Source organism: Parus major, chromosome 5 (genome assembly GCF_001522545.3).
Source record: "Parus major isolate Abel chromosome 5, Parus_major1.1, whole genome shotgun sequence".
Taxonomy (NCBI): Eukaryota; Metazoa; Chordata; class Aves; order Passeriformes; family Paridae; genus Parus; species Parus major.
This window is the reverse complement of record NC_031774.1, coordinates 30855825-31144182: the sequence shown is the minus strand read 5'-3', so window position 1 is coordinate 31144182 and position 288358 is coordinate 30855825. Positions and strand designations below refer to the sequence as shown.

Sequence of the window (288358 nt, the reverse complement as noted above, 5' to 3'; positions counted from 1 at the left end):
ACTCTGGTATTTCTCCTTGATGCTAAAAACGGCTTCCCTGACAACATAGCATTTAGTTAATTTTTAAGTATTGAAAGTTTAAAGTAGCCTGAAATGCACCATGTCATTCTGAACCTAAATCCTGTTACAAAGGTAACAAAGCTGTTACAAATTGTAATTCTGTCTGAAATCTGGACTCATTTTGTGATGCACATCTTTCCTTTTAGGAAAGTGGTAAGTGATCAGGAGCACAGCTTCATCCAGTCAGCCAGCACTGCAGTGTAGCATAAGGATGCTGCAAAGCACAAACAGCAGGGCACATTTCAAATTAAAGGGCCCATTAGGCTCTTCCTTCTTGTAGGCTCTTTGGAAAAGTCATTTAAAAGGGATATCGAATCAGGCATACAGTACTTTATATATAGCATACCACTGTTTGTTTGGTTTTAGTCTAGTTCCTAATCTCCTATACCATCAGCTTGATGTGTAACAAGTAGGCTAATGTATAGCTATTTCATCAGTCATTGAGAAATAAATTAAAACACTAAGCTTGGGAAGTGTGTAATCCAGAGTTAGTATGATTGTAAATCTGGGCATTATAAACTCAAATGTTAATAGATAAATTATATTCTATTGTTATATTATAATTATAATTATAATTATAATTATGTTATCAATTATAACTCAAATGTTAATAGATAAATAATCAATTAACTGCTAGAATAAAAAATGTTTTTAAATTGAGGCAGTTTTTTGAAAGTATTTCCAGACATTACCACATTTTAATTTTGAACCTTTCTTTCATTATGAACATTTGGGAGTATTTTAATCTGTAAAGATATATTAATAAAACATGCCAAAGCATGCAGAAATACAAATATAAGAGTAAGTTCTTAGTTTATTTTTCTCAGTTCTGATTTTTATTTTGAATTGCTGTTTTTAAGGCTGCTCAGAATATTTGCCAGGGGATCAACAACTCTTATTTTACTGAAAGAAGCAAGTTATTTACAAAAATAACTAGAAAGCAGGTCATACTGGAGACCATATGCACCTCATTGGATTGATTAGAATTGATATTTTACAAGTACCCAGCCTGCACAAAGGGAAGAATCTCATTTGTTTTATAAAAATTTTTATGTTTTTTGTCCAGGTGACACGTGATCAGTGAGATGAAAGACTGCTTTGTTCCTCGCAAGGCTTGTCCAAGTCACTGAATAGAATTAATATCATGTCCTTTTGGATCATGTCTCCATCTCATCTTCACCTTGATGAGAAAGCATGGAGCAAATTTGGACAAATGATATGGGAACCAGAAGCCACAGCTGTGCTGGCCATAGAGCAAACCCAGCAAAATCTTGTTTGATTGGAAGCAAACACTAGAAATTAGGGAGAAACCAGTGGCCATAAAATCAGAAGGCTGTATCAGTTAGGAATGAGTTGAACTCCACCCAGGACTCAGAGACACTTGGTGCTGTTTGTTGGTTGCTTTTTTCTCTCTGAAAACAGGTTTGGGGGGAAACCAACTGTATGGATTCTGAAGAGTTTTCCTTTATATTTCACAATAAATTCCTGTTTATATTGTCTTATGCCAAGTTTATGGTACATCTCCCTGGAACAATATGCCAGCACTATGTTTTCAGAACCTGGCTAATTGAAAACTTGCCAAGCTCTTGCACAGGACTGACACACACACAGCAGAAGGCTCCCTTGACTAGAACAGGGATTGAACTGTGTTGACACAAATTGATTCACTTCTCAAAACATAGGTACATTTTCATCTTGGTTAAGAGCCTGCAGAACAAGAACTCTCAAATTGTAAACTTCTCAGATGTTGCCTGAAATTATCACATTTCTGAGAGTGGGCTCTTTTATTTTGACAACACTGGGAGTCATTGTACAACATGAGACATTATAAAGTAATAGAATATGTACACAGATTTTTACAAGTTTGTCATCTGCTGCTCTTCCAGCCCTCAGGTTGTAAAAATACTGTGAGGAGCTCACAGCTAGCTTAGGTACACACACTTATGCAACAGTTTTGAGCACACAGACGGACCTGATGACTTTATGTTTCCTCTCAAAGGAAGTTCATGTCTTGGTATATAATTAGCTCCACTATGAAGAAGACTTTAGAACAGAAGGACTTGGTTCTCTTGTTAGACTTGTGGTTCACGGGGGGGATGGGGTTGGTAGTGAGGTAGAAGAGAGGATTTTGCACTTAGTCATATGCAGTGCTAGAAGCAGCTGAAACTATTAGTATAGACTGGCTCTGTGTGGGATTCCATTACCAGCAGAGATATTCACAAACGGAGAGTGGTTTCAGAGAAATGTCACAGGGTGGAAATTTTATTCCTTTCCAAGCTCTGAACCTAGGAGCTCATTTTCCATTAGGGAACAAGAAAGAAGAAGAATAAATTTCCATGCAGAGAAACACCCCCTGTGCATCAAATAACACAATAAGACAAAGATGTGAATTACATTCCTGATAATGAGTGAAATTTGTTTTCCTGACAGTTATGTGATATTTTATAATATCTATCAAGAACTTTGGAATTAAATTTTACCGAAGAGTCACATAGGCATGCTCAGTAAAAATACCTATATTTGAGGAAATTAATTGTTTTTTAAGGAAATAAATTGAGTTATTATCTAGATAATCTGAAAAACAAGCTTGAAATAAAATCAGGTATCTCATTTCCCTGTCTTTTATTGTTATCTCTGTGGTTTTACCTCATGTAATTTTAATGCTTGTTTCTCTTGTTGTATAAAGTACAGCATAATCAGAAGGACCCACTTGACTGAAGTGTATCTGACAAGTCTTGATATATCTGATTTTTTAAAAAATTATACACAGCAAAACAAAGAAAACCAATGTCTTACATTTTCAGTGGTAGTTAGCTAAAAATAGACACAAACAGCTATTCAAGTTGCAAGCTGCTTTAATAGGATGCTTCCTCTTAGGACACTGCAAAGCCAGAAGGATTTTAATGGGGTTGCTGATGATTTACAAATTAATTAGGCTCATAATCAGTAAAAATAAGGAAATAGAGAGAGTCATGACAATAATGGATGAGAAACATTTTCACATCCACAGAGAGGAGTTTTGAAAATCTTTAAATGAGTGAAAACAGAGCATTTAAAACCTTAAATCTACAACTGGACTTTGTTTTTAAAAGTAGCAGTCACTGTGGTTATTGCAATTTTGCCCTCACCTGATTGAAAAATCCAGGCCTCTGGGGTGCTTATTAGTGGCTACACCAGTTATTCTTGATTCTGACTATTGCTGTGCTTCAAGTCCCACATATTTTGAGATTATCAGTCAAAATGGCATTTAAATTCAAACAGCTCCTAAAACACTATGGCCCATCTTTTAAATATTAAATACTATTCCAGCCAACTTTATGGAATCCATTTCACTTAAGGGCACAGGTCTCAGTAGCAGAAGTTAAACTGCAACAGTCTGACTGTGCTGACACATGAGCCTGCAAGCAATGTGTCCCTGTGGCCATGAAGGCCAATGGGATCCTGGGCTGCATTGGGAGGAGCACTGGCAGGAGGTCAAGGGAGGGGATCCTGCCCCTCTGCTCAGCCCTGTGAGGCCTGACCTGGAGTGCTGTGTCCAGTTCTGGGCTCCTCAGGACAAGAGAGACAGGGAGCTGCTGGAGCTGATCCAGTGGAGAGCAACAAAGATTATGAGGGGATTGGAACTGGCCGCTTATGAGGAAAGGTTGAGGGAGCTGGGGCTGCTTATCCTGGAGAAGACTGAGAGGGGATGTTATCAATATATATAAGTATCTGAAGAGTGCATGTCAAGAGGATGGAGCCAGGCTCCTCTGGATACACCAAGTAATAGGACAAGAGGTACAGGAAGTTCTACCTGATCATGTACAGGTGATGGAGCACTGGAACAGTGCCAAGAGAGTTACGGTTTCCCTCACTGGAGATATTCAACACCTACCTGGATACAAGCCTGAATAACATGCTCTAAGGGACCCTGCTTGAGCAGGGAGGTTGGAATAGATTATCCCCAGTGGTCCCTTCCAGCCTCAGCTATTCTGTGATTATATGATTCTGTGAGAGCTGCCAGTGGGACCATTTCCACCGCCTGAAGCCCTGTAACTCTTGTTCTTCTCTCCTGTGTGCACCTTGTCCTTGTATCCTCTCCCTCAGCTGGCCATGTAAAGCCAACAGAGTTACCCTGTCCCATGCAGAAGCCATGTCCCTCCAGCATGGGACTGTATTTCAGAGGTGCAGAAAGTACAGACGGGTGCAAAGTCAGGACCAGCAGTCCATGGAGATAACTCTGCTTGGCTTCCTGTGCCCTGGCATGATGCAAAATTCCTGGGCATTGGATTTGGAGTCCTTTTGTATGGACAGTTAGAAGATTTGGGTTCAAGGACATCCTATCATCCTATCATATGTCACACAGGCCTAGAAGTACTGAACACAGTATTGCTTACATAATTTTAGAAACTAACATAAAGTCATTTTCTGAGTGTGTATTTTAAAGGTTTTAAAGTCTAAAATACTTTCATAAATTAATTTTAATTATAGGAAAATTTAAGTTTAAATTGGACATTAAATACACTGAAAATATATCTTGGAAAAATTAGTAGAAAACTAGGAGTCACCATCAATGAAAAATTTAAAAAAAACCAATAAAGCTATATTTAGTTTAAGAAAAACCCAAACCACATAAACCAATCTGTTAAGGACCACAAGTTACCTGTTGCTTTCTTCATGTTGTTCTTTTCCTAGTCAGTCATGTAACAGACATTAGCCTGGCATCATGGGTTTGAATCTCAGTAACTGACTTGAAGTGAGTGGGAAGGATTTTATTTTTTAAAAAAACAGCAGGTGGAAAGTGACTTGGTAAAGATGACAGCTGAAAAAAATAAAAATAAAAAGGAGCTGCCTACTCTTTACCCAAATGCCCACTCTTCGGAGCAGCTGAAACTGAACAGTTTGGCTGTAAAGGATGCAGCTTGTTTGCCTTCATGCTCTATCATCTCACTCAGCAGTATTAGCAACATTCATCAAACAGACTGTCTTCAACAAAGAACATGCTAAACATTTACAAGTTGTTCTGCACCAGATACACTGTAATGCACTAACTGCTGAAAGTCGAGGACCTCTCCAAACGTGCCTTTTGTTTTGCAATTAGCTTATGGTTTCTCAAGCAGGAAGTCAGCTTCAGGGGTGGTGGTTTTTCTGCAGCTAAGATAATCAACATAGGAATTGTCTGATCTTTGTAGGTTCTACATGAAAAGTTCACATAAAGCTATAAATAAATGAATGTAGAAACTACTAACAATAATTTCTTCACATTCCAACATTGATGAGATTTTTCAATCTGTATGTTTTAATTTTGTCTTGAGTATTTGTATATTTATGAATGAAATCAAACAGAAGAAATAGTATGCTTATGCAGTAATATGCTAACAACTTTGCTGTCTCTTGTCCTGATTTCAGCTGGGGCAGAGCTCATTTTCTTCTCAGTAGCTGATGCAGTGCTGTGTTTTGGATTAAGTAGAAGAAAAATGTGAATAAAACACTAGTATTTTTGTTGTTGCTAAGTCATACTTAGCCTAAGTCAAGGACTTTCCACTCTGCTCTGCACTGGTGCAGCCTCACCTTGAGTCCTATCTGCAGATTTGGCCACCGCAATATAAGAAAGACATTAAGCTATTAGAGGGCATCCAGGGGAGTTCAACAAAGATGGTGCAGGACCTTGAGGGACAACCATATGGCTCAGGTCACTTGGCTTGTTTAGTCTGGAGAGGATCCCTGAGAGGGAACCTCATCAAAGTCTGCAACTTCCTCATGAGGGGAAGAGGAGGGGCAGGCACTGATCTCTGCTCTGTGGTGACAGTGACAGAACTGAGGGAATGCCCTGAAGTTGTGTCAGGGGAGGTTTAGGTTGGATATTAGGGAAAGGTTCTTCACCCAGGGAGGGGGCTGGGCAGTGGAACAGGCTCCCCAGGGAAGTGGTCACAGCACTGAGCCTGACAGAGTTCAAGAAACTTTTGGACAATACTGTCCAGGCACAGTGTGACTCTTGAGGATGGTACTGTGCAGGGACAGGAGTTGGACTTGATGTTCCCTGTGGGTCTCCAATTTAGCTTGTCTATATCCATATCTCATATCCAACTCAGTGATTCTGGACTTTTCCGTGTCTCATCCTCTGCCACTGAGGAGGCACTCAGTGGAAAGGAGATGGGAAGGAACTGGGAGGAAGCATAGCTGACCAAACCAAAGATATACTCCATAACAAAAAGCTATGCCAAATATATAAACTGGAGGGAGCTACCTGGAAGGGGGCCAGCTGTGGTTCAGGAATGGGCTGGGCATTGGTCAACATGTAGTGATAGATTTGTATTGTCAACACTTGTCTTTCTTGTGTTTTATCTCTCTCTCTCCCTTTAATTTATTACTATTGTTATTGTTATTATTTTGTTTCAATTAACTGTTGAAACAGTTTAACTGTTCTTATCTCAACCCATGAGTTCTATTCCCTTTTCTTTTCTGATTCTTCTCCCCATCCCATCAGGGAGGGGAAGGGGAAGTGAGCGAGTGGCTGTGTGGTACTTGGTTGCCAAATGGGCTAAACCATGAACATGAACAGGGGAGGTTTTAATTGTTTGAGGATTACACAATGTTGGTTATCTAAATAAGTATCTGACTGGTAAAAGAAAAATTCCTACAGCAGTCCTGCAGCTGTGACACTGGAGCTGGTAGATGCCAGTCTTCCATTCCTGGCAAAATTTCTTCCAAGAGCATCTGCAATTCGTAGCCTGTTTCTGTTGGAAATGTCTCACTCTCCTTTTCTCTACTTCCTTCTGCCAAAAACAAATACCAGAATCTGAAAAGTATGGCTTTTCATTATTTTGTTGTATTCCTTTTTTTTATTTCTTATTTATTTTTGAAGGAAATATGGTTTATAAGCATTTATTTGATAGAATACAGGACTCACAAGATAGTGTGGCAACTTAAGAGTAAATTAAAATTGGATGGAGCGTGGGAAGCTAGGATGACACGTAGTGTTTTCACCTTGACAGCCTCTCACTGGAGGTGGCACAGCGAAAGATCTTGACACATCTTGACATCAGCATGAATGCATTCAAGTGGAAGGCAGGTAATTGTTTTCAACGCAGTAAGAACCTAAACTGAACAGTAGTCATGAGACAAAAAAAAAACAACAAAAGAAAAGTATCTGTATTTCCTAGATGAGTGCTGATCTTACGTGTATTTTTAGAGGGAAAGTTAGTAGCTAAAAATAAAATAAATTTTAAAATAACATATATAAAAATAGCCATATATGTATATAATTAGAACTGCTTTTCCTAGTAAAGATGTGGAAAAAGTCCAGCATGTTAATTTGAAAATTTGAAATATTTGGAAATGTCATGATAAAAACAATGCAATATTCCAGAGATCACAAAGAATGAAAGAAATTTAAGTATACAGCAGTAGGTTCTATTTGCATGTTTCATTAGCTGTCTCATGAAGCTTTTCTGTTCTTTTTTCTTCTGAGTTGTTGCCTTCTGATTCTTAATGTATTTAGCCTTTTTCAGTTTTCTGAAATAATTGAAACTAACAGATGAGCAGACAAGTCTAATATTTTAAAAGAAACAGTTTTCATACATGAAATTTCAAGTTTATTTTGGGGAGATTGCTGACTATGTTACATTAAAACATTCAATTATCAAAGAGAGAGATAACACAGTTAAAATAAACATAATTTAATATTTAGGTAATAAAGCTAGAGGAATAGATGTTGGATGTAATAAAGAAAAGATTAACTACTGAACACCACTTAGCTGGGAAGTGCAGACAGTTTCCAAAACTGGCAGGTTCCCACAGTGAAGCCACATACATGTGTGTCAGCAAGGGAGGCTGCAGAGCCATTGCAAAATGATCCAGTGATCATTCTACCAAGCGATACATTACATTTGTAATTTGTTAAAATTCTAAGGCTATTGTGACAGTACTTTGATACTGCTGATGTGTAGTGATGAACAATACTCCTGTAACATTTAAATCCTTTAGCACCCTTCAAACATTCAAAAAAACCAAAGGACATTAATTGTGTAGGCATTGCTTTAAGCTTAAAAACCTTTTTATGCAAGAAATTAAGTCTTCATCAAGAAAATAACTGTTGAAATCTTAATACCTCTCAATGACAGCCACATTTGAAGAGCAATTTTATAGCATAATGATCCTTGTTGCATAATTTGGACAGACTTTTGTTCTCATTTTAATTTCCCATACACTGCTTGCTTTACCATCTCTCCTTCCCACACTGATTAAAAGGGAGAGATCAAAAGTCAGAAGAGAGAAAACATGAAGTTTGGGCCTGGAGTGAAACTTCTAAAGGCTTCAGCTCCTACTTCAGACATGCTATGGCGTATCTGGCTAAAGCATTGGGTGCTTCATAGAAGACCTGGGCAGCTGCATTCCACCCAAGATCCCACTGCAGACACAAGTCCAAAAGAGCAACTTTAAACCCCCACTCACTCACCTTCCACCCAGGACTAGAATATCTAAACTTACCATTCATTGATTTTTATGTTCTTGAGGCACCTAAAATATGAACCTAGCCAAATGATATGCCAGAAGGAGAGGGATTTTTCTTTCTATTTTACCTTATCAACCTTATATTGAAAGTTGTGTGAAATTAGAAAAGAAACTAGAAAGACTAGAAATTAGTTCCTTATTCTAAACCTTGCTCCAGTAATGATCTGACAAGTTTCCTCAAAGTCTATAGGATAGGATAGACTATAAAATGGAGTGTCAGATTCTTGCTTTATTATCAGCTGGAGGAGAGGTTTAAATCCATCTTTTATACAATTTTGTAACAGTTACAGACTTTTCCAAGGAATGCAATGTTCACTTTTTTGTGTGTGTTTGATTTGAAAGAATCAAACACACATACTTCTCCCATTAGAAAAAATGTCTAACAATCAGTTGTAATGCTTAGTACATAAATTGCTCGATCGTGATATGCAACAGGGTCAGACTAGAGAGTGTAAGTTACTTATTTAAACTCTATGGCAATCTGTGAAAATTTACATGTTGCCATCAAAAATAAATAAATAAGGCATCATATCCTTCTGGAAAACTTGTGACAAGTTTGTGACACAAGACATGTTTAATGTCCCATCTAACTTTTGCTTTGGTGTCTGCCCAAGTCAATGCCTTTGTACTTGCAACTGACAAGATTTCAGCAGGTGAGCTTAGCCCTATATACAGTTTTTGAAGCACTTCTGATCTCAAGTATTCTATAAATGTGGAGTAATATAAGAATAATTTTAATTTCCTTTCTACATGCAGAATTATACCAGTCTGAAGCTTTTACTTCCTCCCAAGGAAGTTTTATTAACCATTAAACTCTAGAACCAAAGTTGTAAGGGATAAAGGGGTGTTGTAAAAGGGTACTTTGGAGTAAGTACTTTGGAGTCTGTTTTTCATACTCCTCATGTTACCCTGTTCCTTGGAGTAGCTTGGTTTTGCTTCCTCTGTCTGATTTTCTGGTTGATTTGACCACTAACTGTTCTGAGTGGTTACTGAAATGAGATTATTAGTATGCATTTGACTTCTCTTTCAAAGTTGTCATTACTGTAGTAGTTTCCAAAATTCACAAAATACCATGCTAAATGTAGGTGCTCATGTTTTGTTTTTTTCTTCCAAAATGTAAACATATACCTATATATAAATAATGGAAAAAGTGTCTGTGTGTGGACGCAAACACTTTTGTATAGCAAGCAAAAAGGACTGTAAGCCTGGCCCACCTGATGATGAAAGAGAATGATGTCATTTACTTCACTCAGGACATGATCTCACCCATAGCTGCATAAAATTAGAACTATTTAAAATTCCAGGAGCTTGGCATGTCAGTTGTGAGACAATATGGGGCAGGGGGAGGCCAAGGGGAAGATGCCTGTCCTGGTTTAGGGCAAATATTTGGGAAGAAACTTCTGAAGTGGTCTCCTCTAGAAAGCAAATTCAAGTGGCCCTTCCCCCAACTGGTTCTGGAAAGATTTCCTTGGGGAAAAGTGGAAAAAACTGATTATTCAACAACCAAAGTACTCACAAACATGAAACATGAATAATATTAATTCAATGGACAATAGAATTGTCTCGTTGTTAGAAGATAGCAAATTCACAAAGTCTTTGTCATGGGGTGTAGCTCAGCTCGTTCAGTTTCTTATCAATGCCTCCTGTGCTGGAAAATGCTGCATGAGCTCTCAGTGTTTTTCTGGGATTTTGGTCCAGGTTTGAACAGTTTCAGGAAAGAAGACGCAGTCTTAGGAAAACTTTCCTTGCTGTAACTAATGAGGAAAACCAGCGAAAAACCAGAGGAAACTTCCCTGTTTCTCTCTCACTGTCTGTGCTGCAGACAGCACAGTCTATGAGAGAGAGCTGAAGCTCGTATCTTTGTTTTTGAATACAGCTGCTTTGGACATTCCACCTCTTCTCCTTCTCCCCACCTTTGCTCTCAGATCTAGTTTTAAAAGCACACAACTGAATATCCAGCATAAGCAGAACTGACAATTGGGAATACAGGCATCATAAAGTCACCCCAGGACAATGCCAAATAGCTGTTTATTTTTCCTAACTCAATTTCAAACGGATGTAATAGATTTGAGCTGAGATGCTACAACTGGTTGCAAAACTCTAGTTCTTATTTGCAAAGTAATTATTTCTGCTCCTGTCTCTACCTGCAAATAAAACTGAAACATGCTAAAATAGTGACTAAAGAATATTAAAATAGTTGACAAATGGTGCGGACAAAATTTGGATAATACTGTCACTTTAAATATCTCCTGCAAAAGATAAAAAAATTACCCATACCACATTTCTTTAGGAAAAAAAAGTACATACTATCATAACGTGTTTCTTCTTAACTGAATACTGAACAGAAGATAGTCAATATGAAAAGTTCTGATATATTTATCCAGTCACAGCTCCCTCTTGTGAAATTCATCATTCCTACAAAAAAGTAAGTTGGAATAGAGATTGCTTAAATTAAATTTTATGGTAGCTATTTACTTGATTCCTTTGTTTTTATTTTTCTCATATTTAGAGAAAATTAGTGATATTTAAGGATTGAAATTTTGTATTTTCATGCCATTTCAATGCTAGAACAGATAATACTGTTCTAATAATAATACTTACAGTAAGGTTACACTAAAACCACACTTAGAGGAATATTACTTTTGTATAATGACATTATTTTGATATCCATAATCAAAATCATGGGGGTTTATTTCAGAAAATTTGTATCTAATCTGTTTTTTATTACTGCTGCTAAGTCTTTCTTCTATATAATTTGTTAGAGGGGTTTTTCTCCATTTACATTTTGCTGACATTTGGAAAAATTCTAGCAATTCTTTTTGTACTCTAGCTTTTGTGTCCCTAAGAGTTCAGGGCACTGGGACGAGCTTGTTACCACTCTGTGTCTAAGCTTTGTAGTAATCTTAGTCTTTCTCTCAGTGAAGACTTCCTTTAGAACTAGTTATATATAGTTATTATAGTTCCTTTAGAACTATAACAGAATAGTTATAAAGAAAAAGCCAGAAGGCTTTTTTTTAGTGCGGTATTTTTTTCTGACTACGTAAAATACTGCATTTAGTTAACTGTAGTGTTGTTGTTGGCACTTGAAGAGTTACTTTGGAATAGGAAAAAAAAAACCCAACAAACAAACAAACCCCAAAAACCCCAAACAAACAAACAAACAAACAACACCACGGAGAAAAGGAAGCAGTTCTTCCTATAATGACAGAGTGCAAAGCCCATTGCAGGTGTCTGAGTTCACTGTACGGAACACAAATTTAGAAAGCTCAAGCCAAACTTGGTGCTAATGGTTCAAATGCCACTTAAATTGCGGAGTGTGGCTTTGTGAGCAGAACATGATGGAAACAATGGATCACCTTGGGCAGACCTGCCCAGAGCCCAGGTAAGGCAGGGGAAAGCAACCGCAATGGGAAAACCTCGACCTTTTTTCTATGCGGCTACCCGACATTCTCTGGCCATCGGGTAAGGCGGAAGAGTCCAGTTTACCCACAGAACTGCGGTGGACAGCTGTTTGAAACTTATTTTCGGAGAAAGAGACACTTGTTTCCAATTGACCACCCAACTGAGCCATCCCCAAACTCGGCACCGCTGGCCCGACACTTGTGGGAGCGAGGGGCGGGCACGTGTTGGGGATGAGGAGATATGGTATGGAGGGATGAGGGAGATATGAGGATTGAAGGATGAAGGAGACGACGGGATGGAGGGAAACGTGCGGACTGAATGACGGAGGAAGATCCTCGTACTGAGGCATGACGCCACTCCCACGGTTCCACCCCTCCTGGTCCCTAGGCAACCAGCGCGATCGCCCGCGGGGGCCTCGGCTGGGAAGGCCCCGAGGCGGCGCACAGAGCAGGCGCGGCGGGGCAGCCCCGCGTGGCCGTTGGGCGGCCGGGGCCTGATTTCGAACGGCGAACGGCCCAATCAGAGGCGCGGGCGGGGCCGCGCGCTGGGTTTGAGCCGCGCGGTGAGCGGGGCCGCTATGGCTTCCGGCAGGGTCTGAGGGGCGGCGGGGCCGGGCTGGGCCTGGGGAGAGAGGGTGGGGGGTGATGGCGGAGCAGAGGCGGAGGTTGATACGTCTGGCGGTGCTAGAGGAGCTCCGGGCTTCGTACGGGATCAAGGTGAAAAGCGGGAGCTGTCTGACGGCTGCCAAGGCACCGGGAGCAGCAGCTGCGACGGAGGTGAGTGGGGCGGGGGAGCTCAGAGGGCTCCGCTTCATGGGCCGGGCAGATCTAAAGCTCACACGGGTCCAGGGGCTGGTTCTGTCGCCGGGATCCTGGTTCCGGCAGCAGTGCCGTTCCCGTAATGCAGCGGCTCCTGCCAGCCCCTAACAGGGGATCACCTCCTGTAATGCGGAATAGGGTTTTTCCCCCTTCCCTTCAGCGTGCAGGCACTCTCGGGGCCGTTGCACATCTATGTGATTGGAAGGAATGGTTCAGGAAGGTAATGGCTCGGTGGCGCTGGGTGCCCCCGCCCCCGGCAGTTTGGGACTCGAGTGTTGCCGGGCAGGCCAGATGGCGAAGGAGATGTGTTCCTCTTTGTTCGTGGGCTTGCTGGCCACTGAAACACGCACGTTCGCCTCTGATCTGTGCTAGAGCCTTTTATGCTGCACTGTGATTGATGTCACTCACCACGGAATTTAAGTTTTAGAAATTGTATTATTTTTTGGAATATAGCTACGGTGTTGTTTCTAAAAGCTGTGTGTCTTTTACTTGATTTTTTTTATTTCTGATTTTTTGAAGGGCTTTATTTGCATGGTTTCTTAGTATAAAGCATGACTTATCCTAAGTACAGATGTTTTGGCACAGGCAGTTATTGCCTTGATTTGCCAGTGGTCCAGGAATGAAATCTGTCCCATTACCTTAAATACTTATTTTGAATTTGATGATACCTGATCAGAGCATTGATCTTCTGGTAGACTCTTGAATTTATAAAGTGTGGGCCACAGTCAAGTCCTAAATAAGATTTCTGTGCAACTGGTGTGGCACAGAGCTGAACATCCCCAGACTGAGCTTTCTGATAGGCTGAGAAGACATCACACAATGCTGCAGTAATCTTTGGTCAGTATAAACTAAGGAGCTTGAGAAGACGTGCTTGAGTTGGGTTGTTTGGAAAGGGAGAAAGCAAGAGTAAAGTTAGAATTTGTTTTCTTCCCTTTGTCAATATCAAGCATCTGGTTCTAGACTTTTCCATTTGAAGGGAAGTTTATAAGAACTGTAAACAATATAGGTATGTCTTGATAAAAGATGTCTCTGTTTCTGTCTGTAGTGCTTATATTGTATGCAAGGAAGAAAATGTGTTCTTAGCTACTGAGCAGGGTAGATAAAGCTACCGAGTAACATTTGTTTTGCTAAGGGATGTCTTATTTCTGCTATGAGGGAACAGACATAATTTTATTAGCTTTATTATTTTAATAAAAAATTAAATCACGATTTTTGATACTTCAAAACCTAGTGAGGTGAGCATATCAGTTAGGAATTTTAAATGTTCAATTCCAAACCTCTGGAATTTTCTACTATGTGACCGTGTACATACAGAAAAAACAGGTTTTTCTCTTTCTTAGAGTTAATTTTTTTCTTTGTAGTTTTAGTAGCAACCTGGAACACAATGACAGATGTGTTGCTTCTCTTTCCTGACTCTGTTGTATTTGTTTTCTGTAGGGCAGATTAGATTTGGTCTCATGGAGTAGTTACTAATTAACTATTTTCCTATCATGGACAGCACATTGAATTCCAGCTATGAATGACTAAGAGTTTGCATTCAGCTCTAAGAACAAGCTGGGCAGGATCCTAGTCCTCTTCTGCTTGGGAGAGGGACTGGCTTGCATGTTCTGTAAACATGAATATAAAAAATAAAGTAGAAGTTGTTGATGCCGTAGATGAACATCAGTAGTAATGACTGATGAGATTTACTTATTTTCTAATCTGTAACATATTCTAAGGTCTTGCTCTAAGGCAGTAGAGATCAGTTTAAGAACAAATGCTAAATATGAAGTTCAAAACAGCTGTCTAGATTATTCTATTGACTTTAATCCTTCTCAAAACAGCAATCTTGAGTATCTGAGATGAAGAAAAATGTATTAACAAAAAAGTTGTTTAAAATATCTTGTGCTGATTTTTAAGAAAAATAGGATATAATCAATTTGAAAAACTAAGGTGAGATTCCAAAACAATCTGGTTAATGTCCTTGCTGATTCGTGAGTCCTATAACAAAACTAACTTCTTGTAAAATAAGAAATGTAAAACTTACTGCCAAAAAGGTTTCGACTCTTTCACAATCATCTAGGGTGTTACCTGTAACTAGAATCAGCTGAGTTTTAGATCTCTGATGACAGCATGATTCCAGACAATGCCTCTTATCTGAAAGACTTTTTTTTTTTTTGTCTTAACTACTCTTATGTCTGCTTGTGGAATGTGTGCTTCTTTGTAACATGTAGTTAATTATATCAACTTTTGAATGACATGATTTGAATTTTGTATTTCAGGGTAAAATCTTTGGAATATCTTTTCATGCATTGCCACAATCACTTGTGCCAGAATATGGTTATATTCCAAGGTAAATTAACAATATATTTTTAGATTTTGTGCTTTGCTCTCTTTATGGTGTTGAACCCTTGTGAGAAGAAGGAACATATTTGTTCCACGCCTGCTAGAGCTTCTGGGGGATATAAGTATAGTTCCAGGTAGAAAAGGAGGGATGCAGAAGTTAGAGAATTCAGAGCTCTTACTCAGTTGTATTTCTTTATACTCTTGTCATTGGAAAAAATTATTCTGTAGATTAAGTTTTACAAAAAATGGTGAAATAGTTTTTGTGGAAAAAACCCAAACCTTATTCTGAGCATCAGAACTATGTTACTGTTCTTTTCTCAGCTTTCTCGTTGATTCATGTGAATATTTGGAAGAACATGTTCATACTGAAGGACTCTTCAGAAAGTCTGGATCTCTTGTTCGCTTAAAAGCTTTAAAGGTATTCTCTAAAGCCTCTCTTGCTTTTTTCTTAATAAGCCGCTTTTCACTTGAGCATGTTTTAATTTTTGGACTCTTCTCAATCATATTCAGGTTTTAATACTAGAAGTAGATTTGTAGATGCCTGCTTTAGAAATAATAGATCTAGTGCAGAAGCTGATAGGCTTCCACCTTTTTTTGTTTTCTTTTAAATATTTTGCCTTCTGGGTGATGAGAATAGTTTGGGACTGAACAAACTCATTAGCAATTGTGCACACAGGATGCTATCAGGATATTTGTTTAGCAATATTCTCCGGGTGGAAAGGAGATGGGAAACCTCTAAATTAACACACATGGCCTGCCATCCTTGTGTCTCATTGTAGATAACGTAGCTGGGTAAAACATGACAAGGCTGAAACTAATAATGTGGAAAATATGACTGTTGTGACTTGGGCTAGAGCATTACTGCCAAAATTTAGAAATCTGACGATATGTTGAAGACTTTAAATTGTGCTTCTTATGAAAAATTTCAGAGTAAACTGGATCAAGGTGAAAACTGCCTCTCAGCTGCGCTGCCATGTGATGTTGCAGGGCTTCTCAAACAGTTCTTTAGAGAGCTGCCAGAACCCATCCTTCCACCTCACCTGCAGGAAGGCCTATTCAAAGCTCAGCAGCTTGGAAATGACACGAAAACTGCCACTGTGTTGCTGTCATGTTTGATGGCTGACAGAACAATTGCGGCTTTGAGATACTTTTTCAACTTTCTGAGAACTGTGTCCTTAAGGTCAGTGTAAAGGGTGTGCTTGTGAACAGCTCTGAATTCCCTTAACCACTTCTCTGTCCAGGCAAGTGCTGTAACCTTTCTGTGAGTGGTTTGCCATTTTGAACTTTCATATCTGCAGATATTCACTTGATTCAGTCATAGTCTTTTATTTCATAAATCCAAGGTTTTCTTTATGAAAACTTAATTAACCAGAGCCTTGACTTGGTTCAAGCTTTGTTCAGCAAAATTGCCATAATTTGATACCTTTCATACCCTAAAACTGAGGGAGACCTATAACTTCTTGATTTCAGTAACATGGTTGTTCAATTATCTGGTCTGAATGCATACATCCGTACATTAATCTTGTTATGTAAGCACTCTGGAGAACAAGTCCATTTTTTTTAACTACATTTGTCTTGCTTAGTCTTTTCTTTCTTGACTGCTTATATTCTGATGATTTGAATTTAAAAAGCCTTCTCTTGTTAAGATCCAATGAAAACAGAATGGATAGCAGTAATTTGGCAGTGATTTTTGCTCCCAACCTCTTGCACTCGAATGAAAATGAAAAGATATCCACTAGTACAGAGAAAAAACTTCGCTTGCAAGCTGCTGTTGTGGAAACACTTATTGACCATGCGGCAGAAATCGGTAAGATAAATGCTTATGAACATGTCTCCATGCACCAACCCATGTACAGCTTTTCTTTTCAACTTTTAAGAATACTTTGAAAAAAAAATACTTCTTGATTATTCCAGGACAAGTACCAGAATTTATCTTGGAAAAAATTCCTTCAATGTTTGGTGTTGATAGCTTTCAATCTACTCCCTCACTGTGGGGCCACGAAGACAGTGAAAATGAATCTCCTAGTGAATGTAAAAGGAGGAGGCACCGAAGTGTTGGGGGTAGGTATGTTTTCTGAAACTTTAAAAACCAAAAACAGAATTGAGGCTTCAGGTAGTCTGATCCTAAGCACTTGCTTCTTCCACAGGCAGAGCAGATGTCTTCAAAACTGGTTTGGTTTGATTTGCAGAATTGATATAAGATTTCAGTAATCACATTATTGTACATTTACTCAGTTTTCTAGTCTGTTGTCTACTAAAGAAGCTATTTTGAATTTGTGTAGCCAAATTAGTGTTCTGTCTTTTTGTTGAGTCAGCTTCAGATCCTGTTGCAGAAGGCTAAAGGGTTTGTTTGTTTTTTTGCTAATTTTGAAATGGTACTTCAATATATACTACGAGAAAGCAGGGATGCAGATGGCAAGTGTGTTTTGAATTAGAGTAGCTATTTTGTTTTGAAGTGTAAATTATTGGATACTGTGTGCTCCAGTATCATGGATCTGGGATTTTGGGTGAGGTTTTTTCAGTTTCCAACAGGGTTGAGTTGGGTTTTTTATGCCAGATATGGACAATCAAATGGTACATTCTCAGTTCTGCACTCTCTTAAAGGAAATACTATGGAACATGTATGCTTGACTTCATTCAAATTCCCTGCAAAGGGATCTTTTATGTATTGCCATGAAAACATAGGTGTTTATTTAGCTCATGTACCTAGAGTATTTAACCTGACAGTAGTTGAAATTAAGGCTGTATGATTGTATGTTTAGCCATGGCATTTTTTTTTGTGTATTGTACTTATCTGCTCTGTTTGTTGGGGTTTTTGGGGTTTTTTTTTAAAACAATTTATATTTTAAGGAAAATAGATTTTGCAGCTGCTGTGAAAGCCATAAAAACTATTTTGGTGGGAAGATCTGGGTTATGATATTCTGTACATAAAACAACCATTTAAACTGGTTTGCTTTCTTTCTCCCTGAAAAAAAATGCAAGTTAAACTTGAATTGAAAACAGAGCAAGACAAGCTTTACATTTAACTTTGATTGCTCGGTGTGTCTTGCATTTCAGATATTGTTAGTGGAGCATTGAATAAATTTAAATCTAGCAGAACACCCTCCACTACACCTCAACAAGACAGAAGCGGTAGGTATTGGGATATTTGTACTGAGTAAAGCCCATGCAGTATCTTCTGGATTTGTTAACTATTTTTTTAACTAAAGAATTAGAACTTGGTTGAAGGTAAGTGATTAAATTTAAATTGTTTGAAATGAAATATAGATACATATTTACTGAGGATACTGCATTTACTGTAATCCTTGGAGCAGCTACAATCACTGCAATGTGATTTAGCTCTGTGGGATTACCCAACCAAACTTGTGCTTTTTAGCTAATGAACCACTAAGGCTTCAGTGCAGTAGTGCAGCATTTTATCATCTTTGGAATGAATCTGCGAGGACTAAAATTCTTTCAAACTTACCATCTCTAAAACTTACGGAAGAAGATTATACATTTACTTTCTCCTAATACCTATATTGTTTTATTTATGTGTGGGTTTGGATTTTCCTTTCTGGTACTCTAAACTTGCAAAAAACCCAACAAAATAATAAACCAAACCCTAAGCTATACTGATTGCTTTGCCTGTTCAAAATGCATGCACTTTGGCTAAGCTTTTGCAGCAAGTTTTTTTTAGAGTTAAAATAAAAATCCAAACCAAACATTTACTTTACTAAACTCTCCAGCTTTTAATCTATTACTGCAAGTTTGATTTTCTTAATTACAGTCCTTTCATCAGTGACACCAGTGGTTCTTACTCCGAGTACCAAGCGGAAACTTCCAGCTGATTGCTCTCAGGGCTTGTCCAGCAAGAAGAGACGATCTTTTAAGCACAGTTTTGCCTTTGAGTTTTTACCAAGTAGCATTTTTAACAGCAGCTCAACACCAGCATCAGGTACAGTGCCATCACTTTTTCCTTGCTGCTTGAAGTGGTTGTTGGTGGCTTTAAATTTGAGGGTGGAGCTGTTTGTTCTTGTTAGTGAGTCATTGATACTTGTTGCTGAAGTGTTCCTCACACTACTTCCCCATCTTGGTAAATAGTGTATGTTTATGTTCATTGGTGACTCATGTTACATAGATTGAGCGAAAGCCAAATTCATTCTTGGTTTTTTTTTCCTTTAATCTCTCATACTTACAGTCCTGACATCATTTTATCTTTTTTACTCCATATGTATCACTCAAGTTATGCTCCTGTTTCTTTCTTGGCACACAAATCCATGAAAACTGCCTCTGCTTTCAACCTTTTGAAAGTTGTAGCCTTCTGTCTCATAAATGCTTAGATAGCTGATCTTAGCTCTGTGTGAAATGTAATTGTTGCTTTTATAAAGCTTCTTTCATGTTTCCTGTCACCTCTTGGTGCTCTTGCTTTTCCTCTAGATGCTACATCTCAAAACTCTAGAGAAAATTTTACTTTTGTTTGACAATGTTTTAGTACCACTTCACTAGAGTGCTTCCAACCATCAGGCTCCTCTGAAAATCCTGTTTTATTTTTTAGTTCTTTAATGTGCTGCCAACAGAAGTTAGAGTGGAAAGATATTTCTAGATTGGCTGTTTTGCTTGATTTTTTATTTTTCCCCCATCAAATGAGTGTTCTAAAACTTAATGCTTTTCTAAAATCATTTCATGTTCTCTGTGACATTGTTTCTATGGATAAGCAAACCAAAGCAATGATATTTTATAAAGGCAGCAGTGATGCATGTGTTTCATAAAATGTCCAGTTTTAAAAAAAGTAACTCTCTTCTGCATTGTTGCTTTAGCTGTTCTGGCTAGGTATGTAAAAAAAGCACACTGCAAATAAAAATTAGACTCTAATTTTTCTTCTTGAACTCTTAAATTTGAGGAACTGATCTGATGATAATAGCATGGAAACTTATTTGAGGTCGTGATACCTGTAGCATGTAATTAATTGCATTCCAGACACTTCTATGGATACTACAAGCAACAGCTTTGTTTCATTTTAAAGTGGAAGTCAAAGTAATTTCAAGCCAGCACTCTACAAAATCAGCAAAAAAAATTCTGTTTTAAAAACCTGTTCTTTGTGTTAATTCCCAAGTCTTTATCTGAAAAAATGTGACTATTTTAAGTTCATATAAATATAATTTTTTCTCTGTAGTTCATTTTGAAGCAAGTCCTTGTGTGTGCCTTGAGTCATCACAAACCTCACTATCTCCTTCAACCACTGGTGAAAATCATGTGTCCAGTACAGGGAATAGAAGAAGTAAAAGACTTGCAGGCAAAAAACTATACAGGTAATTAACTCTCAAAACCTAAAGATAAATTGGAAAGATGTGTCTAGACCCCTTGAATAGTGACTCAATCTGTCTCTAAAATTATTTGGCTTGGTAGATTTTTACAGTGGTCTTTAAAACCACCAGATCTTCAGATGCTGCAAAATTGAGCTCAAACGAAATAAGATCTGGTATATTAGCTTTCTGTGCCTATTAAAAATGGTGGGCAATAAGACAATAAAATAAGTAAAACTGGAGGAAATAACTGTAAATAAATGTCAGGGTGTTTTCATTGCTGTCCTAAAGAGGTTGTCCTTTTCTCCCTTGTGTCCTTCCAGGGCTGAATCAGGGAAGATGGGTTGTTTTTCTCCAAAGATAAGCCGGAAAGAAATGGTTCGTAGGTCCTTACGCTTGAAATTTGGTTTGGGGAAAAGCAACAGAGACATGGTAAGTACCTAGTCCTCTTGATAGACTGCATATTTTAATCCAAAGTTTGGGACACTGCTTTTCAGAAGTAGGAAGGATGTATTTTGCAGTGCAGGGATCCCAGTGTTAATTGAACCTGCTTGCTGTCAAGCACAAGAAGTTTGAGGTTTATTTGCATAGCAGTAACTGATCAGCATGTACTGTGTTTGACTGGCATGGGGCAAGACTCTGAGGGAGGGAGCAGCTGACCTGAATTGACCAGGGAGCAATTCCATGCCATGTAATTTTAGGCTCACCAGTAAAACTGGGATGGGGATAATTTATGGGAAGTAGCCACTGCTCAGAGGCTTGCTGAGAATTGACCTGATTGTTCCAAGTGATGACCTTTGCATCATGGGTGGATTTGGGTTTTTTTGTCGGTGGTGTGCATGTGTCCCTTTTCCTTTTCTTCTTTCCAATTCTCTCCCTCATCCTTTTTGGGAATGGGAAAAGCAATCATGTGGCTGGATGGGAGCTTGCCTGATTGTTGGGATCACCATGCTTGTGATCAGTGGGTCTCACAGTTCCTGACTTGGTACAGCCTGGGCACAGTCACTTTGTTCACAGTGTGATTAAGTTTGCCCAACTGCAGGGAGGCCGTTTCCCACCTAGGTTTGCAGAGAGTCAAGGCAAGAGGAAGTATGCCCAAGAAAAAGCTGCTGTGGCTGATTTGTATAGTTTTCCTGAAGCTTCCTCTGCAAATGAGATTCCAAATTACAAGTTTATATAAAAACAATCAACGTTTTTTCTTTGTTGAAGAATATTGTATCAGGATGTGCAGCTGGCAATAGATCAGAAAATATTGGAAGGCGTCTTGCAAGTCAGCAAGGTTTGGAAAGCAGAACTGAATGTGCAAAGAGGGATGTACTCTTCAGCCCATATGTCAATGAAAAATTCCCTAAGAAAGGTAATTGCCTAACCAAATATATTAGATGGGGAAAGCTTTTTTTTTTTTTTTTAACTTTACAAAAGCAACTTTATGCATAAAAGTATAAAAGCAATTGGATTAACTTGTAGCAAGGTCAAAAGCCACTTGTATGTTAATAGCTTCTTGGGAAAAAGAATAAGTTTTTAGAGCAAGCTTATTATGTTTCTAGTGTATTTTAGTAGCTCTCTTAGTTAAACGAGAGGAGATGCACAATTTCACTTAGTATTTTAACCTTACATTTCTGAAATTTAAGGGCATAATGGCATCTTAAAATTCAGTGTTGCTTTGGTAATTACTTTTAGTAAGAGTTTTTATCTATAGTTATTAAATTCACAAATAAATAATTCTTAAACACTGTGGTATTTATTTTAAGGTTCAAGGAATGTAAGCAAGTCAGAAGAAAACTTGCTAACTCCAAAATGTCACGATAAAGTCATTCACCGAATGTCATGGAATAGTCCTGCTGTTACGGATTCTCAGGTGATCAACAAGAATGAGCAAATTCTGCCTGGACACTCTGAAATGGGAGTCAGCTCTTCAGAATCTGTTTTGATATTTGAAAAGCCACCAGTTATTCCAAATGAATTCAAATGTGCAACTGTAAGCAAACAGGACAACAACGTGGAACTTGTGCTTTGTGAAGATGAAAATAATTCAACTACAGAAACATTACTGAAAGTTAAGCAAGCCTTCTCTGCATCTGGTAGTATTCTTCACAATTTGATAGGTGATAACAAGTCATCCCTCTCAGTTGTAGCAAGTGAAATATTAAATGAAACTCCGTGTCCCTCAGGGCTCAGTTCAGCAAAAAAATTGTTAGTGGAAGAAGTTTCTGAAAATCTAGTAAATGTAAAATCCAGAGAGCTGTTGCACCAATTTAATCAATCTTCTGCTGCTGATGAACAGCAATCAAAAAAAGAGGAAATTGACATTTTGGAGAAAAGAAACTTCAAAACTTCTATTGAGATTGAACTTCAGGTCCCAAAACCAGATATAAAAAAAGTAAAAGAACTTCCTATGCCTCAAGTACTAGCCGAGGAAGATAAGTGTACTGTTGAGAACAGTTCAGCAAAAGATGACTTACACAAATCAGATTTCTCTGGAAGAAGAGAGGCAGTAGAATTAATACACTCACAAACAGCTGAAAACTCTATGGTAAAGTGCTGTAACTTGGAAGAGAGTACTGCTAAACCTTCTTTGGCAGGACAACCGCATACTTCGCAGTTGCCTAAATCACAAAATGAAATGGGCAACCAGTACTTGAAAGCTGAAAATTCAGATAAAATTTTAGTTAAAACATCAACTGTTTCTGACCATGGGAAGGTTTCTGACCACATACAGTGGTTCAACCAGCTTTCATTAAATGATTCAAATTCCACAAGCATAACTAAACCACCTCTGAAGTTTCAACGTACTCCAGTTAGACAGTCTGTAAGGAGAATGAATTCCCTTTTGGAGGCTAACAGACAATCTGTAAGCTCTCAGACGGTTAAATCGAGTGGTGTTGGTTCACCACTTGTTAAATCTTTGAGCTATGATTCTGCCCTATTCCCCTGCACAGAAAAACCCTCAAAGAATTCCATGCTTTTGCCACGCAGGAGTGAAAGCACACGTGACCAAGTTTCTGTAGCTCATAAGCAGCTAGACTTAACATCCAAATCATGTTGCAGGCCATTAAATCCGTCAGACAGGCCTGATGTTTCTGTCAGAGCTGTTGGAATCCATGAACAAAAAACAACTGTTCGTTCATCAAAGTCTGTTCTAGAAGATCTAACCAATCATGAAATGGTTAAATCCAGTTTGAAAGTTAATGCAAATATAAATATTCCAGGTGCTGCCCAAGAAAAATCTATCATCACAAGAAGTGCTTCAGGAAAAGAAAGAGTTCGTTACAGAGGCTCTCCAAAGAATCCAATATCCGATGTAAAATTGCTACCAACTGCAAAGCCTGTAGACTTATAAGAACAAATGTAATGGCTAAATGGGTTCTTTGTAACTTGGTTAATTTTTGGAAAAATCTAAATTTGTATGATATTTTTCTAGCTCTTTATATTTGTAATTTTTCATTTGTTTTAAATGAATGAGTTGTGAAGATGTACAAATAGCAATTTGTTTCATGTTGAGGTTTTCTTCATTCACTGAAAGTTCTGTAAATGCTAGTCAGTTCAAGTAAATGAACTTGACTTATAAAACAATCTATTAATCTGTAGATAATCTAACACAAATGTTTGTGTTAGATCTCAAGTTTTGATCATCTTAGCTTCTAAACGTGCTGCATCTCCCAAAACTGTTCTTGCAGTACTTAGATTAAGTTCAGAAACAATTTCTCAAATATTTAAAACAAATGTAACAGACATGTGAAGGGAAGTGTTTTGATGCTGAGCATTTAGCAGTTAAATTAGTTTACTTTTTAGTTTTAAGTGTACTGTAGCACCCCTTGATACTACTAAGTTGGACCTCATATGAGCTCTATTTCTTTTGAGACCATGTTGTTTATTTTTGTTGGAGTAAACTGGGAGCGTATTTTACTAGTTGAGTAGGTAAATGTCAAAACATAATCCATGTGTGCTCACACTCTGGAGAATTATTAGAACAAAATGTGCAGTTTATTCAAGAACTGAAAAGTCTTAAAACTTCATCCAGTGTTGTGTACTACAGTAGGTACCAAGTATTTTCAGTTATGAGTCATAAAATGTTTTATCTTAATATGAGAGGGGAGTTTTAACTTATTTTTAGAGCTGTAGAATTATGTTAAGTGTGTGGTGCAGAAGCTGGGTATAGATGTTGAAAGTGTTGCAAGAGACGAATGTGAGAAGCCATAGCATGTTAAAGGTTGATTTGCACAAGCAAATGTTTACATCTTTTGGAATGAAAACTGTTTGTCTGTCATCAGTTGTAAAATTATTTAAGAGTAAACACTTGAAACCGTTCATTAGCTTTTTATGTGTGTGAATTGCTTATTGGCAAAATGTTAGAGCTGAAGCACTGGGTACTTTTGGTTTTAATAAAACCATTGTTTTATCCCTTTTCTGAGCTTTGTTCTTTTATAATGACTTGGAAAGTTAGATTATGCTGTTATATGCAGACTGTAGACACCAAAATTAGTAAGTCTGAAAATACTGAAGCCAGAAGTAAATCTGTTCTGGCTGTCCTTTTTCTTCATCTTAGCTACGTGTTTGTAATTCTCACAACTAGCAAAAGGCATGATGCAGTATAGTTTATCAGCAGAAGTCTTCTGAATCTCTTCAAAGGGTATGTTAATCAAAAGAATAGTTATTTTCTGTTCCCCTATCTCCTTCCCCATGTATCCACCAATTTGCAAGCTGAATTGGTTCAGCTACTTGATCTGTGGAAACCGTCTGCCTCACTCTTGCTACATTTCTGTAATACCTAATACCAGCAAGCCAGCCATGAGGGGATCTTAGCCAGATTGCTTGGTGCTATGGTTAAGAATGGGAAGCTTCAGCTTCGTGAAGTAAAGGAGTGAATATTGCAGTTCACCACCACCCAAAGAGGAAGCTGCTTCTCTTGGCTCCATGTTCCTACTCCCTGCCTTAAACTGGTGCTGGCAGATCCCTCAGTAGGCTGAGCAGGCACCAGAGCACCATGTTTTGGATCATCTCGGGTAAGGATCAGCAAACCATCTCCCAGCTGTGATCGCTGATGCAAGGAGGTAGGAGCTGGAAATAGGACAGGAGGAAATAAAGGCAGGGTCAGGAAGAAAAATGAGGTCTGACTCCTGTAATAGTGAGGTGTCACACTGATTCTTGTCCAGAAGATTAAGACTTGAGATTGTCACAGTTGCATTAGCATTCAAAATATTTGGTATATATTAACAGTGTGTGGAGCAGTAAGCTACTTTTGATCATCCGTTCAAGCTAGTCTTGAAGCATCTAAATTTAGATTCTTAGTGGGAATTTGGTAGGGCCCTGACAAAGAAACCTGTATCAGAAAAAAATGGTTCAAGGAAGTTCTGTTTTTAGAAGTTTTGCAGAACAGTTTGGACAAACATCCCTTTATGTAAAATTGATTATATTTTGCTGAAAGAGACATGATGCCAAGTGGAAGTCCCTTCTGCTTAATCCTGCAAGTTACAACTTCCATAATGTACCAGAGACTAAAAAGAGAATAATCTACATCTACAAGTGCAGTTCATGGGACCATTGTGGTTTATGGGGCATAATCTCAATTTTTTTGTGGACAGCTGTACTAAACTGCGATCTGATGCATTCCCATCAGTAGCAGTGAAGGTGTGACACATAAAATAACCTTTAGAAGCTACTGTTTTGCCACATGTTGTGTTAGATGAGCAACTCCATTAACACGACTTTTTTAGTTACCTTTTTGGTAACATTTACACTGCATGATGTGTCTAGATTTGCTTAATTGGAGCCATTTGCCTTCAAGGCCTTGGAGATGGTTGCCGTGTTGCTGCCCTGTAAACCTGCAGTTAGATAACACTAAACCATGGATCGTAGTATTGTAGAGACAGAAATCACAGCAGCAAGATGGATACTCTCCCAGGAGTATGTAATTATTTCTGTCACCGTTAAGGCATCAAAACCCTTCAGTTTTATTTTTAGACTGTTAAGTTAAAAAGGGAGGTTTTTTACATCCCCCGAGCTCTGTGAGTGTGGGCCAAAGCCCCCAGGAGCTCCCTGTCCGTGCGGGCAGCCCCCGGCCCCGGCTGCGCACGGAGGATGCGCGGCCGCGGAGCCGCCGCCCCGCAGAGCCGCGCTGCGAGCGGAGGTGAGCGGGGCGCTCCGGCCCGGCGGCTCCGGGCTGCTGCCGAGGGGAAGGGAGGGGATGGCGGCCCGCTGGCGGCGGAGGGCAGCGGGAAGGCTCTGTGGAAAGCAGATGTTTGCCCTCGAGACGGGGGCTGCAGAGGCCGGTGGAGCGGGAGGGCTGCGGGAGGAGCGCGGTGCGCTGGCGGAGCCGCGCACAGGCCGAGCGGGGAACATTCCCAGCTTTGAGGGTTTCAGCCATTTTTGCCTCAAAGGCGTTTTCAGGTGCCTTGAGCCGGAGGCTGGAGCACTGGAGCATCTTTAGACATCTGGCGAGAAGAAATCAGGCAGCTGCGCGTGTGTTAAGGAAGACAAGGGGAACTCGAGGGGGTTTTGTTTATCCAGGGGACTGGAAGTGATGCATTTCAATTAGTGTCTGATGTGAGGGAGAAAGGAGCTTTAAGAAGACAAGCATTCTGATTAAAATTCAGCCTAACAGAGGACAGTAAGTGGTACTTACTTGTGGGTTTTTTGTTGTTGTTGGCGGCTTTGGGGTTTTTTTGTCCTAATTAAACCACACCGTGCAGCCATTTAATGAAACGGATTCGAGGAAAGAAACAAAATCTATTTGCTTCAGGTGGAAAACACGGTGCATAGTAAGTCGGAAGCCTTTTGTCTTAAGGTGCAAACAAAACACATCCAGGCTGTTCGGCAGGCTCTTATTATTGATTTTTCAGGCAATGAAATAATAGAGCCTGGAAAACACAGTTCCTGGATGAAGAGTTCTTGGCTTTTAGACCAGAGCTTTATAAATAGCATAATAAACATGGAGGGGGTGGATGGTGTAGTGGATGACGTATTCTCATCAAACGAAAAAGTGGATTAATTTTGTTTGCAGCGACTGTTAATTAATGTTTCAGAAAAATGCAGATCAGCAGATTGATTTCTGCAGTTTGCTGCTTAATATTTCTTTTAGAAGAGAAGAACGTATGCACCCTATTCCCTCCCTGGCTCCCCCCACCCAGTTTCCAGCTGGCTAGACTTCCAGCTGCCCCTAGAACCTGTGGTAGTAAACTGTATGAAGTCCAGTAGTAGGATCAGATGTTGTTTCCGCCATGTGTGTAGGACTTTTTTCCCCCCACCCAGTATAATTTATCATCAAATTCCTTTCTTTTTGACAGGATGAAGGTGGCTGCCACTATGATAACTACCTTGCTTTGCAACATGATATTTCTGCTGGCGTTTGGATTGGCTTCAGCTTTTAGCCACAGCCCGAGGACACCTGACAGGGTTACTGAAGCAGATATTCAGAGGCTCCTCCATGGGGTTATGGAGCAATTGGGCATTGCCAGACCCCGGGTAGAATATCCAGCGCATCAGGCTACTAATCTTGTTGGTCCACAGAGCATTGAAGGTAGCTAATTTCTATTTTGAGTTATGATTAACTTATTAGTATACTTTGGTAACAGTTAGTATTTTGTTTTTAGATGCAGAAAGAATATCTTGAGCATAAAGTCATAGACTGCTTCACCATGTTGTCGTTTGATTTTTGTTTTAAAATCACCATCCACCTTCCACCTTCCTTAATGTAATGTTTTTGGCAGAAGTATTGGGCTTTTTTAAGGTACAGGCTTTGCAGAAAAAGTTATGTTGTCTTGGCATTGTCTAATCTCTAGTGCCTCAAAACAATGGGTTTGCTAAATTTTTCCTGAATACTATGTATAAATATATTGCACATGTATTTCACATGAAACAAATGTTATCTGTAGAGCCCAAATTCCATGGATATTTAGAAACATTTGCAAACCAGAAGAGGTTAATTGGTTGTGGTGCCATGTGAGATAAAGGGATAAACCTTACACTGGGGATGCTCCTCTCCCTGTGTCCACAAGTAGCACCTCAAAACCATGTTGCAGAGATTAATGCTCTGGGCTCAACTTCATTTTGTTTTGGCCAATACATCTGATCTCACACTGTGTAACTTTTCCTTGGAGTCAGTCTTCTATAGTTATGTAAATAATTTGAAATATCTGGCTCAAATGTTAGGATATTTGGATAATGTTTCAGAGTGTTGCTATTTTAACTGAACAAACCAGCTTTTATTTTGTCATGACAGCAAAAGGTTGAAGGTATGAAACTCCGAATATTATTGTTTATGTGAGAACATCAAAACAGGGCAGAATCCCTCAACCTTCCTCTCAGAATTAAGTCAGTCTGACACAGTGCAGTAAGGCCTCCCAGTTCATAAGTCTATGTTTTCTGTTTTATCCTCATTCTGATTTGCAGACTGTCCTACCCAAACAGATAAATTGCTTTAATTGAGACCAAAGAGAGGACTAAAGCTGAATAGGCATTTCTTCCAGATAAATGCAGACCTAAGTGTATATATTTTCCAAAGAAACTTTGATCAACACACATTTTTCTGCAAACTTAAATAACAGATACTAGTTTAAAGAGCATTATTTGGTGTGTACCCTTTTCTCCTTTAAGAATCTTCATGCATAGAGAAATTGGGACAGATGGTAGAAGTGAGTGATTTTACTCTCAATTTTCCTCTTTTTCCTAGACATTTTTTTTTAAAAAGAGAAACCTTAGAAAAGAGAAACCTTAGAAAATATAATCTGAATCTATATCAAATATTTAATCTTGGCTGTTTGATGTTAGTTTCTAATTACAGTGTTAGCAAAACCGGTCTGTGCATCTCTTCATATAAGTATCAAAAGTTTTCTAGTGTTTGTGAGGTTGAAGTAACTGCTAGTGTTCCAGTCATCCCTACAGTCTTCCACAAGCAGCAGGTTGGAAAAACTTTTTTTTGTTTATCCTTTTATTTATTTTTTTTCAAATTAAAAAAAAACCATCTACATATGTAACAGAGTAAAACTGAAATCCAGTTAATTTATCATTTTTGACTCTCCGTCTTGCTCAGATGAGGATGATTCTCTTTCTGGTTTTTTGGGGTTTTTTTCAAGCCTACCATGGATATTTAACAGTCTATCGAGAAATTTCTGCAAAAGTAATATGGTCTTGAGGGGTGAACGCTGTCATTCAGAAATAGGCAAGCAAAACAGACCTTTGAATGAAATGTTGCTTTTTATTGAGTATTCTGTGGTGAGTTTTTCAGATAGTAACTACTTACTCTTCCTTTGGTTTCTTGGGTGATGTGTGTCTGTCTCTAGCTATGTATGTCTAAAAGCATCTGATCACAAACTTCAACCCAAGAAAATGTTGTTTCCAGTTTCAAGGTTAATGGGGTCTTACATCATTGAACAAATTATTTTCTCATACTGCTGTTTTAAACAAGTACATATAATTCAGTGAATTTCCACCATGAGTCTATTTTTATAGGATAGCAAATCCATCAAAACTTGCATTTCATTCTGGAAAAAGTAAGTCCATATGTTTTTAGATAATGTCAGTACAAGGTTTCACATTCTGAAGAATTCACCTCTGGACTTTCCATAATATAGTCACACTGTTTTCACTGGCTAATAATTTCATATGCAAGTGCTTAAAAAATTCTACATGATAGTAGAAAGGAAATCTAAGGGGGAAGGAAATAAAGGGGTTTTTAAGTTATCAGAATATATCACAGAAAAACAGGGTTTTCATCATAAATACCATCATGGCAAAGTGGTAATTCACCAACTACTCTTCTGAACTCTTCTGTCTACACTGGGATTTACTGAAAGTAAAAGTTGGACAGTTAAGTTTGGTATAAAATGCTTATTCTTTATCAGAAATTCTGAGCTGCCAGAAGCGTTGACTTCCAACCACTTTTCAGACTGCAAGTTCCAGTGACCAATGTAAAAATTTTAAAACTGAGTTCATTCCGTGAATGCATTCTCATCATTAAGGCCCTGACTTCTCTGGAGTGGATTTGTTTCTCATTTTGACTAGATACTGCATCTCAGCATAAAAACAGCCCACTATCAATTAGACCTGAACACATTTAGTAAGTTCCTGCAGAAGATGGTTTTACTTAAAAGGTTTTTGTCAGAAATAGCCCCAGCAGCACAGACCTGCAGCATTGTTGACAGCTGTCACTGCCATCAGCTTCAGCTGAGCCACAGTTCCAGAGGTAACACCCACTTTCAGAAGGCCAAGAATTCACCCACTGTATGTGTACACTTGCAAGCAACATATTGTCAGGAATTTGGGAACAAATTTAGGCTGCTGTAATATAAACAGGTTTACTCTAGCAACCTGGTTTTAATGAAATGTTTTTTAATTTGAATTATTATTATAATAACATTTCCCATGTTATTATTATTTCCATTAATACACAACAGAAATATTATTGCTGTTAGTTCACAAGCAGAGTTCCTGATCATGCTTATTTTCTATCTCAGTTTTTTTTTTCTGGTGGTAATCATTGTATTTTGACTTTAAAATGCTAAATACCTGAGAGTGGATGTGTTGTAAGAAACTGTACATGATCATTCCCATCCTTACCTTCACACCCACCCTATCCCTTCCCCCCTCCAAAAGAAGTTTAGTGCTGACTTGGCTGTAGAAAGTTCAGTCAAAAACATATTCAATACTGAACTAAACTAAAAAAGAACACTTTTCAGAAAATACATTTAGTAGCATATGCTCTCTTTTTGAAGTGACCAGATAGTTTTCTTGTTGATGGGTAAAAAAAAGAACCAGCTTGTTAATTGAAAGAAATTTCTGCCTTTTCTTGTGTTGAAATCTTTAAACACATGGCTTTTTTTTTTTTTTTATTTTTTAATCTTCTCCTTTGTGTTTGTCAATTTACTGTTACTTCAGGCCAGGCTGCTAAAATAGGAGTAGTGTCTAGAAAATGCCTGATAGAAAGTTTAATGTACCAGGAAATTTCTGTGAAGTTCAGGGAGGTGCAGAGGCAGCGTGAGCTCTCTTCCTTTGCTAGGGCTCTTCTAGTTAAATATAAATACAAATATATCCCAGAAGTGGGAATTTTCTGGCTGATTCCCTGTGCTGGTGTACTGCAGCCAGCACAGGGTGCATGGCAGAGCAGCACGGCAGGAGCCAAACAGAGCCTGCCTGATGAGTGTCAAGTGAAAACATTTTTAGTGGCTGAAAGGGGTGTCTTGGGAGCAGCTGTTGTTTTGCTGGCCACTTAATAGATTTCTCTTTCTGTACATCCCCTAATTCCAAAAAGTAATAAACTCCTATTAAGTAGTCTAATTTCTCTAATAATATTCACTCTCCTCGTTAATTCATCTTATCAGAAAGCTATACTGGAGTCCCTTAGCAGCATCTATAAAAAGACTGGAAAACATAGAAAAGCAAATTAGGAATTTTTAATGAGTAGCTGTGTTTCTGTGCTTACTGTTCAGCTTATCACTAAAATACTAAGCAAGCCTGACTGGGATATATTCAAGCTTTCTGCAAATATGAAGGGGTCTGCATCTATGTTAAAAGAGGAAAAAAAAGAATTAAATAAAGAAATGCATTCGACATTTCAAAAAACATAACGTTATTTTTTCTGTCTGGCAGGGCATTTATGAAGTATCAGACAACACTTCTTTTTCTTTCCTTGTATGCTTACAATTTTGTGCCAATATTTAAGGGGTTTTTTTTGTTTGTTTGTTATTGTTTGGTTTCCAGTTGTTTTCCTTTTTCTGAGGAGTGAATAAGAATAAGCATATAATGTAAATTTCAGGCCTATTATACCCTGCACAGGACAACAGTAAAAATCTCACTAAAACGCACGGGGGCACCAGTAGCTCGTCTTGAACAGTTTATAGCACCTCATAATTGGAAATGTGAAGTCCCATTTTCCTTCTGCAAATATTGCCTACCATAAATTCAGTACAACAGGAAGCCTCTTGTGTGGTTTGTTTGTTTGTGTTTGATTCAGTTGTTTTTATTTCTTAAAACCACTTCAAACAAAATGATTGCTGCTAAAGGTACTGGCATGACAGCTCAGAGTCTGAAGTCTTCAGTCTGCAGAAGAGGCATAATGCTGTCAACCTCAGTGACAGCTTTAAATGATGTCTCTAAAATTGTGATTGTTTGTAGGTATAAGGAAAATTTAAAAACACAGTGCCTCTTAGGGAGGCTTTTTATTCTCCTGCAGAGACTCCTCATAGCTACTGGGAACAGGCTGGGGTTTATTTGATTATTTTGAAAGGAAATAAGAATGTTTATTGTTTTAGAAAAATTGTAGTTACTGTTTCTCAGACAGAGATGATAAAACTCAAGAAAGTCTGGAACATTATGCAAATACATCTACTAACAATTAGTAATTACTGACTTGTCAGCACAGACTCTGTATGAGTGACACTCTACATCACACCTACTGTCCATAAAATTATGTAGATTCTTATGCATGGTAATAGTGTCTATTTTGTTTGCATTTTACTAATAAGAAAAGTCAGGGTTTTCTTACTAGTAAATAACTGTATTACTTTGCTGTTTGTCCTGTATCATACCTGCAAGCAGATACTTGTTTCCTACAAGAACAGTAAAATGTTTGTATTAGAAAGTTGCAGAAACTTTTGCTGATGAATTCCCTCAGTGAGACCAGTGCAGAAATGACCTTTGCACTCATTCCCTTTTGGGCTAACGCGTGCTGTGCTTATACCCCAATAGATCTGGACTTCCTTGGCTGACTACAGGCGATAATGTACAATATCTGGGGGTCAGCAGACAGAGCAGTGTGATGGCTGCAGCCTCTTTGCTCCAGTTTGGGTGCTCTGTGCCAGAATCTGTGCCAGCATCTGGGGGGAGCCGTGTCGGAGTGCGGGGCTGGCTGCACGGGGCTCAGCTGGGGCACACCTCCCACAGCCAGGGAGGCTGATTTCTTTCTTTCTTGTTGTGGTTCTTGGTTTTGGTTTGTTGTTCGATTTTTTTTATTCAAGTTATCTTAATAGCCCAGAAAATGTGATTTCAAAATTTAATATCTCAATTTTCTAAGATAAAATGGAAGTGGCAAACCTACAGTTTTTTATACAATACGTAACTATCTAGATTTGTATAGATGTGACTAAAAATACCTCTTTTCTTTGCATTTTATTCAACAAATTGTAGTGTTGAGTATAAGCAGTATGAGGCAGTGATGCATGTCATAAGAGAGGTGCCTTAGAATGCTAATTTCTGAATTTAAAGCTAGTGACGGTGCAAAATGACAGCAGCAGCATGCAGTGAATTTTCTTTATCTGAGTGATACGACACAGGTCTGTGAAGAAAATGCACATAAAATGTTTATACCTCTAACACCACAAACAGGAAAACAATGTGGTGGCATGACTTTATTTTTATGAAAGTAAAATCTTTGAAACTTTGGCCTGTAATATCCTTGATTCCATATGAATTGAGAAGCCACGACCAGCAGTGAATAATAAGAAAGCCAAGCCAAAATCTGGTGTGCTTGTCAGAGAAGCCAGTGCATGGAGAACATGAGAAGAAAAGAGTGTTCATCCCTGTTTCTCTCTAGATCTCTGTTATTTGCAAGTGGATCTGACTGAGGAACCTTTTCAGATTTGAGGCTTTGAAACCTTTTCTTGAAACATCCTCCTCTTGTGATTGCAGGAGGATGTGCAGGCATCACATACCACTGCTGAGGTACCAAGAATATAAAGTGACTCCAACTCTTAAAAGCTCCTACTAACCACTGTTATGTGGTACAGACTACTGCTGCTATTCATAAAATCATCTTTAAAAGATGCCACCAAAGGAGAAGTCACATCTCAAGCAGCTTTTGGGAAAGAAAGATAGCAGGTCTGTAGGGATTTAGAATTAAGTAGATTGTTGTGTACCTAAAGATAATTAATCAATTAGAATGGGATTTGTAGCCTCAGTTATTTTTTTGTACATGTTAGTAGAGGGAAAAATCCAGTAGGAGAGGTAAGAAACCTGGAGAGGGAATATGATAACTTCTGTATTGTCTGGTGCTTTATAGTAACTGTATTTTCTAATATTAGCAGATGGTATCAAGAAATTTGATATGAATCTCTGAAATTCCATCTACCATGGGAATATGGTTCCAAAGTATTTTAAAAATCTATCAGTGAAGATAGCTGAATTATGATGATAATTTCAAAGATTATTTTTTTTCCTTTCTTGTCTGTCATGAGGAGACTGAGGGGAGACTTCATTGGAGTTACAAATTCCTCAGGAGAGGAAGAGGATGGACAGGTACTGATTTTTCCTCTGTGCTGAGCAGTGACAGGGCCCAAGGGAATTTCCTGTGGTTGTCAATAGGTTGAACGTTAGGGAAACGTTCTTCACCCAGAGGGTGTTTGGGCCCTGGAACAGGCTCTCCAGGGCAGTGGTCACAGCACCAGCCTGACACAGTCCAACAAGCTTTTGGGCAATGCCCTCAGGCACATGGTGTGACTCTTGGGGATGGTGCTATGCAGAGCAAGGGGTTGGACTTGTTGATCCCTGTGTGTACCTTCCAGCAATGCATATTCTGTGATTCTCTGAGCATGCTAGGATTTATGCCTTGCTGCATTTCCCACCTGAATTTTAAACTAACTTGCAGTAAGAGAGTACTTTTAAGTTTACTTGGTTCTTTGAAGAGATATTTCAGAAATCGAGCGAAAGAAGAGACTCTTACTGTTCTTGATTTTGGTGGTGTGCCAGGAGATAGGATCTCTGGCACTCTCCAGAGGTTTCCAGAGCTTTTCTCCTTGTGTTTGCCATGGTGTGTGCGCTCAGCTGTGCTCTCAGTTGCTGGGATGAATGAGAAGAATGTTGTCAGCTGAAGAAGCTGTTCTTCCCCTCGGGATGCTTTTTTAGCACATCAGGTTAGCTGATCTGAGTCCCTTTTGCAGCACCAAAGAGCAGCGTTGGGCCTGGTCTTACCCACCAGGGCTCTTCATCTCCCCACTCCCTTGTGTCTGCATTGTGTGCCAGTGCTTTTATCCGAGTGCAAAAGAAGCCTCATCTCGACTGGGGTGGTTTTACATGGCAAAGCTTCTGCTTTTGGAGTTCTGAGGTAATTCTGGCTCACCAGGGCAGGGGCTGGAGCCCTCTAGCTCCGCACTGGGAATGCTCACCAGGGGCTGTTTGGGACAGGTGGGAAATCTGCCTTGTAGCAGCCGTCAGACATGGGAAGGTTTTAAAGCTGCTGGAGAACCAGCTGGGACTTCGAGCCACCTGCATGGAAAATGGAATTGAATGAATATCAGTGGGGAAATGAACATGAAAATTTTCTGAAGTTCGGTGGAACAGTAGAGACAAAACATGGATGTTCTGAATGTTCTTGGTGCATCCAGGTTTCACATTACAGGAGTGAAAGAAGAATTTTTCTCTGAATGTGTTGACACTGATGGAGCATTTGGACTTCTCATGCAGCTGGTGTCAAGTGAATAAAGTGTTCCAGTCTTCTGTTGGCACATTTACATTTATAGGATTGAAATAGTGTCCCATCCCTCATGGGATAAAGGAGGTCAGTTTTCCTTTTGTTGCCCTGTATCCCAAACCCATGTGCTGCACACGTGGTCAGTAGTGAGGCTGTGCTGGGGCAGTGACAGGAGGGTGCAATTTGCTGCCTGTGTTGGATTTTGTTCTCTGCTGCTTTGTGGTGGCTGCAAGGCAGAGGGGCCCGTGGCTGTGTACTGCACAATGCACTGAGTGGGTAAAAAGGGTCAGCTTATCCACATGGTCAAGTGCAAAAGCCACTGTTCAGCTGAAGAACAAGTTAATACAATCCATTAGAGAACTGTTCAACCAAGGCAGGCATAGGAGTTTGCTTTTTTTTTTTTGCTTTGTCAGCAAGTGGGCTGCTGGATTTTTTTTATTGTGTATACAATTTAAATAATAATGACATATAAGCTACTGTTATAAATTTATTGTGAGGGGCGTGGACATTACTTTGGTCCTAACCATTTCACAATAAGAGCCTTTAAGATCTTAAATATTTTTACTGTTTGTAATTAAAATATTGGATAAAATAGAATTATTTGCTGAAAGCAAGGTCAGTAATTGTGAGATGTGTGTGCTTAAGGCTTTAGAAGAAATTGCCCCTCTGCAGAGAAATAGAAAATTAGTCTTTATAGTTTTAAGAAACTTTGTGTCATTAGGAAGACAAGCTGACTCTGGAATCTGGGATGCCTGAGCATGTAGAGCTGTAGTGTTTTTGTGTTTCTCGAGGCATGCTCTTGAATGGTTAAGGAAGTTGGCTAGGTTTGCATTTTTCCATTCTTTGTTCTCCTGTGCCTTTTCTCCTTCCCTATTCTCTTACTTAGCAGCTTCTGTGGAACAGACAAAATATGATCATTTATAATTTTTTTCAGTTCTTCTTACTTCCTGCGCTTAATCAATTTGAGCAAACAGGATAGGACTCTCTAAGATGAAGCTAGCAGAATAATAATTACAGCATTGGGGAAGTGAAGCCTTTAGAAGTGTTAGATAGGGTAAGGAAAATGTAAATTCATTTCCTGCATTCAAGATTTTTTGGGAGTTCACATGATGGGTGGTCCTGCAGATAATAGAAGAAAAAGTAAGTTAGTGGATGATGCCCCAGTTTAACATATAAGAGCACTGGGAAACATTCTGTCAAACCTGCCTTTGGGGAGATGTTCCTTTTGAATGTGACAATATCACAACAAATGTAGGTACAGCAAGATGACTGGGGATGAAAGTACAGGATAATATGGGAAGCTGACAGTGTAAAAGGAAAAAGATGTATCTCTGATTTGTTGAGGAGACACTGTAAACAATCTTGAAAATTTTTCCAAATGATAAGAGCAAATAGGCCAGATTAACAAAAGATTTTGCAAAGTAGGAAGTATGGTATTACGTCTCATTAATCTATGTTTGCTCCCTTGGGAACCTTGGGCAAATGGGATAAGCTGTACCAGGCTTCCCTTGCAGCTCTTGTTTGTGTGGAGTTTGTACAGGTCAAGAGAAGAGATGTGATTTCTGCTCAGGGAAGAGATTCCCCTGTGAATCTGTGAGGGGCTTGGACACTCTGAGGTACCTGGTATGACTCACTAAGTAAAGGGATTTAATTTGGGATTTGGGATTTATTTACTCACAACACATACTCATGATCCATCCTATTTTATTTCTCCATGCTAAGATTGGCCAAACTACCTCTGTTCTGAATTTTTAATTGGGGTAACTCTATCTTCACTGTGACATATGAAATGGTTTAAATGAGACTGAAAGGCGAATTTGTCCTCTTGTTTCTCTTTAAATGTTCTGCAATAATTTTTCACTTTTGAAAATTCATTCTCATTGACTCATTGACTTTCTTAAACTGACTCTTTTGGGGGACAGCACTGCCAATTTGTATTTGACATGGAAGATTGCTCTCCAGAGATTTGTTCCCACTGTGCTTTGCACTACCAATAGATGGGTAGCAGCAGCTAAAACTTCAATGGACTAACAGCATTTCCATTGGAAGTGTATGATCAGGGAAACATTCAATACCTGCAAGAAAGTAGTTGCTCTTTATGTTACTTGGGGTTTTTTTTTGTGGTTTTTTTTTTTGTTTTGTTTTTTTTGGTATGTTTTTTGGTTTGTTTTTTTTTTGTCCTTCAAGAATGGAGTGGTTGTGTTGCCTGCATGGGTGGGAAACCCATAAAGACAGCATTGCTCTCACAAAGAAATGAGCTGAAATGTCTACACTTTAAACTTAATCATTCCAAGGATCTCTAACTAAAATCAGCTGATAAAATACTTTTCCAGAATTATAATAATGGTGAGTGGCATTGTTCTTTTTTTGTTTTCCACCCTGCAACAATTCAAGACTAGTGCTAGAAGACTATATATATGCATGTATTTTAAATTAAATTCAAAACTTAGGACAATGCAGATCCTAGCCCCGGAGAACTAAACCTCTATCCTGTAGGAATGTGAAATACCTAATAATAAATGCTCACAGAAATCCTGCATGTGAAAGAGAGCTGATTGTTTTGGAGCGTTTGCTAGTAGGTGGCACAGAAAAGCCTGTTCATATAAGTAAGGAGACATGAAAAAAACATAGTTTTATCTAACTTTCTCAGTACAAGGGTGTTGTCTGTACTTCTCTGGATTTTTGGTAGTCCAAGTTTGAATACTTTAATGATGTCTCTCGTGATTCCTTTGGATAGGAAACTGAAAAGTTTCTTGGTGTTTAGTTGCCTTGTCTTTTTCTTTTCTTGAGGCTCTGCCTCAAAGTTCAAGAAACTGATCTTCTGCTATTTTTGTAGCTGACTGTATATGTTTGTATTCCAATATTTTGATTTGGTAGCTGCAGTGTATTTAATCCTAATATGTTTCTTTAAATCAGTAATGTTATAATACCAAAACTAATGCAACACATGAGAGTTACTGTACATAATACCCCTACTTCGTATATTCATAGCACTTCATTTTTATTATTGTAGTCTTTGCTGAGTGCACTATTTATCAGAGTTTATAAGGAATGAGCTTTGCTGATGCTATTAAATCACTCAAGCGTGCTAAATTATGGCACCAGAGCAGGTGCTATTGTCTGCAGCTCTTTTGGAAAGAAAGGAGAAACCCTCAAATGATCCTGGACATTTATACCTAAAGGAAACAATCCTTTATATTAATATAAAAAGATTGGTTTGTACTCAGTCAAGGGAATTCTTGGCAGTCGGTTTAAACTTACATGTATATATAGCACACTGGAGCCTGCTAAGTACCTCTGTTTTCTTTATGGATGGAGCTTTGGTGCCAAGAGGTCTGCACCACATGCAAGCACAGATAGGCTTCTATCTGATGGATTGTCCCATAGTGAACCACATTGTATACAGGATGTTCAAACACATATTGATTATGTGGTTCCGTAGTTTACAGCAGAATCATAACCTGATGCTTTTAAGTTCATATATGTAATCAATCTTCATGTGAAGGAACTCGGGACAAAAGAAATATTTGATGCTATATATTAGACATTATATTAAATTACATTAGATTAAATGTGTGTTGTATTTCTTTTTAACCTCATCACCATAACATTATTGTGTTATGATTGTCATCTTTGTCTGGAGTATGGACTAAAGGTATAATAAAGTTCAGAGTGAGTATAATGCCATTCTGGTTTTAGTACCAGGTCTTGTGCTCAGCTACAAGCAAAACCCCCAGAAAACAGAGATGTAATTTTTTTTACAGGAGACAGTTTTACATTTGTTATGTATCTGCAAAACTTTCCTGCAACACTGCATTAAAGAATAAGAGACTTGTACTTGAGGGGGAAAATTAGCACATTGATTAGATTTTAGTCCATTGTGCAAATAAAATGGAAATATATGTGCTTATAGACTAACTTGCTTCTAGTACCATAATGCCAACATCCTTTGCAAAATTAATTTGCAAAATTTGCCTCAACTGCCACTTCTAAATGTAGAAATGAATACAAAATTTACATTTGGTATTTGAGTGCCTTCTGTTAGCAATTTTTGCAAGTGATTATGTTAGCTTACAATGTTTGGCTGTATAAAAGATGATTTAGGCTGGTAATGTTTATTTGTAATTTGGGACAGGAGTACTTGAATGATTCTTTTGGAGCAACTTTCATGTTCAGAGGCTTTATTCACGTCTTGTGGATCTATGAAAAATATGTAAATTTAAAATAAGTCTATTTAGTGATAATATGGTGATTTTGCTATTTACCCAAGCAGTTGTGTCTGCGTTCACTCTTTAACTCATATTTTCCAATTGTTCAAATTCCTTTTCCTCTCAATTCATTGTTAGTAGAATTTATATGTTGACTGTATGTTGTTATCCCTCATTATATAGGGTTTAAAAAAAATATTTCTTTGCTGTCACACAACCATCTCCATTGCTGCAGTGTGTGTGGTGACTGTCTTTCTCAGAGAAAAAGAACGTGCTTGAAACTAACATTTTATTTGTCTGAAATTCAAAAGAATAGTGTACAATAGTATTTAAAAAAACTCCACAAGCAGCTGGGGTTTAGCCTGTGGATGCATTTGGCCAGTAAGGCATGCAGAGAAGATCTGGGACAGATAATTATTTGTAGAGAGGCATACAGAGAGAGAGTGGCCTGAACTTGGTTCCCAAATCTTTAGTGGAAGACCCTTCTTGTGAAAGGCAAGACACCCAGCTGAGGTGGGTGGGAGGTGGCCACAGCACACCAGTTTTGGGTGCAGGGCCATCGTTGTGTCCTCTGCCACTGAGGTTACACAGCCTGCTGCACACTGCTGCTGTAGCCCTGCAGTGATGGTGCTCTGGGGCCCACGGGAAAAGGTAGTCTTGTATGGAAAGGTGTGAAGTCACTGGCTGGGATGGTTTGTTGACTACTGTGGAGGTGGTATATGTAAACAAGAATTCCCATCAATAACAGGGACTCTTCACCACTTTTCATCATTACAACAGGAAGTGCAAATTTACATTTAAGAACTGGTTTCATTTAAAAATAATTTTTCTAGGTGTACACAAGCCAATTTGCTAGAATACCCTGGGTCCCCAAGGACATCAATATCTTAAGCCCCCTTGGGACTTAACTTACTAATGTATTTCTGGGCTGTGCAGGTAGCATTTATTTTTACAGTATCATTAACATTGTGTTCCTGCCATGATGCTTGCCATATCTTCTGTTGTTAGTTGCTATAATGAACAGTAATAGTGTCAGTGACTGAAGATGATTGTGCTTTTAAAGGTATCAGGCTTCATTTTTTCTTTTTCTTCGCATTTACTCGCCTAAAACTTTCATAGTTAAGGAAAAAACAGCCATAAGACTAACAATACATGGCCAATTTTGTTTCCTAGTTTCATTTTTAATATCTAAGTTACTGGATTTAGGTCACATGGTTATGTTTCTAAAAGAAATGCTTGAAATCTAAACTTGGATTTGCCTCTAAAACAATTATATATATATATAGAGAGAGAGAGATTGTATTTGAAATTGAAGTCTAGATTACTTGCACCAGCTTAAGTGCTTACACTTTTAATCTTGTAAAAAGACTGTGCATAAATTGTCTTTGATAGGTGGTGCACATGAGGGTCTCCAGCACTTGGGTCCTTATGGCAATATCCCAAACATCGTGGCTGAGCTGACAGGAGATAACGTACCAAAGGATTTCAGTGAAGATCAAGGATATCCTGACCCTCCAAATCCCTGCCCTATTGGAAAAACAGGTAATTCAGCTGTAGCCTTTGTACCTCTGTCTTCACTGTACATTTTCCTGTCTTTCAGCACTGTACAGCCCATGATCAGAAATGAGGAATTTTTCATTCTCTACCCTTGGAGAGGAACTGTTGAGAAATTGGGTGTTTCAGCGTTTCAACCGAGCTTTTTTAATTTTTTTTTAATTAATATGTGCACCTCCTCTATTGTTGTATGATGCTGGAGAAAGTCATGTGGAAGAAATCATCCTGACCTCAGAGGAGAAGATAGCAAGATTTATGAGAGCATCATGTTCCCAAGGGAGTTCATTTTTAAGATGGCCCCTGAAAAAAGTTATTTTGTACAGATGAGATTTACCCTTATTTTAGAGACTTTCACTGTGCCAAGAGGAATGAAACTGTCTGCCCTGATCTCCAACCCAGACCATGAGTCAATATTTAAGATACCTTGGCTCCAATCCATGTGTCTTTATAGCTCGCTGAGGGCACATCTGTGCCAAGAAGCAGAGCTCTGTGGAGTGCCCCGAGGCGCTGTGTGCGGGCTGGCCCTGGCAGAGGGGCAGCAGGGCCAGGGGTGCCAGGGACACACAGAGTGTCCCCAGGCTGCAGGCAGGCAGTGCCCAGCCCTGCGGGGCCGCGGCTCAGGGTCGCTAACGCAGCCCTGTGTGCGCGCGATAGACACGCAGCCTGAGAGAACGGATCTCCTTCCTGCTCTTCGAGCCAAGGAATGACTTCCAGTACTGAGAGCAGTAGTAAAACACCCATTGGCTGCCTTGGGAGCTGGACTCTATTTTTCTCTCATTTTTTATTTGTGAGCTAAGAGATCCTTTCAAAATGTTTTCTGTTTAGTCTTCTTTTATGTTATTTGGATAATGCAGAACAGTTGTCTGTATTCTTATTTAAAAATATTCTGACTACCTTAGAATTAATCAAAAAATAATATTTGTTATAAAAAGGTTTGTGAAGTCTTTTTGCATTTCATTCAAAAATTTGACAAAATTTCAGGTAGTCCTCCCTTACTGCTTTCTATTGCAGCCTATTTGGTGATGATGCTTTCATCTTTTCTGAAATAATACCTCATCTTCCAATTTGCTCACTATAGCTGTTGTCTGATAAGTTGCAAATTATGGATTTAGATTTTCTCACACACACAAGCACACACACACACACTTTCTATCTTCCTTGCTTGCACATTAGACTTCTGGTCATGATCAGATAAATAAATTGAAAACATGGCACCCAGGGAAATGCCTTTGAAAATCCCTTCAATTTTTCTTTCTTAGGTGAAATAAAAGTTGTTAGCTAGGCTAATACAGTCAGATCTGAACATGGGGAATTTGCAGGGAAGTTCTGCCTGCTCAGATAAATGGCTCTGTCAGAGGTATGCTGTGAGTGAAGATAGTATCTGCTAGGATTAGGGTAAAATGTTTTTCAGAGCCTTAAATGGAAATTCAAGTGGTGACTGTATTATGCATACAAATTACCAGAGGCCTTCCTCAATCAGGTCTGTGGATTTGCTTAATGGAAAACAATTTTTCCAGTCACTGTCTACATATGCACATTCCACAGCAGGAATACATAAGCCTGGAGCACTTGAGCTGAAGACTTCTGGATTAGCAGTCATAGAGGACACCCATGTGTCCAGCTGCCCTTTGTGTTTTCTACCAAAAGACACAAATGCTCTGAGGTCTACCACACTTCTCTTGTCACCTGTTTCTCTCTTGATACCTTGTCCCTGCTGAGACTGAAATAATTTCTAAATGCATTAATAGTTTCTGAGTTACTTAGATATGAAGAGTTTTCCCCTGTTTTCTCTTGGCAATTTTATTTTTTCCCAGTCCCAATGAGAAAAGAGAGAAAGCTGGATCTGTTGAACTCAGAATAACCTCCTCAGGTCATTGAATCAACCCAGTTTTAAGTTTTTACTGTTTCCCACATCTGAGGGAAGAAGATAATCCATCTGCAAATCTTTTTACATGATGACCCACAAGGACAGAAGGGAAAGTCTACAGGTGTGTGCTCTGGAGTGCCTGTGCTCTGGCAGATGCAGCTGTTTGAGTGCCCAGCATCATGCCCTGGCTGGTAGGATCTCCTCGGGTATGTCTGCAAGGAACTTGGACTGCAAGCTCCCTGTGCTGGCAAAGCTGTGGGAGCTCCAGGAGCAGACTCTGTCCAAAAAGCTACTCTGACCTCAAGTTGCTGAAACTTTGTTGTAGCTAAAGATGACTTATTTTGGTAAAAAGACTGCAAGTTGATTTTTAAAAGGATATTATCTTGATGTCACACTGTCTACAAAACCATCCCTTGTGGTTAAAGGAGGTTTATGGACCAATTGGATTAGTTACCAACCTACAGAAATGCTTTCATCATAGAACTCCTGCTACATAACATTTTTGAGATCTTATGATGCAGAAATGGTTTTCAGCCATTTTGGATAAAGTGCAAACCAGAAGTGGAGCTCCAGGAGGAGCTACTCAGTAAAAGAAGTTCTGTCTTTGCTCACAGCACTGCTAAACCATGACCTCCAAAAGTATTGCCTTGCCCGTTTCTAAAACTACTTGTGAGTATTTAAAAAAGAAAATAATATCCCTTTTGAATCAGAACAGGATTCGGTTCTAGGTAAAATCAAGTGCAATAATTTAAAGAAAAACATAAAGGAGGGAAAGAGCATGGAAAAGAAATTCCTTCAGTTGTCATTAAGTTGTGAGGATTTGGGGTTTTTTTAAAAATAAATACATTCTGAAAAACTAGTTTCAAGAGAAAAAAGAACCTGGTATTTTCTAGTCATCGAGTTCTTTATGTTTTTTTTAATTGCATTTAAGAAGTTTGCTGATTAATGTGGCATATACTGTGTGTTTCAAAGCTACCAAGCACTCAGTGCTTTCTTTTGCAGTTGATGATGGGTGTCTAGAAAACACCCCAGACACAGCAGAGTTCAGCAGGGAATACCAACTGCACCAACACCTTTTTGATCCAGAGCATGACTATCCCAACAGGGGCAAGTGGGTGAGTACATGCTTCTTGCTTATTTTTGTTGCATGTGGAACTGGATATTGTCTGCTGTGTGGGGCACTATGAAACCATGAGGACAGTATTGTTCTTAATGCTGGAAAAACTATCACACTAACAGAAACTTGTCGAAAAAGGTGAACTTGCCCTGTAAAACAGAAATTATGCTTGTGATTGATAGACACCCCAGAAAAACAGAAAGTAGAAATCCTTGTTCTGTTACCTGTCCCAAAACATGTCAGCTTGATAAATGCAAAAAACCCCACATTTCAAACTACAGTGAGCATGTAGCCAGAATTAGTGCAGATCTTAATATCTCAAAACATAAGATGTCCCTAATGTGAAAGAATTTCCAGGTTCAGTGACTATTTGCTGTTCAGCTACATATATAAAAAATAGAAAGAAAGTACAGATAAAGAGAGTTCAGCAGCTCAAATCACCTTAAGAAATCTAGGCTCAGACCCCTTGCTTTAAGGAATCCTCCCCACCTTAAGGATTTTGGAGGACTTGGTGCTGCTTCTTCCTCTAGTCAGGTTATGAGCTGCATTATATTGAAAAACCTATTTGACACATCACATATAATAAACACAGTGAGCTACACTAAGGGCAAAAATCTTGCTCTGAGCATACAAGGACTTTAATAAGTGCAGCTAGACTATTTCTGCAGGCTAGAGTCTCCAAAGAAAGCTCTGCCACTTAATCTTGGATTACATCAGTTAAAATGTCCAATCCCAAATCCATTTTCAGGCGCCAGGAAAACAATAACAATGATCATAATTTATGCTTGTAGAGCAAATAATGAAATCTCATTTTACATTGTTATAACACTTCACTTAAGATTGCACTAAACCAGTGCTCTGCAAGCATATATCGATAAATGGACATGCTTGGCAGTCTCTTCTCCTGACGTAATTTTGAGACAATGATTCGTCTTCATAATCAAACCAGTGTAAGATTTATAGTCTTAATTACTTATGCAAGTGCTAAATTTCTTGAGAGAATCATGCCAAAAATCCAGATTCTGGAAACTTGTTGAATTCTAAGTAATTACCATCAAAAATTTTCATTTAAAAAACACCAGATGGTGAACTTTCTTTTTTATGCCAGATAAGGCTGTTAGTTTTCTTACTATTCATGAGTACTATGCTTTCATAATACCATTCTGAATACTACAAAAGCACTTCTGTAAATCTTTGGCCTATAGCAATATTTCAGAATAAAACAATACATACTGTGTTGTCATCAGCAACATGTATCCTTAATAAATGATAGTAAATCATTAGTGAATCCTGAGCCTTTTTGTAGCTCCATCCATCACTGCTAACTCTGGAGAAAAAGCTGCTCATGTATGGATTAAAGCACTCTCTGGTACTAAAGAGTAATCGGATCTAGTTGCTAGATCTTAGCCAACTCCAGGTCCTTTTAATTAGAGATGAAACAGCTGATCATGTGCATGAGCAAATGTTCTGCCCAGATCCAGGAGAACAGCCCTGATCATCTCCTACTTGCCTATTATTACATGATAAAAAGATAAATACAGTGGTATCTTTTAGTGGCTGGGTTTGTTACTTTTAATTCTCTGGGAAAATCAGGCAAGTGCTCTGAAAATTAGCTGTTTGAGACCTTATGAAGCAGAGCTGAAGGAGATCAGATCTTTTAGGGCATTCACTGTTGTCTGCATTAAGTTGTAAATGACCAACACAGCTGGCTGTGGTCTGCCCATGGGTAACTGTATGCATCCTCATCCTCCAGCTGTCCCCAGCATCTAAAATTCCCCAGCCTTTTCTCACCACTGTGTGGGTGAGGAAGCATTACAGATCCCAGTGACTTGTCTGTTCCAGGAGCCAACATGCATTCCTCTGTGTAACCACAGAAAAACCCAAATTACATTAGCAGGTCAGAAAAAAAAAGGACCTGCTCATCCTGCTGGGACAGAAACAGGTTGGTTGGCTTGTTTTGGTGACAGACATCATCACAGCAAAGCTGTGCAGTATCCTATGAATAAGAGACATGTTTTGTAAGGGTCAAGCAAGTCTAGAAGCTGTTTCATGCAGCAAAGTGTAGAGTTATGTAGATGTTAAATATTAAGTGTAAATATTGCTAATACATCTGCAGATACAAACATATAAATCATAATAAAGGTATACTGGGCTAGGAGTGGGAAGAAAGGTGATTTTTTTCTGTCTTTGGGACAACTTCCCCTCTATCAGTATGCTGACCTGTCAGAAGTCTCAGGAACAGACTCTGTTTATAAAGTGAAGTCCACAGCTTATGCTCTCCTCCCCTCACATGTGTGGAAAACATAGAGGGGACAATGCAAACAGTAGGATGAGTGACTTTTGGAGTTTTCTATCCTTGTGTACAACTATAGTTTCTAAGATGTCAGAGTTTTTTCCCCAGTTCAGACTTTTTCCTTATAGGACACAGACACTTTCTGAGTGTGCCTCAGAATCTGCATCTTGCAGATTGGGTCTTTAGATGGCTTGAAGAAGTGTTGGCATCCAGAAACACTTGCACTAAGATAATTTACAATATACAATTTACAATCAAATCTAAAATCCACTTACATATTTTGTTGGTTGAAACCATTTTAACTTCTGATTTTTTTCCTCACAAATTCCAACCTGTAGTAGTCTAATCCAAGTGGCCAAGAGGATGCAAAGGAAACTCCAGGAGGGAGGGAAAAGTAGAAAATCACATGCAGAAATGTCTCTACACGAGATGTACCTTTAACTGAGGAGACTCTGTGCCTTCATTCCTGAGAACCTCTCAGTGAAGGATGAACACTTCCCGGGCAGATTTTGGTGGCTGATGAGGTCAGGCCATTACGCAGTGGAACATACTTTCAGGATTGCTATTATCATACAAATATGTGGAGCTCATGCTCCACAACCATATTTGCTTTGTACTCCACATAATGCTACAGTAGTACTTAGGGCCTTAAAACATTCTCAGACAGACTAAACAAAATATGGTTTCCTTGAGAAGGAACAGTTCAATTGTAAGGAAGTTTTCAGAATGACAGAAATGCTAGCTCCAGTAGTCCATGAAATTCTTTTTATTTCAGGAACACCCTTTCTCCTCTCGTGAAAGTATAAGGTCAAATGCTTTACAAAGAGAAGCTTTGATGGTGCTTTGTTTCCTAAGGAGAATAATTCATGCATACTTGAGTTTCTTTAAGATGTCAAATTTAAGTTTTCCTGAAGTGAGTTCACATAAATGACTAGCAAAGAATGTCCCTCTTGGCCAGCTTCATCTCTGTTCCCTTTTGGAGCAGCTCAGACAAAATAACTGGGGTTGGACAAGAGATAGGCCTTGTGAATTCGAGGTTTAATGAACACAAGAAGTACAAAACAGACAATTTTGGCAGATTTCATTGTAACACTTGAAAATGTTTGTTTTTTCTCATATCAAGGCTGCAGAGAGAGATAGAAGTGTTTGGTGAATTTGTCTCGTGCTAGAGTTACACTTTCTATTTATATAATCAATGTTAGGTCAGTTGTTTATAGCAGAATTAATGGGCTTGTTTATACAGTCTTCTGCTTTTATACATGTGATTCTTCTCTCCTTCCATTTTCAGGTTAGGGCTTGGTTTTGGTTTTCTTCATAACACAGGATTGAAACAAAATGTGTTGAACATGTGTGTGTTATTCCAGACTTTATTAGAATTCACTACTTATAAGAAATACAACAATATGTGGATGCACTTATGTAAACTATGGTCAGAGGGGGTTTTTTGTGTTGGTTTGTTTTTCTTTTTTCTTTTCTCATCATCATAACTTTCTCTTCTGCCAAGATGTTTCTGGCAGTTTTTAAAAGGTTTGCCATTAAAAATGTTATAGACCAAATGGTTTTTAGAAACTTTATTGAGGGCACTACTTAAACAAAGGAAGAGTTGGCGCTGAACTCCTTTCAGCAGAGCTTTGCACTGGGAAGTGTTGATATCTGGAAGGGAATAAGCAAAGACAACAAAACAGTAGGAATGATGCCTATTTCTGTTTTTAAAAGGAATTAGAAAATCCCTTGTAAAGCAAGTATTTTTTGCTCCGGTTCTTGTGTCACCTCAAATGTATAAAAGACACACCCGAGGCAGGACTCCTGCATCCTCTTCCTCACATTCTTATTTTTCTTTTTCCTTCTGCTTTTCCTTAAAAAAAAAAAAAAAGTATATATCTATTTATACCACATATCACATGATGTGGAACATCCAGACTATACAGCACGTACTTGAAGCATTTGTTTCCTGAACATGGGGGATAAAATAGTGGAAAAATACTGCCTTTAAAATTGTTGATAAGGCTGTGACTGCTCCTGAAGGACTGCAAATATTAGTAGGAATACACAAATACTTATTTGTGGCTTATTTCTCCCATAAAACTACACACTCCTCTAGACTTGATAATATTTGATTGCAGAAATAGTATTTTAAAAGAAGAGTGTAATGGATTTGATGGCTGTGTTGTTTTTTTTTTTTCCCTTCCAGAGCAAGAGTTTACTCTTTGAGAAAATCAATGGTGGTCCAAAAAGAAGAAAGAGGGTAACTATCGGAATATTTCATAGCCCCTATATAATCTAGAGACCTAATAAAAATTAAAACCATGTTGTTGAAGTTAGGAGATAGTCTAATGCATTTGTATTATACTTTAGATTATGTGTAAAGTCAGGTACTCTCTGTGATAAACTACTATAGCCAGCTTCAGGACTGAGTACTGGGTACAAGATTTATTTCTCAAAATAGCCTCTTTCAGAAGATACACTTAAGTGTAGAACATCATCAAACTTAATATTATCTGTCTTTTTTAATTGATTTTATTTGCTTGCAACCATTTAAAATTATTTAAATATCTCTAAAACAGAATTTGAAAATTCTTACTAAAAATATTAGTAAAATGTAATTACCACTACCCATGTGTGTGAATATGTTTTTGTGTGTAAGTAACACTAAAGGTTGTTCTTTATCTGATCTACCTCAGATGAAACTCCTATCCCTGTGTCCCACTTGTTTAAAAGACAAAGATGAAAGGGTGCTCATTATTCTTCTCCTGTAATAAGGAAGGCAATGCACACAGAGAGATTCTGCACAGTGTGCCTCATTACTCTCTCTTTTTTGGTAGTGTCAGCCTTTCTTTTATTAAAATAAAAAATCACTTTCAGGAAGAGCCAACATCTTTAGCCATGCTGGTGATGTATTATTTTTACTAAAAGGAAAAGTCTAACTCTGCCAGAAAGTAGCTTTTCAAAATATGACACAAAATAGCACAGTTGATATTGTAAATGAAGTAAATATAATTTAAAATAACAAGCGTAAATGAAGATGATTTATTTATTAAGTCTCAAACTTTAAGTCTTTGCTAGAAAGGGAGAAGATGAGTTGATTTCTTTCTGATTCAGATGTCACTGGCAATTGACACTTCAACCATAAGTTAAAGATCTGACCTGAGCTTAGTATCTGCTTCATGCTTACATTTGATTTTTGAGTTTCTTAGTTGAAAAGTAAAAATGGGTAGGCACCCTTTTTTTTTAAGGTAGTTTTTAAGTAAGTAGAATTTACTCTGGAAATAGTTTAGCAGAATATTTACTAATAGCTATAACAGCATGTTAAAGTGGAATTCATGCAACATATACATGAGGGGACAAAAGAAAAAAAGGACATTTTCTTTCTGTGAGCTGACTGACATAGCTGGATACAAAAGAAATACTGGCTGGAGACACTTGACAGTCCCATGGCCAGGGGTAGCCCAGAATTTTGAAGGTGAATTGCTTTACAGCAGACTTATTTTCCTAGCAACAACATGCCACTTAATGCTAAATTCATTGGAATTTTAATTATTTTAGGGTAATACTGTAACGATTACTAATGCTTTAATGAACTACAAAGATTTCTACTTTATCAGCAGAAGAGTAAACTAGAACTCTGTCAGCAGCAGAGTGTGTTTTCCTAGAAATCAAAAAAGCCCACTGGATTCCCCCCCTGCCTTTTGTGCTCCCTGCCACTCCATGCCTTTCTGCACAGACACAGTTTTGGGATCTGGCAACAGATTGATTTTTTTACATCTGAGCCTCCCCATCTGAGGTAAAACAAGTGCTGTGTAACAGTGTAGGTGGCAACCCTGCTGTGTCTGTCCAGGGACCCAGTGACCCAGTCACAGAGGTGTCTAGAAGAGTGCATCTGAGCAAGTGTGCATATTTGTGTGTCTGTATCACATTGGTGTCTCTGTGTGTGCCTCTGGAAGCACACCTGAGCATGCACACACAGCCAGCGTGGGCTGTACCCACCACCTGCTGCTGTGCTGCCTTCTCTGCTGCACTTGCACTGCAAGGAGATTTACAGTGACATCTAATTCTGATTCTCCCCTTTTTTACAATTCTGTGCTTGCAGGCAGCCCTGTCCAGAAGTGTCAGGACCACTTCTGTGATCACTAAGTTTGCCACGGGCTCAGAGCTGTGTGCAGAGGTGCTCGGGAACTTGCATTACTTTGAATTCTGCACAGCTGCATGGGATTAAACATATTTTAGTCAAATCAGCCAAAGTATTTTGCATTATATTTTGTGTTTTCTGTTGTTGGTTAGGAAGGATTCAAAATTTTATGTAGTCTCATTCTCCTCTACTTTATTTCAAAAAGTAGCAAGCAAGTAGCATTCCAAAAAAGGACCAATTAATCTTCCCAGGAATCTTCAAATAATTCCTAGAAGTTTATGCAACAGTTGAATTTCACTAAATTAACATTAAACAGAACTTCTTTAAACAAACACAAACAACCAATTTACATACATCTTATTTCTAACAATTTAAACCATTTGAGTTAGTTTATTTTCAAAGATTTTTCCACATTCATTTCTGGTTCCTAATATTTTTATGTTTTCACTTGCAGCAGGCAAAACACCCAAAACCCAACAGAAGGAAGCAAAAGGGCTGCTCTGTGCTATGACTAAGTATTAATGATAGCTTCCACAAATCTGGAGAAACCCAAGGGCTTAAACTTGAAGACAGATAAACCCCAAATGTTTTCCAGAGATTTGACAAATACTTGGGATAGCTGAAAAGAAATATTTCATGCCCATTTTGAATGCCTTTTTTTTATTTCTTCTTCTTCTTTTTTTTTTCACTCTGAAGTTTTGGTGAAAGAAGCACAGAAATATTTCAAGAAAAGTAATTTCTGTGACACAGTCAGCCTGACAAAAATCAGGAGATACTGGAAAATTTGCATTCCTCTGAAGTTTGTCCTTAGGCAAAGAGTTTTTATTAGCATCAAAAACCTTCATGCTAGAATTTTTGATTTTAGCTGTGTGAAGGAGACAGTATACACTTGAATTTTGCTTACACTGACACTGTGACAGGCCAGAAAGCAGGTGTAAATGATACTTAATACTGAATGCTTGCCACTTGCAAATACATTTTACTCCAGTGGTACAGATAAAATTCAAGCCCAGGCTTTCTACGTTACTCCATCTATGATCTCCAAGCAGTTTTGAGACAGGATCTGTTCATCTTCAGCCTCACATTGTGCTGCTTGCATGGTGTAAAGTGAAGTTAAACCCTCTCCAGGAATCTTCTTTCCAGCATTCCCTTTTTCTGGCAGTGCTGTGAGAGCCATTTTCTATGCCAAACCCTTGTTTGGCTCTGCTTCTTTGCCAGCAGTTTTTTATCTCAGCATCAAGAGAGGAAGCGAGGAGGGGTTTCCTGGAGAGGAGACAGGCTGAACAAGAGGCTTTGGTCAAAATGGTATTGTGGTCTCTAGTTTGTACCCCAGCACAATGTCCATCAGGAGCTAGTGATTTGAGCCAAAGCTTGCCTGTACTTCTCTGACAAGTTCTGTCCTGCCTCAAGAATTAGGGAGTTAGCCCAGCAGAGAAGCAGCAGCAATTCTGAGGAAAGGAGGAGTGGAGCAAAAAGACAGTGTTTAATTCAGATAGTTCTGTGTTCCTGATAGTCTTCCTTCACATGTGTTTGTTTCAGTGGATTGAATTAAATTCTTGCACAAAAAATAATTATTAGATACAAAACACTGATTGACTTTTAGATTTAATCCCTGGAAGCAGTTTTTTCCCAAGTCTGTAAATATCTGACAGATAAGAAATACATAAATGTGTTCACTAATCCTAGTTACCTTTTATCTGTTTCCCTGTTTCTAATAAGTTTAAATAATTTTAAACTTTTTCAGAGTGTGAACCCGTATCTGCAAGGACAGCGACTGGATAATGTTGTAGCAAAGAAGTCTGTTCCACAATTTTCAGATGAAGACAAAGGTCCTAAATAAGTACAATAAAAATGAAAGATAAAAACTCATGCCATCCTCTTCGAGACCATGATATTGCTTATATATAATCATCTATTAAAATCCTTGTGAATGGCAGCATGCTTGTTATTTATATAATTGTAGATGAAAACCAGCTGTATTTATAACAGCATGTTCTCCTAGATGATAAAAGTATGGTTCTGCTTTTTGTTAAGTTATGGTAAAAGGACATTTCTGTTGTTTTCATTTTAGTCATGGAGCAAACTTTAAAAATGTTAGTCATTTTGATAGCTAATGTGAGGTAAATGGTCTTAATGAGAAGCTTGTAAATAGGAAGATGAAAAAAAAAAAGCCAAGTCTGACTCCAACATTTAATCTTAAATGTTACTATGTTTGACACATGAAAATTACAGTTTTATGTTTTGTTCGCAAATATTGTTACTTAGCAAAGACAAAGTATTTATTTTACACAGAGAATTTTGGCTTTTGGTCCATTTTAATAAACATTTAAGCAATCTACAAGATTTGCAAAGTGACATTTTCCAAAATATTTCAGAGGCTCATTTGTCTCTGTTATTGCTGTGCAAATGTAAAAATTAAAGAACTGCTTTTTGACTGTATTCACTGGAATATTTTTTCTGTTAGTTTTAATCATTCCATGCCCAGAGCTTTCCTGAACACTTGTGAACATCTTCCCTTGTCAATGGAACTGTTATGTGAAAATTAATCAGTCCTGCTGTTCTTTGTCTCAGTAACTGCAGCATTTGTGCATTATAGTGTTGTTAAATTAAAAGTAAAGATGGAGACTTTTGTCTGCGTTAATAAGGTTGTGTCAACAACCTCCGAATCTAAGTCCAGGATATGAAGGTCATTACAGTTGATCTTCTGAAAAAATACGTTCCTCTAATAACACTGGTAGCTGTCATTGCTCTTGAAGTTGTTCTGGGAAGCTTAAATTGCCTTCTTGCCCCTAGGATATCAAACAACTTTATATTAGAGACTTCTCCCTTTCTAAAAGATGAGGATACACCTGAATATTTCAAGCCATGTGAATGGACCACCAATGGAATTATGGAAAACAGCATTAGCTTATAGCTAATATTACAAATCTGTAGTGGAAAAAAAAGTAGTTTCCCGTCCTGTAGAAAGACACAATAAAATAATGATGGTCTCTTAGAAAAAAAGTGAAAAACAGATAAGAAATTAAGGTTCCTAGCTACATAAAATTAAATTTAACAGGATGGCACAGATATGACTGTTAATGGCATTTGCTTTTTCAGTCTCACCACTTAGTAATTTGTAGTAAATTATATATGTAGAGAACTGGCTCTCTCATGCCATTTATGAGTGGATTGCAAAATTCCAATATTTTGGAATGGACTATCATGTCCTTCATCATATTTCCCTTTTAAAAAAAATATTGAAGAGAAAACTGAATAGTATGTTATGAAGTGGGATTTGCACTCACACATGACACAAAAATGAGGAATTTCTATGAATCACAGAGTACCCTTGGCTTCCATTGGCTGGAACAGGATGGGAACAATCTAGCTGTTCATGTGATAGAACTTGTATTCTCTGTGTCTTGAGCTAACTCTTTTTATCTGCACTCCTGCTTAGTCTTCACACAGGTGTTGAAAACTGCAAAGCTACAAAGATTGTTCCAAAACCGACAAAGAGTCTTTATATATCATGGCATAAATCTGGCATTAAAACCTGCTACTGCCCAGTGGCCCAGAGTGTGAGCAATGGTCATTCCTCCCATCTAACCCTGCTGCCAGCCACTGCTACAGCTACAAGGCTTCCAGGCAGCTGGAGGCTAGACTGCCATTCCTAAGAGACTGGTGTTTCTTCAGATCTTTGTTCCACCAATACTTCTAGAGTAATCTGAGTTACATTCTGTCCTTATAGCTCCAGTAAAATCCATTTGAATCACAAAAATGAAACAACCATGATGGCGATTCATTTCATTTTTTAAGCCCTCACTAAGGACAAGTGCTTAGTTAAAGGGGTGTACAGTAAATAGTGGGCTTGGGAAGGGAAAAGAAACATTGCTTGCCTAATAGTATCAGTAATCCCACATGTAATTTTGTAAAGCTCTCCAGGTGACTCCAGCCTGTGTGGGGATGTGAAATCCAGCACTGCAAACTGGCCAGAACAGGGATACCTGTCAGACTGCAAGCAGCAGAGAAGCTGCCCTCCTGTGTATGATAGATCTGCACAGTGCAGGCAAAGGAAAAATAACACAATTCAGACCTGCTTTTTTCCTTAAATGCAAGCAAATTAAAAAAAAAATAAAAATCTTTACACGGCACAAAACAATGATGTGTCTTACAGGAACTGTCTGCTGGAACAAGTCAAGTGTGTGGTGGTGAGCAGCTGTCTGCTGAGTTCATCAGGCAGCTTGAGTGTTTCACCAGGAGGACTCAGCAGTACTATTGTGAAATGTTAATAAAATATAGCTATTGCACCATGATAATGAGATTCATTATTCTAATTTCTGTTTCAGGGTAGAGCTGTCTTTCATACTGGGATTAGCTAGACTGTATTGATTAAAAAAAAAAAAAGAAAAAGCAAGCAAAAATCCTTGTCCCTCCTACTGTACCAACAACAGTCCAAACATGTACACATAGTCTTTTAAACAGAATAATCACAGTGCTGGTCTCAAAATCAATGAACAAAGGTACCAACTATCCCACTCAGAGTTCACCAAACCAATATTTACAATAATGTAGAAATTCTAGAAATTATATAGTAGCTGCACAGGCATAATTGTCCTTTTACCTTTATGATGCATGTAAATTAAGGAGCATGTATATTGATAGTGTTGTTTAGAATTTCCATCAAATTAAAACCTTTTAGAGTATTTTAAAATTTGCAAGTGTGTTAATTATCTCTAACACATTAGAGACACAATGTGCTTGAAGGAAGCTATACAAAATAAAGTGTATTGCCCTGAAATATTGGTTTTGTCTGGTAAAGAAATGTTTATGACTCTAGTTTGAAAAAAGCAATGTGTACCTGAGGGGAGTATCTGATTTGTGACACAAAACTTACTCTGGGGGTGTATGTGCATACACACACACTAATACACCTTTTAAAACACAGTACAGTCTAATAATAAACTCATTAGTAAAGATTATAAAGATGTTAACCCACAGAATAAAGTAATAGACAAATTCTTATTGAATTGCTAAGGAGGGGAAATAGTGATATGCTCCTAATTACTGTTACATTTGCATTCACCAAATGCAATAAAACCATGCAGCTATCTATGCAGCAGCTCAGGAGCCACCCAGAGAAGCTGGGTACCAGTTCCCAGAGTCCCGAGAGTCACTTAGAGGATTGCAAGTAAAGCTGACCTGAAGCTTATTTTATCAAAATGTGACAAAGCCTATCTTATCTGTTAAACTGAGGAAGGGCACAGGCAGAAAGATGACAACCAAGTCAATTAGGTTTTTGGCTTTGTTGCCAGCAGAGTAACCCTCAAGCTCCTTTGTTTCCAAATGTCAGTACTTGGGGAAGAAGACAAGTAGCTTTTTCACCATGAAGAGGAGACTTCAATTCAGGCCTCTAAACAGTAGCTCTATGGAAGTGTTGAAAAGGCTTTGTTTTCATTTTCATGGTGTTCAAGAAACTAATTTTTGAACATTTAATTTGTTTTTGAAAAAGCCCATAACAACATCAACCCAAAACAAACTTGGAATCTTCTGGCCTGTTTGGTCATAAGCTCACTAAACCAGTTCTCACCTCACCTCATCTGTAATGTTCTATCACTTGTAATATGATAGAATTTTTATGCAATTACTTTTTTTTTTATGCAAATGGACAATGCCTGGATCTGTAGGATAAAGACCTTAAAGACAGCTTTTCAGTTTTTTGAAGTCACACAGATTTATGGAAGGAGAAGGGCAAGGTGAGGAGATTCAGAGAATGCTACCACTATCCCATGAACATTTAAGATGTCCAAGGAAAGGACAAAGGACAAATGATCCACAAATGAGATGAATATGTTCACTATTTTATTAGCCAAGTGTCACTATCTGTAGGATTTAACATGGCCCTCCATCCAGGCCAGAAGCTATCAAGGCTATCAGGGAGAGGACATTATCTGCAATTTTGAGACACCTGAATCCAGCATTTCAGGCTAATGGAACTGACAGTGAGACAGAATTCTATTTCTGTCATGTTTGATGCAAATAGGATGGCAATGTGACATGCTCTAAAGAAAAGACAGCCACAACAAAAACCCAACAGAACATGTTGACTCCAGTGCCATATGGATACATACACTTAAAAAATTCAGTTTTGTTTGAAGGCATTCAATTACCTTCAATACTCTTTAAAAAGAATCATATTCAGGAATAATCTCAAAGAATAAGTACACTTTTTAAATAAAGAATTACTGTGTCCCTTAAAAGGTCTGCCAGTTTGTCATACCTAGGGTCAACAGCACATTCCAACCATGAGCAAAGAACAAGTTCCCTTGAAGGGCTCAACCACTGACAGTGACCTGCTTAAGTGCAAACTAAATAAAAACTAAAAACAATTGTAAGCAAAGGATGTGGAATTGTCATCATGAAGGTCCCTATCACTCATGAATGTGGCTGACTACCACAGGATTGAGAACTAAGACAAGATTTAGAATACAAGAGAATGAAAAGGCCAAATGAACCATTTTCCAAGTACACTCATGGTCTAGGTCTACCGTGCTCAAGCCTTTTGCTGTTAGGTGAAGAATGGCATTGAGCTCCAGTTCATCATCCAAGTTTACCATGAGAAGGAAATACATAGTTTCAGTTGTCATGTTTGCTTTATTTATGATGATGACTGCTTTGCTGTGATTACATGAATCCTGATGGTTGGGAGAGCTGCTAAGCATGTGTTCAACACATGGGAGCATAACAAACATTAAAGACGAGTGTCATGGCAGTAGAATTATCAACTGGAACTAAAAGAGCTTTAAAAAGTCCCATTTTATTAATGAGGTCTGTATTTGTATGTGGAGCAGAGGTAGAGATGGTGGTAATTGAGAATGATTTCAGACTTTAAAGATTAGGCAGACCTGAATCACCTCTTTTTAATTTTGTTCCAAAGCACACGGAATGGAGCTCCAAATGCAATGCATGGCTGTCTTTCACAATTAATCACCGTTTCTTCATCCTACTGTTTTCTCCAAGAAGAAGAGTGGTGGGAGTCAGCGGCTAAATTTCATGGTAAACTGAGTGAGGCAAAGGAGGAAGCACAGAAAAAAATAATATGCTACTTGTTACTAGTTTCAAACTTTCCCTCCTTCCCTAACCAGTGTTGTTTAGCTTAAACAACAGTGTTCAGCTTTTAGTGTTTAGCTTTTTGTACATTAAATGTGTGAAAACGGACTGCTTTTACTCCAGATATTTGCTCTGAACCTGAACCACCATAAAACAATGTTACTTTCCTGGGAACCACTAAAGATCTCCATTACAGATTACAGGGATTTTTGAGTCTGGGAATATTTGCTAGATGAGAGAAGGTGCCTATGGCTTTGATGCTGAATGCAGACATCTTTTAACTAATTCTTCATTTTGAGAAACAACAACAACAACAACAAAAAAACACAAAAAAAAACCCCAAAACAAAAAACCAAAACCCAAACCCTAGAAGTTCTTTCAGTGCAATACCTATATTCTAATGCCCCAAAGTTCTCTAAAAGTGTCTGATATTCAAGTGGGATAGCCTGTATGGGGAAATGAGGTTCTGATTCCTCAACTCAACGGAGAACAACTTTCTACACTGGAAATATAAAATACCACACTGTGACATTTTATATTTCTAAATGGACAAAACAGACTGATGGAAGAGCAGGTTAGATCATCCAGAGAAGCACTCATAATTCACCATTGGTTATTTTTTCCCTTTCTTAAACAATGCTGCAAACAGTGACTAAGAGAATTGCAAAATTTTGATTCCAACGAGTAGTGCAATGGCTGTAAGATTTATGGGCCTGAAAGCTGTTACGGCAATTGAAGAAACCAAATTTTAATGCTGCATAGACCATTGACTAAATTAAAAAAAAAAAGTAAATTCTTTAGAAGTCATTGCTATAACAGATAAGCATGGCTGTCACAGCTCTTGTGTAGACCCTGGCTATTGGTTGAGTTCCCAAACCCTAAGACTGAGCTGCCACAGGACCCTGTGCAGCCGTGGGTAGTGTATGTGTGCACAGTTAAAAAAGGCAGAAAAGTATGTCCTGCTTCTGATTCTTTATAGCTTCATCCTGCTAATCCCACAGTGTCTCCAGCTTTGCTGCAGCCTCTATGGTGATTACTGCTCTGAAGTTATGGTGTCCTGGAAGACTTCTTTTCAGGGACTCTCCTGAGTGCAAAGTTATCCAGCAGGCAAGCAATATGTGCCATAATGACATACATTTCTTTCAGTTAAAAATACAACAATTAGTAGTTGAGGCTATTTTCTAATTTCTAACCACACTGGCTATTTTCTGCTGTGTTTTTACATTCTCAGCAGCAAACTATAATCCTTTAAAAGAACAAGGACTATCCACAAAGCTGAAAATAAGGCCTTCATTAACCTATCCTAAATTATCAGCTGCTTGTAAAAAACACTTTGTGTCTATTTTGTTGTGCATCTGGAGATTCTTGATCTGGAGGTTTAAAAAACTGTGAATAATTTCCAATGAAAAGATAGGTTAACAGTTGCAAAGAAGTTAAGTGCTGACTCCAGTAAAGGCCTAAGTACCCACAGTTGGATTTTTGGACATAATTGGACCCACATTGTGTCCGATGCAAATACCAAAGCCCAAGCACATGCTCCTCAAACTTTGCCTCTCTTTCCTGATTCCTCAGGCAGCTAAAGGCTATACACAGCTATGTTTTCCTGTAATCAGGTACCTCGGGTGCCTGGACTCCTGTACATGCCTAGGACTGTTTGAGACTTGGTGAATCTGCACAGTTCTACATCTATCTCAGTCCTAAACCCAGCCTGAATCCACAGACTTGGCAATTCTTCCCCTATATTCCCTGAGGGAGCAAGCCTGGCAGCTGCTCATCTCACACATGTCTACAGGACCAGGCATTGCACGAAATACCACAGCAGACATAGACAACTTAATTAAAAAAACAAAAAATGTCCGTAAGAGTTATGGCAAAAGAATCAAAGCTCTTCCAGAAAAGGTAATCACGAATGAACACAAATTTGTCACCTAGTGGTTCTCATGACAGGCTGAACACATGGAAGGGCAGAGTAAGTGGGCCCTAACTAGTCCTCAAGGAGGGTTTGGGCAGCTAGGCAGACACCTGATAAAAATACTTGAGTAGTCTGAGAGATGGCGAAACCAAGCCAACCACCTGCCCCCATCCTCCTGAGTAGATGGCTGATTTTGGCTCCTTGTCTTGATTTAATTGTTTTCTGAATTGTTGAACAGCTTCAGCAGGGGAGGTGCAGGTCTCACACAAACAGGCTGCAGCCTCATGGCTGAGAGGCTGCACCTCTGGAGGTGCTGGTCTGAATGCCTCCAGGGAGTAGACAGACAAAAGAAAAGACACCGTTTCTTTTCTGATTCCTGAAACACCACCAGCCTCCTTTCACTCACTTTTTATGTATTGGTTTTTTTTTCAGGAAAGTTAGATGTATTTAGCTGCTACCCGAATTCTTGGAAGAGTGTTATATTTAGCAAGACTTGGAAACTAGCAAGAGTTCATTTGCTGGCCTGTGCATTCTTTATTCTAGTAACTTTAAAAATATCTTTAGATCATTTTGCATCTGTTGAAAAGGAAGCATTTAAAAACTCCGTTTTCTTACTCACTACTAGCATTCCAGTGACAAATTTAATCTTGCAGTCATTGTAATGTATGGGATTAGCTGACCAAGAGGTCCAGTGAGTCTGCAGGACCCTGTTAGTGTTGCTAACATGACATCTCTTTTAGCAAGGCATGTCACCTCATAAGCATTTTCAGCAATGAAGTTAAGGCACTGTCTTTTTATCCACAGCAGCATGAATAATTCTCTCCAAGGTGGTTTCAGGTGGAATTTGCCCTATTGAAACATGCACGTCCAAGTACTGAAGTACTGAAGGGGTTTTCAAAGCTTTTATATAAGCTGGTGGCAGTGTACTCAAAGCAAGAGGGATCTGGACTCCAGATCAAACAAATAATTTGATTGGAAAGACTAAACTGTAAAAGTACTTGGTTTTACAAAGTACTGCTCTAAATTAGAAACAAACAAATCAAAAAAAGGTGGTTTTTTTGACACCTGATTACAGCAGTCACCTCCCTTCCTAATGCACAGAGGTTTTCTAAACAAGCTGTCCTATATCTCTCTACAGGATAAAAAAATGCTTTCTGCCTCCAGATAGCCTGTGCCCTCATCTGGATTTATCTCAATTACTAATTGCATCAAGATAAAAACCACAGTACTTTGTCTCTTGTATGTTTTTACATCATAGCCTTCTTAATGTTAAAACTTCAACCTATAAGAAAGGCACATCCAAAAGAACCCATAAACTCTGAATCCAAGAATTTACTATATTAAAAAGGGGGGTTTCTTCTTTGCCTTGCAGCACAGGAGAATATCCCGTTCATTTATGTTCTCTCTTTTATCAGATCAGAAGAATAAGAAATGGCTAAGATGATTTTTTTTAGTGTGTCTGATAAGTTTTGGTGGCATCAGCTCCCAGGGAGTCTTTCCTTTAAGTGTTCTAGTATATTTAAAAAAAGAAAAAAAAAAAAGAAGTCATTCTTTTACTATGAATTCCTGTGTTCATTTTGAAACTCTGACAAGAAATAATAATACCTCCTTCACAAGTAGTCTAGTTCCATCTGGTTGAGAACCAAAAAGCCTTGCCACAGTCTGATCTGAAGTGTAATTGATTTGATCACTGGCAATTTAACTTCTTCGCTTACGTCTTTAGTGCATTAAGACTTCCTGAGGAGGGGAAAGAAAACTGTTTACATTTTTAGACTTTTTACAAGTGCATCCAAAAGCTCCAAGTGTTTGGAGCCTGATTAATTACAAACACCTAGAGGACTGCTCCCAGTCCTATTTACAGAATCTCTCCTAACATCAAGTGACTTAACACTTTTTCAGGACTTTGAATCACATGTTATTTGTGAGGAGGGAAAAAAATCATTCAATCAAACTGCCAATGAAAGCAGCTAGTGGAGAATGGCTGGGCAGTGTGGTTAGTCCCGAAATGTAAGATGACAGCTCTTTCTTTCGTGGTTCTGAGCAGCTCTACAGAAATGGAGGAGTGCTGTCTGTTGTAGCTATGTTTGGCGAGTAAAGTAATAGGACCTGAAAAACTTTAATTAGGATTCAAGATAATGGAAGAAGGGAGACATCAATGAATAAATACCCAACTGCCAAAGAAGCTAAATAGGATCCTTCTGACAAGGAAACAGAAGAAGCAAAACAGAGCAGTTGTTGGAAATATCAAGAAAAAATATTTGGCCCTAGGCTCATGTGTGCAGTTTCCCAGAAGTGGGTTTTTTGTTGGTTTGGGTTTTTTTTGGCAATTTTTGAAAGAGTAAATTTTTGGGAACCATACAGATTTAAAAAATAAACTATTTTTGTATTTTATTATTATTGTATTTCTAATCCTGAAGTCCATAAAGTTTAGCGTTTCAAAATGCACACTAACTAGAAAGTCCTTTAGCAGGGTAAAGAAGTATATATAAATTATTTCTGAGTCTTTTAGCAAGGCTCACCTGACCCAAGCCTCTTGGATTATTGTGTGTGCTTCACATAATACACTCTGGATAGTTCCACTGAAAACAAAGTCAAGTATCTGGCAAGCCCCTGCAGGATTCAGATCCGAATCTAAGTTCAGAAAAAAAATTAAGTACGTGCACAGATCCACCTTCCTTACCAAAGCACTTAACTATCAGTTTGCATTTATGTATATAGCAAAAGTATTACTTAAGTCAACCAGGAGTTCTTTTAGGAAAAGACAACTGGTTAAACAGTTATTCATCTGCCTTTAAAGTTTTTTTTGTCCACGATAGTTTAAACTTGGCTTATTCACTGGAAATATCCTCTTTTGTTTTTTATTGGGGAGAATTACAGAAGTTAAAAGGCCTTCTTCCCTATTAGAAGCATTTAGAAATTTCAAAATGGATGTATTCAAGCACATGGACACAAAGTACATGAAAGTTAAAAAAGGTACATTTTATCTTTCCAGATTAATCTGAACTCTCAGCTCCTCTTATAACTTTCCACAAGAAGTTTGGTACCCAGTCAGTCTTAAGGATTTAGGCCAAAATTATTCCTTTGAAAACTCTGTTCCCTATTGCAGCTTTATAGGGGGGGAAATGGAGTCAAGAGAAAATTGGCGTAATTGAAACAAAGTGAAGGGTGATGCTGGCAGAGGGGTGTGAACTTGTCCCTCTTATGCCTCTTCTTGACAGAGAGACCATCTACATAAAAATGGCATTGAGGAAGAGTTCTGTTTCTTCCCGCCTCCATTAATATTCTCTCTGAGAAGTGGAGTAACTGATGCTGCAGCAGTACAGCTGTTTAACAGAGTCCTTTGTTTAACAGAGTCCTGTGATATAGCAGCCACTTTTTGTGACACTGGATTTCAAATATAAAATGCAGAAATTCTGAGTTTTTGTCTCAGACAAAAAAAAAAAAAAAAGAGCTTCAGCTCTTTCATTCCTGCAAAGCTACATTTTTTTATCTGGTATTCTGTTTTTACATGGCTATTGCCAGGAAAAGCAAAAATAACAGATAAGATTTCAATTTTGAAAGGAGAGCAGTGGAATAAAAAACCCAAACCAAACCAACGCAGAACAAAACAAACCAAAATAAATGCCTTGAAAATCTCCTTACATAATAGAATAGCTCTCCTGCCTCTCTTACTCTTTTTTTTTTTTTTTTTTTTTTTTTTTTTTTTTTTTTTTGTTTCACTACAGACATAAGTGGCAGAGCCAGGAAAAAAGCCCAGATAGATCTCTTAACTTCCCACGACCTACCTTCCCTGCCAGACTGGCACAGTGTGCTCCACAGGTGTAGCACAGATTTCCCCACAGGTAACACCCTGAAACACAGGTGCTCACACAACAAGCTGCCTTTCATCACAGCAAGGAAAAAGTAAAAGGGACTATTTTGCCAGGACTGTGCATGAGATATCTGTTCATGTCTTAAAAGTGTATGAAATCTGTATGAGAATCTGGGATGCAGTAAGGTTTGGGAAGGGAGCTTTTCAGTTTTGCAGCATAAATGGAAATTATATTTCATAGCTGTCATATAGTGAAATATGCATGTAAATAACACATTGAGCTCCTTAGATGCCCCTTTTCATAATTCCCAGTTACAGCTTCTTACTGTAAGGGCTTCTGATGTTCACACAAACTCAGTTTGCTTAGCTGAGTCACTTCTCGTATCACGTTGCTCCAGAAGTGCCCTGAAAGCAAAGCATGTCAGCAAACACCTCCTACAGCTTCAGGAGACAAAAGAAAAAGAAAAGCAAATGCACGAGGGCAGAGGAATTTTACGACTTTCATTTTCTTGGCAAATTCTTTTATTGTCATCAAATACATAAGATGCATCCAAAAATTGTGAAAAAGAGTTTTAAAAGTTTAGCTTGACAAATGGTATTTCTTTATTTGGCATGAAAGTTTATATTTATTCAGCAATCAAACTTCATCCTAATAAAATAAGCATTTCTAAATAGCTTTTGAAAAATAGTCACATATGGATTGCATTATGTATGTAGGTGTTTTGGGGCCAGAAAACATATTTTTTGTTCTCTGTCTGCAGCACACAGCTGAGTGGAATGCTGGTGGGTGACCATGGCTCCTAGGTGTGGACATCATTACAAGCCCACAACCTGACTCTACATGCAGTATACGCTGAAAAAGAAAGTTTTTCAAGCATACCAGCACTCCATACTTTTCAGAGCAGAACCCGAGTTTTTAAAATTATTTAGACACTTAAGTTTTTCTCTTGAACTCATTTATTCTTTTGATTTCTAATGTCTGATTTCTGAGGATTTTCAAATTATTCCTAGATCAAGCAAGCAATATTTTCTATTTTCAAAGTAAAACAACTTAAAAATACTTCATTAAAAAAAAAAAAAAAAAAAAACAAACCATAAAACCTGGCCCCAAAATAAGCACTTTTCCCTAATTTTCTCTCATTCAGATGATGGAAAGCTATATGTTAAAAAGCTGATGTTCTGTCAACATAAATCTAAAATACTGCTTTTTCAATAAGTACAATATTTTCCAACCTCCATCATGTAGACATTAATTCCAAAACTCAAATAAGAGGAAGATTAAAATTCCCTAATTAAACAAAATTTTGCCAACATGAATCAAACTCACTTAATTTTGTAGTTCATTTTAAGATAAATTAATTCAGAATAACCTCAGCTTTTTCTGGTACTACTTTATAAGGCTTGATATGAAGCACTATGCTACTTAAATTAGAGGTAGCATTATATATATAAAAATTATATTTTTCATATATCATCAGCATTTTCCTTGCTGGTTGATGATGAAGGTTTTTATCCATTACTTTTGGATATATCTGAAATCCAAAGGAAACTGGATTCTTTGAGTATCTGTTCTTTTCTATGACAAAACAAGATGTTCTTCCCATGTAGGTAAAGAAGCTCACACGCCTCAGCAGGGATGTAACGATGGACACTTCCCCACATGGCCCACACCACACACACTGCCTAATATCTTGCTTTGGCCCCAAGTCATGGATCACTTCTGAGACACTGCTGATCTTACCCATCAAGTCAGGAAGACAGCAGTGTACACCACCAGAAACTCAGCAATAGTTGAGTCAGTGCTTGGTTCTAGATTTGTTTGAGCTCAGCTAGAAAAGTTGCTGCTGGGTTGGTGAAGCTCCTTTCTCTCCTTTACAGGAGAGTTCATAACAGCAGGCAAAGCAGTTCAGATGTGCCCTGTCTCTGTTGGACAGCTTGCCTTCTGACCTGGAGGAACGTGTCCAGGAGTGAGAGGTACTGGCCTTCTAGGTGTATTAGGGCCAGGTTCTCAGCTGTCAGAGATCACTTGCATCTCCCTGACTCATTAAAAACTATTCCAATTTACTCAAAAAGAGGCTTTGGCCCCTGTGAGTTTTGGTTTCCCTGCAACGGCTTTTAACAAGCTGTCAACTGTCCTGGCAGTGAGGATACTTTGAGTAGTACCCAAAGTTAGCAGTAACAGACAGGAGCTAAGCCAAATAACATCTTTCTCTGCAAGAATAAGTACAGCATTTCTCTTAGGCTTACACAATTCTTACTGTTCCATTAAAACAAAGAACGACTCACACAGTGAATACCAGCAAGAAATGAGAGAGAGAAAAAAAAATTAAAAAAGGCAAAACAACAGCAAGCAGGGAGTTGCAATCAGTCAGGTTCAAAGTACACACCACTACCCTGCAATGACATTAAAGGTCTTCATCTTAAACCTATACCTGTACCACAAAAACATGCAGATTTCCATAGGTCTCTCTAATACTAAATAACTAAACATTTCCCCATGAGTATTCCAGCTCCAATTAGAAGCCCTGATGAGAATCGACAGAATTTCAAGTCTGGGTATGGTAGGAGGAAGAAGTATTTCCCTTTCAGCACTGGGTGCTTTTTTAACCAGTCTTTGGTTGGGATCTAACCAGCACAGCTGAAACTTTGGAGCAAACCCAGGGAATGTTTTGTTAAAGATTCCAGCAGAAATAAAGGGATCTTCCAAGCTGGAAATTATTTGGATACCTGAAAGAATGATGAGGGAAAAAGACATCTTTCCTCCTCTCTCCCTCAATCTCAAACAAATAAAAAGAGACATAACATTTTTTAATGTCCTTTTAAAATTATTTTTTTAAAAAATTCTACTTTTATTCAGTCCAGATGCAGCTGCAATTATTTATCTTGTTGGTACCCAAATTCATTTGTGTATTTTTGTGAATGAGCAAGCAAATACTTGCAGGAATAATTCTACTTTCCAGCTGTCAAAGAAATCTGAACACTTGTCTTGCTTGACCCAAGGTGCATACTTGGAACGCTGTGGATTAAGCTAAGAACAAGAAACCAGATGAGGAGATATGGTATGGGATATTCAGCTGCAAGGAAAGGAAGATGGATCTTGAGGAGGGAACACAACTTCTATACCAGGAGTTGTTTCCTGCAGTGTTTCTTAGTGTGCTTTGAGGCAGAGTGAGAGCTACTCCAGGTCACCAGCTCTGGCTAGGTGCCTGAATGCAGTAAGGCATTAGGTGGACATACTTGCTCTGCAATTGTTGCTCAGAAATACCATCTAGGAAAGGCAATGCCAGAGTGTAAATGACATCCCAGGAAGATACAGCAGAGGCAGCTTGCCGGCAGCAGTGCCTGGAAGCGCCTGCAGGGCAGTGCCATCGTGGGCACCAAGAGGAGCTCGGCTCAGCCGCAGAAACACTTCCTCCAGCACCGCTCGAGTGCTTGGAATGTGCCCTGGGGAGAGGGCAGAACAGCGCCCCAGTCTCTCTGGGGCTGGAAATCAGAGTGAGAGACAGAGAGCAGAATAGACCCTTTCAATTCAGTACAACTGCTTCAGAGAAGAAAATGGGAAAGAGCACAGTCTGTCAGTATACTGAGAGGTGGGAATTGTGATGTTTTATTTGGAATCACGAAGGAAGGACATCAATAAGTTAAAAACAAATAAAATAAAATAAAAATAATAGCATTTTGATGAATAAAAAAATCCTACAAATTCCCTAGGCCTCTCCTTCTACTAATCTAGATGTCATTTGCTGTAATTCTTTGCCAGTTATCCTTCCCCCATTAATTGTGTTTGAATTTCTGTGGCTCCCGCACACCAACTCATTTTGTCTCTCACGCTGCCGCCTACTACTGCACCACGGCCACTTACCCTTTGACTGAAGGGATTGGTTTTTTTAACAAGTTGTCGCTAAATGTATGTGAATTATTGTAAGGAGGCCTAATTTACGACCTTGCTAAGCACTCGAGCACTAAGGGAAGGCAAGCATCGGTCTTAGCAAAGAGCAAGCTACCGCTAAGTACTGCGAAGAGCAGAAACTTGGCATTTTGCCTAGCTCCGACATCCCTAATGTAGCAAATCCTTTCACTTTAATTCGTCTTCCCCACCTGTAAATAAAGCTACCTCTCAGCGAGGTGAGATCCGGGCCTGTCTGAGGTCCCAGGTGGGTGCTGACTGCTGGTGACCGAGGAGCAGGGCTGGTTTGATGCACTGATAGTGACTTGTGCCCAGCAGCAAGGAGGGCACGGACCTACGCGCACCACCTGCAGCGCTCGTGTCGCTGGCAAGGCTCTCCTCGCCTTTGCTGTCTGCTGCGTGATGCCCGCAGCTGGAAGTGGCAGCTGACAAACTTTTAATGAGCCAGCCCAAAAGTCAGCCCTCGGGTCAGAGGCTGCTCCTGCCCTCAGCTCCTGCGGGTAGCTCCGTGTGCCGCCCTGGGCCGCAAGAGAAGGGCGCCGGCACCGGAGCGCTCGGAGGACGAGGAGCCCGGCCCGGGAGGTGCGGGCTGCTCTGCCGAGCTCAGGGGTCCCTGCAGGGCTCTGCCCCTCGATGCCCCCAGCCCGACGCTCTCTGCAGATTCGGGCAGCTGCAGCCCAGAGAGATGTTCCCGGCTACCGCTGGGTCCACCAAACGCTCGGTCCCTGCCGGTTTCTGCCTCTGCTTTCGAGCTGCCCTGGGACTCCGAGGGGGCTGGCTCGGAGCGGTCCCGCTCGGCGCTGCGCTGCCCCCGCGGCCGCCCCGACGGTCGGGCGGCTCGGGCCGGCTCAGCCTCGTCCCATCGCGGCCGGCTTGAGGAGCCCCCGGCCCCCCGAGAGACACAGTGACGGGACACCCGAGGTGTCTCACCTCTTGCTGGACAAAAAAAGAAAAAAAGACAACCTCCCCCAGAATAAACCCTCAGTGAGACAGAGCCGTGAGCGAGGGGCTGCGGACCGGGAGCCACGGTTTAACACCCTCTGCACACAGACATTACCACAGGGATTTTTTGTTTCTTTTTCCCCCCCAGTGCTGCGAAATTCCCGGCATACTGCCGAACCTCAGAAAGCCAGTTTCCAAGCGGGAGGGCCGCAGAGGTGGCTGTCTCCCTCCCGGCCAGGGCAGGCCGGTCAGGGGTTCCCCGCAGCGGGTCCGCTCGCCCGGCAGGCTCATGGGCAGAGAAGCGCCCGGCGTGCGCGGAAGGGCGGCGGAGGCGGTGGGAGGGGGGTAGGATTTAATTCTTCTTAGCTGTCATACTTTAATGGGGATGGAAAATGTGAATTTTCTGTGCATTCCAGGAACAATTCCTTGGGGTGGTGACCTTTAGCACCGATTCTCTGAAGACAGGAAAGTAGTCGAGTGTTTATCTGGATGACTGAAAGCTTTCCCTGGTGGAAGTTTATGGAAGTGTTAAAAGGGGCGGATAACACGGGCTTTGGAGGCGCTTGTCCAATGATCTGGAGGGGCTTGGAGAGCAGATCTCAGCTGGCAGACATTTAAATGGGAGACAGCTCGGCGCTGCTGCAATTTGTAGGCAGGATCCGACACACTCTCTCTCTATGGACTCCCGGGCAGCTTCGGGCTCCCACGCCACCCGCTCCGCCGAGTGACCCACCGGGAAGAGCCCCGCAGAGCCCCAGGCCGCACCGAGGAGCCGCCGAGCCGAGCCGAGCCCCGCCGAGGAGCCGCCTCCGCGCAGGTGAGCCGGGACGCGCCGCGCTGCGCGCGTTTACAGCGGGCGCGCAAACGGGTCCGGCAGCTGCGGAGTTCAACCAGTCTCTGTGGGAGGCAAAGTTTTAAGCTCTCTATCCTACCTTCAGAGAGGGGCAAGGGAAGGAGCCGTTCACCGGTGTCTAGCAAAATTCCAAGGAGTCTCGGTTTTGGAGGGGGAGACGCCCGTCCCTCCCGTCAGCGGGAGTGAGGCGCGCCGACCTTTCCGCAGCCGTGCTGGGGATTAGGGCGCCGTTACATCTCTTTCCCTTCGAAAGCACGGGGACTGCAAAAGCCCCGTTAGCTCTGCCTCTCATCTCCGCCTACAGCATCACTCCCGACAAATTGGATTCGGCGCCCACCCGAGACACGGAAAAATCCCGGCCCGGCCTCTGCACGGAGCGGGGCGGGGGCAGATCCCCAGGTGCCAGCCCCATCCCGTCTCGTCCCGTCCCGCCGAGCTGCCCTCTCCGTGGCCGCTCAGCCCCCGTCTCTGTCCTGGCCCGTCTTTGCAAATCTCTGCTCCTCGGAGGAGCGTGTTCCTCGTACCTCAGGAGCTCCCGGGGCGGGCTGCGTGCCGCCCGGGAGACTCGGTGTGTACCAGGGGTCGGGTTCCCCGGAGCGGGGCCTCCGCGCCGGCAGAGCGCCCGTGGCCGGGACCGGGCCGGGCGGGACGCGGCTCCGCCGCTGCTCTCGGCCACCTCCGCCGCCTCTCCGCCCAGCCTTCCCACCTGGCTCGGAGCCGCGGGAGTTTTGTCGAGCCGACGGCTCCGTGCGTCCGTCGGCCACCGCTGCCCGCAGCGGCGCTGCCAGCCCCCCGGCCCGGCCGCGGGGACCTGCCCGCAGCGCTCCGGCCGTGCGGCTCCCGGCCGGCGGCGCAGCCTCCCGCAGGGCTTTTCCCTCCTGGAGGACGCCTGCTTGCTTGCCCCGTCCGTTTCAATACGATCCCTCGGGGGCTTGGCAGTCCCTTCAGGGAGTTCGTCCTCCTTTGGGTTAACCTAGACGGCCGTGCCCCGTGGGAAGAGCCGGTCGGTGTCGCCAGCCGCCGTCGGGAGCGTCCACGCCCTCGGGGAGCCGGACCGAGTCGCTCCCGGCCACGCCGAGCCAAACCAAACCTGCGGTCTCTCCGCTCTGGCGGCCGCCGGCGAGCCCTGGGGAGCTGCGCCCAGCGATGAGCCCGTCTTACCTGGGCGGCTTAGGCGGGACCCTCCTGCCCGGGGCTGGCAAGGTGCGCGGTCCCTGCCCCCTGCGCTGAGCCGCTCTCCATCAGCTGCGGCCTCACTCCTGGTGTCCCACTCGTGGCTCCTCTCGCAAGAACGGCAAGCGAAGCCCGTTTCGGTCACCAGGGCTGAGACACAGCGCTGGGGAAACCTCCGTTTGCAGAGGTGGGGGCTCTGAGGCACCAGCGCGCGTTTGGCTCTCCCTGCTGCTGATAGGGCGCCGGGTTTAGTCAGGCGTTTGGTGAGCGGAGACTTTTGGCTGCAGTGCCAGTGTCCCTCCGTCAACCTCAGCTGCCTCTGAGCCCAGCCCGGCGACCCGAGAGCTCCAGAGGCGCTCTGCTCCTGCCCCGCTCCTCTCTGAGCCCAGCAAGCCCGAGAATAACCAAGCAGCGTGAGCTGGGTCTGTGCTTAAGTGATAAAAAACACCGATGACCGTAGCTCTGCTCTCCTTTAGCATTCAGTGCCAAGCTGTGCTAAAGCATTTTTTTTTTTTTTTCTCTCGGCAATGCTACCCAGAAATGCGGAGCTTCTGCCGAAGACTCCCCTTTCCAGCACGCACGGCAGTGCAGAGAGAGGAGCAAAGCTATCCCGGTTTTTAGGGCTCCATGGGGAAATGTGTCTGAAGGGAGTCTGGCGCTAGGAAGCTGGGAGCTGTCAGGCTGAGTGGGCGTCTTCAGGCAAGGCAAACTCGGGTTTGGTACCAGCCATGCCCACCATGATGTTCGGCTTCCCTGGAGTCCCATAGGATGTCCTGAGGAAAAAACGTTTCTTAAACGAGGAATTCTCAAGGTTTCAAGGGTTGGTTGGTTTGTTTGTTTTAAAGTTGCTGCCTACACTCCGCATACATCTCAAAACCCCCTCATCTCTATGACTCTCAAGAAGAAATTTTCTGAAATGTAAATGTATCCAAATTCTATGAAACACAGATGTTAGTTTTACTGTCTTGATTTCAGGAAAAAACCTACAGTTCTCTGGGAACTGCCATTACCATGTTTTTTTTATATTTAAAAATACAGATCTATGAACTATGAAAACATTACATAAGAGTGTTTCTGTAATTCAGATGTAATGTGTGAGGCATAAAATTATTCTGATCCTTTGGGACATAAACCACTTCTATTTTTGCAGTCGTCAAAGGGATTGTGTTTTGTGTCTTTGGCTTGTATTTGGAGTCCACCATATAATTTGTTTTGGGCTTTTTTAGTTCTTCATGAAATTATTTTTCACGTTTTCCGTGAAGCACAGGAGTCCATGGCTCATCATAATACTTTCCTAGCAAAAGGGGTTTACAGATGAAGTTACAGGCCCGCTAAGATCTGTGACAATTTTCCTGTATATTTCAACCAGGTTTCCATCCAGATCTAAGTAAGTTGTGTTGAGCTAAAAATGTCAGTTGTAACTTTCTGACTTTGCCTACGAGCTCATAGGGAAATTCTGTCTATGAACTGACATGTGGAGATCCTTAATTCACAGCAGAAAATGTATAAATGAAAAAAATTCAGCTTAATTGTATGAAATAGTAAGCCTGAAAGCATTTACATTTCTCTATCAATAGTTGCTAGTATTAATACACACATTTCTTAATCTGTTTTAGATGATGAGCTCTCAGGCTCTAGATAAACCACATATGAAGTGATATGAATGTTAGGGCCCAATTCTGCTCCTGTTTGAAGTCAGCAATAAAACTTCTTTTGGCTTTAGGACTAAGAGCTTACAGATGATGAAAAGTGGAACTCAGCAGTGAAATATGGAAAGAATAGAGTTTTGGACTATTGTGTTACTTTTAAAAAATAAATATTAATTCTGTCATATCTCTCTGGATCTGAATGAAATGAGGGAATTGATTATTTTGGTTATGGTCATCTGTTTGTTCAAAGGATTCTCAAATGAATTCTCAAAATGATTTCTGGTTATGCCAGTGTAACAGCCAGTTAGTACCAAGTAATGAAAATTTTGCAGAAATGTGGAATATAAGCTTTTACGGCCTGATTCTCACAGCTGCAGAGCTATTGATTCTGCAGAATTATGACTGTAATGAGGAGAAAAAGCATTTATTTCAGGAGAGATTTCTCTTCAGTAAAACTTTGGATATGGTAACACTGATTTCAGTTATTTCTACTGTCCTCTTCTGCTTCTTTCAGTAATAGAAAACCCTGTTAAGGAAATATTCACAACTGCTAACCCATAATAGATGAACCACTTCACTTCCTAATGTAAGCAAAGGTGACATCTCCTCTCATAAGCAAAAGTATTGATTGCCCTGGGACCAGAGGCAATACTGCATTTTGGCTGCTTTCCTTCCTGAGGCATACCACCTGATTTTCCTTTGTATTTTGCATTTTAAAACTTAAAATCTTAATTTTAAAATATTTTTTAAATCAGTTGTTAAAAAAAGATCCTGCTTAGCTGTTGTGGGGAATCTTGAAGTTCACACAGCCCCTTCTGTATTTAACCTGTATTTATCCCTAAATTCCTGGATTACTATTAGATGTGTGTTTTGGAAGTGACCATAACAAATGTGTCTGTTGAGTGGCTAATTTTCATTTGAGTTACAATTTCTTTTATGAACATGTAATGCAGCTTCCACTTTTAAGGCTGGAAACCAGCTCAGTGAAAAATTACCTTCCTCCCAGTTTAGGATTACATTGAAATACATGCTTGCATTTCCTTAGGGATAAGCATGTGCTTAATAAAGTTGCATGAATCTGGGACACAGACCTTACAATAGTATATATTACTATGAAATTTCCCACAAATTCCCATCCCAGAGCACACCTCATTTTTGTAGGACTTCGAGTCCATTGCATTTCTATGGGGGAAAAAAAGAATGACAACAATGTGGAGGTAATCAGTTTTGAAAATAAAAGTAGTCCAGGAATATGCATGTTGGTGGAACCTCATCCAAGTTGTGGGACACTAAATAAAATAAACACCTGAAATTTTCTGGCACTGATTACAACCTAGCAATTTATTTTCAACTTCACGTAATAATTTTTTTTCCTTTTCTTTTAAGACTCTGGTACCATGTTGAGTAAATAAAGTGCATATTAAAATACTAGTGACTAGATAGTCACCAGAGAAATAAAAATAGTTTTGGAAGAAATCATTCTGATCTCTTCAGGGAATAAGCAATAGTTGATAATTCCTTGAAAACATATTTTTAAGACAAAATTAAAATGAAACTTGTTAAATAATATTCTGGTTTTAATAGAGATGAGGAAAAAACAGCAAACGTGAAGTCCAGGCTGACACTTGAAATTATGCTGCATTATTCCTTAATTGGAATTCCCAACTTATTTTTGTCTCCCTCAAAGCCTTAAGGTTATTAAAATTGTGTGTTCCATGCCATGTTTCATTTAGATACTAACAGCAGCCCTTCCAAATTGCCTGCTGGAGTCAGCAGTTGTGTCATTCTTACACGCCTTCCTTGAAGCATGAAGCTTCTGCCAAATGTAGGACGTGCTGGTACTTAGATTACTGAAATGAATGCACACATCTATGATTTAACTAGGTGTTCTAGAGTTCTGCTAGAGTTGATCTGCTGACAAACACTAAAAATATGAGACCCACAAGCATTCCTTGAATGTAGTGGAACCCCCTATGACGCTTTTCTGCTTTAGGAATTCCTCTCCCAATCCATTTGATGAGAAAGGCTGAACACCATAGCATTTATTTTCTCCATGTGACTGGGAAGACCTAGTAACTGAGAAATTAGCAGTTATCTTTTACAGCAAATAGTACTTACCCTGAGCCTCTGCTGGGTCTCTAGGTGGCCCTCACAGCACTGGCATTTGGCTGCTTTCCTGCCGAGTTGTGTGGTCTCTGGCAGAGCGGATGAAGCTGTCCAGCACAGTGCCATGGTTTCACGTGTTTCTCGGGTAGGAACACAAGCAGGACTCTTCAATTCACATGCTGTTTTTTTCCATACTGATAAAGCTACTCAAATGAGGGATACAACTGCAGCACCCCAAGCAGGTAGAAAACAATGACTTCCTCGGCATTTTTTTTCACAGTCCTTTCCCTTTTTAATGCCTGTGCCTCTTCACAGTTTTAGTCTTTTACAGCGTTTTTTTTGCAATTAGTTGCTCATTTCTGGTGCCTTCTTCCATGCTCCCATGGAAGTCTCTCAGAGACTTATTCCCTCATCTGTTTGTCTTGCTACCACATAGCTCCTTTCAGAAAAATCTTTGAGGCCATGGTGTTTCTGGAAGGGGGAAGCTGATGAGTTTCTTCCCTGCTGGTTCGTGTTTTCAGCTGACTGAACAGCCTCAAGAACTCAGAAATTTGGGAAGCAGCAGAAATGGTGAAATAAGTGAGGAAAGAAAGGCTGTCCCTACTTAATAATTAGGTTTGGAACAGCCATACAGTTTTGAAAGACCTGATCATGTCCTCTTAACTGCACTTCCTGAAGTGGTCTTTTGTTGTGTGCACAAACTCTATGATGTTTAATGTAATTTATGAAATTCTGCCGTCCTCCAACAACATCATTCTGTGTAAAATGAAAAAAAATTCAGGGATCTGAAAAATTCTTAGCACTGTGATTACATCTGTATTACTTCTAACAAGGATTCAGAGTAATGTGTGAGAAGATGTAGTTTGAAATGGTAAGACACATCTCTACTTAACCTGTACCTAAATATTGTTTTATGTTAGTTGCCTGACTTGCACATCTCTCAGCTTAAGCATCATCACACTCAGGTATGTTGGACCCCTTTAGAGGTGCAGTGTGACAGAGGTTGGGAAGCTGTAAAACTACAGGTGTATACAGCACATGCATGTACATCATACAAGGAGCTGTATAAAGTTTCTGAGACTGATTAAGGGACACAAATCTAGACCATGTCTGCTGAGACAAGGACTTTAGCCCTCTGGTATTGTGGATAGCTGTGTCATGTAAATGAATCCTTGTGTAATGTAAAATTTGTTCTTCCACTGTTGTAAGGCAGGAGCAATCTTCCTATATGTCAGTAAGCTATAAAAAGGGAAGGAGAACTAGGGTGATGCACATGGAGAAAAGAGCTGGAAAAAGATGGAGGACACACAAAATAATTCTGTTTGGGCTTATTTTGATCACTCTATTTGAAAGCTTTTATCTCTTGGTAGTTTGGGAACAGCTTTCTAGCTGTTCAGGGTACAGGCTTGAATGCTTCTAAGTGTGTGTGCACTAATTTCTTTCATGGAACTGAAAATTTACTGCATGTCTGGCTTCTGTTGATATCTGAAATCCACAACTGTGCTTTATTTTCTCAACTTCCTTCATGCAGGATGGTCCGCACACTGTATGCCATCGGTGCCTTGCTTCTTCTGATGGGATTTCTGCTACCAGCAGCCGAAGGGAGAAAGAGGAATCGTGGATCTCAAGGTGCTATCCCTCCTCCTGTCAAGGATCAGCCCAATGATTCAGAGCAAATGCAGACACAGCAGCAGTCAGGCTCCAGGCACCGGGAGCGAGGGAAAGGCACCTCGATGCCTGCTGAGGAGGTGCTGGAGTCTAGTCAGGAGGCATTGCACATCACTGAGCGCAAGTACCTAAAGCGGGACTGGTGTAAAACCCAACCCCTCAAACAAACTATCCATGAAGAAGGCTGCAACAGTCGTACCATTATCAACAGGTTCTGCTATGGCCAGTGCAATTCTTTCTATATCCCCAGGCATGTCCGCAAAGAAGAAGGCTCCTTCCAGTCTTGTTCCTTCTGCAAGCCCAAGAAATTCACCACCATGACTGTTACACTCAATTGCCCTGAGCTTCAGCCCCCAAGAAAGAAGAAAAGAATCACCCGAGTTAAGGAGTGCCGGTGTATATCTATTGACTTGGACTAAACTGAGAAAAAGTAGCAATTGCACTCTTGACTGTACGCAATCACTGCCAGCGTGAGAGTGAGTGGCAAGATCTAGCCCACCTTCAAGGCTGGGCACAACTGAAAGGGACCTAGTGAATTACCTAAAACCAGCAAAACCCCCCAAAAAGAGAGAAAACATTCATGTAAGGAAAGGGCATGCATGTGTGTGTGTGTGTGTGTGTATGTAAGGGGAAAAATGGATATGGATGAGCAAATGCATGAATGTTTGCGACAAAAAAAAAAAAAAAGGAACAGGGGTATAAGACGTTAAAAAAACCTTTAATTACCCATAGTCATGAATTAGGTTCTCTAATTCATGTGTATATTCACATTTTTGCCGCTTGCTGGGGAAGTGGAGCTGTGGCTTTTGCGAATGTTCACCTTTGTGCTATTTGCTTTTACTGTATTACGTGAAACATCAAAGTGAGAGGACAATATATTTCAAAGCATGAATCTGTTCTTATATAAGAAATAGACAAAGAGCAATAACAAAGTGTAGCACAGCCATCACTGAAAACAGAAGCTCCGTCAAGAGTTTGTAACACACTTCTTCAAAAAAAATCGCAGTAATCCAAAAGCTGTGTCTGGAGAACAATGGGGGGATGTGGGAGTGCTGAAAAGTCAGTATAGGTGGATGGGGAACATCTACAGCATCTTAGAAAGCAAAAGGTCAAAGCAAGTTGACAGAGAGAGTACAAAAGGGAGTAGAGAAAGGGAAGATACACAAATAGGAAAACACAGAGGAAGAGATATTGTCTTCTGTTTACGTTTTGCTTTAATTTATATACCTAGTCATATATTACATAAATTAAAAAGAAACTATATACAAGGCTATAAATATACTTCTGAATTCTGATGGCTCTCTAAACCAAACAAAACCCATTCTTAGGCCACTAGATCCATTTGATGTCTTGTGTTTCTGATATCAGTTATTCTTCATATCTACATATTTATGTATATGCAGTATCTTTTAGGCAGTGGTATCTGTACACACATGCAGTGAGTGTGCCTACTTCATTGTGTGTGTCCAAACTCCTCTTTTTCACACACATACATAACCACAGCACAAAAATCTTGCTAACCAAGATCAAGTACAGAATGGCAGTAATTTAGTACATAAAGAGCAGAGCAAAAATTAAAACAAGCATCATGTGACTGCAAATGCAATAACCACACAAGAGACAAAAGACATGACATTCATGACTAGTAAACATTGCATTGTTATTGTTATTTTAGCTTTGCCACAGGCATGCAGTTTGTTGAAACGGAGATGCAGAACTTTGCCAGCAATGATCCTCTTTTTATATCTTTTACCACAGACTTGCATTTAAACTGGATTTGGAGCAAGTAAAGAGAATTTCCTGAAAACTTAGGGCTGACTGCCCCTCTCATTTGGGGGGAAAAAACATAAAAGGGGACACACTTCTTCCCACAGCTTGATGGCTCTCACCTGTGAGGTTATCTTGTCTTTTCTTTCCTTCAGGCTTAAGAGTTCAAAACTGATGAGGGCTGTAAAGTTTGGCAAAAGCACAGAAGGTCCTACAAGAAAGTTTAATGAGGTGTGTCCTGGAGATTGGAGCAGAGAGGCAGCCCATCCGTGCATGTTGCCAGGGCTATCCTGAGCACTCGATGGTCCACACTTACTGTATGATGAGCCTTTGAGAGCCCAGGACCCAGTTTCCCTGCTCAGCAGCAATATTCTCTAGCATCCACTATCAGTATAACTGTTCTCTCTCACACCAGATGCCTCTCTCAGCCACAAGGTGATTATTTTGATATCATTTCTTGCCATAGAATGTTAAGACAATCGTGCCCTTAGTAACATGCCCAAAGCAACAGTGTATCATGAGTGGCATGTCACAGATGTGTCCTATGTGGCCTCATTTTATCAATTGTCCCACCTGTCATACAGTGCATCACACATTTATTGGTGATCTCCTGTATCTCTCCAACTCATACATTTTTGCTCTAAAATCCACTGCTGTGAGGTTTCTGTTTGCAAAATTAAGTGATTACAACTCATTTATTGGTATTATTAAAATGCATTTCATTCGGTGTACTCTCACTCAGCAGTCCAATGCATGTCTTCATGGATTTTAAAATCCAGTTTTAAAATCTGGAATTATAGGAGGTAGGTTTCCACTGTGTGGAATGTGAATAGTTAAACAGAAAGATATGGATATTTAATGTTATTTTTAATACAAATTCTCTTTCACTGATAATAGGCAGGGAATGCTTTCCTTTAAATAACTTTTTTGATTTTTTTCCCAGGGGAAAGGGCCAACCTCAGCCATTGCTGGAAATTTTGTACTAGCTTGGGTTTCTGTTCAAGAAACCTTATGTTTTTTCTTTAATGGGAACACCTTATGAATTATTTTTTTCTTCATGTAAAGTTGACAGCAAAATTCACATTTTCTTTGACAGAGACTGCTATGTCCCTAACCCCTCAGCTGTTAAGCAAAGCTTCAAACAGTAGTGACTCCTTTAAGTTTTGTTTAGAATTCTCAAGGAAAATTGATAAAAGTATTCCAAATCTTTACGTTCTAAAACTGCCTGTGCATAGATCATGACGGAACTCCCCTTGAGGCAGATCCCCCTCACCCATGTAAATTTTTTACAAAGAACTTCTATGAATTGCTAGTTATTGCCTGAGAGTAAGAAAGTTCTGCTAACTTACAATTATATGAGATATTTAATATCAACCACAATATGTATTTAAATGTCTGCTTTATTCTAAAAACAATGGACTATATAACCTAAGGCTGCAGTATTTTCATGCTCAGTCTCACAAAGCAAAACTTGGTTTAAAATGAAGTTTTAATTATTTTGTAACTGAATAGAATTGGAGTTTTTTCTTCCCAGCATTTTGTACGTCATTTTAACTACTAGTAACGAATAAATAAAATATCTTCTCCAGCCTGTGTCTATTGTCGTTTGTTTTTTGGTTTTTTGTGGGTTTTTTCGTTTGGTTTTTTTTCCCCCCTTCCTTAAGTTTCTAGCTCTTTCTGAATCTGTTGTACTTTATCCTGACTTCTGTGGTTTCTTCTAATTATAAGAGGCTTTACATTATGACAATAAGCCATAGAGACAAGCAATGGCACCATCATTCAACACGGCTACTTCAATAAGGTTTTTAAATGAGATCTGTCACTTCCCCCTCACCCTTCCACAATTTATAGAAGGAAAATCTCAGTCTTTGCTCACACTTTTCCCCTTGTAAACCATATAGTGACAGTTCAAAATATAAATCAGCCTTGAATTGTAGAGCTGAAGTTGGAGTTGGCCCGCCTGCCTTACGCCTTATCTCAGTTTAATGTCTGGCTAGCAGTTTAGTCCCACTTCTAGGAAAACAGAGTAAGGAACACCTTTACAATACAGCATATTACAAGCTGCAAATAGGGACAGAGGAGGTGAAAAATAATTATTAAAAAAGAACAGGAAGATTTGTCACTGCTGACAGCACATGTGCAAGGACAGGGTTGGGGAAGGACTGCAACCAGAGAGAACAGATTTCTTCAAACTTTCCACACCTTTTGGTTTAGTCTTCCTTCATGTTTAGCTTCGTCATGCTTCTAGAACTTACTGAAAAGACAATAAAGTTAGCTAAGAACCATTATTTTTGGAAGGTAATTGTTTCTGGTCTGAGATATGGGCACAGATGAGCAGAATAAGTTTCCTTGAGAAGTTGTACATATGTATCTTTATTTGAATATTTAAACCAGAGAAGAACCTCCTGGGTTTAGCTTTCTAGTGCTCCATGGTACCACAGTCTAACTATTTACATAGTAACATATAATTTCATTATAATTTATATTTGTCCTACACATTAGCTTTGAATTGAAGATACCTCCCATGTGGGTAGTATAGTTACACTGATCAAAAGAAGGTAAGAGAGAGAATTCACACACCTTAATCTGCTGTCAAGGATGCAGACAGAAATAAGAGCATCCTTTTCTCTGTCCCCAGCGAGATAGGCTGGATCTCTGTGTGTGCTCTGCTGTCCATGTGCTGTGCTGATAATTCACACCCGCCTTGTGAGACTGAGGCACCAAGAGACGCTGGGTTTGCGGAGCGTGTGCTCCCATCTGAGCAGCAGATGTGCACAGTAGGGACAGTTGGGTCAGCTGGACAGACAGCACCATGGCTCTGCTCCAGCTGCCTGCCACCAGCAGTGCCTGGCTGAGAACAGGGATCCTGCCTTTGCAAAAATGATGTGGTAACTTCACCTTGTAATTTACCTCCTCCTGAGTGAAAAAAACCCAACAAGCCAAACAAAAAAACCCAAACCCAAAATCAACAAAAAACCCACCACCAAAACAAAACAAAAACACCACCCAAACAAAAAAAAACAGTAAGGAGAATTAGAACTGTACCCTGGGGGCTGATGTTCGTTTTCCACTGTAGATGTAAACCTACAGGTTTTAGTTCCGATAGGTTTCCTGAAGGAGAGCAAACAAGTGAAAAAAACTTAGGTCTTATTCACTCCAAATCACTCAAACCTGCCTTAGAAATCACTTCATTAGTTACTGAAATACAACAGTCAATTTTGGCAGAAAAACATCCAAAATTGTTTTTGAGTTATCCTGCTTACCTGGATGCTTGCAATACACCAACCAAAGGGCAGAGCTGCATAATTTAAATTTTAAGGGAGAGAACATATTTGTAGTTAGCCAAAACAATGGAGCTATCACTAATGCTCCAACAATAGAGGTGGTTCGTATTTTGAATAACCATCATATTTATTTTTTTACCAGCTGAGACTGAAACCAGAAATTCCCAGCAAGGCACAAGTATCACAAAGAATCCCAGGGCAGATTTTTGATGCTACCTTGTAATGCATCTACATAAAAACATCTGAAGCCTCTCTGCACTGCCTGCCTGGGAATGTAGCTGATGTCTTTAAGGTGCTTTTTCCCAATGTGTGGCTTCTGGCTGCCTGAATTCTTCCTCTGGTTTCATGGGTCTGGGTGGAGGAGTACAGTTTTAACTGAGGAGACAGCTTTAACTGTCACTTGCTCTCCTATTGATTTCTAAAAGTTTTGACAATAAAATTCAGAATCAATTTTTGGTTTTTTTAATAATCAAGGAGCAAGATATGAGTAAGTCTGTACTGATGTAAAAAAAGATTATTTGGGACTGCATTAAAACTCCCCAAACTTCTAGGCTGTGATAACAATAACTCCTCCTTGCTGTGGTACGGATGTAGATCATCGCATAGCTTGGGGATGGATCAAATGGAAAAATTACACTGACTCACAATAAAAGTTCTGCAAAGAAAATCTGAACATGCTACATTTGTATTTCTTTTTTTAAAGAATGCCTCGTGGAAAAAAGTAATATTCCAGTTCATATTACAAGAGCAAAAAAGAATAAAGGTTAAGAAAACCTCTTTCTCTCTCCAGAATATTTGAGAGCTATGTCTTACCTTTCTGCCTAGTAATATCAGTAAGGTTTCTGGCAATAAAGCAATTGGAAATAATTAATTAACAGCTCATATTGGATAGAGTACTCAAATTTATTAATCATAATTTTATTGTATGGCATCACTGCTGAGCACTGTTGAGATTTTTGATTCATATAATGATGAATTTGCAAACAATATTGTTTTTCTTTTAATTCAATTTTTGTAATTCATTTTTTGAGGGGAAAGGACACATTATATTCTTTATTTAAGAGACATACTCTCAATCTTAGTTTTGTATTAGTGCACTGTCCTATACTGAGAATTAAAAAATCATGCTATACAGATGTAACATAAATGTATTTATCTCTCTGAACAAAGGTGTAAAAGACAAGGTGCACATTAGATATATTTAACAGTCTAGAAAATGTATATTGGATAAGGTTATATATAAAACCATGGGTCACTGTGCCAAGCTTCTTAATAACACACATTAGGAGTGATTAGTATGGAATAAAGTCAGCAATGACTCTAGTTACAAGAGTAGTCACAAAAAATTTCTTTTCTAAGGATGAGGATAGGGTTTTGTTTATTTAGTTAAGTTTATTTCTAGACAATTACACTTAAAGGATGAAGTCTTGCTGAACTTCTCTCTTTAGGATGTGAAGGACCTTGAATGTTCCTTTGAAAACAGATGTTCATGAGGAACATGATTTCCATTTTTGTTGTTAATTTGTTTCAACTTCAAATGAATGAAGAGACTAGAATTTGGGTGTTAAACTAGATTTAGCAAATAAAAAGGAGAAAGAAAACTACGTAGACAATGGAAAGAACTTATTGAATGGATCTAAATCCTATGGTAGGTAATTTGATCTAATTTTTGCAGAAAGGCAAATGCCAGATGTTTGCTCCACTTTGATCTTAATAACACTTTAGGCTGCAGACAATAAGATTGGTTTAAAATTTATTGTCTCTTTGATTTCTCCATTCTAATGCTTTTTAAATTCTTTACACAAGACAGATCTATATATAGGCAACTGGGGTGGCATCAGAAGCATTGTGTACTTAAGACATTCTTGAAAACCTCAGTATGGAACAGTGTTTGCTTTTTTATGCATCAAAACAAAGCCAGATTTTATACAAGCAACATTCAATTTTCATTTTATTATAATGTCTCTTTTTATTTTGCGTATGAAGTTCTGACTGTCGCATCTGTGGCACAGCTCCTTATATGCTTTTATCTTTCAATAACCTTATTAAAAGTCAAGACAATATATTAAATCAACATTAAGCAGCAGGAGTTGAAAGTTAAGCTAATCCATTCCTTTGCATTGGGAATGTAATCTATGTAGATCTCTAATTTCACCACTGAGTTGCTTTTAGTGTTCTTTTTGTATAGAATATGCTTTCTAAAAGGAGAGCTGCTGCTGAATGAACACCAGTGAAAGCTTCTGAGGAACCATAACGTCCAAGAGGTGTCCAACTTGCCTTCTGTCCAAATCTCCAAGAACATTGCTCTGTGAATGTGAGTTGAACTCAGAGCTGCTTTGTAAGTGGTCTTAGGTTTCTCACGGGATATCTTGCATATTCACTATGCTGAGAAATGGTAAAAAGAAAGTGAAACTCAGAACAAACAGTACAGCAAGAACAATGGTTAAAAGGAAGTAGAAAAAAAGGACAGGCTGAATGTCTTATCGTGATTCTCTGGCATAGTTCGTAGCCATCTGTCCCTTAGATCCATGCATGATCCCAACAATTGGTTTCACTCTGCTCAGCTCAGTAGTCCGAAAGTTCAAAAAGTCAGAGTCAGTTTTTCTCTCAAAGAAATTCTGAACTTTGGTGATGAAAATGCCATCGCTCAGCCAGCTGAGAGAGCAGCTACCCTGGCAGGTTTTCTTAAGCTGTCAGCCTTGATGGACTATCAGAAGTCAGCAGGCTCCCTACTCCTGTACAGCTAAGTTTAGTTCTTGCAACGAACTCCATTGTAAGCCAAAAGAAAAATTCCTTCCTTCAGAACCAAATATTTTAGTTCATTACCAAGGAAAAAACATGATACACAGATGCACAAAAAAAAAGTTCATCTCCTTCTATCACATAAGCCTAAGTGAGAAGACTTGCAATTAACTCACCTCAAGAGAGAAGCTGGGTAAAACAAAAGACACTTCCAATGAAAATTGTTCAAATGCATCTTTACACCTTTTCTTCCTTACCATTGCTATAAATACAGAGGAAAAAACTTCTTTATTTATCACTATTACATTGAAGTACTGTTTGCATAATTTCAAGGCACATTTTGCCAGTCCTCTCCATGACATGATATACAACCTGTGCCATTTGAAAAGGCCCCATTTGAAAAGACTGGACAAGTAAGTCACAAAACACAGGGAGGTTTTAATGGTATTTGATTTCAATGCAGAAGCACTGATTCCCTAAAAGGAGACTGGTTTTCTATAAAGGCATGATGTTTTGAGGCTCTGAAAATCTTTTGCAACACTGGCTTTTGTGCATCATAGCTGAAAAGTGTAAAAACGCTACACAGTGAAATTTAATGGAAGACACACAAGGGAAGATTTTAGCCTCAACATTTATCTTTACCAACACATGGAGCCACCTTGATCTGTTTTACTGTTGATGAAAAACGAAGGTAGTGTCTATTTCACAGGAGAGGATAGGAAGTAAGAGTCAGTGTGATGGATGGTGAAAAGAAACAGAGGGCAAGAGTGAAGAAATATGAGCGTCAGGTACTGATCTCAAAGATGAGGTCTAGTTTGCTGTCAGAATGTGTCTAAATAGCTTATTAATAACAGGAGAGATGTATTGGCATTAGTGTGAAAGGAGAAGTGTACTCAGTTTGTACTGTGTTGTCAGAAGTGAGCCATCTGCATAGAGTACAGTTTATATTTGTTAGCTATAAATAGACCATGCAAGTACAAATCAAGCACAGATCAATTCCTGTGAAAATATTCACTTACTTCAAGGCATTTAGTCAGCAGATAACACAGCAGCAATCTCTACCATCTCTACTGAATCTGTCAAACTCACACACAGGGGGCATAGCCGTACTATAAAAATAAAATAGAAAAAAACCCATAAAAATCCCAGAGAAGTTTAACCTTCATGAACTTGTTACAAGTAATAATTTAATTGCAAAAACTTGAAATTTATTCTTTGATCAGTATTAGTCAATGGGTGAAACAAACCCCACTTTCTCCCACAGGGAAAATGAGGGTTACCAGGGAAATCTTTTAATCTTCTGTAACGATTGTAAGTGCACCAATTTAGGATGATGCCATTTTGTCTCACCAGTTCTCTTCCCATTTAGCCTGTCAATCCCAACAGCAGCTCGATTTCTGAGGCTGACATGCTGGGAAAGGAAGACCAAAATCACTTGTTGAGGTGACACTGAAGAGTTTCTGCTAAGGGGAACCCCTGGAAAGTGGGGTACTTACATCTTAATCTTGCTGGCAAGGGATTGAATTAAAGGAAGTCTGAAATATCAGAAATACATCTCCAGGGCACCCTTGACAAGTTCAACAGCTTGCTGCTGAAATCTCTCCCAATCAACATCAGCACAACCAGAATCTCCTGGTAAGTAACCTGATTTATTATTACATGCCAGCTATTTTAATGATATTTAGGGAATGTTTCATTCAGTGTTGGAAGTCTTGCTTTATTTAGGCACTTATGTTTCATCTCCAGTAAGCTGCAATAAATGTTTTTCTTTGATTTATTATTTATTTTCCAAATAATTCAGTAATTCAATTTGCTGATGAACAGCATACCACCTGATCGCTATGGAAATAGGTTCTCCCATAACCTCCGGACTGTGCCTCTAGGAATAAACTAATCATAAGGTCTATTCAAGTGAAATGCTACAAAGGAGTTACAGACTGTAACCTTCCCTCAGGGCTCATTTTTGGTGCAATGATGCAAAGTGTGTACCTACAGTATTCATTCAGGTCTAAACAGCCTGGAAACTGGGGTGGCAGCTTTAAATTTTCCAGCTTCAGCCTTAGTCTGTTTGTCTTTGCATAAAACCCTAACCTTACAGCACAACCTCAGACAGGACTGGTTTCATGCAGAGGACACAAGTGCCAAAGCCTATAAGTAGGGCTGTGTTTGACTTCCATCAGGTAAGGCCTGGAGTGCACATTACCCTCTGAGCTGAGATCGGATGTTACAGCCTGAGGCACAGGTCAGCCTGTCCGTCATGCACAGATGAGATCGTCTGCACCTTTCGCATGGAGAGGGATGTTATTTTCTTAAGGAGCAGGATGTTATTCCTAGAGGTCTGCCCCTTGGTAGGGTCAAGAGTAATATTTTATGGTTAATGTTTATGATTAATTTTGGCTGTGGCCTTTCCTTTCAGAATTTGTATGGTGTCAGTTCAGGTTGGTAAGGGGAAAGCTTGACAAGGTTAAGGTGTGAACCATATACTCACTTTTCCTTCCAAAGTAAATACTACAACAACAATGCACATGGGAACCAAGCAGCACATTCCTAAATCAAACCAGAAGATTCACACAGGGAACTAAAACAGTAGGGTCCAAGAGAGTGGGTTTTGCCTTTTTGTTTTTTTAGTCCAAAGGATACATTTTCAGAAAGATGCCTTGGGAATCAGCTCAAAACAATCCCAGGAGCAAAAAGGGCAGTTTGGCATCAGATTTCTTGTGCTCACATTACTTAAAAATTAATATTGTCTTCACCCCCATTCTCTCAAAAACTCTGCTGAAGTAAGGCGACTGATTCTCAGCTGTTTAATGAAGTTTCAAGGAAAGAACACGCACCTCGATGTGATCCAAGTTTACACTGATTCTTACTTTTGGAAAATATCCCAATCAACTTCCCAACTTTGAATAGGGTCTTTAGATTCATATACAACTTGTTATCTTTTTAAGTATGTGAACTCGGAAACTGTTTTCCCTTCTTCTTTTTTATTAATGTAATAGTTTCTCAACGGGCCTGCAAGTTGACTTGGTTTGATATTTTAGAAGACACTTAGGACCAGATGAGATAGGAAACTTTTAAAACCTCAAGGGGTTTTTGTTGCAGGAACATAGCATATGGTCCCATACATAGCTTGCTTTCTCTGGCAGAGTCAGCAAACAGAGAGCAGTGGAAAAAATAAGTACTCTTGGGATATTGTGAAAACCTCCAAAAAGATATTACTGTATAAGTAATAAAGACAACTTCAGAAGTGTGTGTGTGTGTGTGCGTGTGTGTGTGAAGCAGTCTCAAAAACCCATCTTGGACCTGCATCACCATTTTGGAGTGTTGGAATGTATCACCCAGGCAGTGTGGTGGGGAAGACCATTATATGAGAGTTTCTGATGATGACTTTAAATCTGGAAGAGAGGACAAAATTCTGGCCTTGGCCTTGCCTCTTATTCTTAGGAAGTAATTTTTGTAATCAGAGAATACATCTCACATTTTTGCTTTCCTTTAAAATTCCGAACAATTTAAATTTTTTTGAAATCTTTAGTATCACTGAACTTCAGAGCCCAAGGGTAGCAATGTGATCTGTAATTAAAACCCTCTCATGAATGCATAGCCATTTCAGATCATTCACATTGCACCACTGCACTTCTCAGACAGGATTGCTATGGCTGCTGTGAATCACGTATAAAATGAGCACTGTCAGCCTTCATAAACACTTCAATGGAAATCAAAGATTCTCAAAGTAAAAAAAAAAAAAAAAAAAAAAGGGGCATAACACACTTGCCTGATTCACAGTCAATCAACAGCCAAAAATACTGCTACAGATGCTGCAAGGGAGACCGGCATAGAAAACTTTAAAAAATGTTTCCATTTTTGAGGTTAATAAGAGAAGCAAAAGATAAAAAATATTGACGTCAGAATTTAAAAACACTTCCCTTGAATCCCTTGAATCACAAACATGGTCCTTTGGAGCTCAGTTGTGTATGGCCATTTGTGGGTTAAGCTTTTTGTAACAAGCTGATTTCAAGCTTACTGCTCAGCTACTTATGTATTTGTAGAATTCTCAATGGTTCATTTACACTATGTTGATTAGTTATGAATCATACAGTGAAGTTTTGTGCCCGACTCTGTGACTAATTGAATCTGAAATGAAAACTTGTAAGTATTAACATAAATACTTAAAAGTATGACCAAAAATATGGTTGAGAAATTTAGAGATCAGTTATTGGAGCAATTTCAAATGGCTTAATCATTTCAGTCTTGGAATTTGCAGTTATGAATAAATCTTAGTAATGAACAAATATTGGAGCTGGATAAATGCACATGGATCTAGCAATGGTTTCTTAGGGAGGGAGAAAGGGGAAGAAAAATTTACAGAGGAAACAATGCAAAAGGGAAAAAAGAAAGAAGTCTTAGAAGTCTTATAACACACTGTGACTGAAAATATTATTCCTCCCTCACATTCTTTTTAAGAAGCTGCAGAGGGTTTTCATGAAGGCCCAGCATGCCTAAACAAGTTTCACTCAGAAAGAATAAGTTGTAAAAGTTAAATCACCACTCATTTCTTTTGAGGCTGTCTTCAGCTGTGATCTGTGGGGCTTTAGTTTCTCTTTTCAAGGGTAGATAAAACAGTACTGTAAGACCAAACTGTAAAACCCCTAACTTTTCCCAAGTGTCTGTGAATTGCCTATATAAGAACAACATTTCTTCAAGCACCAGTCTGTACAGTAAATGACCTATATACAACCCAGGAACTGAAGCCCATACACCTGTCCATCCACTGTCTTACAGGAAAGATTTGGCACATGAAAGATTGTCCGTAAGAAGCAAAATGCCCTAGAGCAAATAGACACAATGAAATGTAACAATTATATAGAAAGCAGAACCAAGACTTGCAAACTGTTTTCAACACTTTTTTTGATCCTTACCAAAAACCTAGAATGCCTTTAAAGCCAGGTCTTCCATTTGGCTGGCTTTGAGGCTTGCTCTTTTTTTTGCATCTGGAATCCCTTGGTTTGTTGGTTTACAGTAGTGGCACTCTCAAGAGCAAGGATGGCTTTGTTTGACCTACCATATTCATCAATATTTGCATTGCTAATTTCATTATTTTGTAAAGGACCTTGGGATTAATCTCATGAAAGAGGTTACACATAGAAATCCCCAGTCTGCTTTGATTAAGGCTTTCTTATCAACACATCTCAAATGCTCATTTACTTTTAAATTATTTCAGTAACTACAGTTATCCAGCTTATACGGTTGATTTTGTACTAGCTGTCCTTTCCTGAACAATGCATGTATGAAAATTTTGTTTGTAGATTCCTGAAATACAGATATTAGATCTACGACTGGATCAATTTCTTTTGCCATATCAATAGCATAGCTTCCCTTATATATGTACAAGTATTTTTAAAAAATATACATATGCATATGTATGTGTCTGTTTATGTATTTATTCCCAGCTTTTATTTACAGATTTAACCGCTGGATAAATGGCTGTGATACTTACAGACATGAAACAATGCATCTCTGAAATTATTTAACTGTGTAGATCCAATTTGCCTTTTAATTAGAGGCAGAAATTTGCTTTATAGTATTTTAAATCAATGTATCTCAAAGTAATTCTGTATTTATGAAGCAACATTTTCAGTAGCCTCAGAGCTGAAATACATTAAAAATAATAAATAATTCTGCATCACAGAAAATAAGATGTCTGATGAGAGCTTTGTGTGTTCAGAAGAGCAGCATTTATTTTAGACCTCCAGGATTGGTCTTACAAATCTTGACTTCTGTTCAACATGTATGTTATTATTTTTCTTCCCTGTATGTGGTATATTTCTCTCAGAATAACATAGGCACAACTCTATGACAAATACTGCTCTTTGGCTAGACGTTGTGTGATGCTAAAAACATCCTGCATTCAAAGAAGCATAATGAAAGTTCAAGAACTTCAGGCTCAACCACTTCTTTTGGACCCACGGATCAGGTTCAGGTTCTTAATGAACTAAATTGTTAACATGACTAAACCATCTGTCATCTGACATCCTGCATATCAGGATTCCAAGCAAAAAAGCCCATCTTTTCAGCAGCACACCATTTCTTCGTCTTAGAGGATATGAAACTAGTCCATAAATAATATGGGAAGGAACAGAGAGCAACTGTCTATAAGCTGGATTGCTTTGCTCAGCTACTTTAAATTAAGATGATGTAACTAATTAAATACTTGCTTAACTGTTCGGTGCTTATCCCGATATTTCCAACATGCTCATCCTTGTGGCATCTAGTATTTATGGAGTCACAGAATGGTTTGGGTTGGAAGGGACCTTAAAGATGATCTCACTCCAGCCCCCCCGCCATGGGCAGGGACACCTAGACCAGGTTGGTTGCAATTCCCACCTGTCCCCTTCTACAGGAAATTGATTGCAAACAGTTCTTTGTATTTGGATAATGTCTGCACCTTGGTGATTGGGTTTTTTTGGCAATATATCTTCAGCTCATCTATGTAGCTGAAATCCTTGTGCTTAGATTCTCGTCTTCTCCAGTCTTTTCCATGACCGGAAATGAAGCTTTTCAACCTAAAATCATGTTGCTGTAGATTTGCTGAGTTTCTTCATTCCCTCTTTTAACCTGTTGAGATTTTCAAGGTCCTTCACAGAATATATTTACTCTTAATCTCTCTTGTCATGATCACTTCCAACCTCTGCATGGTTAAGGATTTTCAAACAAATACATTAATAATGTTTCCAGAAACATCTAAAACCAAATCACAGTCTTCTGATTTTAAATTTATGTGATGTGTGATGCTAAAATCCTGCTCAAAACTGCCTAAAATATATCTGTCTTTGGAGAGTTGCTGAGCAACCTGCTGAAGATGCTTTCAGTTGCTGTACTCCCCAAATAGTCAGTTGCTGAATGAAATCACAGCACAATTTTATACTGAAACTGTAATAATTTTCTATTATGGCTATAGGAAAACTAGAAAAAATAAACACTAATGATAGCAAGGTTTCCTACACTATCAATATAGTTATAGAAGTAACAGTAAAATCTAGACAAAATTATCATTCAATAAATAGGTTTTTTTTTTCCTCTAGAAAACAGAATACAAATATTAATGCCTGCAGACATGGATGATAGAAACTGTTGAGATATTATTTTACTATGATTTTGTGGGTAGTCTGGTCTGAGTTACTGAAAAGATTTTCAATATTATGTATCTGGAAATGTGACAAGTTGCCAAAAGTGGGATGAGAACTGAAGGAAACCATCTTCAGACATGTCCAAATTGTTTCAGATGCCTCTCCCCCCCCCCCCCCCCAAATACCTTCAAGAAACTGACATCAGTAAGGTAGATACTCAAATTCCTTCAGATCTGAGAAATACTGTCTTTTTTAACAAGCACACTGAACCTGGGATATTAACAGTATCAGTAAAGCAGCGTAAATAAAAAGTTATTTAGACAGAATTTTTTCACACAGAGCAACCTGTAGTATCCCAATAATATATTTTGCACAAAAAAAAGACAATTGAAAAAATTATCAAAAATACTGAGGAGGAAAATATAGTCTTTTATTTATAGTCAATGTTTCCTTAATAATTTAGTTTAAAAATAAATACTCCATATCCCACTACAATAACTTTTACAAAGTCAATCATAGCACATCTTGGTTTTTGAGAAAATTATACTTTCAGATACACAGTAGAAATACACACACACACACACACACACACACACTCACACACATACATAACTACAACGTGGATGGAGGAAAAAGCACCTGAATCTATTTAATTTATTCTTTTAAGACATTTATAACATATTTAATCAAGAACTATTCAAACAATTTTAATTCTGAAAACCAAAAGAAGCTAAACCATATTAATATTGCATTATTTTTGCTTTACATGTTGTAGAAAGATAAATGCAAAGTTAATTCAATTCAAAGGACAGCAAATATGTAATTGCTGAGTGTATTTGAAACATTCAAGCAAAGCTATGATTTTATTAAAGCTAATCCCATTAGAGATCTAAATGCTGTTATGTCTGTGAAACTTGCTAGGTACACATATAACATTAATAGCATTGCAAGAGAATTTACCATTTTGCTACATCTTCAAAGAGAAGTTAAGCAGCCAAACACCTCTTTTGATGATTTTGCTTCATATGGAGAGAAGAGAGGGAAGTGTCCCAACAATAATAAAGTTCAATGGTGCAAATATTTAACTCAAAATTATTGGAAAGGAAAAAAAAAAAAGCAACCAAAATAGCTAAATGAAGGTTGAAAATCCTACTATAATCCTACTAAAAACACTTTCCAGTTGTCAGGTCTTGATTTTTCATGTAGTATTATTTCTCCATTTTTGCTTCCTTTAACTTCCAAGTGTGGCAAAGCTTTTAATACAGAGAGCAATAGCTAAGTACAATGGCAGGGGCAGCTTTTGTTCTTGAGGCTGATATACCCCCCACCAAAAATAGTGTCATTATACATATATATTTCTTAAAATATATTGTTCTGTTATTCCTGGGGAATATCCAATCAGTCATCATCTGGGCATTCACAGCTTTGCTGAAAGCACCTACAAGAAACTGCTTTTATCAACTCTCTGCAAAGTCCTTATCCAGTCCCATCTGACATGGAACATGAGTCTTCCCTTTCAACAGGTAACACTGGTTTCAAAACCTATGCAATATGACAAGCACATTTAATTTGACATAGCTTTTCTGAACTTGACCCCTAAAAATCTGTTAAATTTCCCTCTCAAGTAGTTTCCTTTTCCGAGCTATATGGAGATGAAAGTGTGTTGTTCAGGCTACATGCCTGATGAGTGTACACACAGATTATTTCACTTGACTACCGTAGCACTCAGGCCCCCTTAGAAACTTGTCCAAGAAAAGCTAGCTTGTTTGTGTGATAAAATAAAATCTTTTAATTACATGAAACCCAAACAAACCCAACCAAACACTTGACTTCAAAAGAAAATCCACAAGGAAGATATACTGATGTTTATATTGTTGTTTCAATGGCACTGCAACATTTTCATTCTTTACAGACTTTACAGTTCTTCTAAAGCACACTGGACTGTAACACAAAGTTTATTTTTGTAAAAAAATTAATAGAATGAGAAAAAAGTATTATTTTTATGTGGAATGAAATCACTTTTATTTATTCATCTTCCTGTCACGTATGAAAGAAATCTAGAATAGAACTGTGAGCTTGTTCTGTTTTAATTAATTACAAAATGGTATCCTCCCAAGTAAAATCTAGAAGATACCCACCACAAAAAATAATCGTAATAGATAGAAAAAAAGAATTCTAGGAAGAAGAATATGGCTTTTATCCAGTTTTTAGTGATTAGCTGCTAATGGCAATACATCCCTACAACTACTTTACAACTAAGAAGTATCAGGTGCTATACAGTATCTATGTTAATATGCTGACTATTGATGCTCCGAGCTGTAGGAAATAGTGCTATAATCTTAGATTGCTACCCAGTTTCTGCAGTTCCTATAACATACATTTGTGAATAATTGCTCAGGGTGAGCATTTGTTCAATGACAATGGAATGTATTTACAGCATGCCAAATGAGACAGTAAAAGTACTGAACTACAAGCTTGGCTCCTGTGGGAGAAGTCAGAGAGAAAATGTACTATTTAAAGTACTCAAATGCATAGTTCAGAGATTGAAAAATCATCTTGTGGAGGATTAAAAAAAATAAAAGAAACATTATCAACCAGTGAACAGATATAACAGGTCCTCTTTCTACAGTCACTTGAACTTCCATAAGGATGCCATTTCTCAGTACCAATATAGTACATAAATCTCAGCCTGTCAGTACTCTTCAGGTCTTTGAGCTTACCAAATTCACTACAGTTCAATGTCTATCACAAATACATTCTCAGTATTATTTTGTGCCACAGTTAACTTCTCATTGCAGTGAAGACTATAGTTACCAGTTGTCGTGGTTTTAAAGCAGTAACTAAAAAATTACTTATTTCTTGCTGTGAGATATGGATTAGAACAAGAGCAAAGCAGGCTTAAAACTTAAAAGGAATAAAGAAAGTTTATTAACAAAACTACAAGAATAAAAACACCAGAGTAAACTTCCAGAAAACTCTTTTATCCCCCACTACTTAACCATTCTCTTGTACACGTGACAACACAGAGACAAAAAAAACTTTGGAACTTTGATGGTTAAAACAGTCCCAATTCCTGCTAGAGTCTTTTCATCAGCCTTTGTAGAGAAACAGAAGATTCTGCTAATCTATGGAGTTTCTCATGAGAAAACTATTTCTGTTATAGTTTTCTATTTCCCTGATGCCAGCTACCCAGAAATCTTGTCATCAGAGTTCACTGCTCCCATTTCACATCACTCTGAGGTCTGTATGGGCCATGAGTCTAGGGATGTCATTTTAAGGATGAGTTATTCAAAGGCAAAAGTCCTCTTCATCTGTCTCTGTGAGCTTCCCTGGAAACAGTTTTCTCATTGCCCTCAAGGCCTCAAATCTTCGCTTCACTCTGTTCCAGCACCTCACTGTATCACAATTACTCTCTTTTGCTCAAAATCCACACTTTGAACACTCCATTCCTCCCAATATACTCTGTCATGAATTAAAGGAGTCTTTTCAAAACACTATTGTCCATCTCCATAGCTTAACAGAAAGATATTTCAGCTTATAAAGCATCTCCTTATTCTCTCTTCCTCACCTAAAACTTAACTCTTTTCTCACTGTTCTTGGTGGTTTTATGATGTCTTCTTCATGTTGATTGTCTCTCTCTCTGTCTCTCTGGGAAAAAAGGAGTAATCTGTACATTTTATCCAGGTAGTAAAATTATTGAAGCTTTAGAAAAGCTGCAGGAGTTCATGGTGTCAGGTTGCAGTCCAGCAGCAGAAACTGAAAACTAAACCAGGCTGGCTGGCTCTGCTTCTCCCCCCTGCCCTCTGCGGCCTTGTCCGGCCTGGAGGGGGGGAGGAGGCCGAGACAGAGCCTTGTTACCTTTTCAGAAGCCAGAAACACAAAGAGAACAAGAGAGCTTTGACTGCACACCTTAAGGGGGTGTTCACAAGTTGAACTCACTTTTTAATGGTCAAAACTGCTGTCAATTCTTAGAAATGACCGATAATTGGTCAGGAGGAAAGACTCCCATCAGCCACCAGCAGCTTCAACTTCCTTAGCTCCCAAAACCACCTTAAAGGTAAAGCCACCCAATGACACCAGTGATGACAGAATTTGGCCCCATCATTTGGCCCTATGGTACAATTACAAGTTATGATTAAGAGAGGCTGAGAATGCAGATGTCATGGCAGCTAAACTCATCTTATCTCTAGAAAATATGAATGTTCCTGCCAGGACAACACTGGGAAACCTGAAACACAGCTGTCTGTCAGGATTCTGATCGCTCTTTCAACAGTTTTCGTAGCCAATATTCTACTGGTCAGAGCACAATAAAAAAGTAAGATAAGTGATTCTGTTCATACCATAATCAGAAACAGGCACAGAATGATGTTCATATACATGAATGCAGCATTTCTGAAATCTGTAGAACCTAATGAGTGGATACATAAAACTCTACAAATCTTTTGGTATTTTGAAGAGTCTTCTAGCTTTTACCTTAATATGGAAATATAGACATGATCTCTTTCCCTTCTGAAAATCAACCACTGACATTATTTTCCAGGTTCCTTTCCAGGAGTTTCCGGGGCATTCTATGCTCAGGGAATTCTGAAGTGTAACTCCTGAGAAACATACTGTTAGAAACTGAAGGCTAAAGCAAAGAGGTCATGCTGACAGCTTTCTCCATCATCCAAAAGCTCCCAGGACTCCAAAACCTTTGCAGGCAGATCCTACCACAGAAAAGAAACCATGTGCCTCGTTGGGACAGTTCAGAACAGTTTTCCTAACAGGATTCTAAAAGATTTATCCAGTCCCATGACCCCATAGTATTCTCTATGGATATTTTTGACCGTGTAGGCCAGAGGAATATATATGTAAGTAAAACTGCATGCATATACAAGCACTATCAGCCTGTATAAAAAGGATTCTTATTAACTCAACATCAGCTTACTGAAGGTAAAATTGAAGTAAAGAAGTATGAAATGAAATTCACCAGAAATAGCTAATGAAAAAAAAAGTGCAACCCTTAATTTAGTCTGAGATGACACCTGGCCGAAGGAAATCACAAGAAATGCAATGCTGATGCACGTTAGGGAAAAGCTTATGTCACTTGATAATGTCCTCCCAGGAAGGTAGAGCACTCTGTCTTTAAGCTGTCTTTAATCAGTTCAACGTTTTTACTTAATTGCATCTTAAAATATACACTCTTATATGCAGTGCTTAAATTTTACTAACAGATCCTAATTTAAAGCTTGAATTCTATGAGGTATCAAATCAAAATTTAAATCCAGTTGAATCTTGCAAAATTTCCTAAGATAATACCGTTCAGGTGTACCACATTTTCAACAAGTGGAAAAAAATCAGTTTTAGTAATGTTAGGAATATTTTTAAACTGAGAGAATTGTTTTTTAAAACACACAAGAAAAGGTCTCGCAGGCATTTTGAAAAAAGTACTTGCAAAAAGTATTTTTGAAGAGTTTTACCAATTTTGCTCATGCAACTTCTGAACTTTAGATAGATCTCTAAAACAGTTGCATAAAATTTTTATGGTTTAAAGCCTATTGAGCAGTGGAAATGTTTGGTAATGATATTAGCAGGCCATATCTTAATTCAGTAAAAGAAGGGAGAGTTGTTTAAATCTGGCACCATGCTAACTGTACCCAAGGTAAAGTCTCTTGCATATGCTCAAACCTTTGATTACTAAGGAACAAGGGTTTCTATGATTCTGGGATTTCTTACTGTGCAATACAAAATGCCAGTTTTCTCAGACCTAGCTTGGGAATCTCCAAAACAGTGTTGTATGTCAGAGCACATAAATTTGCTACCATAATACTGTAAGGTGCATCCAACAAATGTTAATTACTAATCATTTGAAATATAAGTATTTATAATTTGACAGTGGTTTCCTGCATTATGTTGTTCTACACCACACTGTTTGCAGTATTTTAATTTTAATTTCAAAATCACAACAAAGAGCTTTTCCATCTTAGGTAGGAATACTTCATTACTGATAAGAAAAATATTTTATTAAGTCTTTTACATATTTATGATTATATTTATGTGTCTAGAGGAACTATTGGAACAGGTAAATCAGTGGATAGGGGATGCCACTTAGCTATATTTGAACTGAGCCAAATAAGCTCTATTCAACTACATAGACATTTCAGAAAAATGTTCCATCCTGATTTGGAAACATCAGAAAATGGAGAAACCACAACTGTCTTTGCTAACTTCTTCCAGTGGTTATCAACCTCATTACTAATAGTTCATTGCTAATTTTATCTGATTTTTATACTGTTTTGTTATATTTTCCTTGGTGGTGCAAGGAAACACACAGCTCCTGGTATTTTTCTCTCTTTGAAGCAACTTACTGATTTTATAATCAAGTTACATACATAGGCTTACCTTCAAATGAAGAATGCCAAAGAGAACTCTCCAGACTGGAATCCTGAAATTCTCTAACTGCCTTTAATAAATTCCAAAAGTGTTAAAAAAAAAAAAAAAAAAAAAAAAAGGTCCATAACAATTCTGAACAAGACTGAGCTGAGGCAAGGCCAAGAATGGGCGAAAACTAAGTGAACATGATTTTCTGAAATTGCACGCTCAGACGGGTGCCTAAACAGATGTTAAGAAAATTATTATTTATACATTGTATAATGCTTCTGAAATTCCATATCCACATTATCCATATTAGGCATCCATTTTTAAGATACTGACTTGAAATAAGGAAGAAATAGTATTGCTAAGTAAGTATTACAAAGTCTTCCACTGCCCCATATTCAGCAGGGAAAAATGTTTAGATCTGAGAGAGGAATTGTTATCAATTTAGTGGGAAATAAGGGCAATAAGAACTCTCTACACCACATGGAAAACAAAAGATTTTATTCATGTTTCATGCAGAGGAAAAATAGATGGGTCAGAGATACCCTGGCTGTTTATATCTTGTTGGAGGAGATGTCCTCAGCAATTCAGAAACATTGAAATCTTACCAAATAATGTATCCTTCCTACAAGTGTTTAATACTCAATTATTTTTTCTCTCTGCTTACTGAATATTTCACCCATTGTACTTTAATTTTCTATGTATACAGAAACTGAAGAGCACAGTTTCTGTTTTGATGCAAAAAATTCTAAGTTAAATATAAAAGTCCAATATTCAATCTATACATTTTCAACCCTATGATAAAACACAAGACAAAACAATTGCATGGGTTAGTGATGGCAAAACATCTGGGTAGTTTTCAGTTTAGTAAAACATAATGAAAAAATAATTTATATTGTCAGATCTCGAAGACAATAAAAGGTCTTCCATTTTAAAATCAACAAGTGGTAATGTTGTAAATAATGTAAAGAGCACTTGACAGATTATTATCTACTCATCTACAGTGAATTCTTCCTAATAATTCAATTTATAAATCAGTACTGTATATTATTATGGTGGGTAATAAGCACCTAATGAGCAACATGGGTTTTAATAGTGCTTTGCTTTACAGTCTTTGAGAAGCTTGGCAGTAACAGAAGAAATGAAAACAAAACACAATGGAGAATTCCTCCTCTTAAGCCACATCTACTTCACAGTCACAAGTGACTTCAGTGAAGTGTTGAGGTATTTTAAGTTAAATAGACCAGAAAATTGTAACTGTCTAGCTATTGCTGCTTGGCTTAATTGAGGCCAGTCTTTTACTTCCTTGACAGCAATGTAGACGTGTACCAGAGACTTCTGCTTCATTCCATCCTTATAGTTTCTTTCTTTTCTCCTTCTGTCTTTTATTCTCCCCAAACTGGGAAGCTCAAGGTAAAGTGAGGCATCAAACTAAAGCTTAAAGCTTAAAACCTAATGTTTGGTGACACTTGGTGACCCCAAAGATGAATGTTGGTTGATGCGTATTTGTTATGCCTGAAGTGTCCAAGTATTTCATAAACAGCTTATGTAGACATATCTGTAAATATCTCCTCTCCAGTACACAATTTTAGTTAAAGCCAGCAGGTGTACTATTGTGGCTTCAATCACTGTCTGAAGACACTTGTGGGTATCATGAGGTGGGGAAAGTGTGATATTTAGCTGATGAATTCTATCCAGGAGTCTTAAAGTATTGATTAAGAGAATCAATCAAATAATCTAGGTGAATCCTTCTTTTCACTTAAAAATAGTTTAATTACTAGTAGAGGATTTAAGTAATGGGTGAAGCTGGAATCAAAAACTATGACATGAGAGGGAAATCAATACAACTGAAAATTAGAAAGAAACAAGGTCCCTGTGCTATATAAGTTTTTGAATCTTCTAAAAAGTAGCCTTAATTCTCAAAACCTTGGCAAATTGCTAATCTGATAAAATAATTATAAATCTGATCAAGGAATGCTTTAAATGAATAATTTTAATCCCTTTTTATATACATTTTTCAACATTTCAAAATGAAGTCAATTTGAACTGAAAAATGAAAATTCACATTTAGAAATTTTGAAACAGGATATTTCGATAAGTTAAAACCTTTTTTCCACAATATACTTCTAATGGGAATTTTCAAGACTATTCATTTTCACAAGCAGTGCTGCTCTTATTGAATAATACTTCAAGTAATGCATTTCATTGAAAAATTCTCAATCAGGTCAAATGGCAATATATACTATTTTCATGATACATAGAAAATGATATAAAAAATAAACACTGTTTGTTTAAACACTCATCAAAATTACCTTACTTGCTATTGTTCTTTGGCTTTTATAGGCATTATTACTCCTCTTATTTATCACTAATAGTACTGGAAAGAAATGTACTTCACCTAATTAGTGGAAGACAGGAAACTTCAATCTTTGGAATTTTTTTCTCTGCAATGGGACTAGTCAAACTACAAATCAATTATTTTTGCTGGCATATTGTTGACTGCTTTCATAAGAATTATGCTTACAGATCTTGAGTATATCTGTAGCAGGTAGAACCTCCCAAAACACAAGAGACTCTTGAATCCTTTGTTTTTATTTATGCAGGAATGAGAGAGAAACTAATTTAAGAAACCTGCACTGAAATCCTAAGTTAATTTCTGAATGGGTCTCCACAACTGCTATTGTCCTTAATATAAATGTACACTGCTAGTGATGATTTTGCCTCACTATAAAATTTACTGTACAATAACTGATGTCTGTCTCATCAGTTAAACTGTTTCCAGCTTCAAAGCAAAGGACTAATACTTTTCCCCTACTAGCTTTTTGCACCTTTTTGCTTCACCTAATTTCTCTTTGCAACCAACTTCATTCACCGTTATCATAAAGTCAGTTTCTCTCTTGTGGACAGCAAGCAGAATCACTTTTCTGTTTTACCTTAAATTAACTTCTGCTTCAAGATTTCTCCTCCTAAGACTCCAAAACCTTAAAATGCAGAAAAAATCTCCAAGAAATAGTGGATTCTGTAGGGTTATTTCCAGGCTCTGCCATTTTACGGCAATGGTTATAATATTACAGGAGGACAGCAAGACCCTGTATTTCTTTCTGAAGTTTTACTTATTACATTATGCATATATATATATAAATACATATATATTTAAGTATATATATATATAGGTATGCTGGACATATTCTTCATACAAAATATAGGGGGACAAGAGCTGGCTGCATAATTTATTTTAGAGTGAGATATTTGCTGTTAAAAAGAAAGCTTTCAATGGAATTAAAAGTCAAATATTTAATAGTAAATGGGTAACTTCATAGAGAGATACTGTATCTTAATGAATAATGACCTATAAACTCATCACTTTATGGAACTGGTATTTGCAATATATACTTAAATAAAAATATACATTTTATAATTTTTGTTTTGCAGCTCAAAATTTAGGAAATGTTAGATTAAAACCATAAAAATAATAAATCAGTTATGCCATCAATCATAAAACTAAATAATTTCAATATTCCTTTTAATGTGCAAAATATTACTCCCATTTCAATGAATAGCATAAGCTGAAGCTTCTATAAAAATATTTATAGCAAAATACAGCATGAATTTATAATTACATTTAATCAGTTTTAGAAAGATGCATCCAATACTTAGACACTGTAAAATTATTTAGAATTAGTCAATTTTACCTCAGTTACTGCTGAAGTAACAAAAAGCATGATGCAATAGACCTTTGTAACCTGAATGGCATATTTGCTCTCATCTACATAAAGCCCTGTAAATAACCTACAGGTTGTTAGTCATTACTTAACTCAGCATCCAAAATGCTCATTTAGCTCTTCCATATTAATACAATATGCACAGAATACTTGAATTAACCATTAACAACAAGATGCATTTTAAGCTATGTAAGGAAGAGTTACAGAAAAAAATTTTGACTTCCCATGTAAGAACCTTCTTAGAATTCCCTCCACGGAACATACAAACCCCTCTGAAGGAACTCAAAAGTCTTTAATGGATTGTCTTGGGACAGATCAGCAAAGCAGAATTCAGTATCTAACATAAGGTGCTTCCTGGGCCATTGGTGTAGTAAAGCATGAGGCAAGATATGAAATTACTCCATTGTTTTCATTCATCTTCTTTCAGTTGGCAGTCACACTGGCTTCCTTCTGACGTAGTCTTTCTTTCTGTTAAAGAAAAAAAGAGTTTTATTATAATTATTGTCTATAATTTTCCATCTCCTCTCACGTTCCCATGATCATTTGGTCTAGAAGACAGAGAAATAAGTCACAGTTCCAGTTTTCTTTAATTAAAAAATGCTTGGAATGCTCAAAGAAGGTTTAAAACTTCAAAACACATTACTTACTGTAGAAAAGCCAAGTTTGTTTTCATTACACACTTGTCAAATACTGTGTACCTTTAAAAACACACATCTGTGAAGACCAGTGCAGCTAGAGAAAACCAGATACATTTCAAACCCATGCATCTCTAATACCTTCTCATGTCTGGAATGGCTTCTGCTGACATAAAGGCTCTAATTTAGCATTAGCTAGATGATCTTCCTTAATTACCTCTTCCCAGGCGAGGGTAGTCATTCATTATCTCTGCTGCCTGATCCACAACTGATATGCTCTGCTGGGAATGGAAATAATACCCTGATTCCTTCATGTACATTTCCTTCCCTTGGTCTCTTATCTTCTAGAGTTTGAGAAATGCTTGTGTAACCTATGTGTCTTGCACACAGACAAAGAAAGGATTTATATACAATTCAAATTACTAGATTTCTTACTCTGTTGTATTGAAAACACTGGTGTACAACAAGGAATAAAATGGGGATTTAATCCCTTTTACCAGTATTCCACAGAGAAAACAAGGTTTTAAAGGTTTTGAGAAAACCAGATACTCCAATCATTGGACAAATATATGCAGTGAAGCATGGAAGAAAATACAAGAGACTACAGTGGAAGGGAATTAAAAAACACAAAAGCAGCTCTTTTTGTTATCTAAAATAGCAGAGCCATGCCTAGGTACAATTGAACTAAATGTTAAACATAACTGTTGACTACCACAGGACATAAGCTTTAACATTTCTCCTTGGGAAGAAAATCACTCGCTGCATTCAAATTAAAAATACTATGTTCTCCAACAACAGTAGAAACCAGCCATCATTCTGAATGACAAGAATGGTGTCACAAAGCCCCTTTGGAAGGTCATACTGAATACCAGATCATACCAGGCTAGCTGTAGGATTGATTTTCTTCGTTTCAACTTTCTTCTCTGCAGTTAACTTGCTCACTGATTGCTGAGCCACTTTAATTCTGAAACACAGAAAAGGCGTCATTAGATTCGATGAAATGAAAGAGTTCTAGCTCTACTTGGTATATACTTCGTAAGAAGCCTCAACAGTAACTTTTGTTTTAGGCACATTAGCCCGAAAAAACTGCTTACTATTCAAAGGCACTTAATAAACTAGCAAAAGTAGATCAAAGTACATTTTCAAAGAGAGAAAATCAAAAGCAAAAGGACAGCTTGTCTGTATTGCTCCCTGAAAATGTCATCGGGAAAATAATTTCTCTGTTCTTGCAGGGTCTGGATTTTATGGAGTATCTTTCCTACCAAAAAAGCTGTGCTGTCACGGCAAAAAGATTCTTCTCTGAAAAAAAGAACTCTCTCTGGCTTAATTTCCCATACACATAGGATATGCTATTTTAGCAGGCCATTTGCCAACCTACACATTATATTTCCTCTGAAAACCTTGAAATGAAAGCATCTGCCAGTTTTTCATTGATGTTTTCTGTGTTGCTTTAGATGGAATTGACTAACCAGCCTCACTGATGTGACAATAGGAGGTACAAGAACTTCTTGTCTCAGGGCAGTTAAAGCTGTCTTATGTACAGCTACAGACTAGGCTGCCAAAAGTACTGTAGAGACAAGGGGAAAGAAGAACACATCTGATTCCTCTGCTTCTTGCCTTCTGCTCTCAGGGTCTTGCATACAGAACCCTTCCTTCTGTGGGGATTTAACAGGAAAAACTCAATGAGGAGTTTAATCAGGAGGAAAAGGAGAAACAGAGAATTAAAGGAACAGGGACTTGACTCTTGTATGGACAGGAAAGTGCATAGGAAATTACATGCTGAACAGTGATAAAAAGGAAAGACAATTCTAGGCTCCTAATAGAGGATCTGCTAAGTGCCTCTATAATACTGACGGTACCTACAGCTACTTTATAATTCTATATGCAAAATGCAAAAGGAAGGAGGTTGGGAGTGAATTTTTACAAGCAAGGAGAAATCAGCAAATCAATTTTCAGTAATGTACACCAAGTCATTCTTTTACTAGAAGCAGCACATTTCTTGGCACTCTTGAACTGAAAAATTCTACTTTCTTCTCCTATTTAACTTCTTCCACTGGCAGAAATAATTGCTATGGCCAGTGAAAAAGTATTTAAAATACCATGTCCAGTTCAAACCACTTTTGACACACTCAATTTTTGAGGAATTTTGGAAGAGAAGCAAAAAAGAAAGTGGATTATAGCTGCAATTACTGATGTGTACTTCCTTGTTGTAACAATAGCAGCAAGCTGGATTCTTTCTAAAATACACAACACATTCATAAGTTCATTACTGTCTTTATCTATGTTGGAAATGTTATCAGTGTTGGAAACAAAAAATTTCTTCTCTACATATTTTAGAAGCATCTACTGGATAATTCATGGTGTTTTCTTACTTTCCAGTGCTGAAGAATAGGAGGAAACAGTTACACTACTTTCAACTAAACTTATTTTTAGCACTGTTTAGCTTCAGCATTGATTCAAGCTGTAACTACACCCTCAAGTACACAGTATGAGATTATTATTCTGTACATTTTTTAAATACAGCTGGTGTATTTTTAGACTTTAATTAGCGTTCCCTGTTTCCACATGTAAACAACTATGTGACAACACACCATTCCATCTTTTTATTTTTGCTAATCTGCACAGTTTACTTCTTAATGCTGGATGACTGCACCCACTGGACAGCAGGCTATTCCTCACAGCTACAGTGTTTATGCAAAGATGATGATGGATTTCAAGACAGTCTTCAGGCTCAGCAGAATCACACCAAGTGATCAGCTCTTCCCTATTTTGAGCACACTTTCTATTTGATCACATTCTCTTTGGTCCTAGAAGTGTTTTCAAATGTCTGGAGTCCACACTTTCATCCAAAGGGAGAATTGCAGGGATTACAAGCTTTTAGACTTAAAAAGAAAATTATGTCTGTCACTATTATAGGCTTAGTTCTGTGTATTTTATGACATATTTTCACTACTTCTAGGAAACCTGAATTTTTAAAAATAGAATGAAAGATGGGGACAAATTTTAAGCAGGGCCTATTGTAAAAGGAAAAAGGGTAATGGTTTTAAATTTAAAGGTCAATTTAGATTAGTTATAAGGAAGAAGGTTTTTACAATGAGGGTGCTGAAACGGAATCAAGCCCTGAGATGGAGGGCCACAATCTACAGTTCACAGTGATAAGGACAGTTTTGGACAGAGAGGACTGAAGACGAGAAGAGATGACAAAGTAACTGAACCACAACACAAGAGACAGGGGTGACTGCACACTTGAGCAGCTTGTCCAGAGAGGCTGTGGAGTCTCCCTCACTGGAAATATCCATGAACTGTCTGGACACAATCCTGTGCCATGTGCTCCTGGATGACCCTGCTTGAGCAGGGAGGGTGGACCAGGTGAGCCACTGTGCTCCCTTCCAACCTGACCCATGGGATAACTTAGCAAGCAATCACGAAGCCAAAACATTATGGAATGCAGGGCACTTAAGCCTTCAAATCCGATGAGCTGCAACATGGATGTGTTCAAGAGAAAGTTGTTCTTCAACTGTGATCAGAAGTCAATACACCTTAATGAATGAACACACATTAGCACACAATATGGAAAAATACTGAATTAACGAACCTATGTATTTTTAAATATGAGAACCATGACTCCAATACTGCATATGTATCCTTACTATAATCAATGGGAATGTAATTGGCTTTTTCCTGCCTCTATGTGACAGGTGGTGTCTTCCTCTTTAAACTGGAAAAACCCAAGCCTCTTAAATTATAAGTTATTAGTGAAAAATAGAGACATTATTTTTATTAAAAAATATTTTTATTTTGTACCTAGGGATACAGAAACCTAATCTAAATATAAGCCTGTGTTTATTATAAAAAGGTTTCCTTTGTAAGCTCAGGAAAATAAATTTTTCCCTTACAGGAAAAGATATTACCAAACCAAGGACTAACTAGATAAACCGAGTATCATTTTCACCTCTGCTTTCCACTCAAGTCAGACAGAAAGCAGTATAAACTGGCACACTCCACCCTCTCAAGTTCCCCAGTTTAGAAAACCAAAATTGTAAACAAATCAATTGCTATTCAGATACTCGTGTTCTGGCCCTGTTACTGTGCAACAACAGAGACCAAATTATCTGGTTCTCAATAATCTGGAAAATCCATTCCTTTCACTTCTACAGCTCTTTTCATGCAGCTGGTGCATTATATGGATAGCTGTGAGTTAGGAAATAGCTTGGCATGACAAGTTCTGTGCCACCTGAGCTTCCCATGACTAGAACTTTAAACTTCTCCCACAAGGCTGTTTTGGCATAAGGAAATATTGTGCAAACAAAATTTCAGATATGGATGGAAATGAATAAGTGGAGGTAGCTAGAGTCAACATCAACTGTTCAGTCTAAAGCCAAGCTGCATACCCAGTCCAGATTCTTAACACAGCTGAACAGTGACTTCCCTCGCGACTATGAAAAATCCCCAGAGCTCAAATTCCTTTCATGCGTTAAATACCTTTCTACCCTCAGCCCTATTTCTCTATGCAGCTAGTGCTAACTGTGAAACAGGGAGCAAGGTGCCTGTAGAAATTGCAGGCCACATAGCTTTCTCGGTCTTGCCTGAGAAATCTTAAGGAGGAATTAAAACAATCCTCAGAGACAGAAAACAGCCTTGCAGGTGCTGTTTGTCTGTTCCTTGTTTTCTTGCAAGAGAAGATCGAGGGGTGGTGTACCCCACTGATCAATGATGGTGATGTGTTAGTTTGCTAACCAATAAGAGTTTCTTTTCTGTACTTTTCACGTATTGGTCTATAAAAAAGACCTGAAGCAATAAACTGAGAGAAAATTCTCCTCATGGACTCCCTAGAGAGTCTGTGTCGTTCTTCTCGCCGTTCCTAATAGAGCGACAGCAGCTCATAAACTAAACCTCAAGTCACAGCTCCATTTCCACAGCTGAAAACTGTTAGCCCATGAAATAGAACAGGTAAGATTTCAGTATCAAAATTTTCAGAAGATAGATAGATGTTTGTCTATTACCTGACCTGGCAGATGATTTTACAGAGTACTTGGCTAGCTTGAAAATTAGGAGCCTTATACGAGACTATGAAGTTTGAATGTTGCCACTTCCATGTGTTGTACAATACAATTGTCTATCAAGCCTTCAGGCCTAAATCTTCTGAAAATAACTTGGTTATTGCTGATCAAATATTTAGATTTAATTTAGAATAAATTTCTCTAACTAAATCACTAAAATACATTAAAATGTATGTTGTCAGTGGAATTTGTCATCAAACCTCAAATTGCCAATATGTTTAATATGTTTCTTTTTATTCTGGATGTATTAGACAGTGGTTTATCTACAGAGATATCTACAAAGCAAGTGATATATTTTATCTCTGTAGTCACAAGGAATAAAAATTGTTTATTTTTGATTTTAGGAAAGTTGGTGCATAAGAAGAACCAATAAGAAGAGAAGGGCTACAGAACAAAAATATATTTCGGTCCATCTGAGATGGCCACTGGCAGATATTTAGGAGTATATAAAGACAGCCAAAGCCTACAGTGATAATCCCCAGAATGCTTTTGCAGCTAGAAACTCTCTTCATGTGTAAGCCCTTGATAGATTTTTCTAATATAATATTGCATTGTCACCATTTAGAAGCAATGCAAGCTTTTGCTGCCTGTGATATCTTCAGACAAAGTGTTTTCCATTTTCAAGATGAAATATATAATTCTGTTCATTAAATAATGATCATGTCTTCTCCAGTTATTGAGAGAAATTTTGGTTCGGTTTTTGATTTCTGAATTCTGACCTCTTTGTATGCATATTCGATCTGAAAGAGATTACTTTGTCCAGTACTGTAACCATTATAGCAATCTTATCTTTGCAAGAGTCAGCAATGAGTTAAATTAAGAGCAACGATTTATTTCCCATTTTAATTATTTCATATTTAAAGGGACACAGGCATAAGCACATTATTATTAAAATATAATTTAACACATCTTGAATTGATTTATGGATGGGCATTCATACATATATGTATAATGGATTAAGTTGTTATAAATACATATTTGTTTTGGTTCTGAATTCATAGACATGCAAATAAAATTAGTAGTTAGAAAAGGAAGTGACAGTGGAAATACATGCAATCTAACTTGCTGTAAATGCTTTACTGCCAAAAACACCAACTTTTTAGTCTTCAATTCAGTTACCATCTCAAAATTTCAAAAACAGAAAAAACCATAAAAGCAGTTGATGTACCTGAATGCATACACATTGTAAATTATATAACAAAAAACCTGGATTTTGTTCCAAAACAATGCCAAAAAAAGTTTACAACAGTTTTGTCACCGATTATGTGATTGTCAATGCAAATTTTATTCCACTGCACTTAAATTCTGGGATTGAAGGGAAAGTAAACTGTCATCATATGGTTTGGAAAATTGTTTTCATTTTATGCCTATAGTCATTTATATATTGTATTGTATCATATCATATATCATATAAATCATATAATATCATAGTTTCTTATTTATCTGTAACTCTGTCTTGCATTCCTAAATAATGTGCAAATTTTGTCCAGGCTAGAGACAATGACTCAACTATATTTTGCAGGCAGCTAATCTATTTTCATGGTTAAGTTAAATACAGGGCAGCTCAGCTGAAGTGTTTCCTTCACTTTAAGGAAAAATCTCATTGACATCTCATTAGATTTCTACAGTTGTGTTACATTTGGGAGCCAAGCAGCTTTATATGAAACAGCCTCTTTGCAGCTGAGACTGTCATTTAGTTAAAGACAGAACTCTTTTTTCCTAAAATTCAGAGACTTTAAAGTTGTCTGTTATACAAGGCAATGTAGTTAGTTTGGGATATAAAATTTTATTTTTGGAATCATAGATATTTTGATCTATATTTACTACTATTAAATTTAATCTAATAAATTCTTAAAGATTAATTTCATTAATGTTAATTCTGTATATTATAACTAAATTATTAATTTTATGTGTCATATTCTTGAGAGACAAATTGCAATCCACTATTAAAATTTCGATATAACTGTAAATAATTAGCTAATTTCTACACATTTTACAGTGGGTTTCTTTAGCTCCTGAAATTTGAAATGTATTCCAATTTGAAACATGTTCACATAATAATATCAATGCCTCAGCTTCAGAACCTAAGTTTGCAATTACTGACTTACATTGGTGCTTCTTCCTCTTTAAAACTTCCTTCAAAACAAAATAAGGTTTCACAATAAAAAAGTCCTTTTTCTTTTTTTAAATTAAATTGCAATCTTTAAAAATGCACAACAAATACTGCATCCAATTAATTAGCCAGTTAAGGAAAACAGCTGTCCATTCCTGTCATTCTAAGGTTTTTAGTTACCAATGTGCACAATGACTCTTAATTTGCTTTCAAACTTTTTTGGACAGCAGCTCATCAACTGTTAGTTTCATAGTTTGTTTCACAGGACTATTAAACAATCAAGACTTTACAAGACATTTTCAGGTGACTAAAAAAGCTTTTCCGCCATTCTAATCTATTGATTTCATTAGTTCTTCTTTCCAGTAGCATAACACAGAACAATTTAGAATGATGAAAACAGCTCTTCTGTCATTCTAATTTACTGTTTACTCAAGGCTCCTCATTTTAACAGCACAACATCTTGATGAATCACCCGAATTTTGAATGTAAAGGACAATGAGCTGTCCTTTGAGACTAAGAAACTTTGTAAAAATAATTTGAAGTGAGCTCTGAAAAACAGTCTATATGACCCAGAAAGTCTCAGCACTTGGATGTTACAGTAACTGCTGCTCTGCATTTTACTGGTATTGCTTTACATTGAATAAAAATAAAGGCATCTGTCAGAAGAACTGATGATATATTTTTCTGTGTTTTTATCTGTGGATTTGACTGATACAGCTATTAAACTGCAAGAAATTCTCACCTCACCTGAACATGAAAGCACAGAATATAGCAGTCTATTTACAAAGATTTCTGAGTTATTGTATTTACATAGTTAAGAAGCTATGTACTTTTAAGGCATTTCAAATCAATTTATTTGAAGGGATCATTGTGTACCATTAGGAAGGTGCTAATTACATAAAAAGGAAAGGATGTATAATCTGGGTGTTATTTTGTCCTTGGGTAGTTAATTTCTATTCCTCCTAACTACTTTTGGAATAAAAATAAGTCATGATCCAGCAGAAAATATATCCCTGGGATGATCTCTATCTTGACCACAGCAATGTGCCTGGGACTTTTTATTTTATACGGTTTTTACCATGTAAACCAAATTTGTGTATTGATTTAGATAAGGGAGGAAATAAAAGATTCTTCACAAATGTTTGCAGTTGTCAGCTTACAAAATCAATAAATGACACAAAAAGCTACAACTTTCAAGTGTTTTAAAACTCTGAGATCTATAAAACAATGCGCACAAGGCTGATAATTAAGAATTCGTAACTTCTACATCTAGTCCTTCAAAAAAATCTACTTTATATGAACCTATGAGTGTACTACTTTTGCTTGTTCTTTTAAAGACATTTTAATCTAACTTTCTGTCAGTTTGGAATAAACACCTGGATTTAAATTTCATGCTGAAAATAAGTGCTCCATTCTTTTCCAAAGAATGACTACATTACCACTCCAGGTCTTTTCAAATTAATTGTAATATACTGAGCATGATGAGCTTGTAGTAGAATTGCTGGTTTTTGGGTAAAAGTTTCTTTAAGAAAATCAAGAAAATAATTGAAGGTTTTAGGTTTTTGGGTTCTTTTACTCTAACTAATAAAATCAGGAGACTGTTGTGAGATCTAGCGGCAAGTAGTTTGATGTCCTCAGCAGGACACCAAAAGTCAGAAGTAGTGCTGTAAATTCAGTGTGGGGCTTCGACACTATGCTAAGTGTGGCCTGAATCTCTGGGGCTTCCCTTTGATGCAAGTGCAGTATATTAACTGGAAAAGCATTCACTTTTATTTGTCTGTACTGTCTGCGACAGCAATATCGCCTCATTTAGGCTAGTTCAACATGAAAATGCACAGAGAAGCAATCTGTTATAAATTAGCACAGCTCTCCTTTCATTTTACTAGCTAGTAATTGGAAGGGGTTACAAAAGTGTAATTTATCAGATTATATGTGTTTATCTTTTTGTGGGGACAGCATGCCTTTGGTGAATTTTCCTACGCACCCTGAGGGAATAATCTTTCCTTGATGTCCATTAGATCTGAAAGAAAACAATGACGCCTGTGAAATATGGGAGTATAATTTGTTGGGTTTGAGAAGCAGCAGTTTCCCAGACATCTAAAATGGTATTAATGACTTTATTAGAACCTTACCGTTCCTTGGAAATGCTTTTGCTCTCTCGTTTCCAAATTGTCTTGAAGTCACTGCAGAATTCGTACCACACCGTGAAAACGTAGTTTGGTGTGATCTCCTTCTCGCCGGGCTTTGGCTTTATCCCAAAGTATCCCACTGTTTCTTCAAAGCTGCAATGGAGGGGAGAAAGAAAAAAAACCAGTCAACACAGAAGTCCACTGGAGAAACAGTTTCTCTGATTCAGTAGTTGAAGCTGGTAATTACCATAATTTCTCCTTAGACTTGTAAGTTACAGCAGCAATTCGTGCTAAGTATAACTAACCTTCCAACACCCACCTCTTTTCTAGGAGCATAACTTACAGATGCAGGAGCCATCATAGAGACCTGTCATGCCAGCAAATCATGGGCATTCAATTATAACAAGAAAAACTTAACTTCTTGAATTACAGGAAATGCTGCAATATAGTTATTTATTTCATTCTGCTGCACTCCATGAAGATCTTATTCTACCAGTTATCTTTACTGAAGGACTATGGAAGAGTAAGGAAAAAATCTCTAGGTCTGGTTGAAAGTAATCTTCTAGTATTTAGGGAGAATTGGGAGTAGCAACAACCACGTCACAGACAGTGCCAATAGTAATTTTGCTAAACTTTTACTGAAAATAATCTCCTCCCACATGTGCCAGTAAACAATTAATTTTACAAAAATACACTGCCAATATTTTAATGCTTTTAAAAAGATTTTATAAAGTGTCTGTTACTGAACTGCTATACAGCTGGATATTTCCAAAGTATTCTTTTATTCCAGACAATACTTCCAAGAGCATTTTAACTGATTGTGCATTTTTAACCTTTATGACATTGCTTTGTATAGATAAAATGGAACAACCCACATGACTAGGTACAGGTACTTATATAAACAAAAGTGTGTTCACTTTGTTAAAGTTGAATTACTTTTCTCTTCAAAGCAGATGCAACAATTCTGAAACATTTGGTGATATTTATTAAAAATAATCCTATAATTTAAAAGCAAAAGTAACAACATATTTAAAAATAAGTTGTATTTCCTTCTTCTTTAGAGTTGTGAATAGGTGCTAAATCTAAACACAGGAGATGTAAATCTTGAAAATAAAATAAATAATCTTGAAGACCTATAAGGACTTTTTCCAACCATTCTACACTTGTCACTTGAGCCATGGATGCAGCTTCAGCATCTTTCTTCACTTATATTTTCATTTGCGTAGTCCACATTACATGTGTTCATATGGAAATACCAAGGTTAGGCTCAAGGTTTCTTGACTTAGTTTGGAATTAAAGCTCTTTAGCTAGGCTTGAAGAATATAAAGCATCCATCAAAACTAAAGAAGCTATCCCTCCAAAATAAAGCCATATATACTTCAGCTACTTCATAAAGAAGCTTGGATTTTAGCCACATGAGCCAATATGCTCTGGGTTTTTCTTTTTCATACTTTAAGGAAACCATGCTGTACAATATCCCATATTGCTCAATGTAAGCTATTATAATAATAGATTTTTTTAATCCTCATATATGATAACCATAACCTTTTACATTTCTTATTAGTTTTTGGATGAAACATTAAACTAAATTTCAACTTAACTGATGTTCCATATTTAAAGAATCAGAATGAAATACGTGTGTCTAAGTCCATAACACCCAGAGTTAATGGGTAATTGTAGTGACACTATGAGGAGAAAAATAAATAAATAAATCTAAATAAATAAATGTAATATAGCTTTAAATATCCGTGTAAAACATTTTGGTTTTCAAACTCTAAAAATATAAAACACCTTAGACAGTATTTCATGGTTAAAACCATTTCTATCTACTGGGCAATGTAATTTGCATTATATTCACTTGGGCCAAACACTCCTCAGCTGTTCACAACACTTTGACTGGGATAGCTGAGCCAAGAGCAGCAAGACCAGAGACTCTTCTCATGTTTGCTTCACGTAACAGCAGCTCCAGGAACGTTGTGCACTCTTTTACCTAACAGAACCCTTCACCATCCCAGCTGCAGTGTACAGAGGTGGGATCCTGAAATCCTGCACAGACTGTTTCTGCCTACATCCTGACACTTCTCATTTTCTCTTCCTTTCTTCATCAGCCTGTCTGCCACTAGTACTGCTTTGCTTTCACCCACCTTAGTTCGGCATCCTGAGCTACTTTCTGCCTTTTAAAAGTTGCAATTTAAAATACTGAATATTTAGTTAGCAATTAAAAAAAACAAACTCTGTTTGTTTTAGCTGTTGGACAGCTAATTCCCTAAGTCAACTGCAAATTGGATGCAGCTTAATACCCTGGAGAGTCTATTCTACTCTTGAAAGGCGGCAAAGTAGGTAGAATATGAAGGAGCCTTATGCCAAGGAAGTTAGGTTTGTAGCTAAGTAGAGTCAGTCAGACACTTGAAATGATGAGGTGAAGTCCCAAGTGACATCAGCCAGTTTTTCAGTCAATATTTAGGCATCTTCTGCAAGCAGATGGGAACAGTTCACCTAAACTTGAACTGCATTTGGGAAGTGCCCCTTATCTGCCTCTTCCTGACTGCCTAGGAAAACTAACTGAGGTGTCTCAAGAGTGAGTATGGTCTGAAAAAAGTACAATTAAAATCCAAATTACCACAGATCTGCCTGCAGTGACCAGAAAGAAAAAATATTAATAGGAAATTAAAAATTACTTTACCCCTGTTCATTTATAGCAAGTCCATAGCTAAGATGGATGTTTCACTCTCAAAAATTGGTAAACAAAATGTATTAGTGTTGTGAGGTGCCTCAGGGAGGGAAAGATTTGATTTCAGGTAAGCATTGTTAACGTGAGAGGCATGGCTGTAAGCAAAGCTAGTATGAATTTTGACCTCCTGCTTTGGAGGATGAGCAGTGTGAACCCTGGATGAAGTTATCCCACACCAGATCTCTTGGGAGGAGTGGCCCAGGAGTTCTGATTGGGTTTGAGTCCCTGGGGGTTTCTCCCTTGTTGTGTTTCTAGTGGTCCCTAACCTTAAACTTCACCCTCAAAGGTGGAGACCCTCAAGGGTTCTGTCCCTCAAAACCCCTCACCCTGCCTTTGCTCAGAGCTTTCTGTCTCTGGATCTGAGTTTCTTCCCATGCTGAATAAATGGTTTCATGAACAGGGGCCCATCTCGTTGGTATTACATGCCGGCTCCCAGAAACTGTAGCTTCCCTGGATGTGATCCTGCAGTTGTAGACTGCAACATATTAGTAATATTAACTTACTGAATATTTTACTATCCATCTATAAATCAATTAATCTCACTATTTCCATACTTTGACTCCTCTGGCCTAAGTGAGGCACACAAATTCAGGCATTAAAAACATTGGGATTTCAATGGCTTCTTACTGCTGTATACTAAGTGCTGAAAATGTTCAGTGATGATGAAATACATTTTTACATCATAACGTAGTTAACCAGTTATTTATCTAGTCTGTAAAACCCCTATTCAGTTCAATGCTGACAATAATTAAAACCTAAAAAAACCAGTACACTGTTTGGATAAAACCACAAATGAAGTTTTTTCCTAGAAGATTACATTACAGTTTTTTCAGAAAATATATTACTTCTTTGAAATATAGATCCTTTTTGCCATTTAATGTAATTCCTAAGTTAAATAATACCTTTGGTCAAAATAAACTGTTAAAAAACACTAGCAAAACCTTACCATTTTTGAGCATTTTCCAAACTGTTCTCCTCTTTTTTCCGTTCTTCTTTAGCTGGCAATGAAAAACATTTTAAAGGTATAAATTACTGTCTTACTGTTTTAGAGATCCCACAGATTAAACATCTCATATTTTCAAAACTGCAAAGTTTTTATACTAAGTGTAATAAAAGTGGTAAACACTTGCTAATTTTGCATTTTTATTTATTTCTTATATACAAGGAATATTTCAACTGAACCAATAAAGTGTATGGGATTTGAAAAGTAATTTAGAATCTGTATTACAATGTATAGTGTTAAGAATTAATTGAATAAAATGTAAATAATTAAACTGCACTTCCAGATTTCTTAAAAAGAAAGTAATTTGTGTTTGTTTCTTTATTGTTGCAGGTCAGAACTTACAAATTTAAACATGTCTCTGTAGCATAAATGATTGGAAGTTCAAGTGGAATTGAACAGGTACCAAAGACAGTTAACATCAACTGTTCTATAGAGCTATCACATTTTGTTCTGGAAGCTGGAAAGTGAAAACACATGTAGTAGGTTTTAAATGTATGACACATACATGGTTTTTTGGTTTTTTTTTGAAAAATAAGCCAAGAGTTTGAAATATGCTTAGTGAATCTGAGCCCCCCTATTATAGAATGCTCACATGAACTCCTTAAAAGGATTTGATTTGCAAAAGACAGGCATTCTCTGCTATTGAGAATGTTACCTGGATACTCGAAGCAAAACCACTAGTTTTTTGTTGATCAAGTCTTCTTAATACAGAGGAGCAACTTCAGCTCCAGCAGATTATCACATACATAAAATAATACTATAGTGGAAAAGTTATTCCTGCTCCACATTAAAATACTCCTGTGGTATGTATGTGGTAATGTTAATATAAACAGAATTCAGATACTTTTTTTATACAAAGATAAAGAACTTCATCTTTTTGCATCTCAGTCTACATGAGTGCCTTGTTTAAATACAGTTACAAACTTGAGTTCACAGACAAGGCCATTGAAAAACTGGTCCTGAATGACTCCATTTCCTTATAAGGCTACTGACAAAGAGGTTTGAACTATGACAGTTTAAAATGAAAATAAAAATTGATTGCTTCAGCACGTTTGCTGTTAACAAAACCAGTTAATTTCAACTTTTACGTTTCCCTGCATTATGTAAATGTGTTGGAGATATTTATTCCTATTATTTCAATATGGCAAATAGCCAGAAACAATCTTGTGTGCTCTTTGCAAGGAAAGCAATTAATTCTACATGATTAGGTTCTCCACCTCAAATCTTAGTGGCAAGACAGCTGCAAGTGAAATATATAGGGCAGCTCTGATTTATTGCATTCATCTCAAGGTTCCAAAAACTTGCATACAGTTAACCCAATATACTTATTTTCATTTTATACCATGAAAAGTAGAAAACATAGGTTGAAATGCTAATGATTCATAATGATAGAAAATTACCTACATAAGCTAAACTGTGTAAAAATTGTACAATTCACTATTATATCAATAATCTATTCCTAGTTTTCAAGGAGATGGAAAATTAAGCAAGGCAAATTTCCCAACATAGCTGCATTTCCAGGTACAACAGAAACAGTATCTTCAGGTTCCTACACATGAAACACAATAACTAACAAGGACAACATATTTATACATCTATAGTTAGGTGGCAAGAACTGATTTACTGTTTTTAATCTTGTGAGTACAGGATAAGGAAAGGCAGTGGAAAGAAATTTTAACTTTTTTATACAAAGTAAAGAAAAAAGGCGTGACTTTTAGGAAGAACCATACAGGGATTTAATTAATATATCAGTGTTTGTATTTGTATACCAATAAAAGGAAAAACAGAAAGGAAGAAAATAGCTGTATTATATGGGAAACAGTATTTTCTGTATTTTTAACTGGAAACATGTCCACCCAGGAATTGTTTAAAAGCATTTATCTGAAATTCAGATGTTGAGACTTGTTAAGAAAATAAATTAACAACTCCACATAACAGATCCTATAATGTGTAAGACAAGAAACCAGAGCAATTATCTTCCATAAATTTTCTAATTTTCCATTAAAAATTTGCAATATCCTGCTCTTTTTCTCCCCTTTTACAATCTGCAATGACTTGTATAATCAATGTTGTCAGTATAGGTTTCCATGAAACAATGTATTTTCCTCCGCAGTATTCAAAGCCCCATAGTCAAGATATGAATCCTTATCTTAATTTGTGGAGTTACTGAAGACAATTCAAATGAATTACATATACGAAAAAACTTATTTATTTTTATTTCTCTAGCAACCCCATATCTGCGTGCAGAGGATTTGCTTTTTGCAGAAGTGTAATGATACAGTCCTCTCACCCTTAGACCACACGTTTGATTTAAGTTCCATCAAGTCAAGAATACATTAACAGCCATATGAGATTGGCACAGGGATTCATCCAGCCTAATATTCTGCCCCTGGCAGGCACTGAAACAGATGCTCAGTTAGAATTATGAACCAGGACAAACATACTTCCCCCAAGTGTACTCCCTGCCTCTGAGATTCTGTAGCTCTTGCGAATGTTTCCTGCATTTAATGTCATTGTAATGTAATTCTCAATGGACTCTCCTTCAAGAACTTTATCATTCTTTGCTCAAGCTTTTATAAGCTTTTCATCTTCTATAACCTGCTGTGGCAAGTGTTCTATAGCCCAACTATATGCAGCACATTTTGTTTGTTTTGAAATGGACACCTGGTATCACTCGTGTATCAGAGAAAACCTGACTGCAGTGAGCATTGAAATATGGTGTCTGTTGGCATAAGCTTTTTGATTAGGATGCTTTTGAAGCAAACTTCCCCACTGTCCCCATTTACTGATCATTGATTTGTTTTGCAGGTAGGGTTTGGTTGTGAACTGATTTCCATTAGGAGGAAATAAACCAGGAAACTCCATAGCAAATGCACTCCAATATCTAATAAGGACAAAAGGACCAAAGTAACATTTGGGCCTTCAGATATCTATAAACACATGAGGTAGATGATCTTACGAATTTGCCTTATGAATTAGATATTTGTGATGACTTCCTTTTACTGAAATGCAGAAGTCAGCAGGAAGATTAACGTTAGATTAAGATTAGATTATGACAGTTTAAAAAGCGAAGTAGTATTAGAGTGAAATGGTAAAAAAATCCTCTGATTTACTCTTTGTACATATTCTACTTGTTGAGGATGAGAGAGTACATGAAAGACTATATTGAGAATGAGAAATTACCAGAAAATATTTATTTTTAACAGGTCTAATGTATGCACAACAGCTTCCAGTTACAACAGAACCAATACCTCTTCATGCATCAGGCTAGTATGAAATAGATCTCTAAAGAACAAAGGAAAGAAAATGCAGGATACCAGCACAGAGTGAAAATTGAGAAGGTCAGTAACTAACAGAGGCAAGCAGAGAATGATGATGCACTAAGAAAAGTGCAGAGAAACGCAAAGAAAAACAAAGAAAGAAAAATAGGTAGCCACAACAACACAAAAATGTCTCTGTTACTTCTGCCCCTCTAGTGAAAATTTTAACACTCATTTAGTCTGACTGGACAAATTTTCTGGTATTTCTCTCTGACCTTAAATATATGAACACACATAAGAAGGATAATTCACTCAAGTGTATTGATTTAGTTGGACACATTACAGATTTTCTTTTATTTTTCAGTATTTTACTACTTTCAGAATTGAAAGATCTGATGCATAAAGTTTGTGCAAATTTTCTAAGCACTTTGGAGCAGTGGCAATCTCCAAAATTACAAGGAAACTGTAACAACTGGCCATTAGGATGGAGATATCAGAACTATTAATTTTATATTCTAAGGTTGAGTTCCTGTGATTCAAAAATATAAGCTTCAAGAACTTTAAGAGACTGCTTTGTAAATTATAGTGTTTTCTGTATAGGAAAAACACTACCCTAAAACGAGGTATTTGCTTTTTCTTTTTTTTGGCCTTGAGGAGGGAGTTATGTCTTTTCTGACTCATGCCTTCCAGTCAGTAACAGTTAAGATTAAGACGGAATCTATGATAAGACATAGACAAAAAAAACCCCAACCAAAAGTCAACCTTTAAAGCAAACAAAACCAACCAACCAACCAAAACAAAAGCCCTACTGCCATTCCTTTTGGAACTTTATAAAGCCTGGACAAAGACTGTTAGAACAGTGACAAAAGGTTATTATGACATTTCTAGTCTCACAGGAACCCACCTTCCTCATTAGTCAAAACTAAAACCTCTTAGGCAGGCATGTTGAAATGTAGCCAAAACATGAACCCCATTCTAGAAATGTACCAACCCATGATTTAATGGCTGAGGAAGAAAAGTATACCCCCCAAGAGGTTCAGCTGGGTTATCTTTTCCCAAAGTGAGAAAAGTCACATTCTATGACATTATCAAATTAGGAGAACAAGAGACAATTGACCTTATTTTCTTGGTCTTTGTAAAGCATGAACCATGCTTTGAGCACATGATCAACATCTGAAAACAGAGATCTAAATCTCTTAGATATTATCACTGCTGACATACTTGGGTATCAGAAGTTGAACCCAGAAGGCTCCTAGGCCAGAAGTGTAGTAGATCTATTTCCACCCTCAAGTATAAGAGAAATTGTTTAACAACCCCGTTTAATCAGGGACTTCGGAGAGTGGAAGAAAACCTCAAAGGTGTCATAGGTGGGCAAAATGACTACAGAGGATCATCAAAAGCTCTACAGTTACACACTTTTTCTGTTTCTAAACAAAATTCTTGACATGTTCAAACTACCAGCATACTACACTATAGAAGTACAACGACCACCAGGATTACAGTGGGATAAAATAAGCCTTCTTTGGTTTTGATTTCTATAGATCTGTTAACTTTGAAAGTTTTTGAATAGATTTAATTTTTAGGAAATCCTTGACTCAAGACATATTGGCCTAAAAATAGTGGCATGGAAAACAAAATTTTCATAGGGATGCACTTGCTAGCACATGGCATTTCTTTGAGCTGCAAAGAACTACCACAAGCAATCTAAACCCCTTCCCAAGGGCTGCCATTTTAGAATCATTGTGGGTTAACTGTGGCCAGTAGCCATGCACCCCACAAACACTCACTCACGTTCCCCTCTTCCCCCTCAGTCAGATAGAAGAGAAAACGGGAAGAGCAAAAGTGAGAAAAACTTACGGGTCAAGATAAACACAGTTCAATGCATGAAGAAAAGGGGAAGAGATAACTGAAGTGATGCAAGGGCAGAGTGATGCCCAGCCATTTTTGGTGCGACACTACCTCTCCCAAAATCCTTTCCTCTCCTTTTTCAGTGGTGAGCATGACGTTACATGCATGGAATGCTGAGTTTGGGTCAGCTATCCAGGTTGTGACCCCTTCCAATTCTTGCCCAGCCTGGCATATCACTCAGGGGACAGAGTGAGACAAAGAGAAAGCCCTGACAATGCGCAAGCGCTGCTCAGCAACAGCCAAAACACTCCTGCACTATCAACACTGTTTTAGCCACAAATCTAAACCACATCCCATAGAAGCTGATGTGAAGAATATTAACTCCATCCCAGCTGGACCCAGTATAACAGCACACAGCCACACAGAGCAATCATACAGCCACAGAGATGAATCCTAAGATTTAGACAAATTGGATAATTTGGCTGTTTATATACATAATAATCAAGACTATAGCTATTTCTTTTTATTAAAGTAAAGGTGTCCAACTGCTTGATCCAGCATGTTATACAGTCTGTAGTTTTCTATGCAGTATGAAGCTTTATTATTTTTGTTGATGATAGCAAAGCCAACAGCATGTAACTAACAATTCTTACAAGTGTTCCTAAGTATCATCAACACCCGTTTAATCTTTTTATTCTTAGCGTAATCTCACTGTCTAGGAAAACACTGGGCTCTACATAAAAGGCCATGAATAGAATACATTAAAAATGTTATAAAATAATTTATATAACATGTGAAATTGTGTTTCAATACCTGACACTGCCAGAGTCTGCTTTCTTGAAATGTCAATTTTAAAGGAATAGAAATAAAATTAATAGCATATTTTAAACAAATCAAAAAATGCCAAGTGCAAATAAACAAGTATTAATAAAAATCCACATATGAATGAAAAATAATGTAGAATCAGAAAATGGATTGTCTTAATTTTCTTTATTTTTTTCATTATCACACTGGAATATATTGTTTTTTAAAAACACGGTTTGACTAATAAGAGCGAGTCTGGTGCTCAGTATGAAAATTGGGGCCTTGAAATTATTAAAGACACAGAAAATAATTTTCCAATTTAGTATCATATGCTACTAGGATGAACCTTTTAATTTCATACAGACTGAATCTAATTTTAGAACTGTTTTACTTTTTGAAAACATACTGCATAATAAAGAATTTAGATGCAGAGAATATAAAAGAACTCAGAAATTAGGTACTCACAGCAAAAGTGAATTTTGCAGTTTCAGGTATTTATACTTTTAATTCTAATTATTGAGCAAGTTTTCTCAACAATCTTAAATATTTCACAAATTAGGATGTTTCAAAAATTCTAGAAGAGCTGTGTATCCCAATCTAAGAAGTGATTCTCACGGAACATCTGTCTAGAGCTACACATAAAATCTGAATTATCTCCTAGTTCTACATTATTATATTGATTTACTTCTAAAATAAGCCTGTATTTTGAGAAATAGTATTACTTTTAATTTAGTTCTAAATAAAAATTCTTATTACTTACTTCATTTCACATATAAACATAGCGAACATGAGAGAACACATTCAGTGTAAAACATTTTCTGTATTTTTTTTGCTGTTGTGCTGTATTAAATTTTAAATTTGAATATGAGTGCAAATTATTTCACATGGCTATCATCCACCATCATTCTCATGCTGGAGATTTTTTGTCATATAAAAATATTGAATTTCAGAAATAGTAAAAAAAATTGTATGTTCTTTACACAACATCCTAGCAAATGATTTTCTAATATGTATTACTTGATAAACTGTCTTTAGCCAGTTACTAACTTCTAATTGGTAGGCTTTATGAGCCCAGGGAATTCAACAGACAGCTGGAAATTCTATGTAAGTATTTGATTGTACGACTAATACAGTTTACTATTACAATGCAAGAAATCCCCAGATAAAACAGCCCCATGCCCATGAAGAGATTTTTCTTCTATGCTGTCAGTTAAACAAGAAGGTCTGGGAGAATGGAATCAATGAAACTTGGGTCTACTGTGGGTCTGTACTTAGTTCCCAGATGGATTCATTAATGTTTAATTAAGGGGTGAGTTCATGATACAGCCTTGCTCTCCTTGGAAGGCTAATAGGGTCACTCTTGTCTATTTAGCCATGTATTTTTATTGAGATTTTAAGAGCTTAATATCTCAAGATCTCTAACCTTGTCACATTTGGTCAAAATTGGACAAAGCATTAAAAATTATTGGCAGGGGACTAATCAACAAGCAGTGTGATCACATGAGCCCTGTTTCTTTTATCTTTTCTTTAAATTAAAATATATCACATTTTAACACGGAATTTGGCTATGCCATTTGGTTTTTTTTTAGACAGTTTAAATACTAGTATAGACATCTTAAATCCTTTCAAAACAATCTTCAGAACACTTGCTGCCATGAGGTCTTAATCACCCGTCCCTGAAACATTTCTCACAAGTTTATTTTCCTCTGCAGTGTTACAAAAGTTTTTTTAAACTAAGAAACTCAAGTCCAATGATGTGAATGTATAGAAGTTCCTACAGCACAAAGAGTCTCTGTGCAGCCTTGGAAAGCTTCTTAACAAACAAGTATCCTACATTGCAACATAAGTTGTCAGCCTGTATCTCAGGTATGTGTCAAGAAGTAATTAATGTTTACCATATAGAAATTGTTAAATATTAGATTCAATATTTTTAATGTTATCAAAACTTAACAAATTACAGACGTGCACACACAGAAACACACAATACCAGCAGAACATGCTCAAGCAACACATTCAAGAAAGTGTTTATTATCATAGGTAATAAAATACCTAGGAAATTATGTTTTCTTTTAAAAGTGATAATGCTGTCTATAAATGTGCCAGAACAAAGTGATGAAGGTCATTTTACCAGAACACTAAAACTAATCATGAAGAAAAAAGTTATATTCAATTTTTTAAATTTTTCTATTTTTTAAAATATATGTTTCTTAATACGATGCTTCTATTGTATTTAGTGAAATAAGATTTTTAAACTAAAAGAAAATTAGCTTCCATACAAAAGAGTAGTTTTTTAATTAAAACTAGGACTAACATTGGTCTTATTTTCCTGTATTCTGGAGTCATTAATTAAAAAGCAAGAGTTAGCATTAAAATTTTCAATTTTATTTATTCAATTACATTATTTGAAACTCCATTCTGTTAAAATGTAACCAAAACATTATTCTCACATTCTCCCACACTTGGTGCTCCAGATAGTAACTATTTTTTTAAGTACTATTTTTAGCACTTAAACACTAGAGAGATACATATTCTAATTCTACTTTTCTTCTAATAAACTCTTATAATGTTGTGTTTTAATTTCAAGATTAATCTCTGACTAAATGTATCTAAACAGTTTACAGGACTGAAAAATTTGTTCTAATCCTTTCAAACAGAACAAGGTTAAATCCAATCTGTTCAGTGTCTGGGAAAACTAACTATCCATATTACCTAAACTACAATCTCTTTTTTTGTAAGCACAAGTAAAAAATCTGAAGATTGGCCTGTTCTTATACCAAGGACAATATCTTTAAATAGTTGAATGATTATTGAAAGTCAATAAGAAGGAGGTTGTCTCAAAAAAAAAAAAGAGTATTACTGAAAAGAAAATTAATTTGATGGTGAACCAACTGCTAATCTGTTGGGTAAAGAATGAATAATTATACAAATGTAATTAAACTAATTTCAGAAAAGCTTTGTGAAATTTGCAGTCTGTAAAGTTTGAGGAGAGAAAACCCACAGTTATACATCCTCCTGTGGAATGATAACAATGATTTATTAAGCTCAAGTTATTTCTGCTGATTGAGCTCAGTCAAGATTGGTTTCACATGATCAGCTAAAGTACAGAAATCCATGATGTGTAGTGGCCCCACATGTTTGAACACACTGGGACATGCTCTTCTAGGTGATCCAAACGTTGGGGGTGGGGGGTTAAAAGCCGCTGCTTTGTTTTCTCTGCATTTTCCCCTCATTAGGATACACTCCTCCTGCAAAGTCAGCCACTTCTGGTGGTCAGGAGCAAAGTCTCATTGTAAATGCACAGCAGGATAGTGGCAAAGCTGAGATTAATTCTCCATAGATTTATATAGACCTTTCTCACTGTTGATTGCTTGTACTGTTTCAAAGGTGCGTATGTTGCCTTTTTTTATTGCTGGTTACTGACTTTATTCCAGCATATGGTGGTTGGCGCCATGACACAAAGTGAACATTTTATACTAGAATTAAAGTGGATATTTGACAGTTTCTGTCAGAAAGTCCAGAGCAAAGAATTTGTGAGACAAGATTTATTGCATATTTTATATGGGACACATCTGTTTCTTTGCTATGTTTCCCTTTAAACAGAAAAATAGCAATGAAGTTTCTTTAAGAAACAAAGGCTGTCAATAAAAAGCATGAACAGAAAAACTACATTATTGAGAATGAATTTAATCATTCTGACCTTCTAAAAATGTGTTGCTTGGAAGTATGACAATCACTTTTCCCTTTTTGTTCAGCCTGTATTGATTTTCAAATACACAGCTACCCATATTCAAGGGCAAATAAAATAAAAATGAAAGTCAAATTAAGTATTGATATTGGATATTCACATTTAAAAGCAAGGTGAACTATAAAGGTAGATTTTGCCTATTTTTTTAGGATCTGTAACTACATTTTAATGATGTGAAATGTGTCAAATAAACACCCTTTTTTCTGAAAATGTCTTATGAAACCATAGATCAATTATAAGAAGATAAAAAGCAAACTTCCCCACATTTATCTATTACTATCACTAAATCTGATATAGTTTGGCCTCTGAAGTTCAATTTAGTCTTCTTAACTAAATCAAAATTGAATTTGAAGAACACCTAGCAGGATTTTGTTTAAGAAAAAAAATTATATGCATTAAACAAGAAAGTAAAAAATCATTCAATAAAATTCTAAATTTTTAACCAACAGTAGCACTGCTTATAAAGATTCATATTTAGTGTAAAATCCTAAGACTGAGAAACATGAAGTTTAAATAGGTAGAATCAAACAAGAACAAAAATAAAGAAAATATATTGCTCAAAAATCACATATGCTTTTATGAAAAGGTGTGGGTGTCTTATTACATCTAATTAAAGACAAGAACAATAGAAAAATCCCTTCTGTTGAAATACACGAAATCTAAACAAATACTTATGACAAAGAGCTGAAAATACTTATAGGCTCAATACTTCATCAAACAAAAATATTGCAATCTCCTCTACAAAACAAGTACTTGTCAAATTATTTCATACTTCCAATCTATTAATTCTTGTTTTTAACTCAAAAATTTTCTAGAAATTCAATTTATATAGGAAAATTTATCTAGCTACTAGTTTGAAAAGCCCGTAATTTGAAATAAAATCTAAAAAAATGAGACAAAGTTTGACCTGGAGTATTTCTCCTCCTTACTACAAATAAAATACAGGATACTAACATTAAAAAGTATTTTGTTAGGATTCTTTTTAATGATGTTTCTAAGAAACACCAAACTGCATTTAAATACAAGGCACTGATATTTTCCTGGGCTTGTCATCTTTGTGATAAACACATAGAAGAATATATTTGAAAACAGGATTTCTCAATTTCTAAATAAAAACCTGCAAGCCTACTATTATTCTCCTCATGGGGAGATCTTGGGAAAAGTAAAGGATGTGTGACATGCTAGTCAGGACATTTAATTCATTCCTTGAAAGCACTCAGATACAACCATGATGGAAAAAAAAAATAAAAATCTCATGTTAGCCTAATTTAAGACTAGAAATATAAAAATAAGAAGAGTTATTACTGCATCTTCCTGATCTATTCGGTGTTTTACAGCTTGCTTATTTTGTTAAACTCTATCTATGGGAGCATCTGGAATTTTTTCCCTGCAGTGTATGTAAACATTTTTAAATGTTTAAGTTTTTCCTCATATAAAAGGAAAGAAGAGGATATAAGTATTAGGTAACAAACCAGGGAATGTGAGTGCACCAGCTCAGCACACCGCTGCAGACTTTTTGCTTGCTGTATCTCTAGGCCTCTGTTACCTTCATGTTTAGGAGATACCTCCTATCTCTTGCAAATAATAACAGTAGATCTGTGCAAAAGACAATCCCAACTTTCCCATTAGTAGAAGAGTTAAATGTAATTGTGGTCATAGTTAAAGTTTTATTTGACTACCGTTTTGATTTCATATTGTCTATTGAACCACACAAAAACTGTTTCTGAAGAGGATAATTAACACAAATAATTTGCATCTAAATTCACTATACTGTAATAAAACAGTCATGATGAGCTTAATTCCTCTTAGCTTTTTTTCTCTATTAGAACAAGAAAGTCTTGAATCTTAGCTTAAAAAACTAAAAAGAAAAAAGTTCATAAATCATATGCAGGTGAAAATAATAGCACACCTTGGAATTCGGTTCTCCTCCATCTATGACCACAGAATATTCTTTATATCAAATATTCAAAAGGACACCTTACTTAAAAAAAAAAATAAATCAGAAATATCTTGCCAATAAATATATTGCCAATAAATAAATATTTAAATTTGGAAAGAAATTTTAAATCCTAAGAAAATTCACTTCATTCACCACAAAACCAAACCAGAATCGAATTACATTACAATGAAGAATATCTGGAATTTAAAAGGAAGAAGACTCAAGGAAGAACAGTCAAACTTCCCCTACCATTATTTCAGATAGACATCATAGAATTAGCTTTCCTAATTAAAACCTGGGGATTCTCTGTTCTAGGAACTGCCCAATTACACATAAGGAAAGAATTCCCGATGCATAAAGTTTAATAATCTTTAACATATGCCCTATCCAATTCCACTTCCAGTCAATGGTGGGTCAAAGCCCTTTGTGCAAAATTGAGGCTAAGGAAACACACTCCAAACATTTACTGATAAACTGTACTGATAACTCCATAGATAATCAAACCAAATGTATTTTCTAGAGCAGTTTTTCCTTTTAGCATTATACTCTTTAATGTTTGAAGATTTCTGCTTGGCCAGAGAAGATACACTGTTGTGTTTAGTCAGGTATCCCTGCCTGTCCTAGGGCACCAGGAACCTTTGTAATATCTTATTCTGTTCCAGAATTGGCAACAATTCTGGAACAGTTCCCTCCAACTTTGTGGCGGGAACTTTCAGGCTGAGACATTCCCAAGATGAAAGAATTTGTACACATGCTTTGTACAAACAGTAATATCCTGAAGTCACTTCAGAAGCTGAAGTCCTTAAAAAATATTTTTTGACACTTTCAAAATGGTTGACTTGGGACAACATTTAGATAGCTGAAAAATTCTGATGCTAAAAAGTTTGAATTTATTTACATGTCATGAAAGAAGTACTGTTCCAATAAATTTCATACATACATCTCTTAAGAGAAATAAAACTTCTAATTTTTCCACCTCACTCAGTGTTCAAAAGCATGGTAAAGGCTCTTCACAGGACAAAGGTAAATTTTAAATTATTTTGCCCTGGAATCTGAAGTATTTAGGCACAAAAATATCAGGGAAGTTAAAGGAAAGGCCGAATGATGACCTGAAATCAGACTCTTTTTTTACATTTTGGAGAAGTCTGTCTTTAATCACAGCTGTAATCTCACAATACTGTATTATCCACATGGTTTTACTCTGTCATTTCTCAGTTCTGAGAGCTTAGTAGCAACCTGGTGCTTTGTCCTTTAACTAGCTTGAAATTTCTGGTAACTGCACTATGAACATTGTGATTATTATTTTTGTTCTCAAAACAACAGTCCATCCTGTCCAACAAGACTGTAGGTTTTACTTGTTCTTATAGCTTAAAAAGGAAATCAGAGTTCACACCATAAAAGAATCTAATCCAGAGAGCTTCAATTTCTTGAAAATTTTCAGCATCTAGTATTTTTATCAATCATGCCCAAAAACATTAAAACAGGATATTCATGTGTTTGTACAGGTCCAAAGAATAATTGAGAAAAAGTATTGACATACCAAAATTACAAAAGTCTACAGAGAAATTCCACATAACTGCATACCAGGTTAAGCATGCTACTGCCATAATCAGTTTGTATTATATGGTGCACTGAAGAGTATTTTCAGGCTTAATGGTGTAAAATTACAGTGCCCAGGGGACAAACACAAGGTGAGAGCGACCAGTGTGAGGTTAGGTACTGAGGTCTCCTGAGACCAAGTGTGTTTGGGCCCTTCATTATTTAAGTGCATGAATCTCTTCTATCCAAACCCTTCCAATTCTTGACTCTGCTCTTTCCTTGCAGTAGTATCTTCCATATATGTAAACAACTGATCATAGGTTATATAATCTAAAGTAATGAATAAGTGAGCATCTTTACTTCCTGCAATGAAGCTTTGACACAGATTTAAATTCTATTAGTTCACTGAATTGGAATATCAGAACATGAAGACACAAAAAGAGAAAAAAGATAAATAGGAGATCATGCAGGAAATTCCTAAGAGCATAGTGAAAAAAAGCAGCTGGACTAAAAGGAAAGCCTAATAGGATCCCTGTGAAAAGCCAACATATATAACCTACAGTTCTATTTACCTCTAAGTCTATGATAAAGAAAATGGAAGAGATCTAGTGGAATTTAACAGAAAGTAGATGTTACAATGAGAATTTAAAGAGGATGTTGAACTCCAGATAGCTTGTAGTGGTTATAGTAAAGGCATCAGTAATTCTAGGAACAGATTTTATAACTATCATATACATCACAATTTGTACTAAATCAAGGGTATTAACACTAACATTCCTTATGTCACTTAGCTGCTATTAATAGGAAATCCTTCTCTATATCATGACATGCCAGTGACTTTGTAATAGCCATGTTAATTCAGTATACCACAATTAGAAGGAAGTTGGAACTGTTTTCTATAGGAGATTCCTTCCTTGTTTTCTAAGAGGAGATGACAACACATTTTCAATTACCACTTCTTCTAAATTACATTCACAATATGCATTATAATAGAGTGTAACCTTCCAATTTCTATAGTAAGTCATGATATAGTGAAACTGGTTATAGTAAATTGATGTAATCTGTTTCAAAAATAATAAATTGTGAGTTTCCTGAAAAGTCATAGCTGTAATTAACACGAACTTTCAGGACTTTGATGTTGATAATTCTTGTAGTAGTGCAGGAGAAAATACTCTTTTCAGAGCAAATTCTTGTTCTTTGCATCGGTTCATTGTCAATATTGCATTACTTAGGAGGCATATGGATGCAATCACATTCCAGGACAACTTATTTGGTGTCTTATGGACTGAGGCTATTGTCTAACTATACAATCTCAGAGTACCACAGCAATAAGGTTCTGTGCTTTGCAGACTCGTGCCAATTTATGTAAATCACTCTTTCATCTGTTTAAATATGATGATCTTTTGAGTGATGAAAACAATTATGTCTGTCACAAAGTTTGAAAGATTAAAGTAATTCTGCTCCTGGCATATAAAACAGTGTTCCAGATCTAAACACAAACTTTGCCTGGTCTGTAATGTCATTGCTGGGAAGCATAAAAAGTTTTAAGCAAACATTATCACTGCAAGGAAGTATGACATATTTTTCATGTTTGACACTGGACATAAATATCCTCCCACACTGTTTAATGTGAGAACTGCATATGTGTGGCAGAGATAATAAAACATCTCAGTGAAAACAAATGAAATGAAAAAGAAGTTATGGTAAGTAGAACAGAAATAAAGCTTTGAAGTTAAAAGTCATATCTGAACATTCTATTCACAAGAGGAAAAAATCAGTATTTGATATGCAGAGTAGGTAGTCACACAGTCCGGAAGCGTTTCATGCTTTGTAGGAATGGTTATCTGTTCAGAGATACATTTTTTTAGCGGATAGAAGCAGCTTCATGAAATGCAGGTAAGAAAAATCTGGCCAGTTGTAAGATCCTCTTAAGTGCTGTTGCTCTTCTGCTGTTACTTACATGGTATTTTAACAGACAGCTGAAATTTTACAGTGCTCTTAAAAATTATTCTTGATTTCCTTACTTCACTTATTCAGCATTAAAATATTTAAAAGCTTTACAAATAAAATGCAACACAAGTGCCATAATCTGATATGTGTTTTTAAGCAGAGGAATACAACACAAGTGGGAAGACATTAACTATGTGACTTAACTTCATATACAATTTTAGAATATTTCTCTTTCTTTCTGTTAATGTTCTCCTTCAGGAAAAAAGATGTAATTTTATTGCAGAAAGTAAGAATTTTAAATAGTTCCCAGAGGTTTCTGATATTTTGGGATGTCATTACAGACAAGCTCTACCAGGTAATTGCTTTGAGTAACAAAATATAATCTGTCTTAAAAAAACCATAATATTGTCACACTATGAAAGGAAATTAGTTCCAATGTAATTTTCTTCCTAATCTTTGATTGTATTAAGATGTATAAAAGTATGTCCTGTTGACAGTAAGAGAGAAGAAAGTATTATTGTATCTTGAAAAAATGGTGCCTTGGAGTGTTCTTGACTTTCGATTTACTAGTGCTAAATGGGACTAACATCTTGCTTTATACTTCATAGACTGCTATGAGAGAAAACCAGCAATTTTGAGTGGAAATACTTTTTTCTGTAATATAACAAACTATGCAATCATCCTCCTACACTCAAAATATGTATGGGGCTCTAAACTAATAAGAGGTTGCTTTTCCAGGGTTAATGCTACTAGATGAGAAGAATAAATCACCGTGTATGAGCAGGGATAGCACAAGAACAACATCTTGGAGAGAATATTTACATACTGAGGAGCAAGTAGGAAATGATGAACAAGAAATTCAAAGCTGGCCAGCTGCAAGCTTTTATCATAGAATCATAGAATGGTTTGGGTTGGATGGGACACTAAAGATCATCTAGTTCTAACCCTGCTGCCATTGGCTGGTTGGAACAAGTAAACCAAGTGGTTCAGAGCCTCATCCAACCTGGCCTTGAACAATTCCAGGGATGGGGCAAATCAGGTTCTCTGGGCAAATTGTTCCTGTGCCTCACCAACCTTACTGTAAAGGATTTATTGTTACTATCTAATCTAAACCAACATTTTTCAGTTTAAAGCCATACCCCCATGTCCTATCACTACATATCCTCATGAGAAGTCCCTCTCCAGGTCTTAGTAGCCCTCTTTAGATACTGGACGGCTGCTGTAACGTCTCCCCAGAGTTTTCTCCAGGGTGAACAGCCCCAACTCTCAGCTCCAGCCTTCATGGCCTTCCTAATATAATTTATTTATTATTTTCTTTCCCAATGGACTACCTCAACAATCCTCTGTGGTGCACTTCAACAGGCAGATCAGGAAATGCAGATCAAAACTTCTGTTCTATACCAGAAATCCATTCGAAAGTGCACTGGACTAAGCCCAGGTACCTACTGCAGCCTGGATAAAATTATTAAGAATAAATCACTCAGCAGTTAGAAGTGGATTTGCAAACTGTTTCCCAGTTAAAAGCAGGTTTGTGGACTGTTTCCATATGGTTGCTAAGCTTGTCAGAAATATTCACTAGCTCCTGACATAATGCTGTGGTGACTAGTTTGGTCTATGACTCTGTTTTCCTATTGCATAGTTCCATAGATAGCACAGTGTTGATCTTTTATTTAGTTTACAACACACAACAGTTCTGGCAAAGCAATTAATCTAACCAATGTTTCCCAAATGTTAGGCTAGAATTCTAAGCATACGACTATTTCTCTTTTTTTGGGATTAATCTCAATAGATTACTCTGTTTGACAAATCCCTCCATCTCCACCTTGTTTGTTGCCTTGGTCACTTTCAGTATCTTGTGCATCTTTCCCAAATAACTTTGCTTTCCACTACTAATGAATTTCAAAAACTGCTCTGTCTTGACATCAGTCTACTCGCTTCCCAGACTCTGTTCTAAATTAAATAAATTCCTGTAATAGCAGAGTCTTCATCACCAAGATGCTTTATTCTTAGAGAAACGAAGAGAAGCAGCTATGCTTTTCCTATGCTAACTGCTATGATGCGTAAGACCTCTTCATTTTCACATTCCTGTTCATGAGGTAGGAGCCCAAGCGCAGATTAAAGTTTTTATATGCTTTCTGACCTGGATCCAATGAAAAAGAATTTGAAAAACAGATTTTTCAAGATTCTTCATGAATCTGTGCTATTTGTTTTTGCATTTGCTAAAATGGATAAACAATATGAAATAGTCAGGTGGTAAAATAATTAATAAATTTAATTAACATTAGTCATCTACTCCTGTGTGTCATTTACTTTCTGGTTTGTATTACTCTTCAGGGAATGCACAAGGAGACTAAGAAACACTATGGAAAACACCAATGTTTATGGGTCCTTCTAGTGAGCTGCACAGTTGCAGTAACCAAAATATTTTTTCTCCTTTTCAACATAGAGTATTTTGCATCTTTCTCATAGTCATCTAAATATTCTGATTTTTTTTGTGGGAGATAGTTTCATATCAAAAGAGGAGTTTTCTTCTATGAAATTCTGTGCAAGAACTTAATGAATTAAAGAGCATTCCAGACCACATATTAATTTCATACTTTCAAAGGCCTTTTTGCAGTTAATGGCAATTTAAATGGAAAATAATTATGAACATATTTTTAACCACCCCATACAATAATTTCAATGGAAAAACAGTAAGTGAATACCAATTTATAATAATTAGTAGCTCTCCATACTGTACGAAAACTAATATAATTTGTTGCACATTATATAATTAGATTTACTAAAGATTATTTCAACTTTGATAATAATCCAAGCCTTTTCCAAAAAGCAAAGGCATATCAAATACAACTAGTGAACCATTAAGACAGTTTACACAAGGTGTCTTTCATGTGGAGTTCATGATGTACTTGACAAAAATTATCTTTCACTACAAAAACAAGCAAGAATCATTCTTTAACATTCTGTGTACCAGAAAAGAGGGGCAGTCTTTGAGAAGGATATTAACCAACTGCTAGCATCACATATAAAGTAGCCAAACTGGGAATAGAACCCAAAGCTCCTGGCACCTAATTCCCTCCTGAAGGCACTGGGCTACATTATATCCAGTTATACAAACCAGCACTGACATCAGCAGAAGTACAGTTTATCCCCTCCAGCATTTTAGAATGTCAGTCGCCATAACACTCTCAGTGTTTTTTATTTCAACACAGCCAAGTGTTAGATTTAATTGGTATTAATTATAATTAGGAAATGTAAACACTTCAGTATAAGCAAATGAAGATTTTTTTTTCTAACAGTACGTCCAACTTCACATTGACTAGAAATTATGGGAATTGCGTGTGTGGGAAAAACCTCCATATCTATGAGTTCCAGCCTATTTTCAAGCCAGAAGTTTCAGAAAAGCATCTGAGTTTTGGATACTTGCTGTGAGCTGGCAGAAATATAACAGTCAATTTTTTCTTACATTTGCTTAAACCAGCCACAAGTCTTTTTTAAACAAACAAAACTGAAAACAGATGCTTATTGGATGCTCAGTATTATCAGCAAACTCCTAATTTCAGAGAAGCTGCTGAGTTTGCAGACACCTCTGACCTTGACATTTGTCCAACGCCTATCGTAGTGCCATAAATCAAGATGTGTTTCTCTGTTATTTTTCCCTATTTTCAGTGTGGAATTTTTTAGGATTTCCATTCTAATGCCACAGAAAGTACCACCCACCATTATAAGGATTCAAATCATTCAGGTGACTAACAGAAAAATAGAGTCAATCATTATAGAATCTGACAACCTACTGAAAATTCATCTCAGGATAAGGTAGAATAAGATGTCAAAAGATGAGAAATTAAATTACCCAAAATTAAGTGTATCTGATTAGCTACCATAAAGCATAACATTATAAAGCAAAAGAAGAACAAGGGAACATAATAAAAAGTGGACAAGTGAGTAATCCAGGTGGTTTTGCTCTTTCTAGTATACAAAAGACCTCACTAAAAAGTGTCCAATAAATATAATATATAGAACTTACTGTCCCAGGACAGCATGCAGGAATGTATCCTCTCTCTCTTTTAAAAAAAATATATACATTATTCACACATGTAAGGATAAAATTTTCTGTCACACTGACAAAGACAAATATATCTCAATTTTCACATCAAAAGGCATAAACAGGGAAAATATTTAGAAGAATATGTTTTTCTCTTTGAAATGATAATGCAGAATCAAATTGGAATTTTATCTAAAGCAGAACTAGTCTTCTTCCAAGATCAACTGGGCACTTTTATAATATTCCAAATATAAGAGTACAATAAAAAGGGTAGATCAGCATTGCAGGAGAAACCAGTTACTGGGTCGTCTTTATTTTTTAAGACTGTGTTGATATTATTTGTTATTCCTTCTGCTAGTTTTAGCTGGAGTGGAGCTAACTTTCTTCATGCACTCCTGTGGTGCTGTAGGTTGAATTTGTGATGAAAACAGGGTTGATAACACATCCATGTTTTAACTATTGCTGAACAGTTCTGCACAGTATTCAGGCCTTCTCTATTTCTAACAGTGATTTTCAGAAAGTAGGCTGAGAATTAACAAGAAGCTGGGAGGGGCCAAGCCAAATCAATCAAAGAGATAACTCATACCACATGACAACATGCTCAGAAATAAATCTAGGAAAAGAAGGAGGAAGCAGGGGAGAAGTTCAGAGTTTTGATGCTTGTCTTCCCAAGCAGTGGTTATGCATGAGAAATCCTGCTTTCCTGGTAATATGCAATCTAGAAATGTGAGCTCTAAATGGAACTTAGAAATACTGTGGCCCACAGGACTAGGGAAGTGATAAAACCAGCTGTACCTGGCACTGGCAAGGCCACACCTTGAATCCTGTGTTCAGTTTTAGGCCCCTCACACATGAAAGCATTGAGGTGATAGAGCATGTCCAGAGAAGGGCAATGGAGCTGGGGAAAGCTCTGGAGCACAAGTCCAACAAGCAGTGTCTGAGGGAGCTGGGGGTGTTAAGCCTGGGGAAAGGGAGGCTCAGGAGAGGCTTTATCACTCTCTACAGCTCCCAGAGAGCACAGTGACATGGGGGTCAGTCTCTTCTCTCAGGTAGCAAGTGATAGGACAAATGTGTCAGGGGAGGTGCAGATTTGATGTTGGGAAAAATTTCTTCACTGAAAGGGTTATCAGGTATTGAAACAGGCTACCCAGGAAAGTAGTGGGATAACTATCACTGGAAGACTTTAAAAAGGGTGTAGATGCTGTGCTTAGGGACATAGTTTAGTGATAAAACTGTCAGGCAATGTCAGGTTAATGGCTGGACTTAATAATTTTTAAGAAGTCTTTTCCAGCCTTAAGGATTGTAAGAAATGGCTGAACACCTGCTCATTGATGGGAGGAGTTGATCAAATTCCATATTTTGCATTGCTTATTCACACAGCTTTTGCTTTCCCTATTAAATTGCCTGTATTTCAATTCATTAGTTTTCTTTCATTCACCCTTCTACCCCCTCTTTGCCTCCCCATGGAGAGGCAGCAAGCAAACAGCTCTGTGGTGCTAAGCTGCCAACCAGAACAGCCCTCAAGAGATTCAGAGTGCAGTAAGAATTACAGAGTCTGTGGTACGATTGTGGAAGACACCATTTGGTTAGGGTCCTGGAAAGACCTGGGCAAAATTAATTATTACAATCCTTTGGCAAGCTATATCAAGAAACATGCTGGAGATCATAATGGTTCTGTAGAAATACAAACATATATATATATATATATATATATATATAAAAATTATATATATGCATATATATATGTAGTACTAATTCAGTCTCAATATTATCGTTAAACTGTAAGTGAAAATTTCCAATTAAATACATTAGAAAGACAATGGAACCATCCTGCAGTGACATCAAGACTTCCATTACATTTCTTTGTTTTAAAAGTTAGTTCTGTGGCAAGGAATTTGCTGTTTAAATACTGTCCAAATACACTTGCACCTAAAAAAATGTTATCAAATAAGTATAACCATTGAACTCCATGGCCTGGGAGAAGGGTAAAGGAGAATATCAGCTTACTTATCAGTACAGTTTAACGGCTACTTTTGAAACAACCTGTTTTCATTTTTTAAAGTATTTACACAAGATAGCCACATGAAACAGAGTTATTAAAAAGACATTAGGACAATCTTTATAAAAAGGATTAGGCTAGTTAAAAAAATAATTACAATAATCTGAATGATCACTAATATTCTGTCTGGATGAGCAGATTCAGATAGTTCAACTGACTTCTCAAATAGTAAATTGTTAAACTGTTCACCATTTCTATGAGAAATACAATTAAATTCTTAACAATTCTAGTACCTCTGTCAAAAATACAGAATTTGTTTACCCAAAAAGACTGCACTCCCAACAAGGAGAGGAGGGAAAGTCTCCCCCTGCATATATTTTCCACAGCTGCAGAAGCAATGGTGCTGGCAGAAGCAGATGATGGGGAGCACAGTATGGGAAACAGGAAGAAGCAGGACTGTCCTTTTCAACAGCAACCTGCAATTACATTGTCTTCAGTTGATTACCAAACTGTACCTTGGTTTTCACCCACTGTCTCTAGACTCTAACTTGGTAAAACACTTTTTTGATGCTTATTTCTGTCTCGCCAAGACAAAAATCTTTAAATATGGAAAAGACAGTTTATAAGCTCACACTAGGGGGAAAAGATGACATGTGGACTTTTTTTAAAAAAGTGTCTTTCACTTGTCTTTTTTGTCTTTGAAGGTTTATATTCCCTCTGATAAAATTGGTCTGTGATGAATATATTTTTCATTTTGCCTACAAATAATAATAAAGAACAAAGCAATAAATAACCAATGGGAAATGGGTGAGATCAAGGGAGTGATTATTTTTGACAAGTGATGTCTAAGATCTGTATAACATATATCAACATATATGAACATATATTAGGCCTATTAGGAACATAATCCCCAGGAATTTTCAGAGGAAACAGATACTTAATGCAGCTTACATTACACATAACTTTATAAGCCACTACACTATTTGGCAGTAAGTATTTTTTTTTTTTCAGATGTGGTTACCTTTCTGGAAGAATTCCTCTAATTTCTCCTTGAAGGGCTGGAGATGTTCTTCAGAAGACTCTTTGCAAACTAACTTCATCTGCTTTTCAGAGGCTATAAAAAGATGAGACACATTTATGACAGAAGTAATGTACCAGAAATAGATTTCAGCACCATAGGAGCCTACATCTAAATTAGTCACCTGAACTTACTTTAGAGGTAATAAACAAGCACTAAGGAATCCAGCAATTACATTAAAATAAAAAATACAACTAGTCTAGCTAGTATTAGTAGCTATATATATATATACTAGTATGATAAAAAAAAAAATCTGCATGCGTTTAGAGTGGAATTTGTCTTCAGTGAGGAATTTGTTCTAAAACTCCTGCAGTGTGCTAAGGCTTGCAACTAACACAGCCCACCTCACACACTAATTCTGGATGATATACATAAAGCTTTAAAGTCTGTTTCTGTGGTGAGTGAAGGATGCCTCATATCTGGATTGATTTTAATCAACCAGTGCCAGGCATCTCATACTCAACCATTTTTCCTGAAACAGATGCAGAAATTCAGCATTACTTAAGTATTCCATCCCCAGACCATGACATGAAACAGTTGAAGTATGTAAGAAAGTTAACTTACATATAAGTGCAATTTTTTTACTATTTAATCTATCTGCTATTTTAAGAACCAATTCCATGCCAATTTCTGAAAAACTTTGGGGTTTTTTGCCAATTTTAACAGGCCTAGAACTTCTAGTAAACTTAGTGCATTCCAGTGTTCCACATTAAAGATGATGGGAGGCAGAAATCAAAATGAAATTACTTTCCAACTGAAAGCATCTTTTTAGCAACTGAGTTTATGAACAACTACAAGATTTTTCTTCCACAACTTTTCACTCCCAAGAAGCAAAACTCAGATGGAAATTTATTCTAGAGTTAAACCTAAGACTTACATTTTGGCTGCATGAACTGTATTCACACCATATTGCTACCATCATTAAATAAAAAATAATGTAAAACTCTGGAAATAGAAGTTGAGCCTGTGTAATTAAAATGTCACATTATTTAAATTTGCAATGCAGTGTAAGAAGTCAATGGAAGGTTGAAAATAGATGCATATATTTTACTGTGCAAGTAGTATTGTGCTTACAATACCCTTGGACCATCAGGACATACTGAAAAGAACCACAGTTTTTCAATTAATTGAGAACAGGAACACATTTGGACATTTTTATAGAAAAATACTGAAAAATGCCCATTCCCACCTAAGAGCATATTTTAATTTTGCAACCCTCCACACAGGTTGTGTAAAATGGCCTGGGCTAGAGTCTAAGTTTATCTTTAATATACAGTCTTGTCACTGGTAGGATATGAAAAACCTTTCAAATTATTCAGAGTAAAGTTAATGGATATTTGTTTGTATACCAAATAGTAGGCAGAATGGAGTGGTGCCTTAAACATACTGGACTGAGAAAGAAAGTCCTTTATTAGCTCCTCAGTTATGTGTCTTTAATAATTTAAATTAAGCAAAAAAAAAATAAAAATCCTCAAATCAGGGAAGTTTAGATGACATCTTAGGATTTATTTTCTTATGATACATGCTGTTTACCATTAACAATTTGAACTTTCTCTGTCACAATACATTGATTGAAATGTGTGTATGCTTACTATTTATGTTTGCAGAATTAGAGATTTAAATCGAGCAAATTCTAACACTGCTTTGGAAGACAACAGATACTAGAAATTTATAAGTGGGAAAGATCTAGCAAAATAACTGAGACTGTATTGTAAGTTTCTGACTGGAAGTTGGAACAGTTAACACATAGGTTTGTGTTCTTCTTTTCATTTAGACAAATCTACAGAAAAACAAGGCAATATTTAGAAATTATTTTGGATAAACATAAAATGATGAAACTGTAGAAGTAATATAGTCCACACAGTATGTTCAGACATTTGAAATACAGTAAATGGCCATGATTCTCACAGTCATGTGAGGTTGCAACAACTGCAAACCAGTATTTATTTTATAATACTCTCACATAAATTTATATAAATCTATACAGAATTAAATTTCTATGTATATGTATTAGACTAATAAGCTTGTAGCTACGGTAGTATCTAAACACACTCTAATATACTCTAGAAAGGGATTTTCCCAAACATATGCTATTGTTAATGCATCATCTGTAGCACTGAAAGCTTCCTGGATGCTTCCTACAAGCTTAAATGACACAAGACTTTGAAAGGTTTCTCAGGTAGATCCCATGCATTCAAGTGACCAAGACTAGGATGAGCTCTTCCTAAAGTAAAAAGAAAGCACATAAAAACCACCCTCGGTAATTCTTTTTTTTTTTAAAATTGAGAATACTAACATTAACCTTAATCAGATGACAAAAACTACAGGAAAATCTGGATAAGTAGTACAAATACACAGAGCATATGGAATAAAAATCCAATTAGGATAGTGAATTCTTAAGAAGAATCCCAACACTCCTACCAAGGAGATCAATATTTGGAATGAGGGAAGAGGAACAGTAAGAAGAAAGGCACAGAAATGAAGAAAAATGGGACAAGTGACACAGAGTAAGTGAATCAGGATGCTGATTAAAACCCAAAAAATTTGATATAAAGTGAAATGAGATAGCAGTTTCAAATGCTTAAAATTATCTTGAAATAATGAAATTGAAAGAGACAGAAATCAAATAAATGCTAGTAAATTCTAATAGTTTACACTATTGTAAAGCCCGAAAAAGAGATCTTCTAGGCTGAAAAACCTTAGAACATGACCAAATTTGCTTGGGGATAGACATGGCAAGGAATGATGGAAGTGTGTTCAAAGGAATCACAAATCAGATACATGTAAAAACATATTTTGAAGAGGAAAAAGCATTTAATGATACAATTATTGTGAAGGTTTTGATAAAAATGTCAGTTGTAATGATACATATTGAAGTCAGGTGGTCTTTGTCAATGTGCTTTTGTAATGGTGGAAGTCTACCATACAACTATATGACCTACCTTAGCTCAACACAACATAATAAAAAGGTTTCTCGTAACTAGCATTCACTGAGTCTCCTGTTATATAAGGTTTTTTGTTTGGTTGGGTTTTTATTTACTTGAAACATAACATTAAAAATGTCATGCCCAACATTACATAAAAAACCCTAAAACTGGAAAGTCTAGTTCCATAAATTGCTTTGCTTTACCTTGCTAAAAATACTCTAACATGAGGAATCTTACATCTATTCTTTACACTTTGTTCTTGTATTCACTACAGTACAAAACCTTTCCTCTTTGAAAGAAAATTACTTCAACAAGTTTTTATTAGAATGATTTCAAGGTAAAAATCCTTCTTTTAAATACACACTGAAAAGCTACTGTCTGAAAATATGTCTTTCCAAAATTCTGATGAATCTGAGGGAATTCTGAGGAAGCTGACAGCTGTCACACCATACATACATGTCTCCTCTCACCATCTTATTCCAAAATAATCATTTTGGAAAATAAAAAACCTGCTTCAGCATTAGTGAGTTCAAACAGATCCAAATTCTCCACTAATGTAATAAACTTTTGGTTCTTTTCCTGGGTATGAGCTGTATGTTAGTGAAATTGAATGTAGTATGCCATTTTGAAAATTGTTTATTTCTAAATGAGCTATTGCAAAAACAAAAAAAAAAAGGAAAATACAAGTGTGCAAAAGTATTTGAAAGCCATTACAAATTGTTGGATGTACATCATGCTTCACCCACTACAAATCTTGGCCACAGAAATGGAAAGCATTAGCAAAACATTAAAACAAAGCTGGAAACTGCTGATTATCAGTTTGCCACTGTCTTCAGATTTAATGCAGTACTTGGCTCAAAAAGTTCCTTAAAAATCCCCAATATAAGTGAAAATATTTACAAAATAGAATGTCTCTCACTTAATGCCTATTGGGCAATAGTCTTAAAACTCCACAGACACTTGTAAATCTGTCAAAAGAATCATGGACCATAAACAAACTTTCATGTAAAGAGCATTTCTGTGTCAATCAGACACAATTTGGAATTTTTTAAGCACCATTTTTAAAGTAAATGCAAAACAAGAAATAGTTTGAAGTTGATAACAGTAAATTACTAACTATTTACTCACCAGAACCCACCAATAGCATTTACAGGGATCAGCCTGACAGCAAAATCAAGTATCAACACCATGAATTCCTATAAACCTGTCACTGACACTATACCCCATGAGTTATGCCTTTGTGAAAGCTGCTAAAGCTCCCCTGCTCCTGTCTGTTCAGATATGGCAGGTTATACTGCCAGGCTTACTCTTTTCTTTTGTTACAAAGGAGGCATACCTTTGACAGAAGGATTACTGTTTGATAATTCTTTCTTAAAGTTCTTACCTTTTATGTTTCAAAGAGAATTTGAAATCATACCGCAAATGAATTCGGTATAATGCCAAATAACCCCATATTTCTGTATGAGAGAACCCATGACCTTTTACAGTGCAGAAACCTGTTATGCTACTTGGATCTATATGCCCAAATAAAAACTTAATAAACCTGTGATAAAATTAGTAAATTTATATTATTCAACAAGTGCTACATAATTTTCTCCTGATTTAGTTCCTTTGGTTTTGCTTTATTAATTTTGTTGCTTGGAAACAACTTTGCAAGCTAAACAAATCATTCCTGGCATGTTTACCCATTGCACACTGCAGCAGGATCTGGTTATGGTCTCCCGTTACTACGTGCACTTAGGTACCTACTTACTCAAACCGTTCACATGATATTCATTCAATGCATTTTATGTATAAACTTGCATGTAAATTTTCTTCTCAGATAGAATTTTAAATAATGTACAGAAGGGAAGAGACTCATCTTGATTCCGTGGGAGCATGGTAAGAATTTTAACAACTTCCAAATGCAAGAGGCTATGCTGCTATTGACTCAGGGAAGGTTCAGGGACAGTATTTTATTTGCCCTTTTTGACACATATTGATAATCAGTACACGTCAATAACAGAACGCACAAATGTTCAAGCACTACCACCGAAGCCAGAGTGGGGCTAACTAATACAGAAGCCTTTGAACAAAGCAGAGATGGAAATGCTATGAAGTGGGGTGGAAGTTTTCTGAGACAAAGCTATCCGAGAAAAATGTAAAAGGGCATCAGACTTTGGTAGCACTCTTCTCAAGCTCAGTTTTTATTGCCTTAAATAAAGGTCAACAATTTAATGCAAAAAGTGTTAACACACATAAAACTAAATACATCATTCTAACCTATTAATTGCTTGTATAACTACTGTGCTGTGAAGATATTTTCAGCTAATTTAAAAGAATGTGCTTTTATATAGTTATTTTCTTCACATATAGTAATTCCTTCTTAAAAAAATATTTCAGAGGATAAATAAAAAGTCTAGTCTTTTTGTAAAGCACATTTTCTAGTGACACACAAAAAAAAAATCTGTTTAGGTGCTCTAGCTGTCATGTATAAATGAGATAGAAAAAAACATGTCAGTGGTACGTCCTAAGATGAGGAAAGTGAAATAACTGAATATGTGGCACACAAAACACTCTGTATTCTTGACAATTCTCACATGTTTGATCAGGTATTCTACCTTTGCATTTTGAGGGGGTTTTGTTTGTTAATTATAAGTTCATCAACATTTTTGAACTTTTAGTTAGTGATGGCATAGAGAGGAACTTTCAGGCCTATATTAGTTTCAACTAACCAAAACCAAAATCTTTTAGCTCCTTGTTTAGTGAAAGGACATCAACATTTTATACAAATAATTTAAAAACCTTTCTGCTAAAATTGTTTTCCAAGAATACATTTAGCAAAATGAACGAAGACTGCTAGAAAAACTAAATATTTTTCACACCATAGCAACATATCTGAGTCTCTGCTTAATGTACTCCTTCTGAAATGGTAGTTTATATTCAGGGCACCCTTCAGCAGAGAAGTACACTGCAAGGGACTGAACACTACATATAAATGATTATAATGACTAAAGCATCATAATTTTCCAGTCAAGTCTTTGAAAGATTCCTTTAAGTGATTCCAACACACATTATTAGTAGAAAATTTTTGTTAAGTGTCAAGATCCAGATATACAGAACTCCACACATCATTAAGATCTGTCAAGAGTGTAGAACTGTGCGCTACAAAATCTGCTGGGAAACTGGAACATTTCCCTTTGCTTTGAACAGTACAAAAAAAAGAGTATTTTGAAACTAAAGAGTCTTGTCTGGGTAATTGAGAGGGAGACAACATTTTTAAGAAGCAGGAATAATATTTTCATCAGATGAGCAAAGATTTTTACTGTGCTAAGAACAAAAGGGACCTTCCAAACATTCAAACATTTTATCACTTATTGTACTGAATAAGGGATCAGACATAACAGAATTGGGCAATGGCTGAAACTTTAAGAAGCCAGAGAAGTGATTTCTTCCTTTCCTCTCTTTTGCTGGATCTCTGATTTTTTGTGCAAGACAGATCATAAATTTGGAACTAATTAATTCTTCTACCAAGCTGGTAGAAGTTTGATTCAACTGGAGCATTCAGCTTAGATTTAAATCATGTGAAATCATAAACTACCTATAATATTAGCAGGAACACTTCCCAAAGTGCTAATTATCCGCACTATTACTAATTTGTACCCCATGGTCTTAACTAATGCGCTTTCAATCTTTGATACATGACTGTCTCAATTCTAGCACAGATCTGTCCTGTCTTTTACTGCATATTTCCACCAGAGGAAAAGCTCATGAGGTCCATAAATATGAAGTCATCATTCCTCCCAACACCAGTATTTAACACTCTCCAAACTACATAATTGATTATCCATCATACACATTGATAGGGACAGTATTCCTCTTGTTCCCAGATGTACACTACCTGCTCCCAGATGTATCCTTCATAGCTACATAACTATTGCTTAACATACACACATGCATTTATTTATTTAAAAGGGCACACAAAAAAGTGCACAGAAAATCCTAAGTGCGGCATTTCCCAGATTAATTTTAGAATCTTAACATTTGCAGAATGATTTTTAACAAGAAATTTCTGAGAATTCTTTAGCCAAAGGAAAAAAATACATAAAAAAAAATTAACAGCATGCCATTGTTTAACCAACTGAAAGCTTTCTCTCTGTGCCTTTGTGCACGCATGCAGACATCTGCTTTCAGGGAATAAACTCTTCAAAAACATGATTGCTTTTCTCCTCTATTATATATCTGAATATTTAAACCATTCCATACTATCCTTTTTTTATCAAAACCTAAAAAATCTAATGAAATTTTAAGAAATGATCCACTTAGAAAAATCTATACCAAATGTATTCACACATGAACATTACCAGTGGAAAAATGCAAAAAAGTTAGTTTTATTGTAAAATAAAATCCAATGCACATACAGAAAATGCCTGTCCTGGATCTTTCTAAATCAAAACAAACTGAAACATCTCATCCTACTGAGGCAAGAGATTATTCAAAAAGTGGTCAGAAAACTCACAGAATGAAAAAAGTTGCCAAGTCTTGCAAAAAAACCCCCTTTTCCTGTACAAAGCCATCTTTTGCTCTTTTCCTTACATCACTTTGCATTGCCTCAAAATACATAATGTAAATACTGGACTGTGCAAAAAGAGTGAAACCACACACAAAACAAAATGCCTATTTTATGCTATGAGCTAGAGAAATAACATATGCACCTATTTGGCTCCTCACATTCTACCACCTAGTTCGAATTTCTACTTGCTTGCACCTCCAAAATTTTAAAGAACATATAACTAACATAAAGAAAATTAAAGTGTCCTCTAAATTATCATACAACTTCTCTGCTCCTGCTGGGAAGATTTTTTGACATGTATGTTAGTCAAACATTTAAGCCCCTCTTTTAAATTGACTTAAAACATTTAGTTTAAATTAAACTACGGCTTCAGTTGGCTGAAAATATTTTAGAAGAGCGTGTTTGATACTTTTTGGAATACTATCCTCCTGTAATGAATAAGCAATCATCTTCTATCAAGACAAAGCTATCAACCCTACAAATTATTTAGAAAGCTAATACTCAAAACGGATATATTCATTAGAATTTTCTTGATGTGAGCCAGTAAGCTTACTGTCTATCACAGCAAATCAAACATCAGTCAAAACTCCGTAACACTATAATCCTCACACTATTGATTATTACTGTATCATGATTATATTAAAACTCCAGCCCACAGAACAGCCTTTACCAAAGTAATGTATGTCAGCAGCTGTGGCCTGCCCCAGCCCAGGGCCGGGAGCCACGGCAGAGCCCAGCCTGGGCTGGGGCTGGGGAAAGCCCCTCGGGCTCCGTTCCCCACCCAGGAGCTGCTGGAGTCCGGCTCAGACCCGTCCTCCCACCCCAGGCTGCACAGGTCTGGGCAGGGGAACGGGCCAGCCACACCACAGCTCCGATACCTTTCAAAGCTGGAAACAAAGAGATGAGCAATTCCCGGGTTTGGGTTTAAAACGTGGTATTCACAAAGGTGATCATAATTTTCAGTGGTCCAAAATGCTGTCAGTCTCAAAACTGGCTAGCTATTGGTCCGATCTCAAGCAGAAAAGAAACTCCCAGCAGCCTCTCTCAGAGGAGTCACTTCCATGGATATTTCTCACTTTTTTCCTAACCACCCAACTACTACATCATGACATTTAGGAATGAAAATTAAATGAAGCATCTGAAGAAGATGTTTCTGCATACCAGAAGAAGCCAGGTATGTTCAGTTCCATTTAGAGAAAGTGGGCTGGGGATCTAGATTTTCATGTCAACTGTCTAATGAATAACTAGAGAGAAGACAGAACCAGACTTTTTCAGGAATGCACATCTAAAAAAATGGAGCAATAGTCACAAAGTTGCAGCACAGGAAATTCTCACATAGGATAAATAAAAATATTCAAGATAGCAATTAAGCACTGGAACAGGTGCCCATAGAGGTGTTGGGATTTCCATCCTCAGATTCAAAACTATGCCAATGGCCCTGCTCAACGTGATTGAAATATGAAGTTACTCTTGCTCAAAGGCTCTGGATCACAGCACCTCCAGATGTACATTCCACCTACCAAACTGCACTTCTCTATCATTTTAAATATTTGTAACGCTTCTTTATAAAAACCAGCGTGGAAATAGCCATCACAACACTGTAATTTCTCAATGTGTTATGCATCAATTTACTTACTTCCCTTTTCATCTTTTCATGAGGATTATGCAACTTTACAAAATGGAGCTCACATAAACAGAAGTTTTGGTAAAGTTCTCCTATTCAAATGGGGAAAAAATGGGGGTTACATACTAATGCAAGATACAGATCTGTCAATAAATAGGTTAAGAAGTGCCCAGTATGAAACAATGCCTTCTGTCTCCAGCAATTATATAGCAGATCCCTAAAGTCTTTTTATTTCAGATGATTTCTTTCCTGTCATGCATGTGTTTGCAAACACCCACATATATACTCACACACACAGTTAAGTTCATAAAAATTTAAAACTTGTATACAGTACTGAAAAAATATTGGTATGAAAATTGTAACCAATATTTCTACAGGTGGCCATGAAAGGAGAGGAAAGTAAAGGGTATGTGGATTTTCAGTGGAATCAGAATGTTACAATCTCTCTCAGAGTAAAATTAATTAATTATGAGAAATAGAAGTGACTCTTGAAAATACTTAGAATGGACCAACCCTGGTTTCCCTTTTTAACAATTCAATAAACACCTTTGTTCTTTCATTTGTCAAGGTCAAGAATACAAAAAAGTTGTAATGAGCATCACATATTACATGAGGCATCTAATATTGCTTTCTTTTGAGGAACAGAGCAGCACAAAATTTAAAATTTTATGTACTATATTGCAAAGAAGAGGAATGAGTATGACAGATTAAAACCATCCTCAGGGATTAATTAAATTTTAACTAATTTAATTAAAATTGTTCAACTTTGGACATTGCTAATAAAAGGATTCATGGTAAAACTCATTCTAGTCCATCCAACTTCAGTAATGTGGCTTTCTTTCTGAAAATTTTATGATTACATATTTAAAACATTCTGTGCTTATTCCAGAAGAATCCTAATTTCAAGAATACCAAGTGGCATTGTCCAAATTAGAAGGTAAATCATGTTTGGTCATAGGGAAAGAAAAATGTGGGAATCATTCACAGCCCTAGACAAGGATGTTTTACAATCTTAAACAAAGCAAGATCTTTTATTTCCATAACTCTACAGATTAACTGGAAAGCTAGCAGGTGTTCAGTGAATAAATGTATCTGCTTATGATACTGTGTGATATATGAAAACCTTGGAAATACACCAACAGGCCTGGAGTGAAAACCTGAGTTTACAGAAAATTCTTTCTAGTTGGATGTTAGAGTGGAACCAGATTTCACCCTAAAATTTTCATCTTACCACCTAAAATTCACTTCTTTCCCCTTAAAAGCCTATATTAAATACATATTTTTGTTTCTCATTCTTCCTAACCTAAAACACTCACGATTAAAAAGCTTGTTTTGGAATATGTTTTAAAAACCTATTGGATTAAGGTTCACCAAAAACCTTTTTGAATTCCTGAGTCTAACTTCAGTCTAATCCCTTCAGAGTAAAGTTATCCTGTACATTTAAAGTCTAATCTGAAAGATTTAAACACAGCAAATTGTATGGAACTCAATATGTTTATCTGAAAAGGATGAAAGGGTTTGTACTCCATCTAGATTTGAACTTTTGGTTCCACAGTGTCTAGGTATTTCAAACCAGAAGTTTATACCATGAGGTTTATAAGACATGACACTTATGATAGCTCCATCTTTCCTATGTTAATATGCATGTTAGAAATAGAAATTAATGCCTTGATAAACTAGTTAAATATGGGATGTTAAAGCAGTCATTAGTCAAACATTTTTAAATACTAAATGACAACTAATATGAAAATAACTATCAAAATTGCCATTGCAGTTGCAAGAAGTGATATGCTTCTTTTTTTTAATTATTCCTTACAACTCTCAGAAAAAAAGTGAAGTCACTAACAGGAACATTAGTTCATTCCCTAATGACACAATGAAAACATCTCTTCCATTTATTACTTTTGTCTCATCCCACTTCCAAGGTAATCTGCTCAAGACTACCTAAGCCAACAAATTGTGAAACAAATCCAATGTACCCTATAACACAGGCAGCCCCAGTTAATATTGTTCAAATTATTCACATCTGAAGGGCCGCGCCTGTCTGGATAGCTGGGCCCGACGCTTCTCTGGACTTGGTTTCTGCTACTCACATCTGTTTCAGCTTTAGACTTTCACTGGTATTCTGCCAGCAGCCACAACTTTTTAATGGCTACAATAAACTACAGAGACTCATCAAATCTTTGTTGTACGTGTTAAAATTATAACCTCTTCAATTAAAATTCTGATTTAAAAATTAACTTAGAGCATTAACTGAAGAAAAATTTTGAAAGGGAATCTTTGAAAAAAGGGAAGTTCTTATATAAGAGAATTTTTTTTTGTTTAAATAGAAGAGAAATAATCACAGGAATGCTCGTTAGAATCTGTTGTATATTTCTAAGTGATAAAATACTGACATCTGAAAACATTTCCACAACCTTTTTTGTTTCACATCTTTGTTATCATTAACTTTGTATATTAATTGCTTTGTCTGGCTTTAACATACACCTTTACAAAGAATTGCGAAAACAACCTCAAGATAACAATTATTCTAGATTTCCTATAAATACCTACAAAAATCTGGCTTAGTAAACAGAAATCAGTGATTACAAGAAAGCTGAAGCTTTTATTTTAGAAGAGTTTAGCTTTTCCTACTCGCTGCTTGTGCCTTTACAATGTAGAACAAATATGATGTGCAGGTCCCAGCCTCAATGCAGATCCTGTGCGACTAAGATGTATGACAGCAGGACTACATGCTGAAAAAAGTACAAGATCAAACACAGATCATGTTTCTGCAAAAACTAGCCCAAAGGAGGGCAGGCCAAGGGGCTTACAGGGCCAAGCGATGAGAGGAGATAGAGCACTCCCTTATGCCCGGGTCGAACAAACAACAACTGATACTTTCCTACCACTATTAACCTTTGAAATTATCCTAAGGATGGCAGTGACCTAATCTAGCAATTCCTAGCTGTAAGGATTAACTATTTTGTAACGGTTTTCAGCGCCTTACACTGAAAAAATCTGAAAAAAATGATCTTGTTCAACTCTTCCATTCTGGTGTAAACATGTAAACCTAAATTTTTTTTAAAAAATCTAATAAAGTTTTTAGATATTTTTATGCAGATTCTCTTCCTAAACTCCACCTTCTACACATAACTCCCTTGGTAAAGTACAAACTTTTCTGTAACAAGAAAAAGGCTTAAAATATTCAGTCATCATTTGTTGAACTTATTTTAGAAAACTGCATGTAGCACAAAATAAAAAAGAAATTGCTTGGAATACTTAAGAGAACAACCCTTCCTACTTTATTTCCACTCAGGACCTTGATTGATAGATGAGTTGGGTTTCTGAGCCCCTCTTTATAATAAACATTTTAAAATGTTTATTTTATGTCCCAGGGTGAAAATATTTTGAACTGGAGCTTTCAATTTCCCTTTGCTCTGCCTTGGCAAGCTGTGTTTTATTTCTACATTAATAGTATTCAACTCTTTTTTGTAGCTTTTAAATTGTTGTTGTACAAGTACTGAAGAAAGTATTTATGTTATGGAGCTAACAGATATCTACAGTTAAACACATAGTTCTGGAGAAGCCAGAGAAAAATTCACACATAACTAAAGAAATATTCAGAAAGATTTCTTTAGGGGCCTTTTGACTGTAAAAGGGAAAATTACTTTTCAGGATCTCTACTTTCATTTTTATTAAGTCATGAGTTAAATTTTTTTCCTTTCTAATTTATGTGAGTAATTTGTGCCACAGTGTAAAAACTCTAAATGAATCAACACTATAAACCTAATTAGCAATAAGAAAACCTCATAAAGATCACATTTTAAATGGCACTTTGTTGTTAGCAGAACAAATGTGAGAGTTCCCAGTTACCTTCTAGATCTCTCTTCAGTTTCCTTAAATCTTTTATTAGGTCTTCAAATTTAACTTGGGAGGCCTGGAAAAAATCCTGTGGTTCTGGTAAAGGAAAAATGCTCTTGTCTGTTCCCGCTTCCTAAACAAACAAACAAACAAATGGGCTACTATGAACACTGAATGCATTTCCAGTAAAATAAATAGCTTTTAAAAAAAAATTCTCATCTATGAAACAGTGTTAAAATTACAAAAATAGCATATTTTAAATCATTCTTGCAAAAACAACATCTCATTCAAGATTAAATACTGTCCATTCTGAGTATTGAAACTTCCTTTTAGATGCTGTAAAGCAAACTGTGCTCAATTTAAACTTTGAAACAACATTAAACACACAACATTTCAGTTAATTTTATGTCAATAAAGGTTTAGATAAGGGATTAGAAGTTTCTTAAGAAAGATAACAGGAATGCCCGTTTTAATGCAAGAAGGGATCTTACGCCAGAAGTTTGTGGTTTCACTCTCTCACAATTCATTAAAAACACACACGCTTTATAAGCATAAATTGAAAACCCTATTCATACATTTCCTGAAGCAGTTTACACAGATAAAAATACACAGTTGAATGTTCATGTGGCTTAATAAATAACAGGGGTTAAAGTCTGCATGGAACCCCTAAGTATATACCTTATTTTTAGCACAGTAAGAAAAAAGAATCAGAAGTAAAACAAATAAACAAACAGAACCAACAGAAACCCCCCCCAAACAAAACGAAACAATCAAACAAAAAAAAAACCTCGGCAACCAAACAAGAAAATACTTTTACACAGTTCAAAGCAATACCTCCAGTGGTATTTTAAGAAGTAAAGTATGTAAAAATGGTATTAATATGACATTGCTGTGTATAAGCATATATTACTGAGTTTAAAATATACATATACATGCATGGATTTCAGTCTGCAATAAAGGAAAACTCATAGTTTGGAGAACTAATTGTTTGGTTAGGGGGAAGAATAATTTTATTATTATGAATGATATGAACATTCTTGTGGAGAAAATGCAATGGATGATAATTTCACTGTGTTTATTTCCTCCCAAGGAAGATATAATGCTTTGCTTCACAAAATTCCCTGAAGTAAAATTGCAGTAGACTAGGAAGTTTATAGAAATACTTAAATAAACTAGTTAAATGTTTTAATAAATTAATTAGAAAGCATAGAAATCCAAATCTCCTCAAAACTCCCAAATCAACAAAACCACCAACAACAGAAAACACAAGAAAAAAGAAAGAGAAACAAACCAAAAACCTTAAAGAAAGAATACTGATACAGATCTACACATCTCAGGACTACTAACTCATCAATTCAACAACCTTAGGTAAGAATTTTTTTTTAAAAAAAAAGCAGAAAAGAAAATCAATTAAAATTGTGGAAAGTCATTGTTAAAATCAATTTACAGAAACATTTTCATTTAAAATATAGTAGTTCAAATTTTCCACTCAGTAAGTTTGGCTATTGCCAATACCAAATATATACATATTTAATATATGAATGTATATAATATATATAAATGCATATACAGGGGAGTATCACACACAATAGAATGTAATTCAGCAGCATTTCAACCCCTAACTTCATCCCCATCTTAGCTCGACTCACCTATCTTACAGTGCCAACATGTCCTTGCATTTTTTGTCCTAAGAGATAAATCATCATTCTGCCTTCCCATATCATGACATCAGAAGAAATTTTACAATGTTACAGCCACAATGTAATACGGCAGGGGTGGAGTGACCACCTGTCCAGTTTGCAACAGTCTCAGCTAACTGCCTGCAGTGGTTCTCTCAACAACCAAAGCAAAATTTTCAATCTTATCTTGAAAGTTATAGCAAATTTCATGCCTACTGAGCTACACAACTATTATAAGAAAGCAAAAGAAATGAACTTTATTTTCCCATCAGAGATACTATGTTCAGATTTCTATAAAGCTGTAACAAACTCTTTTATCATCTCTTAAAGAAACCCAGTTTTGGAGAGGCTGATGGAGAAAATCCTTTACCTTATCACAGTGGCGTAGGTAATATATGACGACATAATCCACAAGATTAATACCATTATCCTAGGAAAAATTAAAGAAGTGTGATTAACACTGATTCAATGTGTGAAAATGTACCACATTCAAAACTAAATGAATTCTTTTTTTATACTGCTGTGAGAAATAGGACTCACAGTATTTTTTAGTCTTAGCATTACTGAACAAAAAAAAAAATAAATTAATTTTTTACAACATTGATTTCATCATACCACTACCAGATTCAGGGTGTATTTTGGTTTTAAATACCAGGCAAAAATACATGCAGAGAAGAACACACGGGAGAAGCTGTCCCCACATTTTATGTAATAATAGAAGGCATTACAGAATAATAATATTAACTCAAATAACAATATTATTCAATAATATTATTCTTAAACAGAATATCAGCTAAATATTACAGTCACCTCAGATACATTAATGCAAACAAAATTTCTTGATTACTATAGTCTCAATCATCTGTAAGGAAGATCAAAAAAAGGCATAGATACCTTTACATATTTTATTCTAAATATGAAATCAGACAGCATTCAACTAAGAAGTATATTTCCTGCCCTGTTACCATATAAATATGAATTTTAATTGTAACTTTATGGAATCACCATTTCCATGTTCCTGCACGCAACTGTAAACAGTATTTTATTTTGTTACATGTCATTGGGTCAGCATGGGCCAGATGAACTAAGGAAAAGTTATACATTACATTCAGCAATATAAAAGAACCATGATATAGGGAATTATATCTGGAATGCCTTTGAAGTTTTTTAGATGTGTTTTCATATTTTATATTGACAGGTATCAGAACAAACATTTGTATGTGAACGATGTCTGACTTCCTGTACAGAGCTGCCTCGTCTATATGAGAGTCTGCAGCACATTATATTTTATTAGTATCATACACCAGCAAAATTCTTAACTAAGTAAGTCACTGCTGTCATGCAGAAAAAGCCACCCTGCATGTTTAAGAGGTTTAGAAGCCATTACTGGCAGGTCAAAAAATCTCTATAAAAAGTAACTTTCTAAGCTCATATGACAATAAATAAGTTTTATGTGAAATAAGAAGTATTTAGCATTGGCTCTTTACCTTAGGTCATGGAATTCAGCTCAGTTAAAATGTATTTGCTGACAGTTCACGAGAAGGGAGTAATAGGACAAAGGAAGAATACCTTAATGTTCAAATGTACAAGACCCTGCATTCTTCTCCTTTGCAAATACAGACTACAATTATCTCCAAGGTTTAATGTCTGCCTGTAGCAACTGGACCCTTTGAGCTTTTATACATTTTGAAGACTAATCTAAACTAACAACACATTTATTCTGGCTACCAGGAAACTGTAAATAACGTAATTTTTTAGCTTGTTTCGTTAAGGAAATATAGTTATATTTTATATATATATAATATATATAACATTTATATAATATATATATTATTTATAAAGAAATAACAGTTATATTTCATATCAATTACTCCTTTTCATAATGCATAATGTTGGAACATGCTTGCTAAATTCAGCCACATTGGAAAGTCACAGAGATTATAAAATTCTATAAATTCTATAAAGTTTATAGGTAGATAAAAGAGCGACTACTAAACCTAGTAGTCCTACTTAGAAAAGTCAGGCAAAGCTGAATTTTACATTTTTCTTCAAGGCAGCTAGCCAGCCAACAAACGCCTGAGTAATGGGAAACTTGGCCTGGTTCTAGTTAAGCTGCTGTTTGTACTGTGTCTTGTCCATGCTGTAGGACTGGGAAAAAGTGGTTATATGGAACAGCTGAACCATCACAGTGAAGACAAAAGAATTAGAATTACAGAATCATTTCAGTTGGAAAATACCTTTAAGATCATTGAGTCCAACTGAAAATCCAACACTGCCAAGTCCATCACTAAACTATATTTCTAAGTGCCACCTCCAGGATCATTGATTCCACCACCTCTCTGGGGAGTCTGTTCCAATGTTTTTATAATCCTTTCAGTTAAGAAGATTTTCCTAATATCCAAGCTAAACCTCCCTTGAAAGAACTTGAGGCTGCTTCCTCTAATCCGACTGTTTGTTACTTGGGAGAAGACACCAATCCCCTCCCCGATCCTTTCAGGGAGTTGTACAGAGTGATTCGGTTTCACCTGAGCCTCCTTTTATCTGTGCTAAACTACCACAGCTTCCTCAGCTGCTCCTTTTAAGACTCATACTCCAGACTCTTTACCAGTTTTGATGATCTTTGGACATACTCCAGCACCTCAATGTCTTTAGGAGACAAAGTACTCAAATACTTTGGAAAAAGCTTTAATTTAAACAGTTGCTCACTGAACACTTCATTAAATGTGTTTCTACACTTGGTTAATGATGATACACAAAAGTAAAACAAAATGCTCCATAGATACACTGTTTTGCTGACATTGCCTGTCTCACAAATGCATTCCTGTGTATATGAAGCATAATGGGGAACAAAAGCTTAAAATCTATATCTCTTGTAGTCAAGAAAGCACCTCACATAAGAAACATAGAAGAGCATGAAAGATTTTTTTTTTCCCCTCACACTCCAAGTCTATACCAACATCAGCAGAAAATTATCTCCTATTCTTTGCTGCTTCCTATATCCATGTGGTGTCTAGGTATGTTTTGGCAAAGAATGACTTTGAGCAGTGTTTCCACTGCTTACATTATCTAACACCTCCTCCTCTGCCTTACTGAAATAGGAAACAAAGTAATCTCATCTCAAAAGGTGTCTAGCCTTTGAGCCTAACTTTGATCCTAGCATGACTAATCAAAAACCAGCTAGTGCTTCTCAATTTTTGACAAAATAATTTACTGCCATCTATGAGCATTTTCTTGTGCACGCCACTCAAACTTCATGTCTTCCATCCATTTAACTGACAACTAAAAAATGAGACAAAGTATCTTGTTGGGTGTGGCATCTCTTTGATCCCTTACACATAATTTGTTAGTGTATATACTACAATGAACAATTACTCATATTTTGTTTTTAAACATGATTTTTAAAGAGTTTTTATTCACATAGAGTGCCCTTCATTTAAGAGCATGAAAAAATAATGGGCACATTTACTGGAGAAGACATGAACAATCTGTGCTCTCACTTCTCTCTGCCCTACTGTTTTTAAATCCCTCCTAATAAAACAGACACACAGAAGCTCTCACATAAGGTAGTTATCCTAGTAGTACTGATCAGGAGAAATTATATATTAAAGAAACATACACATGCAGGAGAAGGAGGTGAAAAACTAGAAGAAAAAAAGAATGAAAACAGAACAAAGCACCTTGCTTTTTCAAGCAAGATAAGTAAGATATAAAAGATTAACTTCTGACAGATGAAGGAACAATAAAAAAAAAAAAAATCACTTCAGAAAAATTATCTTTAACCAAACGTTATTAAAGTACTTACTCTGCTTTTGACATCCTTTAGTTTGGGGAGTATTTCCAAACCAAACCCATCAGCTTGACCTCGGGTCCTATTCCCTCCATTCATGTAATTTCCAAAAGCCAGAATCAAACCCAAAATTTCCTTTACACTTTTCATGCTCAGCAAAGCCTGGAAAATGGATACTGGTCTGTAAATTTGGTTGGCACAAAAATTCTAATTGCTAATATAAAATATTATTTTATTTTCACTAAAGTTTTTTTCTTGTCTGTTTTTACATTTGTAGGTAAGGGAAGCTGAAGCTGGTACAATAATCAACTTTAAGAGAAACTTTTATTAGATTGTATCTCCCTAAGATAATATGTTTAATGTAATCCATACAAAGCAAATTATATGGCATCAAATACTATGTAAATGACAAAAAGATTAATGGAAGATTTCTAAACATTCTCAGAGGACTTCAAAAATCTTACAGACAAGGAGGTGGTTTATCATGAGTTTGCATAATGAACAATCAAACGGAGATGTGCTATTTTTGCTGCCACCAGGACAGACTCAGCCTGTCACTCAGCCTGCTTCTCATGGGTCTGAAAATTCACATTCCTGGATCCATACTTACTCCAGATAAAAGAGGGCTAATGACTAATTACATGTCTCAGGACAGAAAACAGTTCTAGAAACTGAGTGTAGAACTAGTGAACTATTTTCTGTTACATATAAAGACATCTGACAGTTGACAATCTGAGGCCACAGGCATAAATCTCCAGTACGTAGCCTTACAGACTAGATAAATCAGTTTCAGTGTGAACTCCTCATAGGTGAACTGAAGGCAGTACAGTTTTCCCTATCTCATACAAAACTGACTCTTCCTTTATGCCTCCTTTGGAAAGGAAAAAACAAGTAACTATTTTTATTGCAAAGAAATCCAAAGGGGTAGAGCATCAGTACCCTGTGAGAGCAAAGCGAATCAAAAACTAACCTTCAAATTAGAAAAAAAAAATAATTAACTACTCTTCTGGTTAAGACGTTATGACCTTTAGGCCACATTTAATTTCTCTCCTAATTTTCACCTTGTTCTACTTTTCATAATTTATTTGTTGTACCTTAAAAATCTTGTCCTTAGTCTTTCATGGTATTGAAATATTAGGTAGAGCTTTGTCCCATACTAAAAATTTTGCTGTATCACGATTACCAGAAATTTACAAATGCCAGGGGAAAGTAATATAAGCTAATGAAGATGACAAGCATCTATTGGCATCAACAGCGGTATGCAAATAAAAGGCAGTTTCTAAGGCCCTGTACTAAGCTTGCCTTATATATAATTTCTGGTTTATGGAGATTATCTATTACACTACTTAGTATGCAAAATAATAAAAAACTACCATTTAAATACAAATAAATTTCTATGTACTCCTTGGGCATCACACGCAATTCACTTTCCCACTTCCCTCTTCCTTTTCTTCTCTTAAGCAGCTATAAATTTACTACATTTTTATTTCCTAAAAAGCCAGTAAGTAGGATTAAGGTTCCTCAGTTATGGTAAAAAAGAAGCATCAATACTCTAAAATATATGTAAGTTTTAGTTTAGCTTTCATTAGGACTTACCTTGGAAGCACGAGTCACAATATCTACTTTCCGGTGAACTGATGTTATCCCTTCAGAGAAAACCGACTGGAAGATAATACACTGAGCTCGTTCTGCAAAGTTGGGGATTTGAGATAGCTCATAGAGAAATCTGTGGGGAAAAAATGACTCTTAATGAATCTTTATAATTCTTCTCAGTGGGATACATAATGGATCAAAGCCTGCAGTATCATGAAATATTCATGTACTCTTTCCTATTTATCTGACATTATCTATGTCAGAATCTAATCTGACAGAATTTATAATTGTTGTATTCTTCATGCTAAGAATGCATTAAGAAATCCTATTAATGTCAAGAAAAAACCAAGACATTAATCATTATCATATCAGTCCATTAACTATCATAGCTGCACAGTAATAAACAGAAGAATTTCAAACCTAAATCACTAATTGGAAAAAAAAAAATCTGCATAGCACTACCTATGTACTAATTTACACAGATTTGTTTCCCCTAAAAATGTGCTCAGAAATACAAAACTCAATATATTCCTTCAAATTTATTTCATAATATAAAATGTCTGCTGACAGCTTTCTTCTGATTCTCAGCATCAATTTTCTTTTTCTAATTTGTACCACACTTTCAATCATTTCAAACATTCAGCATGTTTTATGGGAATACACCTAGCTGTGTATTTAGCTCTAAAATACTGCCTTCAGCCACTGTTCAGCAAAGTTAGTAAGTCTTCATCTGCTCTATATCTGTCCTTACAGGTAGATATTCCTCATGACACTATTGTAGCTTTTTATCTTCTAACTCTGTGGTAAATAAAAATAGAGGCATATTCAACCACTGTAGTTCAGACCTCACAAAATGAAAGCATCCCAAAGGCATGAGTAATTTCTCCCTTTTCATCAGTTTAAAATACAAGAGCTTGGCTAATAATACAAGAAGCTTTAACATTTCTTATAATAACAATGATTCGCTCTTCGGTTTTGAATTCAAAACTGCAGATAGATACAAGCTTTCTTGAAATCCAGCACCAAGCTTGTTTTTTGCTCCAGTATCACTTCAGTATCATTCTTCTCATCTCCTGTCTACAGATATCCTTAGATTCCACTTAATGCAATGCCATAAAGATTCTTTCCACCTCACTGAATTGTGGGACATTCAGTATTCAATTTATTCGTTTGAATTCTTCTTAACTTTATTGTAACTAATTAAGCCAATGCACCCAATTTTTCCAAATTATTTCTTTTTTATAATAAATAGTATCAGTATGTTTAAATCTGCTTTATACATTTCTCATGCATGCTAGGTTTTGCTGAGCACATAGTGACTGTTTAAAAAATCATCAGAATTCACCTGTGGCTGGTGTGAAATATTATGTTTTAATTGGAATACCATTTTTTTGTTTCTTTTTCTTTCTTTTCTTTCTCGCCTGGTGAAAAGACCTATTGTGAGAGAAGGATCAGGGAGGCCCAGCTTGGCTCTTAGACTTAAGAAGTGGGAAAAAAGAAATGCCAAGCTGGTAATAATAAAAACGCTTCCTATTGGGAATGAATGGTATTGCCAGGAAAAAAAAAAAAAAAGAGGGTATTTTGCACTTTGTGTGAGAGAAACAAAGGAAAGAAAAACCAAACTGCTTAATTAAAGTTCTAACATACATACAATTAAAAAGTTTAAATTTAAAAAGTCAAATGACACATTCTTGCCTTCCAGTGAAAACAGAACTATTTCCCACACGGCTGACTATCGAATACAATGTCATTGTGCTGAGAGTTAAAAGGGCATCAGCATAAAAAGAAGATGCTGCCAGATTCTGGATTTCAGAGTACTCAAAAATAAATATCCAGACAGAACATTTTTAACTGAAATCTGTCACAAAAAGGAATCTTAGTGACTACAAACATAGCTACTAAACAAAAAGTCATGGCATGAAACTTTGGCTGTGACAGATATACCACCAATTCAGATGGACAAAATTTCAGAAGAGAAAGAAACATTCTTATTTCAATTTTATTCTGAGAAAAGTATGATTTTGACATAAAATAATGACAACATGGCTGTGACATAGCTTTTGGATAGGTTTCTCATTACTACAATTCCAACGGTCTAAAGTAAGCATAGAAAATATGCTGTTCATCTCCATGAGGTACATTGTACTCCTCCCTTTCAGAAACCGTAAATAAAAAATGCATTTACTTGAAAACTCCTTTAGCCTACCAGAATCTTGTAGTTAAGGACTTGAGAAAACTTTCAAGTCAGGCACATTCTTATGGTATTAGTGTAAGAGAGCATTCTTGGAAGAAGATGGAAAAGAAAGGCTGACTTTAAGAAGATAAAACAATTTTCCGATCACATTTATCTGCATTTTAAGAATATAAAATTTAGAAACATTTTTTTGGGAAAAAGCTGTATCTAATCCTGCAAGCTTCTAAGTATGATGGCAGGATTTAAACTGAAGTCCAAGCAGAGCTGTTTTCAAAGACAAGCCAAGTGGCATTACTGGGACAGAGATTATAAATTGTGCCCTACTTCCTGAATTGAATTACATTCAAACCAGTACCATATTTTGTTATTATTTCCTCTATTGGTACTTATTTCACAGTGGAGAAGCCTACACAGACAATATACTACAACTTAATGGGGTCTCTTGGAAACTAGCTATAGCATCTGTATCCTGCTAGCAAAGCCCCAAACTGTGGCAAATTTTGCATATAAATCTTTATCATGGAAATTAATCTTAGCATTTAACAGCTATTATCATGAAGCATAATTTAGGAGGATATTGTTATGTTGCTGTCAATACTTACAGTTTGTGCCAAATTTAACATACATGCAAGACAAATAAAAATCACATGTGCAGAAGAACATCAGTGATACCACTGAAGTTTTTTATTTGTCTGGTAATCCAAGCACATAAGGGTTTCCTTCAGACTTCAGTGAACTCAAGTCTAAGGTTTCACTACATGAATGACTACTGTTAGTGCAACCATTTGACACATTATTTCATTTACACTTTTGTTCTGATCCTCATTAAAAACAATACATGAGGCTTATGCCCCACAGTAGACATTTTTAATTACACATACAAATTTAGCATTTTTCTGTCTTTAACCTTTTATGGAGCTAATAAGTAAAGCAAAGCTCCAACAAATCTCCAGTTCTGAAGTTGGGTTGACTTAAGAGGCTGACTGAGACAACAAAGCCAGGGGCACATGATCTACTGAGTTTTCAGAAAGCACATTATTTTGAAGGTCCAACAAAATTTACAGAAGTGCATAAAGCAAATTGTTTTCCCCTTAAGCTACCTTTTAAAAAGCTAGTTTTCTTAACCTATGTAGCTTAATTATAGGGTAAAAATGGGTTACTTATGACTTGCAGAAAGAACACTGAGTAATAATTGATAAAAAAATAGCTTTTGTCTTTGATACTACTATTTAACTCTGTGCCACCAGGCATAGCTACTTTATTTACAGTTCTTAATTATGGAACAATGATACTATAAATCCAACCTTGTATTTAATTAAGATTAACCTCTCTCCACTATAAGTTACAAAAGAGACAACCTCCTATAACCCTAGAGCTCTACAAGATTCATATTCTCCAGAAGACAAAATACATTCATATTTATTTAACTTGGACATACAGCAAACAGACTGCCAAAGATTCAAACTCTGGAAAACATCAGCTAGCCACACAATGTATCCTTCTGCCCCAAGCCAAGGCAATGAAAGCCATGGATATGGGATGCAAAACAAAGCTAGTATATGAACTTTACAGATATTTGTCTTCTTAAGACTTTCTAAAGAACAACAGCCTCTCTTTCTTCAAGAGTAAGATAATAGCCTTATCTCCTAATATTAGCCTATTCCTTAGCGTGCAGCCACAAATGAGTATTTAGCTGCCTCATGTAAGGAGAAGTAGAAAAAATAATCCGTTCTTCAGCACTAAAATTTTAATGAGAAAAAAGGTACCAAAATGCAGTAATTCTGACATTAACCAATCATATACTATCTTTATTTAAGTTCTTCCTCCCCCTACCCTTTCTTACCCCAGAGACAGCAGAAAAGACAAGAACAGACCAGATGGAAAAGGAAAGAAGATGACAGAGAGGCCTCTGGGAAGGAAGAATTGAAGAGGATAAGAGTACACAAGAAAAAAGCAGTGAAACAGCAGAAGACAAAAAACAATGGTAGGCCAACATCTGAAATCAAGTGTATACACAAAAATAAAATTCAGGATTACCATTCATAAATTCTTGACGATTCCTTCACATTGGTCTAAGCTGCATTACAACAGAAGGAGCAACATTTAAGTTTTCTGTCCTAACAGGTGTCACTAGCATCAACATTTGCAGGACAGAAACTGTGGCATCCATCTTTTAGGTCTTCAGTGAACTTGACCATAGTGTACAAGGTGTCTTTGGCCATAGGATCAACCCATACCCTCTGTTTATGCAGCTCTTTCAAATAATTAACAACCAAAATCAGTCTGGCCCTGCTTTATGTAATGTTAATTTAGCCATAAATGCTCTAAGGGAAAGATAAACCTTTTACAAATGTGAGAATAGGAACAAAAATTCTTATTGATTCACAGCTGTTTATTTTATCAGTTCTGGTGATCAAAGTTGATGTAGTAAGCTCTGTTAAGTCTGAAAAAAGTTTTGTGATAAGAGCAAATTTTTCATCATGACTTGAAATACACTAAGTTTCTAAGTTTATAAAGGTTTATAAAAGCTTGTAATTACCAAGAATTATGTATCAAAACTGCTTTCAACATATAATCAAAGGACTACATTATATAATGACAAACTGTTAAAAAAAAAAAATAAATCTTACTGTTCTGGTTTATCCAGAAGCTTCAGTTCCTCCTCTTTTGAAGTCTGATAATATTGCTTGATTTTCTCCAGTTCATCCTTTTGTGCTCTCTGAGTGAATTATATAAACTAATTAGTTACTAATTAAAAAAAAATTAATCAATTGCTACTTTACCTGTTTGCCAGCAAGCAGCAATTATGTTTTCTCACTGAGAAACATTTAGACTACGCAAAAGAGCGATGCTTAAAGATCTGTGATAAATTCCTTCAGTGCCATTCACTACACAGGACCATCCCTAAGAGTCACACCATGTGCCCAAGAGTATTGGCCAAACACGTCTTGAACTGTCAGGCTGATTCTGTGACCACTTCTCCAGGATGCCTGTTCCAGTACACAAACACCCTCTGGGTGAAGAACCTTTTCCTAATACCTAACCTAAATGCCCTCTGATATGACTTCAGGCCATTCCCTCAGGTCCTATCATTGTCACCACAAAGAGAAGATCTTCCTGTCTTCCCCTCATGAAGAAGCTGCAGGCAGCTATGAGGTCTTCCCTCACTCTTCTCTAGGTTGACAGGTCAAGTAACCTCAGCTGCTCCTTGTATGTCTTCCCCTCAAGGTCTTCCACCATCTTTGTTGCCCTCCTTTGGATGCTCTCTAACTCTTTATATCTTTGCTATACTGTGGCTCTCAGAACTGTCCCCAGCACTGGAGGTGAGGCTGCCCCAGCTCAGAGCAGAGGGGACAATCCCCTCCCTTGCCCGGCTGGTGATGCTGGGCCTGATGCCCCCCAGGACAGGGCTGGTCCTCCTGGCTGCCAGGGCACTGCTGACACATGTTCAACTTGCCACTGACCAGGAACCTCAGCTCCCTTTCTACAGAGCTTCTCTCCAGAGTTTCATTCCCCAGAGTTTCCCTGTCCCAGGTGCAGAATCTGTCACTTATCTTTTTTAAACTTCATGTAGTAGCACAACCCTCTGATTTGTCAAGGCCTTTCTGCCTTCAAGGAAGTCAATGGCTCCTCCCAATTTAGGATCATCATCAAACTTACCTAACACACATTCCAGTCCTGTGTCTGAGTTGTTAATGAAGATGTTGAAGAGCACAGGGCCTAGGATAGAACCCCACTAGTGACAGGTCACCAGTCTGATGTCACCCCATTCACTACAACCCTTTGCACCTGACCCATGAACCAGTTGCTCACACATCACATGACGTGTTTATCCAGCTGTGTGCTGGACATTTTATCCAGTAGGATACTGTGAGAGACAGCATCAACAGCTTTACTGAAATCCAAAAAGATTACATCAACTATCTTCCTTTGGTCACAGAATTAACAAATATGTTGAGCTGAAAGGGACCCATCAGGATCGCTGAGTACAGCTCCTGGCCCTGCACAGGATGCCCTAAGAATCACACCATGTGCCTTCAGAGCATTGCCCAAATGCTTCCAGTTGACTGGGACCTCTCCAGATTCCTAAGAGCATTCAAAAATCATCAAGAAAAGGCCTCATAATGACATCACCTAGCTCTCTGAATATTCTTAGATGAATTCCACCTTGCCCCATAGACATATAGAGATCCAGCTGGAATAGCACATCCCACTCAGTTCAGAATTGACTGGGAGCTAATTTATATCACAGGCATGGTCATCCAACTCAGGGCACTGGGAGCCCTTCAGGCCACCATCGGTGTTGAAGACAGAGGCAAAGAAATCATTACACATCTCTATGTCCCTGTTTGTGAAGTGGCCATCCTCATCCTGTAACCAGCAGATGTTATTTTTATATTGCCTTTTTCCATTAGCATATTTAGAGAACCTCTTTTTATTGTCCCACATCATTCTATCCAGCTTCAACTCACATGAGCTTTGGCTGCAGAAATTTTCTCCCTAGAGTAACACACAGCATCTCTGTATTCCTGCCACATCAGCTGATCTTGCCTCCACTGGGCATACACCTTTTTTTGCCCTGGCTCCAAAAGAAGATCCCAGATCATCCAAGCCAACCTTCTGCTTTATCTGCTTGAATTTTTACATGTAGGAATTGCCTGCTCCTGTGCCCTTCATGAGGTGGTTTTGAAAAATAATCTGCACTACTGGATTCCAGAACCTTCATAACCATTTTCTCAGGGGACTTTACTCACTAGCTACCTAAGCAGCTTAATGTCTGTGTCCAAAATACTTTGGTGATGAACCACGTTTTTCCCCCCACCTTTACTTACATTTTCATATAAGGCTTCCAGTGTCTCCAGATCTACTACGGAGTCATCAACACACAATATAGCTGAATAGAACACAAACACAAATTAGACACTGGAAAACATAAATTAAGACTTCAGTTCTTTTTCCTGCGTAATGTACCAAAGGGTTCTAACCTAGATGCAGGACATACATGTATCCAGTTAATATTTTTTATTTTCAGCATTTAATTTTTGTTCTGATGTAAAACCACAGCACTCCTGCACAAATGTTCTATAAACTCCGTCACTCTGGTGAATAGAGTTCTACTTTTTCTCTCCAGTATAATCAGCAAAGATGTGGCCAGTCAGGAAGCCAGCTGCTTGTGTAGCTGGCCAGGCAGGAGAACATGAGAACAACTGATACCAGACAATGAACAGCCCAGATTTCATGTTAGCTTGGAAGGTTGCATAGGAAGGAACTGAAAGTGAGGGTATTTAAGTGTCCCTGTGTGAATGGGAAGTCAGTGAGATATGCTTGTCTAGGAGCTAGTAGTCTTGGTAAGTAGACAAGTAAACAAACTTTCAAAGTTTGCAACTTACAAATTTGCAAGCACAAAAGACTGTGCTACAGTTTTTAATTTATCGTCAACAAGTTCACATTTAAGTTAGCTTTATCTAGTAGAAAACTATCCACATGACAATTTACAGATACTTTTCAATACCACACAGCCCCACATAAAGTATACTTTTCACTGATTAATTATGCCTCATTTCTAAAAATTAGATGTCTCAAAATGTTTCCTATCTTAGTTCCAAATATTACTATGTTTGAAATATATTCCATAGGTGCTTCCAACATTTGAAAATCCCATTACAATTGAGGCAATGTTCTGGAACTCTTCAGAGAACTAAATGCGATTGCTTCATGGTGCTTTTAAATATACTCTAATGCTAAATTGCAGTAAGCTGAGAGATGCACAATGGAATGGAAGTAACAGGATATTTACATTTTCTGAAACCAGCTTTTCCTCAAGGAAAAACAAGTGGACTAGGCAAAATTTTTGAACTTATGACTTATGCTTATATTTTACTCAGAACATTAAATCCAAAAGAGTCAAGCACATAACCAGTGAGATGTCATTAGCTACTATCTGATAATTTTAAATTCAACTGTATTATATTTCCTCAAGTGATCCTTGACTACTTATGAATTTAGAGGATTTGAAAAGTTCTTGCTGCATTTGCAATCCATGTTTGAAAGTGGCAAGGCAAACATCTTTAAATAATTATTTAAAAGTAATAAGCTTTCGCCTGCTCTACCACCTACCCCATGATTTTACATTGTGAAATTAACCAGCAGGCTAGTAAATTTTCTCTGTGGCAGGCTAATTAATTTTATTAAAAGGTCCAGTGACATTTAGAATCCTTTAAAATTCTGCCTGTCATTTATGATTCCATCTGTTGACATTACACCTAGGTTAGAAGTAAGGAATTACACTGAAGACAGTATCAATGAAAAAGCAGCATTTCCAACCATTTTTGTCTTACTGGAAAGATTCAAAACCCTCAACACTGTAACCAAATGTAAAGCCTGAACCACTGAGATTGACAAAAATTTTTGTTTAAAGAAAAATCCTTAGGGTTTGAATTTATGAGATTATTTCTTATCTCCTGCAAGACAGTTTCAAGAGCTGCACCATTTTCTGTATCATCCAATAATATTCCCACATGACAATTTGCAGATTGATGGATGAGATGGAAAATCTCTTGGAAAATCGTTTTCACAGTCCAATATATTTAATTGTTAAGATTAACAATATGCAGATTGAGTTCAGAAACCTCCCCTTGTGGTTTAACTTTTATCCTGTTTTAGCATGTTCTGAAATCTGCTTACAAGGAGAAATTTACTTTTCCAGAGCTATCTAGAAAAAGCATTATTACTGGAGGCAATTTAAACTTGTACTAGAAATACATGGCAATTGATAGTCAAATTTTTATGTACAGATATATTATGATGACAGGAAGCAGTCTGATAAAAACCCACCTTAATAAGAATATCAAGAGTTACATACCTAGCTAAATATTTTAGCCAGATACTTGTCATCAAAATAACCCCAGAATCACAAAGTGGTTTTAATGCTCCATTATGTTATCCATTATTTCTATACTCAACATCAGCTAACAAATCAGCAGTTTGGAAGTGACATGATAAGACAAGAAGTGTTTGTGATAAAACTAATGAAATACAATCTGCTAAACCACATTTTTAATAGAATTAATAATAGTCATTAAGAGATATTGACATGAGTTATTTTCTCTCTTTGAGAGAGTGTGTGATTGTATAAAAGTCAGAAAATATTTTCTGACTTGCTTGCTAAACAAACTGTACTGGTATTATTGGCAATGTATAGACAGACAACTGCAGCTAAAAATCAAGCCATACAGCTGGACATCTTAGGATGTCAATGTATGTAGAGACACATCCCCAGTTAAGTCAGAAGTACTGCCAAAATCCACATGACCTCCTTTATTTAATTTTTATACATTTTAATGTCTTGGCCATTTTTTTTTTTCATTCAAATTGATTGAATTGAGTGACATGCACATTTGGAGCAGAAGATGAAAAAAACCAAATTTATGAAGATTGGCCCATTTCTTTGAAAAAAAAGCATTAAATCTGAAAAGCTGGAAGAAATCCCCAAATTCACAGGTATCTTCATAGTCTCCTTATTCTTAATATATGGCATGCAGAATACGTTCACAGTATTTTGTGTAGATTAGCTTGAATTGAGGCAGCTTAAAAAACCCCATTGCACTAGATCAAAGAAAGCAATTATTTCATTTAAAGTAACAAAAGCTTTTTAATTTTTCTGTGGAAAACAAAATCCACTTTTAATCACATGTATATTAACTTCATCAAAATTAATACAAACTTGGTATGTTTTTCAAAATGCTCTTCCAGATACAGTGAATTTAATCATGATACTTTACTGCATTAAATCTCATTATATCCAGCTTATGTAAGTGTAGGTAATATAGATGAAGTAACATAAATCTACAAAAGAGGCTCCAAAACAATTAATAGCTATTACAATATCAATCATCATTGGTGGTTTTTACTTTCATCTTGCTTTCTAGTTAGCTGTCTTCCTTACACTGTCAGTTCAGTTAGAATATTTCACCTACACCTCACAATATGTCAAAAGGAAGTAGACTCATGCTGTGAAAAGCTGGTAATTTTATTGGGTTCCTCTACCTTTAAAAAATCTGTTACTTGGCCAAGTCTGGTTTCTGAGATCCTTTTTTGCAGGGAAATTGAGGCAAACATTTTTATGTTGCCTATGGTGTCTGCTCACAAGAAGAAGAATTTATATATACAAGGATCATTAGTGCAGGGTTGCACCCATTAGGATATAATAACCGTCAGCTAGGACAAAAAACAGAGCAGCATCACGCATTCAAACTAACAGGCACACATAAAAACACTTGCCAGCTACATTTCACACACGAAGATCATTGCTTCAAGTACAAACTTACAACCAAAGGTTTTTAACTTCTAAAAAATGAATCTAACATCCTACTGCACAGATTTTTCACATATTCTGATCAATTAAAAATGTAAATCCTTAATTTAAATTAAAAAATAATTTAAAGCATACCATGTACAGTCTACATACAATTTTAGAACTTAGAGCTTTAATATGAAAAATATACTTACCTCCTCTAAATCAGCTTAAATACCAACAGTCTTAAGGCTGAATCTGACATATAGCCTCACTCCTACTAAACATATTTTGGTTAAATCAGGATTTAAGTCCTGCTGACAGAGCTTACATATCCTCACCAGTATCAAACCATTTAATGTCACAATTAGACTATGAAATATGAAGAAATGAACTGCTCCCAAATGATAAAACAAGTAAAAGGAGCTTTCCAAAGCTACATTTATTTGACCTGGAAATACTTAGTTGTTTTATGTACTGCGTTCTGTTGAGTAAGGCTTGATTTCATGGGAATATGAAAGCCTGTCATTGGGAAATTTAAATAAAATTGTGACTGACCTAGTCAATTAGACAGTAACTGTTAAATACTTGGCAAAACTGCCTGTAATATTCAAATCCCTCTGGTCTACTACTGAAAAATTGGTATGTTATCAACTTAATGAAATGTTTTCTCTAGTATTAACTGCCACGCAACAAAACAAAATTTATGTAATAAAGAGGCACATGGGCACAATGGACGTTTAGAAGACTAAGAAAGCTCAAATCCTGCAAGAAGTCATGAACAAAAGATTCTGGCACTAATGTTAACCTACCCCCACACAATAGATGTCCAAAACAGATTCATAAAAATGTATGTTGTAAATTTTCCTCCAAAACAGAAAAATATTTAATTTTAAATAAAATTGTTTCCCAACTTCTGAGATGGGTATGCAGCTATCTTTATACTTCATGCATAGTATACAGAATATATAGAATATATACATGTAATATTTTGGGTAGGTGGGAAAGTCACACAACTTTGGAACAACAGTTTAGATGTGCCATAAGGCATAACTTGTACTAAGACAATGCAAGCCTATTTATATACCTTCTACAGGCTCCTATTAAAGCAATCACAGGATGATTAGAACAATAATACTTAATCAGAATGGTTATTAGACTGATCATCAGTCTGGTTGGGTTAATCTACAGTTCACATTCTTCCAATTTTTTACTGCTGTATGCTGCCAATGAAGGGAAAATCATGAAGGTGAAGGAACCCAGTCAGACACTTCACTTTTAGCCTTACAAATGATCTCTATTCTAAGGATGAATGTTAAGTTCTCCCCTTTTTCATATAGGCTATATTCTGTCAGCATTGTAGTGCTACAGCACAGCTACTATGGCTTTGGTAAATGGAGCAGCATCTGCAGCTGTTCTGCAGGGAGTCATACTGCACTTTACTGCCACAAAGAATACAGTAAGCTATTAACTGTGCATCTGATGTGATCTACCATATCTGAAAGATTTAGTCCTGTGGAAAAGATACGCATACCAGCACGTATACCAGCAGTCCTTTTAGTTAATGTGCTCTGACAGCAGTCAGGGACATTTGACAATTAAATACTTCCCCAATGGACAGAAGCAGACCTTCTGGTACCCTACAGTTTAAGTGGTAAAATGCAGGTACTATGAAGGTAGGGAAGGACTTGGGAGAATCACTCTTCTGAACATAGACATCTATGCTTTATCTACATCCCGTTTTTTGTAACTATAGGTTTTTCATCTGGGCTGCCCCACAATTGTACCAGTTCACTCTTGAACAAGGATCTCAGCAGCTCATGGAAAGCCAGCACAGATGACATACACTGCAGAAAGGAGTATTATTATGTGTTTTCCAGCTCACTGCTATTGCCAGCTACTATTTTGGAGCTGTCTCAGTGAGTGGAATTGCCCTTTAAAAAGTTGGGACAAGGACCCATACTATTTTCACATACAGCTATAATCAGCATCTCCCATTACAAACAAAACTGAAAGACGTCACTGTGGAGCAAGTTGTAGTATTTCAACATCAAAGCCACACAAATAGTGTTGATCCACATGTTTGCCTTTGAAGTTGTATTTCAGCTGAACAATGATAGGAAAAGACAGAAATGGATTGATATGAAATGAAGATTACTTCTCTAAGTGTGGACACTTAAAGCTTACCTAACAAGTGATCACTGCTAGTCCTCACCTCTTTTTAGAAAGGTTTTAAAAAATGTAGAGAAGCAGCCTTAAAATTAATCTCTAATCTATGCACAATTTGATTATTGCTATTTGTCTTTTCAGTATACAGATCCTATATAGCATACAGAGTTGGACAGATTTTCTGCCTGCTTCTTCTGCTCAGGAAATGAGTAATATTAATAGTGGTCTAACAAAATATTTTACTGCCCTCATTAGTACCACATTCACCAGTGTTCTCAGAACCTAAGATTTGTTCTCTCCCACCGAACAAAAAGCTGAGTATTAGGACAGGTGCAGCATGACAATATCAACTTTCCCTATGCATCATATACCACCAACACTACCCAAAATAATGATTTAGTTTTATACTGTCTTCTCCTTAGACTGTACTCAGAAGCAATATGGATATAAACTTATCTGCAAAGGATGAACTTAATTCTCTTAAACAAACATGTGTGGGAGTTCACCCTCCTGAAGTGTGGTGGCTGGCACATTATCAAATGCAAACTCAAACATCTGGATGCCAGATATGGTCATATGCTTGTTTTGCACTGCTGAGTTATCTACAGAATATGCTGTGAAGCTATGTACTTTGATTTGAGAGGATAATCCGATGGATGCAGTAATCTCACACTATTTTAAAGGACGATGTAATTTTTCTTGTGGTTATTCTAGTTTTGTCTTCTCTACAATTTTCTATGCATCTGTATGCACAGGGCAGCTCATTTGAGAATTTTTCTACCTGTATTCTTTAACTGCTACCTAAGGTAGACTAACCAGGACATGACTTTTTACAACAAACATGGTCATAAAAACTTGAAATAAAAATTTGATTTTTTTTTTCCACTTTTGACTATATTTTGCTTCAGGTTTCTACATTCTCTGTTCCAAGTGATCAAAGGCTTTTAATTTTTCCCTATTTTTCATATACTGAATTATGCCATGGAAATTGGCCTGAAAAAAGAAATCAGTGCTTAATTTGTATGTTCTTAGAGGTAGCTCTTTGCAACTTTGTCTTTTAAAAAAAAAAAAAAAAAAAAAAAAAAAAAAGTTGACATTCATGACCCAATGATTACATGCTTTTTTTGGGTAGGTGTTGTCATGCGCCATTTAGCCTATTACGAATTTCTTCATCCAGTGCATTGATTACAGCAGTCTCCAAATAATTTGTCTGCCACCAGGCAGGACTGCCCACAGATCTAAATTACACAAAATACTATGAAATAAACAGACATTAAAAGAGAAACAAGCATAACTCTACTGTTGTCTTCAGAGTAATATACATTTCTAAAGATCCTCTCTACAGAACTGTTTTCCCTGAGTTTTGTGAACTGGTTTTTCACCCTAGATAGTCTCTGAGCACAGATTTTGATTAGAATCAGTCAGACTACTTTGTTAGTATGCTTTTTAAAAAGTTCCACTAATGGTATTTCCAAATCCTGATGGTAGCTGCTAGCTGTTTCCATAAGCAAGAGGCAGCATATCCTATTGCTGCCTTGAGCAACACATGTGGTGACAGGCCAGTCATTTGCTACCTCAGACAAGAAAGGGCGATGAGTTCTAAACTCTTCTACAGTGACAGTACTTGTTTTGGTGTCTTTCTTCTACCAACACTCTCATTTTCATTAAACTTGTAGGACTACATTAGCTATGTCTACAACTGCAAGTACTGTAGACTTTAGAAATGGATTTGTAGACAGCAACAGTTCACACTATACATGTTTTAGGGAGTTTTAACTATCTCTGATCTGATCCTGGGGAATTTAGAGACTGCTATACATTGGAGACTGATGGTATGATCCTAAAGAGTATCTTCTTATTTTATTTGATTCTGAAGAATGTTTGTGCACTCTGAGACTGCTCTGCATTGCTCTGCAATGCAACACAGCAAAGGGGACAACTAGTACATGGGATTCAAAAGTGCACTGCTGACTCAAGCTAAAGATACTATTGTATATATACCCAAATATTTGGGTCATTATGTTCTCTTAGATTTGGTATAAATTGGCCAGAAGATTTCAAAAGCTGCATAAGTACAGCGAACAACTGAGAGAGATAGAGATGCTCTAGCAGAACAGCATGGCATGGAAAATGAAAAGAAAACACATCTCTGGAGATCCTTAAGAATATTACCCAGTTTTTATAATAAATCTTCTATCCAATCCCTAGGCTGCTGACACTTCTGCCAGCAAATTATTCAAACCTTTAGTAATAGCAGTTTTTTCCATCTCATTCTGATACCTTTCACACAATACTGGCAGGCACGAAGTTATTCCTTCTTTTCCTTATTCCTCTGTATCCCAAGAGACATCTGTAAGCCCTTGTGCTTTTAAAGTGCAAGATGCTCAAAGGCTCTTTTGAAATTAATAATAATCAATGCCAGCAGCATCTCAACACCCTACCCAGTATTTGCATGTGATGGACGGAAAACAATAGCAAAAAAGGAGACATCAACTTGAGTTGTTCCAGCAGTTGTTTTAAATGGTGAATATTTTCCTTTTCTTAATGTGAAAAAGAAATAAACAATATCCTTAAACAATATCTTTTTAAATCCAGAACATAAGCAGACTCTCAATTACCCCAGTGTTCTGAAAAATCTGTATTTCTCTACAGTTGTATTGGCAAACTGAAACAATTTCTACCAGTAATGGAATTTACAACTGACTAGCCCCTTTCTTTGAAAAATGCCATCCAGTAATTCTCTTTCTGATTCTTATGTGGTAACATTGGTTTGGATGTACTTCTTATATTGTTAATGAAGCAAAATGTAAATATTAAAAAATACTGACTGCATGTTTGAAGCACAAAAGAGTTATACGTAAGCTCTCTATTTAATTCCTGATGGTGGACAACTTCCTTTAGGAAAAGCAGGGAACTGCAGGAGAGGAATATGGAAATTCATAACCTAAATTCAATTCTAGTTTTTAGGTGAAACTTTTACATATATTGGAATATACTGGAAGAATGAGTCTTCTGGTAGTTTAGGAGACTATTCTGCACTGTCAGAAATTATCTGAGGGCTATGATAAAGTATCCATGCAAGTACAATGCAAGTACTACATTAAGCATAGGAAATACCTACCTTGTTGAATATCTTTCATCTCCAAGTGCAGGCTCGATATTAAAATTCCTACAGTTTGAGACCGTTTTCCATCCAGCAGTTTGATAATCTGCAAAGACAATGCAAAATGATCTGAGATCAAGAGAACACTGTACAAAGGATTCACTAACTTTTATAATAGAAAAAAGATTTTGAACTTAATTCAATATTTCTCCGAACATCAAACCCTTTCATTAACTACATGTAGTAGTAAGACCTTCATCTTATCTTTCTGCTCTTCACCTTAACAAATGAATTTTAAGTCTGAATTCTCCTCAGGTCTGCTAAAGAACATTACCTCTTACTTGTAGGATGCTATTACACAGGAAAAGAAAAAGGCACATCAGATATTTATTCTGGAATATGGTTCCCCCCCTTTTTTCTTTAAATGATATTTAAGAACTATTAAAGACACTGACTACATTAAAAGTTCCTTAGTGTGTGTGCTAGTTTACATTTCAGTGTCAACAGCCTTGTGTCTATTTTTCAGCAAAGAATCAATTCCTGACCAAGAAGAATTGAAGAATTTTTTTTAATGCCCTCTCAACACTACTTACACTGGACACTACTCAAAGTATTTCTTTTTCTCATGTCTGAATGTGCTTATTCCACACTGTTGACACTCCACAGGGATTTCAGGAATTTTTTTCACATTTGGATACAGATATTTGATATAATATACTGACATTCAGACTGTAATACTTTCTGATGTCAGTTTAGGGGGAGAAGAAGAGAGAGAAGGAAGGGAAAGCTTAATGTTATTTTGGCTGATTGAAGTTAGATATGAAGAAGGGGATCAGTGTAGTTCAGATGTTAGAAATGTAAAAACAAATTTCCCACTGTGTCTGGGCTACTGGTATTTGTGATTTTGATTTATTTCATAAGGAAGCATGAGCACATCACAAAATGCAATACAGACACAAGTTCTTCAAAAATACAAAATGTTCAGATCCAAGCAGATGGCTTACTTCATAGTGTTGATGTACAAAAAAATTATTAGTTAGTATTAAAAATAGTAACTTCTATGCAAAATTAAAACTGATAGCTATGTTTTCCCAAGATTTATACTCTTAGTATTTGAACAGTATTTAATTCCTCCAAAATTAATGTTAATATTTAAATTAAAAGTGGCACTTATATTTGAATATTTAATAATAGTAAAAATTTAAAGCAATTGTTATCCCTTATTCCTGGAATACTTTTATTGATGCTCACATTAGAGGCAGTTAACTGACAAAATTTGTACTAACTAATAGAAATGTTTCCTGTGTTTTATGTGATTTACAAATATTTAACTATGAAAATAGTTAGCTGCTCATCTATACAGGACTAAATTTTTTGATGAATAGAGAAAAAAGAGAAATGATACTGATATTGAGGCATCATTGTGATGTGAAGTGAAAATGCAAAGTTAGTTCTTACTTGGAGTACTAAGTTAGTTCTTACTTAGAATACTAATTGGAAGATACAAGCACAAGTTGAAACACATGCTCTCTTCAACAAAGATCTGACAGATATTTTAAGTGCCTCTTGTAGGAGTCAATATTAAACTTATGTTAAAGTAGATAGTGCATACTTTCTGCCAAAATTTGAAAAAAAATCTATCCTGAGAGTTTTTTCTGCCTATATGTACAGCACATATGATGGATATTAAAAAATTAATACTGTGGAAAGTGTTTTGTTCAAATGACAAATTCAGACTCTTTATCTCCTGAATACATAAGCAGACAAAATGATTTTGCTCTGAATTACCATAAATGAATGCTGTGGAAGCACCACATCCTGCTGACTGATTGCTCTGAGCAAATGTAAGTAACTGCTCAGTTTAGCATGGTCATTTCTGAAGCTTTACATGAATTTGCTGAACTCCGCAGCACATTAACTTCTTACAGGGATAATTACAGGTTTGAACAGCACACAATTTGTATAGCATTCACTGACCTCCTAGTTGACCTTGTTCAGGGCAAATTCAGAGGTTGTCATAAACCCCATTAGACATGCCTAGTTTGAGGCAAAACCCTTCCAGACTACAGCTGTTGTAGACAATATGACATTTGAAATCATTCTACTGAAGTCTTTGTAAGTGCTAATATATTCTCCATATATGATCAAACTAGCTCACATCACTAAGCAAGACCTCCTCCTTAAACGATTCATGAAAAAAACCCTTAAAGACAGTCCTATATAAAAGTTAAACCAGAGATTAATGATTTAAAACGGCAACTGACTGTATGTTCACATGCATTTTAGACAAATGTACACATGGTCACAATTACCAGGCATCAAACTAGATGCAGACTACCTGAAACAGCTTCAACCAAGTCACTGAAGGCTAATACTTTAGTATTTAGAGAGCAAAAATGGAGGACCATGACAACAGAGTATTTTAAATTGAGCATAAAACTGCTTCAAACCCATAGTTATAATGCAAAGTACTACAGAGGAATTTTGTCATAGATTTTTAGAATCAATGTGAAACTGAAAGACTTTGCAGTTAAAATATATAATCAGTAGTAAACCAGAGAATTAATTTTCAAATACAGTAATTTTGTCCCAAATGATGGTTTTTCTGGCAGTCACTAAGGGGAAATTACATACGTGTGTGAGTTCCAAATAGAAAGGAGATACAAAAAAATTCATCACTTTTTCAGTTCAGTAAAAACATAAGGCAAATAAAATGAAAGTTTTTAAAGACTGTGTTGAACTATTTAGTCTATGCTTTTAAAAGACAAATCACTGATCACCTCTCAGCATGTTGGGACTTGCTTGTAGCTGGCAGTGACAGGTAAGAAGCTTCAACCCAGCTGACGCCAGCTGATGGGGTTTGCCAGCTGCCTGTTGCTTCTCCAGACTATGAATGTATTGGTGTAATGAATGTAATGTCAGTAATCTTCTAGCTTACTGACAAAATTGTAACTGCTGATAATAATTCATTTACTTCACTCATCCATAGCATTTACTGCTTTTTGTGGTTTTTTTCCCCTGGTTTTTAATGTTAAGTTAGCTGACTTGCTGTACACAAGTGTCTCATCTACATCTTTCAAACCTTTTTACCAAAGCTTGAATACACTAATAAATTATTCTGTCATTCCTATTAAAAGGTGTTTCTCTAAGGTAGCCAGAAATGTATTTAATTAATTACTATACCACAGACTTTACTGTTTTGTCTAACTGCAATGTCTACATTCTGTCCAGAACACACACTGGTGCTGAAATCTGAAGAGATTCAGTTTACTTTAGTGATTAAAAGCTAAATCCTTCCTCCTGGTGGTGCATAGACTCCTTCCATAATATTTAAATTTACTGAGAAAAGCCATAAGCTAAAAAGCTGTCCTGCAGATTACAGCATTTCTCTCCATTCCCACTCACCAACTTTTCCAGCAAATCAACAGTCTCAACCCATAAGTAGGTTCCTGACACCCTGTTCAAACACAGGAAGAATATCCTGCACAAGAAGCCAAAGCCTCAAGCCATTCTGCATATACACTCCCCAAGAGTTGCCAATGCAATTTCAGAAGCTTAAGATTAGACACTATCTCTCATATTCCTACTCAAGGGAGAACCAAATTTGACTGTTTTCCTTAACATGGATGAACCATAGATTTATATTTTTTAAGTCTATTTACAATTTTATTAGCTTGAAAACACCACTACTTTTAACCTTTTTCTAAAGTATACACAAATAGCAATTTATCAGGTTCAAATAGGAGGCATGAAATGAGCTAGTATTTATCCCAGTGCCTATCATAACTGCAAAAATAAGACAAACCACAAAATAGATAGTCATCCTGTGGATAATTTCTATAGTCTACATGATTTCACAGCTTTGTGATAAACAAGGAATGCCGATTATTTTTCTCAGCGCAGCATAAAATATAAAAAGTGAGAGTGCCTCAGAAGAGCACGCACTAGCATTTTACTACTTCTGCTTCAGTTTGAACACTGTTTATTATCTTATGCAGACAGCTGAAGACAGTCATTGTGTTTCAACCCTGCAAAGCTTCCAACATTTTCTGCAATATCTGCCCTTCTTGCAGAAACACAAAATTTATTAATTGCAATTCCTCATTTAGCTAGATGGACAAAAAACTTGCTGACAGGCATATCCCTTTCAGTTAAAAAAATGCAATTCACTCAAAATATTGACACTCTTGGTAAATGAGAACACATGTTAATAATTATGTGAAGTCTGTTAGAGATAATAGACAACAGAAAAGCCATTATCTTTAATGTCCTCCTGCGTCTTTGAAATTATAATCATTGCACTAACGGGCCAAAAATGATTGATGGACTTTCATTTGGAGCATACACCTGACACAAATTACTTGACATTTACTCATTTTTTTTGGTAAGATGAAGACAGAGTGGCATCACAAATATCCAACTATCCTGTTTCTTGAAAAACTATAGAAAATACTTGAGTTATTGAGAATAAATTACTAACAAGTGCTCAAATATATTGGAAAAATGAATACAACTTCAAAATAAGCATTAAGTCTAGGAATAGAGCTACAAAATGCACATGGAAAAAATTGCAGCTAAGGACTCTTGCTTTTTAAATATCTCTTTTTTAAAATTACAGAGTATCATAGCTTAATACAGAACAAATAATGTCTTTTATTTATTTTATTCATAGTCAGATGCTAAGGGACTTTTGTTTTCTTCCAGTAATTTGAACTTTTCCTGCTGCAAATTCGACCATTTCAGAACTATAAAATAACTATTAAATAAATCCCACTTCTTCTATATATATTAATCTACCTAGAGTCTCTGGGAAAGTCAGCAATCATCTCTTCTCCATTTCATGGACATCAACTCCAAACATTTACTGCATTACATATACTTCATATCTATTACTTCATAATATGAATAAACATATAAATACATTTATTTATATTAATATAAAGTAATTACATTACTTCATTAGAATCCAAATAGAATTCTCATGTATCTAGTATTAATTCAAAAACATTTTTATGAGAAGAATTATATTTTTAATACTTAAACATGTTGCATAGCATTTTGCTGTAATATTGGGACATGCGTAATATATTCATCTAGCCAGTAAATTCTCTCAACCAGAAAAAACAAATTTTATTCTCAAGACATAATACCAAAATCTCAGAATACCAATCTTTATTATTATCTAAATAATACAGCAGAACTTTAAATAAAAGACTGCACACATGCAGAGAAGATAAATGCACAAGAGCAAGAGTTTCCTGAATTATTTCAGAGGTGTACAGTTGGAAAAAAATTTCAAGTTCTTCCAAAGGTGCTACATTTTCCAAAGAGCTGCGTGATCAAAGAAGCATGAGCACCCACAGTTTGCAGAGCTTCTAAACCCAGATAAGTATTACCATAACAAACTTCAAGTCTTCAAGTATATATATATATATATGTGTGTGTGTGTGTGTGTGTACTAGGAAAGTACACCTGACCTTTGTTTAACCTATATAATTTTTACATTGTATCACTATCAAGTAGTTATTATAAATAAGTTTATGATGTTGAAGTTACTATAAAATAAATTATATTTCTAAAAATAATTAATATCACCTTCTATGCAGTCCTTTAAGTATTACCATTGCTGCTTAGATTCTGAATTGCCCTTCCTTTCTCCCCCGACATACTTGCCAGAAGTCTCTAGAATTCAGTGTAACCCAATAAGCTATTTCTGTCTGGCACAAATGCAACAAATTTGGGAATCATGAAAGTGTTTCCATTCTTGAAAATGTATAGACAGCTGTTTCAATCCATAGGACAATGGACAGAAAGTGGACTTTGTGTCTTTTATTGACAGTCTCAAGATGTAGAAAAGGCACTAAAAATGTCATTCACAGCATTTCTGTACTTCAAGACCATTATCAATTATATGCATACCATTCTAAACAAACTTTCCTAAAGATCTCCAAATACAGAAACACAATTTCCCTAGCCAAAATTTTTCTGCATTCCTTTGGTATCCTTGCTCTTAGAAAGCTTTTCATAATTTTGCTTTGCAGCAGCTGCATGCACTTGATTACACTTATACTATGTGTCCCAATCAACCTTCTCCTTTCTAGACTAAACAATCATAATAATTTGATTCTTTCCTTAGAGACTACTTCACTTTTCATCATTCTCCCTCTTGACTCTTTAAAGTTAGCATATTTTTAATGAAGGGTTGTAGTGCCTAAATCTAGATGCAGCTCTTGACTGAGACATGGCTGAGAAGTCTGTCTTGCAAGCAATACTTCTTGATCTATCAGAGTTTTGCTTTTCATTTTTAGTAGTACCATCATTTGACAATTCATGGTTCTCCTGTGAGCTACTATAATGCCAAGACTCTTTCTGCTGAATTACCAGTCAGTTAGCCAGCTGTACCCCATCTTATTTTTTAGGCAGCTAAATATCCTTAATCATATTAACCTTGTGGTTAATTGCATCAGCTTTGTGATTATCTCTGTCTGTCAGACCAGATCTCAGATATATGAAAGCCTTCTGAAGGACCTATTTCTGTACAGTGGAAGCCTCTCGCAAATAGGTGGTGGCTGCAGAGTTAGTATTCTGCTATCCAAGAAATAAGTGAAAATACCAAGGTAACTACAACCAGCAAAAAAGTCCACAGAGTCCTCAGTGTACTCTCCTATTTTGACAGTGAGTGTGTAGTTATATGTATGCAGAGAAATATTATTGATTATATATTGAAATATTATTGATATACTATAAATATTCATTTTATAAAATATATATTATATTGTAATTACATATATGAGTTTTTTATATATATATATATATGAATACATACTCAAAAGTTTCCTGAGTGTAATTTCCCAAATGGTACTGGAAAACAGACCAGACATTCTATTTATCTTAGTCACAAAATCAACTGGGTTGGAAAAGATTTCTGACATCAAGTTCAGCCTGTGACTGAACACAACCATGTCAAACAGACCCTGGCACTGAGTGCCACAGCCAGTCTTTCTTTAAACACCTCTAGGGACAGTGACTCTGCCACCTCCATGGAGAGTCCATTCCAATGGCTAATCATGCTTTCTGTGAAGAAATTCTTCCTAACTCCCCACCTAAACTTCCCCTGGTGCAGCTTATGCAGGACATTTAGACATTTCTGGCTGAAAATGGTGTCTATCAGCTGCAAGTAAAAAAAAAAAAAAAAAAAAAGCACAGCATAGCAATAAATTTTTAATCTGTGTTGTCATACAGTGTCTACTACCTGGAAAAATGCATTAGAACAGAACAAACTGAAATTTCTACAGGCCTTCCACAGAAGCATTCATTTCACAGCCTAAGCATACAGATTATTCTAACTGGTTTCACAAAACTAATAATTCTGAGAATAAGCTGAGTACTACTGTTTTATTTGGGACTGCAAAGAGTTAAATGATAAACAATTAAACAATTACCCTCTAATTCAAAAGATAAAATCTTACATCCAACTGAAAAAGGAATTTGACTGTGAGGCACTGATTAACTCTCATTCAAGGAGTAAAGTACTGAATAATCATGCTTTAATAAGCAGACCTGCACCATCTATTGGTCTGTCATTTCCCCAAATACCAAAGAGACTGAACTTAGTTTATATAAGATGCTATGAAATAAGGCATGGTTTGTGCAGAGAAGAGGTTTAATGCAGCGAGTGGATCAGCCTTACTGGTATCTTTAAATAAAACAGCTTAACTCTTTCAAACACGCACTACAACTTAATCACTGTACCTATATCTTGCTCTGAAAGGTTTGTTTAGAGAACATGAAAAAGGAATTTATAAGTAAGTATATAATAACACAGCATCAGCTATATCTGTACTATATGATGAGCCTTACAAGATTTGTGATTTTTAATGTCTGTAGAAGCATCTTTAACCAGACTGTACAATCCCCTATAATGTGACACTGGTACCATTTTTAAGACCAGACAAGCATAAATTTATGTACCAAAGCAAAGAAAAAGATTCTTGCTAAAACACTAGTAGGTAGTTATAATTGTTAAAAAAAAGGCAAGGAACTTTGGGAGCCAAAAAAAAGCATGAGAATCCAGAAATGGAACCAGCCAAACAGACAGCTTTATACTGATCTACAGGAGATCTCTGTTGTTATCTACTAATAAACCTCCTCTAAGTAAATAAAATGCCTCTCTACTACTGTATCATTTGCAGCCCACCAAGATTGATCCACTGGAGCCAGCCTGCAGGTATCTGGGCTTTCAGAGAGATAAAGAAAAACACAGGACCATCTAAGAGGGTCAACTGTCTGTAAAAACATTCAGTTGCTACTATGAGTCATTTAAGTGAGCAAGGTGAAAAGACAGGATATATTAAAATGAAGTAGTTCTGTACTCAATTAAAATTTTCTTTGAATTCTGCAAGTGGATTTATTTTTCATTTTTAAATTAACCAAATGATGGAATATTTCACACTACTGACCACAAGTTTTGTAAATTCTCAAATTCCCTACAGTTCCCAAGGTTTGTAATGCCATGATCACAATCCCATTGGTTTTCCAAACTAAAGTCATGCCAATAGATAAAATTCTGAATTTATTTGTTAGGGAATTTTTTTGTATTTTCCCACAGTACTTTAAAGGAACTTTTTTCATTTCATTAATTTCAGTAAAATATCCATTGTCTTCAAATAATAAGTTTACCTTTAATAACAAAGCAGAATAATTAAAACATTGACAGAAATAAAAAAAGATGTCTTTATATGAAAACACACTGGTTGCTTACAAGAAATAATGCATGTTCTTATACCAATATGTTCTGTAAGTATTATCCAATTCAATTTTGGGTAAGCCAAGAGAGATCATTAAAAAATCACGCTGCTCAAACAAATAAGTTAGTTTACAAATCAGCAAGGAAAATGAAAAACATAATTTCATCTTTCAGTACACAGGCCTAATTCTGTACATGGTTTGCTGTCTTCCCCTTGGAGAAGTAGGTATACTCCCTTAATTACTGAGATTTTGAAATAAAAAGGCAACTATTTGTGCATATTAATTTCCCATTAAAGTTACAGTGATTAAATTCTTCAAAGTTCTTTAGAAATCTGCATTTCCTATTAAATAATTATTTCTGAAAAAAGTAAATTAGTGAAAAGTAACAATAAATATTACAAAGAAGGCATAAGATATGTGAACTAATGGAATTTATAGATACAGCTGCTGCTACATATCACATTCACTTCAAGCATTTGTCAAGTACAATATCTCAAAATATTTTTCACAGAGATGCTCATGCCCAACTTCAGACTAATATTTGAAGGACTGTACCTTCATTCAAATCATTTCTTTGGTGCATATTTAAAAATACCAACATGTCCCCATCCAGGCCCCAATTTTAATTATTTACCTTTTGCATCGCATGAATTTGAGTTCTATAAATTCTGCAGCCTTATTGATACTTCACATTAGCTGCTGCATTAAGACACAATACAGGGAATTTATGATCAAAGATGTTCTGAAAGATCTGAGAGAACCAACCTATATACATGTTTCACGTTCTGTGTGTTATAAAACTGAAGGTAGCAAACACAGCTGACATGCGAAGTGCCCTCTTGTGGTTCCAAGCAGGTAAATTCAAAAATATTTTAAAATGTTTCCGTAGTTTCTGATGTGTAATCACACTGCTTTAGGAGAACAGTATTGATTATTTTTCAGTCTAGAATTTTTCTGGCAGTAAATACTACTAATGGCATTTCTTTTTCCTGTCTGCACATCCCAACTGGGTAAGTGCCAGCTGTCTCTGTAATGGATCATGTCTGAAGCAGACAATATTTGTGCGATGGCAATAACACAGCTACTGCATGTAGCTTTGGCCATTAAAGACATGACTGTCCTGTCCCCTCCTGACACAACTTCTTAGCTATACTGGGGGAAAAAAAAATAGGTATTCCTTATTCAAAATGTTCCTTTAAATTTTAGTTTTCCAATTAAATTAATCTCAGTGGAAGACAGGTTTGCTGGAGTAATTAATGACTAATTTTAATTATAAATCAGCTCAAGGGCAAATAATGGCCTGAAATACTGACACTTTCAGGTATGAATTAGAACTTTAATTCTACTCTTATATACAGTACTTTTATCTATCACACTGGGAAGTGGAACTTCCATTATCAAAGGCAAAAAGTCTTTCAAAGTAAATAATAGCCCAGCATTCTCAAGCAAGAGAATAGAGATTGAAACAGCACTCCATAGTTTTCTTTCTTGCTCATTCACAAAAATCCAAAAATTAAAAGGGAGTTTTCTCAAAATGAAATAAACAGTAACACAACAAAATATAAACAAAGAAACAATAAATAAATACCTTTTTGGCCTTGGTTTTTTTTTCATATGTCTCTGATAATGGTTTTCTTTTTTCCTGAGTGGTGTCTTTGGAGAATAAATATTCAAACTCAGTAGTGTCAAGTATATCAGGTTCTTCCAGTGATTCCCATAACGTTGGCATAGCAGTTTTCCTGTAAAGGGCAAGGTAATAATAAAATTTCTAAACATTATGAGAAACTGTAATAGATCTAACCATAACAGATGAAAATCCATGATAGATTTAAACTCAAAGCAACACAAAGATCATTTCTTTCTGATACCTTGCTCTTGTGAGGAGTCGGAAAGCTTTTCTATTCATATTAGCTATTAGTTTCAGCTATTCAGTGCACGCCTGCCAGACTACTGGAATGCATCATTTGTACTGTACTGTTCTTTATGCAACAACGGCAGCTTGTGCAAATACATGTCAAGAGATTTCTGCCACTTCAACTAGGATTAGAAGTACTTCAATGTCAGCTTTTTTGAGAAACTCCCAGTAATCTATTTAGACCTATAAAAATAAATAATATAAACAAATAGCGAACAAACTTTATTCAGGCATACTTTAAGAGCATTTGGGGAAATTTGTATAGGACTTGATTTACTTCATGTTATCCTCAGATGTTGTATGCTCATTTATCCTAGCTGCAGTTCTGAGAAACTAGAGTAATTATGTGGATTATATTTTGGGAGACTAGCCAGTATTTTTCTCCATTCAACCAACTGCAAATTTTAAATGTGGATTATCTTTCCTTCTTTTTTTGCCTTCCAAGACCAGATTTAGTTTTGGATCAGTTGGGAGCTTGTTTACACAATTCTCTAGTTTTATCTGGATTAGAGGAAAATAATACGGAGTGCTACAAACATTGTGCATCAATTTTGAAAGGGCTCTGCTTCAAAATTTAAATGTTTCAGGAAAATGTGTAGGACAAAACTTCTGAGTGCTCTTGTCTCTTTATCAGTAGAAGGTGATACTTCTTCCAGCAGATGTCACTAAAAGACAGTGAAATTATTTGCAATTAAAAACAAGAGCTGAAAACTACTATAAAATACAAATGGATGATGTCACTAAACATAGATGTAATATGCAATGAAATGGACTACCTACCAATTCAAAAGGAACCAATTTGTTTTTTTCAAATTGTTTCAAAACAAATAAATTTTTTTTTTCAAAAGAAAAAAAAATATTTCTACTTAAAACTCAACTGTCTACTATCAAAAATGTTTAAGGGACTTTTCATTTTTTTCTATTAGCATCTGCTGATGCTAATAGAAAAAATAATAATTCCGTGTCACAGGACATGCTTAGAGCTCTACAACTTCATTCTTCCTGATAACAGTTGTCGTGTTAGCAATACTAAAGAATGAAGGATTCTTTCTAGTTCTGCAAGAAGTAGTCCTGGACAGTTTCTGATCTGAGCAGCATACCCTTGAAGAAATCTTCAGTTCTAATATACACCATGAATGCTGGTTCATCAGAATGCTATGAATTATACCTTACCTTGCAAAAGCTTGCTGAACCAGCACTATTTTAGAAAGAAAACTTTTATTTCGTTGATTCAACAGGAAGAATTACAGTAAAGTTTATTTATGGACCAACTATTTATTCACTATGAAACAATTATGCCAAATAAATACTGGGAAAGTAAAGCCAAAATGTTCAAACCTCCTGCGCCAAAATATTTCAATTCTGAAAAATTTTAATTTTCAGAAAAATTTAATTCTTTTTAATTCTAAAAAGCTAAGGATATACAACTGAGATTTCACTAGTTTCTTTGCTCCTGTCAAATATTTTACATAAAATACTAACACTTTACAATGTTTTATTATACCAGAATAGAGGTACTTTCTCATCAAAATAAATTCAGAGAATCAAAGTAAAATAAAACTCATATTTAAATCCACTTAACTGCAGATATTTACTTCAAAAATGTTTAAACAGAATATAGAAATCTGAAAATAAAATATTGTTATAATATTAAATAATTTAAATAAATACATAATTTATTAAAAAATCATTATTACAGGATAAATAAACTACAATAAATAATTTCTAAAACAAAGTATATTATAATATGTAATAGAATCAGACTTTATAATACCATATGTAATATACATATATATTACATATTCTACTACATGCACATACAGTGTGCACGTAATATACTGTGTGTATATATTGTATAGCAAATATAATATTACAATAAGTTATGACTAAGCCATATATAGTAATATAATTTAACTTATTAAAATGTTTAAATTTAGCATCTTGGTAACTGCTGCTAGCCTAACATCATTTTGAACACAGATAATAATGAACTGAACTCTAAGATCCAAACAATAATGTAATTTTATCACTTGCAATAATCCAGTACATGAATTAATGAACAACTCTTCATTAAAATAAAATAAAATAGACTGTGTCAGTTAAGAATCCTTTTTGATCCATCCCTTCTAATGAGCTCTATATTACGGCAATAAGCACAAGAAGGAAAGTCAGAATGGGTCAAATCCAAAAGAACAGCCGAATAGCTGTGGCAGTAAGGTATTAATGCAGGTTCAGAAAGTGGAATTGGGAGAACTGCTTTTCTCCTGTCAGCTAAATAATCTGGTACCATAAAAAAAGATTGTAGGAACATTTCAAAAAACCTGGCCAAAAATTATTTATTTATGCCTGTTCACCAAATGACCACTTACAAACTAATCAGTAAAACAGTAGATCTCATAGTAACTCTGGATTTGGTACAACAGAATAAACTACTACAATACTGTTACAGTACATAGAATGTACTGTATTTTTACAGTTACTGTACATAGAATGACCTGGGTTGAAAGAACCTTGAAGATCACCTCATTACAACTGCTTGCCATGGGCAGGGACAACCTCCACTAGACCAGGCTGCACAGGACCCCATGAAATCTGGCCTTGAACACTTCCAGGAAAGAGGCATCAGCAGCCCCTCTTGGAAACCTTTCAGTGCCTCACCACTCTCACAGTGAAGAATTTCTCCTTACACTCCATCTAAATCTACCTCCTCTATTGCACAGATCCTACTGATATTGGGAGCTGCACCAACTCAGATGAGGACCTTGCACTTGGCTTTGTTTGCAGTCCCACTGCTTAAGCATATCAAGGTCCCTCTGGATGGCATTCCTCTCTCAAGCACATCTAGGAATCTATCCCTGCACTAACTCACTCAGTAAGGTGGGTATTTTTTTTAAATTTCGTATCTATTTTTTTAAAAGCTGTGGAGGTCTCCATCAGTACTGAGACTTGTCCATAGTGGGCACTTCATGCTACAGGTTGCTGAGCTGCACATGTTTATACATAAGCTTTACCTTTCCTGCTCTGACAGAATTATACGCAGAGGTTAGGCTCCATTTAATTGTTTCCAGTTTCTAGAACTGGAATCATAGAGGATGACACAACATAGTTCCCTGGAGACGGGATCACATTAAGGGACTGGAAAGCAAAAATGAAACTAAACTTGACCAAACTTTAACATTTCAATTCTAATTCTAACGCAGACTTAATTTTAAGCAAAAAAAGAAATCTTTCTAATCTCTTGCCTATCTTTTTACCTTTTAGTGCTGAATCTAGGAAGCACCCTGTCACTATGGTTGTCCATGCAGTGCTTGAATTATTGGGAAAAAAGCCCAAATACAACCTTTTTTTTTTTTCCATGATGCAGGAAGTTCTCATTTATAATACACATAAATTTAATTTAAATATATTTTAAAACAACTTATTTTATCAGACTTCTAGAACTGATTCAGATTTTATTTCTAGAATTATGCAAATTTCATGTCTCTACATTGACTTGTTAATAGCAAATCTAAATCCAAGTAAATATATTTTACCTGTTATCTTGCAATTGTATTCGTGTCCAGTACAAAGGCTTCATGGGACGGCCAGGTTCAATGGCAGGTTTCCGAGGACCTTGGTTTGAAGATAAAGTGCTATTAAAAAAGAACCCAGGCCCAGGAGGTGGAGGGGGTGGAGGTAACCCAGATCCAGGCAGTGGAGGAGGAACAGGAGGTCCCAGCCCTGGAAGTGGTGGTGGTGGCGGTGGTGGCGGTGCTTGAAAATTCCTACAGCCTTCAGAAAGTGGAGGTGGCAGTAGTGGATCAGATCCAAACTGAGATGTCAGTGAAGTTGGACCCATTGGCAAAGGTGGTGGTGGAGGAACTACAGTGGACAGTGAAGAATCAGGAAGGGGAGGAGGTGGTGGTGGCGGTGGAGCAGGCAGCATTTGTTTTGGCTGACAAGACAAGACACCTTCTGATGACTGTACATTGTAATTGTCCTTATTTTCACTTTGGGCAGATATACTATGTGTCAAGGAAGAAATATTAAGCTTTTTGGGTACTATTTGGTTATTCTTCACAGCTCTGTTTTCTTCTTCAGTAGGCTTTATGAAAGTTTCTCTGTCAGTCTGTATACATACATTTCGGTATGCCTTTGGTGGGTTATCATCTTCAGTAGAAACACCAATATCCTTTGCTTTTTCATTTCTTCTGTTTAATTTATTATCAAGTTCATTCTTCAGATGTGCAATGGTTTCCTCAAGCTGAGCAGTTGAGACAGCATGTTCTCCACGAATATGAAATACCCTGAGTTCAAACTGAGACTGCAGAGCAACAAGAAAAAAAAACAAACCCTTAGTGCAAGTATTTTCCTGAAGTGTTTATTCTGTAGTAGATTAAAAATCTTCACATTTAAACTATGTTCTTACATTAAGTAATGTGGGAAACACTTCCCTTTCCCAGTTCTAAATGGTTCTATTGCAAGCTATTACATAACTGGACAATTACTAATCTTTAAAGAAATGTAAGTGGGCTGTGTTTCAACAAAATGTATTTTGTAAGTAAAAATCCAGAACATCAATTTGGGCAAATTCTAATGCTGTACATTATCTTTAAGCAGACTTACCGGTTTTTAATTGAATGTAGTAATTAATGGTATATTATGGGAAAAAAGGTACCTTTTTCAAATGTTATTCTATTTAACATGAGTTTATTGCTTATTTCATTTCATAAATATGTCACATATACATATATAGAGAGAGATATCATGTTAGGAAGTGAAAAATAGATTAAACACAACAGAGGTTGAAATTCATTCAAGATAAAACATTATATAAAGTAATATCTCAATCTATTATGTGCTATCATCAATAAAATTCACAGAGGTACTCATAAATTCTTCAAGTTTATCGCTACTACTAGATTAAAAATTTATTTCTTCCAGATATATTTTAATTTGCTCAAGAAAAAAAACTTTAGAACCAAGAGAATCAAGAGGATTTCACTGGAAAAGTAAGTAAGGAAAAAACCCCACTTTTCTTGCCATATGTCAGGAAGATACAAAGCATTTGGCACAGAAATATCTCCTTTAAAAAAATCCAATACAGTCCAATACTGCTATTCCAGGTTACTAGGTCCCTACAAGTTATTTTCTGTTACACCATGATAATATCAGGAGGCTGGCTGATCTTACCATGATTCTTTGCACAGCAATGGCTCCTAAAAGAGAGTTTTTCATAGTTCTTTCAGGGTTCCTCTAAAAAAGGGAATCCAGCCTTTTAAGAGAAACAGCTAATGAGCTGTGATTTTCCCAAATTTATACAGACACAGGAATTTACACTTAAAATTCCCACGCAGTGCTTGTCAGAAGTGGCAACACAGCACTCCCTACTTACCATTCCAATTTGAGTATTAGATCAGAGCTACTACTTTACAGCATTAATTAATATGCATCCAAGTCATACGTGTGTAGCTCAGCGTGACAAATACAATGTAATAGCTGTGATTTTATACTGTAAAATGAAGCTTGACTAGATATGCAAACAAGATACTCATACTTACAGGAGTATAATCAGCTTAAATTCTAATCAATTTTGTAAGATAAAATCCAAAGTAAACAATCTGAAAACACTGGGTACAAAATGCTCCTTTACACTGGCAAGTGTAAAGGTGGGAAATCAAGTTTAAAGTCTTACAGAGAAAATCAAATAGATTTGCATTGCAAACAACCCAATTTCTATTAGTTTTATGGTTAACTCTGAAAAATACATATAACAGAGTACATTTGCTTAGTTTTTTTTCCCTTTCCTACTATTATTCTATTGGCACTCATCTTTATTAGTAACTTAATTCAACTATCACAATATTTTCTGCCATTTGAATTGATCCAAAGAAACTGTCTTTCTTTTTAAACTTGGCATACTGATCCATAAATGAGGTAATGAAGTAAGTTTGCCTTAAGGAATTCAACTGTTTTTTTTTTAACAGAGTACTTTGCTCCTATTGGACATCCAAAACTCCCTCACGAAACTATTTACTTTGAACATTAAACATTTTCCCAGCAGTAAACTTGAAGCCACCTTAAAAACACACTGTAAAACAAGCACAGTATCTAGCAAAACTATTTATTACATTCAAATGGGCATAAAAGAAACTGTGTTAGTATTATAAGCTTTTCCAAATACAGATCTTCAGTTTTAATTTACAGTATAAATTTGGTAAATTTTAGTTTAAAGTCAAAATTATATTTGAGGTGAAAGGATGAAAAGCAAGAAAAAGTATGAAACTTAAAATGCTCTAAAGTCATATGATGACTCAAAGGGAGAGCCAACATCACCAAAATGTAAGTGGTCACAACTATTTTAGGTAAGATGAAATGGAAAAATATTTCAGCAGGAAACAAGATATTAGATGGCGGGAAGGTATAGGAAGAAGGCTGGAGGAGCAGAAGATATTGGAAGATACTAGAAGATATTATTCTAAGCTTTCTAACTGAAGCTTAGAAATCCACCCTATGCATGAATTAACATGATCTATTTCTGAAGAAGGATGGAAAACTTTGAAACCTATCAAAAAAAATTCCTGTAAAAATTGCTGTATAAAATGAAAGCAAGACATTAGAAAGTACAATGTGGAAGATGTTCATCAGCAAGCTTTTGATATAAAGGATACCAGTATTTTTTTCCTTTGAAAACTGCATTTGCCACTTTGCTGACTGGTATAGAAGCCTAGTTGCTTGCTTCCCAGCAGCACTCATTTAAGGAATCTGTACCGTATAGCTACATTCAATACCAAATAAACTTTTGCAAGGCACATATTTCTATTCCCCTGATAATTTCATTTTCTTGCAGCAATAATCTGCTTTTTCAGAGTATAAAATTAAGCCCTCAAGCCTTGGTCTGTTGAGGTTCTTTGGCTTTTCATTACATCAGTGACTTTTGCCAATCAGCCACTGACATATTATTCCCTCTCCTGTACACACACACACAAAATTGATACAGCTGCCTAAATTTCCATGAGTAGAGATACATTTTATCCAAGTCACTACTACAAATACCATATTTGAGGCATGAATGTTTCAATAGAGCCTTATTATTATTTTCTCTTCATACTGCTAGCTTAAAAGAAAAAAAACCCTAATGTTCTGAAACCAGATTTCACTCAATTTGAAAATACCTCTTGAGTATCTGAAGCCTAATCCATACAGCAGCGTGCTACTGAAAAAAGTTGCCTTACTTGTATGGTGCAATCTTTCTTGAATTAGTTGTCAATATTAAATAGGCAAACAGAACTATGCTATTAGGCTTAAGTACACTGTTAAAATTCAGAATTCACGGTAATTTTATCAGATAAGGAAACAGTGTAACATGCTACAATTCAAGAAAGGGTGTTGCAGTGCACACGGCCACAGAAGGGATTGATCAGTAGTATGGCAATTCTACAGGAAAAGGATCTGTGAGGGACAGCACATCACAGACTGAGTCAACCCTGTATCAGGATAAAAAGAATTGTCATATGCAAAAAAGTAATCTTCATGCTTTATTCAGTACTAGAAGCTGTGTGTTTTTTCAGTTTAAGAGAAATTCTATCCCTGTGTTCACGATCACTGCTATTGAAATTCAGGGCAGCTCATTTGGTCTTAATTTTCTAGGTTCAATCAACAATGCCTTTTGTCTCCACCTCACCCTTACTGGATAATGCTCCCCTTGTTTCTTTCTGTTTCCATTGCTGAAAAATACTTTCAGTGGACCCTTAAATTTCCCTTGCAAGATGTGATTCAGTTTGAGTGTTGTCAAATGCCCTTTTCTATTCTGAATTCTAAAACTAGCCTTCCTGGATAATGTACTTACCTCTTCTTCATTTTTTCCACAGCTCTCTGCTTCCACCCAATACCTATTTTGAAAAGGTTGAATAAACAGGTAGTTCTGTCTATCCTTCTTGATAAAATGTATTTTGCTTCCAAATCTGCTCCTGCTTGGAATGCGGGCTTTTTTGTACCTCTGATTCTGACTAAAGGAGGTCTATTGCCTATTTTGCTTTTCAAGCCTCACTGGTGCAGTTTTCCTTAAAATCAGTTTCTTTAATTTGTCGAGATATGTCTGGTATCTGCCATTGATATGGACATGATCCATTTTCTTTGGGTAAAATCAATTCAACAAGCAAGTGAAACCAGCTGACTCTCAGATCCCTTGAACACAGAAATTTATATTTAAGCTTAGAAGGCCTGTGTTACCCTCTTCCTAAACAAATTACTTCTGTTCATGGGCAAAATAAAAGCCACCCCTAAAAGAAACCAAAGACCCCTCTTTACTAAAATACATAATATAAGATTATGCAAGTATCCTGTATACACTGTAATACACTGTAACCTGGAGTTGTTTTGGATTTGCTTTCCAGCATCTTCCTGCTTCCCCTTCTTACTCATCCCCCTCGTATATGTCTCCAGTGACCTCCTTTTCAAACCTGCTGAATGACTTGATACAATGCAGAAAAAAGGCAAAATATATTTTCTGACAATGCCAAAAACTCAGCCTTGGTCCCATAGGACCCAGGAAATGATGAAGCATACGCTCAAGGAAGAAAAATTCCAAATATTGAATCAATGTACAATACTGCCATTAACCATTACAGTATGAAATGATAAATCATAAATTCATCACAAAAGCAAAAACTTAAATCCTCTCATTCATGTAACCAGGTTGTCTAAATGATAATGTGGATTGACATAGACAAATCTCAACACCAATGTGACAGTTTTCCTCTGTGCTCTGATATGTGAAAGATTACAGTCTCATTCAATATAGCCAGTACAGTTAATAAGAGTAAATTAAATGCAATGAAGTATATTTGTTGTTGTTTCACTGCTTTATACAGTCTGGTTTTATGTGAACAAAAACTTTTTGACACAGAACTGCTCTTATAGGATAAGCTGTAAAAAAATTTGTATGTATGAATATAAGGAAAGTATAGATTTCTACAGCAATCTACATTCAAAAAATAGTTGCTAACTTATTAGTCAAGACTTATTTGCACCATAAATGTTTAAAAAGCCTGAGAATTTTAACAGTAAAACATAAAAAAAAAAGCTCTTTAAAACATGTTCAGAACAAGCAATATGCAGAACTTTTGCTTTGAAACTAGTAAGTTCATGCTGCACTGTCAATGCTTAATACTTTTTCGCTAGCATTTACAGTGTAATTCTACCCTGAAAAGTGACTGTGTAAAAATGACACATATTTAATGAACAAAGCTGCTCTAGGTATATCAGAGACAGACCTCTTCTTTAACTGAGAAACACACACTTTTACAAGTTTTTACTCTAATTAGAGTGGAAAAATAACATATTAGGGAGAAAGTGAGCTCGATTTTATTCCTTTCTCTGACTTTTATACTGTGATTGTTGCCTCTAATTAGTTACTTATGCCAAACCATGAAAATAAAAAAAAAAAGTGGGAACAAAGAAGACACAAAGTATGCAGGGATATAGTTAGTAGATGTGGATAAGATGTGGATATGTTCCAGCAAAGAGGATATTAAAAAAAAAAAAAATAAAAAAAAAGAATAAAAATTACTGAGTTGCCAACGAAAAGCTTTTTTTATGTATTTTACAGCTTTTTTTCTTAATAGTATTTTGGCCATCAAAGTAGTGTGCACAGAAAAGAGAGAAAAAACAAATTTTTCAGAGAGCGCCTCTAACTTGGTTTTGTTCGTTCTAAGTAATTTAATCTTCAGTTTTTGGAAGAGCTCACACTTTTTTATTCTTCTATTATGTTAACAAAAGAAATGAAGCTTTTTTTTGTTGAATCTCTGTCCTTGAAAAAACATACATTTGTTTTAAATTTTAACAACAATCAGAGATGTAGCAAAGGATTTCTCCACAGGGGAAAAAAAGTTAAACCCACGCCAGTTTACATAAAAATCAAAATTCCTCTCTAACAAATACCTCAACAAACACAACAGTTATATACGGTGTATCATTGCTGAAGGCACATAGTAAGGATTGTCCCTAGACCTCACAGTAAAAAAGTAATGACTGACCATTCTCAAACATTCCCAGATCTCTAAATATTCATGTAGCCAATGCATACAGATTCCCTTTCCAATTTAAAAATAATAAATACATAGCTTTATAGAGGAAATGTAGCAAAAGTAGTTGGGACAAAAGACAAACAAACAAAACCCCCGGCTATTTCCTCTTTATTGTCCTTATAGATCCACTAGACTCAATATGTACAAATAAACTGGCCAAAGGCTGACAGTAGAACACAGTGGGAACAGAAATTGAATCAGGCACATGGAGTGTCCTTGGGTGTCCTATCAGGCACCTTGGGTGTCCTACACAGGGCCAGGAGTTGGATTTGATGACACTCATGGGTGTCTTAGGTTGCAATGCAAGATGTAACCAAAAGTATGTATTCTATTACCATCTGTTAAAACCAGATGGGGTAGTGTTCTTCATCTATTCCAGGACCTATCCTCGCTCCAGGGGGATATCTTCTGTTAATGGGCCATTGAGTCTCACTGCATGACTGATAAAATTACATCATGCCATTGTGAGATGCTCCACCCAGGGGGAGGAGCCAAGCATTACTTCCTGGATATAGTCAGAGACTTAAAACACCCCAGTCAGCCTTTTTCCAACAGATTCCTAGAGAAAGACCAGACCATTCTACATCACCACTAAACCTTCAAAAGAAAACTACACCCTTCTACAAAATCACTGCTTCAACAGAACCACGTCTGTCACTCCAAGAGGACTGCAGCCATCACTTAATCACACTGTTAAAACACCCTGACCAACAGGGTGTCAGGTTGTATTCTGACTCTGTCAGTGCTTTTCGTACCACTGCATTTTATTTTAATTTTTCTGCTAAGTTGTAGTTTGGGTTTTTTTTATACTTACTAGAAAAAACCTGTTATTCCTACTCCCATATCTTTGCCTGAAAACCCCTTAATTTCAGTATTATAATAATTCCAAGAAAGGGAGTTTAAATTTTCCATTTCAAGAAAAGCTCCTGCCTTCTTTAACAAATACCTGTCTTTTCAAACCAAGACAATGGGTCCCTACAACTCACAATATTCTATGACTCTGGGATTCTGATTCTTTCTCATTAAGTGATAAGCTTCCAGTGACCTCCTAAGATAACAAACACACTTCCATTTTTATCACTATCAGAAGAGTATGAACAGCCATGCAAAACAGATCTATGAGACAAGGACACTGTAGATGTTTTCTGACCAGCACCATGTATTTTAAAAGACTATTCTGCACGAGATACAAACTTTTCCTTGCATTATGGGCTGCACACCGTCCTATATTCTTTTAAGCTCCAGCATCTTCTCTTGCTGCTCTTTATGGACCTTCCATTATCTCTTAATGTTCTAGGCTCTTTTCCATGCTCTTCAGAGTGATCTCCAAGTTGCCTTAAAGTTCACTTTCCCTGTCCTGCCTGCCTTTTGTCTGCTCTGTAAATGTTTCTGTCAAATAACATGAATCTAGGTATTGTTTCCTGCACATATAAACATCATTCCTTCAGTCCTTTCATGGTTAAGAACTACCATCCAATCATTTTAGATTACACGAAGTAACTCACTTGGAGAACTTTGTTATACAATACATAGCTCACAACAGCTCATCTCTAGTTCATTTTCTACAGCTGTCCTACCTACATGTCACTTTACTCAGATCAATCCACTTAAAAATCCACTTCTTCATAACTTCTAATGAAATAATCAGATAGAATCCTTGATGTGCCCTTGAAATTTCCTAGCAATCTTGCAAGATCCTGCAAGCATTATGAATCCAAATATATGAAAAAAATATCTCTAATGATGTCCATTGTACTCCACAACACACTCCACATTTATGGATCCTATTATGTCCACTTCATCACCCAGTAAGTGATGTACTCTACTGTGGAATCTCTGTGTCCAGAAATCCCACTGGAATCTAAATTCTTCTTGCATCTGATTTATATCAAACAGAAAATTATTAATGCCTTGGATTCACTAACTTCTTGCCACAGGCATGTTTGTTAAACAATGTCATTCCTTGAGACAAATGATAAAAAAAACTCTAGACCAGATAAGCTAGACTACATAATACTAAATGAAGCCAATTGTTAATAAGATGTGCTTAAAAGGGTAAATTTCATATTATTAATAAATAAACATTAACAATAGATAATTTAACATTTTATGTAGATTTTAAATGTTTGGTAGGTAACTTATAAAATTCCCACTATTTATTCCCAATATAAATACTAAAGTTTCTCATATGAATGAATGTTTTGAAAAATAATAAACCCATGAAAATATTCACCTAACAAAAACAGTTTAAACCTGCATGTATCTCAGGCAGCACAAAAATCCCAGAAAATGGAATACCACACCCACTAGAATTTGCCAAAAAGCGGTGTACAGCAGCTACCTGTCAGGCAATGCAAAAGGGAACAATCCTTGTAGAAAATAACAGTGTGTTGATTTTTCCTAAATGTAAGAGAGCTTATGCTAGGAAAAATAAATCCTACATAGTATGTAAAAAATGGGTATCCAGCTAAATTAAAACCAGCCTATAAATTTCTAGGAAAATGTATTTTTGCGGACAATTTTATTGGCAAAACTTCTAAATATTGTTAAACTTTACTAAACATTTAAATTCTGCAGAATGGAATGAGGTGACTCAGCACGCAACACACCAATGAATGTTGAACTAGGACCACGAGCAGTTAACGTGCAAAATGAAAACTTTCCTATAACGAACTTTGCAATTACTATCTTACTCTGTTTCTCACTACCTCAGGACAGCCTCAGTTAATATATGTGTATACATGTATACAGATACAAAAATAATACCTACTCTCTGTGGCATTCAAGAGATCATATGCAAGGAGGAAAAAAACTCCTGAATAATGCTAATAAAATACTTTAAAATACATTATGTAGAAATAAAGACTTATAATTAAAATTCTATATGAACAATTTGTTTAGATTATATACTTGAAATAAGTTACAGTATTTCTCAACTGCCAGGGAAATTACATGAATCATTATGTAGCATGTTTTACATTTGACATGTAAAATGTGAAAACAATGCAACAAAATGGCTGAAAACAAGTTGAAGATGAAGTTTCAGTGACAAAAACTAGAAAGGCAGTATGGATCCAATAAGAAAACTCATTGTAGTAGAGAGCAAGTTGTCTCTGATCTTGGGAGAATGTTTTTGGACACCTAACAGCTTTTTTATTACTGTGGCTGATTAAAATGAAAAGCCCTACTACTAAAATGTTCTTTTTGATGAGGTTTCTTGCCATGAACTATAGACCTTGCGGTCCAGTGGGATACAAATCCTTTGATCCTGTGCAGTCACATAAATTCAAAGTCGTAAACCAACATTGAATTTGATTTTATTAGTGTGGCTGATGTTGCCAGAATTGTAATGCAACCTTGTTTTTCTTCTCTTTTCTTCCTTTTCTTTCATGGAGGGGATGGAAAGGAGAGTTTACTGTCAACATTGCTTCACCATATAAAGAACTAATTTCTTTGGCAACCAGGCTACAAGATCAGACATTATAACAAAGCTTTGTTACTATATAGGTAAGCAATGATATATGTTGCTAAGTTGAAACAAATTATTTGGATTAAGTAAAAGCTGAAGCAAAAAGCATTATTAGAAAAGCACATGGAAAACAGTAATCAAAGATAAAGTTACATATCTACAGAAGGATAATGAGCAGCAATGCATATTTCTCAACAGGAATTATTCAGCCAAATAGTGCCATGACAATAAAAAAAAGTAACCCTACACTTTTAGAAACTGACAATTTTCATTCTTCATAATCAACACAATTTTTGCCTAAAAATCCGAAGACTTTATAAGGATGATTACTCTCTCCACCAAAATAGTGTTCTCATGTGCAATCAAAACAACAAAAAGAGATTCTACATGGATAAACAGAAGTATAACATCAAATATGGAAATGACTCTGTATTTATGTAAAAGATATACCTACTTTAAAACTAACATATACTACACTCTAATTATGCATCACCACACTACTCTAGACATTCCCATTAAAGAATTTGAAAAATATACTGCACATGAAAATATCTTAGAAAAACCAGCCTCAATGAACTATTCAAAAGGGAGCAATCAGAACAATCATAATTTTATCCCTTTCCATCAAACCTTCTATGTAGTGCAGCTATGCAGAAACCTTCTCTTCTACAAGAACTAGTTATCGCATTCAGTGAACATGATGGGAGATATTCCTGACAAAAGTTAAAAACTCAATCATGAAAAAGCAGCAAGCTTTTAAGACTTCTGCATTATGTGTGCTGAAGTTGAAAGATATGGAAGAACAAAGCATGGACCCTCACAGAGACACATCACTACAGAGGCATGATAATGGTGATCTAGAAAAACAGATTCTACACTTGCTCAAACGACAAAATTCCTGCAAGAAGAGTCACAAGACATTTTAGTCAGTTTCCCCTCAAGTAGTCACCAATGATACAACTTCTTTTACAAAAAATGATCTAGATATTCTGGGATCCAATGCATAGTTATGAAGTAAGTTAAAAATGAACTGTGATTGAACATATAGGCAAATGTAAGCATCCCAATAAGTCCGTTATACCTCAGGTCTGTGAATAATAAGATTGCATGCCTATCCCTAACACATATTGTAAAGTCCAGTTTATACTTAAAACATCTAGACAAATTAAAACCTACAACAGTAGAAAAAACCGTAATGAAACGACTTATATTCAGATCAAATCTTGATTAATAAAGCAAGGGAGGGCATCACTCAGTGACCAACCAAAATAAAATCAAATACTGAATGGACTGTATTCATTCCAGGATAGATATTCTGGAGAAAATTGCCCACATAGAAGTAAAAGTTGTATTGTGATGCCCAGACCCAAGCCTTTGCAATCTATCTCCTACTGTTCTCTGTTCTAATTTCCAGACTACCTCTTTTGCCTTTCATCTTGCCAGAGTAGTGTCTCAAGACTGTATGCCACAAGGACTGCCAGTCCTAGTACCTCTAGTCACTATTTTTTCAGTCACTATTCAGGTACCTGAAATTGTACCTTTCCCCATACATACATCCAACTCTTGATGTCTGCTTTGCTTTACAGTGGGTTTTCTTTCACACTGCCGAATCATCAATAAAGGAGGGGGTCAGGAGACAAACTTTTGTTTTGAAAGCATTCTCTGAAGGGTGACCCCCACCTAATCAGGAGTAACTTGTGTCAACCATTAATCAGTGAAACTTAGTTTTGACCCAGTATTACTTTATAACAACTTTGGTGGCTTTATGGAAATGGCTGTTGAAAGTTTGTTCAACACCAGAAGATGTAATCAATGATCACTAGATTTGTAAAGTCAAAAGCTGCTAAAATCTGATCTTTACTGAACATGAGAAAAATAGTTTTATTCCAATTTCAGGCAGGTTTTCCCTTTATCAGCAAAATGTTCATCCTTGACAAATTTGTCCCTGTTCTAAAACCAGGAATACTAGAGCCAGAATTTTCAAACACAACATTATGCATTTAAGTCAGAAAAAATGCCTTACAACTACTAGATTTAAACAAATATCTGGTGTAGCAAATTTCAAAGTGCAAATAATTTTGGCAAGACAGTGTATTTTCAAAATCAAAATGGTAACGTTGATACTATGTATTTTTAATGGCTGTTGTAATTCCATGATGACACATCAATTAATTTGTCTTGTATACAATTGTTTCCTGTGTTACAGGTCTCTAGAATCTGTAAAACTAAAGTTTCATCTCATTCAGAGTATGCACCCTATAATCTTGACTGCATAACACATTAACCTGAGGCAAGGTGATGGGATAAATTAACTTTCATAAACTATGATAAATGCAGCAGGTTATAATGAATTTTAAGTGTTTTGTTTTAGCCCTAATTAAGCAGAATGTTTTGTAATGTGTCTAAATTTGAGCAGGAGCTCAGTCTTGCTGAAGTTTTAATGTGATAAATTGCCCTGCTCTATGCACATTTTAATTATGTACTACCATGAACATGTGCTGAAATAGAGTTAAAGAGATTTTCACTGTTTTCAGTGTAGGGAACATGGTCTGTGGTAACTTCTTAAATAAACAGGAGAATCCTTGGATCAACATGTGGAATTAACAGCATTCTGCAGCTGACATGAAGTTTAAACAATCCAGGTCTCACAGCAAAATTGCATTGAAAAGAACGGAATGGCAATATGGCAAGCAGCCATACTGAAAAAAACCCACAACACATTGAAAGAAGACTCTTCTGGGATATTCACACTATCTGATAAGAAACTATTAACCATTAACTATTAACCATTTAAACATATTGTTAAAGGAAAATAAGGATGAAAAGCATACACTGCATCAAAAATAAGACAAATAGGAAGTCAATGGAGGAGACAAAGGGGGAGGATTTTGCTTATTGTAAATATCAGAACACAGCAGCGATGCTTAAAACGTCATCAAGAATTTGATTACAGAGTAGGATTTGAACATAGAAATTGTAACGTGCAAATTTTTAGAACTAGTAATTTTTTATTAACTAAGCACTGAACTGAGGAATATCTTCACACAACATGAAGAATCATTCCAAGGTTCCTTTCTGAATGAACATGAAATTGTCAAGTGGTTCCAAAGATATTAAATGCTGCTTGCTGTAGAAAGTTACTGTTTTACTGCTCCTGTCTTTTGTTTCCTAGTCTGCAACTTTACCTTCTCTAGCACTGGCTACACACATTTTTCAGTAAAGGAAGATCTTTTTTTCCTGCTGAGATTTTACTATTTTGGGAAATGCAAACTTTAAAGATAATGTTGCTGCCATTTTCTGGGAGCCTTAAGAGTTCTGAAATCAGTATTTTAATACAATTTCATAGGAGTTCAGTCTCTTTTTTCTCATAACTTTTATGGTTTTTTCAGTCTCTACATTTTTTTCCTCTCTTGCACTGCAGAGAGACTCTGCAGTGAACATGGAGAATTCCTTCAACAGGACAAAGTAACCAAGAAGAAGATTCATAAAGGCATAAAGTACACACACCGTGGTGTAACCATACATTTAGCAGCTGAAAGACTGAAACATTTCAAGTTAGGCAAGATTAGTATCAATAATTAACCACAAGCTGGGAGACCTTCATCAGTTCACCACATGGAAATGCTGAAAAGCCTGAAAAGCTCATTAGGAAGAACTGACTAATAAACCTTTGCTGACCTTGGCCGCTCCTTTGAGCTGCAACTCCACCAGAGAGAGAAGCATACATGATACAGATTTTCTTCGATATGTGCATGCCCGAATACAAAAATACAACAGAGAACACTCAAAGCAGCCAGCCACCTTTATGGATGCGTTTCATCTTGTAAAAGTTAAAACAATCATCTCAGCCTCCCGAAGCAAAATCTTGTTACCAAAATCAGCATATATCCACATATATTCATAAGTTTGGGGTTTTATAACTACTGTGGCATATCAAAGCTTTCAACACTATTCATCATTGGACCCCATATCTTAACAGTAGATTTCAAAACATAGTGACTTCTGACAATCATGATGTCCCTACCCATGCAAGAATTCACATATGCACACACAAAACTAAGGGGAAAAAAATTAAATCTTTTTCTCTAGAAAGGAATAATAAAAATCCTCATGAGCATCCAGGTCAGATGTCTTTCAATTTAATCTGCTCAAAAGGATTCCAGTTTGTTGTAAGTCTACCTATAAAAAAAAGAGATGATTTATGCAAATTAAATACTGTAAAATGTTTTGATTTGGTGTTAAAACATCCAATTTGTGATGCATGCTCTGAAGCTGAAATGAAATTTGACTTCTACCTTACTTTATCTAAAACATTTTAAATTGCCAAAATAAAACTGAAATCACACACTTCTATAAAGAGGTATTTTGATATTCTGGCGTACAAAAGCTTTCAACACTATTCACCATTGCCTCCCACAGTTGAATTAAAAATTTCAAAATGTTGCAAAGAGAAGCAGCACCTTTTGCTATGCTCATGTTATAAGTAAAGAACAATAGAAGCATTCATAAATGGAAGCATACTGACCATGGGGGAAAACGAGTGGGAAGGTGAAAAGACAAAGAAACAAGGAAGGACTTAGGAAGTATGACACATGAAAAAACAGCTTTGTAAAATAATGAAATGGTCATCATAGAGCTAGGGCTTTATTACTTAATAAAACCTTAAGTGTTTCTATGCCTTTGTGGTCTCAGTACAAAATAAAAGTTAATGATCTTTAAGTTATCAGATAATGTTAACTGGTGCTCTGACTTTTCCTTTCACATTCCTTTTTCTTCCACATTTTTCAATGTTTTCTGGGCACTTTGAGGCATTGGTCTTTAATCGCAATTTATGATATGAAATAGTTTTCAAAGTTAAGGAAGTTCTTCTGTGAAAAGGAAATTACTTTCTAGCCACTTCTACGTTTCAGCTCTTGGAACCTTCACAAAAAAGCAAAAATGCAAACATTACCAAGGAGGGCAAAAAGGTCACTATGAACACCTCGTGATACATTCTTCTCTAAATGAGGCCAGCTTGCTCTTTCGAAATGTCACTGACAGCTTTATACCAACTGCATTACAATTCACTATTTCTTAAGTTTCAATAATATATTTATAACTGTGATAGATGCAACTGTACAGGTATTTCTTTCTAAAATTTGCTATGAGATACTTTAAGAGATATAAACCCAGGATTTTATTATATAATGTTTACTGAATAATTTATAATATAGCATTAGTTTTTTATCAAATAGTTATTAGTATTTCTTACACTATATTATATGACATGCATTATGTAATACTATTATGTAATATAAAACCTGGAATATATTAATATTATCAGTTTGGAAATACATAAAAGACCTAGGGAGGTGGAGGACGCCTAATAACCTGTACCCATGCATAGGGTACAGGGTTATAGAACAGCTAAGGACTTTTCTTCCATCTTGAAAAAGCAGTATTAAACTCCCACATAACTAAAGATGATGGGATATTTGGTACCTTTGTTCTAAAGGGAACAAGTAGATATTAGGGAAAAACTTAAGTTTTTACTCATTTTATCAATGTAACTTACAGGAAAAAAAAGTATGGCGCACCCTTGTGCAGCTATGTATCAGGTTAAAAATTAAGCACTGCAGAAAAAATATTGACTTCAAGTAAAATCCTTTCTTTCAGAAGTCAGGAGTCCATTTACATTATTTTGATTTATGTCGTTGTCATCTACTTAGTTGGTTATTAGATACTCAAGATTTGGTTCGGCTGGGCAAACACTAGGAAGGTGTTGACAGCTACGACTTATTGATTGAGCAACTTCAATTCCAGTTTCACAACGTGCAAGATAATTTCTGACCTAAAACTAAAACAGATACACAAAGAGTGGGCGGGATGTCACTATACTCAGTTTAGAAGGAAGAATGAAACACGAACACGTTTTTGGGAACTTTTTCTGAGACTCATCTGACATCTAGTGGCAAGAGCAGGGAAAGCAATACACTTAACTACAGAACAGTTCCACGTCTTTAAAATATTTATTCAGTATTTTCTAAATATTAAGTGAAAAATTCAATAAATTCTTTCAATGAAGCAACAACATTACCCTTTTTAGACATTAATTTCATGTGGATGATTCAGTTTAATTATATACATTAATTAACCCTTCAAGAGTTATGTATCATGCAGATTGTTATGCAATAAGAGAAGGTACAGATTCATCAATAATTGATTTGGTGTAATACATGTTGCAATCTTATTAAGTATACATACTGCATGACAAAAACCAATTTCAAGTAACGTCAAAAAAAGGAACAAAGCTTCAAGTTTTGGTGATAGCAAAGATGACAAAGTAAAATATAGTGCCCTCCCTACCCAGTGATTGTTGTGCATCTTTCAAGACTGCTACATTCACTTCAACTTCAGTCTCACCGATTTAACACCAGCCCCTTCAAACTAGTGGTATAGGTAAAACCCTGGCTGCACTCTGTTAATTCCCTATAAACTATGAAGTTTATAGGGAATTAACACAGTGGTAACTAATATTGAAGAATTAAAACCAATCTGGAATTCCTGTTCACATACTCAAGAAATCAAAAACCCTACAAAAATAAACAGTACAAAAGTATAGGGCACTTTGTAATGCTAAAGAATAAACATACTACTCATTTATAAGCCACTATATACAGGTTTCAAACGACAGAGTCTAGATAATGTTGCTTATTTTCATCTTCAGCAGACAGTTTAATAGTATTTTGAGAACAATATTTTAAGAACTTTCCCATACATACACCTTCCAGAACTTCCTAACATTTTTTCTAAGCCTTTTAGGAATAACAAAGATGAAGGGTTTCACTCCTAACCTTTTGCAGAGAAAAGTATCATAGTCAAACCCTCTTCAAAGACACCAGATACAGGATTTGGATCACCTTGCAAAAGAGCAGGTTCAAAGAAATTCCTGTCTGTAGGTTCCTTCAGTGCATAGCACAAAATCAGATTTAACTCAAAAATTTCCAATAGTTGGGATATCTACCATAATATTTTTCTGTTATACCCTTACTGAATAAAATGCAACATATTACATGAAACCATGACACAATTTTACTCCACCATTAATGTTCCCACTGAAATTTTTTAATGTAAATTTCAATACTTCGCATTATACAGTGTTATCTGCCTAATGACACAGTTAATGTATCAATGTACTGGATTACCAGAATTCCTGTGTTAGTAAATCTGTTTATTTTCCATTCTACTTGCCTTAATGATGACAAAGGAAATACTGAATATTTTGTAATTGATGACCTGTATACTAATGATAGCATATGAATCTGTCTTAGAACACAGTGCATTTTAAGAACATATCACAACTGGTGAGAAAAGCAAGATACTGTTAATTTTAACTAAGGATGATCACCAAATTCAGGTTTACTGACATTTAAGTTCCTGCTTTTATGACAAAAAGACTTCCTTGTAATATTCCACTTTATTTACCACAGCAAAGGGAAAGTGAGTTCTAATATTAAACTGTGTTATTTCTGATTTTGATAACTAGTTAGTCAAGTTTACACTCCAAGAGGAGACCAATATAGAGTGCTCAATACTAAACTTCAGAAAGTCTCACACATGCTTATTTTCCTATCAAAATTACAGAAAACTGCTTCTACAGAAGCATGTTCCACTGAGAAAGAGTACATAGTGCCAATGCAAAAATAGTGCACTGCTGTGTTAGTGGGAAGAATTTAACAGAACAACAATAAGGAGAACTACAAAGAGAAAACTAAATAAAACTAATTTTGGACATAATTTATGAGTGCAGGTATAGATCTTAACCAAATTAATTTTAGCTGAGCTGGCAGTCAACCGAAAACAGCTTCTAGAAATAAAGAATTAAATTCTTAATATTTGATAGAAAGTGTATGTTTACACCACTTAAATCTGTAAAATGCACTAGACAGGGAAAGAAAGTAAAAAATTACAAAAGTATACCTTTAATGTTTCAATTTCTTCTTTGTGTTCCCTCTTTAAGTGCAGAATAGCAGCTTGGTACTCTGTAGAAATAAAAAAAGTACATTCCCTTAGAGTCAGAAAACAATGTGCCATCTTCAGCATAGAAAATTTCATACAGCACTGGGTCCAGAATGCAGGTGTAGGGTCACAAATAAATGAGTATTTACAGTAGTGATGGAAAAGAAAATCTGAACACAGTAATTAGCATTTTTTTCTAACACCACATGATCTGATTTTCCATGGTGTTTCTGAGAGAAGAGGATAAAGCACAAGTCTTCCATGCTGAGAAGGGAAAATACGGGAAAAGATACGGCAGTCTGAAATAACAAAAGGAAACCATTTTTGCTTAATTTTGCAGATACATGTGGAACTGATAGGACGTTATAGGGCATGCACGTGGCATGCACAAACACCCCCTCACCTGAATTCTAAAACAACATGCATTAAATATAGTGATATAAATGGAACTTCAAACATACAATCACTACACACAGTCTAATCGGTTAAAATAGCAACCACAAATACAAATTAAGATCTCAGAAAGTACCAAACAGCAAGATAGAAAGAATTCTCTCTCTTAATTCAATCATACAAAGATTAATTACAAAGTTTAAGTACAGAATACTGTGAATGAGATACAAGATAGCTCTGCCAATTAGTGAGAATGTAACAAAATCCAAAGGCTGAGAGCATGAAACTGAAAGCCAGAGAAATTTAAATTGGCAGTGAAAAAAATGAAGCCCGGCATTGATCACACAGGTTTAGTGATGGCATAGATTTACCAAAAACAACTCTAGGACCACTAATGCTATGATTCCCTTCAATCTGTACCATGACTGCACTTGGCCAGATGAAGAAAGAGAAACCCCTTCAAAACACTCATGTAAGGTTTTAAGAGACCTTAAGAGGTCTATTGTTAGGCTGAAGTTACAGCCCTCCTGAGACTGGAGCTTCTTTTTAGATGATCAATGTCCCACTTCTATCTGCTTTCAAATGAAAATTCATCCAAAAGTGTGTTTCCAGTTTCCTGGTTTGGCTTCTGCCTCCTCAACTAAATCCTGATTTACACAAGGTTTGGAAATAGCCTGAAGAATTTAAAATTTTACTGTCAATGGTCTCTAAGACTAAGGAGTTCATATGATCCATTCAACAGAAGAACTAACAAAATAGTATCAAAGCATCAAAGAATGGACCAAAGTTCCAGATCAGTAAAATATTCCAGTGCTTAGCTGCTCTTTTAAAATTTGTTTTCCTTTTTCTCTTCAGAGCGCATGACAGAAAGAGGAAGAACAAGGTAACTTGATCAGCACCCTGAACTCCACAGGGCATGGAAGCTTTTAATATAAAGCTGTTTTTCCCAAACACAGGTGAAGTTCTATTCAATCGGCTGAATTGACATATAAAATCAAAAGGAAAAGGGATCAGTATTTTACAAAGCATAAAATATAAACCTTGGTGATTCCAGTTAGTTATAGTATCTATCTAAATTTCTTGCCCTCTAAGTAGAGCTTTCCGGCACAGGAAAATTGCCCGACTTCTCTACTGGAATCACAGCTGGTAAGGTCTACAAACTTTTAGATTTTCTGCTGTTAATTCCTTTGACTGGACTCGTTGATATTCCCTCTGGATACAGATTTTGCATATCCATTCATTGAAATAGGACTTAAAACAGTTACCCCAGGTCCCCAGAAAAAGTTGTGACCCTTCTTGCAACTCAGCCCCTTAAGCAGTCAGCTTGCAGGGCATGAACCTTATGAATGTCCTGACAAAGGTTAGCTCTTGAAGTCACATGATAGCTGAAGCAAATAACAGGCTTTGAAAATGCTCCTAACAATCAGTTCTTAGTTTGGCTAACAGAAGGATACAAATCTATCTTAACAAAAGATCTACTTTCTATGTGGGATTACCCAATGATTAAAATTCTTTCAGATTTGGGTGAGAGACATAATTCACCTATGCTGACATAGACCTGCACTAGCACCACAAGCAGATTTTTCACTGTGTCTACCCCTTCCCAGCCCTCTGCTGCTTATTTTTTGATCTTGGCACAAATGTTTGTGCAATTAGAGAATGATGGAAGAATCCTCACTAATGAAATCCAACACAGCATATGAATTTTAAAAATTTTTTAACAATTAAATATATATCATTGTTGGCACATGTTTTGCATTGCTTCTAGCTGAAAGCTCTGAACCAAGTTCTAGAGATTGTTTTTAGCTTTGTTCTAAAGCAGAATTAAGATAGAGGGTAGCAATTCTTCTACTGTTTACTTATACCTTAAAAATATGCTTAGAAAGTACTAAGTTATAAGAATTAATAATCAAAATTTCTTAAAACACTGCTGCTGCATAAAAGCAAGTGCATCATAAACTGATATGTTGCAACAGATTTAACAGATTGTCTATGATGACATAAACCATCATTCAACAGAATAAGCTTCTTTTGGTTCTTTCTACCGTTATTTTTTTTTTTTTACTAGAAGAAACTATCAATTGGATAGAAGCTGACATCCAGCGAAGTACTTAAATTCTCAAGCAGATGTTTATTCTTTCTGGACAAGATGATATAATGAAAATCACATCACAATTGTATTGTCTTGCATGATATAAAGTAACTCATGTCCATTCCTTTTCTGTTTTGTGAGGTCACCTTAATTTAGTATAATTGTACACAGGTAGTTAACATTTTAAGAAAATAACCCCTATACAGAGATGGCAATCAGAATCATTAAAATGCTGAAGAATTTGACTAGAAAAAATAATTGCACTCATGTAATTCCAAAAATCAATTCCTTAACATACTGGCAACAGAATAATGAAGTTTAATTATGCAGTGGTGTTGGGAAGGTGCTTAGAATGGTAAAAAATCAAACCAGCAAAGTAAATAATAGTGACATTTTAACAGAAGGAACTATACCAGGAACAAAATATAACTTGGGCTTCATAAACTACTGAATTCTTCAATTCCATTTAACTCCAAAAAAAAAAATAAAAAAATCACTTAGACTACACATAAAACCCAGAAATACCAACGTATCACTGACTGATTTGTCTAGGTTAAAAATTAACAATGCCAGAGTTTAAGAAATCTGAAATGGCTCTGTGTAGCTAGCCTGATTCCCACATAATCACTGTAACTCATTCAGCCCTGTTAGCTAAGACAGAGGAACACCTGAGGGCAGCTCTCAGACCCAGCCCAGACCCAAAGCTGCAGATGAACTGCAGGACCCCCACTCCCTGGTGCTGCCATACCTTAAGGACCTTCCAGATTGACACGGAAAAAAGCTTCTAATCACAAACCACAGAATGGCTGAGGCTGGAAGGGACCTCTGGAGGCCATGTGCTGCGCACTCTCAACTCTCCCAGAGCTGGTTGCCCAGGACCATGTCCAAAGGGCTTTCAAATTCTTCCAGGAATCTCCATCCTCCTAATCCTCTCTGGGCAACCTGTGCTAGTTTCTCAGTCACCTTCACAGTGAGAAATCCTTTCCTGATGTTTAGCCAGGCCTTTCTGTGTTTCAGTGTGTGCTCACACTGATCCTGATACCATGTACCACCTGGCTCCCTAATTTTTACACCCTACATTGGAGGTCCATGCTGATCCTTGTGTCATAAGGTGATTCTACCTAGTTCATGCAATGTCAGGGGGGCTGCATTTTCGTAAAGTCAAGAATCATTAAGTTTGGAAAAGATCTCCAAGATCAAGTCCAATCTTCAACCAAGTATCTCCATGACCATTAAGCCATATCAAGAAGTGCCACATCTAGTTATTTTTTGATTACTTCCATGGATGGTGAGCTGCTTCAATGCTTAACCACTCTTCCTTAATACCCAAACTGAACCTCCCCTAGTGCAACTCGAGGCCATTTTACATCATCCTATCACTAGCTGACTGGACAAGAAACCAATCCCCAGCCACTACCTTCTTTCAGGTAATGAGCAATAAGGTCACTCCTGAGCCTTCTTTTCCCCCACACTAAACAATCCCAGTTTCACTGGCTGCTTCTCATAGGATTTACATTCCAGATCCTTCATCAGCCTGGTTTCCCTGGACACGCTCAAACAACTCAATGTTAATTTTCTGAAGCTTTATATTCTTTTATTAAGATGGATAACAGAAGGCCGATTGTACAAATATCCTGTTATACTTGTCTGGTCACCAATCTGCCTGTAAGAAGACAGTGGCTGTAGGGCACAAATTCAGCCTCCCCTTAAGCAGATATTACTCTTAAGGACTTTTGAGACAAATTAGATAAAACTCAGATTGCTAGTGCTAAGTGCTCCTATCCTGAAAAATGACCACATGCAAATTAGGACTTTGTTGCTGAGAAAATAATTTAAAATGTCACTCCTTTACAAAGGGCATTTAAGCAAAAAAGTAAACAACCACATTGCACAGATTCCACTCCAAACAGCTTAGAGTCTCAGTTTTCATTTTACTACTTCTAATTTACTAATTTTTCCTTTGTTTGGAGAGTATGCCATCCCAAAAAAAATTAATAGATCATGTAAGGTGTTGTCCACTTGGGGATATTCTTTACTTTTGCAACCTGATGCTACCTGCAATGAATAATCATAACCCACTGAAGCTAAAGCAAACTTTCATAAAAGTGAATATTTTTTCTAAGATGGTGAGATAAAGCAGAAATACATTAAGAAGCCTTAAACAAGTATTTGTTACATTTGTTGGTAGTTAGCAACACAATACCATGTCACTGTAAAATGTTTCACTAAAACGTTTTTTGAAAGTAATCTGAAAGCTGGCAAAGTACACAGGAAGCTGTATAGAGGCCTCAGTGAAGACTAAAGATACACAGTGGCATGACAACGCAGAATTTCCTTTTTCTATGTTGTTGTTTGAAAAATAAATCAACTAATCAATGTAAAAAAAAATCTACTTACTGTGAAACTTAGATTTCCATTTACTGTCATGTTTTGCCATAGCCAGCAGATAATATTCTGATGAGAGAATGCTAACTTGCATTCAGGTCTTCCCCACTTATACTAACTTTGTATCAGCTGCAAATTCTCAAGTCTTACTTTTCCAGTTCAATGCTATTGTTTTATTCTAGGTATGAATATTGTTATCTTATTAGTTTTTAATATAAATTTTTATTTTAATACAGTTTTTTGTCTTAACTTTTTCCTAATGAATAGCTTGCTGAATGTTTTTTGATAGTAACGTATATATTTCACATCTCCTTGTTTCTTATAAGGTGAAAGGTTTCTTATAAGGTTTTTTGGGAAAAAACAAAACAATTTTTGAAGTGATGAGCTACTTAATTGTTATGATCCTCTTTTGCCACACATTGATACAGTCAATATTAGAAAGCATCATAACTTCTAGTCATGCTATACTTGGGTCTGCCTTCATGCAACTGCAGTAAAAAGTAAGTCTAATTAGTATTTTATCTGATTTTTAAAAATTACTTTATCATGAACATTGCAAAGACAGAACCAGTGCAAACAGGATAACCTTCTTTCCCTAACTGCCATGTTTGGTTTCATGATTTTAAAGTATGTTGTCAGTATGGATCATAGAAAGGTAACATTGACTAAAACAATAGCAGTCCATCAGGAAAATATATTATTTTCTTTATCATTAGGTACTACAACATTTGAAATACTCCAGTTAAAGAAGCCTGGAATGAATATCTACCCAAGTAATGGTCTGCAAGAAGGAAATAAAACTGTTTTAACTAACTACCAAGTGCAAGGAGGAAGTAACTCTGTGTCCTGTAATTTCATCAAACAAAGTATGCAAACAGATAAAAGAGTTATTGTTGAAGCACAATGGAAAAGCTGAAACAGCAACCCCAAACAATTAAAAATGGGTGAATAAGGAAGATGGACACGATGTGAACAAAGAGCTTAAAATGCTGTATGGCATCAGACATGGAATTTATTATAGATTCACAGACATCTACTGTGTGAAACAACAGAGTATCACATATCATGAAACAGTGGACAAATGCCTGCAACCTTTTGGACATCAACATCTGCTAGAGCAAAAACTGCATAAACACACAGGGAACACTAGGGGTATATAGCTGTGACATTAGAAAGTTTTATTCCTGTTCTCTTGAATAGCAATTTTTAAACTAAAAAGTACCTGAAACTGAGAAAGTTGACAGATACAAAAACTTACATATGGGTAAAAAAGTAATGCAGTGCAGAAAAGCTGCTTATCCTGATTAGGTTATACAAAAAGTACAATCTTTTCAATAGTTACTGTACTTCATGAGTTTTAAATTTAAACACAAAATAAATTGAAACAAAGGAAGATATATTCAATATATCGGGCTAATTTTTAAAGCAGTGTGTTTTCTGAAATTTTGGACCTGAAAGCAAATCTTACAAAAAATGTACAACACAGGACTGCTTGAACATACCCTTAATAACCATAAAAACCAAATATCTAAAACAGCAGAATATTCTAGTATTCATAGGCTTTTGTTATCTGAGTATGAACAAATCCATCAATATTTACTGCCCCGACTTCTCAGCTTTATTATTTTTCCTGACCTTTTAGGATAAACATAGTCTCCAGGCAGCATACTCATAATTGCTGTGAACCCATTTGGGACTATGGCTTCTACAGAGAAAGCTGAGTTGCAATACTTAAATGCTAAGTGTATTGAATGTGTGCTTTAGTTTCAGCTGGATTCTTTAAAACACACTGAATTCCCATATAAGTACACCTCTAATCCTTTCAGTTACAAATCCAGATGATCTTCAATATTTGAACCACGTATCTGTATGATCAGTATTGTTAACTGTGTTCAAGAAGTTGCATAGGAAGAGATGAATGGTAGGATTTTCTTTTTCTCTTCCATGAACAAGTCTACGATGTTGTTTACCTATGCTTGTTTCATTAGGACGAAGGGAAAAAACATGAGACTTTTATGAGACAGGCAAATTAAATTTTCCAACTTGCCTGGTTTCCCAGCAGGCAGGAAATAACATGAGTGGCCTCTAACTGTAAGTACCTAAACATTTCTAAAAACTCCACCTCCACCAGAGTCCTGTGAGGAAGAGCCCACTTTGAGTGAGATTTAGGAATGGTATTCCCCAGTTTGGTGCCCCTCACCAAGACTCTCCCAAATGACACATTGCTGTCTTGTTCCTCCTTTCCCTCTCACTTCCTGCTAATGGAGTTGAGAATCTCAGACATCAAAAATGAAGATCACAGGTTGAGATATGAACAGTTTACTGGAAACAGCAATGAGATAAGAAAATGAACAGAAGTGGCAACAATATCAATAACAAAAGTATACGAGACAGAAGGTGATTCACATGCAAAAATGTTCACCCTGGACACTGTGACGATGACCTCTCCTGCCATGCTTTTTTGACTGGAAGCCAGAGCCCCTTTCTCTCCACCCCTAAAAACGATATAAGGTGGTACCAAAAAAGTTAGGATCCTGGATGAAACTAGGACATGAGGGAAATAAGAAATGCTTGCAATTGAATCGTGAGGGAAAAAGGTATCACAGATCAGACTGCCCAGAAGTCCACTCAGTGGCAGTCTATACAGACAATGTAACTTTCCTAACCTAAGATCACTAATGGCATGTGCAGGGAAATTCTAACAAGTTCCAATACAAGCTGCTTAAATTAATGCAAAATTGTCTTAACACCATCTTACTTCCTAAGAACTATCCATGCAACTGTGACAAACATGATTGGACTGTCATAAAACTTCAAAGGGAACAGGATTTTGTACTTTGTCAAAGTCAAAGTACTTTGGATTTATTTCTTTTAATATGATGTCTACTCACATCATCATCTAAATGGTGTTTTGTGGTAGAATTAAGAAGTAGTTATTCAGTGACATAATGTAAGAAGAGTTTATCCTGGTCATAAGTCTTGTTTTTAAATCTTATCACACTGAATCCTCACGAATGTCTAGTATTCCTAACTTAATTACAAAAAAGGATCAAGGAAAAAAAAAAATCTTAATCCTTACAAAGTTTTAAGTCTGCAGTTTTCTACTCCTTAATTCTATGAAAGCATGACAACAGGAGATTACCTAATGAATAAACATACACAGAAAAATATAAATGCTTTGAAACATGCCTTAGTCAGTTTTGTCAGTTACTTCAGCAAACAACTGCAGAAGTGAAAAGTTATTGTAGAAAAAAGAGGAATACTATCAGTATTAACTGAGTTCAAATTCTGCTTCATTTAATTATTACACATTTTGACAATAACTGCCCACCCCTGGCAGTGTTCAAGGCCAGACTGATTGAGACATTGAGCTACCTGGTCAAGTGGGAAGCCCTTGGCCCTGACAGAGAAGCTGGGACTAGATGATCTTTTAAGGTCTCTTCCAACCCAAACTATTCTATGAATCTAGATTTTGATAATCTAAAAGAACTGCTTTAAAGGAGCTCCTGAGTCATGAGCATTTGTTCAAAACATCTATTTTAAGCTTTACTTAAAATCCAAAAACGGCCAACACTCTGCATGTCCTGCTCTTGGTGGGTACAAAACTGAGCAAGAAAACAGACAGACACAGCAGGGGCTATAAGTGAAATAAACTTCCAAAAATCAGGTTAACATAGTTAATTCCCTTTCTTAAAGGACAATTAAACCTCCTTTTCCTTCAAAAGACATCCCTACTGACTCATTACTGGGAGGCATCCCTGCCCATGGCAGGGATGCTGGTACTAGATGACCTTTAAGGTCCATTCCAACCCCTTAATATTCTATGATTCTATGGTTACCAATGACATTATCAGTTAGTATTTAATTAACCCTCATATAGTTGTTAATGGGGTTTTACTGTATTTCTTTGTCAGCCTTACATGTGATCTTGTTTTGAATAAGGATCAGTGTGTCCAGATAGTTTTCCATAATTCTAGTATTAAGAACTATCATCACTTTAATTTTCACTATTGTCTTTGCTCCAAAGACTTTAGAAAAAAAACCTACTGCCAGATTATAACATGACTAATGTGAGACTAAGAAGAAATTCTCCTAAATTCCACTAATTTCCTCATTTAGTGGGATGGCAGCCATTGAAACTGAAGAACTGTAAGCTAGAATTCTGAAAACAGTTCCAGATCTATTATAGAACTTCTGTATTCTTACCAAATTTTTAGTTCTAAACAGTGGTTGATGGAGCAGACTCAGCCTTTACCCCTACTATTCCACCAAGGAAAGATAAATACTACCTTTATGGTAACAAGAGAGACCAAAGACTAGACACAGACAGACAACATTACAATGTTCCACCCACCTGGTGGCCCCTCCTTGTAAAGCTTTAGGTGAGCTAGAGACAAAAGCATAAGTGAGATTGTATTTAAGCTTCACTCAGGGAATTTGCATTTTACACTCATTAGCTACACATTCTAGCAGGGATTCTTGCACACCCCCTGCTTTTCATTCATTACTAAAAATATGTAACTCAGTATTTTCAGCTCACCCCTATATTCTTCTGTCCTGCAAAAAATTATCAACTGCTTGTGAACTGCCTAATTTCTGAAGTGTTGCTAAACACTAGCACTGCCTATCAAATCAGACAGCAAGTACTTAAATAAATTTCTATCATGTAAAATTATCCCTTAGATGTTCCTTGGATTACCATGGACCACATGCACTAACACTATGAAAAGAAAGCTACCTCTGTAGTAATGTCCACTACCAAAAACAGGCCATGCAAACCAAATACACTTGGAAGGACTTGTATAAAGCTCTCTCTGCTTGATATATACACAGAATATCATATGCTTATATTATTCATTCCTCAAGACTTGCAATTGGAAATAACAATCATTCTCACTCATTACTGTATTTTCATATTGTGTGGTAAGCAAAGGGGACCAAAGCAGATCAGAAAGCTTAGACTTTTCTGAGAGATTAATTCCATACAATCTGATTTGAAATCAGAAGTTTGAGGTGGGAACACTTTCAAGAATTCCTCATTTTGCTTTTCATTTCCAAAACATGCATTTAAAAAAGAAAGTTTTAGACTGTGCAATAGCAGTGACTGATACTGCTGACATATGTGACAGACAAAATATGCCACCAGGTGGCAGAAATAAAACATCAAACCAAAAAAATATTCCTGACGATTAGTAAAGTATAAAGCATGCTTTACTATTTTCCAAAGAAAATACACACTAACGCATGCATGCTTTTCCCAATGCATAAAAAACTGAACATGAAATAAAATCTGGTTGTTTTGGACAACCTACATAACCAAAATGTCTAATTTATGGTCAGTTTTATCATCACACAGGACTTGTCTGAACACAAAGCAACAACAATGTTTACAAATATACTCAATAAATACGTGCTCATGAAAATCTTATAATACTGAGTGTGCTGCACTCCTCAAGATTTCTAAAAGAAAAGATGCAAGCAGTCACTGGTCAATCTGGTGACCTGAAAATTCAACCCAGAAAAACTAGATAGGGTAGGCCATGGTATTTCAAAGGGAAATTTTCATTCTTCAAAACTGTTACAAAAAGCAATTATACACATTCAAATATTATTCAGTATTATTCTATTGTGTTCACAACTGTGCTATGCAAGAATTACCTTTTCTTCTTTGGTAATAAAACAACTTACCTACTTAAATAACTTTAAATAAAATGTTACATGAAAACTTTTCCCACAGAAATCTCCATAACTCACATTTCAAGTGGATGGGTTACTCCTCAAACTTTACACATTAACTTAGGAAACTTCTCTGCCATAATCTCAAAACTTCATGTAGAAAGCAGAAGCTTTGAAGTTAAACGACCTATATAGCCACTTCTGGTCAGTACACTCATTTTTGTAAAAAGCCATACATATTAAACTTGGTGTGTGGAAACATGCAAAATAATGTTAACACAATTTAAAAGTAATTAGAGAAGAAAAGCTGGAAAACTTGAACGCAATCTACCTTTCTTGAGATGTACCACACCCTGTAGTATAAAGAAAATCATTAACTTATAATTGTGCTGATTCATTAAATTTCAGAATAGTGAGGGTTTCTTAATGTTTTCTCCCTGCGCAGTAACCCTTGGTCTCATTTTCAATATTCCTCTTTATTACAGCATTCGTTTCCTTCATTTCCTCATGCAGTTCTCATCTTTAACCACCGGGTGTCAGAAGGGAACCTATTCACCATAGCTACATCTTTATAATTACTTTTTATTTATTTTTCCAGATGTACTGATGTGACCATAAAACAGCAGCAAATCCATACTTTTCTTTCAACAAATATACACACAAGCAACTTTCAAAATTTAATTTGTACAGTCTTGGATTGTTTTTTATAAAGCATAACTGCATTCAAGCATCCTTTTATAACTAGGAAATTACATTTTTTTTATGCTCAAAGAAATTCACAAAATCCCTAATTTTTAGGGATAGAGGACTGGATAAAATAACACTGCATGTTTTTTTAAAACACGATTCTCATCCTCCTTCTGTCAACCCCATCCATCTATTCCTATCTGTCCTCTCTTCTTTACTTCCCACTGAACTTGAATTCTTTTACAGACCCATAATTCATTACATATAAGGATGCTGAATCCACAGACTGGGAAATGAGTGGACATCCTTCACTTCAGCTTAATTTTTTGTTGTTGTTGTTGTTTTGTTTTTTTCATTTCTAAGACAAGGAAGAGCCTTCCAAACCTAAATTTTCAAATATTCTAAGAACCTTAAAGATTCTGGTACAGTGAAAATATGACAGATGTGAGAAAAGGAGACAAATGAAGAGGGACTTGTGGAAAATAAACAGCCCAAAACAAGCCAATAGTCCAGTATCCTAATACTGTCCAGGTATTGAAATACAGAGGACACCAGTACAGGACATGAAGTATCCTCACAAGAGCCACTGAATTCCCCAAGATTAGTAGAACTGTATCCACAAAAAATCAGCTTCTTATGGAAAAATGAGCACCCCCTTGATGGTCTTTTATGGAAATGAGGAAAATAGTTACTCCTCTTTCTGATTGCAAAGCAGTATAAAGCACTATTCAAAAGCAGTAACCTGAGTAACTTATCTGCCTGACCATTCCTCAGCTGTGAGGGGTTACAGTTACAGTTCATTTACCTGATAGCAGAAATGAATAGTTTCACTTGTCATTTCACCCTCCCACAAAGGCAACAGCAGAGGTACTGCTGCTGAGGACATTCAACACTAATTCTTTTTCAATAAACGTCCAACTTTGTATTTACAAAACCAATCTATTACAGGATCACGTTCACCATGCAATATGGTAAACAAGTAACTCTTTAACAGCAAACATGTGAAACAGATTTATTACAGAGTACATGTCTGCGCCATAGCAGAGGGAGCAAACTTGGAAGGGCTGATACTTAATTTAGTCTAAAAAGAAATCCAAAAAACAGCTCTTAATGCAGGTGCAAATTTTAAGAAAGCATCATAACAAGTCATCAGTGATGACTTCAGTGAGACTGAAGAACAGGAAAGGGAATTCAGTAAAACTCAGAGGCATTTCTCTTACACGAAGGGGCTTCATATATTTTGAAATAGAACCATGGAAATAAAATACAAAGTCATTCTTCTTGTGTACACAACTGCTCTTTCACTGTGTTTCAATTTTATAACAAGAATCATCTCCTAAAACCCTGTGACTGTTTTGGGTCTTTGCAAAATTGGATTGCTCAGGTCCATAGTGCAGTCTGTATTTCAAAATTTAAACTACAGTAAAAGAAACAATTCACCCAATTTGCCTTCATTATATTCAGGCAATAGATTAATCTTCTCACTAGGAAAATATTATCCTTAAAAATCATCTTTCTAGTTTGAGTGGACTAAAACTGCTCTGTATGTGAATCCTAAGGATGCTGGTATCCATGGCTACACATATGTGTGTATCCAGACATGGCTTTGGATACTATAAATCCTGCCCTTGTCAGGCAACTGCTGCAAAACATGCACCCAGACTCAAAAACAAGTCTCCTAAAATTACTAGATTTCGACAGATAAAATAAATATAAAGCAATGTTTTTTATTGAAAAACTGGAGCTATAAATTATTAGGTAAGTATAATGAATACTGGCATGGACATTTCACCCCATGGCCTTAGGTACAGTTATCATTCCGTAACTGCAGGGTTGGGCTGGGTTTTGTTTTTAAAGATTTAAGTTTAAAAAGTCAACATTCTTTCCTATTTTGCATCTCTAGCGCTAAGAGCCTGTAAACAGAAAGGGAATTTAATTTGACTTGAAAAATAGGTCAGAATTCTTATCCTAATTTTACGGATGGATAAACTGAAACTTGGAAAGGTTCCCAGAACTTTCCTGAAGCCATTCCAGAAAGTAGCGAAAGGGCTGAAAATGGAACACAAACATCTTAACAACAAATACTGATCATCCACAGGTGCCTGTCTTTTTGTTCCTGTCTCAAGAGGCACAGTATGAATGACAGTGACAGCTGAGGTGGAGAGGTAAAAGCAAAGGTATTTTTGTTGCTTGATTGTTTTTGAGCAAGGTTTTTGTTAATAATTTCAAAGTAAATCTTAGCACATAGTGCTACAAAGTATTTGGAAAAGTGACTCCTGTAGTGATCAGCACATGTACAACCCTTCAGTGGCTGTAGAGATTTCTGAGCAGCACTGTACCCAATACCTTCTAAATCCATGAAATCACAGCTCTAGCTATCATAAGTAAGGGGAAAAATGAAAAAATGTCATTGTTAATCTAGAATATAGGATGGCTACCAAAATCTGGCTTGTAATAAAACCCTCAGCTTCTCAACAACACACTAGTGTATCTGTCTGGTTACGAAATACTGAATTACATGCACTTGTGTCATGCTATACAATAAATGCAGTAAAATGTAGTAAAATAATTTACAAAAACTTTACGCACTCTGAGGTCACATCAAATTGATCAGTGATTCAATCACAAAAGCACTACCTTGAAGCAATGCAAAATATCCTGTTTGCTATACTGGTGCATGATCTAATTCACTACAGTAAAATTTATACTAGAATCTCAGAACTAAACCCCAAACACCACAATGAAATGAACGAAACCTAAAATTGATTTTTTTTTTTTTTTAAATTTATTTTTTCCCCTCTTAGGATTAAACCAACTGTTGGTAGCCACTGTTAGAAAAACTTTCTTCAGGACACTTAACATCAAGCACTGTCTTTCTTTTAAAGACAAACATAAACTGTTCAAGGCCACAAAGGAAGCTTATGTTACAGAAAGATAAGAAATCAAGCTCTTATCTCTCATCCTTTTGTTCCAACCATTATGCTTCTCTTTCTCTCACATAAGCTGGTTATTCTCTGCATTTACATCATGGCCATAAAGTGATTTTCTTGCTGGGAACTAAGAGTATAGGGGATCAAGGATTTGACATATTTGAGACTCAGTAATAAACCACTGCCACTATTCTCTATTTCATTCACCATTTACCCAGATATCTTTTGTCTAGTAAGACCTTTATCAGACACCTCCTGATTTTCCTATTTACCCTGAGAATCGTGCTTACATCATCACAGACTTTTATAGAAATTGTGGCATCATAGAGACAGTATTACCTCACCGCAGATTTAAAGATGATGAACAGACAGACTGTGAGAAAATTAGGTTTTTAAATGTTAAATACAGACATTTGAATTAAAAAGAAAACACTGAATGAATAAATGAAAAAACCTCACTAAATGAATTAATTTTGCAAGTGGCTTTTTTTAACGTTTTCTCCCACAGGAATGTCAAACACTGCTCTCTCTCATTACTTTTTACATTTCTGTTTTGCTAAGCAAAAGACTAAACTCTTTCTGTTGTATGTAAGAGAACTAGTTTGATCCTGAAGACTAAAATGGTCTTGTTAACAGGAATTAACAGAACCTGTATATCTCTACCACCTTAATGTGGAGACTGTTCTTCACCCATAAGTAGCTTTATGAACTGCAGAACCCATGTCTAAACTGCTTTTCCTGGAGATGTGGCTGCAAGTGCTGACCTAGTCATAGACAGTAGTTGGGATATTCATTATACACGGATTAAATGCGATGTAGTATCACATATTAATTTCTTCAGTATAGACATGAATTTGTCTCCTCTATCTGGCTATGCATTTCCATCACACATAACAGCTGGCACATCTACCCTTCTGTCAGATTTAATGCTTAAAATCGTGAGAAGTCTCTCCTAGAATTATGGAGGAAAAACAAAACAAAAAAAACCAAAAACAAACCAAAAACTTAAAATGAAAGCAGAGGAACAGAGATTTAGGACCAAAAATATATGCACAGAAATGTCTTTGATTCCATGGAAATTATTTCCATGGAATAACTATAAATTAAAGTACCCTTTTTCTAGTCTTCCAGGACATAAATGTATTACAGGCTTTCTGGACTTCAGCTATTTTAGACACACTTCAAAGAAGTTCCAGTTTCTCTAGAGAATCATGCAAGCAGCTTGTGCTAATTACAGAAAGCCAGTTGACAACACAGTCCCTTGCTCTATGGAAACACATGCATTAAAGAATTGAGAAAACAGAAGTAAAACCAAAATACTGCAACATCATCCATTCAATTAAAAACCTCAAGATTCAGATACTGCAGGAGACAATATTATGACTGCACAAGCAGTTATCAAAAGCATGAACAAAACCCAGGGCTCAGTTGTATCCCTAACTTCTTTCACTACTAATATTCCTAACAGACCTAGTCAGCCTCACACACGTGTTCCTTGTTATGTCCATTTGCTTTTCAGCTGGTTTCCCACCCATCAAGCCAGACTGTGAGCCTCAGGAGGGAGTTAGCTACTCCTCCAAGCTGCTATGAGTCATTGTAATGTCTGCTGCGTAGGCCAAATTAAGCCTGAATTTCTTGCTTCCACTAGGCAACAAGAACAATGAGGAAAAACATGACAAGGTGGTGAGAAAAGATCAAAAACACAGGAATACTCTCCCTCAATATCCCTACCTTCCTGTCGTAGTTGTCATAGTGAATGGTGACTAAGAAAATAAATCAGTGTAGAAGACAGTGTAGAATTGCAAAAAAGATTACTGTATTCCAACTTTCAAGTTTTCAGTCTTACTTAAATCCTATTTTATCATGACAAATGAAAAAAAACCCCATGCTACCTCCTAGAATATGTACATATCTGTGTACCCTGTTAGAAGTACAAAGATGAGTATTGGAAAATTTATCCTTGGATGTGAACATATATTTTGTCTAAGCCTAAAATAAAGCTGTGCTAAATTAATACTTACCTAATAATTCATCCTCTTATTTTTTTATATAAATTCCTATTGTTTTGGTAGATGAAACCCATAATCACAGAAATTAAAACACTAACATAAATTATTGACTGAAAGTTAATAAAACAAACCACTTCAGCATTTTTTATGATACAGATATTTATCTATTCAGGAACATCAGTGGAGGAAGACTGGAATCGCAAACATCCTTGTCACAAACAATTTTTGAACTCTGAGATCAAGAACTTTTTGTTTGATCTTCGTATTCAGGACAAGAGATTGAGGTAAGAAACAGGGTTTTTGGTTTAGACCAGCCAATTCAAATAATGCAGATGATAGCTTATTTTTAAGAAGCCCACTTTTTAAAAGGCGGTCAAGAAGCTTCTAAAGTATTACTGACTTGAAGGGAATTTTGGATGTAAAGGGGCACGTGGGGAAATGCCAGTAATACACATGCACTTTGAAGGTCCTACTGTCAGAGAGAAGACTGTGAATTTAGAAGTTTTGCTGTATTGCCACATCCATATTCATAAAAAAAACCCACAAACCGCAGCAGTAAGACCAACACTGAATATAAACCCTGTTCTTGTAACTGTATCATCACAGCTCATGAACAGTACCTTGCTTCACTTATAGCAGACTATAAATTCATTCCCACACATAATGATTTAAAAAAGTCATAGAAGTCCTCAGAACAGCCAGTGTAAGTGACCCATCATGGGCAATTTCCAACTGCTTCCTGGGCATCTCTGAGTAGCTGAGAGAAACAAACCTGCCAATCTCTGAGGCACACCTATAACTTTACTGCAGTTGCAAATTTCCTTTGCCTATTTCCTTTAAAAGCACTGCTTACATCTCATCCCAGCTGAATCACCAGTGGTTTGTTTTCATTCAAATCCCTCTGCCAGACGCTGGAGCAACTAATGAACTGCAGAATCTCGTCTATAAAAATTTGATTTAGCAAACAAACAATCAACATGTTGATGACACTGCCACCCAAAATATCACAGTAACAAGAGTAACAATTTACACAGGCTCTAAGCCAGTCTGTCTTTCCTATTCAAATTTCAAGAAAGCATGACCTAATTTCTCTATGAGTAGTAGAATCTGGAGCTTTTGTTAATTCAGTTTTCTTTCTTTATTGAAGCATATGTTTTGCCACAGATTACAGTCATTAGAAAGAAAAATATTTGTTTGGGTAAAATTAAATATAGCAAGCATATAGCCTATAATAAAAACCTAAGAGTAACATCAACTTGCCAACTGCTGAATATCTGTCCTGATGATCTAAGTGACAGACTCCCAAATTCAGACCAATCAGACACATCATAAATTCAATTCTATACATTAAGTTCAGTTCTATATATTAGAACCATTTGTTTCTGTCACAACCAAGTTTTCTCAATCTTCCAACAACTTTTACACTTTCACTATTATTCCAACTTTACAAAAAAAAGACAGATTAAAGAGAAAAGAGAAAAAAGAGGGAGAAAGACTAAACAACAAAAAAGCAGTAGATAGAACAAATTGGAGTACTATTTCTCAAATACAAGGTCAGATGGATATGCACAGGAATTGAAAGAACAACACAGCATTACCCTGAACAATTTTTCACAGTAAAGTAGTATAAAAGCTTTTTTTTTTTTTTGTTCCACTTAATACCTTCTGGGTGGTATTTTCTATAATCTCCAGGTACCAGAAGAAAAGATGGCCTATTGTCTTTCACTTAAATATTTCAGACTATTCCTCAGTTTAAGGCTAACTTCCGAATATCAATGACTTCCTGTTTTACATTCAAGAATATAAATTTGAACTAGAGTTGTGGTGGCTAAAATAATCACTTTCTCCCTTACAGATATGTTGTGGAAATATCTAAATAACAAAAAATCACAATAAATTTTTTTTTTTTCTGTGGAAAGCTTAACTGATACTTAGCATTTGGACATACCCTTTAGAACACTTGCATAGGACATATATGTGGCTAGCTATAGAAGTTGCCTGACTGGATACCAGCATTCCTCTCTTCATACACATGTTGCAATACAGCTGTTGTTTTCATTCTGGACAGCACCTGAAGAAAATCTGCAGCCAGACCAGAGTTCAGCAGAGAGCTGCCCCCTGCACCAAGGCATCATAAAAGGCAGTCACACTGCCTTGCATTCACCAATCTGTCACGCATTTGAACAAAATCCCACTGGAAACGGATAACCTAATTTATCAAAAAAATCCCCACTTCTTTCCTCATGAATTTGTACAGGCAAGTCTGTAGATTTTAACACATATTTAGCCATTTACTTTTAAAAATAAGATGCATGATTAACAAGTAGCAGTAAACCACAGATTCAAAACATAAGGTCTGTTAATCTAGATTAGAAAATACTGTGACTTATCACCAACTCTGTTTTAAACAAGATTAAAAATGTCAGAAACTAATTTCTGCAAATTCTTCACCTCTTTGTTTTACCTGCTTCTGTGTACTTTAATCCTACTTTTACTTCTTCATGATTTGCTTTTGGTGGCGGCCAGACAGTCTGGAGTCTCCCTGGAGTCTTGTCATCTTGCTCTGAGGGACTCAGGTCAGGCTGTTGAAATTACGCAAGAAAAAATTAAAGTCTGCAGTATCAATTCATTCCAAACAGCAGCTGCCATGCTCAGATCTACACATGTGCTCCAGAAAGATTATCTGCCTCATTCTACTGATTAAAACAGTGTTCAGTTGGTTGGAAGGGACACAAATAAATCAGAGTAGAAAAATATTTTTGAGGAGGAAAGTAGCATAATGCATGGGACATGCAGTGATTTGTTGAAATTTCTCATCACTGTGGAGAGCTGTCTATCCTTTGGTGAGACACAGAGGTGGTTACAAATGCCAGGGTTTTTTCCTGTATCTTTCTTCCAGAGTGAAATATTCCAGTGTGTTCCTCTTAGAAGTAAACATTAGAGCAATTCACCTAAGACATCATTTGACAATATAATTTTCTGGAAGCAGAGCTAGTTTATGAAATTCCTGCCCCACCCCCAGCAGATTGCTCAGTTCACATACCAGGTAATACTGCCACATCAAAGTAATGCTGCAGCTGTTAATGGCACTGCACTGTCAACTGGAATGCTAAAATAACTCTTTATATGGGGAAGGGGTGGAGGGGGAATGACCCACTAAACAAGCATTCTTTTAGAGGGTTTTTTTTGGTGCTTTTTTATATCTCCAACATTACTGTAATCGGATTTACAACATGTCACTACAAGCAATTGATTAGACACAACTAAAACAGTGAAACCCTGTATGAAAATGGCCCCATAAATGGCCCATAGAAGCAAGGGAAAGGAAAAGGCTAGAGCCTTGGACCCTGGCTTCGCCCTGAGAAAATACAGATTTGCACTAGACCGGACATTAAGCAGACATTTATAAGAGCCACTCCTGCTGACTCCTGTGCCTCCTCCCTCACTGTGTGTGATGACAGCTTCCCAAATAGGTTTGCTGTGAGCTACACGAACGCTGACGCCAGCACAGTGACTGGTGGAAGCAGGAAGGAGCAAGCCAGGAATGGGAAGGGCACACAGAGACTGCACTTGCTGTACATTCCACAGCCAATGAATACCTGTTTTCTCCTCCCCATAGGTAATTTACTACAAACTGGTATTATCAGTCTACCCAAGTGTTGACCAGGATTATTTTTTTTAAAATATTGTTTAAGAATAAAACTTTTATAGAGAGTACAACCAACGCAGAATGTTAACTTAAGTAGCTTCAGGTTTAAGGTCCAATCCTGCAAATGGAATCCTTCAGGAAATTCCCCCTTCAGCCAACTATAGTCTCCTGGGCTGATTACATCTGCCAAAGATGTGGTTGTAAGAATTTTGGGTTGGGGGAATGCCAACCCAAAGATTACTAATTTAATTAAGGAGTTACTATTACATTCAAAGTCGTTTATGGTAGTATGAAAACTTTGCACTGATTATTTTTTTTTTAATATACTGACTACATTTCCATATGCCTAAGAGTGTTAACCTTGCAAACACTTACACTAATCAAAAATTTGAGTTGTCTAATTGAAATCACTAAGTTATACCTGAATAAGGTTAAATGCTTATCAATATTTAAAAAGCCAGATATATGCATGTAAACAAGAAAAAAAAATACTTCCTGTTCTGTCTTGAACAAACTGAGCTGAAAATCACACAAAACTTTTTTGTATCAACTCTTATCATAAAATTATTCCTACAAGTAAAATGAAATATTATTGTTAAAAACAAAATAATCAATGAAAGAGAGTGAGATTGAGAAACTATTACATAATATTACAGTAAATAACTGCAGCATCAAACTGATTTAAAGCCATAATTAACATATGGAGAAGTGTTATGTAGAGATCTTTTAAAATCAGAAACCAATTTTTAAGTTCTCACTTCTAATTGAGAGGCTTTTACTGCTGATTGAGGCTGAATTCTGCTTCAACTGCAGATGATCAAAAATTAGCAGATGACAAATTAGCCCCAAGATTTCCTCAGCTGGGAATCCAAAATTTGAGATGGCCAAAAGAAGAGCAGTTCTGACATTTTGATCTTAAGCCCCCACCAATAATATTTAAACAAGAAATTTTTTTTTCATCCTTCTACTTCCAGATCTTAGGAAGAAAAAATAATTCAACCTACAGATTTGTCTGATGGTCCATCCCCAGGTTTTGATTTTGACCTTTCAAATACAGCTTTCAAGGACTCTTTTTCATTTCTCATTTTGCGTTTCAGGGCTTCCAGCTCTGAAGTATCTGCAGTTGTTTCCTTCTTGGGAGGTCGTGTGAATAAGGCTTTAAAGGCATCTAGTGCAGATTCAGCAGGGCTTGATTTTATCTCCTCAGAGGGAAATCGTGGTTCTCTTTTGCTGGAGGCTTTGTTCTCTTGAGCTTCATCACTGTCCTCGGTCTCCCCAGATCCCTCAGCAGAGTTCTCAGTTCTATCTTCATTCTTGGAGACGTCTATGTTTAACAAGTGAGAGAGTTGTTCTAGGAAAGTGGGATTTGCTTTAGGTTCAGATGATTTTTTTTTTATAGTCAAACCTGATGCAATACTGGATTTCTTAACCGGTTGTCGTAATTTAAGCAGAGCTAAATCATTCTCCCTCGGTTTAATTTCTGTAACAGTTTCCCCATCTTCTGTGGTCAGTCCCTTTTTCCTCACACGTAGTCCACTGAAGAAAGCAGGCAGCTGGAAAGTCTTTTCAGCCAGTGCTGTTTTTTGGAGTGATATATTATCAACGGAAGGTCTTTGTTCTTCATCTGAAAGTTCTTGAGGGCATTCCCCTGCAGCAAGCAAATGAGTGAATTGCTCCTCCATTAACATTTTGTCTTTTCCATTGGAGTCATACTGTAGAACGCCATCCAGCTCTTTTGGGAATTGCTTAGAGAATGGTGGGTGTAACTCAATGTCATCTGTATCCACAGTGTAATCGCTGTTTCTGTACCCTTCTGACTCTGACTCTTCTTTATTTTGATTGCTGTTGTCCAAGGCCTCAGCAGACAAAGCAGCATTTTTTAGCCCATATTTGCTTCCATTGTTCTCATCGGTGTCTAGGTCCTTATTCTCTGTGTCCGATTCTGTATCACTTGTTGTATGAACCAAAGTACCTTGGACAAGAATAGCATCCTTGTCCTCATTGTCCGATTCAGACAAAGAAGTCTGAACAAACCTCAAATGCTGAAGAAGTAATTTATTTTGGTCAGCTAACTCCAGATCCAGGCCTGCTTGCGTGCGAGACATTGGGTCAGCTCGGCCACTGGTACTATGCAGGCTGTGCTGCTGGTCTGAGTCCTCATTACATCCATTATCATTCCTCTCATGCCAGGTGTTAGCGTGAGTATTTATATTGCCGTGCAAAGGTTGAAATGCTTTAAGCACTGTTTCTTCTTCGGGAGCTGTAGATTCGAACTTAGTTGCAAATCCAAACAGCGTTTTCACAGAAAATGTAGTGAGTGGGTCAGGGTCGCTTTCTGCTGTGTTCTTCAGGTCTAAAAGCTCACTACAGTCAGGCATCCCAATATGTTCTTCCATGTTGCGTGAAGCAGAGAATAGGTTCGCTTCCAGCAGTGCTGCTGACTGCTCAGCAAACACTGCGCGCATTCAGGGGCAACGAGCGGCCCGGCCCGGCTCGGCCCGGCCCGGCTCGGCCCGCGCAGGCCGCCGGCCTCCCGCGCTCCCGGCCGGGCCGCCCCTTCCGCCCCGGCCGTCGGGGCTCCCCGCTCCACCAAGGGAGCCGCGAAACGAACCGCCGTCAAAAGTTCTCGGCAGCGTCTGAAACTTGCTCCCTCGCACAAGAGGGGTTTGTCACAGCACTAACCTCGGCTGAAGCCTCGGCCAGCGGTCCCCCCGGGGCTCCGCACCCCGACGGGCTGCGCGGCCCCAGCTCCCGGCAGTTCCAGCAGCCACAGCAGCTACAGCAGCCGCCCCGCCGGGCCGAGCGCGCCGCGGCTGCTCCCTACTTCCTTGTCCCGGTGCGCCAGCGCTGGGTGGTTTTCAGCAGAAAATTCCTGACGGATTCCTTTGCATAGTCTTTCCACTTGGATAAAGAACTTCTTTTGTAAATCCATAATCACCAAAAAATGTCAAATGGAAACCCGAGCTAACGACTCCGAAGCTTCCTGTGCCCCCTCCTGAAGCCCTTGCAGAGCCCCCAGTGCCCGGCCGGGCAGAGCCAACTCGGGTGAGCGTCCTTGAAGCAGAGGAAAGTAGGAAAAAAAGAGACTCTCTTCCGATTTGCTGGAGGTTTCATCTGGAATGCAGATTTCAGCCTCCAGGGCCATGAACACAAACCAACGAGACTGGTTTCATATTACCACTGTCCTTGCCGTGCACAGCTCCTGCTGAGGTGCACGCAGGTACTTATCAGAGGCTGCGGCCGCGCCCAGGGACCGGGAGCGCTGGGTGGCGGGAGAGCGGCCAGCGCCCAGGAGGGCCAAATTAACTGTTTAGAAATCGGACAGCCTTGTCCATCGGCACGGAACCAGCCTTCGAGGGTTCCGAACCAGAACAATCTCTGCTGACATACTCTGTGATGATTTCCGCAGACTGTACTACTGTGTGTGAAATTTGTTTAGCTGAAACGAGCAAGAACACTTGAAATCTACAAAACTGTCGAACTCAACAGAAACTAGCAGGGATATTATATATATATATTTTTTATCAATACAGATGGAGAAAGTACAAAATAATCTTAAGCAATATTGATATTTAGAAAGTCAGTAACATTTGGGGCAGGTTTCTATCACAAGTCTCCACTTTTGCTACTTTTTAAAATTATACCCAAGTTAAAGGGTCATTCTACAGTCAGCCATTTAGCTGTGATGAGTAATCTTAAGCAAGCACCATGGGGAAAGCTGTCCTTCACAGGGAAATCAGCTGCAGATCACACTGCTGTATGCGATTACCGAAAAACATTTACTAAAGAGCTGAGTAAGCAACAACAAAGTATCCCAACACATTTAGCTTTTGGTTTAATGTTTAAAAATGCAGACTACAAAAACCATTTGCTTGTCAACAGCAAAACCCATTGGTATCTCCTGCAGGAACAAAGTTTCCTGAAAATCAGATTGTAATACTAAGGGTTTAGATGAAGCTTACAGACACCTTTTCAATTACAGGGTAGCGTGCATACCTATAGACAAAGGGCATTGGAATCATTCCCATCTTTATCTGTGATTTAACACAGAGCAATGTCTTCTGCCCTGCTGCCTGGCTTTTCCTTAGCAAGCTCTGGACTTGCTTCTCCGCTATGCTTAATCATCAGGTGCCAAGGTCAGAAACAACTGACAGATCATGGCTCTCCAGGTTTCCAGGCTTACTATCGATTAGTATCACAAAAGGAAGCTCTACATAAAGAAAGAGACGCAGAGTCCTTATCACTCTCTATGCCAACCTATTCTTAAAATACCAAGACTTATAAAACAGGTGGAAGGAAGCTACCACAGTACCAGTGACTTCCCCCAAGACAAAATTTCTTGAAGGCAAATCTAAAGCATTTCTAAATTCCATTTTATGGCAAAATAAATGGGGTGAAGTGACAATACCGAACTGAAGTTTTCTACATTTAAATGCACATCTGTTTTCATGTTCAATTACATGATTAATTGTTCATTGTTCTGATAAACTGTATCATTATGTCTTCCTTATTTATTTATGTGCCTATTTATTTGGGGGTTGATTAACTTCTGTTGGATAAACATTAAATCATATTTTCAAGAATAGTTTTGTTATTCATTAACAAAAATATACCTCTGTGAACAACTGAATGATATCTTTTAAACTGAACATACCGATTCAGATTATGCCAAAATCTTTATTCATCTGTGTATAATAACAATAACCCACACTTAGAATAAAACTTCCCTGTAAAAAAATAGGGTCACCAAGCTGTAACAATCCTACTAATAGAAGCTTAGTGATTACAGCCAATATTTAACTATTTAAGATTTTAAAGGAATTATGAATACTTAGTATAGAAGTGGACTTAAAACAGGAATCTCATACTGTATGTCTAAACAACATCCCAACAAAATATAGGAGACCTTCAAATTAGAAGTGAAAAGGATGGTGCTTTTAGTGTAAAGCTAAAGTTATACAATATATCGAGGTGGTAGAAATCCCAGAGTTGAACAGTGAATATTTAAAACTACAGAAGCGGAAATTTATCCTATAAAACTACAGGTAATCTCACAAGCCTGCAGAAAATGATGCTTTATAGGTATCTCTTTTTGTAGTAAACTCTGGGAAGTGTGGAGAAACTTTCAAGCTTTTTGAGCTCTAGGATGAACAAGGAAACTCATCTCTACATATATGCCTGGAGAAATGATCAAAAACTGAAAGTTGTTGTCATGAATGAGTCAGCCATTGTCTGAAATTCAACACACAGTCCATAAACTAAAATATGGCTTTGGTAGAGACCTGCTTCCCGCATTCTGATGATCAGCCCAGTGGAGAGTCCTTTGAGGGACTGAATAGCTGATAATGAAATACATATTGGTTACTACTCAGTAGAGTGTTTCTGGGTAAAATACATACATCAGTATGTGCCCTTAATATTTTGATATAAAAGAGAGGTCATCATTGTGATGTAAAATGAGATGGAGCCAGTTTGTTGGCAGAAGTGTTTTAGTGCTGGGTGGATCTACCTTATAAGGAAAGTCTCTCTGAACTGTCTGTAACACTGCATCTAAAGGAACAACTTCAAAATCTTTAGAAAAAAATCAGTTATGATTATGTTACAAGCCTATTTACTTAATAAAGCTGACAACTCTCTGGTGCCTCAGAAAAGCCCTTAAAACCTGTCACAGCAACTTTCAAGGCAGTCAATGCACTAATTATACAAAAGGACAACCATTCCTTACAGTTTAAAGCACATTTAACAATCCACACCCTTTTTGACCTACATTTCATCACAGACAGAGGTCACACCCACAACTCACTCTAGTTCTGTTCTTGAGGTGTCTAAAGGCTCACCTGAAGTAGGTTTTAAAACTGGCTTTGAAGAAAACACACATGAAGCCAGAATAAGGTCATCTAATTTCTACCACTATCAAATGGCAGGGCTGAATGCTTCCTGACCCCATATCTGTTCAGATTGCCTTTTCAGATCACTGTACTAACAATGATGAACAATGTAATGAACAGGACAAAAAGACATTCTACAAAACAGTGAGGCTGCTAAACTTAAAACAAATATTTACTGTTTTTTCAAAATAAAGAACCCCAAATCTAGAAAAGTTTGCATAACTTCTTGAAAATAATCATGGAATCAAATATGTACCAATTGTGTCAGGCTTCAGAAGAGCCAGGAGAAGCAGCAGGCTCTGTTTGTAGCTCAGGTGACTTGAACTGATTTGAAGTTCAGCTGACACAGTCTGCCCTCTGCCCTATCCTCAGCCTAACCTTTACTGTGCGGATTGATAATGGTTTTAACATTCTCCTGCTCTCCTGTTTGTCTCTCCTGCTGATTACTTCATTTTGAACTTAGTATTTTAACCCATTAAATGCTCTAAAATAGGAGAGGCAGGAAAGATAAAAGAAAACCTGTAAGGCCTTGTTTTTCATCATTGCCAGCCTTGTTACCTCTCTCAGACGATCACATGAGCAGTTTTCCTGAGTTTTGAGCGGATTTGGTATCACCAACATAACTGCTTTAAATTTAAGTAATTCATTTTAGATTTAGCAACAGAAACATAGACATCATAATTCTTACCAGAATTCGGCAATACATGATGCTAAGAGAGTGTGGGCACCAGACACATTTGGTATAGGAGTCTGTATAAATCCATGTAAATGCAAAGTGTTTTTTAACATTTTCACCTAAATTCTGATTGACATTGAGATATGGACTACTTTAGAGAATTTGAAAAAGCACTGTAATAGCTACACAGGTACAAAATGAGAAAGCACATTAAGAAACTCAGTTTACTATTTAGCAGGAGTGCATACTGTATACTGTATCACTAAATGTATGGAATATTAACCTGTTTAACCTCTCATATGAAAAAGCAATGGTAGATCTGAAACAGAAATTCTAGAAAGATGTATTTATTGACTGATCTGGTTAATATGAGCAGACATACAAGTAACAAAGACAGGGAACAGAAGATCACTATAAACAGTGTAAGTAAGCTAAGTAAGATCTTTGTACATGAAGGCACAAAGGCTGGCACTTAATGTTACAAAGAATGGAGATGAATTTTTAATCCTTTTCCTTTTCTAGGTTACTCTCTTTTCATCGTCTTTTCATTTCAACAAGCCTTTTGCTCCCCATCTACAATATTATATAGTCTAAAGCTTAAACAAAAAGCTTTATAAGATAAAATCCACATAGCTACATTCATTTGCCATAATTTCTTAAGTAATTACTTACTATTAACTGAAATTTTAGTTGCATTTTCACATCTCACTTATGTGCTTTTTTTATCTGAGATTAAATGCTGTATAAAAAAATAGGGTGGAGCTTCATTTCTATTTTGTTTCATGACCTTCCGTATCTGTATCTTCTCCCTGCCTAGGGTTTAAGATTTAATGCAGGATGTTTTTTCATGCTTATGGTGTAGATTGTGCATTTAAAAGTCCTGTCAGAGTAGAAATCATTCTCTCTCTCTCTCATCTATGTTATCTACCATCTTCCAACTAATAGAAACATCTTTCAGTAACATAATGGACAAGCTGGAGAAGTGGCCAATGGGGATATTATGAGGTTAAATAGGACCAAGCACTGGTGCTGCACCTGGTTCAGGGAAACCTGCAGTACCAACCCAGGCTGGGGATGGACAGATGGAAAGCAGCTCTGCCCAGAGGGGTTTGGAGGTGCTGCTGGGTGAGAGGCTGGACATGACCCAGCCATGGGCACTGCCAGCCCAGAGAGCCAAACGTGTCCTGGGCTGCATCCAGAGCAGCGTGGGCAGCAGGGCAGGGAGGGGATTCTGCCTCTCTGCTCTGCTCTGCTGAGACCCCTCCTGCAGCACTGCATCCAGCACAGGAAGGACTTGCTGGAGTGAGTCCAGATGAGAGCGTGAAGATGACTGAAGACGGCTGGATCACCTCTCCTGTGAAGACAGGCTGAGAGAGTTGGAGTTGCTGAGCCTGGAAAAGATAATGGTCTGGGGAGACCTTACAGCACCTTTCAGTACTTGAAGGGAGCTACAAGAAAGCTCTTTTACAAGCTTTTTAAAAGAGAGAGACTTTTACAAGGACCTGTATTGCTAGGACAAGGGATGATGGCTTCAACCTGAAAGAGTGTAGGTTTAGATTAGACATCAGGGAGAAATTCTTTGCTTGTATGGTGGTGAGGCACTGGAACAGGCTGCACAGAGAAGATCTGGATGCCACATCCCTGGAAGTGTTCAAGGTCAAGTTGGATGGGGCCCTGCTTAACCTGCTCTAGTGACAGGTGTCCCTGCCCATGGCAGGGGAGTTGTAATTAGATGATTTATAATGTCCGTTCCAACCCAAACCATTCTATTCCATAAGCAAACACTAGTGCACATACACAACTATATATGCACATACACAACTATACTTTACATTAATGTTAGGGTGCTCCTAATCCAGAGCAAGCAGAGCTTTTCAAAAAATAGCATTTTCACATTGTTGTTATTATGAACATAAGTGCACTTTAAAACAATAGCGCCAAACTTTTGATCAGTCAGGCTAAAGGTTTTCTTCTAAAAGCAGAAAAGGCTCATAGATAACATGACAGGGTGTAGTGCAACTGCGAATAAATAAATTGCTCTATTTTATATGCTATTTCCTGGGAACAAGATCTTAGCTTCAGAATTGCTCTCCAGACACTGGCTCCTTTTTTACCACAATCGTCTTGCTGTCCAGTCTGATGACTGCACAGGGAAGACAATATCAGGGTGCAACGCCCCTCCCTGAAGAGGAAGGGAACACCCATGGGTTGTTGTCACCAGAGCAACTCATGCAGCCTGGTTTTGGCCACTATCTTTCTTACAAGCTACTTCTAGCTGGAGTGCAGTCCAAACAGATTGTAATGGCAGCAACTGCTGCAGCAGCCTTCTCACTACTGTTCTTTTGGCAACTCCTCCTTCAATGCCATGGACTCATCTTGAAAAAGAAAAATAGTCTTGGAGATACAAGGGCTCTGTAATTCAACCCAGAATTTTGTCCTGAAAGAGAGTCATAGGTAGTGATCTGCAGGATAAAGTGTCTTGGTGGGTTCCCAAACAGTCCATCAGCTCATGCTGAGCACCCTTTTTTTTAATAGAAATTAAGACTTTTGTTCTGAGTATTTTAAAAATAATGGAATAAATATTTTTCCCTTTTAACTACAAGAAACTGAAATGATTCATTTTTTTAATGCAATTAGATTTTTAGACATCCAGTATTTCTTTAAAAAAATAGTAAGAAAGATGGAAAAAAAACCTGTTTACTAATCTCAGATACATCTTATTTTACTCAAAATGTTGTTCTTAAATGGCTTTCATTTATAACTCCTCCTGCTCTATACAATGACTTTTATATTCAGACCAAGAATCCTCATGGACCATATACTTCCTGTTGTGGCATATATTTCTAGCAGTGATAACAGCTATGTCACAGTTCCTCTCAGTTCTGTTATTTGTTTTCATCTCAACAATTTATTACAAGGATAAACCCATACCTTCACGCTGGTACAAGACTATTTTAAATAATTATTTTAAGAAAAGAAAGTTAGGGCAAGAAATCAATTTCACAACAACCTCAAGAGAGTAACAACGGTGATCGTAAGCATTAAAAGGCATTTTAAATGTACTTCTAAGTCAATTCTTGTATTTCCACCAATAGATGTCACTCTTACACAAATTTGTCTTATGTTTCTTTGCACAAACTGTATTATGCAATCTAATCTTTCAAGCAATTTCTTTCAACCATTCAATCCTACCCACGTTTCTTTCCTTTTCTTCTACATTCTGTTTCCTTTCCTTCCAATTTGAAAACTACTGCCAAAACATGTCTCTGTAGGCAGCTTACTGCTCACCCTGGGAGCATGTATTTCCAGCTACATGAAGCTGGCCTGACATTATGATGAACTCAGGTTGCCCTCTGAAGCATCATTGTTTCATACCCCAGGAAGTTTAGAAACTTTTCCCATCAAAATCATGGCCAGTCTGACTCCAGTGCCAGTTCAGCTTCTCCAGAAGTCTGGGAAGCAGCAGCATGGCTGGGCTGTGAGCACACACACAGACACATGTGCACAGGTGCACACACACAGCTTGCTCCTGCAATGCATTTCCAGGAAGCAGCTAATTTAAACTAAACACCCGTCAAGATTTTAGAAATGGCACATCATGTGTCTTAATCCATTTATATAATTCCAAAAATTTTCCATCTGTGTTGCTCTCAGCTGCACAAAGACATATGGGCTCACAGACCATCTGGAAAAATGTATCCCATCCAAAACTTCACAGTTTGTCAGATATTTTGGAACATGTTTTTAGAGTGACCTGAAATAAATGCATACCAAAAATGTAATTGTATATAATAAATGCTTGTTGAAATCCAACATGGGGTGAATATAGTCCTACTCACATTCAGTTCCAGGCTCAGATGCAGCACATTTCTGCTGATTTTCTCTTTCTCACTTGAATAAGGAAATGAGTTTGAATGCCCCAGTCTGCAATCCAGAACCCACGTATCTTCATCTCTGTTTGCCACATCCAAACTAGCCAGCCGTTCAGTGAAGTCATCCTTTAAAGCAGACTCTGCTGGGAGGCCCAAATGAAATTAAATTAAATTAAATAATTCTATGCATCTGCACATAATCCCTGCATACAGAAAGTTCTGTATGTTTTTGAAACTCTGGTACACACTACCAACATGTGCACTTTCAGTTCTCCTGTTTGTTTAAATAATAACAGAATGGTATAAAGGGGATAGCAACTTTGTTTTGACTCAGAAAAAAAATATTTTTGTCCTTAAATTTTGTGGGACAGATCTAGCATAAAAAAAAAAAAAAAAAAAAAGAAAAGGGCTGCTTGTCTTTCCCCCATATACAGACACATACTGTGTGTAAAATTTTTGAGTTTTCACCTCTGCTAAGGCACTCTTACTGGTCATCCTAAATGTGCTCATGACACACACATATTTCAGAGGTGGGTGTGAAGTATAAAAATACACTAAGGAAGCTCCATGAACTGGTTTAACAAACTTTTTGACATTGGCTAAACACAGCCTTAGTGAGGACTGTGCCAATCCACCTTAGTCTCTTATAACCAGTCCATGAAAAGCAGAGTCTTTCAATCAGAAATGATATTTAAGATTTTACCTTTCTCCAGTAACCTTAAAATATAGTATCAGCCTGGTTTTGGAATGGTTTAGGTACAAACAGCCATGGATTTAATGGGAGAGATAAGAAAAAAATGTGTCAGCCACAGGTGTGCTCCTGTATGTCATGCACTGCAACCACTCAGCACTCTCCCTTCTGGTCACAGCATTGCTGGTTTATTAGACCCACCAAAAATGTTGGTTTCTGCATGATAGCCTACACTTTAGCAATGAGAAAACCAATTAATTTCATGAAGGGTAGTGTGTTCTCTGAGGTGTAATGTTGACATAAGATACATAACAGCTCTTTTTATATTCTATGGGATATATACATATATCCTCTTTCATATACACAGACACATCCATTTTGGAACATTTTACTGGAAGCTTCAGATATTATCACAATTCCTAGCTGCTGCATATTATAGCTTAGCACTATAAAAGCAATCCTGGAAGAGTTTAACACCAGATTTGGTAAAGCTCTGAGAACCTGGTCTAGTGAAAGATATCCCTGTCCATGTTATGGGGGTTTGAACTAGATCATCTTTATGCTCCTGTTCAATCCAGGCCCTTCTCTGATTCTATTAATGGCACACATAATTTTGTCATTTTTAAAAGTTTTTTTCTTTTCTTTTTCCCTAACTTTAAAAGATATGAAAAAAAGAGGCACTAGGATCAGAGTCTGTAAGAACGTTTGCTTAAATATAGGCTGATTAAAAAACTTTCTGATAGCTTACAGTTCCAAATAATTTAGGTGCTGGACTGTATCAATAAGCATGGTAAAGTATAATACTTTATAAAATGGCCAATAATCCAAAGTACAGGTCAGTCATTATTGTGTGAATAAATTCATCTTTCATCTTATTCAGATAAAATCTCAGAGTGAGATCCTATCAAAATACAGCATTTCTGCAAAAGAGTATTACACATACCTTTACACATTTTGAAATTATTCACTGCATATAATATTAAACTGTATCTAGATATTCAAACACAAGACAGCACATTTTAAGACATTCTCAAGTCCAGATGTCCTATCTTCTAGGTCAGGGATCTAAAGAGAGAACTGCTTTCTGACTTCCTGAGTCATTTGGTTTCTGTATATTTTTACACACTTGATACAATATTTCTTTTGTTCACCCTTATGCCATTATGCAAGTGGTGTGGTTTAACCACAGCCAGCAACTAAATACCATGCAGCAACCATGTATCAAAAACCCTGTACCAGCCACTGTGAAGAAAATTAAGCCTACCCCAGCTAAAACCTACTCATTAAGTCATTTTGATATTTAGAAAGCATTAAGATAAGAAATACAAACATCATGCTTTAAATATTGAATACAAATATTCCACCTATAATAAGCTGAATAAAATGTATTGGTGGAATTTTGACCTTGTTTTTGTTGTACCATACAATTAGCCCAGTTACCTCTAGCCACCCCCCTTTACATGATTATGACATGGGAAATACATAGGAAATTCCAGGTGAGTGGAGAGGAAAAAGTAAAAATCACCATTTTTAAGGTAATTGAACATTATTTGTATCATGCTAACAAACCTATGACAGGTTTTGGTGCTTCTCCTGATTTCTGTCACAGATCAGTGCTACAGTTTTTGTGGGTATCTACTGATTTTTCGTCATGAAAAAAATTGGAATCCCATTCATATAACTTACAAAAACCATATATGCTTTCATAAAAAAATGTAAACAGCATTAAAATGCAAATATACATAGTAAAGCCCAGTAAATACTGCCATTTTTAATTCAATGCTCTTTGGGAATTCATTTTATCCTTGTAATTACCAATTCATTGGCTGCCCACCCTGCTCAGCATTACCTCTAATACTTCAAAGTTTGCAGTCATTTTGGATCAATTATTTTTAGCTGTGTTGATCAAGGTGTCTGTTCTATGTCAGCTACTGCTAAAGCGCAAATTCCTTTTCAGCAGTGATTTTTACCCGTAATATGCTTACTCTGATCATTTCCATTGATTCATTAAGTGATACAGAGCTGTAGCAAGAGGCCACAATCAGAATTCCTCCTTGCAGCAGCTGGTATTTCCCATAATTAACTGTAGCTCAGCTAAGAATAGTCATCCTGCCAAATGCTTTTTGGTCCTCTAAAAAATGAATACCTCCCTCAGCTGCAGAGATTCAGTTTTTGTCCAAATTTAATTTTATGCACCATTATATTAATTTATGGTATTTTTTGCTGTTGGCAGACTCCTCCCAAGTCTGTTACGAAGCCTCTATTCTCCACCCTCTATGTAATTACTACTTAATGTTCTGTAATCTGTGCATTTATCCCAGTAGCTGATGATTGCATTGCTCCCTGAACCAGCGCACACCTGCACACACCATTAGCATACAGCCTAGGGTAAGGGACCCATCCAACCCAGCAGGCAGTGGAATATGAAAGGAGAGCTTTAACCACCTCTCTAAGTATTCTATTTTAAGCAAATTCTTAAATGTTTGGCCATATTTTTCCCTAAGTTCTCCATTCTGTCAGCTCTGACAGATTTTACTGCTACTTATACTTACCCAGGAAACATTTTTTCTTTAACTGGCAACCTACTGTAATCTGATTGTGCATTTAAAGAAAAGGTCATATATATTTTATGCATGCATATGCAAACACATGTATATATCACTGAATCATAGGCTAAATTTAGGAAGTTTTAAAATGCTTATGTTTATCCCTTAACCAACTTAAATGAATCAAGGTCATTTTTTTTACTGCTGAAAAAATGAAGGCTTTCAAGGAAGTTCAATTGCTATTCAAACTGTCTTCCAGGTTTTACAGTTAATACCACTCAGGAGTGCCTCCTGTGTGCACTGTGTGTACAAAGAAGACTGCCCAAATACAGATCTGCTGCCATCTATTGTCCCAAGGGAAAGGAAGACAGAGCCATGTAAATAAGGGAAGACAGAATACTTAATGCTTCTTCGGCAATTTTTACCTTGCAGACTTTGCGAGTGAAAGGAAACAACTTTTTAATGTTGTCACAGGTAAGACAGATGAAGCACTCAAACCTCAGGGGTACAGACAGGGTCACATCATGAGACCATGACAATAAATATCCAGGATTTCCTAAACCCTCTAGTCCTATGCTGAACATACATAATTATACGGTAATTGCATCTGACGTTTTTTGTACAAATTGCCATTCTTGTCATAAAAAGTCTTTTAAACAGAAATTCTTAAATTAGCAAACAGGAGTGTTAGATACCATGTAATACATTTCTGTTAAGTTCCCGTTGTGGAATACACAATTCTATGGAACAGTTTCTATGGGCAGTCTTTCTTGCTAGAAAACCTGTTTGAGCTTTCTCATCTCTCTAGGAAAAAGAACTTTGGGGAAAAAAATCAGCTTCTTAAACATTTTTTTTTCCCCCTATGTCAAGGAATTAGGATGTCATGATATCCATTTCCTTCAGTACATGGTTTGCTTAACCACAACTCATTAAACTCTGAGGCCAATGTTTAAACTGAATGGTTTTAGCTATGCTTCCTGACCACTATATATTAATATTTCAATCATGCTCCATTCTTTGCTTTACTATACCACATAGGATAAAAATATAATGCTTACTCCTTTAGTAGATTGATTCCTATGTAATGTAATTCTGTTGCTTAGTTGACTAAATGGATTTTATATGCATTAATAAAGGAAACCTTGTGCTAATTAAATACTTGTATTCACTGCTTGCCTCTTGGAAGAAATGCAAAGAACTTTGCATTTGGTAATGAGTCTCAGAATGCCAGGTTTTGTGGAACTTTAAAATTTTGGGGGGTCTTAAATTTTTTAGGGAAAAAAAAACACTAAGAAACAAAATTAATAACCAAGTAGGTTTTTCAGCAAGTGAGCCACAAAACTGAAACAGTCTAACTCAGAAGTTGCCTATTTAAAGGCACCATTTTGACAGTAGAAATGAACACTCTAAACATCAGAACTACATTTAGAGGATTTACAGCATTACTGACTTAAGAGAATGCTATTACTGTAGGGATTTAGCTCTTGCAAGATCTTAAGTCAGCAAATCACAGCATGTTACAGAGTCTTTGGTACACTTCCTTGTTCAAATAGATGAGGCTTGATCATTGTTATTGAAAGCATTGGTGAAACATGAAGATAAACTGAGTCAACATATTCTTTTAAAATTATAGAAATCCAAAATATGCATATCCTATCAAATTTTTTTGTTTTGCAGTAGGAACCTCAAATTTCATGATCCATCCCTCTGGTCTGACCTTCTCCTTTCTAAGCAGCAAAAGCTTTCTAAGCAGCAAAAGCTTTCTCATTTTTCCTCTTTAAAATGTCTCTCTTGTTTTTGTTATTATGGACACCAATGTATTAAATCTCAAAAGAGTATTGGAAATAGTCTCAGCAGTTCCAGATTCTGTGGTTAGATGATATTGCACAGTTCCATCCACATGCCATCTGTGGTATCTCATATCTGTTAGTATATAAAGACATTAATTGTGCATAAACATATAAGTTATGCACTCAGTGTTCTGTGTATGTAGCTGAAACAGAGGACAATAGGGTTTGATTTGCTAAAGTCTACTGTGAAGTTGAAGAAATATGAATAAGTAGGGAGAAAGACAAGAGAAGTAGAAAGGGGATTTAAAAACCTAGAGGAAGCTATCCTCCCTCCCTTTTAATTTTACAGATTTCCTTAATGGGAAAGAAGCAAATAGAAGAAACTGTTTGCTCTGGTAGAGACTCAAGAGAAGACTGAAATCTCATCATCAATACAGTTCTTTCTGTTTTATTGGATAGAATGTAAGAAGTATGTAGTTGCCTGTGCAGAAAAGTAAACATTGTGCACTAGGTAGATGATTAAATCCTTTTTACATGAAGAAAAGTCATAGTGCAAGGCTAGAGAAACTGGAAAATTATACTAAATGCAGTCTTTGGGAATGAAGACGTATGTCATCTTTCCCCCTAATTTATATAGTTTTATTCCCCCAAATTTATATCGTTTTATTAAATCTGTATTGTAGCATGGGCAATTCATAGTATAAGCAGTTCAGCAAAATCCTTTCTGAAGATTGCCTGTTTCCACAGTACATTTAGAAATTCCTTTTGCATGATGACAAATTGTGGATTTTAAAAAGCAAATGTTAAGCCTGCTACTTGCTATATTGCTCTAACAAAGAAGCTTGAATGGCACAGTCCTTAAATCAAATCTCTCAAAGTGGTGAGTGTGGGAACAAAGCCCCGGAGCAGCAGCACCCTGCAGTGGCAGTTAATGTCCTGTAATGCTCAGAAAGCTAGAAACTCCCAAAGTACCAACATCCAAAACAATCAACCATTTATTGTGTTTTGTCTGTTCTTCTTTCTCCTTGCAAAGAGTAAATACAACTTAATACAGCTAATAATTGAGAAAAAAATGTGTAAGTGGCTTCAAATACATCCAATTACTAACAGAAAGATCTTTTGCAAATTAAAATTAACACCTCCCTCTCTTGCTAGCAAATAAAAATCAGTAAGTTATTCTGAAGTATGAACTTGAAGAAGGATATCTTCCTGCAGGTTGTGAAAAACTGTACATAGCTTGACATGAATGCCTATCATTAAAAGAAAAGAACATTAAAAAAGGGTGAAAATCAAGCTCTCTGGCCTAGAAAGTTTGACTGAACAACAATCAAACATATTGATATGAAGGAAATCCAAAATATTTGTTTTCTTGTGAAAAACCTTTGTGCAACTTCTCAATGCAGATTATATCAACTGCAACAGCATGTGATACAACTCAAAGCTTTTAAAAAATACTTCAGTATCATTATAAACTTAATAAAAAATTAGCAACATCTATCAAATCCTAAAAATTCCTTATATAAATTTTAATGGTTTGTATTAAAGTAACCTTTCATTTGGTTTGACACTGAATGTGATTTATATATTTTTTTATTTATTAAGGGTTTACATTTACAGTAATTCATATACTTTATTATTATACTTTATTTTCCTTCACCTCAATCTATTCTATATTCTAGAATATAGAAAAATCTCAAATCCATAAGAGATCAAACCTTAATAGAAAAAATAAGAATATTTATCACTAACTTAGTGTAAAAGAACTAGTACAATTTAGATTAGGGAAAAAACCTAACCCAAACAGAACCAAAACAAAGTAAAGAAAAAGGCAAGATCATTAGCAGAAATATATGAGAACCATATTCAAGATTCAATGCTGTATCATCCGCATGTGCTGGAGAAACCCGAGGAACAGGAACTCTAGTAACAAGTACAGAATGTATTTTCTGAATTAGGATACAGACCTGAAAGGTACTGAGCCAGTTTGGCCCCATCCAAGCCTACTGCTTTAGCACATACTCAAATTTAAGGAGTTCAGTTACACTGAGAAAATAACAAGGAAGACCTGCCTTGTCATTTGTCAGCCCACTCTTGCTTTCAGATGCAAGCAAGATGCCCTCCAAGTGTTCACTATAAACAAAGAGCCAAAAACGCTGAAACTCCAAGAGGATATAACACAAGAAGCAATTGGCACCTCAGTGCAAATTCTTCATCTTTTACTATTCCCAAAGAAACTTCACATGTCCATGCTCAAATGCCACAATCAATGTTCAGGCCAAGGCTCTGAGCTGCAATGCCAGGAACTTTTAGTGAAAGGCCCATTTTTAATGCCAAAGAACTTCAGAGTTCAGAATAATTTCCAGATGGAGGTAAAATCCAATGTAATCCAGTTAAATATACAATCAGGATGCATTAATTATACATTTCCCAAGTGAGCCTTTTATGGACATACAAAAATTAAATACTACAGAAAACTTTAAATAACCTGAAAATTCACGTATGTTTTTCTTAGTAAGCATATGCTAAGTGTCTTGTGGAGCTATAAAATAGATAATAATAATTTTCCAAAACCAGTTTACAACTGTTTATAACTTCATTATACCTGAAGTAATTTCTATGCAATCAGAGCACATACCATATTTGTTATAGATTACACTCAAAGCAACTACCAAAAATGGAAGCATTCCTAATCCTGTAATTGCTGTTATGGTAAGTGTTTCACTGTGACTTTTTACAACTAGTTCTCTCATTTGTGGTATTAGCCAGCTAGCTAAAAGAATGTGGAGGAGGAGACTGATGTTTAAATTTTTTATTCCTTATTTTGTTTAGCAAGACTTGACCTTGCAAGCAACAGTTTTTAAAAATATTAGAACTCTGTAGCTAGTGCAATAAGGAAAATTAAGAACTATATTGAAAAACATTACTTTTCTTATGTGCTTTTTATGATATTTCTCCTTATATACTGGTTCTCACTCTTAACCATGAGAAAGGTAAAGTCACCACCAAAAGGATTTGGCTTGGGCATTAGGTAAGTAAAAAATGAATAACAGTAGGATTGATTTTAAATAATCTATGTCTTTTACCCTACATTTCAAAAGTATAGAAGTTGCCTAAAATAAGCTTTAACATTAATGCATCTATTTGTAGAGGTCACTTAGGCCAGCCACCTCTACATTGCATTCATGTCATTATATAAATATTTTAGTGCGAATGTTAAGATTTGATATAATGAAATATGGATAGAAATATGCAAAAGCACCAGAAGCAACAATCAATGAACAGCTTGTATAGAAAACCAGGGACATTACTGACAGCAACAAAATTAATTAACACTGACCATGTTATTTATAACCAGACCATGATTCATCAGTGAAAGACTGCACTGCAATAATAGGAGAATGCACATGGCCTGCATGGCCTTCTCAGAACAACATTGCATTGCATGTGACAGTCTTCTGCCTTTTATCCAACAGACACACAACAGCCCAAAATATACTGAAAATCAGGAAACCAGGAAAATGAGCGGCAACCTTGCTTAACTCATGAAAAACAAAATACACAAGATTTTGCAGCAAAAGGATCACCTGTTTTATGACCAATCTAGCAGAACCTAAGAGATGGAGTCAGGATTTGACAGCTAGTGTCTCCTTTTCTCTCTAACCCCATTCCCAATGCTGTCCAGGCTGCTTTATCATATGCATTATCTTGAGTGAGAATGGTAACATTCTGTAAATGTGCAGAATCAACCAGGACTTTACTAAAGCCTTTGGCACTGTATCCCACAGCAATCTCCTGGAAAAACTGGCAGCCCATGGCTTGGCTGGGTGCCCTCATCACTGGGTAAGTAGCAGGCTGTATGACCAGGCCCAGAGCAGTCATAAAGGAAGCTACATCTAGCTGGTGGCCGGTGACGAGTGGTATTCTCCAGGGCTCAGTGTTGGGGCCAGTCCTGTTAAATGTATTTATCAACAACCTGCATGAGGGGATCAAGTGCACTCTCAGATAGATTATAGGTAACGCCAAGTTGGGCAGGTGTTGATCAGTTGAAGGGTCACAGGGCCCTGCAGAGGGATCTGGACAGGCTGGATCACTGGGCTGAGACCAGTGGTATGAGGTTCAACAGGGCCAAGTGCCAGGTCCTGCACTTGGGTCACAGCAACCCCAGACAGTGCCACAGGCTGGGGGAAGAGTGCCTGGAAAGCTGCCCACCAGAAAGGAGTTTTGGCCTAGTGGTTGTACTGGCAGCCAGCTGAACATGAGCCAGTGTGTGCCCAGGCAGCCAAGAAGGCCAATGGTCTGTGCCAGCAATGGTGTGGACAGCAGGACCAGGGCAGTGGCTGTCCCCCTGTACTGCACATATTTGATGCCACACCTCAAGTCCTGTGCTCAGTGTTGGGCCCGAAGAAGGACATTGAGGTCTTGGAGGAAGTCCAGAGAAGGGCAAAAGAGCTGGTGAAGGGTCTGGGGTAGAAGTCCTGTCAGGAGCAGCTGAGATAATTTGGGCTGTTTAGCCTGGAAAAAAAAGGAGTTTCAGGGGAGACTTTATTGCTCTCTATAGCTTCCTGAAAGGTGGTACTAGCTGGGTGGAGCTTGTTCTGCTTTCACAAGTAACAAGCATTAGGACAAGAGGAAATGACTACAAGCTGCACCAGGGAAGATCTAGATTGGTTATTAGGAAAAAGTTCTTTACTGAAAGAATTTCTTAAGCATCTGAACAGGCTGTCCAAGAAAGTGGTTGAGTCATCATCCCTGGAGGTATAAAAAAATGTGTAGATGTGGCACTTACAGACATGGTTTAGTGGTGGACTTGGCAATGCTGGGATAATGGTTAGGCTCAATGACCTTAGTGGTTTTTTTCAAACTAACCCATTCTGTGATTCTAAATTAGTAAGTGAAAAATTTCATCCAGGATAAGTAAAATGCATTTCTGCAACTGTAGGATCCCTCAGTTCTGAGTCATTAAGGAATTTCCATTATCTTCTGAAAGAGCAGCCACATTAATACTTGCATCCAATCATAAAAGATATAAACAAGTCTGTCTGACACCTAAAATTATTTGATAATTCATGTCCGAAAGATCTACAGCTATGTTACTTCACGTGCGCTGTAGCAACTGATCCCGAAGTCTTTACTAAGACAGGAACAGAAAACAAGCAGTGACGACCTTTCTGCAATGGTCAGACTCTGAGTGGTAGTATCTCAGCATGAGGGCAGTAGCAAACAGATGATTACCTTAGTTCACACTCTCACTAGGTCTGTTATCAGTACACACCATGTCACTATTGACAGGGTCCTGTTGAACCTAAGCTGGTCAACATCACATAAATTTCCAAAAGATTCAGCTGACTTTTTTCTAATGCGAGTATCTCTGAATGCCTTTTAGTTCAAAATGAGCTTACAAAAACTCCAAAGCCCTTCTAGGCTTCTTTTAATGAAATACTTTCATTATATGATGTAACATTTGAAGCACTATCAAGTAATCTTATTGGTATAGACAAACCTATACTGACTTTTACAGTCTTAGGAAAATTGGATGACTTAGAAAAATTGGATGACTGAGCAAAGGAAATTGATCACCAATCCAGCAAATTTTCTGAGTTTTCACGAGTATCTAACTCCTATTGCCAAGGAAAATTCTTGATAGGAAATATTCTGGATAGGATACAATTTTTGTATATGCTCACAGTGAACTCTCAGTTAAATAGGTTTTATCTTTACTGTAGCATACTGTGACTCACAAATGGGCTTCAATTCATCCAAAACCTCAGAAAACCAGTAAAACCATATTCATGGAGCCCTGAGATGTGTTCTTCACATTTCCAGTCAGCACTTGTATAAGAATTTGAGATGAGTCACTGACATTGCCTTGTATTCTTTTTACCTCTAAACTTAAATAGCAATACGGAATGGCCTATTTTACTTTTATTTTTTTAATATATATTATCTGCTTTTTTATTTATGGTGGTCCAAAGCTTCACTTGCCTCAGCTAATCACAAGCTCACTGTATTAGACATTGGAAAAGAAATCAGTTAAAAATCCATCAGCTTTTTAATTAGTTAAAAAAAAATTTCTTTATTCCATTTTCTTGGTACTTAGGAAATCTTAAGTCAGATTTAGTCCACAACCACTAGACAATTTTTCCCATTTTCAATGCCGTTGAATATTCACAGATTTCACGAGAAGTGAGAGGCGAACAGTACTTCTGAAAATAAATTATGCCACCTATATTGATACTGTTACTTGTGAAAACACGAGGGTGTGGAAGTGCTAATGGATTGCTTAAAGTATTTTAAACTTTCTTTGAATAAATTAAAGGTTCAAGCTATTTATCTTTTACATTTATGCTTTTCCTGGCATCTTGATTTTTTCGTAAACAAGTATTGAGATGCACTCTACATGAATAGTATACGAATTCAAGATTAAATTACAGTGGCATCCATGAATGACTTCTCTTCAACTGTTGCCAACTGAAAATTCTGCATTCAAAGAAGATGGTGTACATTTACCATATCCATTCCACCATCAACATTTTGGTGCACTTCTGTTGGTATACAGGAAAGAGAGAGAGAAAAATCCAGCCCTATCCAATCTCTTCATCCACTCAGTTTTACAATCTCTATCATACCTCTTGTCAGTTATCTTTAGGGTTTTTCTCCCAGGCTAAAGACAATTTTTTGTACTTAAAAATAGCCTGTTGTCCTTTCCTGAATATGACCCAGTTTTACCATATACTTTTTGAGACAGATATTTGAACTGTGAGAGCACTAGATCTCATAAAGTGGAATAATGTTTTTGGGGGTTACTTCTTCTCTAAAAATTCCCAATTTGCTTCTTCTGAAATTTATTGAGTTTTCAACAAACATTTACATTGGGACTATCTGTCCAGATTCAAAGCTCTCATTGGTGGGAGGAAATGGCCAGCTTAATTTTATGTATGAAGTGAAATTTTAGTTGGTTTTTTTTCATGGCTTCCTATTTACTTCCTTTAAGTTCACCTGCTTTTCTACTTAGTAAATGTTTTCTACAGTTCTTCACACCACTTCTCCCCAATATCATGATATGATATTCATTGGCTAGAGCAATATTCCTGACCCTCAGAGAGGCCAGGCTGGATATTAGGATATGCATCCCCAGGCACAGGAACATTGATATAGAGCTAGTGATGAAGACTGACTAGGACTTTGTTAACTGTAGGGATAAAGAGGAGAATGAAAGGAGAACCACACAATGGAGGAGGTTTCAGAAGTCAGGAGGATATGTGCTACTTCAGAACAACCACCTCTCAACATTGCTTATTTCCTTTATTTTACACTATGATTCAGTACAGGACTTGCTAATTATAGCAATCTTAAAATTGCACAGCAAAAATGATGCCAAAAAAAAAAAAAGCTAGGACTTTACTAGTCACCATCTACATTTCCTTTTAATACAGTCTGTATTTATTCCTATTTTAACAAGTATCTGCCAAAATGACAAGCAACATTTCACAGTCTCAACTCTCACACATCTACATGTTAAAACTAGTCAAATTAGGAGACAGCTTTTTATTTTCTTTAAAGTACTTTTTTGGGGAAGACATTTTTTTCAGTGTATGGCTGTTTGCATAGTGTCTTCAAGATAGTACATGTATATTCAATAGCACTTGTGTGTCAAAATAACTGTACAAACAACCAGAAGAAGCCACAAGCATCTCAGCTTTATCAAGGCTTTCTTGAACTCAAAGTGTTCTATTACTAAACAAAAGAAAACACTCTTCATTATGTAACCTAGCCCTTTTTATTGGCCTCTATTTGGTCTGACAAAACAAAGCCTTAGATGTCTAAGTACCTAACAAGTGGTCTGCTTAATCCACTAGAACATATTTCTGTCATTCAATTCACTTTTGCAAGTGTTTTATGCAGTTATATTACACTCCTGAGGAAAACAATAAGCTATATTCTTTTGGAAGTTCAGGCCCTAATTAAAAGGTGGTTCATTAGCCAAATGGATTTTTGTCACATTAAATTTTTCACTAGCTTGCTAATGAGCCACCTATAAATACCAGTCACTACGCAATCCAGCAACCTCAAGGTTGCCAGTATTATTACGTTTACTTTAAATATAAAATGACAACTTTGCAAGTGTTGGCCATCTAGCATATAATTTTGTTTTGGAAAACATTCCTATTTAAATCAATCATAAGCATATGCTCTCTGTCTTGATTTGAGTTAAGCCTGCATTCAGTGTTGTTCTTGAAAAGGGTGGCTCTCTCTTTCAAGGCACACTGATAACATACGCCATTCTGAAGCACACCACTACAGGAATGTGACAGCAAAATGCCATTGCTCATATTTCTGATTCATACGGAAGATATATTTCCTATTTTAAAATTCTTTCATCTTCAACATGTAGATGCCAAAGGAACCAAATGAAAAGCATAACTTCCTTTTATTTCTGTGCTTATAGTTCTGTTGTAACAGTAAACCTGTTACGCAAATTCTGCACACTAGCCAAAGGCCTCTAAGGTTTGTCCTCCTGAACCCTATACTTGTGTCACCAAAAAGTACAATTAGTTTCACTTCATCAATTTTCCTGCTAGGATTAAAAAAAAGGGGGATGCTGCAACTGTGGACTGAGGACCATAAAATCATTTTCCAGAAAATCCCAACATAGTCTATAAAGTTTTATGGTTAAAAATCAAATGAAGTGCCTTACTGCATTGACACAAAGTATGACACAGAGACAATGACTGGATTATACTTAAGTGGAAATGTAATACAGAAATACAGGTAGTTCCCAGGAGAAAGAATACAGAGTTAAATAGAGTTCAATTTTTAGAACAATGAACAAAGACTATAAAGCACCAAAATGTATGATGAGAGTCTAGACCCAAATTCAAATGCATTTATTTATTTATTTTTTCTCTGAAGGAATAAATCCATTTTTTAATAGTTTGGCTAGATGAAGTTAACAACATTGCTGCAATAAAAAGCTGAAACATCATTTACAATATGATTATTTGGACTCAGTTGCCTAAATGAGTGTTAGATGCCAGAGTTCATTTACTCCAGTCCACGAAGGCGTGGATCATTCCAGGTCAGACTTGCCAGCTCTGTGTCTGTGCCTCAGACACCCCCTAGGGCACCTAAAAACTGTGCTTCTTCCATTCTGCACAATTTTGCATCCATTCCAGAGGTCTTGTGCAATAAGAAGGTAACATTCAGCATTCCTTCCTTTCATTTGTGAAATTATCTTACAGGTAATTGCCCAGCATATTGAAAAGAGTGGCACAGATCATTTTGTGTGAACAAGTAAAGTATGAGCTTGTTTCAAAAGGTGCAGATAGGAGAGTGCAAGTCAGACGAAGGAGAAAAGTAATGGAAATGAAGGAGACATGATGAAGGGGTTGTGGGAGTGTTTTAAGGATGACTGCTGAGTAAGAAAGCAAAGCAGCATGCTACTATACAAGAGGATGGGTGGGAATATTTCCATGACTATTCAAAGTAATGACTATTTAAATATTAGTATCATTAGATGTTGTTTTTAGCAGCCAAAGCTGCTAAAGCAGACCTGAATTCCAAGAAACCTTTCATTTGTTCCGCTGGAACACCCAGCTGTCATCTCCATTTGCACATTTAACATCAATTTCAATGAATTACACATAAGAGAATTCAACCCTCTGATGACAGAGCTGCAACTTACTTTACAAAGTTAATTGAACCTCCTTTTATGCTCTCACTGACCATCCACATTATTAATGCCTCTAGCCCAGGCTATGTCACAGCCTTGCTTGTAGCCTGGAATCCCCTTTGAGCCTACAGTCACACCTAACCCACTTGAATAAAGCTTCATGTCCTTGCTCTGCGCCACAAGAGTGGAGTGACTGCAACTCACTGCTTTGAGAGAAGCTGTGTAACACCAGCCATGCCATAGGGATCTTGATAGATGTGTGTAGTCTGTGCAGACATATCTGAACAACTGCAACTCTGCAACAATTGTTTGGGCTCAGGCTCCTCTTTGAACCACCTGAGCACCCATCCAGTGAGTCCCTTGGACCAAACTGGAAGAGCAGCGGGTGGCTGGTGTGGACCAGACATGCCATGCAAACACACCCTTATGTGACTCCTCTCATAAAAAGCATCTACATTATTATAAATTAAATACAATTGCACAGAGGGGAAAAAAATAGGACTAGAGAGTCAATTCGTATGGTTAGAAATACCATGGTAGATGGGGGGAAAAATTTTCACTTACTTAATTTACTTAAAAAACCCCAGACTTCTGCCTGTTTTTGATAAAAAACATTTCACTTTGGAGGAGTTATAAAAGTCTTCTCACTGTACTTAGCTATCTCAAAGGTATCTCTTTAATAAAAGAGAGATCTTTTGCAAAGTGTCACCCTAGAAATCTGAAATAGTTTCTAAATACAGCTCATTTTCTGCTAGTCTTCAAATAAAGCCTTTAAATTCAAAGTTCTTACAGGAAACCAAAATCTGAATAGAAACTAACTTTTTGTTTTGGTTGCAAGGTGAAATAGTTTAAATGTCATCCGATCACTTTGATGGAAAGGACTTGACAAATATTCAATGCCTGATGAGACGAAAAATAGGGCTCTTTGGACTAATTAGGTACGGCCTCTTTTACTAATCCACAGATTGGAGAAAAACTCTCCATGTGGATTAATACTGACAAACTAAGCAACAAAATTAGGATTTTTTTTCTCATGATATAAGAAAAACATTCAAATGGAAAACTGCTATTCATACTAAATATAAGATGACAGGATAGAACCCTGAAGGCTAAAATATTTTTTTAAAAAGTGAAAACCTAAAAAAGTATGTCCTAACATTTTTCTTCCCATCTTCGGATGACAAAGATCTTTCATTTTTGCCTAACAAAGTATAACTTGCATAAATAAGTATAAAAGTGGAATGCAAATTAATCACAAGAAAAAAGTCATGTAAACAACTCCTGGGAATTTATATAGTGCTATTTATCTTACTTATACTTAAAACTACAGTTTCACTATGTGTCAGATTTAAAGAATGATCTGTTGTAATAAAGTAGTACAAAAATTATTAGGTCCATATCCCATGAAAGAAGCATATGAAAGGAAATTAGGGTACAAAAGAATAATAAGTAAGTGCTCAGATTTTGTACAAGACTTTTCCTTTTGCCTAGGCAAAAAGATGTATTGCCATCTTCTGTTCTTGGTATATTAGCTGGAGTCTATTATTTGCCTGGAAAACAATTTTTAGAAGGCTGCTACTTCTGGAAAAAAAAAATTTGTTTGGGGTTTTCTTTTTTTAAAATTTGATTTCTATGAAAGCAGGCATTTTCCAAAAAGAAGAAAAAATCTGTCTGGCCTGACTTTGCAAAACTATTAAATACATGCTCAAGTTTAAACTGTAATGTCTATTGGAAAATGTACACGTAACTATATCTAAATTATATTACCTTATGTATAACTGGTTATATTTTAATAATTATTTAACTTAACTAATTTAAAACATATAATGTCCAAAACTGGGTCATTTTTATTTTAATATCTTTTTCAATATATTTTTCATACTTGAATAGTTTAATTTCTTAAGACAGAACAAATTGCACTTGGAAAAATAGGAAATTAGTGAACACATGCTCAAGTTTATAATAAGTTGGTAACTACATTACTGACAAAAATATATACTCTAGAAGAAACTTAAAGAAGATAAACTCTAAATTTTAGTTATTGTGAGATGAAATGGCTCAATGCCAACTGCTTTACAGGTCACGTGTTTCAAATAAAATTAACACAGAAAAAACCACCCCAAAATTTTACTTTCTCCAACCAGCTTAACAAAGATTCAGATTTTACTTCTGCAACAATAACTATCAGACTCAAGTACATATTAACAGAAGGTAAGTTGAGGGACTACAAAACCACTGACTTCAGTCTGCATAAAGTAAGTAATTTTTTGAGTAATTGCTCCAAAGATCTTGGAATGACTACTGCTGACTAATTCTCCTAATTTACCATGATATGCTTAAGAAAATTCTGCAGCTTTTAAATATGCCTGCCTTAGCAGCTGCAGTGCTTGGTTTCTCTGGGCATGGAAATCAAGCTATTTGTTCTAAGTACACTGACAATATGAATCAGATCCCATACACAAATTATGTATATGAGGTAAGCATGATTAGCATCTTAGGCCACGGAGAGCACCTGGTATTTTGCAAATAGTAACAATTAAAGCTGCTGGGAGCAGGTTGGAAACTGAGGGTGTGCCCTCCAGCTGGCAGGACCTCCCAGGGCAACTAACCTAGCTGCTGAAAACTGTGAAGTGTTAGGGGGGAAAAGGATGAGTACAACCAGTTTTAGCTCTTCTAAAATGTATGACTCAAAAATAAGTTCATGTACTTATAGAAGTAGTAATTTTTTGTTTGACTGTACTACAGTTTTGTTAGTTTTACTTATGTTTCTGTAATAGAAACACTGAAGCTTAGAGACCAAGAATCAATTTACTTAATTTTGTACACATAATAAGAATTATTTTATATTCAAATATTTGGTGATTTTGGTGACTTAATAGGTCCAGATTTGCAGGGTTAGCTATCAATAAACAGTTCTACTCATGAGATAGGCAAACAAATACTGAAATGACTGTAACTGTTATAGGGTAGAAACTCAGTATACCACTTCCCCTCCTTATTTAAGTCAGATTTCTCTAGAACACATTTTCCCCTCTTAATTTTCCAACAAATTCAAACAAAGTGAAAGCAAACATGGTAGCAGATTAGCTAAACCATTCATCAGTTATACACTTAATCTCAGTAGTTTTGAACTATCCAAGTCAAAAATCATTAAATTGTGTATTGACAGAAAAGAAATGCTAAGTGGCTGCTTAGGACAATTTCAGAGAGGCTCATTGTATTCCGAATGCAAAAATGTCCCATATGCCTCTTCATTGTAAAAGCAAACCTTATGAGAAAAAAACCTAGCAGTTTCCATTTTAACACTTCCAAAATGTAAATGTGAAAAAAAAAAAAATGTAGAAAATCACAAAGCATTGAAATCTTTATCACACAGGACATTACAAGGGCAAGTGTATAGAGACTGTCAATCAGGTGAGGGACTGTGAATTATTTCTATTTCCTTCTTTCCTCACCTTTTCTTCTGGTAGAGATGAATTTCCCATAGACTTTAAAATTCCTCATGTAAAGTACATCCAACAGTTCTCAACATCTCACCTCTATTTTCTCTGTCCTATTTTTACCTCGCTGATCCCAGCAACAAAACAGACAAGTCTGAAGAAATCTTTGAATATGGTCTAGAAAATCAAAAACACTTAGTGCAATTGAGAAGTCACCATAATCTAAATGCAAGGGTACTCATAATCTAAGCCTGAAGAAAATGACTCTGACACACAAATAAATTATTAAACCACTAGGTGCACTATTTTAATGCTATGACTCATAAATAATATTCACTACTTAAAGGTATTATTTAAATGTATTATTATAGACTTATATCACAACTAAAAAATGAAATTGTATTCAAGATTATTTACTGGTATGGGACACCACAAACACATAAATTGCATCTTTATTAATTTTAAGTATTTTAAGTATCTTTTTAGCAAGGAGTATGCAGAATTTTTCACCACTTTTACAAGTTGGATTTGGTGCTATGTCACTTTTTCACAGAAAACATACCAAAGAGTAGCTATTAAAGATTTTAAAAATTCCTAAATACATTATTAAATCATACTTACAGAGATAAATACCTGAATCTGATCTCAGTTTATATATCATCCTGATCCATCAAGAAAATTTCAGCTGAACCATTTCAATCAGCTTGTTTAAAGTGGCCAGCAGAATATATTCAGATTTAAGAAATTACAAGTAACACATTATTCCAGTATTTTACTTCAAGAAATTCTTTTTACACTGATGAGAAAAGAAGTCCATTTCATTACAGTAAGTTTCTCAAACTGAGTGCACAAACTGTAAAAGAGAAGGAATGTTTTAGCCTTTTGTCCCCCCATGAAACAGAAAATTGTTAATCTATGACCTGCATAAAACATTAAGCTGTCTCTGGTTTTCTATTCCAATTTAATTCACTTGGTTTCCCCTCACTGATTGCCTTTGACTGTAGAGTCACATGTTACAAAGAGAGAAGAAAATATAACTGTTGCTTAAGTGTGTCATGCTGAGAAGTCATTCAACTAAAACAGGAGCTATTTGTTCACAGAATCTATCAAGGCCAGTCTTCAGAGGGTCTTTTTAACTCAGAGACCATGTCTTGAACTTACAGTCCTGCCTACATTCATTTCAAACTGCCATGTCTACCTTGCAGTGCAGCATTGCCTTATTTTGTTTATACTGGTATGAAAATATTTTGACTTCACTGGGATGAAACATTAAGGATCTTTTATCATTACCATTTATAATAAGACTCAATAGAGACTACAGGATGATATCCTCAAAGGCAGTCACAATACAGTGTACAATGAGTAACAGCCCTGAATATAACAGGAAAACAAAGATCCATTCAACAGCTGTCTGATGACTGTAATTTTAGTTGGACATACAACTAGCAAATTTTGCAAGATTACATATCTAGAAAGAACGTGAAAACTTAACAGGAAAAATTTGAGATACAGCTTGTGACAGTATCCAGAAGGAGCAAGAGAAATCCTTATCAAAGAGGGTGACAGTCAGGATAGTGGTGTTACTCACTATGATTCTATGAAAGCCAATAGTTGGAAAGATCTTCAGAAATAATTAACTCTGTTTTACCTACACTGGGTCTGCAGGTAACACAATTCCCATAGGATATTAGAGACATGCTGGGCTAAAAGAAACAAGTTTAGAGTAGAAGTTAATGGTATTTATAACACTGAGAAATAAATAGAAAATGGTAAATAGAAAATTTATATAATTCCACCTGAACAAAAGAAAACACTCCTTTACTGTGAGAGTGACCAAACACTAACACAGGTTGCATAGACAGGTTGTTCAGTCATCATTCTTGAAGAAATTAAAAAACCTGCACACAGGCCCAGGCAATTTGCTCTAGATGACCCTGCCTGAGCAGAGGGTTGGACTAGATGATCTCAAGTGGTCCTTTCAGCCTAAATTATTCTGAAATTCTATGATTAATTCTCACTTCTTTTTTATTTTAATTCTTTTCTTACACCAGTCTCTTAATTCTCAACTCCTTTATAGCATCTTCAAAGAACATTTATTCGGAACAAAATGGGTTTTGTGAAGCAACACACTCATGTATATTACTTTCATGTGAATTACCTGTGAGAAACTATGCATCATCTTTCCATGTGATCCATATGCAAACTTACTTCATGAAGTGCATACTTACCGTGGACAGAACGCTATAGTGCTTTTAAAATGCTAATTAGCAATTCTCTGAACCACTTCAATTAGAGAAGATATTTATAAACCTTTCCCTTCCCTATAAAAGGAACATCAAAAACACTATAATATAATCTGTCTCCTGTTATAAGAACCTTCAAAGAGAGTTTTGTTTATGTGAAACTTCATTTTCCAAAACCATGGTTCAGGAACACATCATAAGGTCTTGTTATTATTTCTCTTAAGTGACTCTATTTGTCCCTTTTCAGCTTAAAGTGTTAGTTAAGTTAGGAAAATACAAAATAATATTCAAATAGTACCTTGATATTAATTTTTTTTGCTACCTTCATTACATATCTGGGATGAAATGTTGCCTGTATGTCATTTTTCAATTACAATTCTTCTGGCACTGGCACTGCAATAGATTCATTATCTTGTAGTTAATGGTAATATATCCAACCAAAGCCAAAACTAAAGCTTCTCACATCCTGCTACTTTAATGCTGGAAATTTAAATGGTTGTGTAGAACTACAGACCATGTAACTGCTGTATTTGTAGAATCACAGTGTTCTTCACATGGAAGTAAGCCATTTACACTGCAAACAGAAATGAATGAAGGAAAACTGGGATAACCCAGTTTTAGCAGGCAGTGAAAGACCTAAGGAGTAGGGCAGCTCTTAGAGCACAGATATGAACACTGTTTCTCCAGCCATCAAGGAGTGAACTATCAAACTGAAAGTATCATTTTGTGCTTTTTACTCCCTTCAAGATCTTTGAGGATTAAAATACAATCTTACACCAATTCAATAATAATACTTCTTCAAATATTTATCTATATAGTAAACAGTTCTTTATAGGTTAAAGTTCTTCTATATTTTAAGACTGAAAAATTGACCTGCCAGAGATAGCCATTAGCAATTGGCACATTTCCAAATGGCAGTGCATCATTTTTGACAACCATACAAAACTGCCAGAATGTTCGTTTTCAATTCTTTTTAATGGAAAGTGAACTGCTGCCATAAAATTCTCATTGGCAGAAAGAAGCAAACACAACATTCTCCATCTAGTAATCAGCAGGGACAGGGATAAGTGCATCTACAATTACATGCAGAATATATTGCAAAGAACTCTTGGGTAAACATCTTTAATTAGTCAATTAAAGAAAATAATTTGAGAAATAATCTTAAAAACTTATATTCACCAACATTTTCAAGCAGTTAAGATGCCTTCCCTATAACACAATAAGTGTTAAAATTTTGACAACTTTAAAACCAGAACTACTTCACTTTCCTTTTTCATCCTCCCTTCTCTCCATCTCCAAAATGACATGATTCTGCACATTGACTTCATGAATCATCAGCAAGCCAGATAGATTTATACCCATAATGTACATTCTAATGGTTACAGTTCCTTCTGCAGACTTTCCCAACAAAACAAAAATAAAAATTATCTCATCTCTAATCAGCTGTGTTCTACCTGTTTTGATACTCCATAAATACTCTCTATCACAGCCAAGGTAACACTCTCTACTCAGTCTTGGAGTTCCCCTTTCTCACTTGTTCTCCATCTTGTTCTTGCTTCAGTACTCAGCACTCAAAATATCATAGTCTCTCCATATCTTCATCCAACTTGATTCATCTCATTTCCCACTCCTAACAATTTCTGTTTTAGCCAGTTCCAGCCAGCCTTCTGGCTTCCAGGTTTTGGATGCAACTGAAATTTTTGGGGATCAAACGATTCCCTGCAGGAGGGGTGATCTTGCTTACTTGTCTTTTTGCCACATTTGAACCTCATCCTAGCTGTGGTTTTCCTCAGCCCACTGTAAACTGTTCAGCTCACTAAACCAGCCAAAGCTATTCACCTCTCTCCTTGGTGGCTCAGTTTTCATCTTGCTTCGTGATTTGACCCAGATTACCAAAAAGCAAGAAAAACACCCAAGTTATTACAGAGAAGGGGAGGAAAGGTGAAGAGAGGAGGCCTTCACTGGAAGAAGGAAGAGAGTAAGAAGAAAATGGGCCTGTCTTTTCGGTCCCATAAGTCTCGGTCATTTACCTGACACAAACCTTAACCATTCAGTTCTAGTCCAAGTTTGGTTTAGTTTCTCTACAGTCCTATTAACTTTGAATTTCTGCGTTTTCTGGGTATCTTCTCCCTTCACAACTACTAGATAACAAAAAAGGAGCATTATTCATTGGCTGGGGATAGGATGACATCATCCTGCTCATTTGTTCCTTTTCTTGCTTTCACCATTCCCACTTGGCAGACTTTTATTCTTTTTTCCACATTAGGAGTAAAAGATATAACAGAAAGTGAAGTAAATCACCCTTGTCAAGCTCATCCTGACTTAAAGCGCAGTCACCAGCCACTGTCCTGGAAAATATGTCATAACCAGTGATTTTTATTTTTAAGTTTCTTGCTCTGAATCAAACTCACTTCAATATCTGCTAAAAATATCCCTAATCGTCTTCCTCTTACAGGCAATACTTTGTAAAATAGCATATTGGTGTCATTCAGTACTAAATTGATACAATAGCTCTGAAAATTTTCTCCCTAGTTTTTCTTCTGCTGTGAACAACTTGAGAGAGAAGCAGTGACGGGAATTAAAAGGTCTCAGAAAATCTTTCCCTGAGACAATGTATCTGATATTCATATACATTGAAGATATTTTCAAAGCCTTCTCCAAGACTACAAGAGCATGATGTACTTCATATAAGAGTAGAAAGAATTTCACACAGAAATGCAGGAAGTATATTTCTGAGGATTTAATAAATGTCATTTATTTTTATTTTAGTGTTTGTACTTCTGCTTTTGCTGCTTGTTTATCATGTTTATCATGTGAAAACCTTAAGTTATTCTAAAGTTTTTTCTTAGAATTTTGATAATTCAAATAGAACTATTGCATGCTAATACTGGAATTTTGATTCCCAGTCCCACCTACAGAGAAAATTGCCAAATAATTATAGTTGAACTATAAATTATTCCCAGTTAACTATTAACTTACTAAGATGAAAGCTGTGGTCTATTCCCATGGCCAAGAGTTGCACTACAACAAGAAGATCCAGTAAACTGTACTTTCAAATTAACTACTAATTGAACTTTGTGCAATGAAACTATGATATATGTGCCATATATGTATCTATATATCTATAAAGAAACTGAATTTGAGAAAAAGTGGAAGTACAGACGTAAGGCACTCTGCCTTAGTTGTTTCAGTTTTGACTGAAGGAATATTATGCAATTATTGAGAAAGACTGTTAAGAATCATGATTACAAACAATAAGAAAAGAGAACTAAAATTATGTGTAGAGCCGTATGATGAGTCCAATTCATAATTTAAACTGATAAATAAGTATAGTTAACTAATAATGAAATTTTCCAAATACAAAGTTACAAGGGTAACAAAAGGCTCCAAAACTTTTTCAGGAAGAAGCGGGGCATACTGTGACAGCAACAGAACTTTGAAAAGATATTCAAAAGGGCATAATTTTTCCCATGAAGCATATCCATCAATCAACCTGATTGATAAAAAGTTGAGCATAATTCTCCGTAATTCTTAGAGTCATTGTAGATACTTAGAAAATTTAATAACAGACTGGAATCAAAACATCTCACAATAACACCCCATTGAAGACAAATCTGAAAAATAGTCTTGAGCTCTGCTCTTCACGCATGGCAGGAATCTGACAAGAATCAAACCAGGAATGCCAGTTTATAACTGTAAATCTTAATATCATTTACATTAACTAAAATTGAAGATACATCATTTGTCTCACTGAACTACAGTCAGTTATTATTCATGTATGTTTACAAAAGAGTGGGATTCCAAATGCTCTGTCAATATGAATGATTCCCCCCAAAGTTCAGATGGAAATGGAAAGTCATATTATCCCAGATCCAAAGACATATCTACAGTATTATATATGCCAGCAAAATAGGGAAATTTTCTTTAAAGTCAGGCGTTTTCTGACACTCTAGTAATAATGCTGGCATGCAATCATACTTGAAAATGAAAAAAAAAAAGAACCCAAACAAAAAAACTTGTGAAATTTTCTATCTGTACCAATGTTGCCAGGTAACTGTAAACAAGAATTAAAATTGGGCTTGTCTGCTTTTCTTCTCTTCATAAAGATGTTTCTGCTCAACAGACAGCAGTTCCAGCCAACAGATGCCATTAGTATGTATGTGTGTTGTTTTGTTTCTTGTGAAATCCTTGTGGGTTAACCACACACAGACTCATTCCCTCCCTCCTCCCTTCCCCCAAGTGGCATGGAGCAAGAGGCGTGGAAAAACCCCAACAACTGGGGGTCAAGATAACAAACAAAAATTTGTTTAATGAGTGAAAAATAAGTGGAAAGAGAGGGAAGAAAAAAGGAAACAAGTGATGCTACAGCAATCACTCACCGCCTCCCATGGGTAGACCAATGCCCTGCCAGGTCCCAAGCAAAAGATGGCTAACCCCTCTAAAGCCCCCTCTTCCCGCTTTTATCCCTGAGCATGACGTTATGTGGCAGGGAATTTCTCTTTAGTTAGTCTGGGTCATCTGTCTGGTTGTGTCCCCTCCCAGCCTATTGTGCAGCCCCATGTCTATTCACTGGGGGGATGCAGAGTGAGAAACAGAGAAGGGATTGATGCTGTGCAAACACCGCTCAGCACAAGCTAGAACATCCCTGTGTTACCGAGACAGTTTTCATCACAAATCCAAAACACTGCCCCATACAAGCCACTGTAAAGAAAATTAACCCTATCCCAAGCAAAGACAGTACAAGAGTACAGACCAAATACAGTTCCACAACAATTCCAAATGATAGATTATATAAAAAGTACTAATGTAAAACAGAGACAAAAAGATTAGCTACTTTACTCTTATAAAGGGGTGAAATTCCGGTTTTTGTCAGCTAAACCAGCTCACGGAAAGGTATGATGAGTACAAGATGTAATGAGAGAGGTAGGACAGCACAGCACAACAGAACCAAGAAAGGGATGAAAGAAGAGCATAGCACCCATCTTTTCAGCCTTGTCAACTCACCAAACACCTTAAATTTGATGTAGTCTTGAGTGGAACTAACACAACTTCAGAAGTAGCAGGCATAAATGCAAACCTCAGGCAGTATTCAGCACCCTCTGGCTAAGGTAATGATTTCACATCCCTACACACCTCCCCGTTTGGAATCCCCCTTTCATGTCACTTTGCACTTCCAGCCCCCGCTGTAAGACAGAGGTACCAGTCTGAGCCACACCTAGACCACTGAAGAACTAGGTCCTTCAGTCTTCCTCTTTCTTAAGTTAAAAATTAAGGGTATAGCTGCGGATGTTCTAGCTAACAAAAATAGCTATTGAGGATGTCATACAATTATGCATTTTTACACAGTAAATCTTTATAAATAATCCCATGCACTGTATTCAAATACATTGTAACATGACTCCTGCATGCAATCATTTTAAAAACAAGCCTTTTCTTATAGAATTTACATCAATCTCTTATAGCTAAATGTGCAAAGCACCAGTCCTATACTTAAGGCACTGTATATCAGCTTGTTCTGAAAATATTCTATCAGTTAAGCCAAAGAAGAAAAAAGAACATTTTGGAGAATAAATGTTACCATAACATTTTAAATGTCTAGAACACAGCCTAGGAAAAGCAGGAAAATAAGTGTGCACACTTTTTTCATTTTATACAGAAAGATTTCTCCTTAACTTTGGCTAAGAGGTAATTCAGTAACAACAGGACTGAAAATAAGCTGACATAAAAATGTATCTTGAAACCTTTTATAGCTGTAATTTTTGTTTAAAAACTTCAACAACTTTTCATCTAATCCATAAGCAGTGAAAAATGGTTTTTTATTTAACATAATATTTATTATTAATACCTAGTACTAAAAAAAACCCAAACCAACCCAACCCAGAAAATACTCCAAGACATTCATGCTTGGTTGATTCTATTAGTTTAAAAATGTATGAAATAGGACTGACCTGGACAGAAATTCTGCTGTGTCTGAATAGTTAATTTTTCTTGCACAGCACACTTTTCAGAATGTCCTGCAGTTGCATTCTGACGTAGGCCCCGTTGTCTGCTGGCAAATCCCAATTCTCCAGGATCAGAAAACTTCCGGTAAAACTGCGGCTCCAAATCACTGAGAGAGAAGTTTATAGCACCGTGTCTTCCATGGCCATAGTCACCAAACTTGGATTCGTCCTCGGTGTTCTGTGTTGGTAACGGCAGGATCCGGTGATGCAGCTGTGGGCTAGGCAGTCTCGAAGATAACGGAGAAGGAATAGGTGACATTTGTTTGTGTGTATTAGATAGCGGATATGAATTACTAAAAACATTACTCACTGCTGCTAATGGGGGTGAATGCAGCCTTTTCTCTTCCAGTTTAAGATTATTATTTGTCTGAGGAATCTCAGGACTTTCATTTACGGGCAGGTTCAAAAATAAATGCTTGCTGTTTCCCCGGGATACCGTGGTCCTTTTCTCATATACTGAGCCTGGCAGGTTTCTGTCCACTCTTGTAATTTGTTGCAGTCTCTTCCATTCTGCAGCTTCATCTAAACTGTCGCTCCGGATAACTTTCAGAAGAGCTTTATTAACTGCTCCCACAAGGTTGCATGACTCATCAGTAATGTGCACTCTCTCTGCTTTGTACTGTAAACCAGAGCTGTCTTCCTCCTTTTCCTGCAGCACACTGTTATTAGAGTCTCCAGCAGCCTCATCCACAGAGTATACATCAGTTCTTGATAAAAACTCGTTATGTGCTGTTGTGAGAACAGGAGAAATGGTTTCATTATCTCTGTGAGAATCAGGTAAAGACTCTGCAGGGGGCTTGGTAACTTTTTTAATACAAGTGTCTAAATCCTGGACTTCAGCAACAACTGTGATTCCTGGTTTCTCCTTGCATACTGGCTCAGCATACTTGCTACTTTTCAAGATTTTAGCAGCTGCAGATTTACTCAATGCCTCGAGTTTGTTAGACAGACTGTACTGAGATGAATTCACCAAACTGGTCCTCTCTTGTACCTTGGTAACTTCAGGAGTGCATTCTCCAATATCCACTGGTTCAACAGCAACAACATCACTGATTTCTTTTGAGCTGGAACTTGGTAAGTCAGCATCCAATTTCACAGCTTTGTTGCTCTTAAGAAAATACCCCTCTTCTGTCCACTTTTCTGGTTGTATTGTATTGTCTACTGGTAAATCATCCTTACCTTTTACTGTTAGCCAGCTGGAGGGAGAAAAGGAGTTGGGATAATTCCTGGTAGGAAGTCTTGTGGAGACCATCTTCTTATTTTTCTGTTGCATGTCTTGTGTACTCAGTAAAAAGAGATGTTCATGTATCTTTTTTCCCTCTTTCCGATGTCTGATCTCCTCAAAGCTCTCTTTCCTTCTGTATTTCCTCATTTTTTTGTGATTCAAATTGTCTCCCTTTGTAGAATCCAGCAATAACTCCGGCTGATGTGTAAGACTGGATGTGTAAACTGTGTAATTATCACCTTTAAGTTTCAGGACTCCGGAAACATCTTGTCGCTTTTCCTCATGATGTCCTGCCTTAAGGTCCGGAATATGATGAGATCTCAAAACACTGGCTAACAGTTTTTCCTTTTCAGCAGCTAGTTTATACAGCTCATTGAGAAGGTCTTTTGTGGTAGTTTGCTTGAAAATAATATCTCCAAAGTTTTCATATGTCTGTTTTCTCAGGTCCATGTCTAACCTCTCGCTTACTTGGTAACAGCTACAGAAACGCTTACTGATTCTATCCAGAGTTACAGAGCCCTTGTACGTAAATCCTCTGACTTTCCCCTCTGGATGATAGAAACTGATGTAACAAAGCTCCATAATGGGTTTGTGCAGTTCAAGGATGGTATGTGTGCCTTCCATTATGCTTGCCAAATTAGTCATTCATTTAAATTATGTTCTAAGTGCTCCAAAGCTTGCATGACATAGCATGTGAGGCAGGGAATGTACGGAAGGCATCTGACTAATCTTCAACAATAATATTGTCTGCTGGAAAAAATAAAGAGAAGCCTGTCAAACTTGATTATGGCAAATTTAATATGACAAATAACAAGCCTGCAGAAGCACAATCTTCTCTCAGTATTTTCTGATACAAATCTTTTACCTTGAAAACATGACACAAAAATAATGGCATTGCTAACACTCATAGTTGGAGTCATAATCTTTCTCTGTCATACATCATCTGTCTCCAGGGTTCTCAGTCAATGCTGTTCCATCAGGTCACAAGTTAGTCACTAAAACACCCATTTCAAAGAGACTTAGCTTTTGAATGGTGAAATCTCTTTCCCTCTCTCTTAAAAGTTAACATGCTGTTGAACATTTAGGTAAAAGAACCATTCAAGCATGCCTATTGCCTTTTTCCTCAGCACAACCACCAGCATAACACCATCACAATGTAATTAGGTCTCACTGCTATATTTACCAAGAAAACATTTAGAAGATAAGAAAGGTGGAATATTTTCTTCTTGTACTATTTTATGGAACTGCCAAGACAACAAGAAAACTTGGAATAACAAAAAAATATAGGTTTTGTTTACTTGGCTAACATACAGGTACTCTACAAATCTATTTTGAATCAACATGCAGTAGTGTAATTGTACTTTTATAGTCAGATTTTTTGAACTTTTTTATTTCTTATTCTTTCATCACATATTTTCTTCCTACAGATTGGATATATTTACATTATTTGGATACATAATGGAAGGTTTTTTCCTCCTTTTGAGAACTAAATTGTTTTTTATCCAGGGGGAACTCTGCTGCCGCAATTAAAGTGGAGAAGTCTGAAGTCACTAGGAAATGCATAAGTATCAGGGAAGACCTAAAGCACAGAAGGACAAAAAAGAGCACTTGCTCCTACGTTGAAAAATGCAGGAATATCCATTTTCAACTGAAAAAGCATAAATACAATGTAACTTTTCATAATTTTAAAAGAGTAAAACTAAGGCAACAGTATTTAAAAGGGATTTTATTTATATAATATACATTTATATAATTTTATTTATATAGTCATATTACTATGTAACATATTTCATAGTATCATAGAACAAGCTGATTTGGAAGGGACCCATCAAGATCATCAAATGCAACTTCTGGCCCTGCGAGGGCATTCCAAGAGTCACACCATGCGCTTGAGAGCATTGTCCAAAAGCTTCTTGAGCTGTCAGGCTGGTGCTGTCACCACTTCCCTGGGGAGTCCGTTCCAGTGTCCAAACACCCTCTGGATGAAGAACCTTTTCCTGATATACAACCTCGATCTCCCCTTACTCAGATTCATGCCATTTCTTCACTTCTTTGACCCTGTTCATGAGAGTGAAGAAATCAGTACCTGCCCCTCTGCTTCCCCTCATGAGGATGTTGAAGGCTGTAATGTGTCCCCTACAAGTGAAACAAAGTGAGTGACCTCTGCTGTTCCTCTTAAGGCTTCCCCTCCAGAGCCTTCACCATCCTCATGGCCATCCTTTGGATGTTCTCTAACACTTTATATCTTTGCTATACTGTGGCTCTCAGAACTGTCCCCAGCACTGGAGGTGAGGCTGCCCCAGTTCAGAGCAGAGGGGACAATCCCCTCCCTTGCCCAGCTGGTGATGCTGGGCCTGATGCCCCCCAGGACAGGGCTGACCCTCCTGGCTGCCAGGGCACTGCTGACACATGTTCAACTTGCCATTGACCAGGTCCCTTTTCCACAGCACTACGCTCATGCCTCTCATTCTTGTCTGTCCATACATCCAGGGTTGCCCATCCCAGGTGCAAAATCCTGCATTGTCCCTTGTTGAACTTCATACAGTTGGTGATTGCCAAGTCCTCTAATTTGTTGAGGTATCCCTGCAGGGCCTCTCTGTGTTTGAAGGAGTCAATAGCTTCTCCCAATTTAGTGACATCAGCAAACTTACCAAGAATTCCTTCCAGTCCTGCATCCAGGTTGTTAATTAAGATGCTGAAGAGCACAGAGCCAAGGATGGAGCTCTGTGAAACCCCACAGGTCACCAGTCTGATGTCACCCCATTCACTACAACCCTTTGCACCTGACCCATGAACCAGTTGTTCACACATCACATGATGTGTTTATCCAGCTGTGTGCTAGACATTTTGTCCAGAAGGATATTGTGAGACACATTATTGAAAGCTTTGCTGAGGTCCAAAATTATACAAGTTTTGTATCAGTTTTTATTATGCAGAGTTAGATACCATTTTATAATGATACCCTTAACTTACTATAAGTAATTAGTGAAGCCCAACTGTAAGAATCAAGCAGCATTTACCCAAAACATCTTATCAACAAGCAGTCATTTATTGCAGTGATTTAATTGCATCTGTTTATAATGTTCTTTATACAGTTTCAGTCTTTCCATTTACTTTGAGTAGTATCATTCTTCATGTCAGCAAAATTCTCAAAATGTACACACAATCCTTAAAGACAGAGGAGACATCCTAAGGAGAGAGACTACAGTAAGAGAAGTGTTCCATTAGAGCCATATGAGCTTCTGAATTCTCTTCACCAACAGTTAAGAGCTGAGTAGCACGATTCAGAACACTGTTCAAGTATAGGAAGTGATAGGAAAGGTGCAAAACCTTTAGTCACCACTTTTTTGAAGACAGGATTGTTGTTTCATAGATCTGTAAGAGCTTCTGAGAAAAATATGCCATTCTGTTTCCTCTTTTATTCTTGTTTTAACTCATTGTATGAGTCTGGAGTTTGAGCTACAGGCAAGGCTGAGGACTACCTAAAAGAGCAGCCTCACTCTTGTCTCACCAGTCTTCCTTGTATCTGGCTGTGCATGCCTGCTGCTCTTCTAGCATAGGGTGATCGTGCATAGGGTGTGTGTGCCACGGGCAGATGCAGTCAAGAGAGATTCTGCATACAGAAATGTTAGGAGCTGTTGTAACCCTACTCATTCTTCAGTCAAGTAGTGAACACCCCTTAGGAAACAGCATCATGGAAACTATAGACCCAGTAGCTAGAGATCCAGACATAATGATCAAATTCAGTGTTCTAAAATGACATCTATGATATCACCAGGTTCAAGGCAGCCCTGTTCTACAGAGCACATTACTTTTGGTAACATGCATGGTTTTGGTTTGGGGTTTTTTTGTGACATAAGATTATATGTGTAAATAAGAGAACTAGCTAGCCCTTGTCTCAGCTGCATAGATTTGCTGAGCTATGCCCCTCCCAAAAACCAAGCAGCTCCCACAATCTAATCTGAGTTCTGAATTATTACATTACTGAAGCAAGACCTACATCTCCTTATATCACATTGCAAAAATAATTAAAATTAAAAGCTCTTTTTCACTTAGAGATATACAAATCTATTGTCTTTTTTCTTTTTTTTTAAGAGGTATTAACTTTGAATAACAAACTCATACCAGTTGGAACCTAGTACAAAGGTTACATCCCATTTGTTTTCTTTTTAGTTACACCAAATAAAACAATGGGTTTGGTACACACAGACTGACACATTAAAATGCAGAATCACTGTGAGTAGAACATAACACCTTAAAATGAAAAAATTTACACAGACTTTGAAATTAACTATTAAAAGTCAGTTATTAGAAAAAAAAACAGTAATAGTAACAAGAGCAATAACAGAAAGGACACTTTGTAAGTATTAGGCCACTGATATATTCTGTATCAAAACATCCATTTAAAAGACAATGTGATTCCATGCACAGCACTGCTTACTGATATTTTGAAGTTATTTCTACTACTAGATGTATTTATGACCAAGAAAACATTTTCACTTCATTGCCTTCAGCATTTTTTATAATCTTCCATTGGAAAACAAAGAAAGAAGTGAACTCCCTGTTCTACAAGCAGAAGCATTATAAGAAACTATCAGGAAAACTATGTCAAGGAAAGAAACTGGTAAAGGACTTTCAAATGTTATTACAACACTCATCCCCAACGTTTTTGTTAACTTTGCAATCTGCTTATAAAACTACTTCCATTGCAAACCTTACTACAGGGAATGAAATACTGTAAAATAAAGTCACATTCAGGCAAAGCATACAAGTTAAATAGAAAACACATTATTCCAAGAAAATTTAAAATTTTAAGTATAGAACATTAAACATGGAGCAATGAAAACCACCTTCAACATCATTGTTAAGTTTCTCTTACACAACTTTCCAAAGCATAATAGAAGAACAGTGGGATTCAGGTTGTGAGAAGTACTGCTTCAAGGAAAAAAACATCTACTTAGAGAAAGCTAATAACTAGAAAGAACAGCTGAAATTGTTAAATAGGCAGCTGAGAAGTAAGTCTGCTCTGCTGATGAATTTTCTTTCAGTTTAACAACAAAAGAATGACACAGTGGTCTTCAAATTCTAATGCCAGCACATCCATTTAATTATGCTGTTCAAAACGTGCTCTTAGAAACCCGGATCTCCATTCCTACAGTTCCTGATGTGCAGGACACATCATTCACTTCTCAGCATGGCAGATGGTCTTCCTCCTTTCTCTTATACTCAAGTAAGCCAGAATTGAAATTCCCTACTTTCCCAGCTCTCCCTAATATCTGATTGTTACTAGGGGACAAACTGTTTCTGAGCACACTATGACTTTCTGAGCTACGTAGCTAATTAACACATCACAACAGAAAAAACATGGTAGAGGAAAGGTAGTAAAAATATGAACAGACCAAGGCTTGACATCACAAGCTCAAAGACAATGAAATGAAATGACCATAATATTTGTTTACTGAGCACAACTGGTTTGATAGAAAAAATAGAGACAAAAACCATCATTTCCTTCTCTTGCCTAAAAGCTCAAGTTTCTCTGCGGTTCTTTCAAGTTTTCATTTGACTTACAAACATTGTCATTAGAAAGATAAAGGTTATAATATCTTCATAAAGACAAAATATTACAGCTCCTTCCAGCAGTCTTGACATAAATAAAGGAATTACATAAATAACTTTCCAATTCTAAGTCTTCATTATGTTTATTGAATTGTACCAAAACCAACAAAAAACCCCAAACCAAAAAACACACACACAAATACCAACCAAATTATTTGTATAGCTTGAACGATACTGTATATTGTTAACAATAGTAGTTTAAAATACTGCTCTTCACCAGCAAAGAGAGCATTAAGGAATACAAGGCAGAGCCTATGCCAAACAGAAAGCTGCTTTATTAAATTTCAGATCTCATCCAATGTCACAGGGAAAGTATTAAAGCATATTAGAGTCTTGCCAACAAATTCAGATGAAACAGAGAAACAGCCCAAAACACAGGGTGTAAAGTCATTAAGTTAATCCACAATGCAGAGGCTTGTGTAGCAAAACCAATTTTTAACCATAAATGCAACCTTTGGCTGTGTCATTGAGTTTAATCTAATCCAACACCAAGAACCAGGAAATCCATGACAGAGTCCATGAAACAAAAAATCTGAAACCCAGATCTCTGAATACATCATCCTTGTGATCTGAAGATGAGGAAATTGAAACTTCTTGAAAACAAAAACCACAATTTAACAAAAAGATAATTTACACAAGGCATGCAAAGTTAATTAAAATGGGGTTTAAAAGTTTCTGGCTAGATTGAATAAGATGATTCCTCACTAGGAACAAATACATTGGTCTGGTCCTTTCTAGATCACTGTCACATTTGACATAGCTGCAAATATGCAAATTATCATCTTAGTGTAAAGAAGATGGAAAAAAGCAACTATGATACTTTGGGGTTAAGAACTAACACTCAACATTTACACAAAAAAATGTATATTATGTTTGACTAGTCAAATATAAAATAATACATGTATTATTTGCACCACCAGGTCTCAAAAAATAGTTCCCAAAAGGAGTCTGACATGAAAGTTCTCATCCCTTTGTAGCCTACTTCAGTTTTGCAAAGCAGTATGTATCTGTTTCAGGCACAACTGCATCAGCAATTTAAAAAAAAATAGAAGTTGTCGCACAAGTCCTCATGAAACTGTTGTTATGAGTCAACCATACCACAAAAATGTCAAAATCTGTTTATCAAAGGTGACTAATTTACAAGAATTAGTTACCAAATGAGATTTTCATCACAAACTCACCCATCTGACTATTTAGGAGGTTGCTAATAAAGAAATCTGCAATGGATATTACAAATATGAAAACTCTTTAATGTAGCAAGTACATTAAGTAGCAAACCAGCAGACATTAAAGCAGAGAATGACCAAAGGCAATCTGAACACATATCCCAAAGAAATAACACAGTAACAGCCTGTTTGAAACAGACTATATCAAAAAGTACAGCATTTAAACAAACAGACAAATTCCTTCTGTATTTCAGTCAGGTTTTTACACTTTCTACCTTGCTCTTATGCATTTGGCAAAGAAAGACACAGGAGAGCAGATGAGTCAATCATCTTGCTTCTAGTTTTTTTTTACTAGAACATTTTTCTGACTGCTAAGAGGCAAACTGAAAGGTAAGTACCACTAAAAACATTCCACATACTCACACCATATGTAAAATCCCAAACTTATGATTCAAAGGGATTCAAAAGATGCTTATAAACAAGCAAACAAACATTACCCCAAACTCTCTTTGATGCTAAGAAAACCTGTAATTAGCTCAGTTGGTTAGAGCATGGCGCTAATAATGATGAAGTTGTGGGTTCTATCCCTGTATATGCCATCCACTTAAGACTTGGACTCAATGATCATTGTGGGTCTCTCATAGTTCAGAAAAGTCTGTGAAAAGTGTATTTTGCCAAATCCAGAAATTAAAATAAATGTTACAACTATTTTATCTATTTTAAAATAAAGACAGGGTTCTTTCCTCAACAACAATCACATGGTTTTCAATCACAATACTGTGCTTTACTAATTTTACATCAATGTAATAATATATATACCTAACTCACACAACTCTCCCCTACAACATCCCTACACACCTAACACCTCCCCTATATCCCTTGTACCTAAGATGAAGACTCACACTGAAATTTTATAACTTAAAATAGAAAACTACTCCTTGATACGTGTACAGGGGATAGTGGCTAATATTCAGCCGAACTCATATAGTGATGTAAAAAGTAATTACTGGCAAGAGGAAAATATCCTTTGCCTCAGGTTACAGATGTCTTAATGAAAAGCTGAACTTATTAATAGTCAGCTGATTTTCAAGCAACAAAGAAACAAACAAACAAACAAAAAGCCATACTAGACCAGAACAGCTACTGAGACAAACTATTCACATTATCTAAAACATAATCTTGACATATTTCAGCACAAAAATACTGTATTATCAGGAAAAGATAAAAAAATACACATTTAAAGTGAACAAAAAGATGCAGACTTGCAATATCATATTTGAACATAATGACTTCAGTCATAAACTGAACACATGACTTTTTAGTATAGGGTATTTCTACAGGAAAACAATGTGAATTAAATAAGTATTTTCTAAATGAAAGGATCATCTTCTCCTTAATCTTTGTCCAAAAGCTTCAATCTTGCTTGTTCAAAGAGCCAACTCTTCAGCAAGAGCTGCATCTTGTTCTGTACCATATTAATAACATCTTTCATTTCCCCAAACCAAGAAAGAACATATTTATTTCATTATTGAATGCCCGTGCTTGTTAGTGTCATGATGATATTTAAATGAGGCATTTAGTATACAGTCATTCAGATCAGAGGTCTTTCACCAAACATCACTTTCAGAGGTACATATGGCCATATATTCTGACCTTTAAACTCAACACAGTATTTAGGGAAAGCAAAGAAAGAAACTAAAAGGCTACATTGCAGCAAATGTTTGAGCTATTTCAAGAGCAAGGGAGGAAAATACAGCTGCAAAAACTTTGGACTAATCATAAAAGGAGGTGCAAATCATAAGGAAACTTCAGTGGTAAAAACAAGAGAGAAATTGAATTTAAAGAATAATAACAGCAATTAAAACCCCTCCCATAACAACATTTTATAACTATAGAAGGACCCCTTCACAAAATACAGCAGGTTTTGAATATATCTTTCTGTAATTAAAGGTCAAACACTCTGTCTCACATTAAGAACTTAAGAATCAAGAACAATTTTGTAAAGCAATGTATTTGGCAAGTTAACAAACCTATTTTTAATAATGCATATTTTTTTCAAAAATTATGCAATGGTTTAGAATAAGCTCAATAATACTTTTAACTTTTCTCCCTTCAAAAAATTTTAGTGGTCTTGAAACTCCTTTACCCTTAAGGAATATTGGGTTGTTTCAAAAATTCTAACAATAATTCAAGTTTTGAAAACCTTGGCTGTACAAGATAAAATGGGATGTAATGACTTGTGATGATAATATTAACACCTCAAAGAAGAAAATATTACATCAGAGAACTGTGGTTGCCTTTTTCTTCTTCATTCCAACTTTTTTCTAGTAGCATTTCATGGTTTCAACATATGACTACAACCAACCAAAAACATATAAACCAAATTGCTAGGAGAAATCATAGGTTTACAAATGGCCTGTTAAAGTAAGCATTGGGTTTTAGATATACATTTAATCTGTTTTATCAGTCCCAAGTGCATATCATTAACATTTTTAAAAGTCCTGAAAATGGTTAATTGCTTATATGTCATTATCATGTTTTTGGTCTGCTCCCTATCATGGAAGATTTAATACAGAATTTCTATTAAATTCAGCAAGTCTGTCAACAGCAAATGCACTTTTACCAATAAAAATATTTTAAAATAATGATAAACTCAAATTAGTTTAAGTTTAAACAGGTTACATAAATCCTCCATGAAGTTCTGACTTCAGCAACAATACAATCCTCATTGAGAAAAGAAGCAGTAAGATTAAAACATGAAGAACACAGTATTTCAATATAATAAGCTTAAAATACAACAGGATCAAGAGAATGAGAAAAATGTCGACTTAAATCTTGATGTAAGAAATGCACATTTTACTTCAAGATTTCAGTAGTGCCATTTAAATGAATCTATAAGACTTGATGACTCTTTAAATGGAGCATAGACGCAATTCAATATTAAGAATTTAAAGGTCTATTGCAATTTTCTAAGGGCCCAACTCAACAAAATGTATATGGTCTTGTAGACATAATCAGCCCTCATTATCGCTCCGTAGAACTGGATTTGAAGTCAAGCTGAATGTCCAAAGTAATGACTGGAGGTTCGATCTTCCATGGAAAGAGAAGAAATGCTAGTACCTGCCTGACTAGGAGACAGTGACTTTCTTTCCAGCTTCTCAGCCAGAATATACATACTGCATAACTAGCTTTTCATACTGTATCTCTAGACTAGCAACACTTAGAGGCAAGAAAAATCACAAATATTACTCTGGAAAGATGTAATGAAATTGCATAAGACTAAATTATCATGGCAAAAAGAACCCTTTCTTTGGGTTTCTCATTACAGGCAGATCTAAGTTCTATAGGCTCCACTGTGTCAGGGGAGGTTTGAACTATCTCTGGCCATTAGACATAAAACTGCATTTACAAAAAAAAAAATCAAGAACCAACTTGAGCTTTGTCATTAAAAAATTATTGCAGTCTTTGCTCCTACTGTCTCCAAGTATGGGGAAATAAACATTAATGGTCACAACTAGAAACTATAAGCCATGACATGATTATTTACTAAAAAAAGAAAGGTTTTCATCAAGGAATAATTCATAAATACATAAAATATGCTGAAACAGTAGAAACAATTTACACTTGGTAAAGGTTTGGATTCCATTGAGTCAATTTGATTATTCCATGCTGACCAAGTTTCCTGCATCTTGGTACTCCTCCTGATACCTAAAACCTAATGGAATATACATTCAGATTATATATATTTTTAAGTCATATGAGATCTAAGCTAAAAGAGGAACTTATTTCATGCCAAAATAGCTAAAGAAAAACTAAAACCTGACTGACTTAGATTCCAGGAAGACTGGGTGGAGAAAGGGATGCAAACCAATTTTTGCAAACAGCAACTCAAAGGCACATAGTAAAGTTGTTTTTTTCTAAGAATAGAACCCATTCAGTTCTTAAATACTATACTATAGGAGCAAAAAGCCATCCAACCCTCGAGCCTTAATGAATGAAGACTTCTGTGATCTTGCTTTTTCTTTCCTACTCTTGACCACTGTCTGGAAAGTATTATTTGTATTTATTTGCAAAGGCTGCTTTTGACTTTTGGCTCCATTTTCAAATATTTTATGAGTACTAGTTAAAGCAGGATCAAAGCTTCACAAAGGATGACCTTGTTAAATGACAGCGTGAAGGGCCTATGTCTTTTCTCAGGTAAACATAAACAAACAAACACAACAACAACTCCAAAACCCCCAGTGAAATATCAAAACCACAAACCCCCTCCCAAGTAGTTCTTCATATCCCAGGCAGAACTGTCTCTTCACCACCTTTTTATATCCTGACAAATGTCAGTATAAAGGTGACATTCATTACCTTGGAATTTATTTTGAAACACAGCGATTTCCCAATTTTCTACTTGGAATTTGCCTTTAGCTTTCACTTTACAGATATGAAAATCTGAAAACAGAAATTGAAAGGAAAAGTTCCAATTTCCTGGAAATACCTGTCTATGTAAGAAAATTTCTACAGAGATAATAATCTTTTACCCATGCTTCTACTTCAATCCTATCTTCTTAATATGAAAAATATTAGAGAAACATCATCCCATTGTTTACTACTTACTACATGATTAAGTCACCTATGCCCATGTAGCTGTACCCCTTACACATACATCCATTAAAAAACAATGCAGGAACATGCATGTCCATGCTACTTGACTTTTAATGAGATAGGTTCAACTCAGGTGAAAAATTATTTCCATTGCTCACATTTTTGATTTCATACCAAACTGCAACTTTTTATCTACAGTGCTTCAAATTAAGTTAATGATGTTATGCGTTGACAGTTTCTTTTTTTATCGTAACACCAAAAAGCAGTTCTTTCTTTCACTCTCCATTTAACCCAGAGTTGCTGAACTGCTTCTGCTGAAATGTACCAAAACAAGCCAATTCACCTGCTGGCACAGTCCAAGCTACCTGAAATACAAAAGTTTCACAACATTATGTGGAAGTGATTTACCTAAACGTCACAGGAATACTACTGATATAACTGTAAAGATATCTTTAAATGTATACATAATAGCTTGATGATAACACCTGCACAAGATATTTCTACAAGTGAAATGATCATTAAGCCATCGTGAATGATTCAAAGGATGGGTGTAAAAAAATAACTAAAATTAGGAACTTATTCAAAATTACTTCCTCTGTAATTTCTCAGCAATTTTTTAAAATTGGTTGATTTTCTGTGAAGCTACAAGAAAAGAACTCATTATGATTCCTGCTACACACTTGAGAAAACAAGTATCACAAGACAAGATTGTGGGACAGCCGGAAGGACTAAATATATACAGTTCTCAGACCAACTCTGTCTGTTGTATGATGATGTGGCTTAATATCGCAGCTCAAGAAAGGACGCTGTGCAAAGCAGCAAGAGAAGGGTTTCTCCAGAATGGCAGTATTTTCCTTTTTCCTACGTGTAAAAGACATTAGCAAATGTCAGCATACAAATGCATTCTAATTCAGGGTAACAGCTCATCAGCCTCATCTGCAATGGTGACCCCTCTAAGCTTCACAACACAGAGTACCAGATTGTCCGAACGCTGTAAATATTAATCACGTGTTTCCCACTCATCTGCCCTCCTGCGTGCCCGACGGTATTTGCACACATCAAACGCTAAGGAACTATAACAATCTGCATTCCCCGCTTCACTATCCCGCACACCAGACTAGAAGAAATCGAGGATAGTTTTAAGAGTCATTTTGGGGGCGGGGGGAAATAATCTAGTTAAATTTACTTTAATAGCGCTGTCATGAAAGGGGGAGGGAGGAAATCTCCGGACTTTCTTCGGACCGCAAGAGAAACTAAGAGATCCCAGCTCTCGTGATCCCACAGAAGCTATTTATAAATAAGCAGCCAGAGAGAAGACGAGATGCTAATGACAACCAAATAGATCCAATCCCTGCAGTCTTGAGTTAGTGGCTTTATTTTGTAATCCACTCGACTGCGACAGAGCCACTGCGGGGAACCGAGCAGATGGGCAGAGCGCTGGGGGCAAGCGAACGAAAGAATATTACCTTGCGAGAAGCAGCGCGCGAGGTGGCGACGCTCCTGCTGCAGTTCCAGGTGCCGGCGAGGACACGGGATGCCGGGGGCTGCGGGGCTGCGGCCACCCCGCGCTATTCCCGGCGCCCCGCGCTATTCCCGGCCGCCCCCGCCTCCTCCCCCGGCGGCCGCCGCTGCCGTTGCCGCCTCACGGATCGCTCCCGTTGCGGGGCGCGCACCGCTCCCTCCCGCAGGGCGGGACTGACGGCCCGACCGGCCAATGGGCGGGCTGCGCGGCTGAGCACTGACCAATAGGCGGGCTGCGCGGCTGGCGCGCGCCGGCTCCGCGCGCGATCCGGCGGCGGTCCCGGGCCGGTCTCCGCGCGGGAGCGCAGCGGGAGCGCCGCTCCCGGGGCCGGGATTCCTGCCCCTCGAGGTGTCAGAAACAGACCCTCCGGCAAAGCGTGGGGCTGAGGGAGCCTAAGGCAGCAGGGCGGCAGCAGCCTGCTTATTTTCGTCAATTGCCGTTGCATAATCCGTCAAATCTGTTCTCCTCCTGGATGAGCATCGCTGCCAATCATGTCGTACCGCTCACCACCGTAATTGCAATACAGCCCTCGAGCAAGCCAGACATAACTCTGAACGGCGACATTAGAGGACAAGAAATCCTCTCCAGTACACCTAACGCTGCTAGAAGAGGAAAATCAGAATACAAGCTGCAGTCCTAAACCACCTCGTAAAATACCTTGCTATTTCAAGGGACACAATTTTAGGAGCAAGGTCCTAGTTCATTGGTCTGAACCTCACTTTACTGCAAGTAATCTTCCTGCCACTCTTCCCTGAAAGTTCTCCGTTCAGAAAGGCACCATAAGGGAAGAAAAAAAGCTTTTGTAATAACTGACTCAGGTAAAAACAATAGTGACAATTATGAATGAACAGTTAAGGTTAAAATATTTCTAGTAACACACACAACTTGTAATTTCCAAAGGCATGTAAGACCCTTGTCTGTGTATTCAAATATTGCAACAAAATACCTTTTCTCACTGTAACTTGTAGCCTCCCAAAAATGTCCCATTTCATTCTGCTTCATGAATTAGTTTATTAAATTTTTTACTATCTCAATATGTAGATCTTTCATAAATAATTATGATCTTACTGAACTCAAACAGAAAACTTCCATCTCTGTTTGAAATACTATAGACTACCAGATTCTTATCACTTTAGATTACTCACGTGTTCCTTTCCTTTTGAAAACTTAACAAAATGAGTATTTTTAGTTTTTACCTGAAATTTTTGACCATCAGCTGGTCACCTATACAAGTACTAGCTCATACTCTGCATACTGAGACATGTCTGCAGACAAGGGAATGGAAAAAATCCTGGCTGAAAGTCTTGCTCTTCTGATGTTTAGTACTTTCAGACAAAGATTAACAATTACTTTCTTAGTAACTTTATTTTGCAAGCACATGATTTATGTGGAAACAAGAGTTCACAGAAAGCAACCAACATGAAATGATTATGTCAGGCTGGGCTGCAATGTAGGGCACAGTGAGAGCGAAACCTAATCTCTGAGAGGTTTCCACTTCATCTGCACTCATCTGCGTAATCAGCTTTTCATCTTGTCATAGGATAAATACAACCTGCCTTCTGCTTCATTTACCCCATATAGAACACTAGTATAGATTTGTATGAAGCAACCTGCATGAGCTTGTGTAGAAATGTATTCGGAAAGGAACTTGAAATCATTCAATTTTTAAAGGAAATTAAAGGTTGGAAGTCATCTATTTGCTAAGTTAATACACTGATTAGAACTGAAAACTATTCACTACATCTAGTATGCAAACTGACCCTGCTCCCTGCTTTGAATGGAACAACCTTTGCTTTCAGCTACCTTTTCATTTCTTAATCTGTGACTTTGTGTATGGTAATAAACAATAGCTTTTGTTTAAACCTTTCAGGAGCTTTCATAAACTGCTGGATTCTAGTGAATAACCCAAGCTGTTGAGTGGAACTAGTGTCAATATCACTTATTTTAGTCTCAGTTCATCTGAGTGTGGAAGGTTCATACCAGTGAAGACCTTAATGGAGCAAAGCAATGAGTAACAGCCTCCTGTTCAGGCTGCTCCTTTATTTGGAAAGGCTGGAAAATCACCAGAAATCATAGATAACAATCAATCAATGAAACACTTTACCAACAATGTTCTCAGAAGTAATGTCTGTCTGATTGGCTTTGATGTCTGACAACCTAACTCTAAACTAAGTTCTAAGGACTGACAATGAGGATACAGGCTGACCAACTACATATTTGTATTTCTTTCTGCTCTTCTCTCAAAGGATGAATATTTTTCTGTAGTGTTGTCAGAAACATGTTCATGAAGATGTATGGGTCACCTACAGGTACATGAGGAGAACTTGAACTGTATAATGCAAAAAGTGGGGGAGGAAATACATTACAGCTTGCTGCTGAAGCAATTCTTACCAGTACATTTGCACTTGAAAAACTAAAAAGCAAAGAGCTATCATGCATAAGACAACTTTATTTTCCCTTTATTTCCCCCATACCTGCAGAAAAATTCTCATCCCTGAACAGGTATTTCAGTCTTTTAATAAGTTTATTTTCTTGTCTTAAAATTGCACATCAGAGCTGACACTACCATATAACAGGGATATAAGATTTAATATTTTTGTCTTAAAATTATTGCTTTGCATTAATTTTTGCATTAATTTGAAATAAATGCAGTTCCGTAGTGCAACAATTTACTTAAATTTACATGCCCACTTTTGCACCAAAAAGATTTAAATCTATTCCTGACTTGTTTAGAAACATGAATTGAGTATATTTATGGCATAACAAATACACCCAGAGCTCTTTATGCTTCAGTTCCTCCTCCTGCACCCTCTTAAATCTCCCTAGTGTCATCATCCCATATTCTTCAATCCATAGCATCCCATGCCTTGGAACAGCAGCATGAGCCATCATTCCAGGAATACCATGTACTAACTAGTACTTCAGATTCTAATCCCTTCTCTCCTGGCTGCCTGCTTTATTCTGATATCTAAAACTCAGTAGAGACTCTGCTCAATAATAATGAGAACAAATGGTGAAATTTTATTGAATTCTTAACAGGACAAATTACAATTCAAGTATTATTGTCTGACATAATGGATGGGGAAAGAAAAAAAAACAAACACAAAACCCCCCATCTACTAAAGTGTAAGAAACCATCTGTTTTCTTAAAAATTATTAGAATAAGTAGAATTGGAATTCTAGGACCTTGTTTATTTTGTATCTTCATACTGAAAAAAACCAATAATGTGGTTTATATGAACAACGTAAGTGCAAATATATTGAAATGCATGTTCAATATGGATTGGATGAAGGGGTTTTGAGCAGTGCTCTTTTTATGCCTCTGCAACATATACTGCATTGTGTTAATTTGGTTTATTCATAAATTCTTGACCTCTGTCTGTCTAATACAGAAATATTATAGTGTACATTATTAATTCATTACATACATCAATATCAAAGATTTTATCCTAATGAGAAATACAGATTTTGCCTGTTTCAAGTTATACCAAATCACTGAAATGATTAAGTAACTTTGGCCAAAATGGCTTTTTCTCTGATTAATAAAATGGAACTTCAAAAGACAGCAGCGGAGAATCTTTGTAATTTTCAAAATCCTGGATGTATGACTTTGAAGTGCTGCCAGCTCTTGTTATTAAATGACCTGATTTTGGACAGGGACAAAGCCAATCTTACAACAAAATACAAGTATGTGTATGTGAAATTCTTAGAGCAGGGTGAAAAATTACTTTTTTTTTTTAATAGGAAAACAACATAATCAGGATTGTTACAGAAAGCAGACAGAATGTTTCAGAAAATGATGTGGAAGTTCTCTCTGGAAATGAGTATGCATTTAAGTGGCTAAAACAGTGCTAAAGGTGAAATAGTAGGATCAATTTCATCAGCACAGTGAAACTGTGACATTTTCTGACAGGCTTAAGTACAAGAAGAAATTTAGGGGAAGTGGTGACAATTAAAATATAAAAATAAAATTATACCAAAAAGCTCTCCTTACATGTATACTGTATTCTGTAAAAAAATACATGGAAATATCAAACATTCTCTAATGATTATGAATACCAGCTACTTGTCTGTTATTTGAAAAAGGAGGAGTTTACTATTTGGCATATACTACATACCAACAGATTTACGTGAAACTATTACACCATGAAATCCATATAAAAATAATAATATTGGCATGACTTCTCATGCAAACTAAACACTAAGATTATGAAAAAAGTATGTGTGTGTGTGTGTGTGTGTGTGTGTGTGTGTATAGCATTAAATACCTTTTGGGAAAGATTAACAGCAATGGTAGATACAGCCATTTATTTATGTCAGTTGTGAAATTCTGTGTCAAAAAAAAAATTGTAAAAGGAAAAAAAAGATAATTGATAAAAAGATAAAAAAAGATAAATAAAAAAAAGATAACGACCAGATATATTCATCAGTTGTACTGGTTGAAAGATTGCGGAGACAAACTGCCCTCAGAAATGGTCTTAAGGATAAAGGCTCTTGGGATAGCAGAAAATCATTATCACTCCTCTCTCTTTCCCTCTCTCTCTCTTTCTCTGGTACATCTCCTATTTTCCAGTCACTAGAGAATCTAGAATCAAGCGTAATACCACAGGTACATTTCCTCAAGCAGAATGGATTCCATTTGTGTAGAGATGTTAAAAGCTGTAACTAAGAGCCCAGTTTCAGTATGTTGAAATGTTACATTCAAAATACAGGGTTCGTGGAAAACTGTGCAGAGCATGAGTGGAGAACCTCTTGGTTCCCGTGTCAGTTTCAGCACACTAATCTATATACTAATAAAAGCAATTCAGACTTCTGTCTCTAGTATTCACTTTTTTATGCTTGATGTATATGCTACCTTTTAATATTTAGAAAGTCAGGAGAGAAAATAAAGAGACCAAAGTACTAAAAAAAGCTTACTTAACAGATACAGCATATATTAAAAATGCTTACTTAAGGAAAAAACACACTAACATTCAGTGATCCAATGTTTTTAATACGAAACGTCTCACAGTTCTACACAATAAATAGAAACAATAGTAGGAAAACAATCAATGTTTTTCTATCTGTATCAGAGGTTTTATACATATTTCAAACAGATGCAGTCAAGCAACAGTAGAATTAATTAGATGCAAAATTGTAATTCCTCAGGCCTAGCAGTCTGAAGGGAAAGGTAGAGGAGGAGAAGAAAAGCAATCTATGTACAGAAAAGAGTCGCACCTTTTCTAAAACATGAATGTTCAGCATCATTGTGTGAAAATATTTGCAAAATAAGTTCAGAAATATACAATGGTTCTTGCAATTTCTCTGAAGGTAACTGAACTTACTTCAACTGATTTTTGAAATGTGAAAGTGCTTTGCAAAATTTAATTAAAGTATTACCTTGGGAGAATCCCAGTTTCACATTTTGATGAGTCAAAGAACATTCCAAGGGAAAATTGCATGTATAAGATCACCACAAATAAGGAACTGAGATGAAAAATGCCATTCTCCACATATTTTTCAAAGATGGACTATTACTTCTTCCTATATAATGCAGAAAAATATCTGTTAATCCAAACAGTGACAGGAGTAGACCATGATGAACTACTGTTAGAGCACAATTAGCTACAAAGCTTAGATACAGTCTTTATGAAAAAACCTTTATTTCAAACAATTTTCTCTTTATATCTGTGGGGTTTTTTTCTCAATTTATTCAGAATAAAAGAGAAAAAATCACACATTCAGCTGCTGTGCCACTTCATAAATCGATCATGTGAGTTTGACATTCCCATAAGAATATTTAGCTTAGGACAGAAGTAGCTTTTCTTGCTGAACATTACTAAGAAATAATTTATTTACAGCCATCATTTACATAATCTCACCAAAATAAATCCCGAAGTTCAAATGCTTCAGACATTTAATGACTGCACTTCTTGAAATTATGTCTCTAATTTGAACTTTTTGTAGCTGTCTGATGCTGACCAGACTTGGCATGCACACTGTCTACAAAAAAATCAGAGCATGCCAAGTCTAAGGCAGCAGAGGGCAACACAATTTATACTCGACATTATTCCAGGAAGAGGACTCACATGTAGCAGTGGTAGCTGGTCTTTCAAATGTTGCTTAATTTACCTTCAGATTCTGAGCAGTTGGAAGCTTTGCAATCCTAACAGATTTGAACACAGTGGTTACAATGTTAAATAGGATAATCAGCTGACAGTCATCAGTCTGACTGTGTTAACAATTCTAGTTTAGCATAATATTTCCATGGCCTTGAATGCCATGGAATTCCTCATTCCCTCAGCTATACACTTGGATAAATTCTGTATCTTTCTGAAGTAATATTGATCTTTGGATTTAGAAGGCATGAAAATGTATAGTTCTAGTGATTTAAGTAAAATTCTTATTTTAAAAATGCTTCTGCATTTTTTACATTTAAAATATAGGCTTGTAAGCAATATGACATTTATGTATTTCAACGTACAATATAAAAAAGATACTGATATATCTTGAAATAGGCTCAGTGACCTACAGATTAAAAAGAATAAATGAAAAAGCTGAAAAGTCTATTTACATAGTATTTGCATGGGAGGGGGGAAAGCAAACTAAGAAACCTTGCTTTGATGATTGGGGAAAGACAGTAAGTGTAGAATTCAGCGTCTGCAGTAGGATTTAATCATTGAGCTTTGAAGTAAGCTAAGTCTGTGTATGGCTGGTACATAGTCTATGAGCAGGTAAAATGAAAGAATAAACTGGAAGTGCCTGAAATTAATTGTCATAGGTAAATGGTCTCTCACTCAGAAACATTCCTGATAGCTGCTCTTTTTTAAGGATTTGAATATATCACAATGGATCATATTGATAAAAGGCACACTCTGAAAGGGAAAAAAATAACCTATTCTACTTGTACAAGCCAGTTATTTCCTCAAAGTTCATGGTGTAATATTTATGTACTCAAAAGCAGATGACAGTGATGGACTGGCCATTAGGTATATCTACTCAGCAGACGTTTAATCATGTAAAAATATTAGAATAGTAAAATTTTGGGCAAAGACATTCAACTTAATGGTCCTAATATCCAACTTGGCCCCTGAATATAGGATTTTAAACCAGTATGTGTAATAAGAGCAATCTAACTTCTTATCCAGAGTCACTTTCCAGCATAAAGCACAAACACGTCAAAACTATATATGTCATAAAATCACTGCAAGACAGTAGTAGTTACAAAGATACAAAACTCATCTTTTATTAAAAACTGCCACATAGTACTTGTTTTCTCTAAAGTCTACTTGACAGGAAATGCAAGGGTTAGCTATGTGCAAGATTCCTAGATTAATAAACAAATTGAAATATGCCCCTTGCCTCTAAAAGTGCAAGAAATACAATAAGCTATTGAAGTTTTGAACATATTTTTCTTCTTTTGCATGAACAAAAAACTTCTTCATGCATTTTTCAAAATATTTTCATATATTGATTTCATAGTTGCAGTTTGAAACTCTTAAAAAATTTTGCAAGTTTGCCTCTGGGACAAAATATTCAAATACTCATAGCAGAAGCAGGATACCAAAAGTGGTCATTTCTGTAAGCACATTATACAGATGTAGGATACCACAGTATTTGAAAGAAAGATCTTTTTTACAAGGAAGTTCTGCATGGAATTAGACTGTCTGGATAAATAAGACCCTTACACCTTACTGTGAGAATGGCACATGGCAGAGGAGCAGGCAAGAAAGATTGCCGAAATGCCATTCACTGCTTTTATATTCTAGGGAGAGTAAGACTTCCCCTGAAAGCTAGTCAGGCATCAGCCAAAGAAAGCAGTTACCAATGTAGCTGTAAAGTATTTTAAAATTAATTACACCTTGCAGACTCAGATCAGTGCAGTAAACCAACCACCCAGAAAGCGAGCTACTGCTTGGAGTAGACAAATGACCTTCAAGAAATTCTGTCTAGCTGCTTAAAGACAGTGTCAGGAGAAGAAGCACAACAGATTTTAAATTTGTGGTGCTCAGTTGCTCTAATTACTGTTGAAAACCCTTTCAGTTGAAGTACCAATACAAATAATGATCTCCAAATTTAAACATACACTGAAATAGAGATAGCAGATTGATAAAACTAAGGATTGTGAAAATGCGGTTTCCCCACACACTTTCAGGAGACAGTAAGGTAATTCAAGTTTGGGTTATATACTTGATCAGAAGAACAGCTAAGACAATGTAAGAAGTAAAAGAATCCAAAATGAAAGTTTTCATTGTCACAGAACAAGTTCTCAACAGGGAATTGTATTACCTTCAGATTTACTGTGGAAGACCTGTAATAGAACTACTCAAACAAGAATACACCTGCTTCAAAGAGATGTATGCAAAACTGATAAATATTTGTAACTAAAAAAATCTGGAGCAAAAGATGAGCCTGAACATGCAAAGCTGAATTGGGGCTTAAGGAAGCACATTTGAAGGTTGAATTGACACACAGTTCTGGAAATGATGCTAAGCAATGGTATTTAGATTCAGGAAAGAAAAAAGAAAAATACACTTTATAGCTGCTTTGTGACATGATGTTTTCCTAGTTATGAAGCTTCAGATCAAGTTATTTTGTAGTTTCACTGAACTACAAATTATTGTTAGATTTTAACTTCATAAATTACCAAGCCACTTTCAAACCACAAAGAATGTATCTACACTTTTCCACATCAGATGTTACACTGACCCTATTTCTGACAGTGTTTTAATTTCATATTCATCCTAATTCAGTATGTTCATTAATATTAATATGAAATTTAATCTCATTTTCCAAATTTATTATAAATGTTAAATAAATGTGCATTTTTTATATTTTCCCATTAGAAACCACTTCCAGCCTGCTTGATATTTTACCAAAACTTTTAAAAGAAAACCGCTGAAAGATCTATAATGTCAGTATAAAATTAATTCCCTAGTGTCAGATTTCTGGGAGTGGTGGTAAAGGGAAAATAATATTTTTAATGTGACATTTTGCCCAGAAAAATATTGTTAAGATAACTTAATTGCAGTTTTGATAGTACCTATATGTATTAAGAAAGAGAAATAGGTCCAGGAAAAAAAGGAAAAAAAATAAACCAAACGTGTATTTTATGACAAACCAGGTTAAAGCCATCAATCAAATTATTTATAGAAGAAATGTAAATTAAAACAAATTAAGAAAATGTAAGATATCAAAAAAAGTTATTTAAATGGCTGCAATAGTAACTTCTATGTAATTCAAGATTTTCATATGCTTATTCAAATTCAAGTATAATTGCTTTATTATGTTAATTTCAAATGAGAAGTATAACTTCATCTGCAATGTCTTTTAATAATTTTTAATGCAGCAGTATATTCTAATCTGTGTTTTTTACCTTTTTTATACTTCTCCTATAATTAAAAAGAAAAGTTATACCAGTAAATTATGCAAAGTGAAAGAACCTTCCAATAGGCATCTAATATATAAAATATGATGGATATAATTCTAGTAGCACCAAGCAAGAGGTGACCACAAATACCTAGGACTTAGTAATTTAGGATTTATGGATTAAATCTAACTGCATAAGCTCAACCATAGCCCAAGCAGGAAACAAGTGCAGATGGTGTGCTGCTCAGCCCATAAACCTGTTAGAAAGATGGTATTCTAACAGCATCTCTTACTCAAGTGATCTATTGGACAGGGTATGTGACACAACTAAAGCTAGAGAGATGTAAATATCATTGAATCCCTTCATTCATTGTCAGAAAGGTTTGTTAATGAATTTTCTACTGTTGGTAGAAATTAGGTATCTTATTCTTTTAAATATTCTAATGATTCATGACCTTGGAAGAACTTAGACATGTGACAAAAGCAGTACTAGGCAGGTGGTGTTATCTCTGTCTGGACAGAATAATAGCAGGCAGTGTCTGTCTTCTGCAATGTCTAGAAGCTAAAGAGAAGCAATTCTGCTTGAATAATGCTCTGTCAACTACTGCTACAAATCAGCATTCTGAGCTCAAAGTTGACAACTACCATAAATTAAGGTGGGTAAGAAATTTGAGAGAAAGCAAAACAGAGAAACAACCATATATAGAGTCAGATACGGTGACACACAACTAGCTACATTTCCTTAATTTGTTAGGGTAAAATGGAATTTCTTAACAGGTAGGATGAAGTTATGTTAAAGTAATAATACTCGTCTTTTGAAAAACTTACTCAGCACGTCTCTAAGCTATGAAAGTTTCAGTGCAACTGGCCACGGAGCTACAAATCCTACAAATTGATATGCACTTGTATTTTTAACACAATTCTAAAAGACAGAATGGTAACCGAGAAAGAAGTATTTTTAAAAAACACTTGTTCAAGTATCTTTTGGAAAAACCTAGGATGTCAACCTAAGAATGCTAAAATAACTGATAATATATTTAAAATATTTTAGTCCAAAAAAGGAATTTAATGGTGATACAGCAGATTTTTTTGAGTTGTTTTTAGACTGGGAGGAAGGATATTTCTGCTGTAAAAAGGGAAAAAACTTTAATCTTCTATAAAAATAAGTTTGAAATTCTCAAAAAATATAAATATTGGTCTAGAAATGGGGAAATGAAAGAGAAATTAATCTTTGCCCCTTGACTAAAAAAACATGATCATGCTAAGACTTAAATAGGTATAAATCTAGCATCAGGTCAATCAAAAATGCCAGCAAATACTATCTATTAAAAAAAAAGACAAAATGTCACAGGGATCTTAATGCTCAAATTCACAGGGTCAGATATACATGACCTCACACGTTTAACTATAAGAATGTGCCAAAAATTCCATGATGTTTGTAAATGTAAAGATATATGTATATTCAGGTCAAGAAGCAATGAAATAGTGTCCACATTTGTGTGAATACAACTCTTTTGAACATACACTTTTGAAAATGGAAAAATTAAAAACATTAGGACCAATATTGTGTGGCACTTTCTTTGACAGCAAGTTGAAGTAAATCCAACATGACAGTTTACAGTATTTAGCCATGACTTTCATTAACTCAAGAACAATTACTATGTAACATCTATGCAAAGCATTATCCTTATTTATTGTTAGTTTTATTTTTGCTCATGAAGAAAACTGTTGATTGTCCTTTCTCAACTCTTATTGTCCTTTCACAGCAAGTTTTTAAACACTGATCATACTTTAAATGGTAACCCAAAATAATTAGTTTTATTTTGTTTTTTAAGACTTTGCTAGGACAGCTGGACACACACAATAGGGGTTGTTCTTTTTTTGAAAAGGCACTAATAACATTAATCAAAGGTTTTGTGAATTTCATTGTAACTCCCTTCCTTTGTGAAGTCATATTTAGTTTACACTTGGGATACTTTTTTAGAAATTATTTTTAGCTGAAGTATTTGTTGGAAACACTCTCTAGGGCAAAAAAGATACTTATTTTAACATTCTTCCCACACTATACAGCATAACGACTCACTCATAATTGAAGAAAATCACCAAATTAACTCCATAATGGTTTTCAGAACCACATGAAACTTCAGTACCTGCTAGCTAAAGTACTGAGGAGCTGTAAAGGTAAGCACAAAGCTACAAAATTAGTTCCTCAACCAAGTCACTCAGTTACACTCCTACTACATGAAAATATGGTAAGGCTTATTATAATTTGAATTGAGGGGTGAGAAGATGATTCTATATTTTGATTCTATATTTTAGAGCTGTTTGGACAGATCTCCTTCAAACTTAATAACTTTCCACTGGCATACCCAGTGTGCTAAAAGAAAAGAATACATACAATTAATTGCTGAGGGGAGATAAAGGCAAGTCCTGCACCCATAGTATGTGATCAGCTTTACCTTTGCAGTCTCTTGCAGTTACAAATTGCAGCAGCTGCCTTTATTTCATCCACAAAAGCCATAACTTTGTTTGGCTGCAGAGTTGATTCATTAGAGACTAGGTAAAATTTTGTGCCATTTTGAAAGCTAAATCTTATTTTCCACCAATTTCTTATTTCAGTATGCCGTGTTTTCGAACCTGTCTGTGCACGGCTCAGGAGACAGAAGCAAATGTGAGGTAAGTGTGGCAGTACAGTGTCAACTACTTCACATTTGCTTCCCTCTGTTCCCTGAGGCAACAAATGGGGCAGGTGGCATTTAACTATGCTTACAAAAGTTAAGTAACAAGGAACTGGTTGGTTTTTTTGGTTATTTCAGTTATTAGACAGCTGTAGATGGCAGGTCAGGCTCCCTCCTGTGAAGCCGCGGTGCACGGCACCCCCGGCGCTGCTGCTGCGCCTCCGACTTCTCCGTGCCTCTAGGACTGGCCAGGCCGGGAGCAGCGCTGTAACAGCACAGACACATGGCGAACCTAAGCACATCTATTGAGGCATATTCTTCTCAAGCACTTTTTTGGGGACCCATCTGCACCTGCTCCTGGCAGTGTTGGCCTTCCGAGCGCTCCTGGGCCGACTCCTGCCGGTGGCGGCGAAGCCCGGAGGGAGAGGCCCTCACCCCAGACACTCGGGCCCTCATCCCAGACACTGCAGGCCCTCATACCAGCCGCTGCGGGCCCTCACCCCAGACACTGCAGGCCCTCATACCAGCCGCTGCGGGCCCTCATCATCCCCGGGAAAGGGCTGCGCTCCCGCTCCGAGTCCGGCCGTGGAACCTGACTGCTTCGGGGAGCAGAAGTGACCGCCACATGCTCGATCTAGAAGCTGAGATGATTTCCTGGGAGGAAGACAGGACTACCCGAGT

The 288358-nt window shown here is 36.7% G+C and overlaps 3 protein-coding genes across 14 annotated transcripts; 2 read left to right on the top strand and 1 right to left on the bottom strand.

The window, feature by feature from the left end:
• The first annotated feature begins 7090 nt into the window (after window positions 1–7090).
• Window positions 7091–55638, top strand: LOC107205692 (neuroendocrine protein 7B2). 7 transcript variants are annotated; one of them, XM_015630387.3, is made up of 12 exons: window positions 7091–7111; window positions 15035–15105; window positions 15420–15516; window positions 16028–16278; window positions 16730–16905; window positions 17013–17159; window positions 18156–18230; window positions 18868–19035; window positions 20254–20389; window positions 20707–20815; window positions 21593–21740; window positions 22135–24790. In XM_015630387.3, the coding sequence occupies exons 1-12, from the start codon at window positions 7091–7093 to the stop codon at window positions 23721–23723; spliced, it is 2988 nt and encodes a 995-aa protein (XP_015485873.1). In that variant the 3' UTR covers window positions 23724–24790. The 7 variants fall into 7 exon arrangements, with proteins under 7 accessions (XP_015485873.1, XP_015485869.1, XP_015485870.1 ...); XM_015630383.3 differs by lacking the exon at window positions 7091–7111 and adding an exon at window positions 12568–12731; XM_015630384.3 differs by lacking the exon at window positions 7091–7111 and adding an exon at window positions 12569–12731 and having other exon boundaries at window positions 16745–16905.
• A 13299-nt stretch (window positions 55639–68937) lies between these two features.
• GREM1 (gremlin 1, DAN family BMP antagonist) lies at window positions 68938–79415 on the top strand. The gene is made up of 2 exons (XM_015629625.3): window positions 68938–69423; window positions 75919–79415. The coding sequence occupies exon 2, from the start codon at window positions 75920–75922 to the stop codon at window positions 76472–76474; it is 555 nt and encodes a 184-aa protein (XP_015485111.1). The 5' UTR covers window positions 68938–69423; window position 75919; the 3' UTR covers window positions 76475–79415.
• Window positions 79416–97810: 18395 nt separating this feature from the next.
• Window positions 97811–275733, bottom strand: FMN1 (formin 1). Of its 6 annotated transcripts, none has more exons than XM_033515062.1 (20): window positions 275596–275733; window positions 261473–263501; window positions 235112–235287; window positions 223524–223641; window positions 214112–214144; window positions 204849–204910; window positions 186887–187656; window positions 183027–183177; window positions 172709–172796; window positions 163958–164019; window positions 161756–161844; window positions 156935–157064; window positions 155354–155500; window positions 151922–151981; window positions 149885–150005; window positions 136870–136962; window positions 114663–114714; window positions 110989–111138; window positions 102563–102647; window positions 97811–101516 (listed from the first exon to the last, which is right to left on the bottom strand). In XM_033515062.1, exons 2-20 carry the CDS (start codon window positions 263394–263396, stop codon window positions 101472–101474), a joined length of 4356 nt encoding a protein of 1451 aa, XP_033370953.1. In that variant the 5' UTR covers window positions 263397–263501; window positions 275596–275733; the 3' UTR covers window positions 97811–101471. The 6 variants fall into 6 exon arrangements, with proteins under 6 accessions (XP_033370953.1, XP_033370955.1, XP_033370954.1 ...); XM_033515064.1 differs by having other exon boundaries at window positions 235112–235284; XM_033515063.1 differs by having other exon boundaries at window positions 261473–263498.
• Window positions 275734–288358: the final 12625 nt, after the last annotated feature.

Excerpts from the sequence above, each read along its gene's own strand:
- LOC107205692 (XM_015630383.3), top strand. The coding sequence starts at position 12,600 with ATGGCGGAGCAGAGGCGGAGGTTGATACGTCTGGCGGTGCTAGAGGAG. Across the intron at positions 18,231-18,867 it reads ACCTCAACAAGACAGAAGCG|TCCTTTCATCAGTGACACCA; the intron begins GTAGGTATTGGG and ends TCTTAATTACAG. Across the intron at positions 19,036-20,253 it reads CAGCTCAACACCAGCATCAG|TTCATTTTGAAGCAAGTCCT; the intron begins GTACAGTGCCAT and ends TTTTCTCTGTAG.
- GREM1 (XM_015629625.3), top strand. The coding sequence starts at position 75,920 with ATGGTCCGCACACTGTATGCCATCGGTGCCTTGCTTCTTCTGATGGGA.
- FMN1 (XM_033515062.1), bottom strand. The coding sequence starts at position 263,396 with ATGACTAATTTGGCAAGCATAATGGAAGGCACACATACCATCCTTGAA. Across the intron at positions 150,006-151,921 it reads ACCTACGCCACTGTGATAAG|GAAGCGGGAACAGACAAGAG; the intron begins GTAAAGGATTTT and ends TTGTTTGTTTAG. Across the intron at positions 102,648-110,988 it reads AAAAGCATTTCCAAGGAACG|AATTAAAGTGGCTCAGCAAT; the intron begins GTAAGGTTCTAA and ends TCTGTGTTTCAG.